The sequence below is a fragment of the Phoca vitulina genome, unplaced genomic scaffold, assembly GCF_004348235.1.
Source record: "Phoca vitulina isolate PV1807 unplaced genomic scaffold, GSC_HSeal_1.0 scaffold36, whole genome shotgun sequence".
Lineage (NCBI taxonomy): Eukaryota > Metazoa > Chordata > Mammalia > Carnivora > Phocidae > Phoca > Phoca vitulina.
This window is the reverse complement of record NW_022589739.1, coordinates 9070384-9356583: the sequence shown is the minus strand read 5'-3', so window position 1 is coordinate 9356583 and position 286200 is coordinate 9070384. Positions and strand designations below refer to the sequence as shown.

The 286200-nt window shown below is 46.5% G+C and overlaps 7 protein-coding genes across 9 annotated transcripts in view; 5 read left to right on the top strand and 2 right to left on the bottom strand.

Annotated features, from left to right (window-relative positions):
• SYT9 (synaptotagmin 9) overlaps nt 1-15345 on the top strand; it is a 195936-nt gene extending 180591 nt beyond the window's left edge. Inside the window, exon 8 of one of the 2 annotated variants that reach the window (XM_032426909.1) lies at nt 13002-15345. In XM_032426909.1, the coding sequence (XP_032282800.1) occupies nt 13002-13075 (74 nt within the window). In that variant the 3' untranslated portion in view covers nt 13076-15345. The remainder of the gene's footprint in view (nt 1-13001) is intronic. The other variant, XM_032426910.1, reaches the window with a different exon arrangement.
• A 13802-nt stretch (nt 15346-29147) lies between these two features.
• Nucleotides 29148-52493, top strand: OLFML1 (olfactomedin like 1). Its single transcript, XM_032427130.1, has 3 exons — nt 29148-29709; nt 31871-32159; nt 50612-52493. The coding sequence occupies exons 1-3, from the start codon at nt 29584-29586 to the stop codon at nt 51400-51402; spliced, it is 1206 nt and encodes a 401-aa protein (XP_032283021.1). The 5' UTR covers nt 29148-29583; the 3' UTR covers nt 51403-52493.
• Nucleotides 52494-55321: 2828 nt separating this feature from the next.
• On the top strand, nt 55322-199471 carry PPFIBP2 (PPFIA binding protein 2). Its single transcript, XM_032427115.1, has 27 exons — nt 55322-55461; nt 86659-86754; nt 107207-107409; nt 136496-136588; nt 140512-140625; nt 152797-152928; nt 166197-166289; nt 170281-170392; nt 172041-172102; nt 173084-173159; nt 174189-174292; nt 176055-176122; nt 177707-177764; nt 178712-178750; nt 181789-181927; nt 183060-183092; nt 183503-183644; nt 184276-184404; nt 190784-190934; nt 191224-191335; nt 191573-191661; nt 191971-192093; nt 193266-193391; nt 194089-194277; nt 195382-195558; nt 197743-197808; nt 198958-199471. The coding sequence occupies exons 2-27, from the start codon at nt 86691-86693 to the stop codon at nt 199027-199029; spliced, it is 2766 nt and encodes a 921-aa protein (XP_032283006.1). The 5' UTR covers nt 55322-55461; nt 86659-86690; the 3' UTR covers nt 199030-199471.
• Nucleotides 199472-201535: 2064 nt separating this feature from the next.
• Nucleotides 201536-210515, bottom strand: LOC116646435 (NADH-cytochrome b5 reductase 2). 2 transcript variants are annotated; one of them, XM_032427168.1, is made up of 9 exons: nt 210431-210515; nt 209000-209140; nt 208649-208721; nt 206337-206443; nt 205947-206076; nt 205233-205316; nt 204408-204493; nt 203147-203246; nt 202038-202295 (listed from the first exon to the last, which is right to left on the bottom strand). In XM_032427168.1, exons 1-9 carry the CDS (start codon nt 210449-210451, stop codon nt 202123-202125), a joined length of 915 nt encoding a protein of 304 aa, XP_032283059.1. In that variant the 5' UTR covers nt 210452-210515; the 3' UTR covers nt 202038-202122. The 2 variants fall into 2 exon arrangements, with proteins under 2 accessions (XP_032283060.1, XP_032283059.1); XM_032427169.1 differs by lacking the exon at nt 209000-209140 and having other exon boundaries at nt 201536-202295.
• An 11856-nt stretch (nt 210516-222371) lies between these two features.
• OVCH2 (ovochymase 2) lies at nt 222372-239684 on the bottom strand. Its single transcript, XM_032426829.1, has 15 exons — nt 239597-239684; nt 237111-237220; nt 235385-235476; nt 233600-233772; nt 233141-233236; nt 232757-232908; nt 231902-232091; nt 230777-230800; nt 228859-228949; nt 228612-228736; nt 227761-227901; nt 227307-227437; nt 225175-225268; nt 224479-224665; nt 222372-222540 (listed from the first exon to the last, which is right to left on the bottom strand). Exons 1-15 carry the CDS (start codon nt 239682-239684, stop codon nt 222372-222374), a joined length of 1863 nt encoding a protein of 620 aa, XP_032282720.1.
• Nucleotides 239685-256790: 17106 nt separating this feature from the next.
• On the top strand, nt 256791-257729 carry LOC116646320 (olfactory receptor 481-like). Its single transcript, XM_032426921.1, has one exon. It carries the CDS (start codon nt 256791-256793, stop codon nt 257727-257729), a length of 939 nt encoding a protein of 312 aa, XP_032282812.1.
• A 6802-nt stretch (nt 257730-264531) lies between these two features.
• On the top strand, nt 264532-265470 carry LOC116646236 (olfactory receptor 481). Its single transcript, XM_032426828.1, has one exon. The coding sequence runs from the start codon at nt 264532-264534 to the stop codon at nt 265468-265470; it is 939 nt and encodes a 312-aa protein (XP_032282719.1).
• Nucleotides 265471-286200: the final 20730 nt, after the last annotated feature.

Genomic DNA, 286200 nt, shown 5'->3' with positions numbered 1-286200 from the left:
GCGAGTATCACCAGCCAGTTAGGGTGAGGCTGGTCCCAGCAGGTGCCCGGGAAGGAGGCCCCCAGTGCCTGCCATCTCTCCCTCAGGTAGTCTGTGGAAGCAGCGTCAACAGCCCCTTGGCTTTTTCCTTCTCGTTTTAAGCCACTCTCCTTAGGAAGGAGAATTCAGATTTTACCAGGTCTCCCTCCTTCAAAAGCTTCCACAGGCTGGCCGTGGCTATTTATGTTCCCTAAATTAATTTTCTTTTTTCACCTTTTCTCCTGATGCGTCCTTAACCTAGAGCACCTTTCCTCTCCATTCTTACCATATAAATCGCACGTAATCCTCGGGGTTCAATTGAAGTGCCACCTCCTCTGTGAAGTCTCCAGTGAACAACACCCCACTTAGCATGAAGCACTCCCAGGATACTTTGATTGTGATTCATATCGACCACTTACTTTTGCTTTTGCTTTATAGTAAGTTTCATGTTTTCTCTCTTGACTCTGAACCCCTTGAGGTCTGAGATTATGTTTCCTCCCCATGCTGAAAAGTAGGGGTTTTCATTATTCACTCAATTGATGTATTTAGCTGATAGGAGCTCATTGCTGGACCTTTACTACAGATGGTGACTGAGCCTTTCTTCTGTGGTCCATAGAGAAGTTTCCAGCATGTGATCATCAATAGGTAGGAGGGGACTGGTCAGTGTGAGAGTCCCAAGGGAGGATTGAGACCCAGGCAATCTGCACACGGCTCTTCAAAGTGGTAGAAGCATCCAGAGGAGAGGGGCAAGTTACCCACACATGCAGCAGGCTGAGAGCATCTACCTACCATTGTCAGGCAAATGAGAGCTAGAGGATACTGGGATCTTGCTCTTTAGCCAGAAAATGCCTACCATCCATAAGTGGTGATATCTTGGAGTCAAGGTCACTGGTGAACAGATCGAGCATCCATTTTATTGTATACTAAAAATTGGTGGGTTGGGAGGTAGCTAGATGACTCTTCATTCATTATCTCTTTGGTATTTATGCTTATAGCTCTTCATTATTTTTCAGAGCTCCATTTGTCCCTTTTTAGGAAGTGCTGAATTTAAATACTCTGGTCTTGTTTGTGGACCAGCCAAATAGAACTCTGAGGAGCCAAAGCCAGCCACGTCCTCCCCATCTTCACTGACCGACACTTGTGTATGGCCAGCATGAATGAGGACTGTGAAGGCAAGAGGGGTACTTCAGCTGCTCCTATGTGGTCACTCCACCCTGGGTTCCTGCTCTGCTGTGTGCTCTCCCATCCAACCTCTGCACTGCTTCCAGGCTTCAAGTCCTAAAACACAAATCTGACCGTGCTCCTCCCCTACTCCAGTCGCTGCCCTTTGTTCAGACCAAGATCAGGTTCCCTATCCTGCCATTCCTGGACCTCTGTGACCCTGCCTCCATCTCTTCCTTGTACTTTATTTTGAGGCCATGCCCAGTTTCTGGTGGTCTGCTCCATGCTTTTCATTCACCCCCATGCCTTTGCTCTTGCTTTGACTTCTTCTTGTGCTAGCCTCTCTACCTCTCTTTGCTTGTCTAGATCCAGCTCGTCTTTTAAACATCTCATCAGTTGTCATCTTCTTCAGGAGGCATTCTGGAGAACCTCCTACTATGAGTTCAATGTCTCTTGTATGTGTTCTCTCCCACTGGTACCCTGGGCCTACCCCTACCATAGCATTTGGTGCCACTTGACATTATCTGTGTACCTGTCATCCACAGCCCATCCAGCTGCTCCTTGAGGATAGCAATTGTTATTCATTGTTGTATAACCAGTACCTGGCAAAATGCCTGGCACAAAGTCAGCATTGAATAAACTCTTGTTGGATAGAATTCCAATTTCTTCTATCTTACAACTTAAAAAATCATTGTTGATTTGTTAGATGGACTCTGCATGACATATTTTCAAAACTACAGCTACAGTGGTTCTGTTAATGTGTAAAAGTAACCCAGGGCTAGCTCACTCTGAAAGCCAAAGAAGCTCCATTTTCTTGAAGAGCAAATGAGCTCTACCTCCCGTCCAGCACTCAGTTCTCCAAGTGCAAGGCAGCACCCGTGAGAATGACAACAGTGCCGAGTTCTCAGTCTTTGTTCAGATGGGATTTGTGGCAGCAAAAAAGCCCAGACAGTTCTCAAAAGGGTCTGAGCAGAGAATCATCTTAGTTTAACAACAGGTTGGAAGAACCATGACCATCTCCTCCAGAAGTTCATGTTTGGACTCCCCAGGCTAGCTGCTTATCTCCACAATCTTTCAAGACGCCTCTTCACACTATTTGCATCATTTGTTGTATATATTGTGGCATTCTGTTCAAGGAGTGCTCAATCAAGTTTCCTTTAAAACAATCACCTTGCAGAGGGATGTGGGGTATTCAGTCATTTATTTATATATCAACAAATATTGATTGAGTACCTACGATGGGTATACATCTGTGAGAAAAAATAGACAAAAATTCTGATACTAAAAAAACCCCAGTGGAGTTTATATTCTAGTGGGGAAAACCAGGAAATAAACATTGTAAATGAGCATGTTATGTATTGTTGAAGGTAATAATCACTAATTAATAAAAATAAAAATACAGTAGGGCAAGTAAGGGGGCCAGAAATATTGTAGTGGATTTTTTTTGTTGGCTGGTTGGTTGGTTGGTTGGCTGTTGTTTTTTTTTTTTTTTTTAAGGGGGAGTGATAATCTAGAAGTAATGTAGGTCTCGCAGAGAACTGAAACATTTGAGCAAACAGTTGAAGGAGATGAAGGAGGAAGCCATGTAAGTATGCAGCCTGAGAGGTGGCCAATACAAAGGCCTTAGGGAAGTTTGTACAAGGAGCCCTGAGAACAATGTGGGGGATGCCGGGTGAGGGAGAGAAATAGGAGGTGAGATCAGAAAAGTAACAGGTGTGCAGGGCTCAGATTACATAGAACCTAATAGGTCTTTATAAGGACTCTGGTTCATACTCTGAGATGAACAGGAAGCCATTGCCCGATCTTGTAGAGAGATGTGACGTGATCTGAGGTTATAACTGATCCCTTTGATTCTATATTGAGAATAGACTGTAGGGGGCAAGGATGGAAGGTGGGAGATCCACTAGGAGTCTACTGCTGTTATCCAGATGGAAACTGTAGAGGCTTGGACTGGTGTAGAAGCGGGGTAGTGATGAGAAGTGGTTATATTCTGTATGTATTTTTGGAAGGAGACCTAATAGGATTTCCTGATGTAGGGTATGACAGAGAGACGTGGAGGATGATTTCAGTGTTTTAGGCCTGAGCAGCTAGAAGTGAGCTGCGGAAGACAACTGGTAGAGCATCTGTGCAAGGCGATCAGAAGTTGGACCTACCGAGTTTGAAGCATCTATTGGATAGGTACAGGGAGACATCAAGTGGAACTTAGATGCAGAAATCAAGAGTTCCAGAGAAAGGTCAAGCTGACGTTGTAAAGATGGTTGACATATAAATGGAGAAGAGAAGAGGTCCAGGGACTAAAAACTGGGACATTCCAATACTTTAAAGGTAGGAAAAAGAAGAGAAATCAACAGAGACTAAGAAGGAGAAAATCACTGAAGTAGTAAGAAAACCAGGAGCATTCAAAGACGAGAGAAGATACTATTTCCGGGAGAAGGAAGTGATCAGATCTCAGATGTTGCCAAAAGGTCGAATAAGATGAGGACTGAGAACTGACATTGAGTTTATCAATGTGCTGGATATTGGTGACATGGGATATTGGGTTGATTGTGTCCTCCCAAAATTCTTATCTACCCAGAACCTTTTTTGGGAATATAATCTTTGCAGATATATTTAGTTACGTTAAAATGACATCATACTGGATTAGGATAGGCCCGAAATCCAAAGACTAGTGTCCTTATAATAAGAAGACCATGTGGTAAAGACACAGAGAGAGCCTACGAGGAGAATGTATGGCGACAGTGGAGCAGAGATTGGTGTGATGTGGCTACCAGCCAAGGATTGCCAGCAACCACCAGGAGCCAGGAGGAGGCAAGGAAGGATTCTTCTGGAGAGTCTTTAGAAAGAGCACGGCCCCACTGACACCTTGAATTCAGACTTCTGGCCTCCAGAACTGGGAGAGAATAAATTCCTATTGTTTTAAGCCACCCAGCTTATTATATTTTGTTATGAAAACCCTAGGACACTGATGCACTTGGTGCCTTAGCTTGGGCTGCCGTAACAAAATACCGTAGACCGGGGCTTACACAACAGACGTTTATTGCTCACAGTTCTAGAAGCTGGAAGTCAGAGGTCAGGGTACTGGCGTGGCTGGGTTCTAGTGAGGACTCTCTTCCTGACTTGCAGATGGCTGTTTTCTCCCTGTGTGCTCACATGGCGGGTGGAAAGACAGAAAGAGCGCTAGCTCTCTGATGTCTCCTATAAGGGCTCTAAGCCCATCATGAGGGCCCTACCCTCAGGACTTCTCACCCTAGTTGCCCTGCAAAGATCCCATCTGCAAATACCATCGCATTGGAGGTTAGGGCTTCAATATATGAATTTTGTGGGGTACACAATTCATTCCATAGCACTTGATAAAGCAGTCATTTTACATCTCTGTACCTTGATTTCCTCATCTGTAAAATGGGGATAATAATAGTATGCCCACCTCAGAGAACTGTGGTGAGGAACAAGTGAATTAATAGATGTAATAGTCTTAGAATAGTTCATACTAAATGCTATGTAATATTAACTATTATAATGATTTTTAAATCCAATCATTTTGTTTTGAAATTAAAACACTCATTTTCATTTGTTCTTTGTTTAATTCTCAATTAGCTCATTAACTTGATAGATTATATTTCCCTAAACTGCTAAACACTAATTTCACACTTAATCAAATTCTCTTAAACATTCCAAATTAAAGAAAAAAAACCTTATAATCTAGCAAATAAAATTCTCCTAATATTTAAGCACTGTTTAAGCAATCAATTGGCTAAATTCCCTAAATATTTCAAACTGAAACCACAAATTTAAAGTGTGATTATGTCAAACGCTTCAAACATCTAACACAGTAGGGGTCAAACAAAATCGTTCTCAAGCACTGTTAACTCTTTTTTAAAATAAATTTTATTTTTTAAACGGTTTTAGGTTCACACAGAAAAACTGAGTAGCAAGTATAGAGAGTTCCCATATAACCAGTGTTTCCACATACACACATCCTCCGCCGCTATCAACATCCCCCACCAGAGTGGTCTGTGTTGTTACAATCAATGAACCTGCATTGACACCCAAAGTCTATAGTTTACATCATGATCCATTCTTGATGTTGTACATTCTCTGAGTTTGCACAAATATACACTGACATGTATCCATCATATAATGGCATGTATCATACGGAGTATTTTCACTGTCCTTAAGATTCTCAGTCAAGCACTGTTAACTCTTATAATGTGAATAAATAAAAAAAAACTTACACTTTTAGATTAAATTACCTTAAGCATTTCAGCATCTTAGAAAATAAATTTATAAACTTAGCATATTGGATTTTCCTGAGCATTTAAATATTAAACGTAACTAGTCAAGTTATCCTAAATATATCTGTTAAAATCATAAATCTAGTAATTTTTACTATATCATATTATTAAGCACTTACCTCAAAAACGTAAAGTGGAATTGTGTTCACAAAATGGGTTATTACACTGAAATAAATATAACCTACACAAAAGCATTATTACTTCATCACTTAGAGTTCTTGTTTGTCATACCTTTCTGGTATTACAAAGTTGATTTTCCGAAGAGCAGGGAAGAGAATTATCAGTTCTTCAGCGGCAACTGAGACTACAGATGGCCCTTCAGAGGCCTGAGTCCCAAATTGCAAAGGTTAGATACCTGTGTACAGACGTGGGAAAGGGCTGGATTGCCCCCCGGAAAATGTCAGCAGAGCTGGGCATTCACGAGGCAAGGCCCTTCTTCTAGCTGGCTTCTGCTAGCTGTGCTGTCAATGGGAGAGAACACCAGGCTTTTTTATTTTTTAGTGGGATTTCATTTCACAATCCAATGCGTCTCATATATCCTAGGAACACTTCAACTTTCACCCTGATCCAATTGTTTTTATAACTTTTTTCCTTTTTCTTCCCTGATTTGGGTAGATGGAATTCTGTGGGAGCATGCATGCACACATATACACACTCTGTTTCTCCCCACCACCACCCCAGAGCAGCTACAGTCAAGCTGCTTTTTTTTTTTTTTTAAGATTTTATTTATTTATTTGAGAGAGAGAGAGAGAGCGAACACCAGCAGGGGAAGGGAGAGGGAGAAGCAGACTCTGCTGAGCAGGGAGCCCAATCCCAGGACCCTGGGATCATGACCTGAGCTGAAGGCAGACGCTTAACCAACTGAGTCACCCAGGCGCCCCTACGGTCAAGCTTCTTAATGAGACTTCATTTACTCTCTTTTCTTGCTCAGTGTCCTGTTTCTCTGGTCTTTTACTGACAACTGCAAGCTCCTTCAAGAGTAGGATGTGCATCTGTCATCTTTGTGTTTCTAATGGTCCACACATTTGCCTGGTGCTCAACAAATGTTTGCGGAATGAATTAATGAATAAATGTTAACACATTGTAAACTTGGAGTAACAAACTCCAAACATCCTCTATGCAACTCCATCAGGTATGCAACAATTCCCTGACTTGTCCCCTCATCTGAAAACTCTGACAGCACCCGTGCAGCGTACCTTTTTAATGACACGTCACTTCCAGCCCTTGCTTCTCGCTTGTTTCTGATGAACCTTGTCAGGACAGTGTACGTGTCACACATGCCAACACTCACCGCCTTTCCCCTGAAGCTTGACTTGACAGTGGGTCTTAGTGCACTTTCCTACAAAGTCTGGAATGTTCAAAGTTATTCTCTGAATTGAAAATCCTTTTTAGAAAGGTGCTGTGAGGGAGTTGGCATTTTGGTGGGGTGGCGCGGACAATAACTTGCCATGCTGGGCATGGTACTCAAGAGCATACATTTGGAACCACAAACACACGATGGCAGATGCTGGCTCTGCCATTCACTACCTTTGTTATTTGGCCTTTCTTGGACTCAGCTACCTCTGTAAAAATGTGATTGTAGTATCCATCACAGAGGGTCCAGGTGAGCATTGAAGATCAGCTCTGCAGAGCTCTTAGGATAGAGCAGAGTGCTTGAGTGCTCCACAAAGAGTGGCTATTACCCAAGTGGACTCTCCTTTTCCAGCTGTCGCCCCAGTCCCTGGCTGAGAGTACAGTCACATTCACACTTCTTTAACACGATTCTTAAACGGGTGAGAGGCAATGAAGAACAAAAATGCCCTCTTTGGGGAAAGAAGAAAGAAGCTAATCAGATTCTAAGCAGGGGGGGCGCATGAGGTTTCCTCATATATTTTGCAAAGCAGGGTTAAGTAATAGTCAACAAAATCACGAGATTTGTATGGTTTTTAAATAAAAATTTGAAATACGAGGATAACCATAATGAGCCCATGTAAGACTGAATCATGTAATGAGTCACTTCAATTTCTGACAAGCTTCTTATTTCAAAGCCCTTAGATACTTCCTGTAATCAAAACCCATTTTCAAATTCATGGGAAGATATTATCTAATGATCCACCCAATCTTTTCATGTTCTTAATTTGGGGTCAGTTTCAATGGCCTGTCTCACATCAGCTGTCATTTCTGTGATCAAAATGTCACTTCACATTACAGTTTTCATTGAGATTGTTCTCATCTTTGGTTTCAATTCAATTTAATTCAAATGGGATCTGTATGTCTTGGGACAATTGAATTCACTTCAGTTCCCCTCTGTTGTGATAAGATTGTAACCGCTACTTCCTATTGATGCCACTGAAGTTCCTGATGCCTTCCAAACCCCTGGTGCTGCCTGGGAGGCCACTGGTCAGATAACAAGGACGCTGCCGCTTCTGCCCCCTGAGGTGGGCCTGGTGCCAGCCCTGGAACCAGTTAGGCCAGCCTCCTGGCCACCAGCGTTGGCACCACCATTGCTGTCTCTGGTGCTGGCGCCACGGTCTCTACCACCCCGTCTCCTCACCAAAACCCTACTGGGTCAGTGCTCTTCTGAACTCTGGAAAGATCTTTCCTTACACCTCAGTTTACAGAAATCTTGGGAAACAGCCCATTCGGTTGTAAGAGTTTGGAAAGGTGTTGTGATTTGCTTATTTTGTTTTCTTTGGTTGAGTTTTTCCAGGCTTTCCCCCCAACAAAAGACAGAAGGGGTTGGACCACAGCACACTTCACCCATGCCACACTCAGAATCGCCCTAACAACTACTTTTTTCACAACTGAATTGTGTATCTGACTTGCCCTAGGAGAAGTTCATTTCCAAGAAGCTTCTTTTGAAAGGCCCCTGGTAGAGATGACCCTACCATTCCACCAGACCTGGAAACACCTTTATCCTGTCCTCTTGTGGGCTGGCAGACCAAAAACATTCTGGGGCCTTTGTGGCACTGTCCAGAGTAGGAACACAAAGGATACTGGGACCAGCCAGGATCAGAGCCCAGAAAATAAACCCAGCTAAAGAAGAAGAGAATAGGCCCCTCCACAGTATTCCCAGGGACTGAGTTTGATTCCAGCTAATTGCATGCACAAGGAAACTCCCCAGGTGAGCAAAACCCAGCTACGGAGGTCAAGTCAGAGCTGTACTATAATTTGGCCCCTGGCAGCATGGTCTCTGCTAATGGTAGCCCTGGGTATGGAGACTGGTAAAAGATTGGCTAGAGTCCCAGCCCAGCCCTCTAAGCAGGCTTCAGATAAGGCCATAACACACCAGGTACAGAGGTGGTCCCTGAGGCTGGGAACTTGGGGAGAGCTCTACCCAAAGCAGTGTGAAGGGCCTGCTCAAATGGAAAGAAGAAGCTAAGGTCAGAACAGGGAAGATTGAGGTTGTGCCTAGAGCTCAGGGGGCAAATGAAGCACACATACAGGTCACTAGCCAGTGGAGTCCAGAGAAAGGGAATGATAAAGCCGGAAGCCGTGAGTGACTGTGGCTCCCGCCGCATGCTACTGACTCAGACTAGGGTTTCTTAAAGTTCCTTCATCTGATTTAGAGTACCTGGAAAACCAAGGCAGAAGCTCAGATGTGTAGACGGGACTTACAGAGTGAATTTAGGAATGACGTAATTGCTGAAGCATAGGCTTTGAATTAGAAGCCTTGAGTTCAAATCCCAGCTCTGACACTTAGTAACAGTGTGACTTTGGGCAAATTAATCTTTCTGTATCTTTGTGTCCTCCAGTAAAGAACCTCATAGGTTCTTTCTAGGGTCCTTTTAAGGATTTGTAAAGTTCCTGTCCTGGTGCCTGGCACATAATACGTACTCAAACACTGAAGGAATATGGTACATGGCCTAGTTGGCTAATAGCAGCACAACCAACTCTGGTGGGGCTAAGCTGGTTGACAGTTTGCCTTCCCAGACTAGAAGGCCTCAGGGACTGGCAAGCTGTCCTGTAGATAGGGGTCTCACCGCTGAGAGAAGGGGCTCTGGGAAGATCCTGCCGGATGGGGGTGGTGGGTTGGGAAGGAGAGCCCTTCACAGAGTGCTTCAGAGCATCAGCTGGTCTGGGAAGGTTGTTTTGAATCACAATATAAGACAAATACCCATTCACATTTTCCTTCTAGACTCAGAAAGGAACATCCCTTTCCCAGGGGTACGGGTATGCCCACAGCCAGGGGCACACTTCAGAGTCGAGGGTTAAGTCAGACATGGCTGTCCGTCTGCTCTAAGTTAGAGCCTCACATGTGAACACTAGATCTGTGAAATGCAGTCCATATATTCCAGTTTCAGAATGTTTGTGGCTCTCCCATAGTTAATATGTATCTATTTCGTTATTGCTGTGTCCTTGGGAGTGACTCTGGTTTTCTCTCTGGGCCAGCAGCATTAATACCCTTAATCTGTTTTGGAACATGCCCTGAGTTTAAATTAAATCGATGCTGCACTGAGTGTGAAACAGGAGAGATCCTACTGTTCTAAGTCTGGGCTCCACTGAAAGAGCCCATCCTTCACAGCTTGAAAACCAGGAATGGATGATGCACCACACAGACACCCCACTCCCCTCCCCAGCCTTACTTCCTCCCCCTCTACTCCTCACACCAAAGTCTGCCTGTTCCTCCAGTGGGCTATACACCTCGTCTGCCTTTGTGCCTTTGTATGGGCTCTTTCCTCTGCCCCAAATGGCCTTCCCTCCTTCTCTCCTGATGGACTCCCCTTCAGCCTAAATGCCCCAGCTTGACTTACCTTTCAGAATCCTCTCTGTAGACCTCCTCAATCCCCTCGTCCTTCTTTGCTCCTACGCATTCTCTGCACACCTCTCTTACTCACCTTCTCACCTTGTAACTTCTCCCCCTGTAAGCCCTTTGAAAGTGGGGTATATGTCTTACTCGTGGTGTCCCCAGCATCTCGTGGATACTCTGTGTCCCCAGCATCTATCACGGTGCCTGGCACTTGTTTGGTACACATTAAAAATATATGAATGATGACTACAGCTTTGTAGTATATCTTGAGACCTGGAATTCTGATACCTCCAGCTTCGTTCTTCTTTTTCGAGATTACGTTAGCTATTCGGGGTCTTCCATGGTTTCATACAAATTTTGGTATATATTTATTCTAGTTCAATGAAAAATGTTATTGGTATTTTGATTGCACTGAATCTGTAGATGGTTTGAGGTGGTGTGGACATTTTAACAATATTAATTCTTCCAGTCCATGAGCATTGGAATATCTTTCCATTTGTTTGTGTTGTCTTCAGTTTCTTTCATCAGTGCTTTAGTTTTCAGAGTGCAGGTCTTTACCTCCTTGGTCGCATTTACTGCTGGATCTTTTATTCTTTTTGGTGTAAGGGGATTGTTTTCTTAATTTCTCTTTCTGCTACTGTCTTATTAGTGTATAGAAATGCAACAGATTTTTGTATATTAATTTTGTATCTTACAGCTTTACTGAATTCATTTATCAGTTCTAATAGTTTTTTAGTAGAGTCTAGGGTTTTCTATACATGATATCATGTCATCTGCAAATAGTGAAAGTTTTACTTCTTTCGTACAAATTTGGCTTCCTTTTATATTTTTTTTAAAGATTTTATTTATTTATTTGACAGAGAGAGAGCACAAGCTGGGGGAGCAGGAGAGGGAGAAGCAGGCTCCCCGTTGAGCAGGGAGCCTGACGCGGGGCTCGATCCTAGGACCCTGGAATCATGACCTGACCTGAAGACAGATGCTTAACTGACTGAGCCTCCCAGGGGCCCCCTTTTATATCTTTTTTTCTGATTGCTACAGCAGGACTTTCTTACTATGTTGAATAAAAGTGGTGAGAGTGGACATTCTTTTTCTAATCTTAGAGGAAAAGCTCTCTGTTTTTCACCACTGAGTATCATGTTAACTGTGAGTTTGTCATATATGGCCTTTATTATGTGGAGGTATGTTCCCTCTAAGCCCCAAATGGTATGGTACTGACACAAAAATAGACACATAGATCAATGGAACAGAATAGAAAGCCCAGAAATAAACTCATGCTTATCTGGTCACTTAATCTATGACAAAGGAGGCAAGAATATACAATGGGGAAAAGACAGTCACTCCAATAAATGAATGCTGGGAAAACTGGACAGCTACATGCAAAAAAATGAAACTGGACCACTTTCTTACACCATACACAAAAATAAAATGAATTAAAGACCTAAATGTGAGACCTGAAACCATAAAATTTTAGAAGAAAACATAGGCAGTAATTTCTTTGACATTGGCCTTAGCAACATTTTTCTAGGTATGTCTCCTCGGGCAAGGGAAACAAAAGCAAAAATAAACTATTGGTACTACACCTAAGTAAAAAGTTTTTGAACAGTGAAGGAAACCATCAACAAAACAAAAGGCAACCTACAGAATGGGAGAAGATATTTACAAATGATATATCCAAAAAAAAAGGTTAATATGCAAAATATATAGAGAACTTCTATAACTCAACACCAAAAACCCCCACAAATAATCCTATTACAAAACGAGCAGAGGACCTGAATAGACATTTTCCAAAGAAGACATACAGATGGCCAACAGACATATGAAAGGATGCTCAATATCACTTATCATCAGGAAAATGCAAATCAAAACCATAGTGCAATACCACTTTACACCTGTCAGAATGGCTAGAATCAAAAACACAAGAAATAACAAGTGTTGGTGAGGATGTGGAGAAAAAGGAACCCTCGTGCACTGTAGGTAGGAATGCAAACTGGTGCAGCCACTGTGGAAAACAGTATGGTGGTTCCTCAAAAAATTAAAAATAGAAATGCCATATGATTCAGTAATTCCACTAAACTCCAAAGAAAATTCCAAAATTCCAAAGAAAAACGAAAACACTTAATTTGAAAAGATGTATGTATCCCTATGCTTATTGCAGCATTATTTACAGTAGCCAAGTTATGGAAGCAGCTCAAGTGTGGTATAGGTGTGTATGTGTGTGTGTGTGTGTGTGCGGTTATACACACACACACACACATATACATGATGGAATATTATTCAACCATAAAAAAGAGTGAGATATTGCCATTTGTGACAACATGGAGGACCTAGAAAGCATTATGCAAAGTGAAATTAAGTCAGACAGAGAAAGACAAATACCATATGATTTTACTTATATGTGGAATCTAAAAAACAAAAAACATGAATAAACAAGTAAAAAAAAGACTCTTAAATACAGAGAACAAATTGGTGGTTGTCAGAGGGGAAGCAATGGGGGATGGGTGAAATAGATAAAGGAGATTAAGAGATACAAACTTCCAGTTATAAAATAAATAAGTCATGGAGATGAAAAGTACAGCATAGGGAATATAGTCCATAATATTATAATAACATTGTATGGTGACAGATGGTGACTACACTCATCCTGGTGAGCACTGAATAACGTATAGAACTGTGAATCAATATGTTGTACACCTAAAACTAAAATAACACTGTATGTTAATTATACTTCAATTTAAAAAAAAAATAAAAAATATATATATGGATGAAAACCAAAGCATTCTCTTTGTTTCTTCTTCCTACAGAAACGATGACTATTGGTAAGAGGATTGTTTTGTGCCAAGGACACAGTGGGACAACCACCTTACAAAGATCTTAAGTAACTTTTCCCATACAACAACACCCGGACGACTCCAGTGACCAAATGCTGAGCTGTAACCACAGCAATAACTGGCCCTCTTTCTGAATTAGGTTTGGTGACTATGAATGGTCTGGCCATCTTTCAGTGGCCTAAGGTGGTGTGCTACAGGGGAAGTACGACTGTCATGGCCAAGAACCAAGATCGGACTATGGGAGAAACCACGTGATGTAGTGAGAATACTAAGAGTACCCTAGAGCGCTAGGACTCTTAGTGATTAACGTGAGGCCCTTGGTGATGGGGTCATAGCTCCTGCCCTGGCAACGTCACTCTGACACGATGTTATTTGCTTGAATGCCCTGGAAGGACAGAATATTTAAAAGTGTATCCAGGTGCTAAATAGGCAGCGGATCTAATTCACACTGGACTACCTTTGAGCTGATAACTGTCTTCAGAAAATCATGTTACCCCACGAAGTGCTCCAGCTTTGCAAGGAATAGCCCCAGGAGAGTAAGAGGATACGCAGGCTGTTCCCCTGGAGAAAATCTGGTGCAAGGAGGGCTGATTCACAGCAAATTCACTGCCCCCTCCCATGCACATGGCAGAGAGGACCGGTTGATCATAACCCTTTCTTGTGCTAAACCCAGATTCTGAGGAGTCAGAATCCCAGACAGTATTTTCTAGATGGCCAGTAGCCACTTCCTGGCAACTGGTGTCAACATTAGAATGAAAGTTACTTGCCATCTATGTTAGAGAGGCATGCGTCTCAATGGCGTAAGCGTTCTGGAATACCCTTTTCCAGGCGTAGCCGTCCACTGGGGAACAGCTGCAGGTGTACCATTGTGTGAGATAAGTTGACGGAGAGGTAACACAACCCTCCCCCTGAGGAAGGCACCACTTTGGGGTCTTCTCGGCCTGCGTGCTCTCTGGGGTGTTTCCATATGCAACAGCCTGGAGGCATTAGCCCTGGGCAGCCACAGACAGGCTTCCTTTCACTTCCAGACACATATATCACTTTCACAGCACTTGGGGAATGGAGATACCTACAAGAGTGAAGGTCAAGGGCTCTCCCCGGGTATCGCATTCATTACTCAGCTTCCTCTGTGACCACATCAGCCAGCCCACCGCCGGCTCTGTTCCTCATCCTCATCGCCTCTGCCTCCATACAAAGGAAACCAAAGGCCTTAGCGTCCCTTGGGGCGGGGAGAGAGGGGTGGCCGTTACCTAGTGGCCCTCTCTCTCCATTATGGGTGCAAGGTGCCCCAAGCACACATTGCACCACTTCTCCAAGATAACGTCCTGGGAAGCTCATTGTCTTCATTTGAATTAACATTTCACTGTGGGACTGCCTGGGTGGAAGCAGGATCATTGCATGTCTTCAGAAAGTTCTTATTGCCGCAGCTGCCTGGTATAAGACACTCGACCCTGATCTCACATCTGAAAAGGAAAGAGGCCTTCGGTTGTGTGAGGCAGTATTACTACACTCCAGCTTCCCGCATTCCCCAGCCTGCCTAGTCCATTTCCATCTCTGATTGGCTTTCAACCACCAGGATCCAAAGAGAAGCCAAGGTTCTGCCGACGTCCGATGATGTGAGAAGAATTCGACTTTCCTTGCCCAAAGTTCCACCCTGCCTATTCCTCCCCAGTCAGACATCCTCCACCGTACCAGTGTTTCGAACCAAAGCATGAAGGACATGTGCCAGCAGGATAGCCAGCAGAAATACTGTCTCTAGAGCCAGGCAGATGAGCCCAGAAGAATGGTCCCAGAGAAACCGGACTGGCCCCCATAGGTATCAGGCAGCCATCCCAATAAACTTGGCACTGAGAGCCTGGGTAGGAAATCCTGGGGCAGCTGTGCCTACTGTTGCCCCCGCCCCCGCCCAACCCCCCAAAGATCTTCCTGCCCAGAGAGCTCGCAGCCCTGGGTACTACTGAGTATGTTACTGGCTGGTTTGTATGAAACGGAAGGTGGCTTTATAGGGGCCAGCCGGCAAAGAAGCCTGTCTGCGTGGCAGGCAGGTGGCTTTGTGTCTAGAAAGCTTTGCCCAGCCAGTCCAGCTGTGGCCAGAAGCTGCTTTTGAATTTGAACTCCCTGAGCCCATCTGCAACTCTGTCTCTGTTCTCTTGCATTCTGTTTGGTTTCCCTTTAGTTTCCTAGTAAATGTTCCTTTTGAAAAATTCCAACCTTGTCTCATTGAACTTGGGGGGAAGGGGGTTCTCCAACATCTTTCCCAGAATGGAGAAGGAAATTAACATGCCTTGAAAAAATGGAAATGGCAGTGAGAGGGTCAGATCTTAGGAAAAGACCTTGGGGAGAGCTGGTGTCAAGAGATGGGAGAGGCCAAGTGTCTCCCCCACCCACCTGGCACTGATTCTCAGCCCCTTCCTCTCGCTGCCTTTGTCTTCAAGCTGATCTGCCTTGGATGCATGTAGCTGCCAAAGCATCTCCCCATCAGCGCACTGGGCACATTTAGCGGGTGATATGATGTCCAGGAAGTACACTGCTGCATGACCAGAGGAGGAATAAGGGAGGGAAGGGCAGGAGTGGTTTCTATAGTGTGGTTTCTAGAGTTTTCAAAATGCTCCAACAATCATGACTCTAAATGGAATGACTTAGTCCTCATGACTACCAATAGAACTAAATTTCTATGAAAAGAAGAAAGTCTTGCATGTTCTCATACTTAAGCCGAGGAGACTGACCAAAGACAGACACGGAAAGCTCTCTTCATGGCCATCCTGTCGTGCACCTGTGGATGTTGCAGGTATCTGTTGCTGCATAACAAGCACTACAGAGCTTGCTGATTTAGAGGGAAAGTTATTATCCTTCATGGTTATGTGGGTTGGCTGGGCTTAGGTGGTTGCTCTCTCTTGGAGTCTCGTGGCTGCTCTCAGATGGCAGCTAAGGCTGCATCTGAATGCCTCACAGAGTAGAATATTCCTGATGGATTCGTCACTCACACGTCTGGCTCCTTCTCTGGAATGACTGGAACAGCCGGATGCTGGTTGGGCATCTCTCGCCACAGGATTAGCTTGGGCTTCCTCACAACATGGAGGTCTCAAGGCAGTCAGACTGTTTGCATAGCACTGGCTTCCCCCAGAGCCAGCATTGCAAGTGGTCCCAGTAGATGGTCCACGATTCTTCTAAATAACCTTCCAAGTAACAGAGTCATCCCTGCCACACACTGCTGGTCACGAGCAAGTCATCGCATCGGGCCAGCCTAGATTTGGGGGAAGGGATTACACAAGAATGGAATCTGAGCAGGTGTGGCTCAGTAGGGCTACTTTGGAAATAACAGGGGCTGAGTGGAGAGGGAGGTGACATTGAGTCAGAGGGCTTCCTGGATAGCTGTCACTTGAAAAGCACATGCAATGCTTAACCTGCACACGGGTGGGGTGAGTGGGGCAGTAATAAGGGGCAGAGTGGGAAGGGCTATCCATGGACCCTGGCATAGAGGAAAATCTAAAGAGAAGCAACTGGTTATCACTGAGACAGAACTTACAATGTCACAGGGAACTTTGGAGGAAAAATATGATTATCATCATTCTACAGAAAGCTCAAAAGCTTAAGTTGGATGCTTTCCTCTCCCTCCATCTCTAAGCCAAAGGGACATGGGCCACAAAGGCTGTCCCCTTATGTCATTGCTAAACTCTAGGATAGATTTCTTCATGAAGGCTGGAGGAGCGTTGCCAGACTGTTAAAAAAGTATATTTAACAGTAAGAAGGTTATCGATGATAAACACCACTGCATCTTATAGTTTATAACACATGGTATTGCTTTTTCTTTACTTTTTGAAAATTCAACTGTTATTCCAAGCAGTAAAGGTAGTAAAAAAAAAAAAATTACTGTCTTCTTGGCTCAATACTAAATTTATTGTAGCTATTAGTCCAGTAATTATCAATTGCATTAAAGCTATTTCCAAACTAGCATCTGACAGAGTAATACTAATAGTTTTTCCTATCAAGTGAACATCATCTGAAGACACTGATTTTAGCACAATTTAGATAAAATTCTTTTTGCATGGCTGCAGTATCCGGATTGGAACTTATCAAAGAGGGGCAATTTCTCTAATTTACCAAACTCAAAGCTGTCAGAGAATAATAAATACCTGAAGATACTTATGTTCAGGGCTTCACAGATGAGCTTATGGACTACGTAAACTGGTAAATAAACCTTCCAGAAACAAGTGGGTTTTTTTTAATTAATTTATTTATTTATTTATTTATTTATTTATTTGAGAGAGAGAGCAAGAGCGAGGTCTGAGGGAGGGGCAGAGGGAGAGGGAGAAGCAGAGTCCCTGCTGAGCGAGGAGCCCAACGCCAGATTGGATCCCAGGACCCTGGAATCATGACCCGACCCGAAGGCAGCCGCTTAACGGACTGAGCCACCCAGGCGCCCCAGAAACAAGTTTTTTATCTTCATTTTAAAAGAGTAATGATTTTTAAAATGTATTTCCCCCTCAGAAGTTTTTAGAACTGAATTAGAGATTTCAAATATAAAGTTTCCAATAATCATTACCTTAAAAGTGTGTTAGAAAGTGCAAGCAAGAGAAGAACCCACTGAAGAAAAGCAATGCTGTAAACTGTTCGTTTCTTAAAGGGAAACAAACATGCCAGCCCTGTCTGCACGTGTACCAGCTCCCACGGGAGCTCGGCTAAGGCCTCACTGGGCCTGCTGGCTCCAGCAACGTTCATGAACTTTCCTAACCAAGCGGCAAGTCTGCATTATGGTCAACATTATGGGTACTATTTTTCAGTTATGGTCAGTGTTTTCTGGATGCAAAGAGCAAATACAAAAATGTCTTATTGAGACTAAGACGCGGGCAGCCGTGGGCCAAGCCCCATGGAGAGAAACAGTATGTCTTGGCTCCTCTTTAAAAAGGAGGAGGAGCTGTTGTGTGCCACTTTTCAAATTAGAACTCTGGGGTTGAAAGTACTTCGACCAAAGTAAATATTTTTCCAAAGTAGGTATTGATTTTACCTTGCTCTCTGTGAAGTTAAGTGAAACCTTATGTTGAACAGCACTGGTAGGTTTCGAAAAAATTGTATTTGTTTGAGTAGAATGAACCAGAAGACGTGCAAACTTTGCCTTCCAGTGTTTTCTGCACTTGAAAGGCACGTTGAGGTGCCACTGGTCTTGTAGGGTTGGCGGGAGGAAGCTGCCTGGGTGGATCCCTGGCCCGAAATTGGGCTCTTAACACCTGCTGGCCCCACCTCCGCGAGTCCTGGCCCAGTGAGTCTCAGGCCTTGCAGTAGCAGTCCACTTAGCAACTCTGACAAAACCTCTGGGGCTTCTGGGGTGGGATAGTGCCATTTGAGCAGCAACTGCCACTTGGTTTTGATTCTCCCCAATCTGACAGGTGGCCCTTTGGTCCCCAAAAATGCAAAGCAAGGAAGAATGTACCATGTCACCAAACAGAATAACAAGGACAACCACTGTGTGTGTGTGTGTGTGTGTGTGCTTGCACATACAGGGGTGCAGGGGAGTGGGGGCCCCCATCATCTAGAGCCAGCCCAAGTGCAGTGTTCTGAATTTTTTTCTACATTTTCAAGTTTATTGATCTTAGGTTTTTAAGGGGAATAAAGATGGAATTTCAAACAATGTAAACAATGGACTTAAAAGAAATCCAAAGGGTATATCTGTGACTTTAAAGAGTCCCACAAAACCAGAAAACTTAGGTAAACCATTCAAGCATTTATTAGATCTGATAGGCCAGATACTGATATTTGGCTGAACGGCTCTACTCTGTCATTTTCCTACCCGTGGAGAAGTAGCTGCCGTGGGCGCCTTCTTAAGGACTGTTCCTGTGTGCCAAGCCTCAGTGGGACCCACAACCCCTTGGGCCCTTTGTAGTTCGGAAAAAGCAAGAGTCTGCTTGGGCAGGCTCAGGAAACCTCAGCATGGTCTTTATGTCTCCTCATGTTTCCATGAGGAGGGTGGGTCCTTGTGGAGGAAGGCGTTTGTATAAATGAGGGAAAAATTCATGACCTTCTTTGCTCCGGGGGACAATGTAAAATCACTAGTTTGGGAAAGGCAGATTTCAGGCTTGAAGCTATAATTATGTGGGGGTTAAGGACCAGGAAGAAAGGTTAACTAAACTTTTACCCGCCACTTGAAACTATTCTAGTGTGTGATCTCGCCGCTTTGGTTCTAACTGTAAAACATTTGCCTTTTTCTGGTGGACAGAAGCAGTGGTTAGAGACCAGCTGGCCCTATAAGTTGCAGAAGGATCTCAAATTGGCTACCTCCTAGCAGAGTGCTGGTTGGAGACGGCCCTGCCCTGTGGTGGGTGGGGCTGAGGATCTACCCCGTCACTGACCAACACTAACTCCCAGGCCTCACCTTCCCAATACACCCTGGTCCTCTAGGATTTCTGCCTAGACCCTTGTCAGTCCCTAGTGCAATCAGATTAGACATACCTGAGAGAGGAAGAGTAGTGCCCTGGTGGGTGTACTTGGCTCCCACTCTTCTGGGCTTAAGAGGACTTCGGCAATCGTCAAAGAGCTCAAGCATACAACAGAAACATGACACGGGACTTTCTGCCTTCACTCAGCCTTTTCCTTCGTGGTGCTCAGGATCCCTACTGTACCCCATGGTGCTCGGGGTCCCCACTGTATACGTGCACACACACACCAGCACAAATACAATTATTGTGCGGGAGCATTCAGAAGAGGCTAGTGCAGAGCTTCCTGTCCCTCCTAGGCAGAAGAAAATGATTGAAGAGAACATGGCCCCCTGCAGAGCTGGGAGACTTGACCTTGCCATCTCTGTAGCAAAGAGCTCTCTGGGTCTTTGAGAAATTACTGCACAGAAATACCAGAGCTAAGGCAAGGCTTCATGAGTGCACTTGCCCACCTAGCACAAGTAGCCCAGTTCTTTCAAAGCCTCTTACCTCCTTAGATACCCATGACCCTCGGTCATAGCAGCTCTCTACTCTCATATTATCCAAGAGTCTACATGACACTCACCTCCATAAGCCAGTCTTCAGCCAGGAAAAAGCATCACTGCAGATGACAGTATGCTTGCACATACAGGGGTGCAGGGGAGTGGGGGCCCCCATCATCTAGGGCCACAATATGTGGGTTCAAGAAAGGATCGTGTCAGAGACTACAGCATCACGTGTAGGGTTTGTCAGGCTACCATCTTTGGGGAAAGATCGCCATTCATGTGTAATACAATGGACCCTTGAACAATGCAGGGGGTAAGGACAGTGACACCCCCACACAGCCGAAACCCAACTTTAACTCCTAGTAGCCGACTGTTGACCACAAGCCTTACCAATAACATAAGTAGTTGATTAATATATTTTGAATGTTATATGTATTATATACTTTATTCTTACAATGAAGTAAACCAGAGAAAAGAAAATGTTATCAGGAAAATCATAAGGAACAGAAAACACATTTACCGTACCACAGCGTAAAAAGCCCACGTATAAGTGGACCCACCCAGTTCAAGCCCATGGTGTTCAAGGTCAGCTGTTGTTGTTCAAGGATCAGGAATAGTGAGCAAGGACCAAGAGGTAGCATGATGTAAGGGACCCACGGTCCAGGGCTTTGCCCCTGCCTCTGAAGCTGAGGTCACTTCTGTGGCTCTCAGCTTCTTCTCACGTGAGAAAGTTTTGGACCAGTGTGTTCTGTGCTCTTCCACCTGTGGTCTGTGTATCTCTGAGTCTGAGGAACTGACAGGAAGCTGTGTAGCCGGGGTGGGGCCTGTGCAGTCCTAGACTCCTTTGTCCAGAAACCCAAGTGCACATTAACCCTGGGGGAGGGTTTTCTCTGCTTTCCAGAGGCCGTGGGCTCTCTCCCCACCCCTCCCATTGTTTCTCACTGGGTCTTCATTTGTAACAAATGATCTGAAAGGAATTTGATTTCGGGAATTACCTAAATCCCTTTTAATGATCAGTGATGTCTAGTGCAGATCCTAACACCAGGACTGGCCCTCCAAGCAGAGGAAATTCCATTTTGGATTCAATACCCATACAGATTCTCTCCGTATACCCCAAAGAACTCATCAGACTCCTATGAGTAAGCCGGAGGGAGGGAGAGGGCCACAGCCAAGAGCTCCCCAGAAGAAGGGCTTCTTGATGAAGAAGCAGGTGTTAGATGAAGAGGGAAAGACAGTCTGGGCGGTTGGTTCTCAGTCGGGCAGGAAAAAGGGAGAATGCAGAGCAGCCTCTTTCCCTGGCCTGCTTCCTCCAGCAACAGCCTATAATCCCTCGCCTCAGGCTGTGATAAAAATCTTTATCCCGGGAAACTCATGGATTTGTCCACAGCCCCAGTGGCTCAACCCTGTGCTCCTGATATATCAAGACAGAGGTGTCTGGGGGGGGACCAAGAGCAGGAAGCTCCCTTCTCCAAACCGCAGAATTCACACAAACCAACACTGCCCACCCACCGAGCCCACGTGGGATGGGCCTGAGATGTGAATTTCTAGAGCCTGAGGCTCTATAGACTGCACGAACGTTTTTGAATATAAAACCACTCAGTCCCTTCTATCGATTCAGTCAATCTGATTGAGAATATCTATCAAATTTACTGGGGGGAGGGGGAGAGGAGGAAGAAAAGAGAGAAAGCTTATGGGCACTTTTTGTAGATGGAATATATTCCCATTCAAATATAAAAAGGAAGAGGACTACCATCTTAGCCATAGTCAGGTAACTGCCTAAAAAGTGTCTGCCCTCTAGTGGCTAAAGCCTCAAACAAGTATTTTGCACAAAACGGCCTCACTTTCTTGGGGACCTGTGCCGCAGAGACCGAGGGTAAGTCCTAAGCTGGAGGAGACACGGAGCCTGTGTAAGACCCAGCTTTCCCACACATGCTGACCAGCCCTGGCCCTGGGGCCCGCTTAGTAAGGAGGCCTTGCAGGGGACCATCAGGCAACATGACGTCATCTCCTGGCCAGGGAGTCTTCTACAGCTGCTCCCACAGCTCTCGCACCAGCAGAAGGCACTGATCAGTCCCCTCCCTGCAGTCCATCCATCCCCCACTGCCAAGACCTCCCCAAGCTAAGGGAATGTCGGCAAGTCTTCAGGACTCTTGGCGGAGATGTGGTTACCAGGTGCTCTAGGAACAGACACTCCAAATAGGCCACCTGAGCCCAACCAGCTACACCTGGCATTTGTCTGGTGCCAGTGAGGAGCAGACGTTTAGCCTCCAGTGAGAATCCGTTCGTAGCAAACTGCCCGGGTGGGTTTCAAAAGCCAAACCAGAATGATCACCAAGAGAGGTTTTGGAAGTTCTCAGGACTTGGGTGCATATGGTTTAAATAAAGCACGGGGTTATAACGTAAAGCGTAGGGAATATAATCAATAATATTGTAATAACTCTGTATGGTGACAGATGGTGATCAGAGTTATCATGGGGATCACTTCCTAGTGTATAAAAATATAAAATCCAGGGGCGCCTGGGTGGCTCAGTCGTTAAGCGTCTGCCTTCGGCTCAGGTCATGATCCCAGGGTCCTGGGATCGAGCCCCGCATTGGGCTCCCTGCTCAGCGGGGAGTCTGCTTCTCCCTCTCCCTCTGCCACTCCCCCTGCTTGTGCTCTCTCTCTCTCTGTCAAATAAATAAAATCTTTTAAAAAACATCAAATCCCTATAACACACACCGAAACTGATAGAGGACACTGTGTGCTGATTATACTTGTTGGAAAACAGCAGCCCGTGCAACAGCGACAAGGGGCAGGGCTGTGAGTACTCCACCAAAGGAACGCTGGCCGGCCTTTCCCTTCCGGGGGCTGCGCGAGGCGGGGCCGGCCTCTCCCATCCGGGCCACTTGAGAGGGTCCTGGCCAGAAGGCTTTTCCAGGAAGGCATGGAGGAGTTGGGGCCGGAAGTCGGGAACCAAGAAGACTGTGCTCTGAGCAGAGTCAGGCCAAGAGTGAGGGAGGGGAGGGTAAGAAGAGGAGAATGGGGGCGAAGTGGGTGTCTCAGGAACTTCTCGCTCATGTCAGATGATGTCATCACTGACAAACGGCCAGGCTGGTGACACAGCAAAGGCTGTATGGGACAGGTGGTAACTAAAGGTATATTTGACAATGATTGGAGATTCCACAAGCATTTATATATGACTTCCATTTTTTGTTATCTTTATGGGGACTTCTAGAGGGTTCTGTCCTGACTCCCTACCTTCTAACATAAATCTCTGAATATTTTTAAATGATTCCTCAAATATCTCATTATCCACTAGAAACATAGCAACTTGCTTCTATAACCTCTTACCCCAGAATTCTCAGAAACTCTTCTTAATGTCAAATTTAATTCCCTTCTATAGTATGTCTCTCTCTCTTTTTAGAGTGGTGGAGGGAGAGGGAGAGGGAGAACCTTAAGTAGGCTCCACACCCAGGGCAGAGCCTGACGTACGGCTCAATCTCAGGACCCTGAGATCATGACCTGAGCCGAAATCAAAGTCGGACGCTTAACCCACTGAGCCACCCAGATGCCCCTAGTATGTCTCTTTTTTTAATCCCACCTTGAAACTGCATTTAGTCCTTATGAAATTCCACAGACCACTCCCTATTGGTTCACTCCCACCTCCTTCCTTTCCATGTAATCCAAAGATACGAAAAGATGAAGGTAGCAAATTAATAAGAAAATAAATCTATCCAGGGGAAAATGGCGGTAATTAAGAAAGGAGGTATGAGGTGCCCGGGTGGCTCAGTCGGTTAAGCATCTGACTCTTGGTTTCTGCTCAGGTCATGATCTCAGGGTCCTGGGATCGAGCCTTCATCCAGCTCTGAGCTCAGGTGCAGAGTCTACTTGTCCCTCTTGCTCCCCCTGCTCACACGTTCTTGCTCTCTTTCTCTCAAATAAATAAATAAATAAATAAAATCTTTAAAAAAAAAAAAAAGGAGGCTGTTTCAAGTCCCCTACACACCTGCTATTTACATACAAACAACTGTGATCCTCACAACTGGACCTTTAGTACTGAAAAGTACTGACTTGTTTTTTTTTAAAAAAACAATTTGGTGTTTCAGCACCCCTCCTTCTTCATTCAGTGCCCCTCCTCTTAGGTTTTGAAGTTTGATTGTCCTTGCAAAATCCTCCCCATCATGTCCACAGTACTACATAGCTTGTAAATCTGACACTTCTGAGAACTTGGTCTTCATAAGTATGTGGAATATGTTGAACCACAGTGAAATTATCTCACACTCGTCCAGTTTGCTAAGGCCTAGAGAGCAGTGAGGCCTTCAAAATAATATAAGATTTGAGGTCCATGCTAAAACCCATTCATTAGGTGGGCTTCTATAATGTAGCTGAGGTTCTTACATCATCCATGCAAAATTCTAAGTGTCTTTCAGAGAGGCTGTCAGGTGAGAGGACCTGGCTGCCAGGTGGGAACAAGCATGATTTAGACAAGGGACCACTTCTGGAGGAAATAGAAGCCCAGACCAAGAGCAAACGTGTCTGTCTTTCAGGAATTAGTCGAGGCAAGGATGTGTGTCCAAACAAGGCTCTAAGAGCTGAGTGGGAGACATATGGCAAAGACAAGCAGAGTAGCATAAATTGGGTCCAGAAGAGGCATGGTCAGTTCTGAGAGGCAGCCTTGCTAGTCGGAGCTAAAGAGCTGTTTGGGTGCCTACCCCCACTCCCCCACTGGGAATGTACCTCACCTATTTCTTTGCTGACATTTTACTCATGCTAGAATCTTAATTTAGATGTAACTTACTTGCAAAGCCTTCCTGAGCCTGGGAAATTTAGATTTGATTGGGGAGAAATTGGCGGACAGTCAGTGCTTCTAAGCAGGGGGATTACATAATGAGATTTGCCAATTGGCTCCATCATCCTGGCTGCAGTGTGGATGAGAGACCAGAAGGGGTCAGAATGGAGGCTTCTGCAGGCAATGCCAGATCTAGCGTCAAACTGGATCTAAATACTCCCTCTATTTGCCCTTGCAAAGATACAGAAACAGGACTTAGTGGACCTGGGGCATTGATGAAAATTCTGTGTCGGCTATCAGCGACTGAGTAATGGCGCTAGGAAATGATCATAGTTAGGTTCCCTAGGGGACAGACACTGAGGCCAACTTGCGTGCAAGACATTTCTGGGGGTGTGCTCAGTGGACAACACCTGTGGGGTAATGAATGATGCATTATAATTATACATCTGTGTGCTTGTCTCCCCTCCTAGACTACATCCTCTGTGTAGGCAGGAATGTGTCTACTCTATCATTGTATCCCTAGTGCCATGTCCAGTGACTGGAACATAATAGGCACCCCCAAATTTTGTTAAATAAATGAATAAAAAGTAGTAAATTAAAAAAAGCCCTAAGTAAGGAGGTAGCAATAAAAAGAGAGAAGAGGGCATTTTTTATATATATTTAGGTGATAAAATCATCAGGTCTTGGTGACTGATTAATTGACTAAACATAAGAATAAGAGTGAGGAAGAGTCTAGAATAACTCCTACATTTCCGCATTTATATGTAGACGGAAGATAGTGCTATTTGGGGAGAGAGAAAATGCAGAAGGAAGTTCAGGTTCGAGTAGAGAGAGAAATAGAAACAGGTCAAGTTTGAGATAGCTATTTGATATCCAAGTGCAAATGTCCAGTAGGCAGGTGAAAATAGGATTTGGAGCTCAAGCAGTAAGCCTGGACTTGGCAATCATTGGTGTACCACCCAGGATATTCCTTATCAATTTACTTCCTGCCAAGAACATCCTGTAGACCCCCATTGGAATCTCTTTCCATTTTGTCCCCATGTTGCCCCCTTCTGCAACTCAGCGGGTGCTTATATTAGTTTGTTGGGGCTGCCATAACAACAGGAATTTATTTCTCATGGTTCTAGGGGCCAGAGTTCAAAGATCAAGGTGTCAACAAGTATAGTTTCTTCTAAGGATTCTTTCCTTGGCTTGCAAATGCCTCCTTCTTCCTGTGCCCTTACATGGCGCTTCCTCTGCGCACACTGCACCTCTGGAGTCTCTCCGTGTGCCCAAATTTCCCCTTCTTATAAGGTCACCAGTAAGATTCAATTAGGGCCCACTCTAATGGCCTCGTTTTAACTTAATCACCTTTTTAAAGGCCTTATCTCCAAATACAGTCACATTCTGAGATGCTATGGGTTAGGACTTCAAAATAAGAATTTCGCAGATGGACACAGTTCAGCCCAGGAGAGGTCTATATTTCTTCTCATCCTCCTTCCACAGCTCTGCCCCAGAGGCAGCCAGCCCTCACCCCTCCAGCAGAGAGCACCAATGTCCAGAGGAGACTCCCCCTCAAATTCCCACGATTCGGTTTTCAACATGTTATGGAGACAGATGAAAGAGGGGCTTCTTCTGCCAGGGTTGCGGGTGAGGAGGTGGTGGAAAGACTTGTAGGATAAGAGTTCACTGGTTACAAAAGGGAGAAACATTCTAGGCTAAGTGAAGATACCATGATGTTAAACTTCAGAGGACGTCTGGGGACACTTGGATGTGGAGGTTGTGGAGGTTGAATGCGGGGGATGGCAAGAGCTGAAGCAAGAGGGGTTGGCCGAGGTCACGTTTTAAAGCGCTTTCCTGTTGGCATAAAATCAGCCAATGCTTTATGTGAAGAGACATAGGGAATTAGAGGCTGCTCTGATCACTCAGGCAGGAAACAATGCAATTACTTGTAAAAGGCTGGAAGGTTAGAGGATGATGTCGAGGCAAAGAGCTGGTGGGGGTGGGGGCCAGAGTGGGGAAAGAATACAAAGGGGAAAATATGGGGGAAAGGAAAGGAGAAGGGGAAAACAGGAAGCATCTTGGTCGGATCTAAATACTGAATTCTAGTATCCCAGCTGGTATTCCGTCTAGTTAATTCTCCCTCCTCCAGAAGGCAGGGTCCCCGGATGGGCAAGCACTTCTCCGTGAGGTGGAGGATACAGGGGCCAGAGGAGGTTCTAGAAATCAGGGAGTCCGTCCATATAGAGGGACAGCAGCACAAGCACCCTTGTGATGAAGGTGGCAACGGATTCCAAGAGGAGCTGGCAAGCTGGCTGAGATCAGCCTCAGCGGGCTGGCCGGGCTGGGCGCTGACAGGTCTGGTTCTGACTAGTCATCGAGGGCAGTCAACTCAGGACTGGGCCTACAGATCAAGACTAGTGACCTGGATCCAACCACACTGAGGACACAGTGGTGGCTGTCAAGGGTTTAAGTTTCCTCTCTTAAGATACAGGGCAGAAAAGCAGAAGGATCAGACACTTGCAGAGGAGAAAAGCAGGCTGTCACTGTGCTTGGTCACTGTCCTCATAGTGAGCTTATGGCAGTGATCAAGGCCAGAGATTAAATGTAAAGAAGACGAAAGAGCCAAGCAAATGATTTTATTCCAACTGCAGGCCAAGGTGCACCAAGCCGTTTTTGCTTTCCATTGAGTAAGGCCTGCTCTGAGTGAGGATGGCCACAGTTGGCCACTGTATGTCAGTCAGATCTGGGATTATCTCCAAAGGGAGCTTAATCTTTCTTTATGAAACCTCTGGCCACAGGAACACGAGGGTTTCCACGCTGGGTCTGCCCCATGGCTCATCAATCCTGATGGGCTCAGGGAGCCAGCTGTGGGCTTTGCTGCCTGTGGGGTCCTAAGAGTTAAGCTCTCCAGCTAAGACCGGGGATGGGCAATTAGCGTGGAGAGGCCAGTGCCTATGAAGCTGGTGACTGAAGAGAGATTGGTGTGGGCCTGAATCAGGGGCGGGCAAGTAAGTGCCTCCCAGACGGGACTGAAGGGCTCAGGCCAAGCTCACCGCGGAGACATCAGGGCGACAGCCACGCTGGGCACAGCCCGAGGACTTCACCCTACAGCCATGGCCTCCCACTGCCTTCTCACCTACTCACCGTAATTCCTTAGACTTCCTTAGACTTGAATGTGTACTTCATTGTGAAAATAATGTAAGCATGCTACAGAAAACTGAGAAAATGATTTCCCACAACACACCCCCCCCCCCCCCCCCCCGCAAAAGTTAGTTGTGCTACAATCAGAGTTTTACCTCCGCTGGACCTTATCCATCTGAGTTCACAGTCTCAACGTTAGGACTTGAGGCATTCATGAATAAAATCAATCAGAGCTCCTTTAGCTTAAGAGTTGGTTCTAAGGTGCCAGGCGCAAGAAGTTTCTGAAAGAGCATTCTCACTCGGGGAAGGAGGCTGAGTCGGGCAGTATTGTTTCTGAGGATTTGAGAGGAGGGGTCAGCCGAAGTTCACCTCCTTTGGGGAATGGTTCAAAGATGGTTATTGGAAATAGGAGGAATTAACCTTTGGGATGAGGAGTCATTGTTTGCAACCTTACCAGGGGTCAGGGGAGGAAGAGTTAGGGGCCAAGGTCATGTGGAAGACAGGTAGAGAGGAACATCTATCTAATGGAGACAGGGATTTGCAAATGCACCCTGGAAAATTCTGTCTTTTAGTGTCTCTTGCAGGGACCAAATGCAACCCAGATCTTCTGACTACTGGCCAGAGTTCTTCCCATGTCTCATAGATGCCTCAACCTTCCCCACTTTGGTAGATGATTGAGAAAGAACCATGGGTGTTCTGGACCCACCCATGGAAGGAGAGATTGAGGTCATTAAAGGCCTGGACAGCAAAAGCAAAAAAAAAAAAAAAAAAAAGGAAGGAAGATTTTACCACTTTGCCCTAGGGACGTGATACATCTTCAGCTGGACCAGGGCCTGTAGGAATTATGTCCAATAATTGCTGGCCTGTAGCTACAGGAAGAGGATTCTGCTTCTAGAGACTGAGAAAGCTTAAGGACTTCCTTACAAAAGGAGTTCCATGTCCTGATGGCTTGGCTCTGGAAGCATGGCTGTATAGATAGCCATTGTTGTGCCCCTTAATACAATTCCTCTGAGCTCCATCCTCCGATTTTTCAGCTATCAGCCCTGGGGCAACCAGGCCTGTGGCTCCTTGTACCTCTCTCCCCAACGGGCAGTCAGCCCTGTGCACTGGCTGTTCAGAGACAGGGGTGTAGCCAAACTTTCATTTTTTTCCTTGCTGTGCCTTTAAGAGCTGCCGGAATGCAAAGAGTCTGGAGGAGGGGTGGGGTCTCCCAACAGGACTTCTGGGAAAAGGATCCTGGGAATTTTTGCCAGAAACTAAACTGAGATTCCAAGTCAGAGAATTTGGGGGTGGTTTGTGTTGGGTCAGGCCTGTGATTGGACTGCAGAGTCCACTAGGGAGGAGGAAAGCAGAAGTGAAACACAAAGAGCCAAGGAAAGGGGGGAAGCCCTCCCCACCCTCACCCCCACCCCAATGCACGCTCACCCAGGCCTGCAAGAGGGTGCAGCCACTAGCCTGGAGAGGATCAGTGTGTGTGAAGGGTGATGGTAACAGATGGACCCAAGGAGCCCTCTACCCCAAGTCGACCTGCAAGGCCTCCAGGGACGGGCTTGCCAACAGCTGGACTTGATCACCGGCTTGCAAAGTGAGATCACGCATCTGGTGGAATAACAAGCAGGCTTGGCTCTCTGGCTGTTTTTAGAGGATTTTCACGGCAGTGGCTGGAAAGCAGGAGACCACCACCTGGACCCTTGGGTTTTCTTAGAGAGCACAGCAGAGGAGATTCCACCCCTGGGCAGTTTGCAGGACAATGATGGCCCTTCGGCGAGCTTCTGCTGTCCTGGTTCTGTTCCTGGTGGCTCTTCTGCCCCCACCCCAGTGCGCCCAGGACCCGGGCATGGTGCACTACATCTACCAGCGCTTTCAAGTCTTGGAGGTAGGTGGCATCTGTGCACCTGATCCGGGGTGCAGGCCTCCCAGAAGTCACCTTATCTTAGCCCAGATTCCCTATCTACTGGGATGCATGTTCCCCATGTAGTCAATGCCAAATATACTGCCAATATCGCACGTGAGAGTTTTCGTAGTCTAGTGGTTCAGAGCACCAACTCCAGAGTCCGGGCTGTACCACTCCCCAACCACGAGCGGGACTTCACTCCGTGCTCTGATCTAGCGATTTTTCTCATCTGTAAAATGGGATGATAATAGAATTCACCTCCTATGGCTATTCTGAAGATTTAATAAGTTAATCCATACTTAGGACGTTACCTGGCATGGTGGTAAATGTCCAAAATGTTGTTATTATTCAATAGTTCAATTTTTTAAATATAAAAATTAAAAATTTCAGGTCACTTTTTATTCATGTTTTACCACATCAAGATGGTAGCAGGTTTTTGCTTTTCTTTTTGTCTTTTTATGATAAAACATGAGGCCACCGTAAAAAGTCATGATGTTGTACCAAGAAGCTACGTCTTAGCTTCTTTGCGGCGCCACGCTTGGGTTTAGAAATGAGTAGATTTCAGCTGCATCAGATAGAAAGTCCTGGGGACGCTTATCCAGGCACGCTTCATTAAAATTTGTAAAAACCCCACATTTTTGCCACACAGACAGGCTCCCAGGGACAAATGTAACCCTCTACCCTAGTCCTTGACATACTCCTGGCAATTATTTCATACCTAATCGCCTTCTATACAAGTTAAATTTTGATAAATTATTGATCTTCTTCCCAAGACCCTTTTTCCCCCCCAAAGACACTCTTACCTCCAATATTTATTCTCTATATTTTCTTGAAAAATTTTGAAGTCCAAATTAGTTGATCATCTAGTTAAGTAAAATCACTCCAACTATCAGGCTGAACGCATTTCCTAACGTTGTCCAGCCAACCAGCTGAGGCCTGGGGGCAGGGGAGGCGACCTTCCGAGGCCAGCTGCTGCCTCACTTGTTGTCTGCTCAGACAGACCCTCCCCAGTGTGCCTCCTTGAAAGTGCCAGAATTACCCTCAACTGCAGTCCCTCTGCCTTTAGCAGAGATTAGCAGAGAGCTCACCCTGGGATTAGCGGCGGCCAGATCCCTGCAGGTTTTCCTCAGGACCTGAAAAGTTGATCTGCAGACAAGGGTATAAAGTACAGACAAGTACTTTGATTGCTATGAATGTGGATTTGAAAAAGATAGGGGTATGGTTTGTATAGATCTTGCCATCCTGGTCAGGATCTGGAGGGTAAGTCAAGTCCCAAGGGTGGTCACTGATGGCCAGTGTGGACACTTACAAACAAACTGATACAGCCCTCACCCTGACGGATTCGTGTCTGAGGGGTACAAAAGAAATAAGAGGATCGATTTAGGGAGTTTCTCTCTCTCTCTCTTTCTCTCTTTCTACCTCTCCCTCTCTCTTTTCCTTCAAAGTGAACAGTCTTACTTACTGCTATTTGGAGTCTCAATTTTTACAACTTTTATGGAGAGCATTTTGATAGACTGCCAAACGAGCTTTAAGTATACGTCCACTTTGACCCAGACACCCCATTTCTGGTCTTCATTCACTTTATTCTTTCTTTCAGTAAATATTTATTAAGTACTATATGCTAGGCCCTGTGCCAGGTGCTGGGGATAGAGCTTACTTCTGGAAATGTACCCTAAGATAAGAACCAGATAAGTACACGAAGATGTAAATACAAAGATTCTTTTCAGCATTGTTGAAAAGTCCATAAGTGTCCTTCAAAAAGAGTCTAATAAAATAAATAATAGGACATCAATGCAATGGAATTCTGTATCATTAAAATTATCGTATAGCTATCTATTAATTAGTATTGAAATATGTTCACAGTGTATTAGCAAGTGAAAATATGTTACAAAACATTATAGTAAAATCACACTTTAAAATATATATTTATATATGTATGATGAAATGCATGGGAAAACTTTTAAAAACTGATACACTCACAAATCAGTGGTACTTTGAACTAAGGGATTACAGGTGATTTTTATTTTTCCCCCTTACAATGATTTGTACTTTAAAAATCTTCTTCAGTGAGTGATAGCTATTTATATTACTTGGCTAATTTAAATAATGAGCAATAATTTGAGCATTTATTTTCTGACTGAAGCAAGGACTGGAAAAATGTACCCAAGCAATGAGGGCATACATTCAAGACTTCCAAGAGTTCTCAAAAAACATAACCACTATGCTGGGAAGATGCCAGACCTACACAAGTGAGTATAAGAGTGCAGTGACTAACCTGGCCCTGAGAGTCGAACGTGCACAACGGGAGATCGACTACCTGGAGTACCTGCGAGAAGCTGACATGTGCGTGGAATCAGAGGACAAGACCCTGGCAGAAAAGCTCATCCTAGAGGAGGAAGAAGAGAAGAAGATCCGGACTCTGCTGAATGCAAGTAAGGGAACTGTGTCTTTGACAGCTCTTCTAGGGACTCACATCAGAGACACAGATGCAGCACAGATAGGAATCTGGCCAAGTAGGAGAGTAAGAACCCGATGTGTGGTTTTGGGTGCAGGTGCTGGGAGAGAAACCTTAGCAGGGAACAGGTGTCTGAAGGAAAACTCATTCTCAGAGAGCAGCTTTTCATTTCACAGAGAGTTCCTAAAGGCCCCATGGAAGGTCAGAACTTCAGTGTCAGAGGTCAGCCCAGAAAGGGAATCTCCAGATAGACCTTGGTTTGGAAGAGATGTGTAGTCCCAGATCCTTCCAGGGAGGGTGGAAGGTTGGTGGATTCTCCCAGTACCCTGGGAGTAGGGAGCGGCTACAAATGTGCCAAGAAAGAGTCTGAAATTTTAAATGGCACCAGCCAACCCTCAGGGCTGGGGACTGCAGTGAATTATTACTGTGTGTATTGTCAGGATGGTGATATTTAGAGGATTTTTCCTAATCAGTGATCCCATTCAAATCACTTCCAGGCCATTAAGAATAATGGTTAGGAGCTCAAATTATAATAACAAGTATCAAGTAAGAAAAACATAAATGAGAAAGAAAATTTCCTATCCATTTTATTAAAACAATGAGGGAGACAAGTTGCCCAGCTCAGAGTCTGTATTCTGAGATGGTTTCATTGCAAATAGGAAAACTATTTATATGTTAATTATATCTGCCCCAAATGCAAGAAACTCCATCAGGGAGGTAAAAGCTGAGTGCCATCATTGTGCCAAAGGTTTCATACATCTTCTCACTGTAATCCTGATAAGAACTCCATGGGTCATTATAAGAAGAAGGGTTTTCCTAAATGAGGTGACACTTGATCTGAGTTTTGAACAAAGCATTAGAGAATGAGCAGAGGGCACGTGAGGGGCAGGCACAACCTACTGAAGGCATGCGAGTATGTAACCCTTAGCATGAAGATCTGCAGATATGTCTGAGTGGAAGCTCTGTGGGGCAGGTGCATTTGGGGAACAAGAAACAAGACTCAAGCGTTCAGCAGGACCCAGATAATGAAAAACCTTGCATGCAAAGCAAAGGGGGTTGAACTTGACTGGAAAAACAATAAAGAACCACTAAACCATTTTCAGCAGGGGCATGACATGAAGGAAGAGGGCGAGACTTGAGAAAGACCAGTGGGGGGGCTACTGTAATTTGGAGGACAAGTGATGGTGTCTGCATTGTGTCATTGAGATGGAGAAGGGCAGATGGATTTGAGAGCCATTGAGAGTTGGAATCCCCATGGGTTGGCAACTGATAATTAAAAGTGAAAAATGAGGGCGCCTGGGTGGCTCAGTTGGTTAAGCGACTGCCTTCGGCTCAGGTCATGATCCCAGGGTCCCAGGATCGAGTCCCGCATCGGGCTCCCTGCTCAGCGAGGAGCCTGCTTCTCCCTCTGACCCTCCCCCCTCTCATGTACTCTCTCTCTCTCTCATTCTCGCTCTCTCAAATAAATAAATAAATCTTTAAAAAAAAAAAAAAAGTGAAAAATGAGTGAGAAGGAGAAGTCCAGGACACTTTCCAGATTTTTGGCTTAGGTCACTGGGTGATGGGTCTCAAATATGTTGAGATAAGAAACCCAAGAGGAGTTTTGGAGCACTTATTACTCCACTATTTTTTTTTTCAGAATGTTATTACTCTGAAATCTTCTAGTTTATTTGCTCACTGCTTATTTTCTGCCTCTCCATCTAGAAGGTCAGCTCTGTGAGAGCCTGGATCCTGCATTTTATGTTCAATGCTGTATCCCAGTGCCTAGAATAGTATCTATGATCAACGCATATTTGTCAATGAATAACTAAGTGAAGAAATGAATGGATAGAGGGAGGTTTGTCAACACAGACAGAGGGGTTATTAGGTTTTGATAGAAAAGAGAACATCTTAATGCTGAGGCAGAAGGCAAAAAGAAGGGTGCCTATCTGAAATATGAAGCAATTGATCAAGTTGGTTGAATGAGTAAACGATTCTTTTTGGCTCTGACGTTGTCTTGAGATGAACCACCCTCTGAGAGGGAAAAAGGAGGAAAAGGGTGAGTGTGATCCAGCAGAGGATGAACAGAGGCTGCCTAAAAAGCTGATGGGAAGGATTGAGTACCAATGTGACCTGAGCTGGAATGTGCCTGAACTTTCATGCCAGGGGTCAGGCAGGACCCCAGTCCTGAATGGTGATGGTAGGTTAGATCCCTGAGCTGCTCCTGGTCCCTGGACCTGCTAAGCCTCTCAGGTCTTGGGGTCACCCCTTTCATCTCCAGCTAGAGTTCAGTAGAGGTCCTGATTCTGAACTTGCTGCTCTTTCAACCCTTATCCTCTGCCTCATCCCTCCAACACTGGAGGCCTGAAGTATTCCTTGTCCCAGCTCCATGGTGAGTGAAAACTTTCAACTTTCCACGATTGCTACTTCCATGCCTGTTGCCTCTGGAGCCCTCATTTGATGATTTGTTGGTTTAAGATTCAACAAACACTCTTGGCCCCCTCCTACTGGATGGGCCGTGTGCTACACGGTAGGGATAGAGGGCTGAGCACATGGTATCTGCACCCTACGCTGGCTTTCTTAATGCTCCTCTTGCCTCTGATCTTGCCTGCTGTCTGCTGTCACACAGACGTTCCCACAACACAAAATTAATCATATTAGTCCTTTGTGTAGATTTTTTTTTTCTGTTCCCCATCAATTATCAACACCAAAAATTCCATTCAAATCTCTTGGCCTTTTATATGGGAAAGGCCCTTTATGAAGTGACCCAAGTGGATTTTCAGCTGCTGCTTCTCCCATAATTTACCCACATGCAGTTGCAATTAATATATATATATATATATATAAATGGCTTTTCTCATTCCCCCTTTCTGACTCAAAAATGCTGTGAATTCTCAGTGAATCCCTTCTGCCAGGCAGATTGGCTTCTAGTGCTCCTGGAGTACCTCATTAAATCCTCTGAGGGAACATTAATACTCTCAACCACACGTATCTGTGTGTATTTACTCCTCGACCAGACCATGAACATATGGAACATATGGACATCTTCATTTCTGTATTCACAAAGTCTGGGTCAACACAGCCCATGGAGGAGGCTATAAAAATTGTCTATAGAAGAGATACTGATGGCAGAGTCCCCTCAGAGCTTAGTTTAGGGGAAGACAAACCTGTAAACAATCACAGCTGTGTGATTAGTATTGATCGATTATTTTCAGAGGCTGTCTGCTCAAGGATCGACTTTTCTGTATTTTGTATACTATGCCCATCCCCCACTTTTTCTTGTTTGCCATTTCGGTTAGTATATATGTATCTTAGTTTTCTAATGCTGAGTAACAAACTACTACAGATTTAGCAGCTTAAAACAATGCATATTCATTATCTCATAGTATCTGTGGGTCTGGAGTCCAGGCACAGCTTAATTGGACCCTTTGTTCAAGGTCTCAGGAGGGTACAGTCAAGGCCTTAGTGGGGCTCCATTCTCATCCAGAGCTCAGGGTCCCCTTCCAAGCTCACTGAGGTTGTTGGCAGAATTTGCTTTCTCGTGGCTGTGAGACCGAGACCCTCAGCTTCTAGAGGCTGCCCATCTACATGGGCAGCTCACAACGTAGCTGTTGCTTCTTCAAGGCCCGAAGGGGAGTGTCTTTCTTCAGGAAGTACCCAGTCCCTCTTAAGAATTTGTATCTCATGTAAGTCAGGCCCACGCCTAATAACTTTCTTTTGGATTAGCTCAAAATCGGCTGGCTTGGGACCTTAATTATACTGTAAAATCCCTTCACCTTTGTCTTGCAATATCACCAAATCCTGGATGCTAGCCTGTCATATTCACAGGTGTTGCTCACCCTAAAGAGGAGGGGATTATGTATGCATGCACAGCAGGGGAGCGAATCTTGGAACTCTGCCTACATCATTCTACCCTTGGCCAGCAGGGACTGAGCCAGCTACAGAGCTCCTACTAAAATCCTTAAGACTCAAGTCAGCCCGCTTGTGTGGGCAAACACCTCGGGATTACGGGGCAGGGAGGGGTTGTCACGTCACAGGGTTTCCTTCATACGTACACGCTGTCTTACAAAGAGAGTTTCTTTGGAAACCCTGAAGGGAGAGAATGGTGCAACTTCCTTGGGAGATTCGACCTTGTCTCAGGAGACTTCCAGAAAATTCTGACATCACTAAATGGTTTGCATTTGGGGTGCCTGGGTCGCTCAGTTGGTTAAGCGTCCAACTCCTGATCTCAGCTCAGGTCTTGATCTCAGAGTTGTGAGTTCAAGCCCCACATTGGGCCCCACGTTGGGCTCCATGCTCAGCATGGAGCCTACTTAAAAAAAAAAACAAAAAACGATGGTTTGCATTTACTCCTGGAATATTCCTCAGTCAACTAGGAAGGGTCAGATACTGGGGATGATAAATAAGATAGAATTGCCCTGTAATGAAGCTGTTTCCTATAGAGTTGTTCTCAAGTCTTTAGCCTTTATTTAGAGACAATCCCCAAACAACATTCACGTGAGAGCTGCAATCCCAGGGTTGTTCTGGGGTGAGGTCAAATTCTTAAATCTTTTTAACTCTGACACACACGCTCTCCTCCTCTCTCCCTCACTCCCCATCTCTTTCACACACATACACACACACACTCACACAATCTAGAATGCAGTGAGTGAATGGTACTGGTACACAATTTGACTTAAAAGTCATTCCAGGGCGCCTGGGTGGCTCAGTTGGTTAAGCGACTGCCTTCGGCTCAGGTCATGATCCTGGAGTCCCGGGATCGAGTCCCACATCGGGCTCCCTGCTCAGCAGGGAGTCTGCTTCTCCCTCTGACCTTCCGCCCTCTCATGCTCTCTCTCATTCTCTCTCTCGCAAATAAATAAAAATCTTACAAAAAAAAAAAGTCATTCCAAATCTTTGGCACTCTGTTATTAGTAAAAAGAAATTTTGCTTGCCCTTGGCAGCTTATGGCAAACAAAGCACACTGCCTCAGACACCCAGATTGAGAATTTATCCAACTAACAGTTTTTCGCAGATTCCACAGGCTGTGTTCTTGCGTGGATAAGAGTATTAAACTCTTTCTACTTGTAAATAGCTTGTGAAGAAAAATTCTCAAGGCAGTCAAAACAAGCCATTAGAGCAGATTTTATTTTATTTCCTGTTTCATTCCAGCTCCTTTTATTGCAAGGGTGCACATAAGTGACCTCAAGTAACCCTCTGTCTCTTGAATTAAATAACTCCTATCTTTTATTAGATCATGTTTCAAAAAGAAAGTCTGTTGCTGCACATTTAAATGCCTGTGAGATCCATTCAGGTATTATAAACATGCCTGCCCCATATTCAAAGCCATTAAAAGCAAAACAAAATAAAAAACAATAAACCCACTGGAAGCCAAATAAAACATCTCTGTGAGTCAACTCCCAAGGTCCAGTAGTTTGTGACCAGTGCCACCAAACATGAAGAGATATATACCTCTAACTTGCAGCAATGTATTTACCATAAAGGAGGGGATTGAGAGTGTATGCACAAGTGTAAGTGCAGGAGAGAGGGAGTGAGTGTGTGTGTGCACACTGTGCACACGTGTGTGCCCACACACATTCTCTACCCGGAAGGTGCTGCATTATGGGGCCAGCAACACCAAGGTGTGTGTAGAGCTTAGCCTGTCCTGTCTCCTGCAGAGTCCCATAGGTCACTGCACTGGGTTCAGAAAGACCTACATACATAGCACTTCTTCTGTTTACTTATGTGGGAGACCTGCAGTCTAGGAGGATGCCTCCAGTCCCATCACCGTGGATACTACTAGAAGGTCCCAAAGTTATTTTAGCTGATGGCTTTTGGCTCCAGGTAGAGTGAACACCCATTCCTTCTGTCTCTAGCTCATTCATTTGCTCCCTAATTCAACAAATGTCGCCTGAATTCCAGGCCTATTTTGGCATTGTGCCAGGCATTCAAGATGGAACATTGAATAGGGTAACATCCTTGTCCTCAAAAAGCTACAGCCAAGTGGGGACGCCATCTAGACGAAGCCAGGGTCACGGCCAGAGTGATGAGCACTCTCACAAGGGGGGCCGGCGTTAAGCAAAGAAGGAAGGTCAGGGCTGCTGTGGAAGAGGTGGGGGAGGGACTGTGGTAAAAGTAACCCTCAAGCCGAGTTTTCATAATGGAAAAGAACGGATTAAGTGGAGAGCAGAGGAGAGGCTGCTTCAAGCAAATGAAACAGCCTGTGGGAAGCATAGAGGCCTACTGGCACCTCACGTTCGGTCACGGAGAACAGATGAAAGAACCAGACGGGAGCTAAGCTCCTTGTGCTAAGCCAGTCTATGCTTTCAGCCTGTGGGCAATGAAAGTAAGGTGACTCAGCGTAGCTAATAATTATTGAGGGCTTCTTACATACTCAGTCATCTTTAAGTATCTATCTTATTGTTGTTATATCATCCAATTCTCACAGCACACCTGTGTGTATGTACTATAGTTATCCCCCATTTTCTACGTGAGGAAATCGAGGCACTGAGAGTGTGAGCAGTCCGTCCAAGGTCTCACGGCTAATGGAGGCCAGAGCTGGGCTGCAAACCGGGGCAGGCTGCCTCTCCCCTTGTGCTGTTGTGCTCAAGAGTGGCAAGCACGGTGTGTCAGGGCTCAGAGGGAGGTTGGGGAAGGCCATTCTGGCCACAGTGCACAGGGCTGACCGGCAGTGGGGGAGGATGGGTGTACGCTGAAGGGGGATGGGGGCCGGGCAGGCCATCTCCAGGGTGGTCGCAGGGGCACACAGGGTGGGAGCCCTCTGTGCCGAGACTCGGTGCCTGCAGTCAGGAGGCTCAGCTGTCTATGATCTCGGGGTGGGACCCATCTGAGGACCACGTCCTTCCTCTGGGTCACTGTGTGATGATGATTCCTAATCACAAACATTTTTTTTTTAATTTTTAATAAAGATTTTATTTATTTATTTGACAGAGAGAGAGAGCACAAGTAGGCAGAGCAGCAGGCAGAGGGAGAGGGAGAAGCAGGCTCCCCGCCGAGCAGGGAGCCTGATGTGGAGCTCAATCCCAGGACCCCGGGATCATGACCTAAGCCGAAGGCAGACGCTTAACCAACTGAGCCACCCAGGTGCCCCCAAACAGATTGCTTCAAATCATTCTTTTAAACCTGGCCAAGAAGGGTCAATGTTCTTCCCCCACCTCCTTGGTTTTTAATTCCCTGCCTTTCCTTCGTTTACTTTTAAAACTAAAACACTCCTCTGTATCCCCCAAGATTCTCTGTTAGCAGAGGAGTTCCGCACATACCTTCCTGGGCTAGAAACCTCAGAAGCATCTTTTTGGCCCTCATCTGACCAGTCACCATATCCAGCAGATCCTTCCTTGTGCATAGCCCTCAAATCTGTTCTTTCCGTCAGCACTGTTCTCTCATCGTCTCTGGTCCTGATCACTGCAAGAGCCCGCTTACCGAGCTTCCTGCTGCCAGGCTCTCCCCGTTCCAGGGCTCTGTCCTATATTGCCCACCAGGGTTAGCTTGCTAGAGTTACTGCATCATTGCTTTAGCAACACTGACAGAAACCCCAACTTATAGGGTAAAGCAAACCCCATAAAATAGCATAAAGAAAGCCCTTTACAACCTGACCCCAACCTAGCTTTCTTTTAAAAAACAAAGATTTTATTTATTTATTTGAGAGAGAGAGAGCATGAGCAATGGGAGGGGTAGAGGGAGAGGAAGAAACAGGCTTCCTGCTGAGCAGGTAGCCTGACACAGGACTCGATCCAGGACCCTGGGATCATGACCTGAGCCGAAGGCAGACGCTTAACCGACTGAGCTCCCCAGGAGCCCCCCAAACCTAGCTTTGTTGAAATATTTTGTCATTCTCCACAAAAGTAACACCTGCTGATTAAATAAAAACTGAATCTCAGGGCACCTGAGTGGCCAGTCGGTTAAGCGTCTGCCTTCGGCTCAGGTCATGATCCCAGCGTCCTGGGATCCAGCCCAGGTCCTCCCACTGCCCCTGCTTGTGTTCCCTCTCTCACTACGTCTCTGTCAAATAAATAAATAAAATCTTTAAAACACACACACAAACCAGCTCGGTTTTTAAATGAAAAATAAATAAAAACAAAAAGTTCATAATTATAACCTTGGAATGCTTAAATGTTGCAACAGTCCGATAATTGATTCAAAATGGAGCTGTTTGGTTAGATATTCCTCAGAGGACTGCCCATTTCAATGCCTCATTTCCCAAGAGTGTTGACCTGCCCGGATCCTCCAGGGCAGCGTTCTCAAGCTTCTAGTTTCAGGAACCCTTTTCATTTCTAGAAATTATTCAGGACCTCAAAGAATTTTTCTTGATATAAGTTACATCTATTGATATTTACCATAGTCATAATTAAACTAGAAAAATTGTAATATGGGCCAGATGCTATTTTAGGACAGGACATACAGCAGTAAAAACAATAGATTAGACAAAGCCCTGCCCTTGTGGGGTGTACATTCTATTGAGGGGAGTCAAACAATAAATAGGTTAACAGATAAACTTAAAATATGTCAGAGAGAGGATGATAAATCCCGTGGAAGAAAATCAGCTAAGTGTGGGGGTTCTGGCAGCTGGCCAACACCCAAAGGAAACCTGTGAAGGAGGTTGGCCGTGTTGGGAGGTTCCAACTATAGGTACCTTGAGGTGGGAGTCGGTCCAACTCACACCCCTGACTCGTACATCTCCCACATGTGCTCCTGTGAAGTTCCCAACTTGATGTCGAGGGACAGAACCATGCAAGCAACCGGCCATGTATCAAATCTGTTTTCTTTCTCACAGAATCGTGCTAATCACTGACAAAGGGCAGCCTAGTGGGGACCTTGGAAGACTTTGAATTTAGTGCTGGGAACCTAGAAAAACTTCTAATGTAGATTTACTAAAGACTTCCATCTGACTCACCAAAACCAACATATAGAGCACTTATTGTATTCCAGGCCCTTTTAAAGCCTGGATTCACCATCGTGCAAAGCCAAATCCCCCTATGGCTCACTGAGTACCATTTCACACCAGCCAGCCTTCCTGCTCTCCTGCCATGCATGTTCCCAGGCTCTCAAGACCACCTGCTAATATCTGCTACCTCTTGCTATTTAAACCTATCTGATTTCTAAGTTGGCAAAGTATGAGTTGGGATAGAAGTTTGAACACTAATACTGCATTCTCCAAATCAAATTGATTCTTGCGTTTGTGGACAGTAAGCAATAAGAGATTAGATAGGAAGGATACACGTGGTGGGTCCCAGGCGCTCTGGATAAAAACATAAATAAGACCCAGCTCCTGTCTGAAGTGCTTGCAAGGAAACTGAGTGAGTAAGCAAATCTGATTCAGCACCATAATTGCTCTGGAAGAGACCTGCACAGAATGCTTTGCACACACAGGAAGGAGCAACTGATTGCTCTGCAGGACCAGAGAATTTTGTTTTGAAGGATGAGTAGATGTATCCCAGGTTAGTGAAGGTGAGCTAAGGAAAAATATGGGCAAACTCTAAAACGTGTAAGAGGTCATGGCAAGTTGGTGACGAGTGACTACCCTGGGGGGGGTGGGGACATGCCAGGAAGAGGTCAGATGAAGGACCTTGAGTGCCATGCTGAGATATTTGAAACTTATTCTGTGGGCAGAAAGCATGGAAACAGCCCTAATTTCTACAACAAATTAAGTCTGCACTGACAAGTTCATTGTATTAGCGGGAAGCTTTTTTAGTTAATTGCTCATCTGAGAGCTGCCATCTTTGTCATTCTGGAGCCTAATGTTGTACCTGTCACTTGATAGGTTGACTAATGTTTATTAACATGAGTACAATCCAGGTAGTTGAAAAAGTCAAGTTTTATAGCACAGAATTTCAAGAAGCAGTCAAAATACTCATGATTTTATAAGAATTCTTTTTTTGTTGTTGTTTTAATGAATTCATCCCTCTTTTCCCCAAGCAAACCTGGGCTCCCTCTCTGTTGTTATCTCATGCATTCCATCATCCCCATCCTTGAGGGCTCCCTCCATCTAACCAGTTACTAAGACCTGACCCCTCTTTTCCTAAGTATTTCTTGAATCATGCTCATTTTTCCATGTCCATCATTATCTGGATTGTACTCACAGACCTGTTTCCCTGGACCCCTTCTCTCCCACCTCAACCCCTAGTCCATCGTCCACCAACATCCAGACCATAACTAGAGGGGAGTTGAGTCACTTCCCTGTAGAGGGACAAGTCTCACCATGTCTGGAGAGTGTTGCCCTTAAATAGGGGAAAAGTATTTAAAAAACTCAAATAAGTGATATTTGTATATGAAGTCACTATGAAGCCTTGGGCCAACCTATCCTAATTGCTTGCCTGCAACTGTGCCTGAGGGAAAACCAGAGATTTGCATTCTCTGGTTTGCAGGTGGAACTTTGCTTGCCATTGTCTCTGTTAAATAATTTGCATCTTGACTGAACTCAGAGGTTTTAAATTTATTTCCTTCCTCAACCTTTTTCTCCTGCTAAGAGAGAGAGAGAGAGAGAGAAGCACAGCAGGGAGTTCGATCTTACCTTTTTACTCAAACACTAGAAGTATATTTTCTCCAAATTCCAAAAGAGGAATTTATAAAATTATAGACTCTCAGCCCTGAAGAAACTCTAGAGAACATCCAGCCTAAACTCCTCATTTTAGGGCTAAGGGCAGATTGACAAAGGGACTTTTAGGGAGACACAGAGAGAACCAGAGAAAGGGTTCAGACCATTCAGGTCTCTGACTCCCAGTCCCAGGTTCCCTCTACAAAGGAGGGATAGCACAAGGGGTAATTCTATGTGTCTGTATTCTCAGAACTGTCTCTCCCTAATCAAAACCATCTATCAACACTCTCTTCTTGTTTTGCTCTTTCTCTAAGGATTCTGCGTGTAGTAAGAGGAGTAGACGGAGAGAGGACAATGGTTGTTTAGTTTCTGCTGTATATTAAATGAACATTTTCTCACTTGTGAGACATTGAATGTGCCTTGTTCTTAGACACAGTCCCTCTCTGTAGCTGGGCTGTAAGTCTGCTGACTCTCCCCCTGGAGGGATGGGCCTGTCTCTGGGGGCTGGCTGGAGGTTTCCTGGCCGGCCCTGCCTCCGGGTTCCCTCTGAGCTCAGAGGACCCATAGCCGGCTGACCTTACAAGGAACTTGTCCAAGCCTTTTCTTTTCATTTGGAAAACGGAGATTAAAATATTGACCACTTAGGCATATTATAAGCACTTATTGCAAGTTGATATAAATAAAGTACTTCTCACCGTGCCAAGCATATTGTATGTATTTGTAGATATTTATTAACTTCTCACGCCTCTGTTTGTTCTTCAATCGGAAACAGTTTCTGAGCTTCTCTAGTGGCCCATGGGCCCCTCCTCTTCTCCATGAAAGACATTTATGAGCAGTTGTAGGCTTAAACCCTCATCCCTGCATCCTCTGCCCACTCCTGCCATTTGACGAGAACCTTGTGTCAGATTTTTAAATGAAATAATGGATTTGAAAGTATCTTAAAAACTTGGATTTGAAAGTATCTTAAAAGCTTTAAAATACTTTACAAATTATTATTTACTTAATACAGGCCTGTGGTCAGAACTCCAGATGCACAACACTAAGGAGGCTCTAGGAAAACATCTGTTTGAATGAAGCTATTTTCTTCATTAATTCAATAGATATTTATTGAACCCACAAAGCACTAAGTTAGGCAGTCGGGTACAATAGTCAACGTGAAGACATTTGTGGAGCTTATAGTCGAGTGGGGGAGAAGGACAATAAGCTAGTGTAAATAAAACAGATGACAGAATTATGGAATATGGCAAGCGATCTCAAGGAAATAAGAAAGATGTTGTAGTAGGCCATGTTAAATTTAGAGGCAGTAGTCACAGGAAGCCCCTCAGGGAGATGATATTGAAACTGAGATTTAAAGGATGAGAGGAGCAGACTGTGGGAAGAAGAGGGAAAAGAGTACCCAAGGCAGAAAGAATTACAAATGCAAGAGCCATGAGGCAGAAAGGAACTTGACTTGCTCCCAGAATAGCAAGCCAGCGTGATCACAACACAGTGAGCAAGGGGGAGGAGAGTGGAGGCTAAAGTCCCATAGACAGGCAGCTGCCATATCGTGTAGCTACTTGAGGGCAGGATAAGAGGTTAGCATTTTATTCCAAGAGTGATAGGAGAATGGGTTTAGCAGCTCAGCCCCATATTGTATGTTTTTAAAAAGATTAATTCTCCTGCTTCGTGGAGAGCATATTGTAGGTAAGCAAGAGTAAAATTGGGGAGACAAATTGGAGACCACTGTAGTGGTCTAGGCAAGAGGGGAGGATTCAGGGAGCACAGGGATGAGTGGTGGGAAGAGGAGGAGAGAAACATATTTGAGCATTTTAATTTAAGAATAACATAATTTAAAGATTAGTTTTATTATCAGAACTTGTAGGTAGGGGGGAGATGGAGAGAAAGGAGTTAAGAATGAAAAAGAATGACTTCTAGGGGGCGCCTGGGTGGCTCAGTCAGGTAAGTGTCTGCCTTCAGTCAGGTCATGATCCCAGGGTCCTGGGATTGAGTCCCACATTGGGCTCTCTGCTCAGCTGGGAGCCTGCTTCTCCCTCTCACTCTCCCCCTTTACTTTACCTCTCTCTCAAATAAATAAATAAAATAAAATCTTAAAGATAAAGGAATGACTTCTAGGTAAGAAATGTGGTTGGTGGTTTTTGCTTAAAATGGGAAAAGTAGGGAGAAAGAGAGTTTTGGGGATAAGAGTATGAGTTCTGCATTGGACAGGTTAAGTTTGAAGATATCCAAATAGGGACACTGAGCAGGCAGTTGGATAAGTGAATTTGGGGCTAAGTAGACATCCAGATAGGATGTCATTCCAGAGGCAAATTCAGAATTCATCATTAGTTAGAATTTACATGTATACAGAGCCATCAGATAGAATGAGGTGGCTCAGAGAAGAGATGTGAGGACAAAGCATTTACTCCTTGAGTGGGAGAGGAAAAAGAACCCACAATGGATGTCAAGAAAAAAATCCAGAGAGATGGGAGGACAAACAAGAGGAGGGGTGTTCCAGAATCTGGAGAAAAGAGTTTCAAGGGGAGGTAGTGATCGAGTAATCAGATTTTGCTGAGAAGTTGATTAAGATGTAAGACTGAGAATTGACCCTTGGATTTGGCCACATGGAGGTTGTTGGTGACCTTGACAAGAACTGATTCTGTGGAGTGGGCAAGAGAGTTTAGACCAGTGGAGGCCTGAAGCCCGATTAGAGCAGCTTAGGGCATAATTGGAGAGGAGGAAACTCCTTAATAGAGGAGAAGAGAAAGTGGATTATATAGAAAGTGGAAGTGAAAAACAGGGCCACACTAGAAAGTTCTGTTTGTTTACTGAGAGGGACGGTCTAGGAGGGCAAGAGAGACTGTTGAGGCTAAGTCCTTGGGTAGGTTTAGAGGGGATGAGATCCACTGCAAAAATAAAGGGAACAAGAGGGAAGGCAGAGAATATGGGTTCAGATACAATTGGTGGTTAGAAAACTCATTCATTCATTCATTTAGTAAATACTGGCCTACTATGTGCCAATTGCTATCTTAGGGGCAAGACATACAGCAGTGAATGAAACAAATAAGAAAAACTCATGCTCTCATGGCATTTACATTCCATTGAGGGGAATCAAGCAATAAATATGTTAACAGAGGCATTTATAATATGTCAGAGAGCAGATAATAAGCACTTTGGAGAAAAATGAACTAGGGTAAGGGGGTTATAGGGAGCTGAGAAGAGAGTTGCCATTTTTTACAGGGTGGTCAAAAAAGGCCTTAATGATGAGGGAATATCTGAGAACGGGCCTAATGGAAGTGAGGGAGGACGCCACCCATGTACGAATCTTGGAAAGAAGGTTCCCAAGCAGAGGGATCAAAAACGTGACAAACTGCGGAGGCAGGAGGGTGCTTGGCACAATGTGCAGAATAGCAGGCAGGCCAGTGTGACTGAATGAAATGCAGCAGGTGGGAGTATTGTAGGAGAGACCAGAGGGGCAGTGTGGGGGCAGCTCACGTGGCCTGGGAGGTAAAGACTTGAACTCTACTCTGAGTGAGATGGGAAGTCACGGGTGAGTTTTGAGCAGACCTGTGACATAATCTGACTGACATTCTTAAAAGATCACTACGTCTGCTGCTGTGGGGAACGCAGCACGGGAGTCCAGGACGCAAGTGTGGCCACCCTGAGGGAAACTGGTACAGCAAGGCAGGCAGGAGATGATGCACTTCTCGGCTGGCTTCTGTTTTCTCAGTGAATAAGAGGCAAGATCTTCATACAGGAGTGAGGAGGGTATGATGGAGGCTTGAGGAGGGAAGAGAAGGTATGATGAGAGTGGATGATGAATTGATTAGGGGACTGTGATAGAATTGCTCTCCAAATAGCTGGTGGTAACAAGCAGTTTGCTATAAATCTTGTTTACCGCAGAACCTCTGGGACATCTCTGGCTGTGCACCTCTCCTCCTTGTGTCCAGTTTCTCTCCCTTCATCCTGTTTCATGTCCTCTGACTCTAGAGAGTCCCCAGTTGGCCTGGAGAACCCGGGCATTTATTAAGAAGAAAATGACAACCCACTGGCCCAGCCAGCTTCTTATATCAAAGCCTTTGCGAAGACTTGAGGGAAACCCACAGAGAGCTCAGTGCTCCTGGAGAGAGTGTTACACACTTGGCGTCCCACCACCACACACTCCAGCAGTCAGTGAGGGAGGCCCATACCGTTTCCATACAGACCTTGGCAGGATTTGAGAGATACCCACAGGATTCCTCATGCTTCTAGTAAGCCATTCCTCCCCCACCTCCATGACACTGCACCTCACAACAGACTGTCTAACGGGGCAGTCCCCACAACAAGTTCACCATTAGAACTGATGACCCACCTTTCCTGAAATGACTATTAGAACTAATTTCATCCCGGCCCCTATCCCTCTTTAACTGGGACGCCACGAGAATTCCAAGACACTAAGGTCATCTGGAAGATAGCTTATTTAAGGGCCAGATGGAAATGGCTTCCACCACTTCTGTCCACATCCCATTGGACAGAAGACAGGTCAGTGCAGTGGGTGCAGCCTAACTACAAAGAAAGCTGCAAATATATAAGTAGGGAAGAGGAAAATGGAATGGCATTTGGTGAACACAGACACTGTCTCTGCCATAAGCCAAGAAGAAACGAGTAGGAGGCACGCCCAGGGACAGTAGTGAACCAAAGATCAAGGGGAACGAAATCTCCAAGAAAGAGGAATTGGTCAATACTGTCATGCTGTGGGAAGATGAAGTAAGATATGAACATAAAGTTCTGAGTTTTCAGTTAGGAAGTCCCTGATAACGTGATGAAGGGTAGTTTCTGTGAAGTTATTGTGAAGTGAAAGATGAGAGGTGAAGAAGTAGACCCAGAGAGCATAGACTATTCTGGAGGAGAAACTATATAAAATGATAGAGTGAAGTAACTAGAGAGTGGTGCCTAATCGAGGGAGAATTATTTTTGAATGTAGGCAAGGTGTTTACAAGCTAAGGAACTAGCAGCAAAGGAGAAATTAGAGATAACAAAAAGGTGGCAATTCATCTAGGAAGTCAAGAAGAAGCCAGGAAGGGGTGAGATCAGAGCACAAGTGAATGTATTAGTCTTGGACAGGAGGAATGATGTGGCCTCTTCTAAGATACACGTGTGGGAGGGTAGCCAAGGAGGAACACCTTAAGAAAATTTATATGAGGGACAGGAAGTGGAGGGACTTCATGTCTAGTGGTGTTTATTTTTTCAAAGAAGTTAATCTACTGTTAGTGAAAGGACTGATGGAGTAGTGTGTATGTATATGGTTGAGGGGGAGCAGATTGGGGGCTAACTATGGAGAGAGCAGGATGGTACTTAGGGCTCAGCTGATGTTGGAATCCCCTTATATGTAATGGCACGTTTGTGAGATTTTCTCCACACAACTCTCTGGGACAGAGCCGGATGTTTGAACTCATCCAGGACCGGGGATTTTTGTAGAGTGGGTGTTGTGGAATAACAAGGGGCTGGTGGGTGAGGGTACTGGTGAGAGAGGTATTACAGTGGTGTCGGCTAGATAGGAAAGGAAGTTCAGAGACCGGGAGAAAGCAGAGGTTAAGGGCCTGGAGGGCACGAGGAAATGGAAGAGCTGAGTCCGTGAGAACAAAGAAGCGAGAAATGGAAGGGTAAGGAATTATCACAGAGGCTAGGATAGTAGAGTTTTACATTTCTAATAGGGGGCGGGGATCCAGAGTATGGTCATGGGAGGGGGTTGCTAGAGGAGGTTGAAAGCAAGGTGCTGTGGAGTTGAAGAGGTTGAGGTGCTCAGGCTCTTGATGCATATGGGGCAGTGGCCCAGAGAGCTATCAGTGATTTAGACTAAAGGAGTTGATAGCATGAGATACAAAGAAGGGAGGGCTTTTGCATGAAGGTAAAAGAGCTGGAGAATTGTAAATCCCTTTTTTTTGCACTTCATCTTCCTCCACCTATTTTAGACCCTTATGATCCTGTTTGGATTATAGAAATACTCTCCTAATTGGTTTCCCTGATTTTGGTTTCTCTCCCAGTATCCATCATACACACAACTGCCAGCTTACTCTTGACCATGATTCACTCTTGCTCAAAAACTTCAGTAGCTCCCTCCCTGCCTATAGAATAGAATCCATATTCCTTAACCCCACCCTCAATGCTCCAGGCACAGAGCTGGTTTCAATCCACTGCTTTGTTTCATGCATCTAGTTTGAGGCAACAGCAAATATTTAGTTTATATTGGTTTAAATTCTGCACTACTTTACTAACACAAGTCGTGAATGTGGTTTTGTGAATTGTGAAGAATGTTATTCCCAACCATCTCAGAATGGTACCCATTAAGGGTCAATTCAAATGTAGATTATCCCCTTCCTCAAATGACATCACCATTCTCTGTCCTTTTCTAAAAAATCCACTTTAAGCTTTCTATTGTAGTGAGTCCGGTACCTATAAAGCAAGAACCATTCCTAGTTTATCATTGCACCTCAAAACCTTTGCAGCCCAGTTTATAAACCTAGCTCAGTATCTCGCCTTTGTAGGTATCCAGTGTCTGCTGACTACATGCATGCATTCATGAATAAATAAATGAATGGATGAGTGGAGTTCTTATAATGTTCTAATAGGATTAAGGGCCAGAATCCTTAACTAGAAGGTGATCTCCTCAAGGTTAGGGTTGATATTATCTTTTTTATCCTTAATACTTAGTTAGCGTGGTTCTGGGAGCATTGTAAGCTAAGTCCACAGTAGATACTTGGTAAAATCTTGGCAAATGGAATTGAATCAGGCAGCTTCACCCCTAAATGATTCTCACTGTGTCAACGCCAAGAAGGTGAACGGGGTCTCTGACCCAGCAAATAGCTGTTTATATCCTGACTTGAATAAAACATTGACTCTTATAATTGGACAGCAGCTCCCTTAACAGAAATCCATTTATTCATTTAATTCTTTGATTTTTTAAACCATACCATAAATTGTGATTGATCTATGTGTGATAACTTTATTCCAGACACTGAAGGAAAAAAAATAATCTGTGAGAACAGACACAGGAAAAGATGCTCAACATCACTTATCAGGGAAATGCAAATCAAAACCACAAAGAGATGTCACCTCATACCTGTCAGAATGGCTAGTATCAAAAAGAAAGAAATAACAACTGTTGGCAAGGATGTGGAGTAAAAAGGAAACCCTGTCTACTATGAGTGGGAATGTAAATTGTTGTAGCCACTGTGGAAAACAGTAAGGAGGTTCCTCAAAAAATCAAAAATAGAACTACCTGTTGATCCAGTAGTTCCACTACTGGGTATTTAATCCAAAGAAAACAAAAATACTAAATTTGAAACGATACATGCATCCCTTTGTTTATTGCACCATTATTTACAACAGCCAAAACATATAGGCAACTTAAGTGTCCATCAGTAGATGAGTGGATAAGGAAGGTGTGGTGTATATGGAATATTACTCTGCCATAAAGAATGCAATCTTGCCATTTGTGACAACATGGATAGACCTAGAGGGTATTATGCTAAGTGAATTAAGTGAGACAGAGGAAGATGCCATATGATTTCGCTTATATGCGGAATCCAAAAAAAAAAAAAAGGCAGAAACAGACTCATTAATACAGAGAACAAACTAGTTGTTGTTTTGGGGGAGCAAAATGGGTGAAGGCGAGTGGGAGGTACAGGCTTCCAGTTACAAAATGAATAAACATGGGTAAAAGGCACAGTATAGGGAATATAATCAATGGCATTGTCATAGCATTGTATGGTGACAGACGATAGCTACCCTTGTGAGCAAGCATAACATAGAGAGAAGTTGAATCACTGTGTTGTACATGTGAAACTAATGTAACATTGTATGTCAACTATGCTTCAATAAACAGAAAATACAAAAGTAATCTGTGAGAAAAGCAGCCATCTCATGTCTATAAAGTACCTCTCCTTTTTCTCCTGTTTGGCCAGGCTGTGACAACATGTTGATGGGCGTAAAGTCTCTGAAAATAGTGAAGAAGACTATGGACACACATGGCTCTTGGATGAAAGATGCTGTCAGCAATTCCCAAAAGGTTTATTTCCTAGTTGGATCCAGAAACAAAACTGTTTGGGAATTTGCAAACATGCGGGCATTCATGGAGGATAGCACCAAGCCAGCCCCGCGGAAGCTAATCCTAACACATTCCTGGCAGGGAACAGGCCAAGTGATCCACAAAGGTTTTCTGTTTTTTCACAACCAAGGGACTCTGAATGAGATCATCAAATATAATCTACAGAAGAGGGCTGTGGAAGATCGGATGCTGCTCCCAGGAGGGGCAGGCCGAGCACTGGTCTACCAGCACTCCCCGTCGACATACATTGACCTGGCTGTGGATGAGCATGGGCTCTGGGCCATCCACTCAGGGCCAGGCGTCTATGGCCATTTGGTTCTCACAAAAATTGAACCTGGCACACTGGGAGTGGAACACTCATGGGACACTCCATGCAGGAGCCAGGATACTGAAGCCTCCTTCGTTTTGTGTGGGGTTCTCTATGTGGTCTATAGTTCTGGCGGCCATGGCCCTCACCGCATCACCTGTGTCTATGATCCACTGGGCAATATCAGTGAGGACGATCTGCCCAAACTGTTCTTGCCCAGGCGGCCAAGAAGTCATTCCATGATCCATTACAACCCCAGAGATAAGCAGCTGTATGCCTGGAATGATGGAAACCAGATCATTTACAAACTCCAGACAAAAAGAAAGCAGCCTCTGGAGTAATGCAGTACAGCAAGGAGGGAGAGCACTAAGGCTGTGGATGCTGCTTCCTGGGAACTGAGGCCACAGCCCCTTTGCAATACAGTATCCCTCTGATCACATACAGGGATAGGGACTAGAACTGGACTTGCATATGCATCCTTCCCCTGGATGTTACGGCCTGAGTTATCTTCCAAGAGCGTAGATGAGAGTCTATCATTCGGAAATTTTCAACTTCCATCACCCATCCAAACCTCCTGGCTCTCAAGGCCTTCCACATGCTGATCCAGCTTACGGCCTGCCTTTCCTTTACCCCCACCTCCCCATCCCCCTCCCCTGCCAACAATTAGAAATGTAGCCCACCTCCTAATACTCCTGGCTCCTGTCCTGACCTTTCCTGATGCTCTTTCCTCTTTCTTAAGTGCTTATTGGTATTCTTCCGTTTTTCACTGCCCAACTAAAGTACAATTTCTTATTGATGTTTAATCTCTGTGTCCCCCAGCTCTGCCCCTTCACCAAGCTGAGGAGATACAAGAGGAAAATAAAACCACTCACATTTAAATACCACTTGGCAGTTACAAAGTGTTTGCTCCTATGTACATCATTTAATTCTCATGCCACCCTGTGAGACATGCAGAAGAGATCTTTATAATTGCCATTTTAGAGATCAGAGAAGTTTAGGTGAGCCATTCAGAGGAACACAGCCTCAAAATGAAAATAGGTCTAGAAAATACTGCAAATCCCATAGTCTTTCCATTGCCCAAGGGAGCATCAAATACGTATGTTTGTTCACCCAGCCTTTTATAAGCAATACGTTCAGCATCTCATCCTAAAAAATCATGGTCTGTCCCCTGCAGCCGGTTTTCATGTATGCACAAGACCTTCCCGTAAGCCCTTCAAAAGCTACTTCCTCCAGAAAACCAGCCTACAGCCTAAGGGTGAGGACCCCACCTGCAGCCTCATCTTGTCTTACCTTCCCCTGTGTCTCTTTCCTTGCTGGAAACACAATAAAACCGACACTAAGCAAATAAGCCTCATCAGGTTAGATGTGCGTACGCACCCTCAGCAGACAGGCTTGCAGGAAGTGTTGCCTGAGACTGGACTCGCTGTGAAGCTCCCCAGCACACTGAGGCCCTGGGGAGGGAAAGCTTCTGGAATCTGGATGGAAGCCAGGTAGCGGGCCAGTGACTCCCTGTCACAGCAGGCCTGCCAAGTGGCACAGGTGACAGAGGACAGCTGTGCTTGTGCAGAGGGGCTTCTTCAACTCTTTCCCACGTGTTTGTCCAGTCAGCCCCGTGTGGGTCACCAACACAGGCTGCGCTGCCAGTCTGTGTCATGTGCTGAGGCCTCTGCCTTTCCAGGTTAGTCACATGAGAGGGTTTGTTTTGTGGGCTTGCAGCTGTTTTGCCAACTCTGCCAAGCTCAGGGGGGGACCGCGGGCGATGAAGAGACGTTCTTCCCCCAGAGCGTTGGAGTAGAGCTTTGGCAGAATGGAATTACTCACCCCATGTATACAGCACAGTTACCCACAGTTCTAATAGCTACACAGCCCCGATCTGTTGTGGAAGGAGGCAGGTATGGGTACATAAACATGGTGATGGGCCCCACTCCATGGGTTTACAGACATCATCTACCCCGGGGGTAAAAAACCATTACCTATTTCACAGGAATAAGGCAGGGGACTGCCTCAGGAGGAGGGTAGAGTGGGATTATCGGCGAGTGGAATTATGTGTGGGTCCCGCACACAGAGTTCCTTTAGAGGCCAAGAGGAGGGTTGCCTTTCATCTGTGATACACTTGGATTTGACAGTTCTAAAGGGTGCCCCTGCCACTAACAACCCACCCGGGTGCTTTAAATTCCTGCAGCTAGAATCACTCTTTTAGGTCAAGACATCGTCTCCCTGTTAAATGGGCCACTTTGTTTCCGGGGAGCCAGGGCAGGACAGCATGTGGGCCCACAAACATGGTCTCCGGCTTCTTTCTGGTGAACTGTTCAGCTCTGGGGTCTCTTGTCAGATCTTAGGATGAAAGTCCCTATGACCTATGGCAGTGGTTCGTAAACTTGGCTATGCATAAGAATCACCTGAGGAGCTTTTTTTTTTTTTTTTAAAGATTTTATTTATTTATTTGACAGAGACACAGCAAGAGAGGGAACACAAGCAGGGGGAGTGGGAGAGGGAGAAGCAGGCTTCCCGCAGAGCAGGGAGCCCGATGTGAGGCTCGATCCCAGGACCCTGGGATCATGACCCGAGTCGAAGGCAGACGCTTAACGACTGAGCCACCCAGGCGCCCCTCACCTGAGGAGCTTTTAAAGCTCTTAATACCAGGCCATACTCCCAGATCTTTAAATCACAACCTCGGGAGGCAGGACCCAGACAGCAGATATTTTAAGCCTCCTCCCCCAAAATGGTTCCAAAGTGTGAATAAACTTGAGAGCCAGTGACTTAAACCATTTTTTAAGGTAATTTAAAAAAAGTAGTTGTATAGTTCTAAGAATAGATTTGCATTTTCTAGGGGCTGAGGTTAGGACACTGTGTCCACCGGGGCAGTAACATGTGGGATTTGGAAACACCCATGAACTCATGTGAACTGAGTAGCGCCTAGGTCTACAAAAGCCTCTGCTGCTATTTTAAGGAAGTGAAAGAGAACTGCAGGGTGTCCTGCTGTAACACAACTCTCATGGGCCCCAGCCTTCCTCTGCTGGCTTTGCCTTTGGTCTGCTTCTGGCCACGTTCCTGCAGTGACCAGAGTCTCATATTTGTCGGGGTGGCTTAAGTTCTGTTCACTTTGTAAAAGTCTTCCAGGCACACTGGTAATTTCAGACCACCAAGGTAATTTGAAAAAAAGACGTGTCTTGTGGAGTTTGTCCAGCCTGTGGAAACGTAGATTAAAACTGAGGCCCGGGCTGTTGCGACTCCTGCCAGAGCTGGGGACCGTGCCAGAGTCTGTGGTGTCGATGCCATCTGCGGCCCACAGGGATTTTAATCAGCTGAACTGAGCAACCAGTCCCGGGAGGCCCAGGCAAGGCAACAACCTAGCACTACAGCCAAAGGGGATTCAGGCCATACGCTGGGGGAAGGTGTTGGACTGAGTCTCCAGGGCCCAGTCCTGCCCCGATTCTAGAATCCATTCCTGTGGTCTGAGGTGCCAAAGCTTTTCTCCGGTCTGTGGAACCCCGCCTTGGGGCTGAGCATAGGGAAGTGCTTCTTGTCCTTAGCTGTTCACAAGACCCAGAGCAAGTGTCTTTGGTTGGGGCTGACCACTAGGGGGACCTCCACCCCAGGTCGCGGGGTTCAAGCGCGGCCAGACTCTACGGTGACTCCGAGCCTTCCAAACGGGTTGTTCAGAGACCGAGCCAGCCTCAATTTGGACTGCATCGCACGGGTCCGGGGAGTCCGAACACCCAATGGGTTGCTGCTCTGAGTGCGCCTCTAATCGGTCTTTCTGTGGCTTCTCTCTCTTTGCAATTCTCGATACAAATTGCTTTTCTGCTTCCTCGTTTTCATTTCCTACGGCCGGGGAATGATGCTAAAAGGCTGGAGAAGCCCAGGGGACTGGCAGCACTAGCGCCGGGACCCGCCCGTCGGTCTCCCCGGGGCCGGAAGGGTGCAGGGTGGGGAGGTGACAGGAGCGGGGCGGGGCTCCCTGGGGGCGTGGTCTCCGGGAGGCGCGGCTTGTGGGCTCTGAACGCGTTCCAGGGGGTGGGGCCGCGGCTGGGCGGACGGGGCGAAGGCAGGTTCGAAGGGGCGGGGTTGACGAGGCGTGTCTCGGAGAAGAGGGAACCGGTGGCAGACGGGTCCCTGCGGGTCGCCGCGCTGCCCGAGAGGGAAGGGGAGTTGAGGGGCGGTCCCAGGAGAAGGAGGGCGGGAGCAAGCTTGGGCTCCGGGACGAGCCTCCCGTGGGTCCCGCCCCCGTCACGTGGGCTCCAGACCCGGCCGCTGTCGCTCAGTCCGCCGGTTGGTCGGTCAGTTGGTCGGTGGGTCAGTGGCCTGCAGCTCGTTTCCCGGCTCTCATGTTCGGAGGTGGGAGGGACACGGGAGCGTCCCGCGCACCTGAGCCGCCCGGAGAGGAGCCCCGCACCCAGGTCAGTGGGCTCTCCCCACGCCCCAGGTCCCCTGCGCGTTCCGGACCGGGAGCTCCCGCGGGTGCATTGCCTGGGGAACCGAAAGCCCCCAGATTCAAGAACCACCCGAGGAGTGGGGGTCAGTGCCAGCAAGGGCCCCAGAGCGTGTCCCAGGCGCAAGGACAGGGACCCTCTTCCTCTTCTCTGGCCAGAAGACTGGGAGAAGGGTATAACTCCCGTGGGATTTGCGCCGAATTTCCACCCAACCCTGCCCGGGACCTACGGACAATCCGCGCGCCCCTGCAGGTGCCAGCATGGCCCTGGAGATGCGCGGGAGGGCCAGTCACCTCAGTTCTGTGCGGCATGTCACCGAAGCACCCGCGTAGTCTAGAGAGCCCACGGTGGTCGGGCGGTTTAGGGTCTGTTTGACCAAACATCTCTGTTCGGGTGTGCTCAGAAGCAACGCCTTGACTGAGACCAACTCTGTAATTGCGAAAATGCAACATGCCTATCAAAATCTCAAGCCACTGCGTCCCAGTAGACTGCCAAACGGGGAAGGTTCTACTTGAAAGTGGGCTCCTCCTCTCCCTCATGACATCCCAACTCCAGACCTGCAGTTTTTCTTCAAATGAAGATAAGATTATATATTGAAAAGGTAGAATTTCCAAAGTTTGCAGAGGATTGAAACAGGCATTCTAGCTAGTCTTTAATCCTCTTAAAAAACAGACCGAGGGTATTGTATTTTTACTTTTAGAGCAGCTGGTTATGTCGTATAGATCCGTCCCGCTTGCCATATTTCTAGGTCTACTTCCTATCTTCCTCTTCATCTGTCCCTTTCCTTTCCCAGTTCCTTAATTGATTATAATACAAATCTGAAGTGTTTCTGAAGTTTATGTTGCATTTTGTGAAGTTAAATGCCCAACTAAAGAAAGGTAGTTGGCTGTGCACAAAATTCATCTTCAATATGTTCAGTCTTTGATTATTATTTGAATATAGAAAACACAAAATATTATTTAATTTAGAGATTGTTTCTCTTTAGGGCTTGAGAGGCAGCCCATTAGTATTCTGCTTAAATTCATATTTAAACGACCTTGAAGTGGGAAATAAGAGAGATTAATGAATTTCTTACTTATTGCATTCATCCATGATTTTATCAATACATTTATTATTATTATTCTTACTTAGAGATTTGATGATGTGCCAGCTATTAGCTTATTGCTACTGAGTAGACAAACTGAGAATCATGATCTCCACTGGGGTAGCGACGGCAGGTGTGCTGGCTTTAAGACTGAGCAGAATGGGATAAATGCCACGAGAGAGGGAAGAACAAAGAGTTGTGGGAATTCCTTTTTTTTTTTTTAAGATTTTATTTACTTGAGAGAGAGAACGAGAATGGGGGGGGCAGCAGAGGGAGAGGGAGAAGCAGGCTCCCCACTGAGCATGGAGCCCAATATGGGACTCGATCCCAATCATGACCTGAGCCAAAGGCAGATGCTTAACCAACTGAGCCATTAGGCGCCCCGGGAATTCCTGTCTTTCATCTGAGCAGGGAAGATCTGGGAAAATTTCAAGAAGCAGATGACTTGCATGATGGATCTCAGAGGATTTCTCCTGGGTGTCTCCAGGCAGAGGTGGGTAGAGCGTGGCCTGGGCTCAGAGCTGTGTAGGCAGGCAAGCACCAGCTAACCGTGAGAAGTGGCAAGTGGTCCAACTGGGTTCCCAGGGCAGGTGCTAGACAGTAAAGTTGGTGACAAGGATGAAGCATGGCCCCAATTGGAAAGCATGGGAGCCAATGACAGGTTTTAAGCAAGGGACTGACTGATGGTTCAGTGAGCTTCTCAAAGTCCGGGACCTTGGCCCTTGACCATCCCAACCCCTGGCCTGATACAGAGAAAATCCAGTAAATATTTGTGGAATGAATGATCAGGCAACACCATAGAGCTGAGCTTCTCAACCTTTAACAAGCTTAAGAATCACGAGGTGGGTCTTGTTCAAATGCAGATTCTGATTCCTGGGTCAGCGGTGGGATCTGACCTGGATTTCTAACAAGTTCTAGGGTGGTGCCCTTCACTATCTCTGGCAAGGATTAAGGGCCATAGTTTGCAAACCTGGGGAGCTTTTAAACTATTTGGAATGAAGTGGGTCTGGGATGGTGTTCCAGGTTCCCCCAGGTGATTCTGAGGAAGGCCAAGGTGGGACCTGCTCAAGCCTACTGTGGCAGTGCTGTGGGAAGGAGTGAGCTGAGGGGTCAGACACTGGGGCGGAGGGGCCCATTAGGACAGTGAAGGCCAATCAGGGTAGAAGTGGGGATGCCTTATATTGGGCCTGAAAGAGTGGGACAGGTAGGAGAGACTCTAGAGATCGAATCTATGGGCCAGGGGTTCAGGGAGTGCTGGTATCTGTCTTTAGACTGGATAGCTTCCAGAGTGAGGAGGGGGAAACGATTCTGAGAGAATTCAGCTTTGGAGAGGAATGGCATGCCCTTCAGGCTGGAACATTTGATGTAAAATTTGGAAGTTGGTTTTGACGTAGCCATTGAAAAAAAATTTTTTTCCTGAAATACAAATCTGTTCATGATGCTTCCCTGCTGTAAATGCTCTGGTGAATCCCCTCTTGTAAAATACGAGAAGGAAAAGCTAATATGAATGCAACTAATGAGACATCTAAACATTTATTAAATTCCCAGACTGTACCCCCATTCAAGAAGTGACCCTCGGGGGGTGGGGTGACGTTGTTACCACTTGGTGTGGGCACAACTAGACTGCAACTTTTGGCAGCTTTGTGTGGTCCTGAGTCACTGTTTTTCCTGCTTCCTCCTTAGAGCAGTTCCACTTTATGTTTCCTGGCATCATCGGTTTCAGTACTTGATGGCACCTCTGGGTCTCTGTTTTCCAAGAATCCACAGGTGGCCTCAGAAGGGTGGGCTGTATCCCTTCTAGACTCTGAAAGCCGGGTCTTATTCGCCCTTGGGGATCTTCACAACATCCATTCTTATCTCTGATATGCTCAGTAAATAATCTAGGGGATGCTGTCCTAGGGCAATGTGTTCAGCTTCAGACCCAGATCTCCTCACAGCCTTGCGATTTTCCAGGGCGCTGCTAACTCTCAGCTTTGTCTTCAGGAAATGTATGACTTCTACTTAGTGCTCCTAGGTAATTCTTACTTTGGGACTCCTCTCTACTTCTTGCTTTCATTTCCTCTGTCTGTCACATCCACATTTATGCACACAGAGAGCTGACCCTTCCTTCTGCACCATGCTCTTAATCACCATGTTCCGTGTGGTGCAGACATCTTGGCCCTGTAATAGATCTGTGGATGGAAGGTCTACACAAGATGGGATAGGATTGCCTCCTTGATAGGATAAAGTATAGCATCCTTCTTTGGCACTGAAGGCCCTGCAAAGCCTGGCAGTAACATAGCTCACAGCTGCATCTCCACTGTTCCCCAGACTGAGTAGCTCACCAGTTTCTATCTTAATGTGCTTCTCTGTCTTTGCATGCACAATGTGCTCTTCCTGGAAAGCTCTTTCGTCCGCTCTGCGAGATGAATGAACTCTTATTAGGATGCAGATCAGACCCCTTGAAACCCTCTCCTCCTCCTACCTCTAAGTCACTTTGACCCTTCTCTCTGGCATATATATATATATATATCATCGAATAGAGAACTCAGCTATGGTACTTAGGCACTTTATTTGCATGTCTCTGTCCACACCTGCTCCAGACCCTGAGCCGCTCCAGGCCTGCATCAGCCTTTGGGCGCAGCCCTACGCTTAGCAGATGTGCAGGAAAGAGTTGGTGGTAAACATGGGCCCTGAGCTGGCTGGTTTTGCAGTGTTTGCCCCAGTAAAGGGGGAAAGAGGTAGGCTATTTTGCACCAGAGATGAGGGAAGAAACAAGAACAGAACCTGAAAGACTGGGACAAGCCCAATGAGGAGTGGCCCACATGGCTAGAGTCAGAGGATGGGGTGGGGAGGGGACACGGGGAGAGGTGAGACTGGAGTCTTAGGCTGGGGCGAGGCCGTGGAAGGCCTTGAACACTGCGGCTAAGGAATTGAAATTTTATTCCCATGACATTGAAGATCTTTCAGTGTGGAAGAGACATGGTGAAATCTCTGCTTTCAGGATGATCCAGGGCTGGGAAGGGCAGGTTGGAGGGACAGGGAGCAACCTCCTGTGAGAATATGCTATTGGAATAACCCATCAAAGTAGCTTAGGATGTAAATCAAGGCAGTGGCGGTAGAGATGGAGAGGGAGTGATCCCCTGCAGGATTGGGTGACTGACTGGATTTGAGGGAGAGGGAAAGGCAACAAATGGGACACTGACACTTTGTGCTAGTGTGCTGGGAGAAGAATGAGGCCTTGTCAGTAGCATGGGAGCATGGAGGGAAGTGAGGATGGTTGGTTCCTTTTGGAATCAGAAGAGAGCCTTGGGTACTTTCTTGCATCATATATAGAGACACATATCACACACACACACACACACACACGGATGGTGAAGCTACCCAAAGGAACCTATCTAGGGTCACCCGCTGCTGGTGGCAGAACCCAGGCCTCCTGGCCCTCTGGCCTGGGGCTCTATCCTTTGGAGCACCATGAGTTGGCCAGAGAAGAGCTGCCAGAAGGTCCAGATGGAGATTCCATTAGGCAATGAAAAATGGGAAAGAGACCAGGTTTGGGGTGAATTCAGTCTGCAGCTAAGACTGGAATCTTACAGGTCAAGGACTCAGAAGGGAAATGTCTGCTGGTAGCCAATGCCAATGTGGGTGTGAAGGCTCCTGAGTCCTTTCTGTCCTATGGTCTAGCTCTGTGTGGGCTGATGGGAAGCAGGGAGTGCTTTATGGTATGGACACTCACACTTGTTAGTGCTCAGTGTGGGTACATGTATATTAAATGGTTTTTCTGGGCATACAACCACCCCTCTCTCAGTTCTCCAGAAGGATGAAGTCTAAGACCCAAACACTTTTCCCCCCTGGCAAACTTTAGGGACCCATCCAGTCAGTCAGAAGTTGCCTGTGGAGTGGTGGAGTGGCGGGGGGCTGGTGGGGGACTTCAAGCAGAGGCCTGTGTTTAAGGCCTGTGTCAGGGATCCAGATGGTTGGGGGAGGGCCCTAGCTGTCGGGTAAGGAGAGAGGACCTTATCTAGAATCTGCACTGCTGCCTGGAGACTCAGTGGCCCTGAAGCTGGATTTCCTCTCCTCCTCACCTGTCCCTTGCACACCTTCTGCCTGGCCACGCTCCTTCGCCTCCAGCCTCCCAGGGCAGGTCCTGCCTTTGCCCAGGCACAGTGGTCACCTTCGTTTGCTGAGGCAAAGCTGGGCTAATGCATGGGAAACATTTAGATTATTGCCTGGCATGTGGTAATTGCCAAAGGAAAATGAAGACAAGGAATGCTGGGAATCTACTTTGAGGGAAAACTTGTCAAGCCTCATGGCTCTTTCGAACTATGTAGCTGGATCTGGGAAGTGTCTGCCTTATCTTGTTTTGAGTTTTTGTTTTTGTGGCTCTTTATTTATTTATTTATTTTTACTGATATATAAATGTGTGCAGAGCCTGCTCATCCATGGTAAAGAATCAAGGACAACTAGAGATTGCAGACTTGAGATTTGGGGTGTCCATGTCTCAGGAATGACTAATGCAGAGGTGAGTGGGTGGAGGGCCTTCTGACAAATCTCCAGGAACAGCTTGTTAACCCAGGTGAGGCTACGGGGAATCGATTGTAGCCTGGCCTCTTCCCCGGCCGGTAGCTGCTGAGCCGGTCCCAGGTGGCTCTGTTGTGGGTACATCTGTTTCCTCCTGGTGATGAGGAGAGGCAGAGGGAAGGCTTGCTCCAAATCCCGGGCTTGCTGTCTGGCTGCGTAGGGTTAGCCAGTGCTCGCTGGTTGCTGGGAGTGTGCTCAGTGCGCAGAGTCAGAACTCCTGCCCTGACTGTCGGGCGAGCACATGAATCCACAGTGACTTGTGTGCCTGGTTGGAATGGACCAGTCACATGTAGCTGGGCCGCTCCGCTGGGCAGGGACCGCTCTGACTGGGAGGGTCACTGCTGTGACTGCACTCGTATCCTGAGAGGTCTTAGCAAATGTCTGCAACCTGCTTCTGGCACAAAAGCCCACAAGACCCTGACGAAAGGAGCTCCTGAGGCCGACAGACCGTCTGTGCGTGTGTGCTCGTGCGTGTGTGTGTGTGTGTGTGCGCGCGGGGGGGGGGGGGGAGGAGAGGGAGGGAGAGGTAGTTGTGTAGGAGCCAAGAGGCCTGTTGTCGGAATTGGGGAAAAGAGAAGGGCAGAGCTCAGGCCAAACAGCAGTAATGAGCTACCTTTCTTTGCTGCATGCGCACGTGACACCTGCTGTCTCTTCAGGGGCAGCGCTTTCCTTCCCAGCACAAGGCCTCATCCCCCCGACTCAGGTTTGGGCATGAATAGCTAGCTGGACACTGCACGGCTTCATGAAGGCACCAAAGGTGCGGGTAGCCTGGGCCCCCAGAAGGCTGCATCCAGAGGGAGGATGGGGGAGCTTCCCGCTGTGGTGGGTTTCACAAAGGGCTTGTGTCCCGAGATGGGTGATATTATTCCCATCTTATGGGAGGGAAATAGGTGCCAGAGAACTCGATTTTTTTTTTTTTAAGACTCCAAGTATTAGATTTAATTTATTGTCCAAATTGGGATACTTTTGAGAGTGAAAGGAGGCAGACAAATACTGAGCTGGGTGGGGTCCTGGGGTGACAGGACTGTTTTGGGTGTACCAGAAGTGTGGTATCGAACTCCAGATTCAGTAAGCAACCAGAGCAGGTGGGGGGGGGCGGGGTGGGAGAGAGGGCTGCAGTCTGGGGAAGGGAGAAGTTAGAACTTGAATTTGGGCAGGAAAGGCAGATTCTATTAATTCAACATTTTACCAAAGCAAAAGAATTGTTCTTGGCTCTGACACCTGACCTTGACGGGATGTCATGAAAAAGTTTTATTACATAATCTCTTCTGTGACCAGCCAAGACATCTGGTTCTTCAACGCAATGCGCTCACCCGGTAACAACAACAGCCATCCTGTGTGTCCGTCTAGGTTTCGCCGTGCCAACTCACTGGAGCTGCACAATGCCTCAGGCAGGGATTATTGTCCTGCTTCTGGAGATGAGGAAATAGACTCCTGGCCACCGCGCCTTCTCCCCTCTCCCCCCCAACATGGCTCAGATGGGGAGGCTTGCTCTAGCGTATGGACTTTGAACCAGACGGCCTCCATTTCAAGTCCACTCTACACGGATTTGCTGTTGCTACTTTGAGCATTAAGTTCCTCATCTGTTCAATGGGAACAATAATAAGCCTATTTCATTTGGTTCCGGTGAAGATTCAATGAGATGATGCACAGAGGGTGTTGATTGTTGATTGTGGTGCTTGGCATATCCGAAGTAGTCAGCAAATGGGATTGTTATCATATGTCCTCTTCTCAGGAAGCCTGGAAAAAAAAAAAAGAGTGACTTACATCATCCAGAGGGCTTATTCTGAAATCTCAGGGGGAAGGAGCATTCTCTGGGCCAGGTGTGACATGAAAGGACAGCCACGGTGAAGGTGAAGTGCAAGAGGCAGAAGTGCATGGCAGTGGGAAACAGCCTGGGTTCAGATGGCTGGTCACCAACGTACAGCACAAAGGCAGCAGAGAAAGCTGAGAACCCAAACCAGCTCAATGAGATGTGGCGGGGGGAAGTGCAAAGTCCTGTCCGTAGGCTCCAAAAATCAGTGGTGTGGGTTTCCTACCTGACCATGTGGAAAAGCCCATATAAGTCAGCCTGGTTGCATTAATAGAAGTCCTGGCTTTAGACCTTGCTAGAAGATCATCCCTCTTTTTTCTGCACTGGCCAAGACTGGACACACAGCACTTTGGGAGCAGGTGGAAGAGGGATGCTTAGTGCTACAAAGCTGGAGTCTGTGCCCTGCAAACTTTGAAAGGACCTAAGGACTGACAGGAAGACACCGGGGCTGTGCTTGTGATTTTCAGGTTGGGGAGGGAGCCATCTTGTTCTGTGTTGCTCAGAGGGTAGGGTTGGGGGTCCATGGTGGTGATGGGAGAGGGAATTAAAGAAGAGGCAGATTTCAGTTCAATATAAGAAGTTCTGCATAACTCAAGCTTATCTCAAGGGCAAGGCAGCTGTCTCAGAGCTTGTGTTGAAGTCTACCTGAAGAGGGTGTTGTCCAAGCTGTGTTCACTAGAGAGAAGTTTGCGAAATTGCGGGGGAGGCAGGATTTGCTGAGAGGTCTAACTAAAAATGCGGCAGGATTGTGGAGAAGGTTGGCTTCTGAGGTGGCATAAAGGCAGGAGGCTGGGAAGGGCGGTCCCAAAGCTGTGCAGGAGCTTCTCTGTCCCAAGTCACAGGCTGAAGTCGTGCTCGGTAACAGACTGGGAGAGAGGAAGGGCTCCGAGGAAATGGCTTTGTGGCCTGAAACTCTGAGGCCTGTGATCCCAAAGAAGTGATCATACTCTGTATATTCTCTGCGGAGGCCTAGCGTGGCTCAGCCACCTCACTGGGGCTTGAAGGCTCTTACAGACTCATGGCCATCCCTCGAAGATTTCAAGAACGCAGTATCCTGGTATCTGAAGAACCAGGGCCGTGTGGCCTAAGGCCCTGGGCTTGCAGCATCAAAGAGGGGATGGTGGATATAGGAGAGAGCCATCCAGGAAGGCAGTGGGTACGACACTGGGAAGTCTGACTGTCTGTCTGCAGCCTGGGCCACAGAGCCAGCTTCCAGCCCCAAGATTTGCCCGGGAAGGGCTGTGGGCAGCGGGGCCTTACTCAAGTAGGCTGAGGTTTTGGGTGGGGTGCATGGATGGAGGATGGAGAGTGCTGTGGTTAAGCAACGTGGATGCCTGAGGGGCACGCTATCCTGGCCTGGGTGGCAGGGAGGGAGGCCATGGAGGCCCTCAAGTCAGAACCAGCCCACTGGATCTAGGGCAACTCCCCCTTTTAGGAACAGTAGTAGAGCATAATTCTAAGTGCTCTGGAGCTAGGAGACTCATGACCTCATTTATTATTTCAGTCACTGAATGATTTTTGACCATCCTCTGTGCTGAGGACTGTGATGGCGGGAACCTGAAATGAGTAAGACATGTCCCCTGCTTGGATCGAACATAAGGATTGTACCCCTTTCTCAAAATAGGCAGTACTAACCACAGAGAGAACACGGTGAACATTCAGAGAAGGAAGAGGTTGGGGCACTTGGCTTGCTGAGGAGGTAGCATTTGAGACATGTCTTGAAGGAAACATAGGGACCAGAGACACCCCTTTCTCTGGGTCCAGGGCATTTCTAGCAGAGGGGACAGCGATGGACAAAGAAAGGCATGGGGATGGTAAATTAAAGGGCATATGCAGACAACAGCCAGTGGTTTGGTTTGGCTAGAACCGAGGAGTGGGGTTATATAGGGAACCGGGGATTGGAAGTCATCATTTATTAGTCCCCACAAGGAGGAAAATGACTCAAGAAAAGTGACTTTTCCCAAGGTTCTCCAGCTGGCAAGATCCTGAAATAAGACTTACCTGATCCTCAAACTCATGTTTTTTCCATTCTATCTTGCCACCATGTTGAAAGGTCAGATTATTCAGAGTCTCAAGTTTACCTCGAAGATCAAGCCTTCATGCTGAGGCAGGAAGCCGGTCAGGCTGCGCGTGTCCAATGACATTAACCTGTGAGAAGCACTTGGTGGACGTGGCCAGATTGTTAAGGACACAAAGTCAGCCCCAGAAAATATATGCATACACACAGAGAGATATATTTGGAAGTAAATCTCTAAAATAGTAGGAGGTTGCATAGTTGTTCATGATGTCATAGAAACTGTTAATTCCCGAGCACTATAGGCGATTGCTGATTCCCTGGCTGAATTCCACCCACTCAATAAAGTATATTAGAATGGGGCAAGATAACCTGGAATCTTCTCTTAATTTACACAAAAAGCTTCTTGGCTTTAGTTACTTTGTCATTAGTAACAAGTTGCTTAGAACCCACCTCATCTGTTGGGGACCCCAGAGTGTCGGCAATAAATGGATGTTAAGCAAGATGGTGCTCTGGAGTGGGTCAGAAGGGTGGGGTGAGGGATGGGAGTCAGAAAAGCCTCTGCAGGAACCCAGGTGGGGGTGTGGGTGGAGAGGAGGGGCCAGCACAGCTCAGTAAGCAGGCTGGGAGCCTGCCCGTGCAGGAGTGGGGAGTGGGGGCTGGGTGCTGCGTGAAAGGAGAGCATTGTTTCCACCAAGCATGTTCAGGCTCTGAGCAGGTGGGTGCTGGTGGTGGCTGCCCACTGAAGTTGGGGTTCTACCTTATCTTGTGTGCTGTAGAGCCAGCCAGTCCTTATCGCTGATCAGGTCTGCCTAGAGCCCCACCCCGTGTTCAGCGTGGCTGTGCCTCCAGAGCTCAGAACCCAGATCTGGCCCTGGCAGCTACACCCTGCTTCCTCAGGGTGGACCTGGGGTCCTTTCGGCTGCCCAGTGGGATGCTTCCTCTCGGACCAGAGACAGAGCCGGAGAAGACCACCTTAGGGAGGCTGGGGTGCCGATCGGGTAGTATGTGGGCTGCAGTGAATTGGGTTCACGTGTTAACAGGGGACTGCAGGTGGGACAAAGCTCTCCCTCCGCATCCTGCCTGCGAATCAGGAGCCCTTTGACAACTGTTAAGAGCTGCTCCAGGGTCACAAATCCTGTCCTCAGCTATCATGGTTATGTGTATTTGAAAGAGAATTTTAAATAAATCTAGTGGCAGCCGAATGAGGGATGGCGTTAATGAGAAGGTTTCTGCAGGCTACATGAGACACACATCTTGTTGCATCGCTGTGACCTGCCGCATCACAAGGAACTCCGGGGGCAGTTGCCTGCTTGGCTATAGGTGTCGCATAAGAGTGGGATGTCCGCTGGGAGCAATTGTGGGGCCTCTCTGGGTCACCAGTACAACTTGACCGTCTTCTGTCCAGGCCACCTCTGAGCTGAAGGGGCCCTCCCAATGCCGGTGCCCAGGGCCAGGGACTTCCTGCTCCACGAATGTGGTCAGGCATGGCCCTTCCTGTCCCCAACCCCTGGAGCCCGGCTTCAGCTTTAGCCTCCATATTTGGGGTCTCCCAGATTGTCTCCCAGCTCACCAGCTCTCTGCCAGGTGCCTGCCCCCACGTGACGCATGAACAACATAAACCCTGCCTGCTCATTGTCCCTAAGTGGGATGCCTGGGCGCCTCCGCTGGAATGGCTGAGGAAGGCGCCAAGGGGCTGTAAGAGGAAGCACAAGATCGGTAGGAAACTGTTCGGGAAGAGCCAGTGGCCTGGACCTTCCTGTCAGATTCTGCTAGAGAGACACGAAGGCCCGGAGCAGGTGCACTGTGTGTGGAGCCCCAGGGCCTGCCACGTGGGGGGCTGGCTCCAAGGGATTTGGTAACTTCTCAAAGGGAGTCAATGTTATATATATTTTTTTTCCCCTCATCCCAGCAATTGGAGCCTGATCAGGGGCCTTGGCTAAATCTGTCTTCTGGAATAGTGCAGTCAGGGCCGTGTTCTCTAAGGGTGAGAGGCAGAGCGTTGCATATTTACCTGGCTGGGCACTGAGCCGGCTGGTTTACTCTGTCCTCTCTCCTAACCCTCTGACCAGCCCAGTGTGAGGCAGGCATAATTATCTTCGTTACATAGTAACCCGAGAGGTTAATATATATTACCCAAGGTCAAAAACTAACCCAGCTGTAAGTAGCAGAGCCAGGATTTAAACCCAAGTCAGTAGGACTGCAAAGCTTGGACTCTTTTCTACTGTCTCCTGCTCCTCTCCTCAGGGGTAAGGAAAGGAGTGCAGGAGTTCAGGGTTCAGAACAGGGGTGGGTCGGGAGGGGGGACTCCTGTCGGTGCTGCCTTCCCCTGCTGCGGCCCCTCTCTACACCTTTCACCCAGAGTCTGAGGCCCTGCTCAGGTATCTCCCATGGGAGAATAGCCCTGCTTTGTGGACAAGAAGTACGGAAGATGGAGAGAGGCCCCCAGGAGCTATTGTAGACGCTCCCACTCCCCTGGGATCAGACCGACAGACGTCTAGGAGCAAGACCTCGTGGGCCCCCAGAGAGGGGAGACCACATGCAGTGTAATTCTCTAGCCAACTTGTCTTTGGTCTGAGGGACTCTGTGTGCAAACGGGGGATTCCTGGATCACTTTTTTTGGGAAAGTCCCTGAATCACTCGGCCTAAGTGCTGTCAGGGGAGGGAAGCAGTCCTGGTGGCAAGTGTCTTGTGATGGGTGAGCTGAGCTCCCCACCCCCACCACCACATCACATGCTGGGGTTGTTGAATTGGGTGGAAGAGAAGACGGCTGGACCCCGGGCGCTTGGCTCCTAAAATGTGGCTTGACAGCTAGCTGGTCAGGTTACAGCGTCGAGAAGGGTTTCCTTCTTGTAGCAACCAGCCTGGCCTTGCTAAATGGCCTCGCTCCCTGGGCATGACCCGACGCAGAGCTGACTTAACAAAGATAAAGGACTGTTAGAGGCTATCCTTACCTGGATGTTGTTTAAGGTCTGAAGATGCAAAGCAAAGTCTTCCTCAGACGGAGAGGGAAGGGAACAGCTCTGGATGAGAACAGAGTCCCACACCTCTGGACAGGAGGCCGCCCCATTGCAGCAGGCTAGTGCAGCCGGGATCAGACTGGGGCATGTACTAGCTCGCTAGGCCTGCCGTAACAAAGCACCACAGACTGGCTGGGTGAAACAACAGAAATTTGTTTTCTCACAGTTCTGGAGGCTAGAAGTCCAAGATCAAGGTGTCAGCAGGGTTGGTTTCTTCTGAGGCCTCTGTCTTTGGCTTGTAAATGGTCACCTCCCTGTGTCCTCACATGGTCTTTCCTCTGTACCCGTCTCTGTCCTTAAAGGATACCAGTCAGATTAGATTAGGGCCCACCCCAGTGACCTCATTTTAACTTAGCTGTCTCTTACAGTGGGCAGCAAACTGGAGGCCAAGAAATTACTTCTAAATACAGTCACATTCTAAGGTCCTGGGTGTTCGACTTCAACACAAAATTTGGGGAGGGGCATACAGTTTGGCCTATAACAGGATATTTCCCAGAACCCTCAGTGAACAAACCTCCATGTCCTGGTGAGGGATGGAGAGGTGCTCACTGCTGGTCCTGCCGAGGAACCAGGATAGGCAGGTAGACTCCAGCCAGCCAGTGTGGAGAAGCTTGACTGGCCTCGTCCAAAGGCTCAGCCCCACAAAGTCCAGACCAAGTTCCCTGGTCGTCTGGGCTCTCTAGCAGCAGTGGGTTCTGTGTGCTGTTGTCATCTGGCTCCCATATGGCCTCAGCCCTCCAGTGAAGACAGAGCTGCTAATACCCTGCTAGTACCTTCCAGCCCAGGCGTGCGGAGGAAGCCCCCCTCTCCTCTGACAGAGGCAGGGGCCAGCCTCTTGTTGCCAGCGCACACAGCCTGACTTCAGGGAAGTTCTTTGGTCTCCTACTGGTCTAAACTTTTTTTTTTTTTAATGCAAAAGGAAAACTATTGCATTGATTCAAAATTAAACTGTTTAGCTTCTTAACAAGTGTTGAAATGAGGGTTCAAAACACAGAATAAATTCTGATTAATCCAATTAGTATTTATCCCGAGACTGCCAAATCCTGGGGTCTGTGTTCCTCCCCAGGCAGTTTGGGAGATCATAGGAGGTAGCTGGCTACAGGCTCAAGTTATGTATGAGGCCTCTGAACATTCTAGATGATAGAGAAAGCTCGCCAATTCAGATGTGGGTTTTTTTTTTTTCTTGTTGCTTAGCATTTGAAAGTAATAGAATAAGGAGAAATGCCTGGTTTTATCATCTGTTAGGGGAAGTTACATCCTCCTGTTGTTCCTGTGGAAATAGACTTGCATTCGTCAGTTGTCTCTTGCTCATGCCAGGGCTGACCATGGCTGGTCCTCCTTCAGCTCTGATTATCAGGCCGCAAAGAGAGGGGCCCCGTGTGGAGAGGGAGAGAGGGGAGAGGCTGCCGTGGACAGTCCCCCACCCTTATTCAGAAAACGGGCCAAGGTCTCTCTCTTTGTCTTGCATGCTCCTTCTCCCTTTGCTCTCCACTCAGCGAGCACACTTAACATTTTGTGTCTGCCAACGTTTCCTGAGTGTCTGCCTTGGTCGGGCTCATTGCTGGGCTCTGAGGATAGAAAGGTGAATAGCACATACTCCTTGCTCTCAAGCATCTTAATTTAGAAGGGGAGACAGACATATCGAGGAATGGTATAACCAGAGCTGTAAGCGAGATGATAAAGGTGAGTACCAAGTATGGCAGAAGCAAAGGGAAGCACCCAACACCTTCAGGCCCGGGGGGTAAGGGTGTCAGGAAAGGCTTCCTTGGGTTGGTGCATGTGGAGAAGGTCTTAGAATTTGTGAGCTTTGAAAGTATAGCTGGAGAAAAGGATCCCAAACAGGAAAGAGAGAGCACAGGGAAATCCTTCTGTATTTAGGGAGTAGGAAGTGGCTCAGGGGGGCTGAACTGAGAACATGGTGAGAAGTGCAGCTGGGAAGAGGACTTGGATGGCCAAGCTGTGGAGTACAGCTTTGTTCCTGAAATAGTGGGGAGCCATGGAGAGTTTGGGAGCAGAGGAGTAATGCCATCGGCTTTACGAAACATATCCTGCCTGCTCTGGGAAAGATGGGTTGAAGGAGAGTCAGCCAGAAGTAGGAAGCCTAGAGGAGGCAGCTTTGGCAATCAGAGGGAGAGATGATGAGGGTCTGAACGAGGGTGGGCTGAGCATTTGGTCACGTGGTAGGACCTTCAGAGAGGCTGAACAGCACTGTGGAAAGGGCGTCGTCTGTGTCGCCAGGAATTTAGGTTCGAACCTCAGTTCTGGTTCTGTTGGTCCCCAGCAAGGTAAGGTGGAATCCCGTGCCCCCCTCTGGAAAAGCTCAGATCCCTAAGTGCTAGATTTAAAAGAAACAAACAGCAACAAAAAGCCCCTTTATTATAAAAAAATTCAAACATACATAAAAGTAGAAAGGGGGCGCCTGGGTGGCTCAGTCGGTTAAGCTGCTGCCTTCGGCTCAGGTCATGGTCCCAGGGTCCTGGGATCGAGTCCCGCATTGGGCTCCCTGCTCAGCGGGGAGTCCACTTCTCCCTCTCATTCTCCCTCTGTGCTCTCTCTCTCTCTCAAATAAATGGATAAAATCTTTAACAACAACAACAAAAAAAGTAGAAGGAACCGTGTAATGAATCAGCTTACTCATCAACCAGCTTCAACAATAAGCCCTTGCTGGTTATATTTCTAGGGGATAATTTCTTTTAAAGACTTATTTATTTATTTATTTGAGAGTGAGAGTGAGCGAGCGAGTGCACACTAGTGGGAGGGGCAGAAGGAGAGAGAGAGAATCTCAGACTCCGTGCTGAGCACAGAGCTTGCATTGGGGCTCGATCTCACCACCCTGAGATCACGACCTGAGCCAAAACCAAGAGTCAGACATTTAACTGACTGTGCCACCCAGGTGCCCTTGTAGGAGATAATTTTTGCAGTGAAGCTTTTTGAAAGTATTCAAGTTAAGGCTACACTGGAATCATTTCTCTGAGTCTATCGTCAGGTTGAGGCACTGAAATGACTTGATGTCCATTTGTTTCCTCCTTGGAGGTGAAATTGTGTGTGCACGCATGTGTGTTCTCTGCTGTGAGAAGGGCAGTGAGGGCCGCTTTCTTTGTGTTCTGGGCTGAGGAAGCACACGGCCAGCAGTTCCTATCAGTGGGTAAGCTTCTGTCTGCCAGGGGGCAGGGGAGGTGTGGACGTCTGGGGAGGGCAGTCGGCAGGGTTGGACACCCTCGTTATCCACTCACTGAAGGATGCCTGTGGCCTGAGGGCCTGATTTGTGCTGACCAAACTGACAAGGCTAGTCTGTACACCAGAAACCAATGGACTCATTTACTTTGGCGGGCATCGTCCACTGGCCACAGCACAAATACCTGTCCTCCCAGACGGCCCTCCTGGAGTTTCCCGAAGATGGATTACGGGGTCTCCTGCAGGTTGCTGGGGAGCCGGGCTCCCAGAGAGAGGGCACCGGGTGGATGCTAGGGGTGTCCCCCCAAGCTGCTGCGGGCCTTCAGATGGTGTGCCAGTCACCAGTGTGCCCTACAGACCGACACTGACCAGTCCTACGGCCACTGCCACTTTGTCCTTCACTGAGAGTGGCCCAGGTTGGTGGGCGTTTGGTAATTGTTTGTACTACGTAAATGCCCTCTGGGTTTGGCACCAATTGAAAAATAAGACCAGGAGTCAGACGGACGGAGACTAAGATAACAGCTCTGGGGCTCATAAAGGTGTTGAGAGAGTGTGGCCAGTAGAATTCCCAGTGTATCCCTTTCCCCAGTTAGCATATCCACCTGGGTCAGAGACCTAGATGACTGCCTCTTGCTGGGGACAGGCCACTTCCCTGTGGCGAGGCGGCTCTGGAAAAAGAGTGGGAAGGGTGGGGCTGAGCCACAGGTGCTGGCTTCCTTCCCCCATTCCCTCAGTCAGATACTTAGCTGCCCCCCAGGAGGTGAGGTCCAAGAAAGAGAATGTCAGCCCCTATTGGATATCTCCATGGCAACATGAAACAACTCAAATGGAGGTGTAAGCATGGTTTTGGGCCAACAGAGGTGCTCTTGGACAGGTAGGGGTGGGGATGCTGTCTTGGAGAAAGGAGAGTCGCCTTGAAGAATGAGTTTTGATGGACAGAGACTGGAGAAGGGAATTTAGCTTGAGGGACAGCATGAAAAAGGCACAGCACAAGGGGAATGCTCTCCTATGGCTGGACTATCAAGAAGTCAGAAGAATGCAGTTGGAAGTGGCCAGACTCAGTGAGGAAGGGCTGCAGAGTGGTAAGAACTTGACCTTGGAGTCAACTGCCTGGGGTCAAACCCATCTCCACTGCTTCCAGGACGTGGGATTTGACCAATCATTTAACCTCTGCAAGCTTCAGTTTCCTTGTCTGTAAAATTTGGACAACAACAGTTATGGATATTGAGGTATGAGACACCTAGAAATGCTTAGCTCAGGGCAGAATGAATGTTTAAAAAATGGCTGCCATTATCATTACCATCATGTGTCCAGGAGAGTTTGGGGTCAGCTAACGGATAGCCTTAGATGCCTGACTCATGGGTTTGGACTGCTGTGGGAGAGGCCAGCTACGGCTCAGATAAGAGGAGGCCTTCCAAGGCCAAGATTCTGATACCTGGGTACCGGCTGTGTGGCTGCGGGGGGAGGGGGCAGACGGAGCTGCCTGCCCGGGGCAATCCACAGGCACCTGTCTGCTATGGGAGGGCTGGGGAGGGTCACGGGGGAATGCAGGGCGTGCAGGTCAAGCAGGCCAGGAGCTGCTCATAGAGACCAGGACCATGCTGAGAGTTTCAGATCATGCTGGACCTCGGAGGCTGCTCAGAAATGGCCAGAAAGCTGATGAGCATTTGGATACTTTGGTCTGGAGCTTACAAAAGTAGGCTAGTGTTGTGAGTGGTGAACATGGAGATGAAATATGGATTGTCCAGGGAGCAGAAAAACAGGAAGAGAGCTGAGCACGGAATCTGCCCAGAGGCAGTGAGTGGAGGCTGAGACATAGGACATTTAGTGAAGGGGGAGGACCTGGAGGAACCCAGAGAGCTTTTGTCCCCAAGGCCCAAGGAGGAGAGTACTAGAGGAGTTTGGGTGTGGATGAGACGCCAAGGAAAGCAATCCTCTGCTGCCTCTCACAGGAGTAAAAACGTGCATAGCTTCAGGGGGAGGAGCACAGCAGGGCCCAGAGGTGATCTCGTGGCAGCAGGTACCAGAGAGAGCAGGAGGTGAGGGCTTTGGCAGTGAAGCCGAGGAGAAGCACGAGATGGTAGCCGAAGGAAGTGTTTTCAGAGAGCAGAGGCTTTAATATTTGTGTGGGTCAGGAGGAAGGAGTGGAAGAGGGGAGAGAGCCGATTCAGCTTTGAGAGGGAACCACGCAGAGGCTGGGCCTCGGTGGGGATAGATTAGGGGAAGTCTGAGGAGGAGAGAAGGGGAAGTGAGGGATTCTGTTTCTCACCAGTGAAAGATGTGGTAGTGCACTGAGGAGAGTCAGGTAGGAAGGACGCACCAGATTAAAGATCTGGGTGCACGAGGGTCTGGAGAAGCGGAGGTACGTGAACTTGGCTCCCCAGGCAGGGGGAGTTGGGGCGAGTCGTGATCCAGAGGTGCCTGTGAGCTGGGGAGGTGGCTGGAGGGAGGTCGGCGGGTATCAGGGGATGGTCCTGTGTGCTGACTGCTGACGTGCAGCAGGGCTGACAGGGCCTGCCGTAGAGGGGCCCCATCCTGCTGTCCAGAACGAGGGGGTGCTGGAAGGGGAAATGGAGTCAGAGCAGGGTGTGGGAGGGTTCCTGAGGGGGGCAGTGGAGGGGACAGGCTGCCATGGCCTGGTTCTTCTCAGGGAGAAGGTCCTTGCATCCTGCTGCATTATTGCTGGAAAAGGGTGGGAGGTTTCCAGGTAGTGACTCCCATTGCCTGATGGGTAAAGGCCAAGTTCTAGGAGGGGTGAGGTGAGCGGAGAGACCCCTCATAAACTGGTCCTAGCCTCATTTGCTCTCACTCTTTCCCGGTTCTCTGGTCACGCCTAGTTATACGCATACATGAGTGCATGCACGTACACACACACCCGCCCCCCAGCATACCTTAGGATATGTACACTCCTTACTCCTTTTGCATTTCTGCATGCTGCCTCTCTGAAGCTTTCTGGGGTCGCCCACACCACACTGGTCACTCCTTCCTCCCACTGCCTTGCCCTCTCCCGGGAGTGCACTGGGTGCTGTGTTGTTGGGCGCGTGTGTCTTTCTGGGATCACCGGGACCTCTATGGCACCAGGCGTCCACCAGCTACCCTTTGACCATTCATTCGCTTGAGTGAGTGGGTGTCAGACCGAGCCTTACTGTCCGTAACATGACCGGCAAATGGTCGATTTGTGAAGCTCAGCTTCTCTTTGCAAGTAACCTCCATGTGAGGTTTTACATGTGACTTGCCTGTTGAGCTAGTGAAGTTGTCAAGTTGACATTAGCACTGAATTGCCATCTGAACTTAATTTTAGAGACGATGAGAATTTCAGGGAAATGATGTTTTTCTTCTCACAAAGGAGTACCACGATGACTTTAAAATTAAACCATTAATTTACGCATTTCTGAAGTCGAAGTTGGTAAAAGCCAAAGTTTGTTGGCTCTGCCTTATGGATCCCATATAGAGGCCCCGTTCTACAAGCAACCTTCACATTCTAATTGACATGGGTGAGAGATGGAGGAGTTTGGGCCCTTGGTAGATCAGTAGCATTCATTAATTTCCTCTTAGCATCTACTACAGGGTTTTACAGATAATGGGGAGCAAGTAGTATTTTTTAAATGGATAAACAAATCTAAAAGTATATATATTGATTTTTATGGGTCATGTATTTTTTATGACAGTTGTTTTCTCTTCTGTGTTGTCTTTTTTTTGAGTAAAATACGATCTTGTAACAGAGTTGAGGGGGCTCAGGGCAGTGCACAGAGTCCCCATGAGGATACTGTATGTAGGGCAGAAGGTTGTCGTCCCTTGTCCCCAGTGTTCTGAGCCCTGTTCAGACATGGAGACCAGCATCCCGTATCCCAGCCTTCACTGCTCTGAGCAAATCTGCAGGGGAAGGCAGTGTGGTGGGGAGAGCAAGCAGGGACTTAGGTGACAGACAGACTGGACTCCATGGAAGGACTGTCAGCAACCATGTGACCTCAGGCAGTGTCTTAACATCTTTGTATCTTGGTTGCCTCTTTCATAAAATGGGGCTGATAATGATAATCTATCCATCGCAGGATGGCCAGGAAGCTTAAATGAGCGAATGAGGACAAAGCATTTTCACAGGAGCTGCTGCTTCTGTAGGCCCGGGGAAACCCCCTGTGAACCTCTGGAGCAGGCAGCTTTTGCCCACAGGTGGAGACTGCAGGGCGCCAGGTGGCATGCCATCATTTGCTGGCTCGTGGATGGTGGGGGCCATGGGGCAGGCAGCGAGGTCTTCGAGCGTGTGAGGTGTTGTGGCTGAGGCGCGGTCCTTCACGTCCCACCTGGAAGGGGACACTCATTTATGTCTACTCCTCAGACTTGCTATTTCTGAGACTCTCAGAAGGAAGGGAAAGAACCTTCCATCCCAAGTTCTCTAAGTGGCTGCAGTGAGCCCCCACCGCAGTGAAGACACAGATGGACTTGTTGTAAGCACATGGTAAGAGGCACCTTGATGGGGGGCTTGGTGATGCTCTGTCCGCTGGACACTGTCTGGCTCACCAGCTCCCTCTTCCCAAAGGCACAGATTCTGGCCTGCCTGCCCCACCCCTTGATCCCTCTCCTCACTGGAGTACCTGCCTTGCTTGTCTTCTGAGATCTGCCCCAACCTTTCCTCGGCAGGCCTGAGTTGAGGCCCGTGGCCCTGGTCACTGAGATTGCCATGGCCTCTTCACTACAGTAAGCCCTTGAATTGGGGAAAAGGACCAGCTGGGAGGCAGAATGTCAAGAGCAGAAATGGGAGGTGAGAACAGTCAGAGGAAGGGGAAGCAAGTGTTTAAAAATATTAAGCAAAGACCTGGATGGGAACCCAACATCAGCTCTTCGGTGTTCTGAAGCCCAGAAGGTCCGATGTGCTGTTTGGGTGTGAGCCATGACAACCTCACGCTCGCTCACACCCGTTTCCTGGCCAGACCCCGTGCTCCTCCTTGTGGGCTGGACCCGTGGTGTCTCATGCTCATGTCTTTGGGGGTGGTGTTTCTCTTAAGAAGCTTGCCATTCTGAGCAGGAGGGAGGATGTTGGCCCTGCTCCTGAGTCTGGGAGACAGCTGAGCTGGGAGGAAGTCCGGCCTCACGGCACCCAGAGGTGAGGTGTCTGCACCTGATGCTATCCGTTGCATTCCTCTGAGGAGGGTGTTGAGCTGTGTGACCGAGTCCCCTGCTATGGTTGCATGTTGGTGGGAGAACTATTTGGGGTCGTGGAGCCTTGTCTGCAGGGCTGCGGTTTGGGGAGAAGGGCTTGAGCCCTTTGGGTAAGAGCTTAAGTGGAAGCATCTGGGTTTGGATGTGCCAGAGGAGCCCGGTGATGGAGCGGCGACATGTGACAGGACTTGGGCTAGGGTTTCAATGGAAGGGCCAGAAAGAAAAAGGACTCCTTCCAGCGGGTTGCATGGAGCTGGGCTCCAGCACGAACATTCTTAGGGATCTTTAGGGACTCGCCCAGCAGGGAGGGGCGGGGAATGCCCAGTGCACACAGCTCACTAAACTGGCACCGCGGGGAAGAAAGACGCTAAGCAAGAAATCCTGCCTTCGGCCCCCGCTGGGCCCGGCACCGTGCCTAGGCTTCGGGCCCTTCGGGCAGTTCCGGCCCGTCGCAGCCCCCCAGCCTCAGCTTCACTGGCCGACCAAACCGAGCAGCCTGACCTGGGGTGTCTCGGTGGGAATGAGAAGCCTGTGTGTGGACAATACCTTCACAGCCGAAAGCGTCAAACGGATGTTTGTTATCAGAAGTGACCTCAAGGTCAGTGGCTTTTTCACCTTCGGAGGCTTTCTTGTCTCCTGTGCGGTTTTTCTGAGGCTACGTAAGCTTCTGTTCGGGAGAAGAAGAAATCCAGGCTCCACCTCTTCGCTTTGATCAGACTCAGATAGTCACTAAAGGCCTCTTTCTCAGCCCCTGGCCCCCTGTCCTGCTCCCCCTGCTCCATATTCTGATATCCCCTCCTGTGTCCCGACAGAAAGCCAGCGTCCGTGGCCTGTCCTTCAGTCCTGCCACAGAGACGGGGTCTGTGGGCCCCGCCGTTGCCCTGAGGCCACATGGGCTGCTTTTCCTCCCCATCAGGCCCTTCCCTTTGGGGACAGAGGCCTCCAGACTGGACAGGGCCTCCGAGGGCTGCTCAGAGCCCCTGTCACCCACGGGAGCCTCTCAATTTCCCGTTTAGACCAGTGACCTCTTCTCCTTCATGGAAGGGGACTGTCTGTCCTATACCTGTCCCATTGTATTTTGGAAGTGGGTAACTTGTTTTAAGAACCACAGATGGAGAGGAATTTTGCCCCTGGTCAGCTTCCCGCTGCCTCCCTCAGGCAGCGGTGTGGTTCTGTCTGTCCATTCAACACACATGAGCTGGCCCGCTCTGAGCCAGGTCCGGGGCCGAGCTCTGGGCTTCAGAGACACTGCCCTGCCCACGAAGAGCTTACCACGCAAAGGAGTCACACACACAAGTGGCCGGTGCTCTAGAGAGTTCCAGGTGCTGTGAGGGAAGTCTGTCATAGGCATGGAGAGGGGGACTGGGTCGGAGCGGTCACTTCCATGTGGGGGGGATCCCTAGAATCATGACGCTGGAATTGCGCCTTGGATGAGGAGCGGGAATTGAGCAGGTGGAATGGGGCGTCATGGGCTAAAGTCTCGCATGTTGAAGGGGCCTTACAGCAAAATCAGGAGGGGTGAAATGGTTAGTGCTCAGGAGGGGGCCAAGTGTGGCTGAGAGGATTATCACTGCTGTGATTGTGAACTCCCAGGCTGCTGTATGCAGAGGACTTTGGCATACGGTATCTCACTGCATCCCCATAATCCCACTACGTGTATATTTTCACCTGCACTTTATATATAGGGGAAATGAAGCTCAGTGAGGTTAAGGAACTTGTCCAAGGACATAGCCCATGACGGAAGAATGTGGGCCCAAATGCAGCCTGGCTAGAGTGCATGCTCTTGACTATCTCATGGGCCCTTCCTGTTCTGTCTGGGGTAGATGCTGGTGAGCGGTCGTACAAGTGCTGGAGTGCCTCGGTTAGGTTTGTGGAATAGCCCCGTGCTCTTGGCAGCAGGGTGGAGCAGGAGGGGTGTGTGGGAGTGAGGCTGTAGGCAGGAAGCCATTGTGGGCCTTCTGATGGGAGATGATGTGACCTGAAGTGGGGCAGGAGAAGAGGAGGGGACAGATATGAGAGGGAGACTTTGCTGAATGTGGAGACCCGCCTGGATGTGGATGAGGCGGGAAGGCCCGGGATGACTCCCAGGTTTCTGGCTTGACGACTGTGGTGGCATCACCATGGTGGGTGGGGAGCATATTGGAGAAGGCCATCTTTGGGGGCCTGCCAAGTGTGAGGGCATGGAGAGGGAAGTGGGTGTCAGGTGTGGGTCAGGGGCACACCTATCTCTCAGGCTCTGGTTTCCCACTGACGATGAATAGTTTTATCAGTGAATCTGTGAAAGTGTCCCCAGGGCTTACGGAATGGGGGTGCCCTCAGGCACCAAGACACACAGAAGAGTTACAGGGGAGATGGGTGTGCACTGCCGCTTTCCTCCCTTTCCCAAAAAAGTAAGAGATGGGGAGATCACATTTAAGTAGGCAGGATCAAGTTTGGTTTCCTGGAAGAATTGGCTAGAAGAGAAGATGGGGAATTTAGCAAGAAAAGCTACTGGCTTGGGCATAAAGCAGGAAAGCAACTGGTGCAGTCAACTAATGTTGTCTGTCCACAGATGAAAAGACACTTGCTTGGGATGAGGCAGAGGTTGGTCCGAGGGGTGTGATGGAAGTTAAAGTTGCAACCCGATAGGCTGAGTCCATGTGGTAAAAGGCATGAATTCTAGGGGCTGATGAGCCCCTGAGACCAGACCTCTGTGCTTGTGTTGTTGTCCGGGTGACTCTGATGAACACCAGTGTTTGAGGACCACTGAGTCAGGCGAATCTTCAGTGCAGGGTGGGTGGATGGGGCTGCCTGGAGGCAGGCAGCCAATTAGGAGGTGCTTGCAGGAGTCTAGGGTGAGGTAATGCAGGGACAGGTGAGGCTGTGGGAGCAGATGAGATCACCAGCAGTGAGCACTGGGAGAGAAGACCGTCTCTGGTCTGACTCAGCGGACCTTGGCTCTCCTGATTACATCCTTCTCCATCCTGAACCCTCTATGTGATTTCTAGGGCAGCACTTTCTCAATTTGCCTGGCTGTTCCTCCTCAGTCCCCTTTGTTGGTTCTTCTCCCTGATGGCTGTGTTGAAGTGTTCCAGAGAGTTCTGGGGCCTCTTGCTTTGCTTTGCTTTTTTCTTTTCTTTTCCCTTCCCTTCCCTTTCCTTCCATTTCCTCCTTCCTTCTGCTCTCTCTCCCTCTACACTACTTAGGTTACTTCATGCAGTTGTTTTAAATTCCATCTTGGTGAGATAGCTCCCAGATTCTCTCCAGCCAGACTTACCTCCAAACATCAGACTCATATTTCCAAATGCCTTACTCAGCATATCTTCCCTTTTTTTTTTTTAAGATTTTATTTATTTATTTAATTGACAGAGAGAGAGACAGCAAGAGAGGGAACACAAGCAGGGGGAGTGGGAGACGGAGAAGCAAGCTTCCCGCCGAGAAGGGAACCCCATGCGGGGCTCGATCCCAGGACCCTGGGATCATGACCTGAGCCGAAGGCAGTCACTTAACTGACTGAGCCACCCAGGCGCCCCATCAGCATATCTTCCTAGTTGTCCCCTTCGGCATCTTTTTTTTTTTTTTTTTAAGGATTATATTTATTTATTTATTTATTTGAGAGAAAGAGAGAGAGCATGAGCGGGGAGGGGCAGAGGGAGAGGGAGAAGCAGATTCCTCGCTGAGCAAGGAGCCTGATGTGGGGCTCAATCCCAGGACCCTGGGATCATGACCTTAACCCAGGCGGCCCGGCCCTCCACCTTAGGCACCTTAAACTGAACGTTTCAGAAACCAATCTCCTGATCCCTCTTCCCTCCAGTTGCTCCTGCAGCCCTCCCAGTCTCCCAGAGACTCAGGGCAAAAACCTCATAGTCATTCTGACTCCTCTCTCCCATGTCCACTCCATCAGTATAGCTTGCTGGCTTTGCCTTCAATATATATCAAGAATTAGAACATTTACCACCTTCATTCTGGTCCAAGCTACCTTCATCTCTCACCTGGTTTTCCTGTGTTCACCAGTGCACTGCACCCCCACCAACCCTGTCCATTTTCAGCCAAAGTGTTCCTTTTTGAAAAGGTATATTAGATCCTCCTGTGCTCCAAACCCTCTACAGGGTTTCCGTTTCAGAGGCAAAGTGGAAGGACGGTGTGCATCCTCAGGCAAGCTGCCTGATTTTTTGCTCATCGGCAAAGTGGGACAATTCGTAAGTGGTGTGTGGGGGATTACGTGAGACAGCATGGGATAAACCAGCGAGTAGCTAACAGACACCTGCGGAAGAGGAGGAAGGAACACACACGGAGTCTCTACTCTGTGCCCAGCACACCACACATACTACCTTTTTAAGTCATTTTGGTTGTTTTTATTTTGATCACTAGCATATATCAACACAGTTTAAACTGTCAAATAATTGTGCATGGTTTGTTAAAACAGCTGTTGTCTCCCCGCCTACCCATCCCCATTGCTCTTCCTCAGATGCAGCCTCTTTACATTTTTGAGTATTTTTATCCATATTGCTGAAGAAAGGCTTGTTCTGTTGCTTTGTTATTTTTTTCAGTTGTCATTATCTAGTGACTTCTGAGTCAGCACTCCATGCAGTGAGGAATCCTCCGCTGCCTTTCCAGCCCCACCCCCACTGCCCACAAGCGTGGTCCATCCCCACCAGGCTGCCCACACACTTCCAGTTAGATAAGGTCTGGGGTTACTTTTACTTTTTGGTTTCCATGCAATTCTTTTGTCACTTGCTTGGTTTTCTATTTTCTTATCATTGAATTAAACAACTTCCTCATCAGTGACATAAATCTCTTTGGGTGTTCTGATGTATGAGGTGTCCTGTGAATTTCGTGTTAGCGGAGAAATCTCTCCCCAAGCTTTGGGAAGCTCTCCAACATGGACTGGCTGCCCTTTTACGTTTGCTGCAGAGACGTTGCCCTTACGTCTCCTATCACTTCTCCGTGTCCTTGTGGGTTTATGTCTTTCAAAATAAATTCCTCTACTGTTGTTGTGGTGGATAGCTAAATTAGATGTTCAGTCTGCGGTATTTCCCTGAGGTCGATCTTGTTTGCTTTCACTGGTAACAACGCAGTTTTATAGATGAGACCATTAAGTCTGAGAGGGGTTAAATAACTTGTCTAAAGACCCACAGCCATTATGTCACAGAGTGCATGTTTTAACTCAAGACTGTCTGGCTATGAAACCTATGATCTTTCTTCTTTGTGCTCTGAAAATAAAGGTGTTATTGGATGATATAGGATGTGATCGAGAATGTTAGCACTGCCATCAATTTCCCTTGTATGTCTTCCATCTTCCTGTTTTTTTTAAATACTGAAAATGGTTTCTTGCTCTCTTACCCCAAATTGTTAAATTTCTTATACCTTAAGAAGCTGTCTCCCAAGCATAGGAATAGCAAGAGGTATTTCTTAAAATGACCATTTAAGAGCAGTTCTGGTTTCTGGGCAACCTGGAAATTGTGGGGAAAAGGCTCTGGTTGGTTGTGATACGGTGATGCTTCTTTACCACTTGGTGGACGTGTGGGGAAGGAGGAGGTGTATGATGAGTCCAAGTTTGGTAGTGGTAGGTTCCTGGTTGAGGATTCCTTCCCCAGGCCTTGCCTTCTACTTGGGGACACCGTCCTTCCCCACCCCTCTGCCTGGACGCAGCTGCCAAGGAGTCAGGTCCCAGCTCTGGCTCAGCTGTGTCCATGGCATAGAGACCTTGGAGGAGTAAGGGTACCAGGGACTCTGGATCTGTTCCTGATTCCTTCCTTCGTCCGGGCCATTGGCAGCCTGCCCAAGACACTTGCAGCTCTAACCACTTTTACTGACAGGAAAGTACTTTATAAAATGGAATGGAAACTTGCACTTCAGTATGGGTGGGATAAGGCAAGGTTACTTGCCCAAGATTTATCTTAATCAACAGTTCCTGCTAATGCAATATCTAAATTACTGCCCGCCTGAGAGTGCATCAGATAATGGGCGGCTAATTGTGGCTCACTTTCCAAACTTCAGAACCCTTAATACTGCACCCTGATCAACGTCCAGGTGCCCAACTGGCCTTTGTGTGATGCAGTTCAGGTGGCTATGACATCTGTCACCAGACACTGTCATTCTAAAAACATGGCTGTCCCATGTTGGCTGGCTTTATAGCTACAGGGTCATTTTCTCTCTGGCTGGTAGCAAAGAGGGTCAAGTTCTGCATTAGTGGGACATCGTCACAGATAGGAGGAAGACAGCGTCTAGAGAGGCCTGTGGGTGAAGGGAAGGGTGAATGGTACATGGGCTACACCCTTTCTTACCATCCTGGCCTCTTCTTTGTAGCTAGGGATGAGCTAGTCTCTCGGTAAGAGACGTCTGCCTGCTCCTCCACCATCCAGTGCAGGGCTCCATGAATTGTCCAGGTGTCCGGAGAGAATGAAGGCTGGTTTTGGCCACTAGAACAACTGTCACTGTACTGAGCTCGTTAAAAGCACCATCATCCTCTGCCTGCCCCTCTCCTTCCTGGGCTGGGGCACACCCCTGCGAGGGAGTCCCCTGGGCACGCTGTCTCTTCCTCTGGCGTCCGTGCTGTGTCAGGCCCCTGGATGGGTCTCCTGTCATTGGTAGAGAATGTGATTTCACTTCCACTCCCCACCACCTGCTTAGAGCTTGCCCTGCTTTTCGCTTGGGCCTTTGGAGTCTTCCCTGGGATGTGGCTCTCTCCCAGCCGCTTTGGGTCGTCGCCTCTCACCTCGCTTCTCTCTAGGAGGCGTCCAAGCACCCTCCTTCTGGAGCTTTGTGCACTTAAGCCCCACATCCCTGATGAACCCAGGCTCCCAAGGGGGGTGCTGTGTCCCTGCAGGGATGAACAGACACTGAATGCTGCCATCTGGCGTGTTTGCCTCTGAGGCCCCAAGTTCCTTGAGGGCCGTGATTGTCCCATCCTGTGTTACCAACAGGAGCTCTAACCTTGACGGGGGTCAGAGAAGAAAACGCCTGCTAGCTGCCAGACCGGGAATGATTGGCAGCCTTGTGGCTTCCCTGTTCTGCTGAGAGTATTTGTGCTCACGGGGGGAGCTGGAGGCCTTACATCGATGGCATGTTTGGCCCTTCCAAGGTCTGTCTGTCCCCCACACCGCTGACACCTCACAGCTGCCCTGTGATGGCAGCTGGCGAGGCCCCTTCTTACCCAGGTGTCCTGCCATCGCCCCAGACCTAGGAGGTCTGGAACTGAGCTCATCCGCTGCCGGAAACAGGTTCTGGCTTCTGAGCGCTCCCAACTACCGGCCCAGGCTCCCAGGGTGTACATATGATACACCTTTGACTCACGTTTCACTTCACACCACCTCCCACGGGTCCACCCAACTTGCTATTTGCCAAGTACAAACTCATCACTGGGCAGAAGGCCCGTGGGCCTCCTTTTATGGCCCTTCTACTGCAGGGGGATGTGGCCTGGGCCCTCCGGGCTGGGTACCTTCCAACTGTCCTCTCCCCTTCGACCCTGCTAAGAGGGCCCCATGTGGGGCCTGTCTGTTGAAATAGGAGAACTTCCTTCTCAAAAACCTGTCCTGTTTACATCTGAGGCCACTTGGTGTGTTGTGTACCGACATCCAGACCCCTGAAGTGGTGGGTGTGACTCCAAGCTCCTCTCATTACCTGCCCTTGTCACACTTATGTGAATTCCGTGGAAGGTTTTGACTCATCATGAGCAGCTGGATGCTCCGGTAGAATCTCACCAACCATTGTGATATTTGCCAACTCCATCCTGCCCTTACATGCTTCTCTGCTTTTCCACCCCCTCTGCCTGGAATAGCATTCTCCTTATCTTCTGAGAAAGCTTCTACTCATCCTTCAAGACCCAGGGAAGCAGCATACCTGCCTCAATCAGCATATACCCCATATTGCATCATAATTATTTGTTTTTACTGTTGTCTTCACTAGACTGCCTGGTCCATGGGGGCGGGGACTAGGTCTGATTTATCAATATCTCCCTAGTACGCAGCATTACAGGGTTCAGGGAATGTTGGTGGAATGGACCTACCCATTATTCACAAGTATTTACTCATAAATTTCTGAGTGCCAGGCACTCTGCTAGGCACTGGGCATATAGGGGTGAACAAGGCAGACAGGGTCCCCCTGCCTCCATGGGGAAGTAAGCAAGGCCAGTTAGCAAGGAAGAAAGTATATGGACTAGATACTTTAGAATTGCTGTGCTTCAAAGGGCTGCTGTAGATGGAGGTGTGCAAGGAAGGCCTCTCTCAGAAGACACATGGGAGCTGAAACCTGGAAGATGAGGAGAAACCAGCCATGCAGAGAGCTGGGAAAGCACGCTCAGGGCTGAGGGGATGGCAAGTGGAAAGTTGCAGAGTAGAAGGTCTTGGAGTGTTGGGGGGAAGACAGGAGACCAATGCTGCTAGAACATGAGCAATGGGGAGAGCAACATGGAGTTGGCCTCGCCAGATCCTACACTGCCTCTTTAGAGGTCACAGTGAGCGAGCAGTTTGGATTTTTTTCAGGAGTAGGGGAAAGTCCTCAGAGGGAATTATTTCAGACTTTCAATGTCTCTGAACAGGTGGGAATGTGCCGATTATTGCCCTGCTTCTGCTTCACCCCACTTTCCTGCTACCTCTCCTTTCTCCCCCACTCCTGCCCCGCCCCCAAGCTTGCTTCCAATTAGGCCCTGAGATCTGCACATGGGCGTTTGGGGTCCCCAGCTGTCTGGCTGCTCCTCTCAGCAGGGGCAGCTCTGTTCCTTGTGCAGCCTTGCCTGGCTCCTGCCACAGCCCTGAGGTGCCGACGAGGCTCCCACCCCCTCCACAAGCTCCCATTCTCATTCCCGAGTTGATTGTGCAATGGTTCTTGGCCTGCTGAAGCCCAGTGCCTGTTCCCAAACCCTCCTTGGCCTTTGCGCCTATGAATCACCGCCTTCCCCCTCCACACACATCGTTGCTTATCTCTCTTTGCCATGCCCAGGGGAACCAGCCTCTTGGACTTACCTGGGTTCTCCCTCCCGGAGCCTACCCTATTGAGTTTAAAGTCTCTCCTCCAGTGAGCTGTCCTGGCACAAATACATCCTGAGATTATTGCCTCACTTCAAAAACAAAAAGAAAAACAGCTAGCTTATGTTGAGCACTTACTATCTGTAAGGGAATGTACTAAGTATTTTCTATGAAATATTAATTCCTCATTTAATCATGACGTCAACATGGTGAATCAAGTGCTGGTATTATCCCCATTTTACAGATGAGGATACTGAGGCTCAGAGATCACGTAGTAAATGGCAGAGCAGTGTTTGAACCCAGACTATTTGAACTGCTACTGCCTGGTACAGTCCCCTGTGGTTCTTTGTAGTCCTAAAATCTTTATCCACACCATCTCCAAAGCCACTTCTCTATGGCTGCTCACTTTGCTTTCTTCTCTTTGAAAGTCCAACTCCACAGGGAACATGGGCCGAGACCCTCAGGACCCCCTGTTTCCTGATCCATGCCATCCTGGGGTAGAGGAGCCAGGCCTCTGTTCTCCATAGCACTTATGCCCATTGGGTACACGCGGGGCTTTTGCTGAAGGAGAAAACAACAGTTCCTGCCTCCAGTTTATGGATGTGAACTAGAGATTGCAAATACTGTTGTCAGTCTCTCCCTGCCAGCCAGGGAGCAGGTGGGAAGCAAGAAAAATGAGAAGAGGCTGCAGGAAGACAGTTTAGCTGAAAGACCTTTTGTAGAGGCAGGGTTGTCCAGAGATGGCACCAACCGCCATCTTCCCCCTTAGACGGGAGACTCAGCACGGGGGGAGTGGCTGCACTGTGTGTCCTTGGAGACGCCCTTCAGGCCTGAGGAGGTGGGATGCTGCACCTTGCATGGTGTTGCGTAGAGTAGAACTCACACGGTAAGAGGAAGGGCTCCAAGTTCCTGGGACAGAACTCTCCCCACGACAGCGTGCCTGCAGCTTTCCGAGGCCCTTTGGACCATCCGAGAAGTGAAAGTGGTCGTGGGGGTCTCAGCCCGGGTCACACCTACCCAACGAAAGTATTGCAGGTGCAGGAGGATGCAGCCGGGAGACAGCTGCGTGCCTGCTGAGACCATCGCAACCCCCGCTGCAGGGCACATCCTCTGTCCCTGACTCGCAGAGGCGCTTCCCCCGTGCTGGAGGCAGCTTCTGGAACCTGGGACTCTAACGGTGGCTCTTCATTTCAGGAGTGAGCTGGATCGCATGCTAAAGGTTCGTGGAGACGGCGCGCTCGTGCCAGGAGGGCAAGGCTCGAGAGATGACAGAATCGGGGGCTCGCCCGCCAGGATCCTGTGGGAGTGTGCTGCGCCACGATGAAGGAGGGCTGCCGGGCTTGCACACAGCACGTGGACCTCTCTCTGACTTTTCCTTTGTTCTGTGCTTGCATTTTCAGTAGGAGAAGGAGGAGACCGAGGGGAAAGAGTCATGGCTTCGGATGCCAGTCACGCTCTGGAAGCTGCTCTGGAGCAAATGGACGGGATCATCGCAGGTACGGGCAGGGAGCCCTCACCACTCACGGCTTGCCCTCCACACTTGAGGAACCCTTTTCCCTCCTGACCTTTCTTTCTGGCACAGCGAGAAGCCCCTCGGTAGATGTATTGTCTTTCACTGTGCGTGCCATCTCTTTGTGTAGGAGTTCAGACTCGTAGGATTCTTTGATACATGGTGTGAGGTTAGGGCTGCCGAGACGGTGTGGGCGCACCGCACGGTGGCAGGTCTCCGATTGCGGCACGGCGTGGGTCCTGGCTCGGAGGCAGTTTGGCTGCAATAAGATCACTTTTACTGAAAATTGGCCAGAGCACATCATGGCTCATCATAGTCGAGCCGAAAGGAAACTCCAAGCCTGGCGACTTTGCCACCGTAATGCCCATGTCAGCTCCCTTCCCCAGCTGGTCTCCAGTGTGTTTGGGAATCCGGAGGCAGTTTGGTATCGATTCACCTCATTGCCTAAAGATTGTTCTTGGGGCACCTGGGTGGCTCAGTCGGTTAAGCATCTGACTCTTTTTCTTTTTTTTTTTAAAGATTTTATTTATTTGGGAGAAAGTGAGAGCGTGAGCAGGGGGGAGGGGGAGAGGGAGAGGGAGAAGCAGACTCCCCTCTGAACAGGGAGCCTGACATGGGGCTTTATCCCAGGACACTGGGATCATGACCAGAGATGAAGGCAGATGCTTAACTGACTGAGCCACCCAGGTGCCCTGGCATCTGACTCTTGATTTTGGCTCAGGTCATGATCTCAGGGTTCTGGGATCGATCCAGCCCCACGTCAAGCTCCATGCTCAGCAGGGAGTCTGCCTGAGGATTCTCTCTCTCCCTCTCTCTCTGCCCATCCTGCTCGTACTCTCTCTCTCTCTCTCTCAAATAAATAAATAAATCTTAAAAAAAGAGAGAGAGAATGTTCTTTATGTTCTTTATGCCATATTGTATGTTACGTATATAACTGACTTATTCATATTCGCCAGTTAGGAATATTCCCTAGAAAAGATCCAGCAAAACTGGTTAATTGGAAAAGGCTGCCAGTGGGCTGTTTGGGCTAATTAACTCTGCGACAGGGGGAACCCACGCCCGTATTGATTAGAATAAACCTGTCATTGCAAATCTTTCCCGAAGATCCCAGGTCCTCTTTCTGTCCTGACCTGATAACAAGTCCGTGACCTTATTTGCCATGCCGGGCATGCTTCTTTGGGGCTTTGCTCCTCGTCGTGTGGAGCTTCAGCTGGAGGAGGCCGGGGAGGGGGGTTTGGGCTGAGTGTGGCTAAAGCCCAGGATGTGCGTGGGTACCTGATACTGCCCCATTGCCCCTTGCCAGGCATTTGCTGCTTCTTCCACCCTGCAGAGAGAATCGGACTCACGGAGGGTTCTGGGTGTTGGTGCCTGGGGTGGGGGTGGGGTTGTGGGTTGAAGAGTCTTCATGTTCTTGGTGACGCTGTAACATGTTCTAGCTGTCATCTGTCAGGCTCTTAGTTTCTCAGTGAACAGAAGGGCTCTTGAGAGCCCTGACTAATGCTTTCCAGAGGCTCCATAGATTGGGATGTCCTGTCTAGGTTAGGGCCTCCGAAGCCCCACCAAGAGGAAACAGTCAAGAGCGCGGATTTCCTAGCCGTACTTCATAGAGTCAAACCTGGAAGCTGCCAGGGGCTCATGTGAATTGAGATCGGAGCCACAGGGTCAGACCCTCACACCTTAGAGCTCTTGGATGGCTGTGAGGGATGAATGGACACCTCCTAAAGAAGGCAGCTGGTATGGGGTCATTCCTCTCCCTGCCTCCCAATTTCTCCACATTGGCATTCCGAAAATGATGAGGCCTCTGGCAACATGCCCTGTCTCAGAGAGCTGTATGTGACCCTTGGGGCTTTGCCTTAATACAGGATCTGCAGGTGAGGATCTGGGATGGACAAGGAGGAAAGGCCCTTGGCATGGGTTGTGCAGAACCCAGGAGGCCCATCCTTCTGCCTTCCTAGCACAAAGTTCTCCCTCCTTCTTCCCTTTCCTTCATCCTCCACCTTGGCTGATTCCTCCTAGGAGGGCTCCTCGGGCTGCTGTGCCTGGAACAGGTGTGAGAGCTTGTAGAGAGGCGATTCTAAGACATCCCAAGGCACTCTTTGCAGATTGGTCAGGAGGAACCCCTGCAGCCAGGCTGCTTGGCTCAAATCCTAGCTCTACAACAAGCTATTTACCTGACCCAGGCCTCAGTTTCCTCATACTCAGAATGGGAATAATAATAGTACCCACCTTAGAGGGTTGCTATGTTTACATACATAAGGTGCCAAGAACAGTCCTAAGGACTATAAAATGTTAGCTTTCAGTAAATTAATGAGGGATAAAAAATCTTTATTATGTTACATCTTCTCTAGGGACACAGTAGAGTTCTTACTTATTCAGGACCTCATCTCACCCATTTGAGTTTTGTGTCTTTCATTGAATAAGGCTTGTGCGTGCCTTGCTAGACTCGCCTGGGGTCTGCAAGATTCATGCATAGTCTTCTGAGTAGTCTCTGCCCTGTTCCTGGCCCTCTCCAGGCTGTCTTCCACAGAGCAGTAGAACGATCCTTGAAACGTACATCAAATCACAGCATTCCTCTCTCCAAAGCTCGTCAGGGGCTGCCCATCTCAGGATTAAATCTGAAGTCCTCAACGGAGCCAGCACTTCTAGACGTGATCTGGCCTTTGGCCGCCTTTATGGCCACACCTCCTACCACTTTCCTTCTGGCTTAACCTTGCTTTAGCCTGCACGCTAGCTGTCTCAGGACCTTTGTGCTTGCTGCCCCCTTTGCTGGAATGCTGTCCTCCAGATACCCTCCGGTCTGATCTCTGCCACAATGTTGCCACATCAGAGAGGTCTTCTCTGATCCTCTCTAATTAGCATCACCCCCTCCTATCACTCTCTCCTGATAATCCTGTTTATATTTCTTCACAGCACTGATCACCACCTGACCTATTACATTCACATTTGTCTCTTTGTGTGTCGACGGCTTCCTGAACCAAATTGTAAGTTCCCTGAGGACTGAGGCTTTGCTGCTCCGTCTCCAGCACCTCAGTTGGTCTGAGCACATGTTAGGTGTTTAATAAGTCCTTGTCACATACACCTTTCATTTACTTTTGTGAATAGGAGCCGGTTGTTTGTTTCTATACGTACCTTCTTCTCTGTGCACTGAACTTCATTTATTGTTTTCTCTGGTGCCTTTCACTGATTCTTTTGGGCCCACAAATCACTCATTTTTTTTGAAGATTCTGTGATTGGCATGTCCTGTGAACCATCTCTCAAGTACTAATTGTCTCACACAGACATTGGACAGGAGCTATTTGGCAGATGATTGAACATTGAGGTAATTAGTGAGTGTCTGGAGGGTATGCGTTCTACATCTTGTGATGACAAGAATGATAATTATTTTTTTTTAATTTTTAAAAAAGATTTCATTTATTTATTTGAGAGAGAGAGCATGAGCAGGGGGTAGGGGTAGAGGGAGAAGCAGACTCCCCGCTGAGCAGGGAGCCCAAGGTGGGACTCGATCCCGGGACGCTGGGATCATGACCAGAGGTGAAGGCAGATGCTTAACCGACTGAGCCACTCAGGCGTCCCAAGAATGATAATTATTGAATGTCTTCGTGCAGGATACTCTTCTGCAAGATTATTAATACCCTCCTCATATTCAAGGTGGTTGGGCCAAACTGGACCAAAGAGCTTAAGAGCTTTTCTGGTTGTTAATGTGGACTAGGGAGTTAGACTTTTGGGGTTTGAATCCCAGCTCCATCACTTAGGACTGGCTGTGGGATCTTTAGACAAACTGTTTAATCCCTATCTGAGCTCAGTTTCCTCATATATAAAATAGTGGTATTAGTACCTATCTCATATTATTGGGGGGATTAAGTTAATGCAAATAAGGCACATAGGAAGTGCTCAGTTGGGATAAGTTACTTTGTTGAGATTAGTACTGACATTATGATTTTTACCACCCAAGGTCACGGATTTTGAGTCCAGGGCCATCTGAGCCTCTTCCGGGCTGCTTTTATGCCTGCATCGGTTTTATGATGATGTGTAATAGAGCCCCGGGGGCTCCGTGGGGCCGTCTGTAGAGAAGAGTTAACTGGGAGCGGGGTCAAGTTCTGTTCTTGCTCCCAGTCCCCTAGCCAGAGTGTCTCTGCTCTCGTCTCTCTTACACATCAGACTTCCGAGTGAGGGTTCCTTTGCTGCAAGGGTGACGGCCAAGGGAAGGTGTGAAACTTGCATTACCACATCATGATGCCACAAATCCCACAGAAACGACATTGTTATGTGAACATTTAGCTCGTCCTTTCTGCGTTTCTATCTCATAGTAATTTGAGTGACGTCAAGTGATGCCAACAGTACCAAACACGGTTGCTTTTGCATCTGTTGAGGTGCTCGGATGAGTACCCAAGGGCTGTATTCTCTCCTTTTCTGAAGACACAATTACCACTTACTTCAAATGGAAGAAATTTTTATAGGCTTCCTGTGTGCCCCACATAGCAATCATTTATGCAAAAACAACACGGATTCCTCCTAAAATGGACACAGTTCATTCAGTAATGATTGTTCATAGTTATAACACTACGGAACAAGGGATTTCCCTTAATTAATTACTCTGTGTACTATGATAGGCTCAGGTTCACTTTCTGAAACTCTTTCCAAAAAGAGCACACTTAGGGCATGGGATATCAGGATTCGTGTAATTAAATCTTTAAGGCAAAAAAAAAAAAAAAAAAGGTGTCATGGTGGTCCTTATCTCTAAGCACCCAGTGGTTCTGGAGGTGTGAGGAAAAGAAATGCCTTGCAAGCAGAAACAGGACTAATAAATGAAACTCCTTATAAGGTTGAATTCTTGAAACCTGAATGGAGTTTCCTGGGTGTGATGGTACTTGATTGGAACCCCAAAATTCTGTGCCAGGAAGTTGGAAAGTGGTGACTTAAAGACCCTAGCCCCTTGTCAAAATGATTTGTTTCTAGTACAAAAGACCACTGTTGTTAGCTTCCAGTACAATGTTAACCTTTGCTCTTGTTCCTGATTAATCCCTGTGATTTGGCCTGCAAATAATACCCTAATTGAATTACACTCTTGACAATTGCAGCTGAACTATATAATGCTGAAGTACATCCCTCTGGGTAACCCAGAGCAACTGCCACATACTCTCATTTTGCATAAGGCTTAATTTGTGGGCTGACAGGTTCAGTGGCTGCCCTGCGAGGCCATTTCTGTAATATACCAGAGAACCCCGTGGTCAGGACACAGAGGACCACGCATTCCTCTTCACCATAGCAGGGGGTCACTCAGGCAGTCCTCTGCAAGCTGTACCCACCAATGAGGACTAGGTAAAAGGAGCCTGTTTTATGACAGTTAAAAAAAGAGGTTGCTCTGGGCCTTTCTGCTAACTCTGATCGTGTCTGGGTGGTTTTTGTTTTGTTTTGTTTTGTTTTGTTTTTTAAGATTTAGATCGGGGGCAGAGAAAGTTCTGGTCAAGACTGAGATTATTCACCTTGACTGTTGAATGACTTCAGCTGTGGCAGTAAAGGCTGTTCAGGAGTCCATGCTCTGAACATGCTCTGTTAACTGGCCTTGTCCGGGCCCTCTCTGAGGTGGGTCAGCACGTAGCAGTCATCAGTAAGGGAGAGGCAGAACCGAAACCTGCCTGTTTCCCATTCAGGATTCAGGTTGAGAGCGCTTGGCTCTGATTCTGACCCAGAGACAGGCCGAGTGGAAGTTTGGAGGTGTCCAGTGGGCTGAGGTATCAAAGACTAATCTTTATGTAAAAAGATCAAAATGGCCCTCGGTGGCAAGCACTGTTCGACAGCCATCATTCTGATTTTTCCTCTTACTGGCAGAACCCTCCTCCACAACTTCAGGGCTGCGTGGCCTCATTTTCTATTCTCTGAGAGAGTTTGAGTAAAACTGGAATTATCAGTTCTTCCTTACATACTTGCTGTAGTTGTAGGTATAGGAACCAACCTACAAAACCAAGTGAAAGATTTTATTTTCTTCATGGTTATAAACAATGGTTCAATTCTCAGTTGAGTTTTGGCAGTTTATACCTATCTAACCGTCTAATTTTACTGAGATCTTTAATTTTGTTTCTTGGGTTTTTTTATAGATTTTATTATATTTATATTATTATGGATTTTATTTATTTATTTGAGAGAGAGAGAGCACACTGGTGCATGTGCAAGTGGGGGCAGGAGCAGAGGGGGAGGGAGAGGAAGAAGGAAAGAATCCGAAGCGGACTCCATGCCCCAGCAGGAGCGCAATAAGGGCTCGGTCTCACAACCCTGAGATCATGACCTGAGCCGAAACCAAGAGTCGGATGCTTAACCCACTGAGCCAACCAGGTGCCCCCAGGTCTTTATAGTTTTGTTAACATAAACATGCTATCATATATATTTTTTAAAGATTTATTTATTTATTTGAGAGAGAGAGCACGCGCATGTGCATGCTGCTGAGTGGGGGTAGGGGCAGAGGGAGCAAGGGAATCTCAAGCAGATTCTATGCTGAGCGCAGAGCCCTCTTGGGGCTTGATCTCAGGACGCTGAGATCATGACCTGAGCTGAAATCAAGAGCTGGTCGCTTAACCTGAGGCACCCAGGCGCCCTATAGCTATCATGTTTTTTAAAGATCTGCTACACTTATGTCTCTGTTTATACTCCTAATACTGCCTAATTGTACTCTCTATTTTTTTAACTTGCCAGAGTTATCTTTTTTCCTTTTTTTTTTTTTGAGAGAGAGAATGTGAGGGGGAGAGAGAGAATCTTAAGCAGGCTCCATGCCCAGTACGGGACCAGCACAGGGCTCAATCTTAAAACTCTTGAGATCATGACCTGAGCCAAAATCAAGAGTTGGACACTTAACCAACTGAGCCACCCAGGTGCCACTTGCCAGAGTTATCTTTTTTATTATTATTTTCAAAGAACTGACTTTTGCCTTTGCTGATCAGTCTCCATTACACATGAGTGGTATGTTTGTGTATATTATTTATTCTGTAAATAGATAAATATGTATATATATTAGTTCAGGTTCTCCAGAGAAACAAAACCAATATTATGTGTGTGTGTGTGTGTGTGTGTGTGTGTGTGTCTGTGTGTAGAGAGAGATTTCTTTTATTTTTTTTTAAGAGTTTATTTATTTATTTGACAGAGAGAGAGTGCACAAGTAGGCAGAGTGGCAGGCAGAGGGAGAAGCAGGCTCCCCACTGAGCAAGGAGCCCGATACGGGACTTGATCCCAGGAGCCTGGGATCATGACCTGAGCCAAAGGCAGATGCTTAACCAACTGAGCCACCCAGGTGTCCCGAGAGAGAGATTTCTGAGAGATTGGTTGATTGATTGATTTTAAAGAATTGGCTTGTGTGATTATGGAAGCTAGCAAGTCCAAAATCAAACAGGACAGGCCAGCAGGCTGGAGATCCAGGGAAGAGCCAATGTTGCAGCTCCAATGGGTAGGCCATCTGCTGGCAGAATTCCTCCTTCTTCCAGGGAGATCAGTCCTTTTCTATTACAGCCTTTCACTGATTTGACGAGGCCCCCCACATTATGGAGAAACAGCTGCGTTAGTCACAATGTAATGATTTCAGTGTTAATTTTGTCTAAAAAATACCTTCACAAAAGCATCTAGAATAACATTTTTTTTTTTTTTAAATCCACCAAGTTTTTTTTTTTTTTTTTTTTTTTAATTTTTGTAGATTTTATTTATTTGAGAGAGACAGAGATAGTGAGATAGAGAGCACAAGTGGGGAGGAGAGGGAGAAGCAGGCTCCCCACAGAGCAGGGAGCCCGATGCGGGACTCGATCCCAGGACCCTGGGATCATGACCTGAGCCGAAGGCAGACGCTTAACCGACTGAGCCACCCAGGCGCCCCTAGAATAACATTTGATCAAATATCCGGGTACTGTGGCCTAGCCAAGTTGACACATAAAATTAACCATTATAGTATCTATAGATAAATATGCATTCTGTAGCTATACTTACTATATATTCATATTTAACTTATTTGAATGTTTTTATCATTTTCTTATTTCCGAACTTAAATGTATCTGTACTCTTTTAAAAACCAAATTAAAAAGCCAATCAGTAATATATATTTTCAACTGCCTGCTAACTTCATTATGTTGTAGTTAAGTGGTCTCTAATATTTATCCTTTGGAATTTATTGATACTTGCTTTATGGCCTTGGCTACAACACTGTCTGTTGTCATTACTGTCCCACGCATGCTTGGAAGGTGTGTGCCTTCTCCCAGTTGTCAGGTGCAATGTTCTCTGTTCAGTACATGCACTTTGTTTAAATCTTTGCTACCATTACTGATTTTTTTTTTTTTTTTGTCTGCTTGATCTTATCACTTTCTTAGAAATGCATATTAAAATTCTACTAAATGGTAGATTTTGTCTCCTTATAATTCTGAATATTTTGCCTTATATTTTGAAGCTGTGTTTTGTATTATATGAATACACGTTTAGAATTAGTACTTCCTGGTAAAGGCTTTCATCATCATATAGTTACACTCTTCATCTCTAGCAATGATTTTTTGTCTTTTTTTTTTTTAAGATTTTATTAATTTATTTGAGAGAGAGAGAGAAAGCATGATAGAGAGAGCACAAGTGGGCAGGGAAGGGCAGAGGCAGAGGGAGAAGCAGGCTCCCCGCTAAGCAGGGTGCCCAATTCGGGACTCAATCCCAGGACCCTGAGATCGGGACCTGAGCCAAATGCAGACGCTTAACCAACTGAGCCACCCAGGCGCCCCAATGCTTCTGGTCTTAAAGAGTGTTTTGTCTCATGTTAATCTGTCTACCCCAACTTCCTTTTGGTTATTATTTTCTTGGTATTATCCTTCTTCCATCCTTTCTCAATCGCAAGCTTTCAATGTGGTTTTGCCGGAGGGATATAGATGCACTCTCACTTTTTAACCAAGTTAACAATATCTGTCTTTTAACTGGCCAGTTTAGTCTGTATACATTTATTTTGACAATTCATCTGATCATTTATCCGCTTACTGTCTGATTTCTACTTGTCTCACACTTTCTGTGCTTCCTTCACCCCCTCTTTTTTTTTTTTCCTATTGTTTTAAAACATTGAATTATTTGTATGTGCTCTTATTCCAGAGGCAAGGCCCAGTGTCCTCCTTTGGGGGTGGGCTTCTCCAGTTGACTGAGGGTAGTGCCCTTTTGTATCCCGGCTCTGTGCAGAGCTCTCCCATCTGACCTCTCCCCGGGCTCAGGCCTAAGCTTCGTCCCCGTCCCCCCTGAGTGGCCTGTGGCCCAGGTGACTGGCCATCGGGGAACTGGCGGTGGTGCACAGGACAAACACCAGCTCAGATGCTCTCTTAACCCTGAGCTTCTGAGCTCTGAAGATTGCCGTCAGTTCAGTTGTGTAAAAAGTGTGTGTACATGGGTTTTTTAATTTTGGGGTGTTCTTGGAGGGCTTTCTCTGTACGGCTAGTCTGCCCCTGCCTGCCCTGTTGATGCTATAACACTGTCCCCTTCCTCCGCCCGCTGTCCCCTTCCTCCGCTCACTATCCACTGTCCCCTTCCTCTGCCCGCTGTCCCCTTCCTCCACTTGCTGTCCCCTTCCTCCGCCCACTGTCCCCTTCCTCCGCCCGCTGTCCCCTTCCTCCACTTGCTGTCCCCTTCCTCCATCCACTGTCACCTTCCTCCGCCCGCTGTCCCCTTCCTCTGCCTGCTGTCCCCTTCCTCCGCTCACTATCCGCTGTCCCCTTCCTCTGCCCGCTGTCCGCTGTCCACTGTCCCCTTCCTCCGCCCGCTGTCCCCTTCCTCTGCCTGCTGTCCCCTTCCTCCACTCACTATCCGCTGTCCCCTTCCTCTGCCCGCTGTCCGCTGTCCGCTGTCCCCTTCCTCCGCCCACTGTCCCCTTCCTCCGTCTTCAGAGCCTGCAGTGGCAGGTTGAGTCCTCAGGTCCTGTCCCTCTGACCCGATCTTCTGCCTCCCTCTTCTTACTTAAGAGCGCCTGTGATTAACAATACAGGAAACTGCCTCATCTCAAAATTCTTCACCTTTATCACATCTGTGATACACGAGGTAACACATTCATAGATTCCATGGTTTAGGACATGGACATCTTTCAGGGAGGGGCGTGTCATCATTCCGTCTACCACAATAATCATTAAATTACATCCCGTTAGTCCCTTCCTTAGTTTTAAACCAGTTAAGGAATAGACAAAGGGGTCAGAAAAAAGAGAAACAGAATAGTGGTTTTACTGATTAGGAAAGTTAGCTGACCCGAAGCCACCATCAGGATCTTGAAAAGCAGACATCCTACACACACACTTACACGGGAAATTGAACTGAATCTCAAACGACAGACCTCCACCTTGTGGAGGCAGAGCTCATCTTAGAAAGCCTCCCCCGAGGACAGTGCTTGCATCCAGGGATGAGCAACTCTCGGGAGAGGCCCTTCCGTCAGCTCTCCCGTCAGAAGACGTGTTCATCCTTTGAGGAAAAGTTGAGTGAGGGGAGGCAGGGACAAGGCCACATATATGGCCTTAGTGGCAGCTGCCCTCCCTTCCCACAGAAATACGGAGACAGGAATAGGTCCCTCTGATAGGAATCTTGGGTCTTGTTGAGACTTCCTGTGTGACCTAGTCTGTGGTCAGTTTGTTTTTTGCTTTTGTTTTTTTTTCAATTTGAATGTATATAGCTGACACACAATGTGACGTCAGTTTCACCCGTATGACATAGTGATTCAAAGGTTTATACATTATGCTTTGTTCACCGCGGGTGCAGCTACCATCTATCCCCATACATCTCTGTTACAGCATCATTGACTATATTCCTTATGCTGTGCCTTTAAATATGCTGGTGACTTACCCATTCATTAAGGGAAGCCTGTATCTCCCCCTCCCCGTCACCCATTTTGCCCACCCCCACACCCGTCCCCCCTGGCAACCATCAGCTGGTTCCTTGTATTTATAGGTCTGATTCTGTTTTTTGTTTGTTTATTCATTTGTGTATGTGTGTGTTTAGATTCCACATATGAGTGAACTCGTATGGTATTTGTCTTTCTCAGTCTGATTTATTTCACTTAGCAGAATACCCTCTAGGTCCATCCGTGTTGTCACAAATGGTGTGATCTCATCTTCTTTATGGCTGCGTGTGATATTAATGTGTCACATTTTCCTTATCCATTCATCTCTCCGTGGACCCTTGGGTTGCTTCCAGATCTTGGCTATTGTAAATAATATTGAAATAAACACAGGGGTGTGTATATCTTTTCTAATTAGTGTTCTTGTTTCTTTGGGTAAATACCCAATGGTGGAATTATTGGATCGTATGGCATTTCTATTTCCAATTTTTGGAGGCAAGGCCATACTGTTTTCCACAGTGACTACAGCAATTTATATTCCCACCAACAGTGTATGAGGGTTCCTTTTTCTCCACATCCTCACCAACACCTGTTACTTCTTGCCTTTTTTTATTTTAGTCCCTCTAATTCGTCTATGGTCAGTTTGGACATAAATGCTTTGCACTTGCTTGAACACAGCGTGCCACGTCTAGCTGTTGGGGGCAGAGGTCTCTGTCTTTTGTTGTTCTGATAGATCACCACTTTATTTGTTATTTCCTATTTAGGTCTGCTTGATCTGTCATTTCCCAGGTTTGAGGGTCACAGTGTGCTATCTTTTTTACCATGGATTCGGTTTTCAGAATTTGTGTTTAGGTTCTGTGTGTCCAGGTGCATCAGTGAGAAGGCCTGGATTTCCCTGTGCGGCGCTCAGGGCTGCTGACTTGTATGGCGTCCGCCTACAGGTTGCGCTCGCGGGTTCTCCTTATGGAGAATGCTGGGAGCAGTCCCTTCCTCCACTTACACAATATGGAGTAGAATTAGTCACTTCTTGAAGGTTTGACAGAACTGACTTGTAAAAACATTTGGCCTGATATACTTTCTTTGGAAAAAAAATTAAATTGTGGTTCACATGGCTCAACACGTGACAATTTATTTTTTACAGGACCATTCTGATGATTTTTTTCTTTGTTTTATCATTTCATCCAGTGATTTTGTGCGTGCATGCGTGCATGTGTGTGTGTGTGTGACTGTTTTTAATAGTTTGACCTAATGCTCTAATATATGGAGTCCTTTGCTGTATCTTTTTGAATACTTTATATTTCAGTCATTCAGTGTCATAATTTTTTTGTGTGTCTCTTGTATGCCTCTCTTAATAACATCAAAGAACTGGATTTCTTTCTATTTAAATTTTTTAGTTTAAATAGGTGAGTTTAATGCATTTATAATTATTATACTTACTGGTATGCTGGTGTGTTAAGGCTTATTATTTATTTATTTATTTATATTTATTTGTAAATATATTTATTTATATTTATTTCATTTTAACTTTTTTTTTTAAGTTGTTTTTGGTTTTGTCTTGCTGGCCTCTGTTGTTGTTTTTAATCTCTGCCAGAAAGTTAAGTATCTATTTCTAGTCTTCTAATGCTCATATACTTATATTTTTAACATGTCTCCTGACCATGAAAGCTAAAGATAAATATCTTTAAAGAAGAGGAATTCTTCGTCAGTAATACCTGACTCTTAGAATGCTTTGATTTCTACCACTGCCCCATTGTCCACATTATTTTTGTATAGTATTCCAGTATCATCTTGATTCATATCCTCCAAATTGTTGTGATTTTTAATTGACAGTGTTTATTTTGCTTAACAAAAAATGTTAACAACTGCTCCGACATAATTGTTTCTTTCATCCCACACCTTCTTGCTTGGTGCAGTTTCCTTCTTCATGAAGGAGATCCTTAAAAATTCCATCAGGAATAAATTGCATGAGTCACCGTCTGAAGAATGTCCTTATTTTATTCTTGATCTTGAGTGCCAGCTTATCTTGTGCAGGTTACAGGTTGTAGATGATATTTTGTGGTCACTGGGCTTTATTGCCCACGAGAAGTCTGTTGACAAGGTAACTGTAGACTGTCTGCCTTTTCTCTCTAGTTGCTTTTAAATGTCCTCTTTATCTTTGGTGTTCTTGAGTTTCACTGTGTGGTTTCTAGGGTGGGTGTGTTTTGATATGTATCCTTTTGAGGATGCAGTGTGTGTCTTCAAAATGAGAGGACTCAAGTTTTCAACTGTGAGAAATCCCTACGGTTTTCTCTTTGTTGCCTCTGCTTCATTCTCTGTGCTGTCTCCCACCTTCCACTTCCGTAATTCTCTTGTCTGTTCTTTAATCTGTCCACTTAAAACTAAAGCATTGCATTCTTTGTTTTGGTTTCCACTTGGTTCTTTTTCAAATTTTCCTTTTCTTTTCTCATGCTTTCTTATTCTTTCATTAAGGTTTCTATTTCTTCCTTTTCCCCTCTAATGATGTAAAACATACTGTATATGCCCCAATAGACAAGCATTCCTGAATACACAAATATGTACTCATAGTATTAATTGATTGGTTTAGACGCGTGTATTTATAAGTACTTATGTAAAATAATATATTTATGGATTTCTTGTCTCGGTGGCACATTTTTAACAATTTTATTCAAGTGTTACATTTATCTCTAACATGCTGTTTCTGTCATTATGAATAGTTCCAGAGAAGTTGTAGAGCATTTGGGGATGTTGATAAAATGTAGATCCATGTTTATAGGGCCAAAATAGGACCTGAGAGTCTGTATTTCCACTGAGCTCCTGGGTAATGCTAATGCTGCTATTGTGGCAAAGTCTTAAAAAACATTATTTTTAAGTTGTTTTAAATACAGCACTTTTAAAATTCACATATGATACTATAAGATATTTCATCTCATGCCCAAGAACCCCCATCTAAATGATTAGATATCATTTAAACAATTTTAATTCCAGTGTAGTTAATAGTGTTATATTAGTTTCAAGTGTACAATATAGTGATTCAACACTTCCATACATTACCTGGTGCTTATCATAAGTACTCTTAATCCCCATCACCTGTTTTACCCATCCCCACCCCCCCACCCCCCACCCCCCCGGGAACCACTGGTTTGTTCTCTGTAGCTAGGAGTCTATTTTTTTTGGTTTGTCTCTTCTTTTCTTTCTTAAATTCCACATATGAGAGATATCATTTGGTATTGGTCTTTCTCTGAATGACTTATTTCACTTAGCATTATACTCTTTAGATACATCTGTGTTGTTGCAAATGGCAAGATTTCATTTTTTATGGCTGAGTAATATTCCATTTTATATCATGTTTTCCTTATTCAGTCATCTGTTGATGGACACTTGGGCTGCTTCCATAATTTGGTTATTGCAAATAATTCTGCAAAAAACATAAGGATGCTTTTGTCTTTTTGAATTAGTGTTTTCAGTCTTTGGATAAATACCCAGTAGTGGAATTACTGGTTCATATGGTAATTCTATTTTTAATTTTTGAAGAGCCTCCATACTGTTTTCCATAGTGGCTGCATCAGTTCGCAATCCCACCAACAGTGCACAAGGGTTCCTTTCTCTCCACATCCTTGCCAATACTTGTTGGTTCTTGTGTTTTTCATTTTAGCCATTTTGACCAATGTGAGGTGTCATCTCATTGTGGTTTTCATTTACATTTCCCTGATGAGTGTTGTTGAACATCTTTTCCTGTGTCTGTTGGCCATCTGGATGTCTTTGGAAAAATGTCTGTTGATGTCTTCTGCCCATTTTTTAATTGGATTATTTGGGATTTTTGGTGTTAAGTTGTTCTTTATATATGTGGATACTAACCCTTTATCAGGTATGTCATTTGCAAATATCTTCTTCCATTCAGTAGGTTGTCTTTTAGTTTTGTTGAAGCTTTTTATTTTGATGTAGTCCCAGTAGTTTATTTTTGCCTTTGTTTCCCTTGCCTCAGAAGACATATCTAGAAAACTGTTGCTATGGCCAATGTCAAAGAGATTACTGCCTGTGTTCTCTAGGATTTTTATGGTTTCAGGTCTCACATTTAGGTCCTTAATCCATTTTGAGTTTATTTTTGTGTATGGTGTAAGAAAGTGGTCCAGTTTCATTCTTCTACATGTAGCTGCCCAGTTTTCCCAGCACCATTTGTTGAAGAGACTGTCTTTTTCCCATTGTATATTCTTGTCTCCTTTGTCAAAGACTAATTGGCCATATAATCATGGGTTTATTTCTGGGCTCTCTATTCTGTCCTATTGGTCTATGTGTCTGTTTTAGTGTCAGTACCATCCTGTTTTGATTACTACAGGTTTGTAGTATAACTTGGAAATCTGGGATTGTGATGCTTCCAGTTTTGTTCTTTTTCAAGATCACTTTGGCTATTCGAGGTCTTTTGTGGTTCCATACAAATTTTAGGATTATTCTAGTTTTGTGAAAAACGCTGTTGGTATTTTGATAGGGATTACATTAAATCTGTAGATCATTGAGATGATCATACGGTTTTCATCCTTTCTCTTATTGATGTGATGTTTCATGTTGATTAATTTGTGAACATTGAGCCACCCTTGCATCCTAGGAATAAATTCCACTTGATTGTGGTGAATGATTTTTTTAATATATTGTTGGATTTGGTTTCCTAATATTTTTTTGAGGATTTTTGCATCTGTGTTCATCAGAGATATTGGCCTGTAGTTCTATTTTTTTGTAGTGTTTTTATCTGGTTTTGGTATCAGGGTAATGCTGACCTCATAGAATGAATTTGGAAGCTTTCCTTCCTCTTCTATTTTTTTGGAATAGTTTGAGAAGACTAGGTATTAACTCTTCTTTAAGTGTTTAGTAGATTTTACCTGTGAAACCATCTGGTCCTGGACTTTTGTTTGTTGGGAGTTTTGTTTTGTTGTTCTTGGGAGTTTTTTTGATTACTGATTCAATTTCATTGCTGGTGATCAGTCTGTTCAAATTTTCTATTTATTCCTGATTCAATTTTTGGAGGTTATATGCTCCTAGGAATTTATCCATTTCTTCTAGGTTTTCCAGTTTGTTGGCATATTTTTCATAATATGCTCTTATAATCCTTTGTATTTCTGTGTGTCGGTTACTCATCTCCCCTCTTTCATTTCTGATTTTGTTTGAGTCCTTTCTCTCTCTCTCTCTCTCTCTCTCTCTTTCTTCCTCTTTGATGAGTCTGGCTAAAGGTTTATTAATATTAATTGATCATTTCAAAGAACCAGTTCCTGGTTTTATTGATCTGTTCTATTGTTTTTTTAGTTTCTGTTTTGTTTATTTCTGCTCTAATCTTATTATTTCCTACCTCCTACTTGGTTTGGGTTTTGTTTGTTCTTTTTCTGACTCCTTTAGGTATAAGAATGGGTTGTTTCAGATTTTTCTTGCTTCTTGAGGTAGGCCTGTATTGCTATAAACGTCCCTCTTAGAACAGCTTTTGCTGTATTCCAAAGATTTTGGACTATTGTATTTTCATTTTCATTTGTCTCCATGTCTTTTAAATTTCCTCTTTGACCCATTCATTGTTTAGTAGCATGTTATTTAACCTCCATGTATTTGTGTTCTTCTCAGACTTTTTCTTGTGGTCGATTTCTAGTTTCATAGTATCATGGGTGGAAAAGATGCATGGTATGACTTCAGTGCTTTTAAATTTGTTGAGACTTGTTTTGTGACCTAATATGTGATCTATTCTGGAATATGTTCCATATGCACTTGAAAAGAATGTGTATCCTGCTGTTTTAAGATGGAATGTCCTGAATATATCTGTTAGCTCCATCTGGTCCATTATGTCATTCAAAGCCACTGTTCCCTTATTTTTCTGCTTGGATGATTTATCCATTGATGTAAGTGGGGTGTTAAAATCCCCTTCTCTTACTATATTACTCTCAATTACTCCCTTTATGTTTGTTATTAGCTGCTTTATGTATTTAGGTGCTCCCAGGTTGAGTGCATAAATACTTACAACTATTATATCTTCTTGTTGGATTGTTCCCTTTATGATTATATAGTATCCTTCTTTTTCTCTTGTTACAGTCTTTGTTTTAAAGTCTATTTTCTCCGACATAAGTATTGCTACCTAAGCTTTCTTTTCACTTCCATTTGCACGATAAATGCTTTTGTATCTCTTCACTTTCAATCTGCATGTGTCTGTAGGTCTGAAATGAGTCTGTTGTAGGCAGCATATAGATGGGTCTTGTTTTTTACCCATTCTGTCACCCTGTGTCTTTTGTTTGGAGTGTTTAGTCCATTTTGCATTTAAAGTAATTATTGTTAGGTATGTACTTATTGTCATTTTGTTACTTGTTTTGTGGTTGTTTTTATAGTTCTTCTCTGTTCCTTTATTTTCTTGCTCTTTTCTCACAATTTGCTGCCTTTCTTTACTAATATACTTGGATTCCTTCTCTTTATTTTTTGCATATCTTTTACCAGTTTTTGATTTGTGGTAAACATCTTACACATATAGCAGCCTATATTAAGTTGATGGTCACTTAAGTTTGAACCCATTAGAAGGTCATTTTTGAAAAGTTTATCTTCCACATATGTGACTGTATGACATACATACTTTGTATAAGTGAAGATAGGACTGTCTGTTACTGCAGCGTAACAGCCTAAAAGATGAGTAGCTTGAAACAGCATAGTTTATTTCTTGTTCGTATTCTAAGCTCCCCCTAGATCTGCTGGGAGCTCTGGTCCCTGTCATCATCACTCTTGGACATGGGCTGATTCAGTCTCCACCATTACCAGAGGCCAGAGCAGGTAGAAGAGATATGGGGAATTATGTATTGGTTCTTAAAGACTTTTTGCTATTTATTGGCCAAAGGAAGGCATGTGGCCTTAAGTAACTTTAAGGGGCAAATGCGTAATCCCACTATGAGCTCAAGTAGAGGACAAGCAAAGCATATATAAATAACCCTAATTATTACTACATACTTCTTAACTTGCCTTTGGAAGTAATCATTAAAAGGCTTTCAGTACGACTGCCTTCGGCTCAGGTCATGATCCTGGAGTCCTGGGATCAAGTCCCACATCGGGCTCCCTGCTCAGCAGGGAGTCTGCTTCTCCCTCTGACCCTCCTCCCTCTCATGCTCTCTGTCTCTCATTCTCTCTCTCGCAAATAAATAAAATCTTTAAAAAAAAAAAAATTTAAAAGGCTTTCAATAAAATCCTATGCTTCCATTTTATGTGGTCTTATTTCTTCTAATAATTACTAAATCTGTATTAAGCTTTAGTCTTTGCACCCTTAAAATAAAGATTCCCAAGAGACCTCCCTAAACATCAAAATGTAGTATTGATTGTGGTGATTTGCTAGTGCAATGGTTTCAACTTGGGCTGCACATTAAAATCATCTGGGGAGCTTTTTATTCTTCCAGGTCACACCTCAGGCCAATTAGAACCTCTGATGTGGGGCCTAGGCATCTATAGTTTGTAAAACTCAATGTGCAAATAAAATTGAAACCCTTTCTGCTATCTTCCCCAAAGAGTGCTTTGTTGTTCAAAATAAAGTGGTAGGGTGCCCCCAGAGAGAAACTTTATTAGGGTTTGAGTATAAGGTGAATTGCTCTTTTCTGAGAAGTAATTTGGGGCATAACACCTTGTATCTTTTATATTTTGTGTTATATGTTATGTTATCTTCTTTTATCTTGCTCTGCTATCCTCAAGTATGAGGGCATATATTTTCTTCTTTGTTGGTGTATCTGGTAGTTCTGTTTTGATTCGTTTCCCTCTGTGGTTGTAATTTTTCCATAGGAGCTAATCATCTGAAGGGAATGTGTGGAGTATGGAATTGAATATTCTGGGCGATTTTTGCCTTTGCTAATGCTGGGCCCTAGGAGTTTCACCATTCTGGACCATTTTGTGAGCCTGTGTGTTGACGTAAATTACAAAAAAAAAAGGGGGGGCGGTTTTAAATATTTTGTGTATACATAAATCACATACAAAAATAGGCACAGATACACATGTGTACACACACACACCTTGAACAGTAGGGAAGCATCCCAAGGCTTTAGAGCAGGGAGGGGCCCAGAGAAAGGAAGAGACTTGTCCAGCACCACAGAGTGACATAAAGTTAATGAAAATCTGTCTTCCCACCTCCCCCTGGCCTGACTGGCCTGACTTATCCTCCATGTATGAAAGTGTACGTGTTGGAACATGTCTAGGATGGTCAGGGATTACTCAGCATTTGCTTGGAGACGCAGGGCGGGGTGGGGGGGCGTCTTGCCCTATTTCAGTCTATTTTCTTCCCTAAAGTCGGCTGTGGCCCTTCCCAGTCAACTCTCCATTGGATTTGCAGGGCCCAGAAACTGCTGAGCACACACTGGAGTGTGGGTAATCGACACTTTCCCAGCTCAGAGCCATAGACTTGTTTGTGGATTGTGAACCAAAATTCCCTCTATCCTGTGCTTTCAGAAAGCAAACCAGCAATCAAATAGTAATTGTTTCCTTCTGTGTGGATTTTTCCTTGTGAAGACTGCCGTGGCAACTAGGAAGCTGGCTCTTAGAAGGGTGGAGGGACCTAGATTTAGACGTCAGGCCTTGCGTGTAACTGGGGATGCAGTGGCCCTATTGCCCACATTTTCCAGCAGAGCCCTGATTCCTACTGGACTTATAAACAATCCAAGTGCCCTAGAAATTCCACCGCCGACACCGTATTTTCTGAAGTGTGTTTTATTGCTGAAAGAAGCACAGAAATCCTTTGTCAGACTGTGTCACCCCAGTTTTTGGTCTGAAAAATAGACCACTGTGTTTATGCAAAGAAGACTTTTTGTTTGTTTGCTTAAACGGTGAGGTTCAGAAAGGCAAAAACAATCTTGTTTGGGACACTTGAAATTAGAAAGAGCTGACCCAGTCCAAGCTGTCTCCCTCTTAGCTGTTCCTCCGAGCACGCGTGCAGATAGTCAGATGCCCCTTCAGCATGGGGGGGTGGGGGGTGGGAGGGGCCGGGAGGCCAGGGACCCTGGCCTCAGAGCTTCACAGCCCATGACGGGGTGAGGAGATGTGGATTACACAGTAACTCATACGGCTGTAAAGTGTGAGTCCATAAGGGGATGTAGAGATCCCCCCAAGTAGGAAGATCCAGACAGATTCCAGTCCACTGGAAACGCTCACCAGGGCTGGTACTGCGTCACTCTGACGCAATCGGGGCCAGCCCGGAGTCGGGAACCGCTGTGGGAGGAGAGGAGAGGGATGCACATACAGGGAGGGGGGCCTTTTTGGTGCCATCCGCTCAGATGGCCCTACCGCGTTAACTTAAAGTTAGGAATCTAAAGGCAGGAGGATGGCAGCTCGTTGTTTTAGCTAGCGTGTTTTGGGGGTGGGGGCAGGGCTGGCTGTGTTCTCCCAGTTGTCTAGGGGTGTGAGCTTCTGTACATCAGTCTCCCTGGGCAACTCGTCCACCTTGGTCCCGTCTCTTCCTGGCAGGCCCAGTCCAGGATTAAAGATGGTTTCTGCCGAATTTGCTGTGTGAATGGTTCTGCTGAGGCAGAAGTGGTTTTCGAGGCTTCCTATCCATCTCTGTCCCCTATCTCCTCTCTCTTTCCTCTTTGCCAGTTCCTTGCCCGTGGCGTCCACCCTTCTTACCAAGGTTCCCACCTCTCTCTCGTTCCAGGCGCTAAAACAGGTGCCGATATCTGTGACGGGAGCTGTGAGCCTGCGCTGGCCTCCCCGGCCTCCCACACGAACCCCTTTCCAGTGCTCCATCTCATTGAGGACTTGAGACTGGCCCTGGAGATGCTGGAGCAGCCTCAGGAGAGAGCAGCCCTCCTGAGCCAGATCCCGGGCCCCACAGCTGCCTACATAAAGGAGAGCTTGGTGAGTGGGCCCGTGGCCTGTTTGGGAAACCACTGGGGGACGTAACCACATAACCACGGGGCATACGGAATGCCACCCTGCCTGGGACTATTACCTCATCTGTGCACCTTCCAGCCTCTTCTTGCTTCCCATCCAGCTTTGGCCAGCCCCCACTGGGTGGTCCTTTCCAGCAGGAGGGGGGAGCCCCAGGCCAGCAGCTGAAGCTGCACGGTCAGACTGCCTGTGGGCTCCAGTCACGCTCTCTGAGACTGGGGGACATCCAGGGCCAGAGGAGAGTTCTTCCCTGCGGGAGTACAAGTACAACTTCCAAATTATGATCCCCAGGTGGGGTCTCTATCCTTGGCTGTCCCCCCTGCTCCTTGTCTCTTAAAACAGCTGGTCCCCTCACCCAGCCCTTCACTGCCGCCCCTGCCCTTCAGATCTCCTTGCCCTGGTACACTTTGTCCCTAGAGCGGGATGCAGTGTTCCTGACCCCCCTCCTGCTCTCTCTAGATCAAGGCTGCACATCTGCTAGTCTCTGAGGGAGGCAGATGAGTAACCAGAGCTGTAAATACATGGCTTTGGTGACCTGTCTCCTTCCCTGAGGAGACCGTCTGCTCAACTTTAAGAGCCTGGTGATATTCGGGGATGGGGGAAGGTGAGGAGCTTGCCCCGCTGAGGACGTGTCTAAGATGCAACCATTCCAGGGCAGGAGGGAGGAAGCTGGGAAGCTTGAGGGAGCATGGGATTGCCTGAGCTGAGTTTGACGATGAAAGCCAAAATGTAGTCTTCTAAAGCTAGAGTCCTGCAGACTGATTCCAAACGGGAAAGTACACACCGAGGTGGGAAGGCAGGACTGGGCCCACTAAACTGGGAGGTAGAGGTTGATGTTAGAAACCAAGGAGACTGAGACATCCTCGCCCAGAGGCCAAGTCATTTGCGATAAGACAGGTTACATGCCAGCTGTCCTAGATGACTTTCTGTTCAGGAGTCCTCCGTCAGTACAGTCTTCTACCCATGCCTCCCTGAACACTGAAGAATTCTTCATTATGTTCATGTGGTACTCAATATTTTCAGTATGCAAGCTGCCTGCCTGGTGTTCTGTAACATCCCTACACCCGTGCGGTAGGGACAGTAGTGGCCTCCCAAAGACGTCTGTGTGCTAATCTCCAGATCCTGTGAATGTTACCGTACATGTGTGGCCAAGGGGAAGGTAGCAGAGGGAATTAGGGTTGCTAATCAGCAGAGTTTAAATAGGAAGATCAAGCGGCGTGGGTTGTCCAGGCAGGCCCGGTGTAGTCCCCGGCGTCCTTACAAGTGGAAGGAGACAGTGGAAGAGTTGGTGTGGGAGCGGTGTGAGTCAGCCTTTCCAGATGGAAGCAAGTCAGGAGCCCAGGGGCGGGGTGCTAGCAAGGTGGCCCTCCCCTAGAGCCTCCAGCCGGCGAGACCCACTGGGGACTTCTGACCTCCAGCACTGTGAGAGCGTGTGCTTGCCTTGTTGGAAGCCACAAGGTTTGTAGGCATTTGTGAAGGCAGCAACAGGGATACGGCTGGATGTTGCCTGGGGAAGGGGGAGAAGCCCTCGGGATGGGTCTCTGGAGGGCATGTTGCCATCTAGGTTTGAGAATCGCCTCGTGTCACCTCCAAGTGAAGACTGTCCTTGGTGGTCTCTCAGACTTGTGCCACGACCAGACAGAAGGCCGCATCCGCTCCTCCACCCCCCTTTTCCAACCTGTGGTCGGGTTTCGCAGGGGGGCTTTCAGAGTTTCCTTCTGTCTCCCGTCCCAGGCCAGAAGGGTCTCTGCCTCCCTGGAGTTCCGTCAGGAATTCTGGCTCTTCCCATACTTCCAGCTCTACGAGGCTGTGCCTGGCCTCTCTCCAGTCCCTCTGACCATCTTCTGCCCACGTGTGCGGACAGCTGAGCTTTCCAAGGCCCACTTTCCCCCGGGTGTGTTCACCCATACCCACCCCTCCGTTCCTGCTCGCCCGACTGACTCCAGCTGCAGTGTTTAAAGGGAACTTGATGACGCCTCAAGAGAATTACTGGTCCTTAGCCCTTCCATCTGAAACCCTGGGTCCAGATGCATTTTGGAACCCAGAACTTACTAAACTTCAGAAGGGCAAGACCATGCATCTATACCATAGAATATATTCTATCTCTAGCAGATATGGAGCAGGAACGCATTGACCTTTCTTCGGCAAAACATATGAATATCCAGATGAAGTGGGATAAAAAAAGACTATAAATATTCTCCTGTTAGCTCAGGTCCAGTTAGGCTGCCAAATAAGTTTGGCACCAACATTATTTCTAAAAACAAAACAAAACAAAACCTTTTGGTCTTCAGAGCTTTGGGGGTTTCAGAATGGCAGGTAAGGGAAGGTGAGCTTACATGTGGAATGTTTGTGTGTAGAAAACAAAAACTTGAAACCAAATGTTGGATATCGGATGTCACTGCTCCCACTACCCATCGGCCAGAATTCTCCTAAAGTCACTTGTTGACTCTCTCTGTCCTTGGGCTGGCCTGTCACCATGTGCCGGGGGCCCGTTGGAAACTTCCAGACAGAGCCTCCTCCACTATTCCCTGAATCCTGCCATCAGGCTGCAGAGCAGTTTAGCCTCTGGTTTTAAATGTCCCCTCTCAGCTTGCTCGGGACCTTTACCATCATAACCAAGAGATTCACTGAAGCAGCTTCCCCAGCAAAAGCCCAGTCTGCCCAGAGTACGGAAAACAGCTCGTGGTTTTATCCCTCACTGCATAGTTTACAATGATTACGTACTTCTACCTTGAATGGACATGCCTGAATTTATGTGACCATTTCTCTAATACTGACATTTAGGTTCTTTTTAATCTTTCACCAATATATAGCTCTGCTGCAGAGAGTGTCCAGGAATATTTGTCTTTCTCTGTAGATATTTCCATAAGGTAGAGTCCTAAAGGTGGAATTAAATAGAGTTAACAGACAAAATACAGGATACTCTGTTAAACTAGAATTTTAGATAAGCAATGGATAAATCTTAGTAAGTATGTCCCATGCAGTTTCCTAAATCTGGCAACTCTAATCCAAGGGTATTAATATCTTTAAGCCTTTGACACATTTTTTCCAAACCACTTTTCAGGAAGATTTTACTCATTTATATTTTCACTGGCAGGGTTTGAGGTACATCCTGATCAACAACAATCACTAAGATTGAAAAAAAAAAAAAAGGCTTTACTAATTTTTAGGGAAAAAATGTGTTTTTACCACTTTTGCATTTCTTTGCCTAGTGGAAGGCTAAACACTTTTTTTTTTTTTTTTTTTTAGTATTCTTCTATATGGTCTCTAAAGTTTTGAACTCTACCCTATCTGGAAAAAAAATTCATTTCCATTCATTCATATTTATATAGGCAGTATTGTCCTAATATATGTAAATTATAAAACAAAGCCCCAAATAGAGATTTTTTTTTAAGGGTCAGGTTAAAAAAGTAGCACTAATCTTTTCTTCCCACACACCCCAGAGATCACCGTGGGTGTCCCTACCGCACCCTGTTCATATTCTATGCTCTTCTTTCCTCTTCCTGTTAGGATTTTAGTGCTTTTCTTCTATATTGACCTTTTTAAAGCCCTTTGCTTTATTTGTGGCATTTTCCTCACTTTGTTTTTTAAATGCTGTTTGTGGTGCTTTTTGAGACAAAACTTTACAAGGATTGTAATTAACTATCTTGCCTGTTTGGGTTTCTTGTTTTCCTTTTATCCCTAGAAGGGCCTTTCTTAACCTCAAATCAAATACTATTCACCTGCATCTTCTCTAGTAAGTTTATGGTTTGATTTATATCTTAGGGCTAACCTGCAATATTTCTTAGTGTGTGGTGTGAAATACGGACCTAACTTCTATAACTTACTAAAAAAGGATTCTTATTTTTTGATCCAAAGGCAGTCAACATGGTTGTTGGTTTTTCAAGATGTGTTGCAGAAAACTGCTTATATTAAGATTTGTAGATGTTTTGAGGTTCTTTACGGTGGTTGGGGGGAATGCGTGCCTTTGGAAAGAGGTTCCTGAACTTTGTGTTGCATTCAGAGTCTATTAGAGTAATTATGGCCATCAGTTACCTATGAATGGTGTACTTTGAGGGTGGGTCAAAAGTTCATATAAACATTCCAGGATACCAGGACAGGATGTGAAGTTTTGATTCTGGACAGAGACAGCCTGTCTATGTATTGGATCTTGCAAGCCTAAAGTCCTTTTATATTCTGGGGGCATACACATTCCGTAGTAGGTCGTACCCATATGGAAATAGAGCCCGAAGTAGTGAACAAATCCACCAGTACTTTTTAATTGCTTTTAGATTGGTACTTATAGAAGACTTTGCCATTTAAATTATAGTCTGTGGACCAGCAACCTTGTCATCCCCTGGTAGTTTGCTTGCTGCTTGGTGTCTTTATAAAAGGGCAGAATATGCACCCCGCCCCCCCCGCCCTTTTACCCACTGAACCATTTCCCAGTGATTCATATTCATATTAAAAGCTTGAGACACACTGCTTTAAACCACAGAGACTCAGTTAAATTATTTTTTAAAAAAGTACATGTGGCTTAGAATAGGAACTAATAAGACAGCTTGAAGGATCGGGCAGGCAGTGTTTATGCCTCTGCGTTCCTTGTGTGTTTGTGCTGTTCTCCTCTTTAGTCAGCTGGCTTTGCCGTATCCCCCCGCTACTGCTTGGTCATCTGTTGGCCCGGTGTGGTCCAGCGCAGCCTCGTGACCTCTCTATCAGCTGGTGGTTCTTTCTCCGGAGAAGTGGCATAGACAGTAAGGAGGTTTATATGTCACTTACAAGATACCCAGAAGATGGGCGGTCCCAGGGTCAAATCAGTGGCTCTGGATGACCGCAAGGGCTCTGGCTCTTCCCATCTTTCTGCCCCATCTTCCTTAGGGGGTTGGTGTTTCCTCAGAGGTATCGCTTAATGCTGCAAGATGGCGACTGCAGCTCCAGGCAGCATGTCCAGAGGTGGGACAGGTCTTGTCTTGTCTTGTCTCTTCCCTTCTTTTCTTTTTCTCTTCTCTTTTCTTTTTTTGTAATTAAGAAGGGAAATCTTTTTCTCTGAAGCCCTGTAGCAGACTTCCCATATGCTCCCAAGGTCCAGATTTGTTCACATGTGCATACCCTAGCTGCAAGGGAGGCCGGGAGACAAGTATTGGCACTCTGTCCAGAAGGAACCATGACGGGAGGGAGGGGGCATGAATGGCTCTTAGAAAGACCACCCAGAGCAACTGCCACATGGCCTTTAGACTTGATTTTAGTCTTCTTGTTGACAAATTCTTTTCATGTTTTCTCTCTTGCATTTATTCCGTGTGTGTGTGTGTGTGTGAGAGAGAGAGAGAGAGAGAGACTCAAATTCCTGAAGGAGAGAATCTAACTGGCCTCCTCCTAATTTTTGAGTCAAGTCCTCCAGGCCTACAAAGAGATGTTAGGTGCAAAAGAAATGGAAATTAAAGACCCTCCATTTACACACAGCTGTGGATTAGCTGCCCCGGGCGTGGTGAGAGGATCGTGTGGTAGAAGACACTGTCTTCTGTGCTGTGGACCCTCAGACACCCATGTCGGCATCTGGGGTACACAAGGAGAACAGGTGCTGTGGAGGCAGAGGTGGGTGTGGGGGAATGGGTGGTGGCTCGAATAAGAACAAACAGCAGGTGAGTGCGGTCCCTGCCTTTGTCTTGGGTGGAGAAGGAGCTCCTGGTCTTAGTGCACCCCAGGCAGCTGTGTCTCTCTACGGTGGGGCTGGCTCTCCATCTGCCGGGAGCTGGCAGGCTGGATGGAGAACGGTAGGCAGCAGTGAAGATTCTGCCTGGGGATGGTTAGAAACAGGCCAGACTCCTAAAGACCCAGTGCAGCAGACCTGCCCAGGATTCAGTGGTGCTGTGTTGTGAGTGAGTTTCCAGAGATTTGGGGTCCCAAACAGGGTCTTTCCTTCCTTGGCAGGCAGTAGAATGAGGAAAAGTGGGCTCTGGGCCCAGAAAGTATGTGTTGGGCTCTCTAACCTGGGGACCCCCTCTGGGGCTTCAGTGAGGAAAGGAACCAAGTGCCCAGATTCCCTTGTCCTGGAAGTGGTATCTGTGTCTGAATGCTGGGCCTATCTCCAGGAAGTTGGTAGAGTAGCTGGGAGCTTCTGATAAGGCCCTTCTGTAGGGAGACTGTCCTGGGGTCCAGGGTGAGCCGGGGCCTGACCGGCAGAGAAGCTTCCGTGGGGCTGTCCTCTCTGAGCTCAGGGGAGGAAAGCGTCGTCCTTCACACTGGGTAGACCGGGCCCAGCTCAGGGTCTGTACTAGAGGACAAGGCTGAGGCCCTGGCTGCAGGGCTGAGGCCTCTCTGCTGTGATGGACACGGAGCTAAGCTCCACCAGGGGCGGCCTCCTTCACTTCCCTGCAGCCGCCTCCTCGACCTGTGGTGGAGTGCGGATGCTGCCCTCAGGGAGAGCATGGCCATTTCTGGTCAAGAGCCCCTCAATCCCACCAGGTGGTCCTGAAGGCCAGAACGGCTGGAGGCGCCCTGGCCCCGACATACAGCACAAGCAGGGGGGCGCTGGTGTTGCTATGGCCACATCCCGGAATCCCACTGGACCTTGAGTAGGGCTTTTCCAGGGCCTGGAAGGGGGTGTCACTATTCCTCTATGCCTGCTTGCCTTGGCTGGATGGAGGCTGGTTAGGAACCAGGGCTGAGCTGGGGGTAGAGCCCATAGGAAGGACTAGTCTTCCAGCTCCCAGTGGGCTCCACAGGATTGGGGACAGCCAGCTAGCCCCAGGGTGGTGACTCAGGTCGCTGGGTGATGCCCAAGAGTTATCAGAACCAGCAGCATCTCCAGATGGAGCAGCTCGGGGGCTTCTGTAACCGTTCAGTACAGATGCCTCCTCTCATCCTAAAAATGCTAGGTCTAGCCTGCTGTTTCATGACTTTGGATGTGGGTCAGGGGAATCCTGCGTAAAGACCTGAGGCTTCAGGGGCTCCAGATGAAGTCCAAGGAAAGGCAGGCCAAGCCAGCAGCAGCAGAGTGAGGACAAGTGCAGAGGTGGGCAGGGAACCTGCAGCGGGACCCTACACCAGGCCCCTGTCTGCAGGCAGCGTTCCCGGAGCGGCTCAGCCTCCCAGCGGGAGCCCTGACCTTCCAACACAAGGGCGCAGGTGTCCTGGCCAGTGTGCTTGGGCAGCACCGAACCACGGTGAGGCAGCGTGGGAGGTAGGGATGAGTTAAGAGGCCAGTGGCCTGCCACTCGCATGTGACCTTGGATGAACCTCTTCCCTCCTCTGGGACTCTGTCTCCCTACTGGAAGTGACCGGTTTGACAATCTGCCTGCAAGATCTGGCCAGGCATTCTAGTCCTGGCGTCGTGGTCGGCACCAGCCATGGCCTTCCCCCAGCCAAGGTGTTTTGGTTTCCAAAATGGAGACAGGTTAGGGACCCTCTCTGGTTGCGGCTGCCCCACGATCTGGGCTTGGCAGAGGCTGACCTCTCAGGAGCAGTGAAATGGGATGGCGGGGAAGCGAGGCCCTCTGTAGCCTATGTGCTCACCTCTGACAGCCTGCCATAGCTTCAGGAGCCCTCGGTTCCCTTCTTCACTAGTCTTTCACGAAACAAAGTGGCCCGGGCCCAGGAGGGCCACCCGCTCATTGCTCCACTACCTTGTCCCAGATGGCTGCTTCCTCAGCTCCCAGCTCCTCCAACAGAGCCCCCTGCCGGTCCTGCCGGGTTCAGCTTGCGATCTTTCATTCTGGCCAAAGAAGCAAATCTGTTTACCATATTGAAAAGCCGGAGGAGTTACAAGAAAAGGTAGGGAGAAAAAGCTGTTCTATGAGTTATGAACTGTGAGCTTGTTTCCTCTGCCATGTGATTTATCTCTGTATCTTTATTCTCGACCCAGGGCCTGGAACAAAAGATGGATCAGAATATATGCATGTTGGACATACTCATTTTAAAAAGTTACAGGGGTTTTATAGGGAAGCTTTTTCCTCTGGATCTTTTTTTTTTTTTTAATAGATTTTATTTATTTGTGTGTGTGAGAGAGAGAGCACAAGCAGGGGAAGAAGCAGGCTCCCCACTGAGCAAGGAGCCCGATGCAGGACTCAATCCCAGGACCCTGGGATCATGACTTGAGCCAAAGGCAGATGCTTAACCGACTAGGCCACCCAAACATCCCTTCCTCTGGATCTTGAGAGAAGGGGAAACTTGGTGCTTACATTTCAAGGTTAAAAAAAAAAAAAAAATAGAGCTTATGTGAGCCAATTTGCCTTTCCCTTCAGTGAGAACTGAAAGTCATAGGTATAGGCACCGCCCACCCCCCACCCCCCCTTTTTTTTCCCCCTTGTGCTTCGCTCCCAAGGGACTCCTTCCCTGAGCGGGGCTGGTGTGCTAGTCTGGTTTTTTGTTCCTTGCAGTACTGGATGAAGCTGCTAGGTGGCAGTCAGGGATAAATGCTAGAAAGTCTAAATCCCAAGGAAGAAGGTACAGGCTTTATGTAAGAAAAATAGCTTTGTTTCAATTAGATGACCTAAGCTCCTCATTAATGAAGCTGCTGGACAGCATACCTGGCTCAGTTGGAAGAGTTCTTTCCCATCCTTGGAACCCACTGGACAAAGGGCAAGCCTGAAGAGGCCTCTACTGTTTGTGCTAGGGAAGAGGAAATGGGAGGGCTGAGGGCTGCTCCTAGGAGCAGAGACCTGCCCTTCCATTGTCAAGGCAGAGAAGACCTCTCCAAACCCCTTCGTTCCAGTGCCTTTTGCTGGGGTGCTATTTGGATGGCTCCTTCCATTCCGAGAGGCATTTCCTGCCCTAGAGGAAACCTGCACCTTGGATTTTTTTAATACATTTTTCCTGGCATAACATCTCATAGTGGGAACCCTGCAGCTACTGAAAACTTAGCAGCTTTCACTTTCCTAGATTTTTGCTGCCACCCCCAAACCCCCCCAGTAAACTGTACCCACCTCCTAAATTCTAGAGGTCTGGCTCCTTTCAGACCTGACTTGAGGAAACTGTTTCAGTCCCTGAGAACCAATGTTTATAAATGACCAAGAATGTGCAAACACTGGTAAAAGAGCAAATAAACCCTTCCCCACTAAGTTTCCTGCTTCAGGCCCAGGGGACATGGTGGCTGATGTTGCCAGGTTAGCATAACTTGGGGTCTGAGCATGTAGACACCCACCCACCCTGCACCCACCGGGAACCTTCTGCCCTTTCAGGCACCACTGGTAGGTAGGGAGGGAGGGGGGCTCCGGAGGATTCGTACTTCCAGGCAAACTTGCTCAATACCCTGTGCTTTAAGAAACTTCTGAAAGTGGTTTCCTAACCTCTGACCATTCAATTATGGTCCTGAGATCCTCAAATATGAGCATCACCTGGGAGCTTGTTAGCAATGCACAGTGTCAGGTCCCATTCTCAACCTTCTGGGTCAGAATCTGCATTTTTATGAGAACACCCTCCAGCCCAGGTGATTAATTCTAAACAGGGAAATATAGCCCTAGCCAGGGGTCAGCAACCTATGGCCTGCATTTGGCTCACTGTCTATTTCTTATGCCCCATGAGCTAAGGATGATTTTTATGTTTTTCAGTGATTGAGACATTATGAGCATATTTTATGTGAAAATGGTCTGAAATCCTAATTTCAGTGTCCACAAATATTAGGTGTTAACATAGCCACACTCTTTATTTTATTTTATTTTTTTTAAAGATTTTATTTATTTATTTGACAGAGAGAGACAGCGAGAGCAGGAACACAAGCAGGGGGAGTGGGAGAGGGAGAAGCGGGCTTCCTGCCGAGCAGGGAGCCCGATGTGGGACTCGATCCCAGGACCCTGGGATCATGACCTGAGCCGAAGGCAGACGCTTAACGACTGAGCCACCCAGGCGCCCAGCCACACTCTTTAGTTCATGTGTTAGCTGTGGCTGCTTATGGCAGAGTTGAGTATAACGGAGACCATATGGGCCGGCCCTTTCTGGGAAGAGTCAGCCGCTCCTTGTCCCAACTACTTGTGGTGGGTTCAGGTGCTTGTGCCCCATGGGGACTTGGGCTGCAGTGGTCAGGATGCTGTTTTACAAGCAGGACTTGCTTACCAGCCCAAAGGAGCAGTGTCCTTGGGCTGAGCCTCCCCCCGGCCCCCCCCAACTCCCCAGTGGCAGGCCCACCGTGCAGCACACCTGTTGAAGGACACAAACCTGTATCTGGCATTCCACGGCCATCCTGACACCTGTCACCAGAGCCCAAGGCTCAGGGCTGAGCTAGAGGTCAGAATGGCACGTGACCCATGAGACCCCTTCTCAGTCCACATTCTGCCCGATTAGATGCTGCTGACTCCTGGCGGGGAAAGTAGAACCTTAGGAAGTCATCCTCAGTCCTTCTCACACATGTGTGGGCATCCAGCCACGGAGGTGACTCTCCTGGGGTTCCCTGCTAAGCCCTGGGATGAGGAGGGGGGCAAGCTACCTGAGTTTCCCTGTCTAAACCAGACTACTCTGCGCTCAGCTGTGTTTTTAGGCCCCAGACGCTCAGTCACTCAGTGTAGTGCCCTTTGCCCTCAGCTGGCTACCTCGTGTTCCAGACGGTGATGAGTTGAGTGTGGTTGCTGGGGAGTGACTTGCTTTTGGGAAGGCCCCAAGGGCTTTTAGGGTCACCGTAATAACCCCTATTTGTTTACCCCCTGTGGTTCCTGAGAATGCTCTTCAGCAGTGGGTCTGAGGCGGTATACTAGATTGGAGGACCATCCCCCACTCTCCTTTAAGGGAAGGTTAAACCTTTCAGAATAACTGCATAGGCCAGATAAAACCCAGGCTTCTAATCCTTTGGGAGTCACGGATCATTTTGATAATCTGGAAACTTTGTTTTCAGAGAAATAGTGATTTATAGATCCAAATAGTACTTTGTATGTATGTATTTTATGAACCTATTCAGGGGCTTATCTCATCCCCCCAAAGCCTGCCTGCCTGTGGACCACTGTGAGGTGCCCCGGGCCGGGATGGCCTTCTGAGTGAGGTGGTGGTGCAGCCATGGGTTTGCCTTGGGAGCGGGATGACGGGGCCATGCCCAGGGCCACCTGCCACCTGGGGGTCAGTGAGTGAAAGGTGCGTATGGCTCCCGTGTCCTGGGTCACTCCGCCCACCAGCCACACACATGCCCTGCTCCTAGGTCTTTTGGAGTGTTAACTCTGAATTTTTGAGTTGAACTATAAAATAACACTTTTTTCTTTTTCTTTTTTTAAAGACTGAGGTAGGAATTGCTACTTGAGGGTACCATAAAAATATGTCAAGAATTTAGCTGCAACTTGTCTGGATTCCTCCCTCCTCTCCTTTCCCCTTCTCCACCCTCCCTCCTCACATTTGTCACATGTGAACTCCATCTTTTCCTCTCAGTGGGAGCATCATTCCCGTGGGGAAACCCACCTTCAAGACTCCTGCTCTCCGAGTAGAATTTTAGGCTTATCTTGCCATCCTTACCACGTGAGCCTCACTCTTTCACTCAAAGAATGTTTAAGTTGCTACTGTGTGCCAAGAACTGTGGCAGGCATGGAGGTCAGGGCTCAGACACACGTTCTTCAGTCTGGCGCAGTGCACAGACCTGTCAACGGTCCACGGTGGTTCAGTACAACAAGACAGGTGGTGATGGGGAGAGGGGCATGGCCGCTGAGGAGGGGCGGCCACTGGAGCCAACCCCACGGGCAGGTGGGGGCTAGCAAGGTTGAGACAGGCCACCACATTGCTGCCTTGTCCTTTCTTTCCTCCTCACCCCAGAACCTACTGAAGAGCACCGAGCTGCGACCAAGGGGAGCAGGGTCTGGGACTGTGCCCCGTCTCTCCCCATCCAGCCCCCAAACCCACTCTGCCTCTTCTTCCCTAGGGCCCCAGAAACACCTTTACCACATACCATGTGATGATTCTTTATTTGCTCGGGGCAGGAAGTCGGTTTCATTTGCCTTGGACGCTGGGCAAATATTTGTTGACCAAGTGAATTCTTCCTTCTGCTTTCCCAGACGTTCAGACAGAAAAAAAACAAAGCTTACCTACCCCTGCAACCGTAGAGAGCTGTTTCCCCAACACGTTCTATGCTAGTTCTGGTCAGGGAACTTCGACCGGGGAGGGCCCAGGCCTTGATTGAACTGGGCCAGAGGCGAGAAGGGCCCAGAGCTCAGGCACGGACGCAGAGCCTGCTTTTCCTTTCTAGCCTCTGAGCTGGGTGTGTCTCCAGGAATTTACTCCTCCCCTCGTGCCCGCCGCTGGCCGAGCTCTCGCACTGCCGCTCTGATCCCTGCGGACTGGGCCAGCCTGCTGGTGACTATGCTGTCGAGGCCACGTGAAGGGGCCTGCCGACACCCAGTAGAGCCTCCTCTTCACTGGCTGTTCCAGGAACCCCCCTGGCGACCCCTAAGGGCACCGGGAAGGTCCCCCCCGCCCCCCGCCATCACAAGACGTGCATCTGCAAGTCATTTACGGGAGCAGAGCTCGGAGGCCTGGCCTGTAACCCCAGTTCCCGCTGTACCCACATCAAGGACCGCTTTCATCATCACTCTAGCCGAAGGCCGCATGTTACGGGCCAGGCGAGGGAGCAAAGCTGTGTTTAGGGAAGCTCTCAGAAGAGTGGGGGGTGAGTGGAGGGCAGCGTTGGGGGGAGGAGGGGCAGGCAGTGCTGAGGAGACCACCCTGGAAGGCCAGCCCAGGAAACAACTCCTGGACACAATTCCCCGTCTGCACCAGCCCCTGCCTTCCCAGGGCTCCTCCCCAGAGCTCTCCCTACATCGTGTGGGCCCCCCCATGAGGGGGCCTCACCTTCCCCCCATCCCTGGCTTCTGAGGTAGCTAATCTGGAGTGGGGGACAGCAAGCAAGGCAGGCCTCGGGCTCAACAGGAGCTGTACCCGTCCCGGCGCCGACTGTGCCCCGGGAAGGCCTGGCCGTGGTGGTGGCCGACAGCAGCCCCAGGCCGAGCTCCTCCGACGGCACATGTCTCCTGGTAGTAGCAGGTCGCCCCTGGCAGACAGTGCCACCAGCGCCACAGACAGCAGACACCCAGCGGGCCAGCAACCCAGACCGGAGCTGGTTCTGAACGTGTTCTTTTTTTGGAAATGACAGGCTTTCCTCAGGGCCCAGCCCGACGCCCGCCTGGAAAAGGGGTAGGCGTGGGCTTCGGGGTGGGGGTCAGGCTGTGTGTGGGAACCAGCAGCTCCTCCAAGAGCAGCACTTATTTTTAGTCTTCTCCCCAGTCCCAAATAAACTGAGAGCAGCTGGGAGCCTGTGGGTAAATGCAGAGTGGAGCAGAGACAGGAAATCGGGGTCTCTCGGTAATGAGTTCCAGCCACTGCAGAAAGGGGAAGCCAGACGAGGAATTTTCTTCAGGACTGTTTCCCTCTGGCAGGCTCTGGTATTATCACCAAAAGAATGTTCCTGTGTGTGTGTGTGTGTATGTATGTATGTATGTGTGTGTGTTTACAACTCCTGTCCAAGTCTGTCTTTTTTCCCTACCTTTTTGCTAGGGTTGATTGCTCCACAGGCTCTGAATCCCAGAGCTGGTGCCCGTGTGTGTCTGGGGGCGGAGGGGGAGGATACTGGAGCAGCACGGTCCGGTCTGAGCCGTTGTGTATCTGAAACTGTTCAGGGAAAGGCTGAAGGACATGGGCCAGGGAAGTGGGGAAACTTGAACACAGCTTGACGTCCCGAGGGGGAGGGGGCAGAAGCAAGGAAGAGGAGAGAATTTGGTCTCTAGCCAGAAAAAGGGCTTTTTCCACCAAGGACTCTAACTGCTGACATGGGTGCCCAGCATGGATGGGGACATTGATGTTTACAAGCATTTTGCGTGGCTGAAGCGGGTAAGTGACTGGCTGCTTTATCTGGGTCTCCTGAAAATGAGGGCAAGAGAGACGCTGGGGGAGTGCGGGGGGTGGGGGGAGTATTTGTCCGGCAAAGCCCTGTCGTGGCCAAGTTCTCCATGAGAATCTAATTATAGGCACTAGGGGAGAAAACAGTCAGCTGTCTTTGTTTCTCCACTGACATTCTGATGAATGAGCCTCTGTATAGAAAGGCAGGAATGCGGTGAAGAAAGTTAGTTAGTTTAACTTGGGTGCTTAAGCAGTTGGAGGCTCCAAACACTGTGACCAGAAAAAGGTGTCCCACTGCCCTTGGGTTTGAGGACACAGAGAGGAAGCTGCATCCTTTTAAATTCAGACCTCTGAACCTCTCTGCTCTGATGTTATCCGAGGCAGAGTGTTAGTTGCTGTCAGCCGGGAGAGCTTCTGTGTTTCCGGAGGAAGTCTCTTGGGGAGTTCTCTTCTGACTGCTCTGAAGCCAAGGGTTTGGGTTGCAAGTTGTTTATGCCCTTTCTTTAGGGGATGAGCTCAAGTGTGGGGTGTGAGCCACGAATGAATGAATGAAATGAACGTTGGGGCTGGAGTGGCATCCGTACTCGCAGAACTCAGGCTCTTTCCTCCTTCGTGACCATCTTTAAACTGTTGGCCAAGATGCTTGTCCATTTATTTTCACACAGAAGCTGAGTGTTTCTCAGACGTAGGAAGGGCAAAAGCAGCTGACAGATAAGAGATTGGACATTGTAACCAGGGCAGGACAGGACGTGTCCAGCTCGGAAGGCCCCCGATGCCCACCCCGAGATGCGGGGACGCTGGCTTTTGTGTGCACCCCCGGCAGCGTGCGTTCAGCAAATGTTTATAGAGACGGGGGTACTGGGTGCCCAGTGGTGAGCAAAGTGGAATCCGTCTCTGCTCTTGTGGATCTGCCATCCCATGAGGGAAGCAGAGGGTACCGTCCCAGTGAATAAACGTGAAGTTACAAATTAAGTGCAGTGAGGAACAGGAACTGTTAATGGCCATCATCGAGGGTGATGAATGAGTGAGAAGGAGCATTCAGGGAGCCCTCTGAGCAAGGAACACTTCATCGAGACCTGAAAAATAGGAGTGAGTCAGGTGGAAAGTGGGGGGGGGGGGGGGGGGGAAGAACATTCCAGGCAAAGAGGCTAGTATGTGTAAAGGTCCTAAAGCCAGAGGGAGTTGGCCCAGGGTTTTGAAGGTGCAAGGGAGTTCAAGACTGAGAGAAAGCCGGGGAGGCTGAGCTCCGTGACGGGCCTGGTCACACAGGGCAGGGGACGGTAAGGCCTGTGGGGGGCATGGTGTGTGTTGCAGGGGACTTATGGCAGGGGAGTGACCTGGGACACACAGGGGGATCCAACTTGTACTTTAAGAAAATTACTCTCACTGTGATGTGGTGTACGGCAAGCCGTGTCGTGAAAAGCAAGGCAGCTGAACAAAACTAGAGCTTTGGGGACTCGTCGGGACCGACTGGTACAAACCCTCCATTTAACAAAGTCCAGGAGAGGCTAAGGACCTCGTGATTATTAGTGTTGGAGCTACTCGTGGTGCAGCCTGACCTTGAACCCTGCTTTCTGTCTCCCAGGCCAGTTCTCGTTCCTCCTCTCTTTTGCCAAATACATAGAAAAATATTGGTTTAGAACCCAGCAGAAATCCTGTCTGCTCAGCCCCTGCTCAGCTTTGGGAGGGGTGCTACAGCCAGCAGAGAGCACGCTCAGGGGGCCAGACGTTTGGCAAAGGTTTGTATCCATTGTCTTAAGCATTCGAAAACCTTCACTGGAGGTTCTGGGGGAAAAGAGGTGAGGAGTGCACTTCCCATCACTGGGTTTGTTTTTCTACATCCAAGTGAAGCTCTTTAATGCAGAGGTCTTCCAGCTGTGCTGTGCCTGGGACCATCGGAGCCGGGTCTCAGTGGCTCGAACTCCACACCTCGCGCCGAAGTTCTGGCCACGGAGGAACTGATCTCGCAGGTGCTGTCAGAAGGCCCTTTGTGCTGAGACCTGGCTGTGCACGCTGGTTTCCATGCACAGTGCACGTCCGCTGAGGGAAGCTCGGAGCACGGAGACCTCAGAAACCGCTGGGATGACTCCTAGCAAAACAGATATTTTTCTTCTACTTTTAGAATTAGGATCATTAAAAACAGAGCACAAAGTATAGCGTATGACCTAGGAAGAATAATCAGAGTATCTCTACCCGAAACACTACTACCAGATTCTTCTCTTTTAAATCCCCTTAAAAAAAAAAAAAATTCCCTTCATCCCGTGACCCTGCTCCTAAGCCCCCAGGACTTGCCTTTAGTCTAGAAAAGAAAGCCCAGGATCACCTGCCTGCTTGACCTTTGAGACTTTTTGCAACCCAGCCTCTACTTACCTTGTTGGTCTCATCCTTTATATCTGCTCTGAGCTCCCACGTGTGCTCCCTCCCTTTTCTGACCTTATGCCCAACGTCCTCCTCACTGCCACCCACTTCTCGTGACTCCGTCAAGGCTCTCATTTGCCAGCAGTCTCCTCTGCCGACCCCATCCCTGCAGTGGGCTCCTCCACTGTGGGTCTCTAGTACCTCCCGTCTGCCCGGCTCACACCTCCCTTCTCCCACTCGTCCTCAAGCCAAAGTGGCTTGGAGAGCGGGTTTCTCTTGGCCCAGGGTTTTGAAGGTGCAAACGCAGTCTCCTTCATTGTCCCATGCAGCCGGGGTGGCTCTAGAAGAGATGGGTGAGGGGTGACCTGCTGCACAAGCTAGAAGCCCTGGCCCTTAGGACCAGCCTGGGAGGGCAGGGTCTCGGAGCAAGACCAAATCTTTGAATTTGGGGGCAGCGGGGGAGATGCCTGTGGGCAAGGAGGCACAGAGCTAGCGGGGAAGTCTTGGCTCGGAAAAAGGGGACATTGTTCTGTGGCCTTTGGGGGATGGGATACTGTGTACTAGTGTAATTAAGAACACGTGGTTTGAAGGAAGGCCTGCGCTGGAATCTTGGCTTTGCGGCACCCCCTAGCTACGTGATCAGCCCTGGATTTCTTCGTGTCTGCAGTAAGGAAGGTAATAGTGCCGGCCGCATACAGGTTTTGTGCGGGTCAAGTTAGCTAATGTCTGTAGAATGCTTAGCGTAGGACCATGCCTGAGAACCGCGATACCCATGAATGGTGGCTGACTGCTGGGAGGGCGGTGGGAACGGAAGGGGGAACAGTGGGAACAGTCGGGTTCTCTCCCAGCAGCACATGCTGGGCCATCCCCCCCTCCGCCCCTCCGCCCCTTGCTGCGTGCCACGTCGAGGTCTCGCACTGAAGACCAGAAAGGGGCAGCTATGACCTGGCCCACAGGGAGTAGCCAGAGGCCCCAGCAGCTGCTGGCTCTGGCCAGCTTGGCCGTGGCTGCTGAGGGGAGGCTGACCAGAGCCGCTCCTCCAGCTCCCTCTCCAATGGACAGAACCCAGGGACAAGGCAGTCTGCTGCAGGCATCCAGAAGTCCTCTGCCCCTCAGCTGTTTGGTTCCTGACTGGCTCACAAACAGCTCACACCTGCCCTGCTTCAAGATCAGTGGATCCAACCCACAAGAGTCATGAAAGAGTCTCTAAAAATAGCTCCAGGCAGGGTCCGCGGGGCCCACCCACTGCCCTCTGAGTGGGGCTTATTTTCCCAGGAACAGAAATCCCACCACTGTCAGCATCTTCACACTGTTGCTGGCTTCTAGCACATTCAGCATTTAGGCCAGCTTCCAGGCCAAAGTCAAAGAGGAGTTACCATGGATTGGTAACTTGGGTTCTGTAGTAGAATGTGGAATGAACTCAAGCTGCTAATGCGAGACTTTACTTTGTGTCATCTGGTACTCAAATGGTTGATCCGGTAGCCTGGGCCAGAAGAGCTGCAAGGACAAGTGGACACACAGGCATCCTAGCTCCAGACCTTGACTTGCCTTGCACTCGAGTTGGGCTGCAGTACAAGGGGGAGAGGTAGACAGCAGCCTCTGAAAGCCATTCCTACTGGCTGACAGCATGGATCCTGGATCCAGCTCCTTAGGCTCACATCTCTGCTCCGTGTGGCCTTGATGATTGATTTAACCCCCCTGGGATTCAATCTCCTTGACTGTAAAATAGGATGAATATATGGAAAGTGCTCAGAAAATGCACTGTAAGCATTTGTTATGGTGGTGATGATCTGGATCATAACTGGCAGCCTTGGGTTGCTCCAGAGCCGTATGTACCACCGTGATTCTGGGTGGAGAGGTTTTTCAGGACCACAAGGATGACAATAGCGGGTATGGTTACCCCAAGGGTTTTAGCTGTTTGCAATTTCCTATAGGTACCTCCCGTCTTAGCCAATGTACCCAACATGCCCAAGCATCCTATTCCTCAGTATAATTGAGGAGCTGGAATTCCACCATCTCTGACCTCTGGCACCTGTGAGTCCTGTCCGTGAGCTTCTTGGAGAGGCCCCCAGGCCTCTTTCCCAGCGGGGTTTAACAAGGTGACGTCATGGCTGGGCTAAATAGCTTGTGGATTCGGCAGAACAGCACAGCCACTGATAGTGGGCTGGCAGCCTGGATCCCGGACTCCTCCCTGCATTCTTCCCTCTCCCGTCTTCTGTGTCAGCCCTTTCACACTTTCCATTTGTCCCCAACCTTACACTGCCTTCTCAACTGATGTCACCACCTACTTCACCGCAGGGGGCAGAGGGGGAAGCCACCCATAGATGAGGCTCTCCTCTTCTCTCCCCTTCACCACAAAAAGGAACTATGTTCACAGCCAACATTTTCAACTTGCGTTTCACGGGCCCAGGCCACCTCGGGATCCTGTAGTCCTGACCCAGTCTGGTTCCGCTGCTTCTCATTCCTCCGATCATTTCTTCTTCACCTCCGCCCTGCTTGCTCATCCCTGTCCTTGGCAAGAAAATGCTTCTCTTCCATTCTTAGGGAAAAGCAAATCAAGACTGTCTTTGACCCTGTACTTGCCTCTCCACACTGCATGATAACTTGCCTGCCTTTCACCATTAGAAATCTTGAAAGAGTGGGCTGAAAACTCACCATCTCTGCTCTTCCCTGACTACTCCCAAGCCCACTGCGCACTGGCTTTGTCCCTCGTGACCTCTTTCACATTCCTTCTATAATGTTCATCCTGCTTCCGGTTCCCAAGCAACCTTTTCTATCCATTTTCCCCGGAATTCATTCCCATTTGGGAATCTTGTGACCAAAGGACCCGTTCCTCAATTTGGCCCTCTACCTAATCCCATATTTTCCACCTATGGATCTTTCTCTTATGCCGATTTGACTGCTGGCCCCTCAGCAGGAGGAGGCACTGGGCATTTACTTCTGATGTCTCCAGTCACCCTCTCCACTCCAGCCCCAGCACCTGATGCTGCCCCTCTGTCCCCGAAAATGTTTTTAATAACAATGAGCCAGTGTGTCTGTTGGTATTAGCAAGATGAGGAAAGTGCACCACTCAAAGAACCTCCTGTTTGTACTCTCCGCCTGGCTTTTCTGTCCTCCCTTCACAAGATACCAGCACACTTACAAATACAAGTTCTCCTGTAGCCCTGTGCTGTGGGTCCCTTATGGATCCAGCCACCTCGTCAGGAGAATTCAGCAGGGACCAAGCTTATCCAAGGCTATAATTTTGGAACAAGACCTTGGTAAATCAAATGCATTTCTTTCATTCCAGATCCTCCTTAGGATGCTCAGTTAGGAAGCTTCATGTGCATCACACCAACTCCTTGACGGGGGAGCTTCTAGGTGATGGTCTTCATGGTATCTTTTGTTTTCTGTATTAGTCTGGGAAACCAGAGCATCTGAAGGGTAGTGATTGTCATGGTTTTATGGATAAGCTTTCTTTATGGGGAAGACTTTCCAGAGATGCTGTTCTCCCATTCTCTGGAGAGATTCTTTCATAGCTTTCAAAACTCATTCACTATAAAGCCTCTCTTCTCCCTTGAGGGTATAATTGATTCGTCCCTCTTCTATGCCACTGCTGTTGGCTTATTCTATGACTGTATTTATCATATCTCACTGTCAGACCACAGAGGTTTTTTGAGTGGTTTGAGAGAGGTTTTTGAGGACTGAATCATTTATTCAGCATGGAGTGGCACCTAGTAGGTATTTAGGAATATTTGAGTCGTTGAATAGATAAATGAAGAACATGCGATTACATGAACTTTGTCAACCTGTTTGCGACTTATGAACTTGGCTTTGCTTTCCTCTAAAGGTGGTCACTTACATCATTTGACAGTGACAAGTCTACTAGCAACACTTACCCTCCTCGTATATGTAACTGAAACCAAGAGGTGGAAGGCATAAAGAGGTCAAGGTCAGGATAGATCTCTCTCGTTGGACTCCTCGTAGTTAAAGATCTGATTGCACTCCACTCATAGTGCGTTTGGAAGAAACGTCTTTAACTCTGTGCCAACGATAGTAAACTGGCTTGACAATTCTTTGCCTAGAAAAGGTGGAACGGGTCCTGGGGACAGTTGTTTTTGTAAGAACTGCCAGAAAACCCTTTAACTCCCTAACCAAAAAATCTAGGGGGATTTTCCTATTTACAGGCACTGCCTATGCTCATACTGCTGGGTTCCCTGATACGGTACCTGAACCATACAACAGGAATGGAGTGTAGCCTCTAGGATTCACTTTATTTATTTATTTATTTACTTATTTACTTATTTATTTATTTAGTCCCCTTATTTTTAAGGTCTGCGTTTTTCAAGTTTCTGAGAAGTTTGGTATGTGAGTGGCACTTCTGAGCTTGAAGTCTAGCCTTAGAGACTGATGTCTCCCCTGTGGCTGGCAGCATGGCTCACTTGAAATTGGTTTTCTGGATTTGATAAAATCCCCTTGACCAGGCAGCCTGGAAATACTGCACATTTTCTCTTGTTTTCTTATTCAGCTAAAAACACACGTCATCTATGTTTTTAATGACTAAAGAAGGGGGAGCCATCCCAAGACTTATCTAAGACCAGGGCTTACCCAGCACATTGTTCAAAATCTCCATGTATTTACAAGCAAGGGACCATCCTGTAAAGTGATCTGACCAGTTGGGACAGTATATGAACTGTGGCCAGGATCCTGAAGGAACTGGAATTCACAGCTTCTTAGAAGCACTGAAGGAAATAGGCCCTTACCTGGTGAAGACTGTAGATCTCACTGTCAGACAAGGGAGGGCAGATGTATTTTGGACCCCAACGCAGCATCTCTGAGAAGTAGCTATTGGCTCTGAATAACACCACGATGGCTAGAGCTATCACACTGGGGAGCTGACTGCCTTAGGATTTTCCCACACCCACTGCTTGCATACCAAATGATACCCCCATGTGACCTCTTGTCTGCCCCACTTGACTGTTCTGGAACCAGCCCTATCCCCACGTTCAGAGAAGTGAGGTGCTGACAGGAGGTCCCCTAGCATGTACCAGTCAGGGGAATGCTGCAGAAGTGGCCCACCCCGTGTCCCTGAGAGTGGACCAGAGCATGTGTGGAGGGTGTGCTCTCCTGGCAGAGGCTAGCCAGGCTGTGAAAGAACCCTCCTGGGGATTCTGCATGGCTCCCAGCTGTGGCATTAAGCACTCCATCCAGAACTCCACAGAGACCTAACATGGCTATCCCTTGGCCAAGCTACAATGGAGCGGCCAGGCCAAGAGTGAGCAAGCATCATGGAATCTAAGCAGCCACCAGAGTCAGAGGGTGATGGCTCTGAGGAAGCTGCCAGGGGTGATGTGGCTGGCACGCTCATATTTAACTTAAGTTGGACCTGACTTCCAGATTGGAACAGAAATAAAAAGTTCGAGTTTTTATGATTGGTCGTTAATTAGCTATTGAAATTCTCATTGTGCTCATTTATAATGTATGTAGCACATATTACTTAGAGCATGTAGTAGAATGCTCACCAGGAGAAAAATTGTGGTCCTGTACATCTGACTCAAAACATGGGCATCTTTTCAGGGACAATGGAAAAAATGAACATGTCCTCAGCTGTTTACTCCATAAGCATGATTCCAGAGCCCTTAGTTAGCAGTAGGTTCTACGTTGTCACTTAGGCATTTTTTTTTTCTTCCCAGCCTGAAAGTATTTTGGTTATTGTTCCCTTGGGCTGTTTGTACAGATCTTTACAGATATTTCATAGGTGTCCTGATCAAAAACATTGCCTTTTTGTTCTCTTGCACAAAAAGAATGAGTTAATTAAAACTGTCAGTACAAGGGAGGAACTGCTTCTAACTGTACTTTGGTCTTTTAGCTTCAGCAATGCCTTTTAAATGATTTCCATATTTCCATGATCATTCAAAAACTGGAAATACTAGAGCATCCCTCTATAAAGAATATTCTGTACTTGTATTCCCATACATTTTTGTGTTAAATGACCTAACTGATCCTCTGCATTGATTGCTCTGTGAGGTAGAACTTTCTCCATTTAAAGGCTGGGAAGACCCGAAATGAGGGGACCTACCTGAGATCACACATGGTTAGTGCAGCCCTGCCTCTTAGCCATTCCTAGTTGTCCTTTTGCAGAGGTCCCGCCTGTGTAGGAGGAGGCTGTAGGAATTCTGTACGTGCATATGGAAGCCCCGCAGCAAAGTCTCCAGGGATCCCCTGCCTTGGATTCCAGCTGGGCAAAGGGTGAGTACAGGGGACCTGCAGCTCCTGGCCTCCTGGCTCCCAGACTTTGCATTTGTCCAGCTCTGTAGGACATGCCAGTCTTTCAACATAACTTCTTAAATGGTGGTTAGGTGGTTTCAGGTTCTTATCACCCTTCATTTATTCTTTTCCCATTCATCCTTTTAGCCCTACTTTACCTTCCTGTTTATTGTTGTGTTTTCACTTATTTTTCTCTCCCCGCCCCATCCATGCCCCACCATGCGTGCCCAGTGGATACCCATGGGCCTGTTGCATCTTGTGACATCCCCTGCCTTAACCTTCTTGCTCTACATGGGAAATCATGGAGGCCAACAGATGGTGGATAGGGAGTCCTCCCTTTCACACATGAATGAGACTGGGTGCCATTTTTATCCCAGTACATCCCACACAGACATGCTCTGTGCCACAGAGTAGATCCCTGTTGGCCCTCGATGAGGATCCTGATTTTAACTATAGTTGGCTCAGAACTGACCATTCTTTCTTCAACTGCCAGTTCAAGAAATCAACAGTAGGCAGAATTTCTTTGTAACTTAGTATTCTCTCCAGATAGCAGGAATTCTTTCTTGTTTCCAAAGGAGTAAATTTCGGTCAATTGATTTATCACCCTTTGAGACAAATGCATTGGCCAGGGCTTTTGGTTGTAAGCAACAGAAACTCAGTTTGAACCAGTGCAGGTTAAGAAGGAACCAACAGGAAGGACAGAAATATATTTCTGAGAGATGAGAATGCCACCAGTCTCTTTCTTGGCTTTTGTTTTGTGTTCCTGTGCATGTTGGCTTCTTAGCTGACTCCTGCTGCAAACCCAGGTCTTCCATATGAACGAGGACATGGCTACTGACAAACCTGAGAACTTTCTAGCACAACCACTATCATTTTCTATTCCCAAGTTTAAAATTTCAGAGGAAGGATCCAACCATCCACACTTGGATCCGGTGGCTGGGAGGGGTGAGAATATCTCTAAGAAGGTGGCAGCCATCATTTATGCCATGTGGTTACAGTAAAGGTGATGATCCAGCCTATTCTGGACAGACAGACAGGAGATTCCAGGATTCAGAAGAATTTTCTGTATTGGTCTTCATTTTTTTCCCTCCCACTGAGCTTTCAAGAAAGCAAGGGGAAAATTGACTAGTCTGGAGGTTTTTTGTTTTGTTTTGTTTTTACAACTAATGATAGTTCTTTTTTGGGCCTTAAATGTCCCTGGATAATCTCATACCTAATTAAAATGCAGTGTCCCCCAAGATATGGAAAGCCTACTTTATTTCTTGAATCTGCTGGCATTCAGCTCTCAGTGCTTGAGGCACTTATCAAGAGTGAACTCCTTATTCACCGACCTGTGGGAGAGGTGGAGGCAGGACTCGGTCTACATTAGGCTGGTGTCTTTGTTTGGCCCAAACCGCCCTTTCTGTAGAGACTATCCATGCTGGAATCTTGCTGGCCAGTGCTCTCCTTCCTGGACACACACAGTCCTCTCTCCATACTCTCCTTGTTCTCCTAATCACTAAGGCTGATTAAGTCTCATGACCAACTCCATGACCCCAACAATAGAACACCCTGCATGGCTGCTACATCATCCTAAAGCCTTTCTTTTCCACTTAAGAATGGCTTAGAAAATAGCCCCACCTTAGACTGTCAGTTGCTAGAGTTGTATATTAGGCTTACCCAGCCCCAGCAGCAATAGCATTTGGGGTCTTCTAGAAATCCATAACCTTGCAAGAGTCAAGGTGCTGTGTTTTCTCTGTTCCTGAGGACTCTCAAAAACATCACTGTCGAGGCCTCAGGAAGACCTTGATCTGACCATCATGGATTGTGTCTTCTATTTGCCTTGGAGAGTTCTGGGTTTTAGAGCATGGGTTGCCCAGATTCTTGAGAGCAAAGCTTTGATAAAGGCAAAGGTGGTTTGGTTTCAATAATCTTGGCTGAAGTTTCCCAGTTAGTGACAACATACGTACAAGAAGACCTCCCCGTCTATTCATTTCTGTGATACAAGAGAGGAAGCATATTCCACTGTGGCATTTTTCGGTCAAGATGCAAGAGGACATGAAAATGTCCATCTGTAGTTGCCATTCTACCTCCATAGAGCACACAGATCCCTTGGTTCCACACAGTATCTCTTGGTCCCACACAATATATCAGGTAACTGACCTTGGTTATAGATTGAGGAACGGCTTTGACCATAGAAAAAAATGAGAAGATCCATTTTTCTTTCTTTTTTTTTAAAGATTTTATTCATTCATTTGAGAGAGAGAAAATGAGAGAGAGCACATGAGAGGGGTTAGGGTCAGAGGGAGAAGCAGAATCCCCCGCTGAGCAGGGAGCCCGATGCAGGACTCGATCCAGGGACTCCAGGATCATGACCCAAGCCGAAGGCAGCCGCCCAGCCAACTGAGCCACCCAGGCGCCCCCATTTTTCTTCTGTCACGTCTGTAGAACTAACCATCAAAACAGAAGAGTTAACATAAGATAGATGCATATCCCACCTAGTACATCAGTAATCTATTTTGACAGGTCTAGCCTTGGAGCTAACCTCATTAGTTGAATATAAATAGAAAGAGGTAATTTTTACTCATCAGTGGGATGAGCATCTTTGAAAGAGTAGAACAGGGTAGAACTTTATTTAAATTCACCTGCCATGCTAGAGTGTGAAGGAATAGAAATTCAGCATGTAGCACCCTTCAGAATTTGACTTGACTCTCTTCCCTTACTAGAATGTCAGCTTGGGTCTCTCTGTCTGACCTTATGCATGGAGAGCTGGGCTACTCTCACTGATTTACCTCCTAGGCAAGAATTTCAGAGACTCCCAAACCTGAGTCACTCGGGGATCCCGATGGACAGTCTCCAAATTGATCTGAGCCTTCTATTGCAATTTCACTGTTAGAATTAGGGAAACCAGTATACCCTTGGACAAACAAGCTCTTTTTAAAGTAGAACAAAACGGAGCTGGATCTCAGCTCTTTTTAAACATGTTTCTGAGTAGTTGGAATGACATTTTCATGACCACATGCCTTTTCTGCCCTAATGAAATCCTCACCTTCGGCTGTTGAGTATTGGCATTCAATAAGATAATTCTAAGATAATCCTCTTCTTGGCTCTGTGCTCAGTGGAGATGGTGTTTTATCCTGGTCTGTGCCTTTCTAAGGGACTACAGTTTTGAAGGTACCAATCTGATCTAGATTGAGAAGACCTGGCTCAGTGTGTCAGGAAAAGCATAGGATGGCGATACTGCAGACTTGTGTTCGGGACATTGTCTCCATTTCACTGCTGTTTAATACCTCTCGAAAGCTTGCTAGAGAACAGTGGTGATTTTGGTAGACTGAATGAGAGGGGAAGGTGCTCTGTTACTCTCAAACAGTGATTTGGGGCAAGGGAGGTGCCTTTCTGCCAGGAGCATGCTGTCCTATGGACCAGGGTGCCTGCTGGGAGAGGGTATGTCCCTCAGGGCTGCTGTGGGCGGGAGGAAGTACCGGGAAGCATCACTGTCGGTACTCCAACAGTGCTTCTAGATTTTAAAATGTTTTTTATTTCTTCAAGAAAATATTTGAGCTTCTTACAAAAATGGTTATGGTTGAAATAAAAGCCCACCTTGACCGAACCTCCCACCCCCAGCTTTCCATAGCCCAGACACTTCCCCAGAAAAGAGCACTGTTACGGGTTGCTGTGTAGCCTTCTAGACACTGGGTCAGTTTATTTTCACACATATGTCATATACTCACAGAGTCCCATAGTATTGTTTTCTGATGTCACTCTGTATGATTCTTTGGATCTTGCTATTTTCACTATCCAATATGTCTTACATTTTTGTGACAGTTCATAAATATCAACTTCATGTTATGGAAATGCCACAAATTGTCCGTAACGTGGATGAACCATAGTTTATTTAGCCACTCCTTTATTAATGGGCATTTAGGTTCAGACAGTGTTTTCAAACCTTATTTTAAGTGAATTTTCATACAATCCCAATATATAAAACAAAATTTGTACTTGATCTCCTCAATTAAGCTGTAACAGAAAACTTACTAATTTACTACATAGTCACTTAGGCAAAATATCCATTTTATGCCTTGTTCATACACTTTGTGCCTCGGTTCCCTTATCTGCAAAATGGAATCAAAGTAGTACTCCTGTCATAGGATTATGGGAAGTATTAAAAGAGTTACGGCATGCAAAGTGCTCTAAACAGTACCTGGCAATGTCTGGCCCTATATAAATGCTTGCTGTATGTCTACAGGACTTTGCTTGGGCCACAATGGGTTGAATTTCTTTGGCCCATGTGATCCATTAACCTTTGACCTGTTTAGAGGACATCCCAAGAAAGCAGGGAGTTCTGCTGGGCTCTGTTTCCCTTGAGGATAGCATCATGGCTGTTGGATGTTTACGCCATTGCATAGAGTCTCTCTGTGAAAACTCTGAAGTCTCTCCTTTCTGTGGGAATAGTTATGTTTCTCCTAGGCAGTCAGTTTGACTTTATTCAGCATACTGATCTGGGCATCTTGTAATTCACTGTGCTTTGCTTTTTCCCCTGGCTGCTAGAGTGGATCCAGATTTTTTTTTTTTTTTTTTTAACTACGGTCTAGCATCTGTTACAGACTCTATGGCATGCATTTTGTGTATTAACTGATCTTAGGACATCAACTCGGTTTTGGGTCAGTTAGTAAAAATAGCTGTTTCTCTGGGTGATTGTACGGGTAGACCTGTAACATGAGGAACGTACTGTCCTCCCTTTGCCTGAGGCACAGGGGTGTGGTGGCTTGCTGGAGTCTTGAGGAGGGAGTCTTCCCTTTGGTCTTCTCTCCTTGACTTCCTGAGGAGAAGCGGCAGCTGGCAGTGCTGGGTGGCCCCTTACACGTGCTGACTGTGGTCCTGGGGCCGGACACGCACCGCTGTCCGTGGGGGCCTGGGTTCTTTCCTCACCACCGTGTGAGTTACTCCACAGAGAAGCACTTGACCTGCTGTTAGCAGTTATTTTCCTCTCTTTTGAGGGTCTGAGAAAACATGGGTGGTAATTATATCCTTGCGTACTCGTCGGAGTTTGACCATGTGAGGAGCAGAATTAATGTCACAACAATAAACTGCCCTCCCCACAAAGAAGGCATTTGTGATTGTGAAGGCCCTTTGTCTAGGGTATGAAAGAGCTTGCATAACGATGAACAAGATGCAGACTGGAGAGCGGCTGGAGCCAAGGGCAGGGGGTGGTAGTGGGCACTGTGGCCCGGTGAGCCTAGAGCCTAGGCCTGGTACAGCCGCCCTAGGAACCGGCCCCCGGGCTGGCCTCTCCCTGCACCTTCAACAGCAGGTGCTTCTCTCACAGGTGACACTCCAGGCCTTGAATGCTGTCCCTGTTTCTTGGTCCCTGTGTCTGTTCCAGGACTGAGCCTGACTCTGTCCCCTGCCCTTACCTGGTGTGCACTGGGGAAGGGGTGGGACTAGGGAAGGAAGGAGTGCCCCTTCTTCATGGAGGGGGGGTTGGCAAGCCCATCCTGAAGGTCGGAACGTGGGGAAACGGGCTCAGGAGAAGGGAGCCACCTCCGGGACTCTGTGCCTGGGTTCCTCTCTGACCCACTCCTTTGCACAACTATGACTTACCTTTGGAATGGAGGATACTGCCTCATAAACCTCGGAGCATTTACTCCTTTGGACCAGCCCGGATTATGATGATTGTCACTTACCCATTTAGCAATAAGATCTGCTTTTTCAGGCTGCCAAACCCCTGAATGGCCTACTCTAGGCCTCTGGGTTTCAGCCTTCCATTAAGCCTGGAGGAAGGGAGTGTTGATGGCATTGGGCCAATTCAGTCCCATTAGCAGCCACCTCTCTCCCTCCTCCCTGCCTACAACCAGGTCAGGCACACCCGAAAAGTGCCTGCAGCCTCCTGTCTCTTGCTCAAGGCATTTTATAAATTCTGCCTCCCGTCTGCCAATTCACATCTTCTCCCTCTGCTGTTTTCCACTTTCTGGATACTTTGTTTCCTGTTAGCTCTTTGAGGTCCCTCTGACTGTCACATGGGGTCTTCTCAGGGTGTTTCACCTTTTCCTGCAGTGTTAGAGCTGAGAGAAGCAAGCACACAGGATGCCAGCCTGGCTGCCATTAGGCTGGAGCCCTAGTGGAGGGGAGGGACCGGCCACCCCTGGAAGGGCTGTGTGAGTGGATGAAGGGCCTTGCGGCTGGTGTCCCCCATCCTCTGTGCTCCCCACGGTGCTCAAGATGGGCCTCCGTGCTGTAAGGAGTACCTTGGCTCTGGAGAACCCTCACGTGAGAGTTAGGAGAGACCGAGGTCTGTGCGGGCCTCGTTCCCACATAGTTCCTTGGTGACTGGTACTAGCTCCCTGGCCTCCTCAAAGAGTAGACTCCTTGCCATTGGTGCCTCTGGCAGGCTGTGCCTCCGCCTGCCCCAGACCCGACATGCCCAGTCAAGCCAAGCACCACTGGGTCTGGAGTTCCATCGAGGCCTTCCCGGCCAAGGGTGAGGTCATCCAGAGGGTGGTTTGGCCAGCTTCCAAGGCACACCTAGCAGTGGTCCTCCTCATAGTAGTTTTGAAATCCTGTGGTTTCCTGTTTAGGTGGGTGGTTTTGCACATGCAACCAGCGAAACTGTCCTCACAAATTGCATCCTTCATTTGGAAGTTGGTAAGATGTTTTTCCAGCCTTTTAAGTGTATACTTTTTTTTTTTTCCCCTTTCAGTCTCAGGTAAATCACCAAGGTGCTGCTAGTAATGAAACGTACCAGGAACGCTTGGCACGTCTAGAAGGAGATAAGGAGTCCCTCATTTTACAGGTGGGTCCACTTTCATGGGAAAGAGCTTATCCTGTTACCTCCAACTCTGTAGGTACCCTAAGTGGGAGGGAGGCACAAGAGGTTTTCTCTGTTGGATTTATTCTGTTCCGAAAGTGTATGTTTTTAAAAAGACTCAGTTCCTGAAACAAAGCAGAAAGGAACTGAAGCCACAGTTTAACTGGACTTGGCCTTGGGACTGTGAATGCATTCATTTATTCATCTTGTACTGCTGAGTACCCACTTCTTCTCTACACTGGAAGCTCTGTGACCAGGCTGATGAATGAGGCCCTGTCCTCTAGGAGCCCAGAAGCCTTGGAAGGGAGATAAGATGTGTCTTCCTGTCTCTAATAAAACAGCCATGAGTGATATGGACGTAGGGTGGATTCTAACTGGATCAGGCCCAAATCATCTGGAGCTGGATCTAGACTGATCCCTTTGAGGCCAAATCCCCTGGAGCTGGTAATAGGGGATAATGAGTCTTGAATGACTGTCTCTCCTCAAAGAGAGGAACTCCAAAACTTTTTATGGAGAAAGATAGTCAAAGGAACATTTTCTGTTCTGAAAACTCATGTTCCTTGGCAGGGCATAGTGTTGAGCCTTCTTATGTGAGGCGTGTCGTTGTGATAGGGGTTCTTTGCTGTTTTAGCTCTCAGATGCGTACATCAAGCATTTGTTTGCTGTCTGGTATGTATCAGACACTGTGATTATTGATTTGGAGAATGAGAAGACGACTATTCCAATCCTGGCTCATTAAAAAGCTTTTGAAGAGTGGTAGACCAGACTGGTAGTGAAACAGAAGAGGGGGCAGGTAGGGTTCTACAACCCTCCGCAGACTGTGGGCTTTAGCTTAGAGCCCTGGAATGAAGAGGCTGCCGTATGTTTGGCTTTTTTCCTTCTATTTTACCTTTTTACAGATCTAAGAGTAGTAAGTGATTATTTCAGGAACTTTGGAAAGTCAAAAAGAGTTTAACATTTTGACCTTTCTTCCTAGACTTTTTTTTTTCCTGTCCTGCCCCTGTTTTTAAAAAATTTAATCTCAGACCAAATATATAGTTATATAATTTTGCATCTTCAGGGACTTTTTTCTCCATCAGTTTGTTCATTAAAAAAGATTTGAGTGCCCACAACTTGGCAGACACTGGTTTTAGGTGCTAGGGTTGCAGCGGTGATGAAAATAAACGAACTCCCTGTTCTTAATAGGGCTTGTGTGTGTGTATGTGTGTGTCTGTCTGTGTACATGTGTACATGTGTGTACAGTAAATCAATACATAAAATGTTTCTGGCAGTGATAAATACTGTGGAGAAAAATAAAGCAAGGTAAGGATTGTGTAGTCAGAGAAGACCTCCCTGAGAGGGGGAGTCCTGAAGGAAGCTAGGGAGGGAGCCCCGCGGATGCCTGGAGAAGCACATTCCAGACAGAGGAGGTAGTTGGTCCAGCACACACCCTAGCGAGGAGTGTGCTTGGTGTATAGGAAGAAGCAAGCAAGGGTCTGTGTGGCTGGAATTTATGACCGTGAAGAAGTCTGGTGGGGAACTGCCTTCAGAGAGGTAGGAGGGGCTGGGTTATATAGCACATTATATCGTACGTATTTTGAGGAATGAGTAATTTGAAAGTCCATCCTAATGACATGATTAATCAGAGTGTCCAGTTTAAAATTTTGCAGTAACAGTGATCTCGCAGACTTTTGAACCAGGAACCTTCATGGCAGAACTAACACTTACCTGTTTAAAGGAATTTAATAAGGAAGTCCTATGTGATAATGTTCTCTTTGACATTCACAGTTTTGTTTTGTTTTTTAATTTCTGAGTCTTGAATAATCCTTATTGCAATAATCCTAACACAATTAGGAAGCTGCTTATCACAGAAGTCAGAAGTGGATCCTAGTGGTATCTATCCCAGGAGCTTGTGAACAGACTTTCAGAGCTGCTCTTAGGTGATCACTGTGATTTGTGGTGGCCCCATCGAGCTAGTTAGCCCTCACCTGGTAGAGCCTCTTCCTTAACTTACAAGGCAGCTCAGCCAGACTGAATTAATTGAAGCACTTGGCCCAGAATGTTTTCCTGGGTCTACTTGTAGAGGAGCAAGGCAAATCACACATGACAAAATACTTTGTTTTCAGAGTAAGTTAAAAAATAAATCCCAAATCTTCTGTGCTCGCTTCGGTAGCATGAATACTTAAACCAAAATCTTTTCTGTCTTCATGGGAATGTATTTTTTAAGGTAAGGCTTTTCACCTCCTCCTTTTTTACCACTTCTATATTCCCTCCAATGCCTAAAATTATGCCTAGCATGTAGTAGGGACTCAAAAAATATTTGTTTTTATTGAATAAAGGTCACATTCTAGGATCTTTATACATTTGTCCCAATATTCTGGGCCTCTCCATGGTCCTTCTAGTGAGTATTCAAGTTTGTAAGGATGCCGTAGCCCTGTGTATCCTGAGTCTTGTGCACAGCCGAGCGACAGGCTATGGAGTGCAAGAGACCGCAGATTATTCCTCTGGGTACCTCCCGCGCATGACTCTGAGGCGTGGTGCAGACGATATGTGTTAATCCTCATAATCAGATTAACCATCACACATCCTTCCCAAACAGAAACTCTGGAACCCAGGGAGCTTTGAAAGGCCACCCCCTAGAATCCTACCCTTTTGAAGGTAGGGTTGGTAGCTATAAAAGGCCAGGACTGCTGGTAATGTTGGATCACGAGGATTGAAAACACCACCACAAAGGTTTGTGTTTGAGATGGGCCTAATTGACAGAAGGCGCCTGTTTTGGGGACTGTAAGTGGAATATTAGCACACTACGTACCAACTCCAGGAATATGTTCCAGTCATTCTTTAATCATGTGGAAATATAAAAATGAAAAGCTGAAAGTAGCAGTATTAATTTAGACTTTTTCCTCTGTAAAGGGAGCTTTATGATTGATAGTCTATTTAAACGCTCAGAAGTGAATTCACACTAACTCCTTCATGCTCCAGCTATCATTCCTTTACACTGAGAAATCACTTAAGATAATCTATATGTAAATGGCCACGACTCCACCATTGGTTAAGAACCCATAGTGTCTAAAGGATCTCAATTTGCCAGTCATTGATTTCTCTATTTGGAGAGGCCACCCATTCTCTTTCTTCATCTCCCTGTTCTGAGGCGCCTTTTTAATAAAAAGGAGGATCCGGCGGGCAGTTTGCTACGAGAGCAGGCTATGAAAATCCTCTCAGCATGTATTAAGGGCATAACTTAAATGACTTGCTATAAATGGATTTTTATTAATTCCGACAGATCTCTCCGTGATTTTTTTAGGTAGAGGGCTTTCCTGTCACTGCATGTGCGGGTGGCTGGTGTGTGTTATGACTTAGAGTCATGTTTTGGCCTGTGAGGCACAAACACCTTCCCGGAGCCAAGTTTCGTCAGTGCCAACACATGCCCTTTACGTCCCACATTCCTTAATTGCTTCAGAAGCCTCGCCTGATAGGTGAGCAGTCATCACACCCCAGTGAGAGAGGTAAGGTCATTGGTTAGTCTCCCGAGGAGTTGGGATTGCTCTCGCACACGAGGTGAGGTGGCAGGAGCCCTGGCAGGCCAGCCGAGATACGCCTGGAGGGCCAGACTGTGCGTGAGCCCTGTGAGAGGACTCGGGAGCAGGACCCAGCCCGAGGCAGCGCTCGTGCCCGCTGCGGGTTCTCCCTCCAATGCGGCAAGAGCAGGGAAACGCGGCAACGTCAGGCAGGCAGGGCCGAGGTAAGACAGCAGCTGGAGTTTTCTGCATCCGGGACCCTCGCTTCCCACCCCCCACCCCCCACCCCCGCCCCGCCCCCGCCACCTGCCAGAAAGGAAAGCCATCTTTACGTAAGGATCTGCAGCGTGGTTTCACGGCTCCAAGTGAGCCGTCTCTGCGCCTCCACCATTGCTTTATTTCTTGGGACAGGTGAGTGTCCTCACAGACCAAGTGGAAGCCCAGGGAGAGAAGATTCGGGACCTGGAAGTGTGTCTGGAAGGACACCAGGTGAAACTCAATGCCGCCGAAGAGATGCTTCAACAGGTAAGGGGGGTGGGGGGTGGGGGGTGGTGGCGCACGTGTGCGCGCGCCCGACGGCCCTCGGGGTCGAAAGCAGCTCATGTGTTAAAGTCACTTTCTGTGTCCAGGTCACCGCGCTCACTGCTTACTTCCCCATCCTGCCTGGTGGTGGGCTGGGCCGCTCCGTGTGTGTGGTGTTTATACAGCAGGTGAAACCCCCCCCCCCCCCCCGAACTGAGAGTTGCAGGGAGGAGAGGGCCGGAAGGACTGGCCTGAGAGGAATAACCTGTTGGGCAGGTTAGACGCATTCCCAGGTGGCACTCTCTCCCGGGTTCAGGTTCAGGGGCGCTCCGCTCGGCAAGGTCACCCTTCTCTTCTCGAGCCACAGCTTCACAGCCGGTGGCATCTGGGGTTTTAGAAAGTCAGTTAGCTTCTTTCGTGCCTCTTTCCCATTCATTCTTGCCCTCCACTCTGTGTAGTCTTCTTTGATAGAACTTAATTCCTAAAGAATATCTTAATGTAATTTAATGGTTGTCGAAATGAAAAATTTAGCTGCTCTCATACCATTCAAATAAATGTCTTCAATGCCTTGTTTCCTTTTGGTCCTCGTTGTCATCAGGTATGCATATAATTTACAAAGCTCTGTTCACACCGCAGATAAAATTTAGTCCTCTGATTTTGTTATGCTTCCCATTAGAGTGGAGTTCTTTCCATTTTTAAATCTTGCTGTATAGTTTTCTTTACTATCACCTAGAGGCTTTTTTTTTTCAGTGCAAAGTATGATAATCATTCTTCTACTCTTGAACAGTTTTACCCTATTGTAAATGATGAGCTGCAGTTTTTAGGAAAGGGTGTTTAATTTTTTATTTATTTATGTTCAGTTAGCCACTGAATAGTACATAATTAGTTTTTGATGTAGTGTTCAGTGATTCATTAGTTACGTATAACACCCAGTGCTCATCACAGCATGTGCTCTCCTCAATACCCATCACCCTGTTACCTCCTCCCCTCTGAAACCCTCAGTTTGTTTCCCGGGGTCCATAGTCTCTCATGGTTTGTCTCCCTCTCTGATTTCTCCCCCTTGAGATTTCCCTCCCTTCCCCTATGGTCCTCCGTGCTATTGCTTATGTTCCACATATGAGTGAAAGCATATGATAATTCTTTCTCTGCTTGACTTATTTCACTTAGCATAATCTCCTCCAGTCCCATCCATGTTGATGTAAAAGTTGAGTATTCATCCTTTCTGATGGCTGAGTAATATTCCATTGTATATATGGACCACATCTTCTTTATCCATTCACCTGTTGAAGGCCATCTCAGCTCCTTCCACAGTTTGGCTATGTGGCCATTGCTGTTATGAACATTGGGGTGCATATGGCCCTTCTTTTCACTACGTCTGTATCTTTGGGGTAAATACCTAGTAGTGCAATTGCTGGGTCATAGGGTAGCTCTATTCTTAACATCTTGAGGCACCTCCACACTTTTCCGGAGTGGCTGCAGCAGCTTACATTCCCACCAACAGGGTAGGAGGGCTCCCCTTTCTCCACATCGGTGTTGATTTTTATTCAGTCTTTTCAGAATCTGTTGAGAAGCTAATTAGGAATTTTGTGAAATCAAGATGATCAATCTAATATCCTTGAATCATTCTTGCATTTTCACTTATTTTGGGAAATAGACACAAACTGCAGTCCTGGTTTTTGCTTTGTAACCTCTGCTGTAGTGCTTGGCATGTAGGAGGCTCTCACTAATTATTTAAAAAATGACAGTCCTTTAACAGGAATGGTTCAGTCAGATCACTGCTTATAGTCTTTCTCCCAAAGCCCTAACATTTTTTGTTGTCATGATCAGCATTCAGATTGTTTCTTGGTAGAATGGTAATGAACACGGGCTTTGAGTTTGACCTTTGGTTTTAGGATAAATGTTTTGGTTCCCAGGTATTTCTTAGTTTTCAGTGCATTTGAAGAACTTTTTTTCTTTAAGATTTTATTTATTTATTTGACAGAGAGAGAGACACAGCGAGAGAGGGAACACAAGCAGGGGGAGTGGGAGAGGGAGAAGCAGGCTCTCCGCTGAGCAGGGAGCCTGATGTGGGGTTCGATCCGGGACCCTGGGATCATGACCTGAGCCGAAGGCAGACGCTTAAAGACTGAGCCACCCAGGAGCCCCAAGAACTTCTTTTTAAAGTCAGTATTTCTATGCAGATGTCTTAAAAAACAAAAACAAAAAAAAACTAGTTCTAACAGCTCAGAAGCTGCTTGCTCTTTAGTTTGCTTTCTTTTCATCTCTGATTAATAAGTTACCACATTCTTGACTCCATTTGATTTTTCTATTTAAATTGCATGCATTTCTCTTGCTCATCGTATTCCCTGAAAATCTGAGTCACAGTACAGGTTGAGCTGAGTTTATTTTTTCAAGCAGAATCTTTCTTTTGAAGACCAGGAAAGAAAATAGCCTGATGGAAAGATCTCGAATGGTGGGAAAATATTTTCACAAAGAGTGATAGGAGAGCCCACTAGATTGTATTTCCAGGGCTGCACAAGGTGTGGCTTTGAGGCGAGGATGAGCGAGGAAGGCGATAGAGTGTTACAAAACCCCAGACAGAGACCAAGAAGATTTGAATGCGGAAGGGAAACGTGTCAGGAAGATGTCAGGAGGTTGATGTTTCAGGAAGGCAGTGCCTGCTGGGTAACCACGTAATCGGGGTCAGAGCAGGCTGCACGTGGTGCCTGCACTACCTCACCGCCTGTCTTGGCGGCTCCTCCAGGTTCTGCCCCCTTGTCCGCGTCTCGGTGCCAGGGATTCCGATGTTGGTTCCCAGCACCACTGGGCAGGCTGTCTTGTCCTTCTAAGCATTAGCCCAAAGACTGGATTTTAGACTTTTGAAAGTCTTAAGCTCAGATACCTTTTATTTCTTGTTTATTCTAAATCTTTTTTTGTGTTATGGGTGAGGTTCCAGGCATGGGGTTTCCGTGTGCCACAGAGGTAGATGTCGTGGCTTGGTAGAATTTGGAGTGTGGTGGGTCTTATTTGTCACCTCTGAGGTTTAAAGGTATCTTCCTGAACTTAACCAAGTTACTATTTTTTTAAAGATTTTATTTATTTACTTGAGAGAGAGAGAGAGAGAGCAAGAGAGCGCACAAGCAGGGGGGAGGGGCAGAGGGAGAGGGAGAAGCAGATTCCCCACTGAGCAGGGAGCCCGACGTGGGGCTCGATCCCAGGACCCTGGGATCATGACCTGAGCTGAAGGCAGACGCTTAACCGACTGAACCACCCAGGATCCCTCAAGTTATATATTTTTTAAAGATTTTACTTATTTATTTGGGGAGAGAGAGCAGGTGCAAGAGTACAGTGGGGCGTAGGCAGAGGGAGAGGGAGAGAGAATCTCAGGCAGGCTTCACACCCAGTGCAGAGCCTTACTTACACGGGGCTCAATCTCAGGACCCTGAGATCATGACCTGAGCTGAAATCAAGAGTTGGACACAGCCAACTGAGCTACCCAGACGCCCCAAACCAAGTTTTTTTATGCTCCTCACTTTCCCTGGGTTCTCCCATCTTTCAAGGATAAAATGAAGGGAGTGTGGAATACTCACTTTTGGCATGTTCTGGGTTCAGATCATAGGACCCACTTGAGCCTCAGCTCCCACTCGTGTCTGCTGGGCTTGGTGGTACCTGAGCTGGAGATAAGTTTGAGTTCCCCGCTCCAAATCCCCAGTTGAACATTTCTGCTGCACATGCTGGCCCTTTCCTAAGATGTGCTTGATGCTGTTTGAAAAGGCCCCGACTCTTGTTCCACAGTGCTGAGGCGGTGCCATGGACTGCTGGGGCCATGTTAGCGTGTGTCCTGGGGGCAGGCAGGGACTTGCGTGTCTGCCCGCGAGATCCTGGACTGCAGGGCTACTGGCTTCTGGTGATAGGAAGACGGAGCACTCCCAGCCCTGAGGCGGAGAAGAGAGGCAAACAGTTGCCTCCTTTTGCCAGCCCTCAGAGACGATCCCTGCCCTGAGCCACGCCTGGCCTCTTGCTGCAAGGCCCGAGGAGCTCTGCACGAGGTCCTTTCTCGGTCCGGTCAGTGTGAGGCCTTCTGACTACTGCCTGCTGACACTGACGCCCTTGGGGACTCTGTTCCTGGGAGCACTGCTCCCACGCACGCGCACGGAGCAGCCCTGTGTGCAGGAGGCCTTCAGCTGACTGCCCACCTAGGCCCAGTGCTGTTACACATTCTCATTTTTCACAAGAAGCTGGAAATCCAGATTTAAAGATGAGTCTTTCTATTTTAAAAATACTGGTAACTAGGGCGCCTGGGTGGCTCAGTTGGTTAAGCAACTGCCTTCGGCTCAGGTCATGATCCTGGAGTCCCGGGATCGAGTCCCGCATCGGGCTTCCTGCTCAGCAGAGAGTCTGCTTCTCCCTCTCCCCGCTCTTGTGCTCTCTCTCTCTCAAATAAATAAATAAAATCTTTAAAAAAAAAAAAAAAATACTGGTAACTAATTTAAATGGAAAAAAAAAAAACAAAACACTGTGCGAACCACACCACACACACCTGCAGGCCAAGCCTGGCCCACAGACCTCTAGTCTGCAACCCCTGCTCTAGACCCCGCCCCCTCCACTGGCTGCTCGAGCACTTGTAGGACTTAAGGAAACCCAAACCCAACCAGCATAGCCCCAGCCCTGTGCTTACTTACATAGGCTCCAGCAACCCCACAGAGCCACGTTCTCCCCACAGCTGTTCTGTCCGCCTCCCTCCAGGAACCCAAGACAGGAGGGAGCTAGCGCCTCCTCCAACTCATGAACCACACACCCTCCACCTGCCCCTGCTGAATGCTGATCTCTCAGTTCCCATCTGTTTCTACGCATTAATCCATCTGGTCTCCAGAACAAGGGAGCATGAAGACCTTGGGGTTAGACAGGCAAACCAGGACCAAATAAAATCAGCACGGGCTAGTCCACATGAGCAGCACATAGATGATGGACCCATTTGAGGGCAAAGTCTTTGTCTGCAGCCCTCTGCAAGATTCAGTGTGGGAAGGGGGCAGCTGTGAGCATCTCTGGGGACTGCCTCTGGAAGCACCTACTCAGGTATGGTTTCAGGCTCACTGAACAGGTGTGGGTTTCCCAAGGAAACTTCTCCATTAGAAAGAGTCATTTTCCAGGAAATCTATAAATGGGTCCTCGAGAGGCCGCAGCCTGGATTCGTTCTCCCAGGTCTGGGTAGTCTGGGCCTAGGGGTTGACCTTCGCCTTCTGTTTCCTAAGCAGGGCAAGGCATTGCCTATCAGCATCTCTGAGGGCTGCACTCTGGGCTCTCCAGAATTAGCACCCCAGGAACCCAGACATGGAGCAGCGGCCTCCTTGTAACTAGCTCAGATTGGCAACAAAATCTGTGTCACAGGGCGGGTTCTCCTGTTGATGCACTGAGGTCCCTGGTGGCTTTTTCTAAAGTGGCCTCTAGAGTCCATTAGAGTCCTGCACAGCACGATCCTCAGCCTCTGACCTTTCTCCAGAGGATGGTGACTTCAAGGAAGAAGCTGATGCTACTTAGTGGTTAATAGACTTTACACAAAGCTGGCAGTGAAATGGAGCACCTTCCAGAGACTGGACATTTACAGACGTAATCAATGTCAAGAGCAGAAAACATGATCAGTGTCAAAAAGAAGACAGGCTAGGGGAGCCACCTGGGGAGGAAGAAAGGATGCAAACCTCCTTGTGAGGACACACCCCTGCTTTGGGGTAATGTTGAAGGACACCAGCCTCGATTTCAGTCCTCCCACCTGACCTGGAGCCCCAGGTGTTAGGCAACCTCATTGTTTTGGCTGCCTTTTAGGTGAGGTGTGGAGAGACAAATTCTGGGGATTTGGAGTCAGTGGACATGACTTTCTGTAGATTCACCTCTTGCTGTTGATCTGGGAAAGTCGTCAAACCTGTGTTCTTATGTATGGAGAAGAGGGATGACAATATGGGCTCTGCATTGCCCACATCTGAGAGCTGGAGTATGGTTATTTCAGTTTCGTTAAAACAGAACCATCTCACAAATCACCAGTGTTAAGACATTGAGCGTGGGGATTTGGGGCCCTTGAGTTGAGTGAAGGACAGTGGGTCCAGGCACGTGAACTCCCAAGTGTCGTCAGCACTTGGCTGATAAATTTCCCAAGAGCACCTTTAAGGAGGTATTTCTGTCTCACAAAGAATATTAAACAGCTCTGTACATGGTCCTGTGAGAGCACAAATCTGTCTCAGGAGGTAAGGCACTTGAGTCACGAGTGGAGAAAAGAGGGATTTGCCAGGTATTCCCTAAACGTGCCTGCTGGGAGATTTCTGAGGCAGAAATAACTGCTTTCCTCAAGTTTTATCTTTGATGTCGAATCTCTGTACCACCGTGTGAAGTGGGTGCTTTACCCTCCATTCACAGGATAAGGGGCCTGAGGTTCGGAGAGATGGTTTCATTAGTGGGGACTGAGTCTGGACTCGAACCTAGGTTGACTACAGGCACCTCTCTGCAGTGTTACGAAAGCAGCTTTCTGGCATGGCCTAGGCCTCTTAACTTCAAAGGGCAAAGGGACGGATTTTTCCTTTCATGTCTTTCCATGGCCCGATCTTTCATTCTGGTTTCAGATTGCCAGTCTGGCTCCAGTCCTCTGTCATTGGTCAGTAACTCCCTGGGTCATGTTCCACACTTAAAGATGGAAGTAATTGCTTCAAGATGTGGCCCTTGAAGGAGAGAATAAATTGAAAGGCCACTTCTTTTTATCAGCTCCAGTCTCAAACTGAGCTTTGGAAAAAGGAAACGGTGGCTCTCTCTGAGATACAAAGTTTCATGACCTAGTTTTATGATGCTTCATAGTAACAAAAATCACCTGCCTCACATGCCACCCCCTCCTTTTCCTTTGCACTCTCTCCATAGGCAACCTTAAAACAATTGGGAGAGCAGAAGCTAATGCAGCTTTTGAAACCTGTCCCCCTTATCTCCAGCGCCCTGCCTCCCCACATTTCACCTCTCCCCACATTATGGTAGCTGCATGATTCCAAGAGATTCCCAGGCGGATCCACCCTGCAGATCCGAGCAGGGACCAAGCCTGGTCTTGGTGCTCCAGACAAAAAGGCTGGATCTAGAGATAACCCCAGTCTTCAGGATGAGAACTAGGGGTCCAACAACCTTTCTCCTAAGGCACAGACTGAGTAAAAGCAGCTAGCAAAGGAGATGGAAGAGAAAAAGAAAGATCAGGAAAACCGAAAGGATGAGGTGGAAAGTAGTATCTTAGACTGATAAGTGGGTGAAGGGTAAATGGTTGAAAGCTGAGAAGTACAGGTTGCATCTGAAAGTTTGGACATTGGTCCCCAGAACCAGAACTGTTTCTGTGCCCTCCCTGGTGAAGGCAGAAGCTGGGTTGCAGGCATGCAGACGTCTTGTGGAGAAGTGACAGGGAAAGTGAGGAAGAAGAGGCAGCAAGGGTAGATTATTCTTTTAGAGCTTGGCTGTGAAGGGGTGAGGGAGGGGATGAAGAGAGAGCGCATTCATACCAACAGTGCACAGAGAGCATGGATTTGCCTAGGGAGAGCAGAAGAGAGTTGATGGTGGTTACTTCAGGGGAAGGCAAGGTCAAGAGGGAAAGTTCTTTCGAATGTCAGAAATTTGATCATGTTTATAGCCTGAGGAACGGGAGCTGATGGTGAAAGAGATTAAATGCCTGTCAGAGTGGATGATTAATAGTCCTACCCTAGTGTAGCACAGACCGGGTGGGAACTTCTCACAGGCAGGACAGAGGTGAGGGAGAGCCTAGGACCAGGTGAGTAGGCGTCCTTCGGTGGGAGAAACCTGATCAGAACTCGGAGATCACAGCCAAACACTAATGACTGACCGGGGAGGTAACTTAAAAGCCTGGACATCAAGCTGTGCGGGGATGGCATGAAGTCTAGAGAACGAGAGATAGTCAGCAACAGGAAGGTGGGTCAGATGGGGCAGTTGCAGGGCAAACTCTAGAATCATTGTGTCCTTGAACATATGTTTTTTTATGTGCAACTTGGAAACTTACTGGGCTTCAGAGTGGTTCTTAAAGGTGAAAGAAGCCAACATGAGATGTGGGCTTGCTTGCTCTAAGACATGGATTTAAGAGATTTGATTGAGAGATGATTCTGGAAAACTTTGAAATAGAAAGGATATAAATTCAACGAATGATCAGATTATTTTTAAAGATCTTTTCACTAAACAGGAGAGGTTATTTGAGGAGAAGAGGGAGAAACGGTGGGATTTATGGCTGGAGGAGAATGGGAAAGATTTGGAACAATCTCTAAACGGAACCAACCAGAGATGAATGCAAGGGTGCCAGGCGATTGGAGATGATCAGCTATAATTAGATAGCATAAATTTGTATGGAAACCAGTTGGCATCATTAAGTGTCATTTAGCAGCAGTGTTCAGGCCATGGGGACTAGAAACATAGACAAAAGACTTTGAGGTTTGGCATGGACTGGGCTCTGAAAAAGCAAATGCACTTCAGGTCTGGGGGCAGGGATGAGCTGGATGAGGAATTTTCTGGTGCAGATGTGATACAGTTGAAATGACCTCAAGGTATGGAATGGAGAAGGAGGCAAATATTACTTAAGGGAAGTTGACAAACTAGTGGCCAGAGAGGAAGAAATTAAAGATTATTTAAGTCACTAACTGGGAAAGTTTAAAGGTCAGAGGACTGTGGCCAAAGGAGACCACTTCAGAGCTGAAGATTTTAGAAGTGGAGAGAATGCATTCTGGACAAAGGTAAGGGCCAAGTTGTGACCATCCCTCTGAGAAGCTGAGGCAAAGTGGAAGCAAAGCCCATTGGCATTGTGGTCAAGCAAGGTGAAGCCAGAGTGGATATGGAAGCCTAACAAGGAAGGAGCAAGGATGTCGAAGTTACTGAGGAAATGGAATGTGCCCAAACTAGGTAGAGAAACTTGATTAAAAAAACAAAAGCCCTGAGGAAAACGGGAGACTGTCTTGGGTTCTGGATGTCTGGGAGAAGTTGCTGTAACTGAACGGCGCTGCCTTAGAAAAGTAGGGCAGACATAGATGGTCAGTAAGGCCAGTAGTGGTCTAGAAACAGAAAGTTGTCCAGTAAGTTGGATTGTCAGAGCAGAGTGGACTCCGCCTGAGATGACTGGGAAGGATAGGGCATAGGATGTCAAAGTCAGGATTTAGTTTATTCTGGAAGGAGAAGGAACGTTTGAAAATGTGGGGTAGTTGAACCCTCTTAGGACACATATGATAGAGGATATAGCACATACTGGTGGCTGGAGGCCATGTGGGCCTGGAGATGGGAGGAGGAGCTGGACTGGGATGAGCTTGTCCAAAGCTGACGTTGAATTCTGGGAGTAGGACAGTACTTACTGATGAACAGGATGAGGGGTGATGATAATGAAAGGTGGAGGCATATGCTAATAGATAGAATAGCTGGAATATAATCACTAGGAACTGGAATGCCCACGTGGAATGTTAGTGTGACCAGTTGGAACCCTGGCATGACCAGTTGGAAAGGTTATTGGAACTTTAGTACGACCAATTAGAACATTGTCCTCGTCAGCTGGAACATTGCTGTGACCAATTAAAACAGCTAGAGGGATTTTGGCAAGGGTGGAAAGAGAGTAGATTCTTAGTTTTCAAGAGAGGTACATTCCAAGGCTTTTTTTTAATCCCACCAACGCAGTGTCATGAACGCTAGTTAGTAGACACACTGCATCTTAGGATACTCAAGCACTCAGTGGGCTGTGTTTTTAATGGTCATATCCCTAGGCCTTGACATCTGGTAGATATTTAAAAACATATTTGTGGAGTAAATGATTAAAGTCTCATGGAAGAATATTTTCTCAGTGTCAGTGATCCAAAGCAATTGTCTCATGGACCTTGATTTGTAGAATTACTCCTCTTTCTCTTCACATTGGTGGCTGGAAAGCTCATGTACACAGTATGGTCTACCTCTAGCAGTCACAGAACTTTAGGGTAGGCGTTTTATACCAACTGTGGCTCTGGCATTAATTTCTTTTCCTACCTGCTTTAATTTTATTGTTTTACATTTTAACTCAAGTTGTCCATTTTTCAAACTGCCTCAAATCATTTTTGGAAGAAAGCAGGTATATGAAAGGATGGAGAGAGAAACACAGAATGAGGTGGTGGAGGTAGAGGGGAAGGGGGTAAGGAGGGAGGAGGTGGGAGTGAGTAGGTGGTGTCAGGGAGGATTGCATCTTAAGATAGCCTTAGCACCAGGCCCTGGTAAAAAGTGTATGCTCAACAAAATCTTGGCAATTTGAGGGGCGCCTGGGTGGCTCAGTCGGTGAAGCGTCTGCCTTTGGCTCAGGATATGATCCCGGAGTCGCAGGATCAAGCCCCACATCAGGCTCCCTGCTCATCGGGGAGCCTGCTTTTCCCTCTGCCCCTCACGCCACTCGTGCTTTCTCTGTCAGTAAATAAATAAAATCTTTAAAAAAAATCTTGACAATTTGAGTGGCAATTTACTTGACTCAGTGAATATTTGTTGATGGGCTTTTTTCAGCATGTATTTTGTTATTTCCCTTAAAATTCTTGGACTTCTTCCTTTGTGAAACAATGTGATACATTAGACAGAAACGAGTTTTGGAGTCAAGCAGACTTTGGTTTGAAAACTGACTCTGCTGTTGTTGAGTGGCATATGTCTTTGGCCAAGACAGGCCGGTCTCTGGGCCTGGTTGCTCATCTATTAAATTAGGATACTATTTACTGTCAAATCACTAGGAAGGTTTATTGAGAGCATGTATGCAAAGTACCCGGCGGGGTCTGGCACAGAGACACTCACTGAATCTATGTGTCTTCTCTCCTCCCCCGTCCACCATTACACACATTTATCTGGCAGACTCCTTGTGACCCAGTAGGCTGCAGTTCACCCATTGAGTGCTGCTGCCTCTGCCCTATATGCTGGCTTCAAGTCGAGCTGAAACAGGAACTGCCCAGTGCTCAGTGAGCTCATTTTGCTGAACTTCTAGATACTCGTCCCCTCAGATTAGCAGATAGATAGTTTGTACCTTGGCTTTCTGAGACCCTGAGACCCTTAGCCTAGGAAATTCTGTATTCCCAGTTAAAATCCCTGTCCTGTGTGGTTTGGTTTATGGTCTGAGGACAGTTCAGAATATGCGCAATCATAGCTGTTGATCACCATTCTGGTACTAGGGTTGGGTTGCCCAAGAGAATATAGAATATTCATCCTATGACAGGATAGTGTATCTTTTCCGGCTGCTCATTTGGCTGGTTAGTCTCCGAATCTCCATATTATAGTCTCTTTGCTGGGAGCTGCCTATCCAGTGTCTACCATGTGCCCAGATTTGGGAGCTCATGGACCATCGCCTTTTGCCAGTGGAGAAGTGTTGGCCCTGGACTTTGGGGAATGCTCGTGGTTTTTGAGGTCCTTCATAATCCCGAGTAGTTTCCAGTAGGTATTTTGTCTATCACCTTTGTTTTTTGTCTTATTTATGCTTATTAAGTGTATGTATTAATGGCGGGTTGTTGTCTACTGCTGTTCCAGTGATGGTAGGACTTATAACCTCCCCTAGTCCAGCCTTACAGTAAGGAAAGAACAATTTTCTTACTTAATCCCTTAGTGGCTCAGAAAGCTTCATATCAAATAGGCTAGGAAAAATCCATATCACATAGATAAGATTCTAATCATTTAATAAATACTCATTGAATATCTGCTTTATGCTCTAGCTCCCTCCAAGGCTCATTGTAGTGAAACCTTACAATGAGATTTGTTGAAGATGTGGGCTGTGAGCCCAGGAGGTGATTTGGAATCCTTGGTTTTGAAAAATATATTGTTAAATGTAAGCTTGATTTTTTTGTTTGTTTTGGTTGAGAGGACCTGCTGGTTTGCCTTCAAAATAAAGATGGAGAAATTTAGTTCTTTGAGCAAAACTGTCCATTTTCTGTACTTGGAAATAATGGTTTCTAGAGGCAAACGTGTTTTTGAGAGCTATAGTTCACATCATTTCTCAGAGCACAGTGGGTAGCAGCAGGGGCCGTGCTCTCCCTGAGTAACTCAGGAGCAGCCCGGGTCCATCCCTATTAGACCCGTGGCTCACATGCAGGAGTCTCAACTCTGTTGTCCAACATACAACATAGAGATTGCCTTCTGCACTCTGGATGGAGCTTCAGTTGCCCTTGTTGCCATGGAGACTGTGATTTTGAGATCTGGTTTTGCTTGCAGGAGCTGCTAAGCCGCACATCTCTTGAGACCCAGAAGCTCGACCTGATGACTGAAGTTTCTGAGCTGAAGCTCAAGCTAGTTGGCATGGAAAAGGAGCAGAGAGAGCAAGAGGAGAAGCAGAGAAAAGCAGAGGTGAGTGTGATACACCAAATTCTGGGGGGGGGATCCATAGTGTTCTAAACTCAGAGCAAGGGAAGCTAGCCTAATGTGGACTCAGGCCATCTGGTCAACCCCAAGCCTGGCAGCCACTGGGCGCCAGAAGCATCTGTGCACTAGAGACACAATGATCTGTTAATACCAAGTTATCAGGTTTTGCTGTGGCTGCAAATTTCAGCAATGCCCAAACCACCCCATTTTGGCTCTAAGGCTTTATCCTCCCTCAAGCTGCTGACAAGGATGGAAAGGGAAGCAGTGGGGGGGGAAGGATCAGACAAGATGTGAAGGGACCCAAGTTGTCCTCTGTGAGAGCCAAGGTAATGACCATGTACTGGAATGAAGTCTGCTGCCCAGTAGGGCACTGTCCCCATATAAAAGGAGTGTATTTCACGGACCCAGATGGGACTCTTAGATTATGTGTTTCTTTTCTCCTGATAGGTCATAGGAGGGAGCCCATGTAATGTTTTCCTGCATTTTTCCTGTTTTTGTTTCAGGCTCCATATCCCATTGGCCAGAGCATGCCAGACTCCTTTTTGGGATAAATATTTTGGATAAATTCTAGGCTCAGAGCTGCTTTTGTTGAAGAGAATATCCTGTTGTAACCTTAGATAACCACCTTCCATGTACTTCTACCTATAAGTCCCCATATTTGCACCTGGTGATATAAGATGTGGAAAGAAGATAGGCTTTAGGTTTAGAAGGACCTTGGTTCAATTACTGACCTAACTGCTTAATAGGTCTTTGAACTTCATTCAACAACCTAGCTGCTTAATTTCTCTGAACTTCAGTTTCTTTATCTGTACAATGGGTAACTGTGTGAAGCCCAAATCAAATCACAAAAGTTAAGTCCCTATCATAGTATCTGGCATAATGTAGGTACTTGGTTTATCTTCATACACACACACACACACACACACACACACACGTACATGCACACACACACACACACACACACACAGACAGAGAGACACCACACACTGATTTAGGAATCTCCAAAATCTAAAAATGGATCTTGTTCCTTTCTATTAAGCACCACCTTTAATGTGCACTGAAACCTGCCCTGTTTCTGTGTTTATTGGGTAAAAACTGGTGATAGAGACACTTGTGGGCAATTCCATGCATTGCTTTTGAGAAGCTGTTCATTGGTAAGTAGTGTTGCCAAAGGAACTCTCCATTAAACTGAAGACTGTGTCTTCTAGTGATTAAGAGTGCAGGCCCTCCAATCAGCTCTTCCAGCTGTAATGCAAGCTGAGCTACTCATTAGCTTTGAGGTCTTAGGCAAGTAATGTAGCCTCTGCTTCTTCCTCTGTAAAATGGAGGGAGTAAGCTTGGGATTTCCTGGCTGGTTCTGAGGAGGGAATAAGATCATGTGTGTGTAGTCCTTAGCATAGTGCTGGACACATAGTAACAGCTAGCTTTTATCAATTACTTATATTTTGTGTCCTTAAGCATCCTGCAGATGGAAGTGTAGATTAAGATACATTGAAAAACTGCAAAGGTCACGCAGACTGAAAGCTTATCTGGGTGAAGTGTTAGTTGAATAGACTTTGCTTCTTAAATTCAAGGAAAGGAAAGAAGGAAACTGAATTTTCTCCAGGTTTAGAGGGGTTTTTTGTTGTTGTTTTGTTTTGTTACTGTTGTTTTGTTTTGTTTTGTTTTTACCACCGTTTCAAGCTGTGTGATTACATGTGAACATATGTTGAGGTTCTGGAAGCAGAATTCAGTAAACTCTGAGAAGTCTTAAAGTGGTAGAGATAACTCAAAACCACTTAAATTTTTTTTTTTTTTAAGATTTTATTTGTTTATTTGAGAGAGAGAGAATGAGAGACAAAGAGCATGAGAGGGAAGAGGGTCAGAGGGAGAAGCAGACCCCCCCGCTGAGCAGGGAGCCTGATGTGGGACTCGATCCCGGGACTCCAGGAACGACCCGAGCCGAAGGCAGTCGCCTAACCAACTGAGCCACCCAGGCGCCCCAAAACCACTTAAATTTTTAAAAAATGACTAAAGGTGGGAGGTTATTAGGTCACACAACTTGACACGTCTAGGGTTTCCAGGTGACCTCACGATGTCATTAAAATCGGCCTTAGCGTATGTCTTGGTTCTGCTTTAGCCTTATTCTCAGGAAGTCTCCCCGTGTGGTGACACAGATGGCCCCCAGCAGCTCTAGGTCCCACCAGCTGGGCAACCCCTGCAGAGAGAGAGTCTCTTTCTCAAAGGTCCAGCAGAAGCCCCAGGATTGCCTCTCATTGGGCCACTTTGGGTCCACATGCCTGATTCTGAACTGTAGGGAGCATGTGGGTGGGTGTGAGTCCTTACCAACCTGGGACAGCTGAGTTCCTTTCTGGAGAAGACAGGATGGAGGGAGAGCTCCCACTTCTGGGCCAAGTATAACGAAAGCAAGCAGTCATTTTGCTCTTTGCTTTATTTTTTCTTGTCTGAGGGATTATGTTTCAATCTGAATTTTTTGTTTTTGTTCCATTAGGCTATTCATGCCTGAGACAACATGGGCTCTGAGCCGCTGGCCTCAGTCCTGCCAGATAACAGCCCTTCCCAGTTGCTAGTACAAACATTAGGTTTCTATGTGGAGAAATTTTTTTAGGCTGTTCAACCTGTGATACTCCGTGAAGAGCCACATGACCTGAAACGCAGTTCTCCTTCTTAGAACTGAACATAATCTTTGCTGGTGTGCTCAGAGGCTTAAAACCCCGGGGGTGCTGCTACCACCGCCCCGTTGTCATGTGCGTGCACATGTTCGAGGGGGGCACTTAGCTAAGATCACCAGAGGCTGCACTTACATGAATAAGGGGAATGCTGCTTCCCAGCCTGCACTGCTCCTGGGTTTTTTCCAGTGAGTATACTTAGCCCAAGGCCTCATGGCTTGTGGTTTGGAAAGGCAGGGTCTTTCTCTTTGTTTTGTTTGTTTTCTGGGATAGCTGGATCTGAAATTTCCTCTATGTAGTTCAGGCTTTATCCTCAAATTCTGTTTTATGTTTCATGAAAATTAAAAAAGGATGCTGTTAACAAGAGCAGTGCAGGCTGCTTTTTTCTGACTCTGATTCCCCCCTAAGCTTGTATCCTACCTGTAGAAAGTTACGGAAGTGATTCTAGATGGTTGTCTAGAAACCTGAGGACTTCGAGGTGCAGGTTTCTTGCCAAATCGAGACCATCCTGGCAGCATTGCTTAGGAGTCTGTCAATGAGATGTGGGTGAAAACTGGGTTTTTTGTTTACCTTTCCTTGTGAGCCTTTTGCAGTGGTTCTGGGTCATTTCAGGAGACCCAGGCTTGGATTAATTAGGTTTACTCCTGAGAAGCAGGACTGCAGAGGAATGCTGCCATGGAAAGTAAATACCAGAATTAGGAGGATGGAACATAAAAGAGCTGGAGGCAAAGGGAAACCTCTGGATGGCACACCGTATCACAGGCACGGCCTTCGGGAGGCATCTCCCTTCGAGAAGGGAGTCTGGTTTCCCTTAGCACTGGAGATGCAGGGGTACTGCAGCTTGATCCCTCTGTGGTGGGATCCAAGAGGGCTGCATGCAGTACCAGAGCATCCTGTAAAGAAGGGAGCAGGGATCCAGCAGGTCCTGGAAAGCAGAGTCAGCCCAGTTAATCAGAGGTATACGCAAGTATGAAGAAGAGAACCAGGAAGAGTCTTTCGGATTTCTGGCAGAAAACAGAATGTCTTACAGCACGGGTGGTGGTGTCATCCTTCTTCCTTCCTGTGGTTAGCACCTCGGAAGGGAGGGATTCTGATTTCTGAGCTGGGGCAACCAGAGGGATGGACTTGGAGCACAGAGCAGGGGCTGAGAAGGTGGTATTTGCTCCAGCAAGAGCTGACCTGAGAAAGAAAATCTTACGGTTTTTATTTTATTTATTTTGTTTTATTTACTGATTTTTATTAGCATGGGGAATACACTCCAATGATTCAAAAATTAAGGGTTCATAAAGGTATATGCAGCAAAAAGTCCCCTTCCAGGCCCCCCAAGCCCACCGTCAGGAACCACTGAGATCAGTTTGTTTGTATCCTCCCAGAGTTAAGCACGGACAAGCAAATTTATGTGGAGAGATACACACACACACACACACACACATTCTCTCCCTCATTTTTTGTACACATGCACACTACTCTAGACCTCCTAATTTATTTATTATTTTTTAAGATTTTATTTATTTATTTGACAGACAGAGAGCACAAGCAGGGGAAGCAGCAGGGAGAGGAAGAAGCAGACTCCCCGCTGAGCAAGGAGCCCAATGTGGGGCTCGATCCCAGGACCCTGAGATCATGACCTGAGCCGAAGGCAGATGCTTAATCAGCTGAGCCACCCAGGCACCCCTAGACCTTCTAATTTAGCACTTTGGGAGTTTATTTCATACCAAGTACATTTTTTAAAAAATGTATTTATATTTATATCTGCATATTATTTCATTATCTGACTGTACCCTAATTTGTTTGACCTATCTTCTTTTTATGGACATGTGAATGGTTTCCAAGTGTTTGTAATTACAAAGAACGCCGCTGTGCACCTGAGATTTTGACAGATATTTCCACGTTGTCCTGTGGAGCATAGAGGTTATGTACCCATCAGTGGTGTGTAAATGCCAGCCCAGTATTAAACTGAGCATGAAGAAAGAGAAAGAAAAAGAACTAAGTAAAATTGTGAGCAAGTTTAACATGTAGGAAGGGGTAGGGAAGACCATGATTATGGGAGGTGCCCAGTGGTTTCACATAGAAAAGAACCGTAAAGAAGAATTTTGATGGTTAGCGAAGCAGGAGTAATAAAGCCAGTTGAGGGTACAACACAGAGTGGCAATTAGAACCTCAGAAATGTCACCTGGACTTTATAATGCAGGACCCAAGAATGGGACACAGCTACAAAAGGGTCTGCCCTGTGGGGGAGAAACAGACCTGTTAAGAGGGGAGGTGGGCCAGCCCTGGAGAGAAAGAAGTCTAAAAAATGCTGAGCCTGAGGATGGACACCCTGGAGCATAACACATGGGTCGGGAGAGTGAGAAGGCAGTGTCCTAGAAGTGTTGGGGTGCACCACATAGTCTCCCTGAGCCGAGGAGGAAGATAGGTGCACCCTGATACAGATCCCCAGACACATGGAGGCGGACAGGGGGCAGTGGTGGAGGGGGGCAGCTGTTTGCCTAGCTCCCAAAAATCTCCTCCAGCTAAACACTTAAGTATTGGTGAGGTTGGCTTTTGGTGCCCAAGCCCTTGCTTGTTTCTACCCAGGATGCTGGGAAACTGCTGCTCGGGCTGTATGTTGCAGCAAAGGAGAGACTAGTTTATGAGGGCGCAGCGTCGGGTGCCTTGAGAGAGAGCGGCCGTTGTGCTGTGAGTCCATGAAATTGCGGGAGGGAGAGCCGGGCATAGACACACGTGCACCGCGGGCTTTGGCAAATCAGACCTTTGAAAGTTCAGACATAACACAGAAGATGATTCAAGAATATTGACCTTAAAAATAATGTGATTTCTGACTGCAGTCTCACAAATAATACCGACGAAAGGAGAAGCTTAGAGGCACGCAGGGAGAAACTAGTTTTCAAAGGGGCTCGTATAAAAGCTAGAAAGGACCAGACAGAGTGCACCTGCATGAGCAGCACCGGCAAGGGCAAGCCCCAAACAGAAGGAGGGTGCCAAGGACGGGAGAGAGACTTTTTGTTAAAGTTATGTTCTCCCGAAGAAGATCAAAGAGAGAGTGGGCTCAATTCTCCCGATGCCTCTGGCACAAAGAACTTAGGGCAGCGGTCCCCAAACTGCTTGCTGTAAATGAATTTTAAGGTATCAGGGAAATCGGTTGAGTTGCTAGCAAACTGGAAATGAACCATTATCTGCCTGCCCCCCCGCCCCCGCAATGGCAAAGTTAACCTAGGTTCTGTGACATTTAGTCTGTTGAGGCTGGAGTTGACCCTATGATGGTTTGTGGGAGGCTAGGAGATGAAGTAGGGATTGTGTTTGTTAAGAGCGAGTTACATCAGCTTGACCTTGCGTGTTGGGCCAGGAAGGCGTCATGTAGGATAGACAGGGTAAATGGACACTTTGAGAGGCATTGCACACACACTGCTCAGGGAGTCTTGTGGGTGAGCTGGAGGAAAATAGGATGGATGCTAAGATAGGTACCCAGGTGATAATAACACCTAGAGACCATCTCTAGGAGGGTTTATTATAGAGGGTGATAGTCCTCTGCCCTCAGCCCTCCTGCCTATTTAACATTTTTAATGTATACTGTGGAAGCTGATCTAGAAGGCCTTGAAGCTCTGATGATGTGAAGCCAAAGAAAAGTCAACTGGATCAGCTGACATTGGGATTCATAAAAACCTGCATAGACTGGAGCAATCGCTAGGTGGGCAGAAAAGGGTAAAAGAGGTCAGAAGAACCCAAGTCATGGAAAATCACTAACGGTAGGGAAAGAAACACTTCACTTGAAGACAGGAATATGCCTGTGATTTGACCAGGAAGAGGACCCTGAGGAAGAGAGGTGCCCCTCGTGGTGGAGACAGAGCTTGTCTGCCAGGAGGCAGGGGGCGGGAATGAATGGGGTGATGAAATCAGACAGCAGGTCTAGACTCTTCATTTGAGAGTCTTAATAATAGAGGGAACAAAAGAAGGAAGAGGACAGTGAAATTCTAGAAGCTTCTATAAGAGAGACAAGCAGGTCTAAAGACAAGAGCAGGGCCAGTGCACAAGGGACTAAATAAAGATTCTGGAAAAGAGTGGCCAATAAGGTGAGCATGCCGGGGAGTGCAGAGCCACTGGGCTTTTTTTGTCCACAATCAATGTCATGGGCCTTAACTGTGTCCCATGACTGTTAGGTGTTTTCCATTGCTCTCCCAGTTCCTTTCCTATGGCTCGAACACTTGGCAAAGGAGAAGTTGGGGTGGGGGGGAGGCGAACTCACATCTATCAGGTGCACCCTGTGTGGCAGGCCCCGTGCCAGGTGCTTCACCTAGGGCTCACTTGATTAACCCCTCACGGTAACCCTCTGAGAGAGACTCTCGTTTTCACAGAAGTGAAAACGAGTCTGCACGAGTCTTCAGCCTGCACACTCGCCTGCGTCATGCCGGTGCTCACCGTGGCCTAGCCACCCAGAACAGGCTGACCTCCCTCTTTGGGGAGGTAAAGGCTCATCATTACCTTGAGGGATTGCTTTTGGCTCCATCCTTGATTAACCTGCCATCCTTCCTTCTGCCCCAGGGCTCTTGGTTAGAGGGTTAGATGTAAAATTTTTTAAAAAATTACCTCCATGCTAATGAATCGCCAGGTGGATCTCCCCCCTCCTTAGTATGCTTTTATCCACACCTACCTTTCCTCTTCTCATGCCTCATAGTGACCATTCTAAATCTGTGCCCCCTGTTTCACTGCTGTGTCCTTTGAGAAAGCAACCTTGCCTGCTTTACAGAGATCAAGGCCATTGGGAAGATCTCCTTCACCTTGCTGTTGCTCGTCTAAAGACTGCCTGGACCCTCAGTGTTCCCTTTGTGCTTAGCAAATACCCAACCTGGGCTGCTAATTCCAGCGCCTTTCCTCCCTCTTAATTCCTCCTGTCCAGCTTCTTGGTCCTCAAAGTAGTCTTGGAACCTACCTGCTAAGTGGTTAAAGTACCAAAAGACTTTGAGACTTCTCAGAAGAAAAAGCATGAACAAACTGAGTGTAGACCACCTTTCCCCATTGACCACCTCCCAGTGGTGGCCAAGTCCATGGGCAGTAGAGACAGAGCTGGCCTCTGATGCCTAGTGGCTCAGGCTAGTCAGGCGGGAATCCTCTAGCTTTCTCAGGCATATGTCCTAAGTCAGCAAGGGGTCTGGAAGCCAGTGGCACACGGAGAACAGGCCAAGTCAGAGCCCAGTGTCTGCACCGGGACTGTGGATAAGAACGTAGAGGGCAGGTGTGGCCCCAGCCCATTGGTGCCTGGCCCATCAGGGTGCAGGGACCAGTAACTGTGGGGCTGGGTGGAGGTCTGAGCTCCAGGGCACTGAGGCCCATAAGGGTCACCTTGATTTCTCAGCCCAGTCTCTGGTCTTGGTAGGAAGGTGCCTTGTTAGACAGATGGTCCTGGGGGAAGACAACCGGAGCTGTGTGTGGGCCAGTTCAGGGGGGCTGGCTCACAGGGAGAGTGGCTGCGAGGCCAGGGGCCTGCTTCTGCCGGCCAGGACTGCAGCGCAGCCCTCCGTCCAAATGGCACCAGCAGAGAGGAGAGCAGGTACGTCAGCTCGGTGCCCTCAGCCCCGAACTGCCACTCACACCCCATTTCCCGTCTACACTGGAGAAGGGGATTTACAAAACAAGATATGGGTGGGAGTTGTTCTTCTTAGGCACCATTGTCATTGGTGAGGATGGACAATTTCCTTCTAGCACACCTGGGCGGTTCTCATGGTGCCCGCGGCAGACCCCAGTACCAGACGTCGGTGCTTAGAGTATCAATTAAGGGGGGCGGGGAGACCTAAGCAGTCTCATTGGCTGCCACCCCATCCACCCAGGTCTCTGCTCTGTTGCCAAGTGTTTCCTTAAGTCCACATCCCCGTGCCAGAGGCAGCTCATAGCTTCCCACAACCTCTCAGGGTTCTTGCTGCCAGAAGTGGGACCGTCATCTACCACGTTACCCAGGCTCATGGCTCGCTCTCTCCTTTACTCCCACCCCTGGGCAAGGAGTCCGGCATGTGCCTGCTTGACATCACGTAGACTCATGCCATCCCTTCCTCTTGACCCCAGCAGAACTAGGCCCTCTACTCCCTGGAAGCCTTGTGTTTTCTGGGTGGTGGCCCTTTCAGCCTGTCGTGATGACTTGTGTGTCTCTCCCCACTCACCTGTGAGCACCTGGTTACTGTGGCCATGGGTATCTGCACGGTGCCTAAGCATCTATGGGGCAGAAAAGGGAGAGCCCAGTAGAGCTGCTAGCAAGTGCAATTCACAGTTGAGTAGCTATGAAGTCCGGGGATTGCAGTTATTTTTCAAAATTGCCATAAAAGGCCAAAATGTTCTTGAGGCTACAAAGGAGTCTGGTTTGGAGTGGGAGGTGAAGGAGTAAGGTTTGGTATAGGGTGTGAGGGAGAGTTTAGGTGGTCGTGTTGGCATCGTAAGTATGGTGTGTGCTTGTGGGGGTGGGGCTGGCACCTGTAGCGTGTGTGAGAGGGGACGGGTCTGCATGCATGCCTGTCTCTGCTGTGGCCAGGCCCTGTGCCTCAGTGTTGGCGCGCAAGTGTGGCCCCCCAGTGGGGCACTATGGAGCTGCTGGGGGGTTGTTCAAGCTGCAAGACAGCCCCATTGATGGGACAGGTCTCAGGAAAAATGCCATGTCTTTTGGTTCCTGTGCAGAAAGTGGGTGGTCACCCCTGGGGGCCACCTGCTGCTTGCCCTCTGCATGCTTCCTTCTTTCTGGGTCGCTCTGGTGAGGAGCTTTGTGTCTGAGAGCTGACTGACCCTGAGTGCTTTCTCTCCTTTCTCTTCCTTCCTACAGTCAGTTCTGAATGTGATCAGTGAGCTGCAGGAGCAGATGTGTAGGCTGCAGCTGGACATCCACAGGCAGATCCAAGAGCGCCTCTTACTCAGTAGGGGCCACCCAGAGGAGGTGGCGCCCGGTGACGGTGCTGCCGGTGACGGCGCGGCCGAGCCCCTGCCCTGCAGCCAGGATTGTGCCTGTTGGGAGGGGTCACCTGTAGGAACCACACTTAAGTATATCAGAGCATGTGTGGGGGGGCATTTCACGGATGGAGGGGCTGGGGTTTCTCCTAACCACAAGTGCGTGCAGTGGCTTAACATGGCTTTGTTGTTACCTCTGGGCTGAGCTCTGTGACCCTCACTGAGCAGGGTCTGAGCAGGTGAGGCCAACCCTCGGACAGGTGGTGGCACTCGTCTTCCTTGGCTGGGAATGAGGTGTGTCAGGTGCCCCGAGGGATGGGGCATTCGTGCAAAGGGAAACCTCCGGAGTCCCCTTCCCAGGTGTGATTCAGATACCAATTCTCCTCCTGGGCTGGGAGATTGATTAAAGTTCCAATTTTTTAAAGATTTTATTTATTTGAGAGTGTGAGAGAGAGAGAGCACAAGCAGGACTTGGGTGGGGGGAGAGTCAGAGGGAGAAGCAGGTCCCCTGCTGAGCAGGGAGCCCGATACAGGGCTTGATCCCAGGACCCTGGGATCATGACTTGAGCTGAAGGCAAACACTTAACCGACTAAGCCACCCAGGCACCCCAGGATTTTTTTTTTAAGAAAATATAGCATCATGAAAGAATCCTTTCAAGTTTATTTTTAAAGAAGTTGATCCGCAGTGAGAAAATAGAACACAAGTTTCCATTTGCTATGACAGTGAGGTCATGATCTGAATGTCTAGGAAAAATTTCCCACTTAATCACATTAGAGGGATTTCACAACCTCTGGGCCCTCTGGGGTGTATCTGACTGATGTCCTGGACTTGGCCCCTCACACTGGTGAGACTGGGTCCCGTGTACCCTGGCTGGGCCTGGTCATGGAAGCTGCATGGAGATCACCTGTGCCCCCAAGGCCTGCTGTCGAAGAGGACTTGAAAACCTGAGGGAAGGTCAAGGTCACAGTAGCCATGAGTACTGCAGAGGGTCTGCCTCGGCTCTGTGGGAAGTTACCACAATCCATACTCAACTGTGGAACATGTGGAAACTCTACCCAGACTCAGGCATTAGGAGAGGAGCTTGGGGGCAGGAGGATTGAGGTTGGGGGAAGATTTCTTCCTACATTAAATAAAATGATAAGAGGGAAAAAAAATGAGAGTCCAGGTGTAAGTGTGCATTTGGATAGGGAAGTGCTGAGAATGTTCTGGGCCTGCCCCATGTTGAGTGGGTCACCCCAGAAAGATGTCTAAAAGAGGCTAAAATTTGCACTAGTGTTTATAGCCGCTGATGGGCAGCAGACAATCTAGAAAGAGGAGGATGTGCCGAAGAGATCACCAGAGCCTGGCCACATCGTGCTCTGTGTCCCCTGGAGGTGGCCTCTCAGGCAGGGCCAGAAATGTGCTCCCCAAACCATCCTGGATCAGCTGCAAGTCCCACCAGGCCTTGAAGTCTAATGCTGCAGGTCATGGGTGCAATGATTTTAGCTTGGAAGACATTTTTTTTAAAAGGGCATCAACAAATGTTTTCCTTAGCTATAAGAAAATCTTGATGAATTACCCTACAAAATTCAAGGGTAAGCAGTGTAACTTTTAGGCGGATGGTCTCAGCTCTAGGCCAGTTAAATGCTGACCTGAGTTTCACATGTTCGTTCACCAGGAAGTCATGCATACTTACTGTGTGTCAGGAAGGAGCCACACAGACTTGGAGTTAGCCAGCTCCTCAAGGGGTTCACGGCATCGGGGGAGAACCAGCCCTTAGCAAGCCTACCAGTAAATGTCTGAGTGCAAATGATGTAGGAGAGTTCCAGGGTGCCCCGTGGGAGTGTAGCCAGGGGGCCTGATGAAGTGTGGAGGCCTGAAGGATCGGCGGGGATTAACCCAGCAGACAGCTCCAGACAAGAGGGAGCCGTGTGTATGAAGGCCCACGTCGAAAGGGGAACTAAAAAGTAGCCAGCGTGGCTGGTGCGTCACCGGGGGGAGGGTAATATCAAGGGCAGGCAGGGTGCTGGGTCAGGCTGGGCAGTGCTGGCGAGAGCTTATGAGTTTTGGGCGCCTGGGTGGCTCAGTTGATTAAGCAACTGCCTTCGGCTCAGGTCATGATCCTGGAGTCCCTGGATCGAGTCCCGCATCGGGCTCCCTGCTCGGCAGGGAGTCTGCTTCTCCCTCTGACCCTCCCCCCTCTCATGTGTTCTCTCTCATTCTCTCTCTCTCAAATAAATAAATAAAATCTTTAAAAAAAAAAGAGCTTATGAGTTTTGAGGAGCAGGGAAATGCCAGGATCAGAGGTGTGCTTTCATCGTATTGTTCCCCTGGGTGCTATGGGGGTCAGGGGCTCCAAGAAGGACAAGATGACAGAGGAGCAGGCCCTGGAGAGACTGCCTGAGCTGTGGACAAGAGCTGCTAGGTCAGAGTTGGGGAGAAAGGAGAGATTCCTTTCCCTGGAGGTAGAATTAGCAAGGCTTGGGGATGCATTAATCAGTGAGGGAGAGCAAGGTGCCAAGAATGGGCCCCAGGTTTCTGGCACAGGCGGGTAGGTGTATGGAGATGCCGTTTAGTGGCACGGGAATGTCTACAAGGGGGAATTAAGTGTTCCATCCGGGCCACGACCGTCGTGAGATGCCTGCGTGGAGGTGTTAAGTAGGGAGTCTCTGGAAATCTGGAGTTCAGAAAGTCTGGAAGTGATGACTTTCAGGCTAACTTTTCTGATAGGAACCAGTCAGCAGGACCAATTGTCCATTAAAGGAGCCTTGGTTTGGGACAAGGGTGCTTAGCAGTGTCATCTTTGCTAAAGGGGTAGTTTAGAGAGCAAGGGCCCTGTAGTCAGAAGAAACAGACCTGATTCACCACGGGCAAGTTGTTCAATGATCCCTTCCTCATTCAGCAACCTTCAGTTGCTCCCTACTGGCCAAAGAATGGCATCCAAGCTCCTTATAGCCTCATCCAGAGCCTTCCCAGTAGGGCCTCACCTTATCTCTCTGGCCTCACTTCCCACTGCATGCCACCCGTCCTCTGCCCCAGTCCAACAGCCCATCTCCCTTTCTGCCTCCTGCGTCTGCCCTCTGCTGGGATGCCTTCTCCCTCCCTCCTTTCTTCAAGTGGACCCACTCCCCTGCCCTGGAACGCTCAGACTGGCTCTATATTTGGCATTTGGCCTCTTAGTGTTTTCTGTCCTCTTGGTTATCCCTTCTTCTCTGGAGCCTTCCAGGGTCACACGCCCCCCTTCCAGGTTCCTCGACCTCCCAGCACAGAGAGATGCTCCCACCTAGCCTGCTTCCTGCTACTTTGTGCAAAGCTGCCTCATTTTTGCATTTTTGTTGCTCTCGCTCACACATCCTACCTGTCCTGGCCCCCACACACTTGTGCATGATCTGGGCGCACCCTGCAGAGGACATGGATGTCAGAAAGGGGCAGGCAGAGCAGGTTCTAAAAATAAGAACGTTTTCTCTTCCTGTGCCTGAAACTCCCTGGCTTCTGTTTTCTAATGGCCCAAACAGCTTTTCCTGAAACAGGACCATGGTTCAAGATTCAAGCTGCAGTGCGGAGCATGACGCAGGTGCTCCTGCCCTTGGCATCCTCTGCATGAACCTAACCAGGGTTGTAGGTCCAGGGACCGTCGTGCTCTGTCACCATCAGAACTCTGTTTTTCTCCCTCATCCTTCTAGGAGTTACTGCAAGAGCTCAAGCACCTCAAAATCAAGGTGGAAGAGTTAGAGAATGAACGGAATCAGTATGAGTGGAAGCTGAAGGCCACTAAGGTACGACGTGGTTCTGATGCTTTTGGAGAGTCGCTGAGGTCCACTGGGGAGGGTCTGTGTTCAAGCTCGGGGTTTGCCGAAGCCTGAGCTGGAAACACGCAGATTGACCCTACTGTGCGCACACAGACAGCTTTGATCCAGAAGGCTCTTCTCATAGGGAGAGCCCCCTGGGATTAGGCGCTGCTGGAGTAGCTGAGTCTCCTTCCTCTTGCTGTGCTCCATAGCCCCCCTGGGCTGACGTGGGACCAGGAAGGGGCTGTGAGCAAGTGAGAAGTCTTAAGGCAGATGAACGCCAATGTTATACTGGCTGCATCATTTTAAAAGTAGCAGTCCCCTTAACACTGTTTTTAAATAATGCTTTTAAAGTAGACATGCTTTATTTTTAGCCTTGAATGCGTATTTTATATATGTATATAAATATACTTTAACTCTTGTTTTAACTAAGTCATGTTTCTATTGAACTGGGGAGCCAGGCTGCCCTGGGGGGTGGGGGGAAGAAACAGCCCTGGAGAAGCATTCCTGGGCGAGGGAGCCTCTGAACGCACATCTAGTATTTCACTAAGGTCTCTGCAGCGCCACCCAGAGGTGTTACCAGATTTTCATGTTTACTTCTCACTAGAGTTTTAAAAAATCCTTAAGAATTTTCTTCACTTCTAGTTTGTAATTTTATTTTTTTCTGTAAGTTAACTTTTAATGACCATAAAAACAGTACTCATTTTAGGGGATTTTTAAGTCATAAAAAATGAATAAAGATCACTTCTTCTCCCCCTCCCCCCCCCGCCCCAGGAGCTACCATTTTTAGTATTTCCTTCTAGGAATTTCTCTTTGTGTCATGCTATTAAAATTCTGAACATGATACTGAGATGTCTGCATAACCTGTTGTACAGAATGATTTTCTTCACCATTGTATGGATGAGGAAGCTGAGGCACAGAGCAGCTGAGTAACTTTCCCAAGATCTTACCAAGTCAGCACCAAACCCACTTATCTACAGCCCTGTTTTTATCTAAGGGTATCCTCGTATGTACGGTGCTTCCATTACTGTTCCAGGAGCAGTGATTTTCTCAAAGAGCTCAGAACTTTCCGTCACAGGGTTCCACTCAAGCGAGTCCTGTCTCCGGGAAGCCTCCAAAGTTGTACACACTGCCCATTAGGAAACCAAATAACTCTTCTTAGATCGCCAAAGCTCTTTGCCTTGACATATAGACCTTTGAGATACGACAGGTTATTTAGTAACTCCCAGGTGTGGGGCACCTTCCGCGTGCCGGAATGCATCAAGCCTTTACCCGCTTTTTCTCGTTTTATCAATAAAATAAGCTAGTGAGGTCTATGAGTTTACTATCCTCATTTTAGTGGTAAGAAGACCGAGGCTCAGAGTGGCCATGATGAGGTTCCAATCTGGATCTGTGTCATTCCAAAAACCATGCTCTTTTCCCTATAAAATCCTGATTCCCTATGGTAAAAACCTGTACTGTTCTTGAAAGTTCTCTTCAGTTATCTGTGTAAAGCTTGTCAGTCCCTGCAGGCCATTCATTTTCCAGTGCAGCAGCAGCAGGGCGTGCTCCCTGGGCTTAACGAGGCTGAGGATTTGCAGAGAGCTGGGGCGCCCCTCTGCCTGGCGCCAGTTTGCATGCCTTTGCCTTGGATCTCTTGCCACACAGCTGTGGCCTCAGCGGCCGTGGCAGGAGCATCCTTTGCCCTCGTAGTCAGGTAGAGAGCCTGTGGGCTGTTGTGGACTAGACTCCCCAGCTATGGGGACACCTGTCATTTCTGGCCCATTCTGTGGAAATTGACACATGGGAGGTTGGGCCCAGGCACTTAATCTGTAGGGTTTTAAGTGATGACCTCCCCCAGAGGCAGGCCTCTGAGAGAAGAGACCTCCTTGTGCCAGGTGCTGGGCTCTGCTTCCGTGGGCCCACATCACTGACGTCCACCCTGGGTCCCGCAGACAAGCACTGGGCATCTGGGCATCCAGATTCCTAACAGAGACCAGCTCTCACTCTGCAAAGAAAGAGGAAAATGGTTGTGGGAGGTACAAGAAGGATTAGGAAACTGTCTTCTAAGAATAGTATGGTCCTTGTAGGAATGAGAGGAGTTTGGGACTGCAGGTCTCAAGGCTGAGGTTTTCAGAAGCCACTGACCCCGTTATTGGTCAGCCATGGGCAGCGAGGCCCTCAGTGAGCTGTGGAAAGCTGCCGCGTGGCTGTGGGTCTCAGAAAGCCGTTTGACGTAGCGGGGCTTGGCTCCCTGGCCTCTGTGGGTCGGTACCACCGAGCAGAGGGGCAGTGCTCCATAGGACACTTTGGAGTAAGGAGATCCTACCTCCTTGTTCTTTACATGGTCATCTCTTTCCCATTTGGGGGATATCGGGGAAGGTTTATTCAGGGACCGTGAAGTGGGCTCAGGGAGCCCCTGCCCCCTAATAGTGGCCCCCATGTGTGCTAGTAACTCCGAAGCATGCAGGCCACAGTGGGTAGCAGCCGGCTTCGGAGCAGGTGGGGTTTGCATCCTGGGCACTGGTCCTGGTGTCTCCCCAGAAGCAACATGCAGGGATATTGCTTCTTCCCGAGGAGTGAGTGAGGTTTGATACAAGAAATCAGCGAGCACAGGGGCAGAGTGGGCGCTCCGTCAGAGTGTCTTGAAACCGAACGCAAGGCCTGTTGGGCAGAGGGGCCACCAACAGGCTCAACAGGCTCAGGGCTCGTCTGGTTACTTGAAATTGTTCGAGGTTAACTCCGGCCTATGTAGGGAAGGACGGCCCACTGCATAACCTTGAGGCATGATGGGGGATGTGGCTGGGCTCCCCCACAGGAAGGGATGGCCAGAGGACAGGGTTCTGCTGTGTGTTGACAGGCTCCAGAGTTAGTCCTCACCCCCTTTCTTTGGTTGGATACTCAGAGAACTAGCTGGTTATCCACAAGGAAAGGAATACGATGAGAGGAGCCACAGTATCTCCTTGATTGAGCATCTAGTGTCTACCAAGCATTAGGCTAAGTTGTCCGTGACCATTATCTTACTTAATCCTTACCACAGCCCTATGAGGTAAATGCTATTTTCCCCGTTTCATAGATGAGGCAAGACTCGGAAAGGTTAACTTGCCTAAGATCACCCAACCAGGAAATGAGAGAATCCAAGTTTGGCTCCAAAGCCATTGTGCCCCGTGGGATGGGACCAACACAGTTCTGATCTTCTCATGAGTATGGGAAGGCGTGGACAATCACACCTACTGTTATGTGTGAAATTTAACCTGCTCTGCTTAGTAGAGATGTGGGAACCACCCACTACAACGGTCCATGTACGTCTGTGTATGAATGTATGTATGTGGGTTTGTGGCTGTACTTACATGCTTTATTTGCACCAGTGTATCTGCTCAGCACACCTGAATGTCTGTATGTGTGGGCCTGAGGGTGAGCATGCGCCGTGCCTGGAGGCTGGGCAGGGGCCCTGCCTATGCATGACAGGTGGGATAATACTTGCAGGAGGAACTCTTGGCTTACTCTTTGTCTACCAGTAGTGGTTTGATTTCCACTATCCTTCCTGTACGGGCTGGGAAAATGAAAGATGTGTGCACTTGTCACAGTGGTGTACATACATGCTATTGAATGAATCTCTCGGGAGAAGGAAGACCACAGCCAGAAAGAGAATATCCATCAGCAGCCCTCCCATTGCACACCATCCCAGCTTGTCAGGTCTCCAGGGTGATTGGGCCTCAGAGGGCAGGGAAGGGAAAGAGCCTGGTCAGGTAGGAGGATGCAGGTGACCAGCCTGAGCTGTGGGCAGGGCCAGATTGACCAGGAAGAATGAGTGCCTTGGGCAGAGCTCCCTGTTGTGGGGAGGGCAGTAAGCGCCTCCCACTGCCCATCCCTGACACCTCTGCTCCTGACTTCCCGCAGGTTCTAGGACCCATTGGTCCTGGGCTGTGAATGACTTGAGGTACTCCATCACAGTCTGGTAGTCCCTCTGAGCTCCCGGGGATCTCTGTTGCTCTTTCAGGCTGAGGTCGCCCAGCTGCAAGAGCAGGTGGCCCTGAAGGATGCAGAAATTGAGCGTCTGCACAGCCAGCTCTCCCGGACTGCGGCCCTCCACAGTGACCATGCAGAGAAAGGTAACCAGCTAGGCTGTGATAGGATGTGCTTGCCCCTGGGCCCCAAGCATGTGTGTCCATGAGTGCGTATGTGTATGCCTGTGTGGGTAGGCATGCTGATGTGCGCGTGTGTCCTGTGTGTGTGTAAACATGTCCTAGTGAACAGATGCACATGGGTGTGTGTGCGCATGCGTGTGCATGAACGGGCCTATAAAGCACAGCTCTGTTGTAGACTCATTGCCATCAACTTTTCACGTGTAGTCTGGTCACTGAGCTTTGTGCAGCTACCTCTGGAGCTCTTCTTTCACTTGGTTGAAAGGACTTGTTTTGTGTCATCCCCAAGGCTAGAGAAGGAAATTAGTGGCCCATATGTTCATCCCTCCCCCAGCCTTCCTCAGTGTCTTCCGAAGCCTTTGAGTGTGTCCCCTACCTGCCAAGGCTCAAGGTGGAGCCTGTGGCCCCCTAAGATAGCCTAGCCTCTCTGTGGTGCTTAACCTGCACAGAATGCTTGCTGTGCCCTGACTCTAGGCCAGGCAGCCTTCCCCTGCCACCCTATGCTTCTCTATAGTCCAGGCCTTCTAGTCCATCATCAGATAACTCTTGGAGCTGGTCCTTTGAATATTTGCTGCTCAAGTTGGGTTCTGCCCAAAGCACTGAGGTTTGCCAGTCTTCACATGGAGCTTACCACCCTCCTCCCACAAATGGGAGAGCTGCAGAGCTGATCTTGAGCTGCCAAGAGCCTAAGATAGTGAGCAGGCACTCTGTACTTTGCTCTGAAAACGAATCCCTATGCCTATTTACATAAAGTCCATAAATTTACTCTTCCTATTCTTTTTGTAAGTGGGATGCCTGTACTTTGGTTCCTTTGTCTCCTGCGCTTTGCTTGCAGTAATCAGTTTAGGAATGGGGATAGGTCCTTGTTTTGAAACTCCAGCTATGTGGCAATCCCTAGGCCTAAATATTTAGAATGACTTCCAGCTCCTTTAGGCACTGGCCTTTGGCCCTGCAGACCAGTTGGGGAAGAAATCAAGAGTCCCTGTTTGGCCCAGAGTGAGAGCAGGCCATGGGTTGTCCACCACAGATGGACACAGGTACCTTGGCCCACAGGGAAATTCTATACGTTTATGAAATAAGATAGTTTTCCTTAACTGTAGAGTTTGTTTTAATATATTTATAGATGTGTCTAAACATTTGTTAGTCAGTTCTGACTATACCCTTTTAAATTAAGCCAAGTACCCAGCTCTTTTACATAATCATTCTTTTCTCATCTTCATTCAGCTGTAGACTTTTTTTTTTCTTATTTTAAATTCACCTTTGCTACAATCCATGGGACTGTATTTCTCCAAAACTAGTTGGCAGCCCAGGTGCATGCCCACTCAAGTATTATCAGTGATAAATGTCTGTATTCTTCAGAGATGTTGATTTTGAAAGATTTTGGGGTTCTTCTGTGTCACCTTTGAGTAAATGGTATTTTGATTTTTCCCCACTAATGTCTATAAAGAGAAGATAAAATACTAAGCTCATTCATTCGTGATTGCTGGACATCATCACAGGCTCTTAAGTAAAAGAGCCTGTGTGCGATTTATTCACAAGGAAAGTGTCAGCAGCTTAGCATGTGGGGATGGCTATCTGTGTTTACATAATTCTTCCTATACCTAAATTCTTTTAGACCAAGAAATTCAACGTCTGAAAATGGGGATGGAAACTTTGCTTGTTTCCAATGAGGATAAGGTAAGGGCAGCCCTGTTCTTCCTCTGCTGACATCTCTGGCTGTTCGGTCCCTACTGGTCTCTGATATTCTGGGCAGGGCCATGCCCAACAGGCCACTGACCCAGGGCTGTGTCAGGAGAATGGCTTCTGCCTCTTAGAGACTGAGCCTCAGCCACCTGTTTTTGGCCTTGATGCCTGGGAACTTTGCCTAAGTGAAATCTCCCAGAGGCAGATTAAAGTCGTACCTGTTCGTGCGGCTGTGGGGAAAAGAAATACCACCGCGGTTATTGCCAACATCATAACTGCTGTTTAGACTCCTGGCAAAACTTGTCAACAGCGCACCAGTCTCCTATGTGCACAGTCTGCTGGTGGACTCATCACGGAGACACTAGGCAGCATGTGATGTGCTTAACCTCCTGCCTTCTGTCCTTCACATCTGATTCCTCCATAATCCTAGAGTAGCCTCCTCTTTAACTAGAGAGCACCTACCTGGGACAAACATCAGCTCTGAGGATCACAGCCCTGCATCTTATAGATGAGACGGAGATTCAGTGTACTTGAGGGGTTTTGTCCAAGGTCAGGTAACAGAAGGTATTGGAGCCAGGGTTCACCCCCTAGGCTGTCTAATGCCAAAACCTGTGTGGCCTCCCAAGCCCCCAGACCTTGGCTGAAAGAAATGATCTCCTCTGGGAATTCTGTCTGTCTCGAAAGGAATCTCAGACTCTCCAGGAACAGGTGAGGGTACTGGATACACACGCCAGCTTTATTTTAATCTTTCTTTGTGTGTAACTCCAGAGGACAATAGTTGAACCGGGAGACAGATTTCTAAGGCTACCTCAGGAGGGTAGGGAGATAGTGAGCTTCCTGATCCAGAAATGTGTTCCTTAGGTTCCATGTAGCATCTCTTCTCAGTGTGCCCAGAACATAGTGTGGGCCCCACATGAAATCCTTGGAAGAGCCAGCAGTGGTGTTCACGTATAGTGTGTTCTCACACTGTGACAGGACCGTCGGATAGAGGAGCTCACAGGGCTGCTAAACCAGTACCGACGGGTGAAGGAGATGATGATGGCAACTCAAGGTGAGGGCAAGGAGCGTTCTGCCGTTTTCTCCCAGAGGTATTCCATTGACTGCATTAAACCCAGGGGCATTTCACCAGAAGGTTCTTCATCTTCATTTGGAGAAGATCCTCTGCTGGAGAATGGAGCTGGTTAGACTGTCCTGGATGGAGGGAAATTGGTAGCTGTTGATTTCTAGAAACTATGTCTGATGATAGTCCCGAGCTCCCAGGACTAAGCAGATCATCAAGAAAATAAAGCCATCCGTGTGAGCTTTTGGGAATCCCCATCCTTGGATTCCCAGGATACCCCTTAGGGGCAGTGAATGCAGTCAAACCTCGACCAAAAATCAGTTCCATACCCTCATGGGGGATTAGAGCTTGTCCACCTCCTGAAGAATCTAAAAGCTCCCCCAGCAGATTCTCAGGGACTCAGGGAGCCTTGCTTGAGTCCCTGGGTGCTGGGGTTCCTCAGGAAGGCACAAGGCAGGGAGAGCTGTCCGTGTTTCATATTGGCAGCCCGGGCTGAACGCACCACGCACGCAGTGTTAGTGTTCGTATGAGCACAGCAGTCCATATGCCAGGCTGCCTGCCTTATCCTTCATGCCATTGACCTGGGCTCCTATCACAGTCTGGGAAAGCAGCTGCTTCACAGGAGGGGCCCGCTCTGAGGGTATTCAGAGATCTCTCATTCTGGCCGAGCTTCTGCTGGCCCTACACACATATCACTGCCCTGTTCTCCCTCTTCCTTTGGTGTTTGGGGTCAAGTCAGAGCCTGATTGCTTGTGGCCAAGGAATGAGAAGGTTGGGGAGGGATACTAGGGGTTGCCTTCTCGCTGTTCCACACATGAACTTTGCCCTTGAGATGACCTTCATGGTCATGACAGCCCTTCTTCTGATGCCTTGAAGAATCTTATGAGTCACACTCTTAATGTACCTTTATATATTCCTTAGGCTTCCTTAATGAAGGAGAAAGACTTAGAATTTTGCGTAATTACAGGTTTCTGAACAACTCCGCGGTAGTGATCCCCCCTTCTGCATTAATGCTTCCAGGGCCTTCCGAAAGAACTCTCTCAATCAATGAAGAAGAACTTGAGGGAAGTTTCAGAAAGTGGAACACTGCGAGTAAAGGCCCTGAAGAATTACTTAAACCAGAGGTGCTATGTTTCATCCATGCTGTGGGGTTTCGGCAGGCCCTAGGAGCTTACACTGAGCTTGGGGGAGGATCTACTCAGGTACCTGTCAGGTATAAATCTTGACAGGTGAGACATTAAATGGATGGAGTGACCCCCAAGGCCTTGGGGAGAACATTGTGGGTAGAAAGGGATCCAGGCACTGGCCTGTGTTCTGACTGGGAGGGGCGGCATCATGGATACCGGACTTGCAAGGATAGGAATTAATCAGTCCAGTTCCTTGTTTCTTTTTGTCTTTCCTCAAAGGTGGTTTCATTTTATTTCCCCCTGTTTCTCCAGTGTCTGTAATAGTGCCTGATGCCCAGGAGAGTGCAGATATTTGTCAAATGGATGAATGTGTCTTGCTCGTTGAGGGGTATAAATTCAACTATTGCAGGGATCCGTTCCTATTTCAGACACCCCCTCCAGCCCCTATAACCAGCAAACAGATTTTCTTTCTCTTACACGAATCACTCTGCATTTAGACTAGATACAAATAAGCAAATAAACTCATAGATCCAGATCTCAAGGGGAGAAGGGGCTTTGGCTCAGGATGTAAAGGTTCATGAAACTCTGGAATGGCCAAACTGAAGAGGATCTTAGGGGTCTAGTTCAACTCTTTTAATTAAGGGAGGAGCAAAAATGTCACCAAGTGTCCCAGTTATCAAGTCAGACAAACATTACAGATTGCTGACAATATTATGGAAGCAATGATTGACGCTCAGTACCTCTGTGTGGTCACTGTGATGAGCACTGTCCATGGCTCTCACCTCATTTCTCCCCATGACACCCTCATGGGATTCTTATTTTATTGTGAAGCTGAGGTTCAGAGAGGGTAATTAACCTGCTTTAGGTCACACAGCAGCTAGATAGCAGAACCTGGAATTGGACCCACATCTATCTGACCAAAAAGCCCAGGCTTTTAACAACTATATTATAATGCCGGGGTTTTCCTGACAGTAGATCAAAAAGGTATTTACTAGGCTCTAGAGAAAAGGTCATCTTTGCACTTCGTACAATACTGAAAACATCAAACTGTGTCCTCCTTAGATGCCACCATTAGCTCATGGTCCACCTGTAATGCTCTTCCCTTTTTGTCTTCTCACTAAGCCCATTCTCATTTCTCAAGTGTTCTCCCCTCTGAAGCCCTCTTCTGAAGCATCCCTCCCTCTCCTCCATCCCTATATTGCCTTATTGGTATCAGTACCATAAGAATGTCTACTCTGATCTTTTATCCTAATTGTCTGCCTGTCTGCTGTGGGGAGCACTTACCCCACACCCAGCATGGGGCCTGGCAGGCCGTGGAGGTTGCTCACGTTTGTTAAGTGAATATATCAATTCTAGTGCTTCTCGTTGCAAGCACCAGAAATGGACTCTGGCTAACCTACGCCAAGAAGGCACATTTTTGAAAGGGTGCGTGATGGCTTCCGCATGAAAGGAAAAGCTGAAGAAACCAGCTCAGAAAGGGCAGGAGCAGCAGGGTCCCCAGGGGTTCAGGTGTCAGGACTCTACTGCAGAGATGTGGACGTAGGTCTGGGGAGGAGGGGCAGGTTGGCCCAGGTTTCCAGGACTCCTTTCTCCTGGGCATCCGGAAAGAGCAAGGCACCTGTATTGACACAGCCATCGTGGCTGAGCCTCGGGGAGGAAGTGGAACTCCTCAAGGGGAGTTGTCCAGAGAAGGAGAAAGGACGGTAGGTGGTCTTCAGACAGTAACTGTCGCCTACAGTGACGTCTGTTTCTGGTGCAGATGCCTCCAAGATGTAGCTCTCCCACCGTGGGGCCACCTCCACTACCGCAGAAATCACTGGAAACCAGGTAGGGGTCCTGATCATGTCCCCAGAGCTGCTGTTCCCTCAGCCCACCCTTGGAGCTCCTGCACGGCAGGGACTGGCCATGCATGGTGAGCACAGCCACATGTCCTGGGTACATCTCCCCTTCCCTTGAGCAGCCCTCCAGGCCCTGGCAGTGGCCACAGTGTGGCCCAGGCCGTGGAGCAGTCACAAACCGTGCCTATCTCCCCTGGCCACAGAAGGGTTTCCCTTCCCATGGGCTAAGGGTCTGGGCCATTGTCCCTGAGAAAAGACCTGGCCAGGGGTTGGAGCCTCAAAGGAGAGGTGGCTGCAGGTCATCTGTGCCAGCCAGGGGCTCCTAGGGGCTGGGAGTATCCCATGACATAGGTCTCATTTTCATCAGCCCCCTCTTGAAAGTCCTTCCTGCTCTCAGGAGTCCTAGAGCCCTGTGATAGTCCCAGCTCCGCAGGGAGAGCCATTTCTCCTACAGAGAGGTTGGTCCAATTGCTTTGGGGAAGCTTCACATGGCAATGAGCTCATAATGGGCTGGTCTGTGAGGTCACCTGGCTGCCACCTGTCTGGTTCCCTCTAAAATGAACCTATTTCTAGCTCCCTGTGTCAGCAATTTAGAGCACACTTCCAAGTGGGCCCCATGTCGTGGAGATATAGAGGCTCCCACTGCGAAGAGCAGACTGTCTTTCAGGGGGGTGTCTGGGGAAATTGGCCATAAGTATGATGGAAGCTTCTCCAGAATGGTGCTGAGGCTCCAGAACCTACGTGCTCAGGACCCAACTTTCTAGAGAGCCATTGTTTCCCTCAGCCTTTAGCCCTAGAGAAAAATGTCAGTGTCAGAGACAGCAATTGGCAGTCAGTTTTGCGCAATAAGAAATTTAGTTTATGAGTTCACTCAGGAGGAAGTCAACACTGATTAACTCACACTGACCAGACTCACAGGAGACCAATGTACTAAGAGATTCTGCTTTATTCATATAAACTGAGAAACATAACTGCCAAGGAGACTTGTCATAAGGTAACCCTTGTGACCACTGGTGGCATGGCCTCTTCTCTATACAATTGATGCCCTTCTCTGCAAAATAACCTCTGAAAAAGCAAATTCCTCTGAGCAGACTAGTCAGGGCATACAGAGCTAGGGCAAAGTGTTGGAAGATTCTAGCAGGATGCTCCGGAGCTGTGGCTGGCTGATGTACTCATCTTCACTCTAGTGTGGCACAGCTCCTTCCTCCCTGGATTACATCTTAGATACATGGACAAGGCAGAGTTTTTTCTTTTGAGACTACAGACCAGTTAGCTCCCATTGATGTAATAGAATTGAGTGTATTCTAGATTTTCAAGGAATGCCGAGGCCTTTTGATTTGGATTTAAATGATGCTCTCATGCCCTCAGCAACACATTGTCTGACCAGGCTATCCCTCGAGATGGGCCAGTCTCCTATGTAGTGGTTGTGATGAGAGGGTGGCTTTTTCCTGACCTTGTCCCTAAACCCACGTAACAGACTACTGGTAAAATACTTGGTATGTCCTCTGCATGAATGACACAGCTCCTTCTCTAGTAACTGTTTCTTTGTTCCCTTTCTTTTGTGTTTTTCCAGAGCTCAGAAAAAACTCTCGTGTAGCCTAGAAGACCTGAGAAGTGAACCTGTGGACAAGGTCAGCCCCTCAGTCTCTCCATAAAGACTCCTGAGTTACTTACCCGGCAGTGCGGGGACACACAGGTCCCACCTTGTAGAGGCCTTTCTGAAGCTGACAGGGAGGCAGGAATTACATGAAATTTTTGAGAAAACCAGTCAGGTGTGGCCCAAGGCATCAGAGGCAGGGCAGGGCAGGGCATGCTGCCTGGAATTGATGGAGAAGATGTAGAGGTGAGGACAGGCAGGTTTTGGGAAATGGTGGGGAGCAGGAGGATATAAGTTCAGAGCCATGAGTCAGATCAAACCCTAGAAGGTCTTGAGTCCTGGCTCTGTATCCCCAGAGCCACTCTGGGAGCATTGCAGGGATTTTGAATGAGGAAGTAATGTGATAAAGTGATGAGCCCAAGAGTGAGTTATGGGATAAATTTAGGAGATTGGAGAGGAAGCTTTTATTAGGAGTCTAGAGAGATGTGAGGAGGGCTTTGTGGCCCCTTACTTGAGGGTAGCCCTTGACCATGTGGGTGTCCCTGGTGCTGGAGGGGGAGGTCGCAAGTTCTTGAGCAAGGTCACTGGAGACCAGAGCTCCTTCCCTGATAGAGCACCTTTATGGAGCCCTGCCGCATGCAGGCCCTTGGTCTGAGCAGGGTACCAGCGCCGGTAATTACAAAGGAAACCCATGAAGACTGGAGCTGGCAGGAGCCATGGGGCCCCTTCAGTGGCTCTGCCCCCGTGGTCTTGTGCCTCTTGCTCTCCCCGGTCAGATTGCTGGCAGCTGCCCAGAACATCTGTCCATGGGGTGGACAGTGACCTGTTTCCTCCGTGGGTGGTGATTACCTGACAGAAAGATGGGGAGGGAGGGAATGAGCCTTGCAGCTGGAAGCAGGCGGGTGGTCCTGAGTTGTCGTTTACGACTAACATGGGTGTCTCTTTCTCCACACGATTGAAATCCTTCTTGCCACTGCACAGTGTGTCAATGGGAACCAGCTCCCAGGGGTAGAAGCCAAGGTACAGTAACTGCGTGCCCCTATCGTGCATTCGTGGTTGCATGTCTGCTGCAGTTTTCACGGAGCAGGTTACAGCTTTTGGAAGTACGTGAATTATAAGGGATAAGAGCACAGGAGGAAAGACAAAGTCTCCTCTCCCGTTTTCTGCTTCTGTGCACCCCGCTGTGTAGTGTGACTTCACGTCATTGTATGATGGGATTTCTCGAAAAACTCATCCTTAACAAGGCATTGTCGATCTGATTGCTGGGAGGGGGAGGTCAGACTTTCCACACCCGGCCAGAGGAGCGGGCAGCTCTTACCCTTTCTGCGCTCATGTGTCATGGCCAAACACAGGGGCGCACTCAGCCACCGGGGCAGGAATCTCTGTTGCATCCCCTAGCGTTGGTGTCTGGCCCTTGCTTTCTGTGACTGGGAGCTCATCACATCTTTCCCAGCTCTAGTAGATAGGTCTTCTGGACTTCCCTAGAGTGTGCGCCCGCTGAGCCCGGCTCTCCCTCTGGAGCCCCTGGAATGAACCAGTCTTCCCTGCTCCTGACTGCTCCAGAATTGAAGTTCCTCAGGCCCTCTCTGAGTTGAACATTCTCTTCTGTGTGTGGATCACAGGCCTTTAAAGTTCCCATTCATTCTCCTTAGGGTCAGCACTGGTTTCTCCAGCTTGTGCCCTGGACCACACTTGAGCGCGGTATTCTAGATGGGGTCTGATCTAGGGACTGCTCTTGTACTTACTGCTGTCACTCCAGGTCCTGGGCACGGGATATTTCTTGTGCCTCTGCTTATGTGCTATCCTGGTGTGCTCAGCCCAAGGCAGGAATTGTTCCCCATTGAGAAACAATAGAACAGCTGTGGGAGGCTGAAGGGAAAGTGCTTTGCCTGAGTCCCTCTGACACAAAGCCTGTGTTCTTGCCGCTCTGGTGCGCTGCCTCCCTGTTCTAGCGTAAGGCAGCTGGGATTTCCATTCCCCCACAACCAGCCTTATTCTTCTGTTCCTTCTGGGTCCTGTCCTGACCTTGACCTTCTCCAGCAGTGAGTCCTGCCTTCCCAGCTGTCCTTGGCTGAACAGAGCTGAGAGCCCTTTCTGTCGCCCTTGAGTCCTTTTGTTATCTTTCTTACAGGTCTGGGCCGCCTGTCCTGGGTTAGGTTCTGTCCTCTTTCCCTCAGCTCCTCAGTGAGCACCCAGGGCAGCCCATGTTGGCGGCCTCAGTCGTCTCTGCCCTGTCTTGGGGGGTGGGTGGTGGGCGCGCATGTGTGACGATGCAACTGGAAATCTGGTTTTGAGAGCCCTTCCCCACCCCCCTATTTCCTGTGTCGTGGGGAAGCTGGAGTCACAGTTCCCTAAGCCTTCTGAACATTGCCTTCCCCACAACCACAGTGGTTCCAGGTCTGACTGTGCATCAGAGTAATCTGAAATGCTCGTTAAAAATACCCACACTTGGGGTGCACTCCCAGAGGGGCAGATTCACAGGACCAGGTGCAGCCCGGGAACTCAGTCTGTGCTAGTGTCCCAGGTGACCGGAACAACTGGTACAGGGACTAGCATTTGCAAACTGTTGGTCTGACCAGGTCCAATCTCTACCTTGTGGGTCATCATGAATTTAAAAATCATGCGGTCTCCCTGTCTTAAGGTTCTGATTATTTCTGCTTCACCAGCCAGTTCTTTAGACTTCCTTGGAAATTTAGTCTTTTTTTCACATCTCTCCTTTCTGAGCTTTTTTATAGGGGTTAGTAGTCCACGTTCAGTGAAGGAATTGGATTTCAAACAATTTCTAGGACTTGTATTTTATAAGCACACTGAATTCAGAAATTCTTTGGACATGGCTTTTAACTAAATGAAAGTTCAAGAGATGTCTCAGTCATTAAACTCTCCACTACTTTTCTGTCTTGTCCGTTTTGAAATCAGAACTTTCATATTACTTTTCTTCTGGGCCCAATCAAGTAGTCCACAGTCGATTTCCTTGGTAATGTTGCTTCATTTTCTCTTCTTACTCAAATGCATTCCACTGGGTTTCCCTTAGGTTTGTGGGTTTAGGGGCCATTATATCCTTTTTCTTAAAAATTCCGGTATAGTTAACATACAGTGTTATATTAGTTTCAGGTGTACAGCATAGTGATTCAGTAATTCTACACCTTACTCAGTGCTCATCATGATAACTGTACTCTTAATCCTCTTTACCTGTTTCACTCATGCCCCCCCCCACCTTCCCTCTGGTGACCATCCATTTGTTCTCTGTAGTGAAGAGTCTTTTTTTTGTTTTGTATCTTTTTCACTTTGTTCATTTGTTTTATTTCTTAAATTCCACATGTGAGTGAAATCCTATGGTATTTGTTTTCCTCTGGCTGCATTATGTCCATCCTGACCAACTAAGTGCAGTTCTTTTCCCTTTACATTATCTTGTTTTTTGGGTACCCTTTCTGTGGCTAGGGTGTGTGCACAGGCCTGTTGTACTGGGGCTGAACCTCGTGCAGACTATGATCCTCAGCTCCCAAGGGAATGGTTGGCGTGTTGCCCCCGGCCTGTTTTCTCTCATCATCTTCCGAATGTGTGCATCCCTTCTCGCTTTGTCTTAACCTGGTGTTTTTCAAAATAACTGTTACCATAATATATAAATATAACATATATGATATCATAAATACATATAATAAAGCAATAGGTATGCCCTTTACTAGAATTCGGGTTTGTTAATTCAAAGCGCTCAAAGGGTCATTCATGCCTGTTAATTCATCGCGCGTCCGAGCATCTGGCCAAATGGCAAAGCCCCCCTTTGCCAGACACTTCCACTTCCTGTTTAGGGTCAGTTGCAGTCAGCCCTGGATTTGGGCCTGACTCTGTCCTGTCTCCTTGTGTGGCCCTTGGGCAAGTTTCTCAGACCTCTGGTCCCTTTTCCTGGGCTAAATGATCTTTGCAAGGTCTCTGAGTTGGCCTGAGTGACAAATGGCTCTTGGAAAGCTGAGTTGTCCCTGCATCCAAAGGTGTCCTAAGTGGGTTTGAGTCTGAAGCCGATGAGTTGATTCAACAGGTCTCTCTCTCTCCCCTTCTAATAGGACAGCCCTTTCCTGGTGGATCACAAATACCCCACATTCCCTGGGAAGCCTTCAGGAGCTACACCCAATGGAGCGGCTGCCAAGTCGACTCCCACTGGCCCCCAACCAGAGCCCACAGGGAGCAGCCTGCCAAGGCTGAGTGAGTGTCCAGGCCCTGGGGCTGGCAGCCCACAGTTGGAGGATGGTGGGGGTGGGTGGACGGGACAGGTCATCCCTCTGGGTGGCCTCACTGGCAGAGACCATGGCTCCCTGTCTGGGTTCATTGTTTCCTTTGGTAAGTCCTGTAGAGCGCCAGAAACCCAGGCTGTGAGCCAGCACTTTCTTTTTTGCGGTCACTCCTCCACCCCCCATTTGCCCTCTTCCAGTCCTCCTACCTTGGCCCTTCGTGTCTTTCCCATCATTCCTCTGTTCCTTCCTTCTTAGACCCCTGACTACATCCTTCCCGTCCCTCCCTCCCTCCTCCTCTGTCATCCTGATCTCTCTCCTGGCTCTGCCTTCCTCTAGCAGCCTCCCTATTACCAGTAGGATGATGTTATGCGCTCTTCCAAGGGAGAGTGTTTCCTTAGGGAACTGGAGTGGCCAGTGGGCAAGGATGTCCATTCACAGGTACCCTTTTGGTGCTTAGGGCCTGGAACTGTGGGGGTCTTTGCTGCTTTTCATGCAGAGTAGGCCATCTTTCCTCAACAACAACAACAGATCTGTGGAGCTCAGGAGGGAACATTCTGATCCCTGTAGAGCTCTCCCTACCCTCCTCCTCATCCCTCGTAGTTTGATGAGCCAGCCCGTGGTTTGGCTTCTGCCCTTGGCCAGTTCTGCCTCTGGCTGCAGAACTCCAGATAAGCTCTTGAATGAGTCTGTCCTAGTAACACTGAGACTCTGGACTTGCAACAGCTTCAGACCATTCTCATCTGATCTAAGGGAGCCCTGGCACCCACACAGGAGCTGCATGTGGCCCGGTATATCAGCCCCTGCTGCTCTCCCTCCCTCTCCCTACGTGTGTATGGATGCCTCGGCCTGCCAGGAAGAGGCCCCGGGAGTATTTGGTCCCCTCACGTGAGGCCTCCTCTTACCGCACTGACCCTGTGGGCCAAGTTCAGTCACCATTCCCCCGCCCCCTTTCCTCATGGGATTATTTTTCTTTCTGTTTGAGTTTTTCTCTCTTGCTCGATGACTCTTTTGTTTATTTCTTTGCTTCCCTGTAACTCTGTTGGGCTGGACTTTGGCCTCTCTTGCTTCTTCATGTGGCTTCTCTGCTTCTTGATTGGCTGGAGATCGTGGCCGGAGTGTCAGTGCCCCCGTATTAGGTACTGTACCCTTTCAGGTGAGGTGGAGAGTGAGATGCCCTTGTGTCCGTTCCCTGACACCCTCCCCTTCCGGAACATTCAGCCATGTCCCCCTCCTGCCTGCATCCCTGCATCTCCCTTGGGGGAAGGAGGAAGCTCCTTGTTGGAGTTACCTGCCAGTACTTGGACCCCTGAACCTATAACACTTGAAGACATTAGCTCACCCTGATTTGGAACCTTAACCTGTCCAGTCCTCAGAGAAAGCCTGGAGTGTGCCTCAGCCCCCTGCTGGTAGAGGTGTAACTTTCTGCTCTGTAGGCAGAGCATACTCTTCCCCACCCCCACTGAAGGATGGCCCTGGCCTGGGGACGAGGTTTTGAAGGTCATGTTCCTTTTGACCTTCACACACCATTCCATTCTTTCCATCTCAGGAGACACAGAAAGTGGTTGGGATGACACTGTTGTGACCAATGACCTCTCATCCACGTCATCGGGCACTGACTCAAGCCCCCAGTCTCCCCTGACGCCAGATGGTAAACGGAGCCCCAAAGGCATCAGGAAGTTCTGGGGAAAGTAAGTTGGTGGTGGTGATCGTAATTACATTGCTTAGAATCAGTATTCTTCTTGAACGGGCAAAGAACCACATAGCCCCCTGTTTAATTAGATGTTGGAACAGCACTAGAAACAGAATGGCCGTTAGAGGGAAGAATTTGAGTTCTCTTTGAGGGCCCAGAGGAGGAGAACATTAAATGTAGCAGTTGCCTACCTGCCCTTCATTCCAGGCATCACTCCTTCCCACAAACCCTGAGCATATTCTCTGCAGCTTACACCACATGTACTTTGGAAGAGACACATGGCTGAGACCAACTTCTTCCTTCCCAGGGGTCAGTCTGTGTCTGAAGAAAGACTTGCTGGCCGCACTGATCCAGTCTGTGAAATGCGGCAGAAACGGGCGTCCTACCCCACATCACTCCTCACTTGGACCCCCACAGGGCATGCCCTAAATCCAAGAGGCAGAATGAGAATTGAGGCTTGGGTCTGGGGCGTTGTCACAGGCCATGATCCTTGACCTTTGGGAGGCCCTGGGCAGCAGTGCCATGGAGAGCCCGGCATCCAGCTGGTGTGGCCCCGCGTAGGGGGTGGTGCCCTGCCTACGTGCTCCCAGCTGCCCCCTGACAGTCTCCATGGACTCCTCTCCACACAGGATCCGAAGAACTCAGTCTGGGAACTTTAACACCGATGCCCCAGGGATGGCAGAATTTCGACGAGGTGGGCTCCGGGCAACTGCAGGGCCGAGGCTCTCCAGGACCAGAGACCCCAAGGGTCAGAAATGGTAAGGGTCCCTCTAGTCTATTGACAGAGAACTGTGAGATCTTGGCCAGGGATGCTCCCGAGATGGAAGCAGAGCTTCTCCCCCTTTCCCACTTGGCACCAGCAGATGTTGCTCATGCTTTACAGGCACACTGAGGTAAAGGCAAGAGGCTCCCTGCAAGCCACTGTGGGTGGTGGGCCCTCTGGCCTAGCCGGGACCTCAGCAGCTCTGCACATGTGTGATTCATTCTCAGCAGTGCCTCGACATGCTGGATTGAGAAGCTCTGGTGCAACCATTCTGGGACCAGTCTGCAACAGATTCTGGAATCATAGACCTGAGTTGGAATGTCCACTCAACCACTTCCTAGCGGCGAGCCTTAAACCAAGTTCTGTCACCTCTCTGTGCCTCAGTTTCCTCATTTATGAAGTGAGGAATCAAAAGAAGTATTTTATTAAAGTTCTTAGGAGGACTACATCGCTACTACCCATCTAACCCAAGCATCAGCACTCTGCCACTCACGGGTCGACCTCCTCCAGTAAAAGTGAGAAAGGGCATTGTCCCCTGCCACCTGAGCAGGCCACATTGCCATTATGCCTCCTAAGACAAGGCGCCAAACTTCACTGAAGGGTGTTAGCTGAAGGGGGTGGCAGAGGGTGTGTGCCAGGGGACCCACAAGGGGAACTTTTGCAGGAGTCTCCCATCACGCCTGAATGAAAAAGCATGGAAAGAAGCTAAACTTTTCCTGGCCTGCCCTGTCTGCCCTGGTAGACACTCTCCAGTTAGTAGCTCTGCCCCCTTTCCTTAGGCCGCCCTATTCTGAGAAAGCATGCCTCCCTCAGGCCTGCCCAGGTGAAACGGTACTCCTGTGTTTTAGGAAAATCCCTTTCCATATCCTCTGATCCTCTCTTCCCATCAGACAATTTCCACAAAATACATCTTCAATAACTATCTCCTGAAGTCTGAGTTACTCAGCCAAGATCAGGCTTCTGGGGGCCTTCGTCAGGATTGGATTGTGACATTTTAAATCTAACCGGACAGTGAAAAGTAAAGTTTAATTCTCTTATATTTAATCCCTCTGAGATTGCCATCTACCAGTGCAGGTAGTGAGTAAGATGTGCACAACTCATGTATCAGTCCTCAGAAACAGTACAGTCTGGATCCCAATGACGAGAGAAGCACGTTTCCCTAAAGCATCCTATTTTTGGCAGGCCTACCCTCCTCCCCGAGAAAGGGAACCCACGGATGCACACTCCCTTTCCCCACCCAGCCACCCCCGGGTTCTAGGCTTTCCAAGTTGGCTCGGGTGCGAGACGCGGGGCCTTTCCAGATCCACTTGCGCTTTGATGGGCGTCCCCAGAGGTATTCTCCAGGTGCCATGCAGAGAGATGTGACAGTGTGTAGACTTCTCTACCTGCTCTTGGGATCAAGGCATCGGTGTTACAAAAGTAAATGGTCAGTAAATGGTAGCTTTTGGAGGCAAGAGAAGGCAGAGACCCATTCAGAGCCATTAAAAAGTGAGCCAAAGAAAGCTTATATATTCCACAAGAGCGTTCTAATTTGCTAGCAATTTTTTAAATTTAGACTTAAACATTTCTGATTTTTCAGAGATGAAAATAATCTACAGTAAGCTTGCATGATTAACCTCAGCTCCAATTCTGGCGATTTTTTTAGCGTTGATTCACTGGCAGGGCTATAAGAACTTTCTCTAAGACCCTTAGGCATTTTTCCTTAGTGCAGGACCACATGGTTAAGAGGCCCGCATACCTTCGGCCAGCCATTTTGGGATGGGGTAACCAAAATCAGGAACTTTCTCTGCTGAAGGAAAAACTGCATTTCCGGCCACAGGGCTGCTTTGTGTGAATGTCTTTGTGCTTTGTTAACCATAACAAGGATGAGGAAGGGAAAAAGGACATCCTGAGGAGATTGCTGCTTTTATGCTAACAGTACTTGTGGTAAGGCCCTGTGTTCGGTGGTAGAAAAGAAAGGCCTTTATAACTCATCAGCAGAAATTTGATATAAACGAATGTCCTCTGGTATTTATAGTTGTTTAGGTATAGCCTTAAAAAAGTTTCATCACCAATATCCCTGTAGAAAAAGTACTTGGTTGCAGAAAGTCTCCAGCCCCAGTCTCTTTTTGTTTTTTTCCTAATGAAATACTTCTTTTTAAAATAATCCTATTTGATAATGACATTTCCTAGGACTCCTCTCTGAGGTTATAGAAGAACGAATTTTATTGTGTTTTTTTTCTCTCCTATAAAGTTTTACTGATTTACATTCCAGTTGGCACTGTGGCCCAGAGTGCCTATCACCCCACAAAAAAATTACATTTTATTGTTAACTTAGTTTGCAGATGTTTGTCATTTTACTTTTTGTGAATTGTCTGCATTTTTTGCCCATTTTTGTTATTATCTGTCTTACAGACTTCTATCTGCTTCTATATATTAAGACATGAAGCTATGTCTAATAATTGTGATAAATTATGTTTTAGGCTTGTTGCAGAGTTTTACTTTATTCTGTGACACTTTGACATATGGAATGTTTATGTTTACGTATAATGAGGTTCATGAACTTTTCCTTTGTGGTTTTGTTCATGTTAAATTTTTTCAATGATTTTTTTTAAAAAACTGTGTCTGAATCGTCTATTTGGGGATTTATTTTGGTATGTGGTGAGAAGTATTTTTATTTTTCCAAGAAATAGCAGTAGTGTATAATGTTAAAGTCAGGCAGACTCAATGACATGGCTGGATCTCATCTCTGTGCAGGGATGATTTCTGAGTTGGCCTCCTGAGGGTCTTCAATCAGACTTTTTTATTGCCTTTCTCCCATATTCATGGCATCAGGTTTATCCTGAATGTGAAAAAGTCTAAGCTTCAAGGTCCTTTGCTTGCACCCGGGTGTCTTCTAGGATCTAGAGAGAGTCCCATCAATGTGCTGACAAAGCCATGTGTTTTTCAAAACTTGCTAAGTAAGGTATTTTAACCCAACCAGTTTTTGACTGCTGACTCTTTACTCCAACCTTCCCCCCGTCTGTATACTGCCTTCTGTCAGATGATGTTGGAGCAGCATGGGCATTTGGGGGATCTGGCCAAGGGAAAGTTGAGTTTTGGGCATCCATTTAGTTTGGATTTGTTGGGGTGTGCAGTCACTTCGTGTTTAGTTGACGAGCCGTCCTGTGTAAAAATGGCTCCCAGGATTCCTGCTACCTCCAATGTGCCCATCTGCCCGGCACTCTGATACAAAGACGCAGAGTTGGTGATCGTGTCCCAGTGTGAACGTGTCCTTTGGCACTCAGTATCAGAAGTATGGGGTAGTGGAAAAGAAACATTTCAGATGTATAAAACCAGAAGCTATTCTGTGAAAACTTTTTCCAGTCATTAGATCTGCGAAATCCCAGGCAAGGGATTTGGTTCTCTTGGATGCTTAGTCAAAACAGAAGTTCTCTCTAGTCAGAAATGCACTTACTGATGAAGTGTATACAATTATAAGTGCACCATATGCTCTCCCTCTTTCATGGGGATGGCCTATCTGATAATCTCTTACGTCATTTTAACCGCAGTTTGGAAAGATGTTTTGGAACATGTCAGTAAAGCAAGTGGTTTGGCTGCGCCTGGAAGGTACCTTCTCTGTCCTCTCTACATTACTTGATTGCATGTTCAACTATAGCCCTGGGAGACCCCAGAACTGAAAGAACCTAGCGGGGGAAGGGGGTGGAGAAGCAGGGTCTGCCACTGTGGGAACAATGCAGGTGTAGGAGGGTAGAGACCATTTACTAAGAAGGACATGGGAATTCTGTCGAAGATGAGCACCAGAGCTGTAGAACTGTTGAAAAGGTATACAAGACCAAGGTTTTCAAACTATGATTTCAAAAACACATTTTTCCTTCAGAACTGAAGTACCCCTCTGATACATTGCATATATATTTTTACCAATTTCCAGAAATAAGAAAAGGAGTGAAATCAAAAAGCTAATAGAATGTGAAATAAAAATGATAAAATGAACATTTGAAAGTGAAAGTATTCTGGCATTAAGAATAGACAAACCGGGTGCCTGGGTAGCACAGTCAGTTAAGTGTCTGCCTTCAGCTCAGGTCATAATCCTGGAGTCCTGGGATGGAGCTCCCACATCAGGCTCCCTGCTCCGTGGGGAGTCTGCTTTTCCCTCTCCTTCTGCACCCCCCCTTGTACTCTCTCTCTCTCTCTCTATTTCTCTATCTCAAATAAATAAATAAAAAATCTTAAAAAAGAAAAAAAACAGACAAATCATAAGAGACTCCTAACTATAGGGAACAAACTGAGAGTTGCTGGAGATGAGGTGGGTAGGGGGATGGGGATAACTGGGTCATGGGTGTTAAGGAGGGCACTTGATGCAATGAGTAGTGAGTATTATATGCAACTGATGAATCACTAAACTCTGCCTCTGAAACTAATAATACACTACATGTTAATTGATTTTAAAAAAACTAGTATCTCAAAAAAAAGAGAAGAAACAAAACAATTCCAGATCATACCAAAAGCAGTAATTCATTAAAAGCAAAAGATAAATTCCAAACAAAAATAGTGAATAGGTTCCTAGATTATTGTTCATATAAAGTGAATCATATGAACACACTGGAAAAAGCTGAAAATTTCTTGATTTAACATGATCTAATACATCAGCAAAGATAACAAACTTGTAGTAGGAATTTATAAAAATATTTATAGATTCCATGATTTTTTTCAGTTTGATTAAATTTGTAATCTTCTGTGATTTATTATTCTAAATATTTGTTCCTAATTCCATATTCAAATTTTGTACTTTTCTTAAGGAGGTCCATGCGAATTTTACAAGTTCTAGGTCTCACAAAACCTGGATCTATACCTACTCATGGCTCATTATTCCACGTGGCCAGCACTTACCCCAGGACACCTAGAATCATGCTTTCTTTTTCTTTACTTTTTAAAAAAATACTTATTTTATTTTTTACATCCTAGTCACATTTATTTTTTAATTTAAATGCAATTAATTAACATATAATGTATTACTGGTTTCAGAGGTAGAGGTCATGCTTTCTTGTCATTCTGGTCTTTTAACTCCTTCATCTTAAGAACAACTCAACCAGGCATTCCAAAACAATTTTTTAACCAGCATGGGGTTAGGGGTGCTTTCCTGGAAGGAACCTTACAGACTATCTAGTTTTCTACATTCCATAAATCCTGGTTGGTTTTTCCTCAAATGAAATAAAGTTACTTTGCCAACCTTCCCCACCCCAGACTCCATGGAGGTTTCAAGTGTGCCATTATATTCACACTTCCATGAAAAATTGATGTCTTTAAGAACTGATGGCTTTGTAATACCCATCATCCTGTCTAGGAACATGATCTAGGTCTTGATTTATTCATGACTTGATGTTGCTCAGTTGAGTGTTATCGTCACTGCCTCCCGTCCCCCCACACACATACACGAGACCGAGGCATTGCTTGTGAAGCAACTCCTAGACATTGTATAATTTTGGTTGCTATGAATGGGATTTTTAAATTAACAAAAATGTTAGTATGTGTGCTATTGATTTTGTAAGTCGTATAAATATGACGTGTGTTTTGTAGCTAGTGACCTTACTGGGTTCTCTTGGGTTCTCCAGGTTGGGAGGTGCATCATCTGAGAAGAGTGGCAATCTTTTACTTTTACCTTCTAGCCTTCTTTTTTTCTCTTCTTATACTGGCTTCACTCTCAGACCCGTGTTATTAGTCCTGATTAAAAATACTCTTTCTATTGACTTTAATGTGAATGTCCTTAGTGTTTCATTAATAAACCATTAGCTATTTAGAAGGTTTTCTTTTTTTTTTTAAAGATGTTATTTATTTGAGAGAATGAGAGAGAGCATGAGAGAGGAGGAGGGTCAGAGGGAGAAGCAGACTCCCTGCTGAGCAGGGAGCCCGATGCAGGACTCGATCCCGGGACTCCAGGATCATGACTTGAGCCACCCAGGCGCCCCTAGAAGGTTTTCTTTTTTAATGTTAGAGAACTGACCCCCTTTTCCTAGTTTTCTAAGCATTTCCCTAAAGACAGTGTTGATCCATAAAAATCTTGCTGATAACATGATTACCCTCGTAACGGGGCACGATTCTGGGCTTGTGGCACGTGTGCCTCATAAGTGGACCAACGGCACATGAACATGGCCTCCTGAGAACCCCGTGACTGGCCCGTGCTCACAGTTGCTGCAGATTCGAAATTCACACCAGGTGTTATCACAGGAAACTCTCGAGTGCACTACAAGTGAGTGTTGTTAGTGGAATTTCGTGCAGCGAGATCCTATGATTGGATGGTTTAAAACACGGTTCCCTTTTCTCTGAGGCTCCGTTGTGCTCACGTGCAGCCTCAGGCTCTCCCACTAACAGGGCCCTGCTGTTTTCCTGCTCCCCAGTGACGCCAATGCCCCCTTTGCCCAGTGGAGCACCGAGCGCGTGTGTGCGTGGCTGGAAGACTTCGGTCTGGGCCAGTACGTGATCTTTGCCCGGCAGTGGGTGACTTCTGGCCACACTTTACTGTCAGCTACCCCTCAGGACATGGAAAAGGTAAGGGCTGAGCCCCCCGGGAAGGAGGTTCCCCTTTCTCCTCAAACCAATGTCTGGTGAGGTGTGGCCCCCACTCCTCCTTCCCTTGTGCTTACACACACACACAACACACACAAACACACAGATGTCCTCTGTCACTGCAGGTCAATCCCAGGGCACTGTGCAGGGGTCCTTGGCCACACACACCACGCCCCCCCCCAAGATGGACTGTCTCCACCCAGACGTGGCGCCCTCCAATGGTCAAGCTGCTGGCTGGAAGTTCACATCTGTCTTCATCTTTCAATTTCAGGAGTTGGGAATTAAGCAGCCTCTGCACAGGAAGAAGCTGATTTTAGCTGTGAAAGCCATCAATACCAAGCAGGAGGAGAAGTCTGCCCTGCTGGACCACATCTGGGTGACACGTAAGGACGGGCAGCATAGATGTGTGTCTCTGGCTGCTCCTAAGGGTAACTTAGCACTTTGCCTAGGAATGCATGCCTCAAAGACTGTGCTCTCCTTGGAAAAGGCAGATGAGGGAGTTCCTTATGGGGAATCCAGCCGGACCCGCAAGATGATCATTTGTTGCTTTTTATTTATCTGCATTCACAGTCTCCCATTCTTAAGAGCCCGAGCACATCTGTTTCTTCTGGTTTCTGTAGGTTGGCTTGATGATATTGGCTTACCGCAATACAAAGACCAGTTTCATGAGTCCAGAGTCGATGGGCGAATGCTACAGTACCTAACTGTGGTGAGGATTTTCTCTTTCAGTGTTTTGGTTGTCCCTGCAAGCACTCAGCGCAGGTATCCCCATGGTGCTTATTGTAAACTTGCTTCCACCTCCCCCCTCTTTTCTTAAGGTCTTTAAATAGTATTGTTGGTCACACAAGAGGTCCGAGGTGGCAGAGTAGGAACCATTGTGCTAAGAGGTGCTGCTCATGTGTCCATGTGCACCTTCTAAGATGTGGTAGACTTGTCTGTGTGTGGTCTGGGAAGGAATCTTAAGGGTCTTAGTCACCTTGGAAACTCTGGTTTATCAACCAAAACTCTTCTCTTCCAGAATGATCTCCTCTTCTTAAAAGTTACCAGCCAGCTACATCATCTCAGTATCAAATGTGCCATTCATGTGCTGCATGTCAACAACTTCAACCCCCACTGCCTACACCGGCGGCCAGCTGATGAGGTGAGGGCAGGATGGTACCTATCCTGGCAGCCCTGTGTGCAAGGTTAGGTGTGTGAAAACAAGAGTGACCTCAGCGCAACATGGCTGCCTTCTGAACCAGGGTGCTTGGGATTCTTTCCTTTGCTAGTGCTTCATGGTGCTCCAAACACCCCCTGTTGCCTGCATTTTGTGCCCCACCACAGACACTAGACTTCTAAGCTCCCACCGCTCTTGGGGAGACCCATGTTCAGGGCCAGAGGCAGTAACAACAAGTCTTTCAAAGCCATCACAATGATCAAAGATGATGAGCAAGTGGTGCAAAGGAGAAGGAGGGGAAAGCAAAATGGCAAGATGGGGTCAGAGTAGACAGAGGAGAGAAGAGCCCATCTGGAACCAGACATTTCAGATCTCCCTACTTGTAGCTACAAAATTAGCTGACCTTTAGTCCCAGGTGCACAGGGGATGGTGAGCAGGTTTTGCTAGAGAAGAAATAGTGTAGGTAAACACAGCAGCCCACATCCTGGAGAAGTGCCTGGTCATGTTCTACATGGCACAGAGCTCTTGTTGGGCCCCGAAGCTAAAGGCTTGTCAGTCACACCCCATCTCCTGTATTCCTACGAGCTAAGTCTAACTGTGCTGTAAGATTAACTCCTCTTCCTGAGGGATTAAAAACTCCTACCTCCACCTTCCATCTTGTGTTCTCCCTATTCAGCAAATAAGTTTTGAATGCCTTCTGTGTGTCCGAGCGCGGAGCATTTTGAAGACTAAGATGCCACTTAGGTCTAAGTGTCTTAATATGTGTTCCCCTAAAACATTTGGCCACACCAGGAGATCTTTGTCTATAAAACACTTGACTCTTAAATGATAGTCCTCTTTCAAGTTCTGTTGAGTCACCGAATGAATGACTCTGTGCCTTCATTTACTAGTCCCAACCAGAGGATTAGGGAGTCACGGGGTTCTGGAATCAGATATTTCAGTGTAGAATGCCTTGCAAGATTCTGTGAGAGCTCTATCTCTTAGAAACTGGGAAGGCTCTTAGGCAGGTGGGCTGGCTACCTAGCTCTGTGGGCATGAGGGCTGTCTTCTGGTCGGGCATCTGGGGCAGGCTTACTCCCAGGGGCTGGCTCCACAGGGGACCACAGGTAGGACTTGTTAGACCCAGCTTTCTCACTCTCTCCTTCTCCCTGTCACAGAGTAACCTTTCTCCTTCAGAAGTTGTGCAGTGGTCCAACCACAGGGTGATGGAGTGGTTGCGATCTGTGGACCTGGCGGAGTACGCACCCAACCTTCGTGGGAGTGGTGTCCACGGAGGCCTCATCGTGAGTGGCTCTTTAGACTAGCCCACCTGCTTCAGTGTAAACGGGGGTATTCAGAAACTGATTTCTTCATGGCTAGACATAAATCCTAGGAAAAAATGTTGATAACCCTTACATCAATTGAAATCTCAAAATATTTGATAATTTGCAGTTGGAAATGAATATACCTCATGGAAACAAGATGGTTTCTGGAAAGGTCTTCTGTAGCAACAGATCCAGAGGGATCCAGGACAAATGGGTTGCATAAGTCTGGCCTTAACGCGGCATCTCCACCAGCACCTGGAGGAACACAGTGGCTAGGGAAGTGAGGGGTTGGCCACCACAGTGGAACTTCCCCCTTGCCACAGTGTGGTCATGATTGTCACTCAGATCTGTCAAGTGGTAAAGCCAGTGGGGAAATGAAAGGATGGTTTGGATGTCCTCCAGAGCAGACTGGACCTGGGGAGACAGCCGTATCCAAGAACCCACCGCTCTCTGCTGGGCAGTGAGAATGAGGTGGGCAGTCAACCAGTGTATTAGCATCTACCCAGAGCCAGGCCCTGTGCCGAGGAAACAGAGAAGAGTGGGATACGGGACAAGTGGATGAGCTTCAGCCCCTCTCTGGAGACACCCCTCTGTGCATGAGGGCCTATTTGTCAGTGTGCCCTCCTGGAGCCATCTGTGGTCATCCCCGGGTGGTCTGTCTGTGTTTGTTTCTTAGATCCTGGAGCCACGCTTCACTGGGGACACCCTAGCTATGCTTCTCAATATTCCACCACAAAAGACGCTCCTCAGACGCCACCTAACCACCAAATTCAATGCCCTGATTGGTCCTGAGGCTGAGCAAGAAAAGCGAGAGAAAATAGCCTCACCAGCGTACACGCCACTGACCACCACAGCCAAAGTCCGGGTGAGTTGCCAGGCCCTTTCTGGGGTGGCACAGGGGCCTGCCTTTTAGCACTCATATTGTACTGCAGCAGGCCTAGTGGCCTGGAGCCAAACCAGCAAGGGCCATGGGGCACACGGATGAGGAGGCTGTCTCAGGTCCAGACCTCAGAGCTTGGTCTCCTCATCTGTTTTTGTTCAGCCAGTTCCCTGCCATACCCGAGGCCAAGGAAAAGAGTAGACTTTTCTGTACACGGACACTATGTCCCGGAAGCATCTGCTCTCAGGCAGCTAGTGCTTATCCTCTGTCCCAGTGCTGCCTTGACTCATCTCACAAGCAGATGAGCTCACGATTCTGAGTTCTGTTCGGTCAGGCTCATCTGTGGGCCACACTGCTCTGGGGGGTCTTCCTCAGAACTGTCTGCCAACATAGGGAGCGCTCCAGTGGCCTTGTGCTGGGGCGGCGGCCAGTCCACGGCTGTCCAGGGGTCCCGAGGTCATACGAGCACCAGCAGCACTCACTGGGGCTCTCTGAACCCCACAGAGCTTGCGAGAAACTGCCTGAGCCACACTGTCCTCGGACCACATCCTCCTCAGACTGCAGGCCCACACACAATCTCTGGAGGCCGTGTCCCCAGCAGCAGGGGATGCCTAGGTCCAGCTACCCTTCATGCACAGACCTCCCTCCCCAAGGGAGCAGGACCACAAGTGTGTCTGGGGGAGACCAGCGTGAACAGCAGGAGGGGCTGCCCAGGGCTCTCCGGTGTGGCCTCCCCGGGGCACGAGGCGCCACGAGCCGCAGAGGCCGCCGCTGTGTGAGGCAGGGCCTCCACCTCAGCTCCCAGTAGAAGTTCCTGGTTTCCCTTGGGGAAAGTAGAATGTCACTCGTGGGCCAGCGAAACTCCTGAGTTTCTCGTACACAGTCTCGGAGGAGCAAGATTCTCTCTCCTTGCTCAAGATTATTTATCTGTTGGCCTTTCTCTAGCCAGGAGCTCTGTTTTGTTGAGAATTTTTCCAGAAGTTGTTTGCCTTCTTCCTTTCCTCATGAGCCCGCTCTTACATTGTGAGTTCTGTCTGCACGCTGACTTGATAAGCCCCTTCTCCTAATCTTGCACTTACTGTGTTTTAGCCAAGGAAACTAGGATTTTCGCATTTTGGAAACATAAGAAGAAAGAAATTCGATGAGTCGACGGACTACATTTGCCCCATGGAGCCCAGTGACAGTGCTGGTGACAGTTCCAGGGCCTGCAGTGGCTACCAGGGCCTCAGCCCCCTCGATGCCCCTGAACTGGACGGGCTGGACCAGGTGGGACGGATTAGCTGATGGCCTTGTTACCTGTCCTCTCTGCACCCCGGGAGCTTCACCGTAACACTGCGTGTGTCCGCATAGAGCTGCACCTCACCACCCGCCCCTGTGCATGCCTCACAGAACATTCCGGCTGCTGTGTACTCCAGGCCAGTCTCTCTCTGAACTCTGGGGGTGGCCAGGGTATGGAGTGGCACTTTTGCTAAGGGGCCAGCCTTTGGGGACTGTTGCCAAAGGTGGACTCAGGAGGAAAGACGCAAAGACGTTTGTACATCTATAGTAATTCTTGGTGGCCATCTTCGGCACCGGTGGAAACACACAACCCTGGACACGGGTTCAGAGACCATGGGCGATCCCCAGAGGCTCAGCTCTTGGGCCCCTCTGCTGGGCTTCCGTTGAGGGGCAATCTTAAGTGCCTTAGGCCTGTGGCCACAGAGTTGTGGCTGAGACCCCAGGGATGGCAGCAGGGACTCCTGCCGCAGTGACAGCGTAACTGTGTTGTGCCTTACCCACAGAGGTGGTCGCTTCTTTCTGGTAATAAAGACAATATTTATGTAGAAAGCAAACAGCACCACATATCTTTAACCTCACTGGGCAGGGAAGAGAGCTGGGCACAGCTGGAGATGGAGTCCCGCGTGTTGCCCAGCATGACAGCGGGTGGCCCCGAGCCAGTCCTTGGCCAGGGGCACACATGGCATTTGCCAAGTGTCATGGACGAGGGAACTGGAGTAGGGAGGGACCCCCGTATCCTTCAGAGGAGGTCTGGGGCCTCTTCGCTTCAGGCTCCACCTCCCTCTTATGAAGCCGTGGGGAACCTCGTGCTCACTGACTGTGGGTCGCATCTGTCGAGCAGACCCCAGAGTCGGTTTCCGTTTCAGCAGCGTGAGCCTCCTCAGGGGCAGAGGGGGAGACAAGAATGCGGCCTCGTGGAAATTGCCTCTGTTCTTTTGTGTGCTTTGTCAGCCTCCCTGCTACTAACCTGGCTGGGCCCATAACCATTGTGGGGGCTGGTCGGTCTGTCGGCAGAACGGGAACAGCCCTGGCCTCCTGATTTAGAGGCTGGCTAACTGATAATGGCTCTTCCAGATGGGCCTTGTCTGGACGGGGACTGACGGAGAGACACATCTTGCCAGTCTGGGTTCCTGCTCATGAGATTCCAGTTTGCCTAGGGCAGGGTTTGGCCCTCCTGGGTCCCCCGGGCCTTGTCTGCAAAATAACAGCAACCTCGTAACCGTCTGGCGGCCGGAGCAGGGCTTGATGGCCCCATGAAGGGCACTCTGATTGTCCCAGACGGAGGCAGTGCTCTGGTTTGCTTCTTAAACTACCAGCAGCCCCAGGGATGGCTGATAACCCCAGGCCATGACCACCTGGGCCTCTCTGAAGTCAGCCTGGTGCCTGATCCCAGTACCCGGGACACTGAATGGCAGGTGCTCCTCGGGGCTGGTTGCTGGGCGTAGCTGTCATTGAGCCCCAGGGCCGGCTTTGTCCCTGATTCCTAGGGTGTCCTGGGGAGAGCGTCTCTGCATGCACCTGTTTTGAAACCCTGCATGGAATTATGTCACTACATTTCTCTGTGGTCTCAAGCAAGGCTTGTGTCCCTTTGTGGGCCTCAGTTTTCCCACCTGGAAAATGTGGGATGATACTTGAAGCTCTCAGAGGATGCTTCTAAATCTACAATGTCTACATAGGCTTAGGGAAGAGGGAGCAGACCAGCATTACCTGAGGAGGAGGGGAGGCAAGGGAGGCTCCTGGCAGTGAGGAAGCTCTATCAGCAGCTCCCTGAGGGTGCCCAACCATACCTACCCTGGGCATCAGCATACGGGGTCCCGTTGTCACCGGAAATTGTCGGTGTATTCAGCATGCTGAGGCCTTCATCCCTGCCGCTTTCTGCTTCTAGAAATAGCTGGAGCACTGAGCATGCGTGGAAGGGCTGCTTCTCATCTCCCGTGCACCCTGTGTTGGTGCCAGGACGGGCCCTGGGAGCGTGTGCACACAGCAGTGTGGGATACTGGAAGCTCCAGCCTTCCCAAGGACAGAAACAGCATGTGCCCTGCCCAGCTGTCACTCCCCAGGGCCTGGGCCCCTCCTCACCCACTCTCCCAGGACAGGACTTGCATGCCATCCCTGTGAATCACAAGCCGAGTCCATCCGCGTGTGCTGACCAGGCTGCTGCCCATTTTACAGATGGCCCCTTCGGAAGGCACTGTGACGCAGATAGGGCTCCTCTCCCAAGACATTCACCGCCTCACGGTAGGATTCTGACCCTCTATCTGCAGTAGGCCAGGTGCTAGGGTGGCCCCACGAGTTTGGCGTGATACCCACAGCCTGAGCACCTCCCCTGCCCCCCCAATCCCAACCTGGGTCCTAGGCTGTGCTAGGAATTCGAAGGATGGTGCTGAGCACTGTGGCCTGAGCTGCTAGGGGCACTGAGAAGGGTCACGGGCCTTGAGCTGAAACCAGCTAAAGCATGCCAGGTCTTGGTCCTCTTCCCAGGCTCAGAGCTGGTGAGGAAACCAAGATGCTTGGCAGTTCCGGGTCACCTGCCTCATCAGCCCAATGCCCGGGCCTCCTCTCTGACCTGGTGGGCACTGCTCTGCCCTCTGCCCAGGAGACACGTGCATTTTGTGCCATGCCTCTGGCCTCATGGCAATCATGGGCATGTGGACACATCCTGGTGTGCCTCATGGGGACAAACTATCATGAAGGGGCAGAATGGTGTCCGGGAGAGATGCCGCTTTGGAGGGAGGCCAATCTGGTTCAAGCCCCTGCTCTGCCTCTCACTGACTCTGGGACCTCAGGCAAGTCATTCTCTCTGCGAACCGCAGCTTAGTTGTCTATAAAGCCTCCTCGCAAGGCTTAGAGACAGACGACAGCTGGCAGGAAAAGTCCAGCCACAGAGAAGATTCACACTGTGGAAGCCCTATACCTTCCACTGCCCCTTACTTTGGATGGTCCCATCACTGAGCCCACCGGCTGTAGCCCCTGTCCCCGTCCTTCGCTCACTGATCTCTTAGGGCACATTAAGAAGGCTGTATCCAAGGACAAGATGGAAGTGGAGGGGGCAGGGGGCTCCCTGAATCGAAATGGCATCATTTTTATTTTATTTTTCCCTTGGCTCGCACACTGAAGTGAATGCACCCAGCCTTGCCCTCCACTACTCATAGGCCTTGGGTGGTCTTGAGATAGCAACTTCCCCTCTAAGGTATGAGCGATGTATTGTCTTGATAGCGCAGTCTGTTCTGATTCCGCATGTGGGGTCCCTGGAACCCCATGAGCTTAGAGGGTGCCAGTGGTGTCAGACGGGACCTCACCCAGTGTCCCGCTGCTTCCTGCATAGCTGCCGCACGGCAGCCTTGACCAAAACCCTGTTCAACTGGCCCTCGGACTGTGTCCTTTCAGACTCTGCTGAGCCAGGACCAGCTGCTGAGCGACTCTCGCCTGGCCGCTCCCAGCCCTGAGGACTGGAGGTGACTTTCTTCGTGGCCAAGAGCCCAGAGAGCCATGCATGGGGGCCCCGAGTCTTTGCGTCGGGGAGCTGGCAAGGCCATCCGCAGAGCCCAGACGGGCTGGCAGGACCCCTCGGACGTGCGCACTGACAGGAGCGAGCAGAGCGGTGAACAGATGTCCAGGAGGGGGCCCCGGGGGCCCTGAGTTTTCAGCCATGCTAGGCTCTTCACCACAGCTTTTATACCTTTTGTACTTTTATACATGGATTGCCCCCCACTTCTGTGGGGAGGGCAGTGAGACGTCAGCACAGACTCAATGGCCCCTGCTCTTCCTGGTGACGTTTGGGAGGTTCTTACGCCAAAGGGGAAGGGCAAGGAGTTCATAAAAGCTCTGCTGGAAGAAAATTCTGGAAAAAAATGTTCTGGCTGTCCTGTAGTGGCTGAGCTGGCTGAAATGACAGGGAGCCCCTCCTGGCTGCTTCCACACCGAGGGGGTACTTCCCTTCACAGGAACCGGCCCAGGGTGAGCACGGCGAAGGAGCAGTGGGACTCCTCCCATGGCCCTCACTGCCCTCGTCCTACCCTCCTCTGCAGCAGGGTGTCAGCTTGTCCGTGCTGCTGGGCCTCCTCAGGTCTGAGCAGAGGCGGCTCCAAACCCTGGGTCCCCTAACCCTGGCTGACCCGCAGCGCAGGCTCCCAAGTGCAGGTGTCTGGTCAGATGGCTGCCCCCAGCGGACGGCCCTCGCGCACCCCAAACAGCGTTTCCACCCCTGGCCATCTCCCCACACAGCCTGTTCCCTGCCGTGTCTCCTTTCTCGGGGAGAGGCCCCGTGTGCCCCCAGCCATTCTGTCCCTCCCGACCAGTCTCCCCACTGGCGACAGCCCCATCCTCTTCCTCCCTGTGACAGCTCAGGCCTCCTCTCTCCTCTGCTTTCCAAAGCTGGTCTCCTCGGTCCCCCACCTCCCCAGTTGGTCCCCTGCCGTTCTCTCCCCTGTCCGAGAGCGGCCTTCCCAAAGCACCGTTCTCATCCTGATACCGTTCTGCTAAGAACGCCTCAGTTCCAGAATCGAGAGAGGAGTTCAAAAGCCTTAGGCAGCACCCATGGCCCTTCCGAGTCTCCGGCCTCACGAACCCTTACAAAAGCCTGTGCGGCTGCCTTTCCCTCACCGTTAGGTGTCATTTTCCCCCGGTCCCCCTCACAAGGCTGAGTTCCGCCTGTCCAGAGCCAGCAAGCCACACGGCTTCTTTCAGGAAGCCTTCACTGATGCGTCGGAGTTTCCTGTGTCCCACTGTGCCGTCAGCCCTTGAGCCGGAGCCCTCCTGGCTCCCCTGCTGGGTGTCTTTCTCCCTCACACAGCCACCCTCAGCACGAAGGCACCGAGCACCTGCTGTGGGCGCACTCCCGTACTGCCAGAGTAAGAGCCAGCCCTGGTCCCCAAACTGCTCAGGGACTCCAAGCAGGCCGCCGTGCCGTGCTCCAGCCACTCACCCCTTCGTATGTGCAGGTTAAGCATGTTCCATGCCAGGCTGAGGGCTGGAGGTCTAGGCACGAATGTCAAGGTGCTTGTCTGAGGGTGCTGATGCTCTAGTGGGGGTTACACCTCTGTTTTAAGCTGAAAGGTACAGATGCTCCAGTAGAAACTACTTGTCCTTTTTAATGGAGAGCTGGGGGAGCAACCGGAAAAGACTTCGAGGAAGAGGTGCTCCCTGGATTTCAGACCTGACTCGGTTCCCGAGTGTGCCAGAGGGGAAAGGTGTGGTAAGCTCTGTGTTGGAGGAAAGTACGAGGGTGGGCTCTTACTCATCATACTGTGCCCAGCGGAGTAGCTTCTCCAAGTAGGGATCTGCTGAAGGTGCGCTGAACACACGCATGGGTGAAGGCTCGCAGCCCCTCCCCCCCCACACCCCGCACCCATCGCACCCCTACCCACCCTCTGTGAGACCATCCCTAGGCAGGGCACAGCTGTACTCTGCTGAGTTCTCTAGAGCCATCCCACCCTCTCCTGTCCCCTCCACACGCATGCACACACGCACATCCAGTGACACCCGTTGGAGGCAATGCTAACAATGCCAGTTTTTGCAGAAAGGAAAGGACTTGGAATTAAGCACCCAGGTCTGAAGCCCAGCTTCGCTGCCTCCTGTTGTGTTGGAAGGATCTGAAGATAATAACTTAGAGCCTCACTTTCCTCATCTGTAACTCGGGAGAACATCATCCCCACGGAATCTCCGGCTTGTTGTGAGAATGATGCGAACTAAAGTGCAGGACAAGTTCTACCCACCCCTGGGCAATGGAGCAGCACGTCAGCCTGGCCGCGGACGGCCAGGGCTGGGGGGTCACTTGGATCACTTGGGCGTAGCAATGGCAAGGATTTCAGGAATAACTCCTGGAGCCTCATCTCATTTGCAGTTCAGAAACTTCTGTGCTAACCACCCCACCCGCCACACCAGAACGGGGCCTGGCATTTAGAAGATGCTGAGAAAACCAGGGCCCTTGCCTCCATCTGTTGTGCAAAGCACAGGGAGTCTAGCATGGCTGAAGCCTGCCTACCATACGGATTTACAACTCCCTAATACCTTTCAACACCGTTCCCACTTCAAGGGTCTCCTACCAAAGAAGGAAGAGAGCACATGGAGGGTGCCTGGGCCCTCTAGTAAGTCTGACCTTAAAAACAACACTCTGGAGATGGGAGTTCAAGAGAGATTACTGGGAGTTGATATGACCCCAGTTGGATCCTTCTGGAATTCTGCCCCTGCACTTTTGCCAGTTCTGACCTCCCTTGGACACACACAAGACCGTTCACATGTAGGGCTGGCCTAGCAGATTCCCCACAGAGCCACATCTCCTGAGCTGTCTGCTTTGTGCTGAAGTTGATTTCATTAAACTATGGGGCAAGGCACTGAACAGAGTTCCTTCGAGCCTCCCAAGCTACGAGGCCTCAGAAACCAGTCTGCCTCCAGCCCCTTGAATGCTTCTTAGGCTCACACCCAAACGAGAAGCCATGTGCCTGAGGATGCATTACAAGGCACTTGTGAACACATCCCAGTTTAATGTGGTGAGGCAGAACTCACTCCGAAACAGAAAGGGACTAGGCAAATTTGCTAGAAGCAAGGGAGGTATCAGTAAGTGAAAATCATATCCTTGGTATAACCCAGTTTCTCCAGGTTAGGGTGAGCAGTTGTCTGGATCAGGGGCAGTGGGCCACACACCAGGATGAGCGTGGACTGCCCAGGAGGAGGGAGGTGCTCCTTGATCATGTTGGCGGTGATGTAGCCTGAGCTGTACTTCCAGCCTGAGGTTAAGCAGAAGTAGAAAAAAGCTGTGAGGCTGCTGGGTAGAGCCCCTGACCCCAAGCCATCTGCCCCCACCCCAAAGAGGGAGGCAAGGCTGCTCTCCAAGGCTTAGAAGTCTGCACTGCTGTTCTCTGCAGAGAAGCCGGGAAGTGGAGGACATGGGAGACCCAGGAAGCCTTCAGTATTGACCCCACATCCCAGGCTCACTGCTGGTTGTCTGACGCCGCATGCAGGGGCAGGGATGGAGAACACAACAGTGAGGCATGGTGTGAATCAAGGCAGGGAGCTGGGGCTGGGCAGGGTGGAACAGGCCTGGGGTTTTTGTGGCTCGGTTGGGGGGCGCCCTCTGCTGGGCAGCGAGCTATATGACAAGGCAGGCACAGCTGGGTGCAGTAGGAGAGGCAGCATGAAGGTGCAGGGTGCCGGGGTGGCTGGGTGCTGGCTAGGGTTGCAGCAGCTGCCTGGGGCTCGCCATGTGATGACTACTGTCCAGGAGAGGTCGGGTGGTAAGGGGGCGAGGGGTCCATGGCCATGTGTGTGATGTCTCTGCGGGATGCTGTGTCGAGTGTAGCATGGAGTGGGTGCTCAGAGCAACCCAGTGACCGGGTGTCCCTCCGAGTCCCTCCTGAGGTTCAGTGCGCGTATGGACTGCTGCTGAGATACCAGACACTGCTCTTACAAGCAGGTCGCCCCAATCCTCTCTCCCTCCACTTCCATTTCCCATGCAGGGACAGAGCTGAAGGTCTCAGCTCCCAAGCACAGTCCTAAAAAGCAAACAAACCCAGGGACTAGTTCCTGAGGTGGGTCAAGGGTTGGAGCTAACCCACAGTGGGGACTATGGGGATCATACCAACAGGAGGCCTGTCCAGGGTGTACCATAGGTCGAACTGCTCTGGATGAGTTCTGGCAACTTCTTCAAGCTCCTTTCTCACCAAGATATCCTCCTCTGTCTAGAAAAGAAGGAACATGAGCAAAGCCCCAACAGGGACATCCTGCTTGGTCCCCACACTGAGCACACGGGTCAGCACATTTCTGCCTGAGCTGACCCCACTCGAGTGGGGGTGCTCTCGCCACGAGTCCGGGGCAAACAAAGGTTCTGCTGCAGCTTCTGCACTACCAGCCCTCCCTCTTGTGGGCGGAGGACAGGGGAGGCTGCTGCAGCGGCCGTGACCGCCCTCCAGCTGGAAGGCCACTGCGGAGCCCAGGCGGGGTGGCCTCACTCAGAGGTCTCAGCCCCCCGCCCCCATCCACACTGAGCACCACGCAGGGCTAACCCAGCTGGAACCCAGTTGGAAGGAGCGGAGTGTGGGCCCAGGATCTTGTGCAGGGAGCGCAAGGGGTGAAGGCAGTAATACATGAGGTCCCACCTAACAGCACTGGAGAGCTAAAGCAGAGGGCAACACAGGCTGGAGCTTCATTTGGGGAAAGGAAACCAAAGCCAAAAGAAACTTGTCACAGGCTCCGAGATACTGCAGAGAGGACCTGGATCTTAAAACTCATCACGGTTCTTGTGCCCGCAATTCTACTTCTGGGATCCTATTTAAGAAAATAATCTAAAAGGCATCAAGCATTTTATCCTTAAAACTGTGAAAACTGAAAACAATCTGAATGCAGAAAATACAGTAAATTCTGGTGCAACTTGATACAGACTGATGAAAATATTTATAAAGAGGTTTGATGAGAAGAAATGCTCGTGTGGTAATGTTGAGTGAAAAAACCAAGCAATACATAAATGTAATTGCAAATACACGGCATGTATAGAAGAAAGACAAAAAAGATGTCAAGTACTTATATACTTCTGTATTTTCTAAAATTTCTACTGAGGGCATCTATGATTTTATACTCAGAAAAACAGAATTGATTATGAAGGAAAGAAAGCTTAGTCCATAGGGTGGCTGGGGAGACAGTTAAAAACAACAACAAGTGGGAAACCGGGCCTGGACTTCGCTCCTCCAGCAGCCACCCCCCCACACCCCGGCTGAGCACCTGCTCGGCCCTCCCGTGGCAGAGGCAGCGAGAGGTCAGTCAGGGGGAGGTATGAACGCAGACGGCCCGCTCAGCAAACGTGCCTCCCACCCCTCCAAGCTCAGGGCCGACTCGGCAGAACTGACCTGGTTGGCAAAGATGAGGGACATCCTGGTCCTGTCGCTGGGGTTCTTTGTGATGTGGCGAATGAGCTGCAGCATGGGCGTAATCCCTGGGACAGGAAGGAGCAGGCGGGACACAGCTAGTGGTGCTCCCTCCCGCTCCGGTACCCACGATCCCTGGTCTGCAGCCCCTTAACACTCCGCCTCAGCCCCAGTCCTACTTCTCTCGTGCCTGCCCCCAAACTCAAAGTGGAAAACCGCCCTTCATTTTGGTTTTCCCTTCTAATGCAACAATAAATTGAAAGCCCTTTCTGATGTTCACGTGCAAGATGGAAGGAGCCCTGGCTCTGAACTGGCTAGTTTCACACTCAGCCCGCTATCCCGACTTGCTCTCAGAGCAGGGTGAGGCAGGTGCCCGTCTGAGCTCTTCGGTGTCCCCATGTGTACAACAGAATGAATGACGAATAAGTGATCATTTCACAAGCGCCTGTGATGGTGCCTGGCACATCGTAGGTGTCCTGATACATCTGTTCTGTTCTCTCATTCACTCATTCTCAGGGGATGGGGAGATTCGGGCTTGACCTGCATCCAGGAGCCCTCGGGGGACCATGTGTGGGCTTACTCAGCTCGGTCCCCAGACTCTTCCAGGGGCCCCAGCCTGACTTCTGGGGCAGCCAGCATGCTGGATCAGGGGAGCAGGGCACATGGGGTCCATTTCCAGGCCTGTCATCAACCTGCACTCCCCTCTAAAACAGCCATGGAAGAGTCTCCTCTAGGATCAAATGACTCCAAAGTACGAAAGGTCTTGGGGCCCTTCCCCCCATGGAGGAAGCCCCGGAAGTCTCTCACCTGTGCCCCCAGCAATCATTCCCAGGTGACTGACCAGCTTCTTTTCAGGCTCACTTGTTTTGTATGCCTTGATTGAAAAGTTCCCTAGAAACACAGAGGACCCCTCTGACTTCTGCAGCTCTTGCCTGAGAGCTTGTAAGAGGTCACGGGCTTCCCTTGGGACTCCCAGGAGGCAAGGCCACCCGAGGAAGGGGCCGCACCGTTCTCAACCAGAGAAACGAGTCAGGGCGGCCCGGGGGCCATGGTGCACAAAGTGGAAACTGAGCCAAGGACTCACTGGACCTTTTCTTCTGAGGGAGGAGGGAAGCACAGTGAAGTTAAATGGAGCCTCACAGAGCACTCTAAGCCACAGCATGAATGAGCGAGTCAGTGATGAGTATGTGGTAAGGAACAAGAGTGGATGCCATCCATCCATCCATCCATCCATCCATCTATCCATCCATCCATCCATCCATCCTTCCACTGCTCAGCCTTACAGACACCTTTTCTGCATCAGGCATCGTTCTGGAGATCCAGTTTCCATGAGGAAACACCCCAGCACTCCCCTACCTTAATGAAGCTTACAATCTCATCAAGTGTGTGTGTTGAGTGAACGTACGAAGGCTTTAAGGACAAGTCCACAGGACCCAACCCTGAGAAGTTTTCTACAACAGTGGACCAACCACAAGAATCTTCTTCCTTCCAGCGGGAGGCCCAATGTGAACCCCCCAGTACCTGGCTTATGATAGAACAGGCGACCGGTTGGCCCTCGAAAAAGGATGGTGTCGCCAATTTTCATATTCTCCAAGTACTGAGTCATCTTCCCCCCTTCTGGATAATTGGGGTGCACATTTTTGAAGTAGATCTGAAAAATAAGGCAGCCTGGTTTGTACACCCTCAGACCGGAGGCCACAGCTGCACACAACTCAAAATTCCATTTGCTACTGGAAACCTTGAAGCAAGAGTTCTCTGCCCTCACAGTTGCTCTAAGCACCCCTGAAGACTTCACCACAGCTTCACTGTTCCATGACACTGCTGGAAAGCCCTTCCCAGGTCAGGGGCTCCTTCCCCACCCTACCACCTTTCGTAGGCTTGGGAGGGTGAGGCAGCTGGTGCCCCACTTACCTTTATAATCAAGTCCACAAAGCCTCGGTCATCATCACTGGACACCGGTGTGTAAGCCCTGACCACCAGAACACCATCAATTTTGGCCAAGAGATGGACATAGTTACCTACAGAAAAGGCGTCCAATGCTAAATGTGAGCACAGCCAGCCGAAACAGGCCCAGGATTCCCATAAAGGACTGAGCTTCAGGGAGGCAAGTGCCTAGTGTGGCAGGATGCATGGGAGCACGGCCAGGCAGGGAAGGGGCCCAGAGCCAGGATGCCTGGGTCCTAGGCCTGCCCTTGTCACTCTGCACACTACCCTGGGCAAGTCACTTCACCCCTCTGGGTGAGTGGGGATGATGTGCCTGCCCTGCCTCCATCCCAGTGGAGTTGTGAGCTTCACGTGAGTGCATGCTTCCTGCGTCAGAGTCCTCTGTTGCACGGGAAGAGCTCATTCGGGTTGGAGGCTGAGTATTAAAAATAACAGAAAGGTGTGCTTCCCTTTTAAAGCAAAATACGTTGCCTTCACAAAGCCATTTCTTCCTGAACTGGGTGGATCGCTGGGGTCTGTGAAAGAACCACAGCCCCCTCTTCTGCTTCTTGCTGCCTGGCTCAGGGCCGGCCTGGGCTCACAGGCACACTGAGCCCCGGAATTTGGACACCACAGACCAGGACTTCTAGAAAGAGTATTGTGTCTTCCTGGCCTATGGCTCTGCTTGAGGAAGAGTAAAGTTCTGAGCCGCGGAATTCTGCCCCTCCAGGGTAGAACCGAATGGACCAGGCATGGCCACAGACCTATGGATCGGGACTACGTCCCAGTGTCACAGGATGGGCGGGGCCGCTCAGGTCACCGCTGGATCTTAAAGTGGGACACTTCGGTGACTACGAGGAATAGTGGTGCAGGCAGGAGCTGCTAGGGGACAGAGGCAAGAGGAAGCTCTGTGGTCTCTGGGGAGGCCCTGAAGCCTGAGGTGCAAACACTCCGGGTTAAGAAAGGACAGGCTCTATACTGAAATTAAACTGCAGGGAAGGGAAAGAAGAAAGGACAGGCTCAGTGACTCTGGCTATGGCCTGGCTGCGCATCAGGAACACGCAGAAATAAATGCCTGAGGCAGCTTCCTCCTGAGAACAAATGTGAACCTGGAGACCTCAGAAAGGCTCTTTCAGATGCAGCCAACCTGGGTCTGGCCTGGCCATGTCCGTCCCGGAGAAAATGGGGCTGCCCTGGTGGGCCCCATTTCTCACCTGCTTCGATTCAGCTGAGCTGGGAGGCCCTCACAGCAGACTCTTCCAAAAGCCTCCAAACTACCTATCCCACTAACTCTGTACCCCCCACACCAGGGCGAAGGAGAGGGGGGGTCATGGCAGATTCTGAGAAATTCTGTGTCTCATCGTTTTTCATTCTTTTAGCCTTCTTGCCAGTAGGCCTGACCCCACAGGCCAGGCAGAGGGCTGGAAGGCAGGCTGGCGCTGAGCTCTTGTGGATGGAGACAGGAAGAGGAAGCAGCAAGGAGGCTCGGGGGCCAGGTGGGCTACCTGGTGAGTAATTTCATGACCTGATAGAGGAGAGGTCAAGGTTTGGTCCTACACACAACAGGACAAGTAGGCATGGATTAGGGTCTCCAGCAGGCTGGCAAGCAAACTAGCAGTTTGTTCAAAGCTCTGAATCCCTAGGCTGGGGACCTAGCCGAGGTTTTCCCCCTCACTAAGACGGACTTGGGCGTCTAGTGGTGTTACAGACTAGAAATGGGATAACTCGGAACTCTAGGCCTGCTAGGGCTGGTATTCATGCTGGGTCCCTTCTTGTGTGGGTCTGAGGTCCCTGCTGAAAAGACACACTGCGTGGGAAGACACACCTGACTCCCTCCTGCCTCTCCACACATTCTGGGCCTTTCTCCTGACTGTAGGGGACATCAGTTCCTTCCATCCCTCACATGTACACAGCACTTTGCACGTTCTCAATTTTCACACCCATCAGTCACTTTACCCTCACAACAACCCAGGTGGCAGGCAGGCCTGGGAAACTCCATTTCATAGACCAAGGCTCAGAGAGGTTGAAGGACTTGCCTAAGGTTGCCCAGCAAGGAGCCTATGATGAGATCTTAGAGCTTCTGATTCTAGATTCACTTATTTTCAGTGAGGAGACATCACTTCTGTGTCAGCCCAAATCGAACAATGAGAAAGGAAATGGACTGCCCCCAAGCCCATCTCTCTACATCTCTGAGCTGACCTGTCTTAGGAAAGGCAACCTCTCCACCCCAGCTGAGTTTCTGAGAGGAGCAGAGTGCTGGCAAGGCCCAGTCCCTGGTGATGACCCCAAACCCCACTCACCTACAGGAAGCCCCAAGACATGGTCTGGTGAGGGCAGTCCAAAGCGGAACCTCCAGGTGTTGTGGGTGATTTGCTATAAAACAGAAAACAGAGGCAGGCTCTGTCAGCTTTCGAGAAGCCTTTCTGGGCAACTCAAATGCCTGGTAAAGGAAGGAGCTCTATTTGGTGCAATCCCAGCACACGCACGCGCACACACACACACACACACACACTCGGAGGCAGTGAGAGCAAACTGGAGGCCAGAAAATGCCTGTCCCACTGCCCTGCCTTCCCAGCCAGCACATTCTCCACCACTCTCGTCCTCTTCTTTTTCACAGGCTGCCAGTGGAGGGGGTGGGCTGACTCCACTACCTCTTTCTCAATCAAGGGCAGCGGGTACTTGGTCTCAGAGTCCTGTAAGGTGGTATGTCTTCTCCGCGAGTTCATGTTCCTCAGGGCCAACAGGACCACTGTAACTCCAATGATGGTGACGGCAAGGAGCAGGGACGGGTCCTAGCCAGACACAATGTGAGCAGGGCGCCTCAGGTCCTGCCTGCCCTGGGCAGGACAGTGCTCAGGCACGACAGCACCCTCCCGACACCAAAGGCACAGGAGAAGCTGGGCCGAGCCCAGAAGAAACCAGACCGAGGCAAAGGTAATAAAACAGAATGCAGGGCGCCTGGGTGGCTCCATCCGTGGGGCGTCTGCCTTCGGCTCAGGTCATGATCTCAGGGTCCTGGAAATCGAGCCCCGCATCAGGCTCCCTGCTCAGAGGGGAACTTGCTTCTCTGTCTCCCTCTGCTCCCCCCCCCCCCCACTTTGTACTCACTCTCTCTCAAATAAATAAATAAATAAAATCTTAAAAAAAAACCAAAAAACAGAATGCAGGCTGAGCCTATGGTGGATCTGGAGGATAGGGAGGAGTCAGCTGCAGATCAGACACGGCCAGGCAGAATTAATGTCACCAGGCCCTTCCTACCCATCGGCCTCCAACCTGGTACACCCAGGGGTACAAGGGTGAAAGTCCTGGGAGACCCCTCCTTGAGGTGATGGCATTGCTGCTTCTGCTTCTTCCTTTTTTTTTTTTTTTTTTTTTTTTTTTGAGAGAGAGTGAGGAGTGGGGGTGGGGGAGTGTGGAAAGGAGAGAGAGACTTCCAAGCAGGCTCCACGCCCAGGGGCTGAGTCTGATGAGGGGCTCGATCCCAGGACCTTGGGATCACGCCGGAAGCTTAACCAACTGAGCTACCCAGGCACCTTTGGTGGCACTGCTTCTAACCCCCAATCTAAAATGAACGTCGCAGGCCCCAAGGACAGATCTGCGGAGGGGGGATAGGCACGGGGTCCTCCAGCAGGTAGTTGCGGCTGAGCTCGCCGCCCCCACTACTCCCCCGACCAGGTTCAGGCGGGTTGGGCTGGGGGTGAGTACCTCCGACTTCGGGGTGCTCCATTACCTTAGCGCCTCGGGACCCACCAGCACCCTCCCAGGCAGGCGAAGGAGGCCTGGCCACTCACTCGCAGCCACTCGGGCGGGCTCCCGCCCCCGTCCCCAACCCCGCCCCGCGGCCCGTTCCGCTCGCCCGCCCCGGGTCCGACCCCAGCCTGCCGCGGCGGGACCGGGGATGGGCCGCGGCGCCCCGCTCGCCGCCACACCACGCCCGCCCCGGCGCCTCTCGGCGCCGCCCCGCTCCCCGCCCCTCGCGGCCCCGCCCGGCCCACGCCCTCGCCCTCGGCCTCACCCGCCCAGCCGGCCCGGGACCCCGGCGGACTTCCGCGGCCTCGCCCCGCCGCGCCCCGGGCACCCACCCGGAACGAGACGCCGAACATGTCGTCGAAGTGGGGCTGGCTGCTAGGCCGCGGCGCGTCGGGCCGACTCGTGGGCGCGTCCGCAGCTCCGCCTGGCGGACGGGGAAGCCTGGCAGACGCGCGGGCCGACGCCGGGAGAGGCGCTAGGCCGGCAACGCGCGTCCGGCCCCTCCCGCGCACCCCCCCCCCCCCCCCCCCGCCCGCGCAACCCCCGGCCCCCGTAACCCCTCCCCGCGCCCCGCACAGCTCCTCTCCCGCGCGACTCGCGCCCTGCCGCGCCCTGCCCGCGGGGTGCCGCTGCCGGGGTCCCCGCTCCTAGCGGCCATCTCTTGTTTATTCGTGGCCCCCTCTCCATCCCGCCCTCTCCCAGCACTCTCGGAGCAGCCCAGATGGAGAACTTCCTCTCTGCACCTGGTCCGAACTGTGCCAAGGTGGGAGAAAGGGAGGGGCGTCTGGGTGGGAGGAGGGGATGCTGGTAAAAGAAATGGGAATTTAGGCCAATTCAGAGAGCACGTGAATATAATCGTTCAACGCGCATAAAGAGCTCCTACTGTGGGCCTGGTCTAGCGCTGGGTGTTTGCCCGGATGGGGGTGTCATGGAGTTAAGACATTCGTTCAAAGCGTTCATTCACTCCTTCATTCATTCTCTACTGGGAGAGAGAGACGACAGGTGCCCAACACTAGACCAACAGGAGGCAGAATGGCAGGCATCGACCGACGGTTATGGGGGTTCTTCGCAGCACATTTCAGAACCTTGATAACCCCCCTCCCCCCATCAGTTCTCCCCTTGCCAGTGGTAAAGGTAACTCCCTGCCTCCTGGGCCTGAGGGAGACAGAGAGGCCAGGAAATAGCCAGCCATCCCCAGCCCCCAAATACACACCAGCACAGGCACATACTTAGTGGACACCTCCCCTAATACTTGCAGGTACCAGGATATTATTGTTACATATCTTAATTATTGACAAGCTAATAAATGTAAAATGATGGCTCGTGAACCTAATATCATTTACCTAAGAGCTGAGGAGGTTGAACATCCTTCATATGTTTATTCCCCATGGTGGTTTTGGTTTTTTTTTTTTTTTTTCCGGAAAAAAAAAAAAAATGCCTGCTCATGACTTTTGCCCCTTTTTCTCTTGAGTTGAATTTTTCTTACTGATTTTTAGGAGTCTTATGTGTATTAGAGACCACTTCTTTGCCAGTTATATCAGTTACAGATATTTTCTCCTGGTATGCAACTTCTTCCCTCCCTTCCTTCCTTCCTTTTTCTCCCTTCCTTCCTTCCTTCCTCCCTCCCTCCCCTTCTCTCTTTTCTCTCTCTCTGTCTCTGGCTTTTGATGAATAGCAGTTTGTAATTGCAATGTAGTCAAATGTATCAATCTCCAATCTTTTGCCTTTATGGTTAGCGCTTTCTGTGACTTGTCTGTTCCTATGCAAGATCATAAAGATATTCTCTATTTTTTCTGACAAGACTTAAAGTTTTTCCTTTAACGTTTAAGTCTCTCAACCACCTGGAACTGATTTCTGTATAGGATGCAAAGCAGGGATCCGACTTAATTTTTTCCATGTGGATAATGTGTTGTCTCCGTAATGTTTGTTGACTTGCTCACCTGGTGGCTAACGTGCAGTGTCACCCTGTCATCCATCAGTCTGCATGTAAGCAGGAGTCTGGTTCTGGTCTCCCTGCTCTCTTTTGATCTCGTTGCCCAGCCCCTCTGCCAATAGCACACTGCTCTAATTACAGTCGTTTATTACGACTGTTTATACCTTTCCCTCGTACATTCTTTGGGTCTCAGTTCAAATACCACTTCTTCCTTAGAGATGCCTGATCGAATCCCCCAATTTAAGTAGATGTACACATTATATTCTATTCATGGCTTTTACTTCGGTTTGTAATTATACATCCTGTATATTTAATTGTTAAATGGCTGATTCTCACATTAGTCTAGATGTTCCATTATGGCAGGGATGTTGTTTCTCCAGGGCTGAACACAGTGACTCTCACACAGAGAACATTCAATAAATAGAGAACAAATGAATGAATGAATTCCTCTCTGCCCTGCCACATTTAGCACGCTGCCTGGCACATGATAGATGCTCCAGAAATGCTCAAGAGAAGAACAGTCCTTTCTGTCAGTGTCCCCTTTTTTGCTTAATTTGTCTTCATAAAACATGTCAGCCGATGACATACTATGTATTTTATCTACTTGCTTACTCTTTCCCTCTACTACAATGTAAGCTCCATGAGGCCAGGACTTGCTGTGTTTTTGGTTTTGTTTTGTTTTTTTTAAAGATTTTATTTATTTAGTTGACAAGAGAGCAAGAGAGCACAAGCAGGGGGAGCAGCAGAGGGAGAAGGAGAAGCAGGCTCCCAGCTGACCAAGGACCCTGATGAGGGGCTCGATCCCAGGACGCTGGGATCATGCCCTGAGCCAAAGGCAGATGCTTAACTGACTGAGCCACCCAGGTGCCCCAGGACTTGCTCTGTTTTAACTCCTGTTGTTTCCCAGGCCTCAGAATAGTGCCTGGCAATTGGTAGATGCTCAATAAATATTTAATGAATGAATGAATGGGTGAATGAAGAATGAACTTAATTTTCTCCCTCTGGTTCAATCAGCTCTTTCTTTTTGGCTTTGGAATCATTGGGCACCTCCGTTTTGCCTGTGGCTCTCTGAGCAGTTGCCTCTACCCCCCATTCTCCCTTCTCTTTTTCCCTCCGTGTGACCAGAGAGGCAGCGGCGCATCTCCCTTTGTTACCCTTCGAGCAGGATAAGAGGCAGGCATTTGTCTGGGCTCCCAGTAATTCTGAGAAGGCAATGCTTGCCCTCTCTCCTCAGCACCCCTGCACACTCTAGATGCGCCCCTTGCATGCCCACGTTCTGCCTGGTTTGGCTCATCTTTTACTCCTCTCCTGAAATAGACCGTGAGCACACGTCTCACTCTCTACATCTGCGGCTTGGTAATAGGGCCTGGCAAAGAGGAGGCGCTCAGCAAGTGTTTGCTGAAAAAAGAATGAGTATCTGCTGTCACTGTTTTAGGGTGTATGAGACTCTGCCCCACAAGACAGCTTCTCAAGTGAGGGGGCCAGCCGCCCTCACTGCTGAGACTCCCTGGGGGGACTGATGCTGTTGCCAAGTCAAAGCTCCCTGAGCCTTTGCTCTCTAAACAGTGTCTGGGCTGCTGTGGGCTTTTCATTAGCTTTTTGACCTTGAAAATGATTTCTTTCCATTTCGCCCCTGAACAAATGACCACCTCTGAGGTTCTAGCTATTAAGCCTACATTGTGGTAGGTTGGATAAATGACCTTCCCCAAATAGGCCCACATCCTAAATCCCAGAACCCATGAATGCTGCCTTATGTGGCAAAAGGGGCTTTGTTGCTGTGAGTGACCTAAAGATCTTGAGGGGGGGAGACTATCCTGGGTTGTCCGGTTGGGCCCACTGTAATCACAATATTCCGTATAAGAGGGACGCCGGAGGAGACCAGAAGGCAATACGATGCCCGACGCAGCACGTGGAGTGACCATCTTGAAGATGGAGGGAGGGGCCACAAACCAAGGAATGCAGGTAGCCACTGAAGCGGAAGACGGCAAGAGAAAGGATTTCTCCTGAGAGCCTTTGGAAGAGACCAGCCCTGCGGATACCTTGACGTTAGCCCGCTGTGAAACTGATTTTACACTTTGGGCTTCCAGAACAGTAAGAGACTAATACATTTGTGCTGCTTAAAGACAGCAAAGTTGTGGTAATTCATGATAGCAGCAATGGGAAACTAATACACTAAATAAACTATTATTTTTGTCTCATCGGGCTTGTTTCTTTATACTTGGATTTATTCCAGAAACAGCTTTCCTGGGATTTGGATCAGAAAAGCCAGGAAGTGCTCCTCCCCTCTGGTGCCTGATGTTCTTGTTGCTCTGTGTGACTCCTTTCTCCTGCAAACCACCTCCCTCAGCAGCCTCCACGCTGCTGCTGGCCCTGTCCTCAGCTCATTTTCCCTGCCAGGCCCCGTGAGCAGCCCATCCACTCCATCCCTTCCTCCTCACCCTGGCTCTGGCCTGTCCTTTGGGCATTGTGCACAAATGTCATCCTGAACAAAGGGTCCCAGCAGCCCAATCCAGGCTTGGGGATTGTCCTCAGCTTGACTGGGCTGAGCGTTATGAGAGAACACTGATGGGACACCTCACCCACTCCAAGCACCCAATACCATGACCAAGGGAAAACCTTGCTTGAATTGGAGTTTCCTTGGTTTTCCTCTTCAAGGATTTTAAGCTAGAGTGTATTGATACCACCTGATCAGAATTCCCCACTGTGCCCTACAGGTGGGCAGAGAGTGATAGTAACACTTTGCTTCCTGGACCAGCTTCAACCTCGATTTGTATAACAGAAATATGGCATGGGAGACCTTGCATGCACCTGGTAATCGGGGGCTGACATGGGCTGATGGAGTAAGACTGTATAAAGGTAAGAGTCTTTTTTTTTTTTAGTTCAGTTATCCAACCTAAAGTACATTAGTTTTTGGTGTAGTGTTCAACGATTCATTAGTTGCCTGTAACACCCAGTGCTCATCACATCACGTGCCCTCCTTAATGTCCATCACCCAGTTACCCCATCCCCTACCCCCCTCCCTTCTGTAAGAGTCTTGAGACACCGGGAATGGGCAGAATTTGCAGAAACAGTGTCAATGTCTTCATCTGTAAAATTAGGGTCAATAATACTACCTATTTCTCAGATTTCCTGAGAGGATTATAGGAAATAATGCATATAAAGGGTTTGGCCTGGAGTAAATAATAAATGCTAACTCTTACCAGCTTTTATCTATACGCTCAGTAGAGTTAGGGACCTGGGAGTCATTTTTTGTATGTGTGATTTTTTTCTTTCCTCCATTTTAAACGTAATTGGTCATCCGAGCTTGTAGATGCTGTGAACACAGTGTTTGTTGAACCTGTTTTGTTCCCTCCTGTCACTCTTGTAGTCCCCATCGTAGTTGGGCTCTTGTGTCTATGCGTCTCCTCAACTGTTTCCTGCCTCCGCTCTCTCCCTCTATCCACTGGCATCCTGTTGACTTTTGCCAGATTAATTTTTCTTTAATACGGGTCTGATTTTTTTCTCTTCTGTGCTCAAATGGCAATCATTGCCATCCTCCGACTACAAGACAGAGTCTAGCATTCTTTCTACCAAAATAAGGCCCTCCACAACTAGGACCTAAGCTGTAATTTTAAATAATCTCCCCTCAGTTCCCCTGCCAAAGCACCAGACACACACAACTGCACTTTTTACCCTGAATGTCCCTCTGCTTAGTCTTTCTGATCCTTTGCTCATGCCAGTTTCCCTCAATGGAATGCCTTCCCTTCTCTGTTTACCTGAAAAACTTCCGATTCTTGTAAGACCCAGCAGAAATGTCTAATCCTTAGCTAAGCTTTCCCTGCTACTCCTAGAAGACACTCCCTACTCTGTGCTCCCTCTGTTACAGCATTTACCGCTTTGTACGAGGGCAGCTGAACATGGCTCTCAAATCCTATGGGAGGAATCAGGGATTGGGCGTTACTTGCTTTTGCATCCCCAGAGCCTAATTGCAAGTCTGGTGAGAAGATGGTGCTCAGTGACGACTTGTGCATGACCATATGAAAGAAGGAATGAAAGAAGTGATGGGTCATACGGTAGGGAAGGGGGTCATAGCACCAGAATGGTGTAGAACTACCACCGGTTCTCCAAGATAGGCGATGTGGGGGCAGGGGAAATCTCCAGGCTTATTTGAACAAGGTGTGGGCTCCATCTCACTTAGCAGTTGTGTGACTCTGTCACTTCGATTTTATAAGCCTCAGTTTCTTTTTCTGGGTGCGGGGTAAGCGTCCTCCTCTTTTCACACCACACGGGCAGTGTGAGAAGCAACTGACAGAAGGTGCGTGAGGACGGAGTCTGGGAAGGACTGTAGAGCTGTAAGGTTCCAAGGACCCTTGTGTGCGGGCTCATCACAGCCCTGGATGATGGCCCCCGACGGCCCCGGATGACGGCTCCCGTGGCTGTGCGCACCCTGGAGGCAGGCAGCCCTGGGCCTCTCTCAGACAGACAGGCGGACGAACAGACCTACAGAACTGAAGTTGACCAGCCAGCCACAATGGTGCCCAGCCATATCCCACAGTGGTGCTGTAGGAGGCGGGGGGAGTACAATGTGCTTGATGGACCTTCTCTGTTAGACGAAAGGAGCCTTAACTAGACCCAGTGAGGAAGGGAGGCACATGGCGCTTGGGTGCTTGAACTCCCCTCCAGGGGAAACAACCTGAAGTTGGGGTAGCTGGTCACCACGTGGGATGGCGTCTGACTCACCCTTGTGTTGCAAGTGCGCAGCATGGCACCAGGTGGATGCGGGCCTCGGGGGGTATTTCCTAAGTGACTGTTGTTCATTCTACAGTCTTGTTGGGGCTGGAAACAAGGAAAGGCTGGCCTACAGACAACTCTTCTGTAGGTTTCCAGGAAAAGAAGAGGGCCTCCATTGTGAAGCTAGACACAATGGACAAACTTGGCATTGGCTCTGGAATCCTCCCGTTTCTCTAACTTGCAAAGGGAAAGAAAATTCAGTCCAGATCCCGTACTCCATGCCCACAACATATATGGCCGACTGCTGGTTAGCGTTATGAACCTGAAGATCTAGCGGTCACAATGACATGCTAGTGGCCAGGCTGGCTGGACAGAAGGGAGGCTCCCGGGGCTCTTACTGAGGGGAGTCTTTGGCCCAATCATGATTCTCGCATTCACCACCCAGGCAACTGCATGCTGTTCCCTGGAAAATGAGAGGAAAAGGAATCTCCGCTATGGCCTCATTAAAATAGGTGGGGTTAGGAGGTGGCTCTCTAAGGGGCCCTGGGATCAGAGGGATAGCAAGGCCACCATTTGGGCTAGCTCAATGAAAGCAACAGCCATCCCTTCTGGCAGGAGAGCAAGGCTCTGGAGAATATTTTCCCTTCTGTGTATGTAAAAGATTCTAGGGCTCAGAAGCATGAAGCAATCTGTGTGAGGTCACTCGATGAGTTACGAGCTCTAATGGGAACGTAATCAAGTCTTGCAACTTCATCTGTAATGTCAGCACAGATTACAGCTGTGCCTGTCAGTCGTCTGCAGGACGTGTCTCCGAGGCACAGTCCCCAGCCCTGATCATCTGGCCTGTCCAGGTCAGCTGAAATGACTCAGTAGGGTGCAGAGGACATAGGTGCTGTAAAAGAATGTATCTGTCTTCCAAAATAAAAACAAAAGCTCTATAAAATGACCAAACGCTAGGTAGTGTATTTAAAAAAAAAAAACAGTTTAAGCAAGGGGCGCCTGGGTGGCTCTGTTGGTTAAGCGGCCGACTCTTGATTTCGGCTCAGGTCATGATCTCATGGTTCTGGGATCAAGCCCCGCGTCGGGCAGATGCTCAGCGTGGCATCTGCTTGTCCCTCTCCCTCCTCCTCTGCTTCTCTCCCCCTCCCCTCTGCCTTGGGCTCTCCCTCTCTCTCTCTCTCTTTCTCTCAAATAAATAAATAAAATCTTTTTTTAAAAAAAGATTGAAGCAATATACAAAATTAGGAAACTAGAAAATCATGCAAACACAGAAGGTATTAATTATTAAGGAAATGTTCTGTACAACTCAAAGCAAGTAGTAGGAAAATCTGAATGTTATAGCTATTAGTAGGAGATTATAAATTATCAAAATTGACTGAAAGAGAAAATTTTAAACCTAAAAGCCAATAAGAATGAAGGAAATTGAGAAAGTTACCTTTAAGCCTTCAAGGAATAGATGCTTAGTATATGTAATTGCATGACATCATTATAATCATTCTTATGTTCTAAATCGTGTGCAAAGCATAGAGCAAGAAGGAAAGTTCCCCAGTTCTTTTCATGAAGAACACTGATATCAAAGTCTGACAAAGGCAGACAATAAAAAGAAAGCTATAGGTCAGAGTTCTTAAACTTATTGGTCACAGGACACCTTTACACTTTGAAAAAAATCACTGAGAATCTTAAAGAACTTTTGTTTATGTGAGTTGTATTTATCAACAGTTAACTATTAGAAATTAAAGCAGAAACTTTAAAAATTATGTATTTGCTAATTTATTTAAGATAACCATAGGCATTAGCATAAATAACCTGTTTATTCAAATAACTACATTTTCTTTCTTTTTTTTTTTTAAGATTTTATTTATTTATTTGAGTGAGAGAATGAGATAGAGCATGAGAGGGGGGAGGGTCAGAGGGAGAAGCAGACTCCCTGCTGAGCAGGGAGCCCGATGCAGGACTCGATCCTGGGACTCCAGGATCATGACCTGAGCCGAAGGCAATCGCTTAACCAACTGAGCCACCCAGGCGCCCAAATAACTACATTTTCCAAAACAGAAACTCTAAATAAGACTTGCATTATTTCACATATTTTTTTAAAGATTTTATTTATTTATATGAAAGAAATAGAGACAGTGAGAGAGGGAACACAAGCATGGGGAGTGGGAGAGGGAGAAGCAGGCTTCCTGCGGAGCAGGGAGCCCGATGTGGGGCTCAATCCCAGGACCCTGGGATCATGACCTGAGCTGAAGGCAGACGCCCAACGACTGAGCCACCCAGGCGCCCGTGTTTCACATATTTTTAAAACTGTTTAATATCTGGCTAAACAGAAGACAGACGAGATGTCCTATCTGCCTTTTTTTTAAAAAGATTTTATTTATTTATTTATTTGAGAGAGAAGAGGGGGAGGGGGCGAGCGGCAGGGGGCAGAGGGAGAGGGAGAAGCAGACTCCCAGCTGAGCCGGGAGCCCCACATGGGGCTCCATCTCAGGACCCTGAGATCATGACCTGAGCTGAAATCAAGAGTTGGATGCTTAACCAACTGAGTCACCAAGACGCCACCTATCTGCTTTTTATATTCAATCTGTTGAGCTGTCACACAGTGTGTGGCCCCTGGAAAACACCACACACTGTGAGAGAATGAGATTAGACAGGAAGAATGATGTCTTAGTATTACTATGAAAATAGTTTGACCTCACAGACCGCCTAAAAGGATCTTGGAGATCCCCAGCCATCTAAAGGCCACATTTGGGGGCACCTGAGTGGCTCAGTCATTAGCCTTCGGCTCAGGTCACGATCCCAGGGTCCTGGAATTGAGCCCCGCATCAGGCTCCCTGCTTGGCGGGAGGCCTGCTTCTCCCTCTCCCACTCCTCCTGCTTGTGTTCCCTCTCTTTCTGTGTCTCTCTCTGTAGGATAAATAAATAAAATCTTAAAAAAATAAAATAAAGGCCACATTTTAAGAGCCTCCGCTATCAGTCAATTTCAATTATGGATGTTGATACAAAAATCTAAGTGGAATATTAAACAGAACCCAGCAGTACATTGAAGATGAACGTACCATGCCCAAGTGGGATTCATTTCAGAAATGTAGGAATATTAATTAAGGTTTTAAGATATTAATAAATCAAAGGAGAAACCATTTAATCATTTTGAAAGATGCTAAAAAATATTTCACAAAATTTAATACTTTTTCTGATTAGAAAATCCTTGGGAGGGCCATGATAAAATGTCTCTAATTGCCAGCCTCACGTTTAATTAAAATAAACTAGAAGCACAGTATGAAGGGGCAGAACTTTCCTGAACACTCAGGAACTCAAGTTCTGCCTGGCAAGTGCATTCCCCATAATGGTGGTGAACAGGGACGTGGCAGCAGACCCTGATGGATATCAGAGGTAGTGGCTGAAGAATTAATGATCAACCAGCTTAAACCATCAGCACCTACCCTGTTCCACTGTCTTAGGTGTACTTACAGCCTGGCGAAGCATCAGGTAGCAGTGACTACCCAGGTCTTCCCAAAGATGGTTCCTTTGCAGAGATGCCTGGTGGCGATCTGCAGGCTGAGCTGCCTCCTTGCCTCCTACAGTCTCGCTGGAAAGGAACCTGGGAGGGTCGGGGCAAGCAACTCTGCAAAGGTTACCAGGCCAGGAAAACCCATCCATATTACCCATGGATCCTCCTCACCATCAGAGAAGGGGCCAGAAAAACCCATTCTTATTACCCATGGATCCTCCTCACCATCAAGCCCAGATTGTAAGCTCTGAGTATCTCTCTTGTGCCGGGCACTTTAATAGACACCTGGGAGTGATGAGAAATGCTTATTGTATTCTAGAGAGAGGAAAAAAATACATATGTTACCAGAAGTGGGTATATCACCCAAGAGTAAAATATTGAGCTCATCTCAACTCCCCCCGGTTTTTTGCTCCAACTCTCTGGTCTCCAAACACTTTAGATTCCAAATCCACAATATATCTCACATCCATCTTCTACCTTTGAGCTCAGGTCTTCAATATTGCTCACCAGGACTACTCCCCCAACAGGTAATCTTTCCCTATCCTCCTCACACTCCCAAATTAACCACCAAAAAGTGTTCTTTGATCATGTCACTCCCCAATTAAAACCATCGAAGGGTCCCCCACAGGGTGTAGAATAATGGTGACATTATTCTTATGGGCCCAAATCAAACGCCAGTTTTCTAACTGTCTCATCCAGAAGTTATTTCAGTATTTTTTGTATTAAGTTTTTCTGTACACTTTTTTCTTTTGTTGTGAATTTTATTGACATATAACGCATGCACAGAAAAATACTCAAGTAATAAAGTACTTTGAATTTTCAAAAAGTATCACCAGAACCCAGGTCAGGAAACAGATTAGCAGAATCCCACCAGGAGCCCTTCCAGACACTACTCCCCAAAGGGTAACTGCTATCCTGACATCTACTACCATATAGTAATCTTGAACGATTTTAGTTTTATGTAAATGGAAATCATTCAGTATCTGCTCTTTGTCACCTAATTTGTACACATAATTTTCATTATTAGGATATAAATTACTTGAACAAAGGTGCTGTATCTTGTTCCTCTTTGCACCTCCTCCCCCATGCCCTGGGCTCTGGTATGGAGATTTGTACAGAGAAGGCATCAGATGAGAAACAAGCCCATGTGACAGGATGTCGACAATGAATGAATATGTGAGGGAAACAGGAGTTCATTGTATTATTCTTTCACCTATTCTGTAGATTTGTGACATTTCAAAAGAAAAAATTGAAGGACAAAATTGCTTACTGAATGATTTAAGTAATCCAGGTTAGGGGTGTATTTAAAACAGGGCACATGTAAACTCTTTTTCTTGTTTTTCCTAAGTTTTTATGTATAAAGGAAAAGGGCCCTAATGTGTGAGTTCAGTGACAGAAAATCAGGAAAGTCTCTCTTATTGAGGTCTTCAGGGGCTATTTGTGGATTATTTCATTTTATTCACCAAACATTTATTTGGCATCTGCCGTGTTCTGAGCACTGCAGTAGGTGCTGGGGATAGAATGACGAATAAATCTTGCTGAGCATTGTAATGAGACTCCTTAGAAAAATCTGTACTCGGTTTAGGCTGGGAAAAATGGCTCTGCTGAGTGCACCCCCAGGGTGGTCAAGAGAAGGAGCCCCTGCAGCCGCCCTTCACAAAGATGTTCTACCTAAGGCGTCCGTGCATCACGAGGTCCAAGAATCCAGAACAAAAAGACTCAGATTGCTTTTATTCCTTCTCATTAAAAGGAATATTCTCTCTCCTCACTCTATTCTATGTTCCATGTATCAGACACTTTATAAAACTAAAAAAAAAAAAAAAATTAAAAATAAGGCACTCGAATTTTCTCTTGGCAAACTATCAAAATGGCAAACGATACAAGTTTCCGGGCCCCCTCCGCTCCTTGCTCCGCTCACCATGTTTTCCACATGGACCAAGATGTTGCACGTGGATGTCAGTGGATGTCACGGAATAAACAAGGAAAAGAGAAGGCCCAGTGCTTTTCGATGCTCACTGGCATTAACACGGAGTGGGATACTCACTCACTTTTCTTAGGGGACCGATCTCGTGGGTCAGACCCCAAGGTGGCACACTAGTTAGCCATTTCCACTAAATGAATCAATTTAGGTGGGAGTCTTGCTTCTCGGGACTGGAAATACTTCAGTGTTGCTTTGAGCAAAATGGACGATGAGCAAGTCTGCCCCACACAGCTCTGCGTGCTGGCTTTCTGGATGTGTCAACTGGGCTAAGCCACAGCCTCCGGTTATTCCATCAAAACCAATCAAGGGGTTGCTGTAAAGGGATTTAGCAGATGTAATAAAAGTCCCTAATCCATTAACTTCAGCTAAAGAAGATCATCCTGGATAATCTGGGTGGGCCTGACTTAATTAGTTGGAAAGGCCTTAAGAACAGAACTGAAACTTCCCCCAGAAAGAGAAGAAATTCTGCCCGGGGCACAGTACCTTCAGCCCGTGCCTGGGGGCTTCCAGTGTCCTGTGATCTTCCCTTTCTGACTGCCCGCCCGATGGATTTAATTGTTGGTCACCCCCCATAGCCAGTTAGCCAGTTCCTGGTGTATTTGCTTGCTAGGCCTGCTGTAACAAAAAAACACAAACCGGATGGCTTAAAAGACCAGAAATTTATTGTGTCATGGTTCTGGAGGCTATAGGTCTGAGATCAAGGTGTTAGTAGGGTTGGTTCCTTCTGAGGGTGGTGATGGTGCCTCTCCCCAACTTCTGCTGGTTTGCTGGTGATCACTGGGGTTCCTTGGCTTGTAGATGATGCATCACCCAGTCTCCACCTTCATGTTCATTTGACGTTCTCTCTCCACATCCAAGTTTCCCCTTTTATAAGGACACCAGTCATATTGGGTTAAGGTCCACACTAAGGACTCCATTTTGACTTGATTACCTCAGTAAAGACTTTCGCTCCAAATAAGGTCACATTCTGGGGTACTGGAGGTTAGCACTCCAACATATCTTTTTGGGATTCTTTGGTTGAACCCTGGCTGATATGCTCTGTGGGTATCTCTCAGTCACATTCCCCATAAAAGCTTACCAGGAGCATTGTGGTCTTCAGGTAGTACATTCCATGTCTCCAAAAACATCGACTCGTCCTCTGATCTGGAGATGTTTAAATCTGAGTGCAAGCATACACAATTGCTCAGATCACACACACAGGGCCAGTGTTTGGGACTTACCAGAAAATTATTATTGTGAGAATTCTGGGGCATCTCAGTCAGCTGGACTATGGGTATTTTAACTGAAAAGTGGAGTATTTTAACTATAACCCAGGTTTGCCATAAGCAGCTGTAGGATTTGGGCAGAATGCTCAGGGACGTGAGGATGGAGGGGAGTTGTGTTGTCCATGTGCCTAGGTACTGGGGGTTGGTGAAGACATTTCACATTTCCAGGCCTCTGTTCTGTGTCACACACTTGCTCGTGGCCAAGCGCACCTCATCTGATGAATCCTCACTATATTCTTAAAAGGCATGTATTCTCCCATGGTAAAGTGAAGAAAAGGAGTCTCAGATGACTCTCAGATCACACATCTAATAAGGATAGGCCATGATTCAGACATAGTGTCAGTCCTCATTCTGCATGGATTCCACGTTTGCAAATTCACCTACTCCCTAACATTTATTTCTAACTCAGAACGAATGGTGTTTTCATGATCATTCAACGACAAATGCAGACCAGTGAAAATTTTGAGTCACCCGATGCGCATGTTCCTAGGTGAGGTCGAACGAGGCAACACTCTGCCTTCTTGTTTTAGCTCTCATACTATAAACAAGTGTCCTTTCCATGGTCTGTTGAGTGCCATGGGGTTTTTTGCATCCCTGTGCTTTTTGTTGGTGATTTTGCAGTTTGAAATGGCCCTAAATGTAACATAGGACTGAGGTGCCATCTGGTGTTCATAAGGGCAAGGAGGCTGTGATATGCCTTGGGGAGAAAATACGCGTGATAGATAAGCTTGTTCAGGCTCGAGCTATAGGGCGCTGGCTGTGAGTTCAGTGTGAATGAATGAAGAAGATATATTGGAGAAGGTGACTTTAAACAGAAACACGCATAAAACCAGAGACTCCCAGGAACCTAACTCCATACTTCCCCTAGAAGCCTTGGGTCAGTAGTCACTGATTTGATGTTCATGGTGACTTCATAGAACTGAGCTGCTGCAAATACTGAGAACCCACTGTATCCACGTTGGGCCACAGAGGCTGCCCTTTCCTACCACATTAGGAGGATTGGAGTTGGGACCCAAGAAGCTGATGCCTCTGTCTTCTTACCTGTTTCGGGGATGAAAGAGACTGTAGCCTGAAAGCCTCTGAAGGTTACGTTGTCATCCGACTGGAAGCTGATGAGCATTACACCAGAAGAGCTCAGCACGGGGGCGGGGGTCACAAAGCCACACAACCGAGCTGGGTAAAGCCCAGCCCAGGCAAGACGCGGTCAAGGGCCCAGCAAATAGACGTGACATTGGAGAGAGAAAAAAAAAGTTGTCCTTTAGGCAATTGTTGAGAAATAAACTTTTTTGTTGGGTGTCCCAATTCGTTTTCAAAATAGAAGGGCAGTTTGCTTCTTTTTAATAGGTATTGACCTCCAGCAATGCTTCAGTTCTGTTTATCTCCCACACACTCCCACTGGGAATGCCCCTGAGGGAACTGGTTCGAGCCTCAGGGCTTATTTCAATGGCACTTGCCCCTTCTGACCCCTAGATGGCTCTCTGGTCCTCACTCCCGCTCTTCCTGCCCCTGACCTGGGAGAAGGGGGGGTGGTCGTGAGCACCTAGGGACAGAGGGAGGGGGCGCAGGGCAATGAAGGAAGCTGGAGCCGGATCCTTTTTATTCCCGAGAAGGATTCGCCCAAAGGGACTGGATCCAAATGCAAACCAGGGGAGCTGAGACTCCGGGGGGCGGGGGGCACACACCTATTTCCTCCTGCCTTTCCACGTCTCTGTACACAGACACGTGGTCAGAAGTGCAGTCCCCACTTTCCTCTACTTCCAGACTCTGAAAGGAAAGCTGACAAGACTCCGTGTTATATACAGAGCAAATCATATGAACGAATGACCTGATTTTGAGTAAGCAGAGAAATTTGGATTGCTCAACTTGCTTTGGGATGTGAACAGGACATTCGTGAGTGGGTTAAATTACTTAGGAAAAGAGGCTCTACCACAGACTGCCCCACCCCAGACACATCTCAGCTACCAAATAAGGGCCCAGGCCGCACAAGGGTGGGGAGAAGTGCAAATGTTTGAGCTCCCTGGCGCCCTCCCACGAAGAGCAAACAAACAGCAAAGAACAAACCGGGCAATTTGCTAGCACCTTCAATTGACTTTGAAGAGAGAAGCAGTGGGAGATAGGGCTGATGAGGTAGGAATTCAGATTTTAAACACACAGATGATGGGGATTCAATGGAGACTGACCACTCGGAGAGAGACACAGAGGGCTGCGTGGAGGGGACAACATGGAGGTAAATGATCACTAGTGGTGAATGTAGGCACGGCGAGAAGGAGAGGGTCAGAAACAGGATTCATTCAAACATTTCTAAACCCTTACTGCGATGCTTTCCGGAAATAGACCCTTTTCTCTCCGAGGAACTATGCACATGGTTATGCCTTGTAATCCTAATTTCCCAATTCCTCTTGGAGGGGTCCTGCACTATGATGCTGTCACTGAGGGGGGGACAGCATCATGCCACTCATGCATGGCACTCTACACACAGATTGAAAGGGTGGTCTTGAATCCCATCAGCTCTGGCACATTCAGATTTTCAGCTAAATTTTGTCTTCTTTCTCCTTCCAGAAATTCACTCATACTTCAACTTTTATCCTCCATCACTCATCACAAAGCTTCCCTTAATTCTGCTTCCTCCTGAAATTTTCTATTTTGACTGTTTGGGTTCCAGAAGCTTTGAGAAAGAGGAGATCTACACCTCTTTCCTCTGTGTCTTCTCCCACTCATTGGTAAAACCTGTGAGATCTTGTTCCTGCTCCGAACGTCAGACTGGCTCTTCCAGGTGCTTCGTCTCCCACCTGCCCTCCATTGCTCAACTCTCAATCCAAGTATTTTACCCTTTTGCTGAGGGATGAGCTGAGGCCCGGGTAGCAAATACTCAGTCCTCCTCCTTAAACTCACTTTCTGTGGGAAATCCAAACTGTGGGCCACACCTCTTTGTGTGTTTGCTTGTTTTGTGTTTTAAAAGAAAGACTCCATTCTCTGGATTGTCTTAACTCCACACCTGCTCCTGAGTCTCGGGCTTCTGTTTGCCTCTTAAAGATACAAGAACCTGGAGGTCTTGTCCATCCTTACTCCTCCCCCTTTATTTCCTACCTTTTCTCTCCTTCATATACTCTCTCGCTTTCAATTACCATTTTAAGAGAAAGACTTCTGAATCGTTGCCTACGTCCGACCTCAGACTGCAGTCTTGCCTTCAACCACCTGGTGGCCTCTCTCTGCAGAAGGCCCGTTGGTGCTTAATGAACAAACACGTGGCCGCAAACGCTACTAACCAAATGCTGAGTAAACTCTGCATCCTGACATTGAAAACCCTCTGTACTTGGGTCTCAGCCTCCCCTTCTACGACCCCTCCCCATACACCTATGACCCTCAACCTGGTCTATACTGGCTTCTCTGGGCTTGTCTGTTCCCTCTGCGTGGAAAGCTTGATGTTTGGGGCCTTCTTGGCATTGACTTTTGTTAGCCATTACTTACAAAGCGTTTTGTTAGCAGTTTAATGAATAAGGAAGAAATGCTTGTTTCTAGAAGGGACTAGAAACTGATTAAACCTGTCACCGGGTACAGATGAGGGCAGCCGCCAACAGAAAGTAAAGCACACGATTGCCATCTAGTGGTGAATGTGGGTAGTTACAGGGAAAATAGGCTGGTCTGTTTATTCAACGCCTGTTTATCAAGAGCCTTGTATGCCAGGGATCAGGGATGCAGCAGTGAATAAATCTGATTTAAACACACACACACACACACACACACACCCGAACTTCTGCCCTCATGATTTCTGTGCAGATACCAGAGCAAAGTGAAGGGTAAGCCGAGTCAGTACCTTAATTAAGTAGTGTTTGGGGGCTTGAAAAACCCAGTTACAGTTGGCCAGGTCACTATAGTCTTCAGGATAGTGAAGACTCTGTATGAGGCCTTCTTTAAAAAGGACAGTAAAGGAACTGCAACCTGAATCTGAAACACAAGGGGAAACATCCCAACAATGGCATCACTCAAGCAAAGAGGAATCCTCTTCGCGCTCCCTCCTGTCTCCCATAAATGATGCAGCAGCTGACTCTTCAGGCAGAGCCAACACAAAGGAAGATGCCTGTGTGCTGACTTTCCAGGACTCATTCACCCTCCCAGCTAATGTGCGATAAACACAAGTTAGCAGGGCTGTGGAAGGAGCACCTGCATGGGCCTCTCCCCAGCCTCGTGCTCCCCCCTCCTAATTCCTACAGGGCCTCCAACTTCTCAAGGTAGCCTGGATAGTGTGGGATAAAAGCAAGTGGTTTTACCAGGAAGGTAGTTTGGTTTTAGAGCTTTATAGGTGAGGTTAAACCCCGCCGCATAATCTGTGGCGTCAGAGATGAAATTCAGCCGTACAGAGTTGGAGCCAACAAGAACAGATGAAGCGAGGCTCTTCCCACAGAACTTCCCTGCAACACAAGAAGCAAGAGTCTTGGTTCAGAGTCTAGAAAACAGCACCCATTGAGAGACTTAAGGAGAACTGGACTTGTCCTGATAGGACAGGATTGTCTAAGCCAGGGTTTCTCAACCTTGGTACCACTGACATCTTTGAACTGGAACATGCTTGGTGTTCAGACTGCCTTGTGCATTATGGGATGTTTTACAGCATCCCTGGCCTCTGTTCGCCAGATGCCAGTAATACTCCCTCTAATCATGACAACCAGAAATGCTCTGAGACGTTGCCACGTTATCTCCTGGGCAGCAAAAATCACCTCCTGTTAGGAACCACAGAAATGCTCCTTCATCTCAGTTTCTTGCATAAGTAACCTTTGCCTCTACTCATGGTTATCCATTGGTACTTTCCTTCTTAGCTGGATGATGCAGTACAGGTCGTTTGCATGCCTAGGAAAGCAACATTCCCCCTGTGATGTGTCTGTATTTTACTCCTGAGGGGCTCCAGGCCTGGCACACGAATCTAGGAAGCCTGGTTCCATGGAAAGCAGATGCAGCAAACGAAATGGCTCAGATTCAGTTCCTTTCCACTGTCAGTCCCGAGTCTCAAACTTAGAGATGGGCAGCATGGTGTTTAGAGATGCCTCAATGCCAGATGTACGGCATCCCGGCCCCATGAAGCCCTCCCAGAACAAGTGTCCATTTGACAACGTGAAAATCTGCTCACCGATAAGTCTGTCTTCTACGGAATAGATAGAGAGGTAACTGTGGTGACAAGACTCTGCATCCAAGTGGGAAACACCGAGCAGTATGTGCATTTTCTCTGGGACCAACAGGGTCCAGACACACCGTCTGCAGGCAGATCCATTAAGAGGGTGTCATTTCTAGACAGAAAGTGGCTGTCATGGTCCAGTTACTGGGCACAGTCAGACTGGAGGTGGCGGTTGGGGGAGGAGTGGTAGGGGGCTACTCACTGTTGGCTCTCGTAATACAGATAGGGGCCTTCTGGGAAGTGCAACTCGCCCTCAGACTCGCGGAGCACACGATCCTGCTCGCTGCATGGAGCTGGGAGAGAGAGCCATGAGAAGCAGGGTGACAGTGGGGGCTAGCCTTCCGGAACCCCCTGGTTCTTCATTATGCATGCTTCCTCTCTTGTGAAACCTTTCCCTGCCGTGGCTTCTGCCATGCCTTATTCTTTCTGTTCTTTTTTAGATCCTGCTTAACCTCCAGATTCGATGATTTCTTCTCCTTCACTATTCCTTCTCTGGCATCATAACTCGATTCTATACCTACATGTATTTCCCAGGTTCTATCCTTAGCTTTCACCTCTCTCTACACGAGCCCTCTGACGGGTCTCATTCATACCCTGAGTTTCAACTATTATTCTACACTCCTGAGCTGCAGACCTGGTTTTGCAACCATTTCCTAGATATCCCCTTAACATGCTACAAATGGTCTGCAAAACTGCTTCCGCTTCTGATTAGGTTACCTTTTGTTAAGAAAGATTTATTTATTTATTTTAGACAGGGTGTGTGAGCAGGGGGAGGGGCAGAGGGAGAGGGAGAGAGAAACTCAAGCAGACTCCATGCCTAGCATGGAGCCTGACATGAGACTCGATCCCGCAACTCTGAGATCACCACGTGAGCTGAAACCAAGAGTCAAATGCTCAACCAACTGCACCACCCAGGTGCCCCCTGATTAGATTACTTTTATGTGCCCTTTGCTTCATCTCCCATGCTCGAAACTTTGGTACCATCCTTGCTTCCTCCCTGCTCCTCACCACCCTTCATCAAAGTGACTACCGGGTCCCAATTCCTCCTGTTTCTATTCCCATCCTTTCATTCTCCAGCCCTTGTCCTAGGTCTCTGGAACTAATGTGTAATCTCAGAAGTCCCCTCCAACCTATCCCCTACATGCTGTTCTCGTACCACCAGAATATTGCTCTAATCTATTTACCTAATTCATCAACTTCCTATTACTCAGTCAATCCAAACTTTTTTGACAGGCATCCAAAGTTTCCACTACTTGGTTTCAATTTATTTTCTAATCTCCCTCATCAAACCCCATTACACACACCCCCACTTCAGCTGCTCTGACTGACGCACTGGTCTCTTTTACCCCCTATATTTTCAGTTCTCCATCCTTCAGTGTCGTCTTTCAACAAAGATGATTCCTTGAGCTGCAATATTTTTCTTTACCTGTATCTCGTTTCCACCTGACAACATTCTACTGGTTCTTTGTGTTTTTCTGTGACTCAGCTTAAAAGGTGTCTGGGCTCCAAAGCCTCATCTGGCTTTTTTCCCCAGCCACTCACTCCTCTAGTTCTCAGGGTACTTTTTTCCCCATAGTTCTTTGTAGATGGTTCCACAGACTCACAGAACCACTGAAGATTTGAGCTAAAGCTGCCTTAGAGACCATCTGGTCCAGACTCTTTTCTTTATGGATGAGGAAACTGAGGTCCAGAGGTAGGAAGGAGCTTTCCCAACATTACAGAGTGGCTTCACTGCAGACTTGCCATGTAACCCCGGAGGAGAGTCCCTTGTACACTCGAGGACACTTTCAGGGTAAGGTGTGTAGCTTATTGACCACATCTGGACCACCTCACTCTCCTGCCCCCGAGTCTCTGATCCAAAGCTAGGATTTGGCAAATGTTTGCTGAGTTGAGATGGAGTTCTCAAGAAGTGAAATCGGAGGGAATCCAGGGCTCCTTCTTGGCAATGGCCTGCCCTGACTGGCAAGGAATGGCTGTGGATGCCCCAAGTGTGGGTAGCTTTATACCCAGTGAGCAGAGAGAGCTCTTGCAAAGACTTTTGATTATAAAGGGAACCTATATTCAGAAATGCTAGATATTACTTCCTGCTCCTCGTGGAGCAGGCTGTGAGCAATACCCACCTCTGGAGCTCTTTCTCAGCTTCCCTAGGAAAGAAAAAGAAAGATGCTATTCAAGGTCTGTGTGTGGTATCTTGAACAACATTTCAAGAAGTTAGCATTTCCCTGGCTCCAAAGTGCAGGCATTTTTAAGTCAATATGCAACTAATGAAAATTTAATCTGCGGAAAGAACAGAAGGGGTAAATTGACAAAGCAGGAAAGTCGCCTTGGTGTTTTAATGAAATTTCACTCTCTTTCTTAAGTGGGCTAATTAAGAAACAGGCCATGATGAGCTTGGAGGTTATACAGAGCAAGAGGTTATCTGGTCTACTTCTCTCATTTTTCATGAGAAGGGAGGCTGGAGATGGAAATAAGTGACCCACAACCACAAGAGAGCTGCTGGTGTGGCTACAATGGGAGGGCTTGGATGCCTGCTACAGGACCATACACTTGGAAACAAACCCAAGTTCTTACTGCATGAATTCGAATTAACCTCTTTGGGACAGAATAGAAGCCCTGTTGAAGCTGGAAGCTACTAGTTAGAAAACAATGAAGTTGGCTTTGGAGGCAGAAATGAAGTTTCAATTAACTCCTGGTCAGTGAGAAGGGTGTACACAGACCCTGACCTTTTCAGACTCATGGTACCCAGATCTGTGCCAGGCCTTCTCAACCACAGCATCACTCACATTTTGGGCTGGATCGTTCTTTGGGTGCCGTCCTGTGCATTGTAGGATGCTTAGCAACAGCCATAGCTCCTACCCCCTAGATGCCAGCGGCACCCCTCCCCCCATGGTGACAACCAAAAATGTCTCCAGACATTGTCCTCTGGGAGGCAAAATTTCCACTGGTTCATAACCACTATAGTTTGCTAAATCTTGCTAGCACAGTTGAGAAGTAAGTGATGAAAATACATCACTAACTGATAGTTTCAACTAAAGGCAAATTTGACAAAGTCTGGGATGGATGGATTCATGATTCTTTGAATATTTGCTGCACTGCACACCATATTTTACTCATTTTAAATCTTGTAAACGTCACAATTCTTATGTGCTACACTAAAAACAGAAATAGAGCCTGTCTGGACTTGCCTAGACTGCTGACACCCTCGCTGGGCCTAGCTTCTTGACCTCATGTGCTGGCATTATTACCAATTTGGATGTGTTTGTGGATCCAGGGAAGCACTTTTCTAAGATCTGTGAAGATCCCAGGGGATCCTTGGTCATCTTTCTGCATGTTGTTTCTCCAGCCTCGGCCACAGCCCGAACCCCAAGAAGTCACACCAGCCAGAGTCCAAGCCCCCTTCTTATTCCGGCACATGAGGGAACCTCCTGAATCTCCCTGTGGGAGAAAAAGCCTCTCTTACCATCATTGCTAGGTCTGTGCTCACTCTTTTCCCCTACAAAGATGCTAGATGAGGATCAATGACATTTCTTCACTTCTAATAAGTTGGACTCAGGGGCCCAGGAGAATAGCCAAGCACAATTCACATTAAATCTTCAAATATCACTGGAGCCTTACCAATTCCACCTCTTTCTTCCCCATCCTAGGGGGATGTTTGTTTCATCAAACATCAGACTTTCTTCCTACTCCTGTCTCATCCTACAGACTCAGAGAAGTCTTGCCCAATTGTAAAACTGATCTCAGGTCTTGCTCAGCAAGAGGAATGGAAGGAAAGGAAAGTTCCCATTACCCACAAATTGGAAACCTCTAAAAGGGAAAAAGCCAGCAGGTCTTCAGGGGTAGAGAACCCTAAGCTCACTGTTGGCATTATCCCCGTTATTTGGTCTTTTGGAAAAAGTAGAAGACCTCCTCTGAATCCACACTCCCTGGTAAAAACAGCTTGTATAAACTGTCCCTTTATTTTGACTTGACCTCCCTTGTCACTCCCGACCCTTCTTTCCAGAGTCTAGTCTTACCTACAGCCTTCTTTCAGCTCCTCCCCTGATGACAAAACTGAGGGAAGCCCTGCCTGAGACATTTCAACCCAGCCACTCCCCACCTACCTGACATGCATCTCCCCCTCCATCTGGGAAGCCTGTGCAGAGAAAGGTCTGCCCACTGACAGGTTTCTTTAGGGTTAACAGAGCTGTCATACATTCCTCCTGGGTCAAAATGGGCAGGTTCACTTCCTGCAAAACTTGTGAGAGAACGCCATCTAGAAAACACAGAGGGGAGAGTCCCAGCAACGCACCCTCGCCTTTCCCAAGTTGAAGATGCCCCATTCAGGTTTGTATCTTTTGGAAAGACCTGAATTTCTCAGTACAATGGATATTCTCTTTTAAAATGTTTACACAACTGTTTTTTAAAACATAGATTAAAAACTGTATTTTCTGATTACCCACCAGAAAGTTCTGACATCTGATTAAGAGAAGTGGCATAGTTCTTACGTTCAGCCGAGCGGCCCCAGCCTGCAGTTGTACAAATAAATCCAGCCTCAAATCGTTCCTTTGGCTCTGGAAGACACATGGGCCCCACAAACCGGCCTGAAGAAAAGAGCAGGGCAGGGCTTGTCTCACCCATGGAGGGGAGGACATCCTAAGCCACTTGCCAATTGGCATCTAGGTAGTTCCCCAAAGATCATGTGACATATCTGTGCCTCACACCTCCAGGGGTCACTTATCAGACAAAGAAAGGCTCTCTCCTGACTCCACATAATCCTGTATCTGAAGCCACAAACAAAAAGGGTTTCACATAGGGGGCCCTCCACCCCAGATCCCCATCTTGAAGTGCATGACCCAGCACTGTTGGACATATGCTATATAACATACATTGTAGGGAATGTGTTATGGAGCAGAAGTTATTGGGAACATGGGCTAGACAATTTACAGTGAGCCTCAAATGTTTACCAAAATGGAAGGCACCAGCCATCTTCAAAAGAGCAATATCATAGTCCATTGGCTTCTTGATGGAGAAATAGGGATGTATGATGATGGTTTCAACGGTGAGGGTTTGCTCCCCTGGCTCTATATGGCTCAAGTCATGTTCTCCAGCAGTAACATTCAGAGTTGTTGCAATATTTCTATGAAGAGGAAGCAGTAAACTGAGTAAATTTCATTTAGCCTCTGAGGACACTTGTAATGATTGACAATCTGGCCTCTTTAAAATTACCTGGATGGATAATGTGGGTGTGAGGATGCCAAACAGAGAAAGTGAGAATGATTCCATCATTACTAGTAAAAATACAAAGGTTCCCAATTTAAGTGGGGGACTAGTCAAGAGTGGCCTCAAATGGAACCAATAATATGATAAATTGAATACTTTGCAGTGTTATTCATAAAATGTCTAAAAATGCATATATATTGTAACTGAGGGATCTGAAGCCATAGTGGATTTTATTCAGCTACCCTAGGTGGTTGGCCTGGCCTCAGTATCAGTGATTCTTTGAGAATGATTTGTGATCCCCCCTAAGTATGCTGCTTTAGTATCAGAGAGCTAACGCTTAATGTATATTATGAAAGACATAATAGCATCATAACTCTGATATCTCAGAGAGCATGCACACTCAAGGCTTGGGACTGATTAAAACAATGGGAGGTGGGGATCTCCCCCTACTTCCTTTGTGTTTGTAATTTAGAGACATGGTGTGAGATAGGAAAGACCATTCTATTTCCCTTTATCCTGTAGCCAGGTTATCTTGAAAGGAGCTTGGTGGGATGCATTGGGGTAGATTAAAAACTTTGGGCTTACCATCTTTGGGGACCCTTCATTCCCCAAAGTGATGATTTTATACAGAATTGGAAAGGGCATGATTTTCTCTTGGTATATTTCCCTGACTCTTGGCTATATTGAGTACCTAACCTAATACACAGCATCCCTTTACCCTAGTCACTTGCCACACTGCAGTGGAATTATCAGTTGACTCTTCTTTAGACTATTAACTCTCTGCGGGGGGCAGGAATTACATCTTACTTATCTTTGTATCTTTGGTACCCACCAAAGTGTCTAGCACCAAGTAAATATCCAGCGAATGTTTGCAGACTTGAAGAGAAAGAGGGCAAATATGGGAAATGATCTTGATCGCCCCCTAGTGACTGACTAACTACCAAGAGCACTAATAACAAGAGAACGTTTAGAGTACACAGGAAATTGGATAAAGAATGGAAGTTGTTAGATTGAAGCTCAGAGAGGCTGGACCAGTAGGAAAGCAGACATGGGTGCCTTCTTTACTGGCCTCCCTTTGTTTTTTTGTATCAATTTTTTTCTTCAAATTTTTATTTAAATTCTAGTTAGCTAACATACAGTGCAATATTGGCCTCAGGAGTAGAATTCAGTTCTTTCATCAATTTTTTAAAATGTATAATGAACCAGCTTATTTTTTTTCACAGAAATTTAAGAGAGAATTTTCACAAATATATCTTCGTGATGTTTGTTTTCACTTGGATATTATTCTTTAATGACTTCCAGTCATATTTAAGTAAACAAAGTATCCTACTCCTGCAAACAAAGTATGTTTTCTACCAAGTTGACTGTCCTTCGACGATGTCAGCGATCCCTGTTTGTGTTGTGCTTTTTTGTTATGTTCCTGTGCTAAAGTATACATCACACATTTCCATGTTTTAATAGAGTTATTGCTGCTGATCGCAAAGGAGAAGGAGGGTAATCTGTTTATCCACGAGCTAGGCCTTCCTTACCTGTTTGCAACACAGTGGGCAGCTGTAATCACCCACCGTGCAGAGACGATGGTCCCACCACAGATGTGCTTCTGCCTTCGTTTCAGGGATACCTGAATTACAAAGAGCCTAAATGGGAGCACGTTAATGCCCTGGGGCCACCCAACCCCCCAAATCTGGAGACCGAACATATTCTGAAAAATAGACGCAGATATCTTACAAATATTAGAAATTGTGGACTGTGAAGGCGTAAAACCCATCCCATGACAGCTCAGAAAGAAGAGCAGTGTTGGAACCAGAACATTCCTAACCTTGGTCTGTAGGAGAGGTAGTTCATTTGAGATGGTTGGCTATAAGGGTTTAGTAGAGTTGGTAGTAAAAATTGTTGGTATTTGTTTATTTATTTTCATTAATACTGTTGGCCCAGACTGTTACTCTAGCAATATGAACAGTTTCTGTGAATGAAGAGAAAGAAAGAGAAGTATAAGATACAGCAGAGTCCGGATAAACAGGTTTGGGAGAAAAACAGGTGAAGGCTGAGGAAATTTTCCACACATGCTCCAGTTCCTCCAAGCCTCTTAGAAGAAATAGTCAGTACCTACAATTTTCTCATGCCCTTAACTATTTCACCTCTGTCACTGCTTCAAGCCTATTTTTTAATCTGCCTCTACCAATGACTTTCTATCTATGGTTTATCCTGTTCATGATATTTAACTCTAAAATGCTTTCAGGGTACAAGTAAATGCTCTTAATTCCATTGTCGGAATGAGAAAAGAAGACATTTATTAGAATTGTCACTTTTTGACCAAAAATTGTTCAATGAACAACAGAAAAAATTTTAATACAGGGAAAAAAAATAAGTAAAAATAAATAAAATCACTGACTCTGACTTGAATGTGAACTTCTAAATTGATTAGTCAACCAGTTGATCAAATAAGCAACTGATCAATTAACTCTTCAACCAAGTAATTAATTCATCAGTTAATCAAATGGCAATGACTCAGCCATTCAGTCAACCTACTAAACATAAACTCAATCAACCAACCATTACTAAATATCCACTGACCAAAAATTAATGTGACTGACTTAAACAAAGTAAAAATAAGGAGCTATTACTCACAAAATTAAGAGGCAAGAAAACAACATGGTTCTCAGGGTAAAGAAAGTTGGGAGAATTTCAAAGACAATAAATGTGAACACCATAGGCTAGAGACAGATGCACAAGGGCATTTTGATGGCATGCAAAGACCAGGAGGTTAGAATGAGAGAAAATTCTTAGGAAATTAGCTTCTAAGGAGGCACTATTCTTGATTATTCCCTAGGAGATCCTGTGGTATAGTATAAACCTCCAAACAGAAAGTAGACCTATGGATATGACACCTTTGACTTTCCTGATCATCTTTAATTATAATGAGATAATTATATTTGTTGAATCAGAAAATTGTTTTAATTGTAAATTCGAGTTTTTTAGCTTATTGAAGTGGGATTTTTGTCTTGGGGCTGAAAGTTTGGGGTAGCATTTCCAATTTGGGGGGCAAGCCAATAGTGCATGTAATTATTCTGAACACACATTTTCTGGAACTCAATGGATGGACATCATGAGGGACTTGGATCCTGGCACACACTCATGAGATCTCTGATGAGTTAGGCAGAAAGGAGTGTACTAATGAGTAACATGTGTTTCTGGGACATCCATTCCTGAGAAAGCTCATAGTCTACCCACCAGAGAATGTTTCCTGAGACTCACCTGCCAAGGGTAGGAACCCTTCTCCACTTGGCTTCCCCCAACAATGCGACTGAAAATGTTAAGGTAATTCCAAGTTTGTGCCTTCACCAAACTCTGCCCACAAGTGGGAGCTGGGAAAGAGAGAAGACAAAAATTTAGTGATTAGATAGCTCCTAGAACTGAGGAGTACAGGAAACTTTCCTGAGCAAGAAAAAACTGTAGGACATGGAGCATGTAGAAAGATTACAATATGACTTTATGTTAATTGTGGGATTTGCTGTGATTTGCAGTACATGGGATTGTTCAGCTTTTGTCACATAGAATAGGCATATCCTGAAGAGATCTACTTTTCTGATACGAAGATTAAGGACCTCAGAGGTAGATCTCCACTGGGTCAGCAGGAATGTAGCCCCCTTGATTCTGAGCAATCTGGCCCCTTAAAGGCTCCTCACAGCACTCTACTTCTATGATTTCCTCAATGGCATTTATCACAGGCCATTATGGTTATTTCTTTGTCTTTAAACCCAACTAGACTGTGGGTGTCTCAAAGATAGGAACTTGGTCCATGATACCTGGCACACTGTCAGATATTGGACTTCATTCCCTATGGAATTAGAAAGTGGCAGTTTGTTCAAGAACAGTGGAGTAGAGGGCGCCTGGGTGGCTCAGTTGGTTGGGCGACTGCCTTTGTGTCAGGTCATGATCCCCGGAGTCCTGGGATCGAGACCCACGTCGGGCTCCCTGCTCAGCGGGGGGTCTGCTTCTCCCTCTGACACTCTTCCCTCTAGTGTTCTCTGTCTCTCATTCTCTCTCTCTCAAATAAATAAATAAAATCTTTAAAAAAAATTAAAAAGAACAGTGGAGTAGAGAGAAGACTGTGTCATGATTCACACAACAGAGTGGTGTTAGGCTAGAAGGGTTGCCACGTAATGGCAAAAAGAGCTCTTTCTTTTTTGTGGAGAGGACGCTATCCCTGAAAAAGTTGCATTTACTTATTTAACTTTGATGATTTTTTTGACTCCTAAACTAGCAGATGAGCTAGATTAAAGATGTTTAGGACCGGGGTGCCTGGGTGGTTCAGTTGTTAAGCATCTACCTTCAGCTCAGGTCATGATCCCAGGGTCCTAGGATCAAGCCCCACATTGGGCTCCCAGCTCGGCGGGAAGCCTGCTTCTCCCTCTCCCACTCCCCCTGCTTGTGTTCCCTCTCTTGCTGTGTCTCTCTCTGTCAAATAAATAAGTAAATAAAATCTTTAAAAAAAAAAAAAGATGTTTAGGACTGCCTGGTAATTCAAGGATGGCACAGGTTCTGTCCCTTTGGCAGATCATTCTTTTCTACCTGTTTTCAAGGAGGGCCTAGAAAGCTCTGCCTCATGATCACCCACTTCTTTATCTAGCTGGACCCTCTCATCCTTATTCCTCAGCTCAGGCATCACCTCAACTGAGAAGTCTTCCTTGATTTCCTCAAACTGTGTTAAATGTCTCTCCTGTACTGTATAGTACTCTTTCCTCCCCACTTTTATTGATTGTGCTATGCAGTATTGTGATAATGAGTAGTTTATCTGCCTCTATTTGGACTATATACTACATGAGGAAAAAAAAACCTATGTTTATTCATCTCTGTATTTCCAAGGTTTCACACAATTCCTAGCATACAGTAGACACTTAGAAAAGTTGGATGGATAAACAAATGCTTTTTTCTGGACAGCATATCCTTGAGAGCATAACTATTTGGATTAATATGTTAAAATACACAAAGCTCTTACAAATAATTTCTCATTTAATCTTCACTCTATGCCTATGAATCAAGCACTATTGCCCCTGCATTACAGATGAGAAAATGAAGAATCAAAGAAATGCACAGCTAATTAACAGCAAAGGATGGATGTAACACTGAGCCTTTTGATTCTGAACCCAATGCAGGCATGACATTGAATCAAAAGCTTATTTTCTAACAGTTTCAGTTGATGAATCATAAATAAATTAGTCACAAAACTTACTATTTCCTGAACTCATTGAAGCAAAGACAGAAAACAGGATGATTCTTGGGGCTGGCACAACTCTGACTATGGAGAAGCCTGCCAAGAACTGTTCTCACCTTATGTTACTTGAGGGGAAAAAGACCATTCCTAATACACCACAGTTAACATATTTCATATTTCCCAGTAAGATAATTTTCCAATAGATTACAAATGCTTTCAAATATATGTTGATTTCCAGAATTTGCTCCATGAAAAAGGATGGGATTTTGTAATGTATCCAAATAAGTGAATAATCCGTTTTCTCCAGATCAATGCCATTTGTCCAAGTTGTATTCCATGAACGTTTTATGCAGTTTCATATGCTGATTACAGGAGACAAGCCCAAAATAATTACATGAAAAACAGATCTCCAAAATATATCTGCTTCTGTTTTCCCAAAGGAACATTGAATGGAGTAATGATGCCCATTGCCAGCAAAGTTTATTCCTTCAGATGAAGGTAGTTATAGAGTTCATTTGGAACTTACCTTTGGGGAGAGAGAGAGTTGCAGATTTATCTTGTTCCAAACAGAGAATTCCAAGTAGTAAAAACAGCTTATTCTTGTTCAGAGGCATTTTGAGACTCAGAGTTTTTCCTGGAAATTTTAGAGAGACTGAAGAAAACCGAATAGAAAGCCTGTGAGACCAGTAAGAAGGCAATTTAGAAGGAAGTTATTTATTAACCAAGACTTGAGTCATTCAACCATGTCCATATGATGTTTCTGAATGTGGTTTCTTGCAAAGATCTTTGCAAAATGTGGGGAGTCAACCACGGAAGCATAGTCTTGATCGAGCAATATTACATGTCCCATTACACACCCACATCAATATGTTGCTTCCCTCAGAGTATATTGGCTAGCCAAGTGGTTGGTATCTAAGGTTTCATCTGCAAATATTACTTGCGTCTTAGTATATAGGTTACCACTGTCTACAAGAGGATTGAATATCAAGTTGTCCTTGTTTACAAGGTTATACTACATGTTTGCAAACAACCCATCAGAATATGCGAAAACATTTTTGTTTCACTATTTTCCAATTGTAAATGGGTGGTTATAGCTATGTGTTAGAGAAGGAGAGGAGAGGGGAGGAGAGGAAAGATAATTTGATAGCACACTCAGGAAATCAAGCTACCAGACTGTCATTTAGATACTGTCTATAAGGGCATTTGCAAATCTACATTTTCTGACTATTTTTTATATTTATAGAAGGCAAACACTAAATCTCCTTCATTCTACACTTGGTAGACAACGTGGCACAGGGAGGTGGCTTCTTTTTTTTTTTTTTAAAGATTTTATTTATTTATTTGACAGAGAGAGAGAGAGCTAGAGAGGGAACACAAGCAGGGGGAGTGGGAGAGCGAGAAGCAGGCTTCCTGCCGAGCAGGGAGCCCGATGCGGGCCTCGATCCCAGGACCCTGGGATCACGACCTGAGCCGAAGGCAGACGCTTAACGACTGAGCCACCCAGGCGCCCAGGGAGGTGGCTTCTGATTATGCACAAGTCTTTCCCTTCTTTGGCTGAGTTCGTGGCCGTGGTCTGTGTGTGAGAAACGCTTGTGGATTGACCAATGCTATGCCCACATAGGAATATGAGATTTTTCTGTCAACTTTTACAAATTACCTGCCCCAAAAAGCAAATGTCAAACCAGAAGCCTTTAATTTCCTTGTGACAACTTTTGCCCTTGTACAAAATAAATCTATAAAAATACATCACATGCAGGGGCACCTGGGTGGCGCAGTGGGTTAAGCATCCAACTCTTGGTTTCGGCTCAGGTCGTGATCTCAGGGTTGTGAGGTTGAGCCCCATGGGCTCTATGCTCAGCAGGGAGTCTGCCTGGGACTCTCTCTTCCTCTGCCCCTCCCCCTGCTCGTGCTCTCTTTCTCCCTCTCAAATGAATAAATAAATCTTTAAAAAATACATCGCATGCAAATAATATAAATGCAAAACAAAGAAGGAAGGACACTCAAACCTCCAACTGAGGCATTTCCACAAATACTTTAATCCTGAAGCTGGACTAATTTGGCTGTTGGTTTGGGGATTGGTATCAACCATAAGAGGTAATCAATTAAAGTCTAAACTATAATCAAAATCTCAATCTTTTTTTGACAACAAGTGATCTTGCAGTTCCTGTTATATTTTATCAATCACTTTCCAGAGCAATTTGACTAGGAATATGGCGTTCTTGACTTTAAGTCACTATATTTTGTCTATTTATTGTGCACTACGAATGTAAAACTTGCAGGAAGACCTAGATGTGCCAAGGTTGACAAGCCTCAAGTAGGTGTGGAGCCTCCTTTAAACCACAGAGCCTTTTGAGCTTTCAACCTGGTGTCAGTTTCTAGTATCACAGAATAAAGAAATTTGACTCTAAAATGAAAAACGATGAGATTTCCCTTGCCATGTGAGAGTGGGGCATTTTTGTTGACTGCCACACAGACATGTCATAGGATCCTGCTTTTTCCTTCAGTTTAGGAGAAGACATTTCCTTTAAGTTCTCGTATCAATGTATTCAACACATATCACAATTATCAGTGTTAGCAACACACTCTTTCCCAACACAAAGCTGGTCATTAAAAGTTTTTAATCTAATCTCTTGAAAGTGTAAACTATGGCCCCTTGATGCTAAAATCTTTATTGGGAGATTGTATAAGGTTCTGGAATACTAAATTTCTATAAGGCCAGGTCCCTAAGCCTCTCAGAGTTCCAGGGATTATAATAACTGTACATTGTAGTTACTTGCAGAAAGGGATATAATCAAGTGTTGCTTGGCATGGTAGGATAAAATCAATTTTTCAACCATGAGACTGTAAAATCTTTGGAAGGAAAAAATGTCAAAAATGTCTCTCTTGGGAATTTTAGACCAAATTCTGTACCAAATATGCATGTGGGGTTCAAATTTTACTGTCTTCCTCTTCTGTAGAACTTCAAGTTGAGAAAATAGCATCACAATTTATCCTGAGGCAGGGATATAGAAGGAAGCTAGCAGAAATAGAGAACAAAACTTATTTGGGAAAATACTCTCAACCCAGGCTAAACAAGAGTAACACAGACAAAAACCCACTAAAAGAACATGTGCTCAAAATTTGAAATTACAAAAGAGCAAATGCAAAAACAAGCAGAAATAGACAAGAGTATGTCAGCAGACACATTTCAAAGAGCAGATTTAGACCATCAAGAACTTTAGGTTCTAATAGACATTATAAAATACTGGTTAATATTTTGAAGAAATAGAAGAATAAGAAAACTCAGAAGGGTTTTTGTTTTAGAAAAGAGCACAGAAATTTGAAAAAATAAAAAACAGTCTAGAAATAAAAAAATATACTCAGAAAAAAATAGATTAAATAGTAGATTATACATAACTGAAGAGAATTAATGAGCTGGAATATAGCTCTTAGAAATTACCCAGAATATCACACACACACACACACACACACACACACACACACACACACATTTATATATACACACACAGATGCAAAGAATGAAGAAGTGCAACTTGGCAGTATCTATCAGAATTTAAATTGGGCAAAGCTTTTGCCCCAGTAATTCCACTTCTTAGAGTATATCCAAGAGAACTACTGGTATATAAGCACAATGAAGCATTGGCAGGGTATAGCTAAATAAATACTAATTAATATTTGGAATACCATGGATCTTTACAGAGAATGAAGGAGATTAATACATACTCACAAGGAATTACTTAAAAATGTTTTTTGAAGGGGCGCCTGCGTGGCTCAGTCTTTAAGTGTCTGCCTTCGGCTCAGGTCATGATCCCAGGGTCCTGGGATCGAGCCCCGCATCGGGCTCCCCGCTCAGTGGGAAGCCTGCTTCTCCCTTTCCCACTCTACCTGCTTGTGTTCCCTCTCTCGCTGTGTCTCTCTCTGTCAAATAAATAAATAAAATCTTTTTTAAAAAATGTTTTTTGAGTAAAAGAAGCAATTTCAGAACAACACAAATGGTAACATCATTTATGAAAAACCATATGGAAATCAGGAGCAAGGAAGAGATTCTTGGTTATCCAAAGGGAGGATTGGGATAGAGATAAATATGAGGTAGGGAAAGGAAGAAGTATCTTCACTAATCGCATCTCTGTCTATTTCAGGAGTCCGGGATTTGGTGGGGAGATCTATGTGATAAGTAGGAAATGCCAGTGCTGAATTAGATCATGGGTCAGTTTCACACAGAGAAAAGCACCCTGGCTCTTCTTGCAACTCCTTGAGGTGTGACGAACCATGAACTACAGGACAGTGTTTAAGAAAGTAATTCTAGGCACCTTGTCATGGCTACTTCTTAGCAATATCACAGATGACCAAAGGATAGCCCACATTAATTGTGTTGGTCCAAATCAAATTTCAAAACTAATTAGATGTTTGCCATTGTCATACCTATACACAAATAATGAGAAGAATAAATGAAGCCCCTGAGACCTTAGTGAATATCTCAGCCAGCATAATGGTGCAGGCAGAACTAAACGCACCTAATTTTCTCAATCTCCTTGGATTTTCTCCCACTGGATTTTCAGTGAGATGTTAACAAACCTGTGCATATCTGATGCAGAGGTCAATGTTTTGTATTCTAGACAGACCTAAATCCTGCATAAATAAGCCCTGCCCCACAGAGATGATTCCTAGAATTTGTCCCTATCATAATATTTGACCAACAGGTAACATGCATTCTTTGTTATTGATTTATAAATGTCCTTTGCATTTCTAGTAGAAGCTAATAGTTGCTCATTTGAAGTAGATTCTGATTTATGGATTATTTGTTTACTACCATCCATTGCTAAGTGTATTAAAATGCACCATCTCACTTAACACAGCAACCATCTGAGTTAAATATTATTATCTTAATTTTTAAAATAAGGATATTGAGTCTCAAAAGGGTTATGTAACTTTTTCAAGATCATCTGGCTCATAAGTGGCAGACCTTAAATTTATCCCTGGAGCTTTTGGTTCTGAAATCTTATTTTATTTTGATTGCAGCAACTGTACATCATGTTTTCCATATCATACTGGCACCCACATCCTATTTTGAACTCATTTGAGTCTTTCATGTATATATTTTCTTTAAAAAAATATAAGATTTGGGGCACCTGGGTGGCTCAGTCATTAAGTGTCTGCCTTCAGGTCAGGTCATGATCCCAGAGTCCTGGGATCGAGCCCCACATCGGGCTCCCTGCTCGGCGGGAAGCCTGCTTCTCCCTCTCCCACTCCCCCTGCTTGTGTTCCCTCTCTCGCCATGTCGCTCTCTGTCAAATAAATAAATAAAATCTTTTAAAAAAAGAATAAAAATAAAAAAATATAAGATTTGTTTTAGATTTGTGTCTTTTGAACTTCTGACACAATCCTAGGACTAGTTAATGGAGCTAGAGATTTAGCATTCTTACCATACTGTATCACATTAATTCACATGAAAAACTGATCAAATCACATTGGTTTAATCATCACTGCAAAGGGTACAGTTTTTCATAGTAAGATTGACTAAGAGTAGGGTACTGATAGTTATTTACTTGTATATTTTGTAAAAAAAATTTTAATGTTGAGGGTTTTTTTTTTTCTCATTTAATTTTAATTGTCATTATTGTAAATATTGCTGCTAAGACAAGCATTCACAGATAAAACAAATTCCACAGTGACATATGCCTTTACATCAAATGGAGGAAATTGAAAAATTCCTTTTCAAACTTGGGAAAGTATATAAACTTTTTGACAAGGATGCAGATTTCACCAAAAATCTCAGTCCAGGGGCACCTGGGTGGCGCAGTTGGTTGAGCCTCTGACTCTTGGTTTCTGCTCAGGTCATGATTTCATGGGTCGCGATATCAAGCCCTGAGTCGGGCTCTGTGCTTAGTGGGGGTGGGGGGGGAGGTTCTGCTTGAAGAATCTCTCCCTATACCCCTCCTCCCCCCTTCAAATAAATAAATCTTAAAAAAAAACACAAAAAACAAAAACAACTCAATCCGTATGTGAGGACCTGCAGGAGGAAAGAGAAGGCTAAGAAGGTTATGCTGCTCATAGACACAGAGGAGGGAGTGAACCAGGTGGGTGGACTGCAGGCACCAAGCCGTCCCGGGCCAGCTCCGCCCCTGCCAGCACACTGGCATCCTCCCCTGGCTCTCCCCAGAGCTCCTGGAGACCTGCCTGCACACGGAAATGGGAACTCAGTCATGTTGTTGGATTCGGCCTTGTATCCTGTCATGCGCAGCAGTATCATTCTTTATTGTGTCTGAGCGAATGAAAGAGCACGTCTAGATGCTCCTCAAAGGACAGAAGACTTTCTGATGGGGGAAGGTTCTGATAGGCATTTCTGAGAGTACTTAAAGGTGAAATTGTGGGTCAGGATTTTGTTTTTTAAATAAAACATGCAGCGAGTTTTGCTTCTCTGTTTCTTCTCAAATCATTATTTAGATGATTGCAAGGGAAAGTGTGAGAGATGAGGTGGTAGGTCTATTCTTGAAAATAATCCTTATGTTTTCTTTCTTTCTTTCTTTCTTTTTAATTTTTTTATTGTTATGTTAATCCCCATACATTACATCATTAGTTTTAGATATAGTGTTCCATGATTCATTGTTTGTGCATAACACCCAGTGCTCCATGCAGAACGTGCCCTCCTCAATACCCATCACCAGGCTAACCCATCCTCCCAACCCCCTCCCCTCTAGAACCCTCAGTTTGTTTTTCAGAGTCCATTGTCTCTCATGGTTCTTCTCCCCCTCCGATTTCCCCCCCTTCATTCTTCCCCTCCTGCTACATTCTTCTTCTTCTTTTTTTCTTTCTTAACATATATTGCATTATTTGTTTCAGAGGTACAGATCTGAGATTCAACAGTGTTGCACAATTCACAGCGCTTACCAGAACACATACCCTCCCCAGTGTCCATCACCCAGTCACCCCATCCCTCCCACCCCACCCTGCACTCCAGCAACTCTCAGTTTGTTTCCTGAGATTAAGAATTCCTCATATCAGTGAGGTCATATGATACATGTCTTTCTCTGTTTGACTTATTTCGCTCAGCATAATACCCTCCAGTTCCATCCACGTCGTTGCAAATGGCAAGATCTCATTCCTTTTGATGGCTGCATAATATTCCATTGTATATATATACCACATCTTCTTTATCCATTCATCTGTTGATGGACATCTTGGCTCTTTCCACAGTTTGGCTATTGTGGACATTGCTGCTATAAACATCGGGGTGCACGTAGCCTTTCGGGTCCCTACTTTTGTATCTTTGGGGTAAATACCCAGGAGTGCAATTGCTGGATCATATGGTAGCTCTATTTTCAACTTTTTGAGGAACCTCCATACTGTTTTCCAGAGTGGCTGCACCAGCTTGCATTCCCACCAACAGTGTAGGAGGGTTCCCCTTTCTCCGCATCCCCGCCAACATCTGTCATTTCCTGACTTGTTAATTTTAGCCATTCTGACTGGTGTGAGGTGGTATCTCATTGAGGTTTTGATTTGTATTTCCCTGATGCCGAGCGATATTTAACACTTTTTCATGTGTCTGTTGGCCGTTTGGATGTCTTCTTTGGAAAAATGTCTGTTCATGTCTTCTGCCCATTTCTTGATTGGATTCTTTGTTCTTTTGGTGTTGAGTTTGATGAGTTCTTTATAGATTTTGGATACTAGCCCTTTATCTGATATGTCATTTGCAAATATCTTCTCCCATTCTGTCAGTTGTCTTTTGGTTTTGTTGACTGTTTCCTTTGCTTTGCAAAAGCTTTTTATCTTGATGAAGTCCCAATAGTTCATTTTTGCCCTTGCTTCCCTTGCCTTTGGCGATGTTTCTAGGAAGAAGTTGCTGCGGCTGAGGTCAAAGAGGTTGCTGCCTGTGTTCTCCTTTAGGATTTTGATGGACTCCTGTCTCACATTGAGGTCTTTCAACCATTTGGAGTCTATTTTTGTGTGTGGTGTAAGGAAATGGTCCAGTTTCATTCTTCTGCATGTGGCTGTCCAATTTTCCCAGCACCATTTGTTGAAGAGACTGTCTTTTTTCCATTGGACATTCTTTCCTGCTTTGTCAAAGATGAGTTGACCATAGAGTTGAGGGTCCATTTCTGGGCTCTCTATTCTGTTCCATTGATCTATGTGTCTGTTTTTGTGCCAGTACCATACTGTCTTGATGATGACAGCTTTGTAGTAGAGCTGGAAGTCCGGAATTGTGATGCCGCCAGCTTTGCTTTTCTTTTTCAACATTCCTCTGGCTATGCGGGGTCTTTTCTGGTTCCATACAAATTTTAGGATTATTTGTTCCATTTCTTTGAAGAAAGTGGATGGTATTTCGATGGGGATTGCATTGAATGTGTAGATTGCTCTAGGTAGCATTGACATCTTCACAATATTTGTTCTTCCAATCCATGAGCATGGAACGTTTTTCCATTTCTTTGTGTTTTCCTCAATTTCTTTCATGAGTATTTTATAGTTTTCTGAGTACGGATCCTTTGCCTCTTTGGTTAGATTTATTCCTAGGTATCTTATGGTTTTGGGTGCAATTGTAAATGGGATCGACTCCTTAATTTCTCTTTCTTCTGACTTGTTGTTGGTGTATAGGAATACCACTGACTTCTGTGCATTGATTTTATATCCTGCCACTTTACTGAATTCCTGTATGAGTTCTAGCAGTTTTGGGGTGGAGTCTTTGGGATTTTCCACATAAAGTATCATATCATCTGCAAAGAGTGAGAGTTTGACTTCTTCTTTGCCAATTTGGATGCCTTTGATTTCTTTTTGTTGTCTGATTGCTGTGGCTAGGACTTCCAATACTATGTTGAATAGCAGTGGTGATAGTGGACATCCCTGCCGCGTTCCTGACCTTAGGGGGAAAGCTCTCAGTTTTTCCCCATTGAGAATGATATTTGCTGTAGGTTTTTCATAGATGGCTTTTATGATATTGAGGTATGTACCCTCTATCCCTATACTCTGAAGAGTTTTGATCAAGAAAGGATGCTGTACTTTGTCAAATGCTTTTTCTGCATCTATTGAGAGGATCATATGATTCTTGTTCTTTCTTTTGTTAATGTATTGTATCATGTTGATTGATTTGCGGATGTTGAACCAACCTTGCAGCCCAGGGATAAATCCCACTTGGTCGTGGTGAATAATCCTTTTAATGTACTGTTGGATCCTATTGGCTAGTATTTTGGTGAGAATTTTTGCATCCATGTTCATCAAGGATATTGGTCTGTAATTCTCCTTTTTGATGGGGTCTTTGTCTGGTTTTGGGATCAAGGTAATGCTGGCCTCATAAAATGAGTTTGGAAGTTTTCCTTCCATTTCTATTTTTTGGAACAGTTTCAGAAGGATAGGTATTAATTCTTCTTGAAATGTTTGGTAGAATTCTCCTGGGAAGCCATCTGGCCCTGGGCTTTTGTGTTTTGGGAGATTTTTGATGACTGCTTCTATTTCCTTAGTGGTTATAGGTCTGTTCAGGTTTTCTATTTCTTCCTGGTTCAGTTTTGGTAGTTGATACATCTCTAGGAATGCATCCATTACTTCCAGGTTATCTAATTTGCTGGCATAGAGTTGCTCATAATATGTTCTTATAATTGTTTGTATTTCTTTGGTGTTGGTTGTGATTTCTCCTCTTTCATTCATGATTTTGTTGATTTGGGTCATTTCTCTTTTCTTTTTGATAAGTCTGGCCAGGGGCTTATCAATCTTGTTAATTCTTTCAAAGAACCAGCTCCTAGTTTCGTTGATCTGTTCTACTGTTCTTTTGGTTTCTATTTCATTGATTTCTGCTCTGATCTTTATTATTTCTCTTCTCCTGCTGGGTTTAGGCTTTATTTGCTGTTCTTTCTCCAGCTCCTTTAGGTGTAGGGTTAGGTTGTGTACTTGAGACCTTTCTTGTTTCTTGAGAAAGGCTTGTATTGCTATATACTTTCCTCTTAGGACTGCCTTTGCTGCATCCCAAAGATTTTGAACAGTTGTGTTTTCATTTTCATTGGTTTCCATGAATTTTTTTAATTCTCCTTTAATTTCCTGGTTGACCCATTCATTCTTCAGTAGGATGCTCTTTAGCCTCCATGTATTTGAGTTCTTTCCGTCTTTCCTCTTGTGATTGAGTTCTAGTTTCAAAGCATTGTGGTCTGAAAATAGGCAGGGGATGATCCCAATCTTCTGGTACCAGTTGAGACCTGATTTATGACCTAGGATGTGATCTATTCTGGAGAATGTTCCATGGGCACTAGAGAAGAATGTGTATTCCGTTGCTTTGGGATGGAATGTTCTGAATATGTCTGTGAAGTCCATTTGGTCCACTGTGTCATTTAAAGTCTTTATTTCCTTGTTGATCTTTTGCTTAGACGATCTGTCCATTTCAGTGAGGGGGGTGTTAAAGTCCCCCACTATTATTGTATTGTTGTCAATGTGTTTCTTTGCTTTTGTTATTAATTGGCTTATATAATTGGCTGCTCCCATGTTAGGGGCATAGATATTTACAATTGTTAGATCTTCTTGTTGGATAGACCCTTTAAGTAGGATATAGTGTCCTTCCTCATCTCTTATTACAGTCTTTGGTTTAAAATCTAATTTGTCTGATATAAGGATTGCCACCCCAGCTTTCTTTTGGTGTCCATTAGCATGGTAAATGGTTTTCCACCCCCTCACTTTCAATCTGGGGGTGTCTTTGGGTCTAAAATGAGTCTCTTGCAGACAGCATATCGATGGGTCTTGTTTTTTAATCCAATCTGATAGCCTGTGTCTTTTGATTGGGGCATTTAGCCCATTTACATTCAGGGTAACTATTGAAAGATAGGAATTTAGTGCCATTGTATTGCCTGTAAAGTGACTGTTACTGTATATTGTTTGTGTTCCTTTCTGGTCTATGTTGCTTTTAGGCTCACTCTTTGCTTAGAGGACCCCTTTCAATATTTGTTGTAGGGCTGGTTTCGCGTTTGCAAATTCCTTTAGTTTTTGTTTGTCCTGGAAGCTTTTTATCTCTCCTTCAATTTTCAATGACAGCCTAGCTGGATATAGTATTCTTGGCTGCATATTTTTCTCATTTAGTGCTCTGAATATGTCCTGCCAGTCCTTTCTGGCCTGCCAGGTCTCTGTGGATAGGTCTGTTGCCAATCTAATGTTTCTACCATTGTAGGTTACATATCTCTTCTCCCGAGCTGCTTTCAGGATTTTCTCTTTGTCTCTGAGACTCGTAAGTTTTACTATTAGATGTCGGGGTGTTGACCTATTTTTATTGATTTTGAGAGGGGTTCTCTGTGCCTCCTGGATTTTGATGCCTGTTTCCTTCCCCAAATTAGGGAAGTTCTCTGCTATAATTTGCTCCATTATACCTTCTGCCCCTCTCTCTCTTTCTTCTTCTTCTGGGATCCCAATTATTCTAATGTTGTTTCGTCTTATGGTATCGTTTATCTCTCGAATTCTGCCCTCGTGATCCAGTAGTTGTTTATCTCTCTTTTTCTCAGCTTCTTTATTTTCCATCATTTGGTCTTCTATCTCACTGATTCTTTCTTCTGCCTCATTTATCCTAGCAGTTAGCGCCCCCATATTTGATTGCACCTCATTAATATTCTTTTTGATTTCTACTTGGTTTGATTTTAGTTCTTTTACTTCTCCAGAAAGGGTTTCTCTAATAACTTCCATGCTTTTTTCAAGCCCAGCTAGTATCTTTAAAGTGATGATTCTGAACTCTAGATCTGACATCGTACTAATGTCCGTATTGAGTAGGTCCCTGGCAGTCGGTACTACCTCTTGTTCTTTTTGTTGAGGTGATTTTTTCCGTCTTGTCATTTTGTGCAGAGGAGAATAGATTAATGAGAGAACAAAATGCTAGCAGGGTAACAACGTCCCCAGAAAATATACTTTAAACAAATCAGAAAGACCTGAAGCAGTGGGAAAAGAAAGGGAAAGAGAGAAAAAAGAAAAGGAAAGAAAAAAAGAAAAAAGAAAAAGATAAAGATAAAAACAAACAAAAGCAGAACAAAACAAAACAAAACAAAAACAGAATGTGATCAAATATGATCAGGCTGGTTTATAGATCAGTGCCACACACTAGATTTTGGGTGTATTTTGGTCTGTTAAAAGAAAGTCCCTCCCAAAATTTTAAAGAAAGAAAAACTTATATATGTACAAAAATAAGGGTTGATATGATGAAGGGATGGAATATGACTGTAAAGATGGAAAAATTAAAAAATTTTAAAAAAGGATTTGATAAGTTGTTTGAAAAAAGAAAGAAGAGGATTAAAAAAAAAAAAGAAAGAAAGAAAAAAAGGGAGAGAATGTGATCAGGCAGGGGAGTAGAAAAAAACCATACACTAGAGATTTAGAGTATATTTTGATCTGTTAGAAGAAACTATCTCAAGATTTTAAAGAGAGAACAACTTATATATATATGCCAAAAATACGGGTAACTACTATGAAGGGATAGAATATGACTTTAAAAATGAAAAATAAAAATTTTTTTTTTTTTTTAAAAAGGGATTGATAAGATGTTGGTTGAGAAAGGGAAAAAGAAAAATTCAAAAAAAAAAGAAAAAAGAAAAAAGAAAAAAAGACAGTTAAAAAAAATAATTAACTTTGAAAGACTAAAGAATCATGGTAAAAAAGCCATGAATTCTATGTGCAGTATTCCCCTAGCGCTGGAGTTCTGCCGTTCTCATTGATCGGTAAACTTGGTCTTGGCTGGCTGTTCTCGCTGATCTTCTGGGGGAGGGGCCTGTTGCCGTGGTTCCCAAATGTCTTTGCCGGAGGCAAAATTGCCCCGCCCTTGCCGGTCCGGGCTGAGTAATCTGCTCGGGTTTGCTCTCCGGAGCTTTTGTTCCCTGCAAGCTTTCCGTACAGCTTTGGAGGTGGAGAGTGAAAATGGCGGCCTCCCAGTCTCCGCCCCAGAGGAGCCGAGAACTCGGGGCCCCGCTCCTCAGTGAGCCCCCAGAGAAAAGCAGTCAGTCACTCCCGTCTCCCCGGTCTCCGGCCACACTCCGCGCTCACCCGGCCTGTGACCGCGCCTTTCTATCTGGCACCCGACCCCAGGTGGAGTCTCCAAACCCAGCAGATCCCTGCGGTGCGCTCCCGCACCTCTCCTCCCGGGGGAAGAAGGTGAGTCTCCCCGGATCTGTCGCTTGTTGGGTCCCTGCTGGAGGAGCAGTGGCCTGAGTGTGCCGCGGATCACGGTTTATGACAACCCCGAGCTGAGAGCCCGCGCCTGGGCTCCATCTCTGCAGCCGGCTTCCCTGCTCCGATACCTGGGAGCTCTGCCACACTCAGGCACCCCCGGTCTTTCTGTGACCCCGAGGGTCCTGAGACCACACTGTACCGCGAGGGTTCCACCTCCCGCTTCGCCACCAGAGTGACGTCCCTCAGCGGAGCGGACTTCTAAAAGTTCCGATTTTGTGCTCCGCGGCTCTATCACTTGCCAGAAGCGGCCGACGGAGGCCCCTCCCCCGCCATCTATCCTCCCAAATATCACCTCGGATTCACTTCTCCGCACGTCCTACCTTCCAGAAAGTGGTCGCTTTTCTGTTCAGAGAGTTGTTGCTCTTCTTTTCTTCGATCTCCTGTTGAGTTTGTAGGTGTTCAGAATGGTTTGATCCCTATCCAGCTGAATTCCTGAGAGGAGAGGAAATCCAGGTCTCCTACTCCTCCGCCATCTTGCTCCGCCCCTCTGTTGAGGGTTTTTTTAAGTAGCAAATACTCCATTTGGAAATTCAGGGGACTATACAGGGTCAGCTGTGTTCCTTTCAAAAACAATTACATTTCTTCTCTCTCAAGTAGCAGACTTCTGATATTCGATAATACTTCCAAAATATTATTTAATATTTGGTAATATTTTCTATTTGATAGTACTTGCTGATTCTTTTCATTGTTTGGTACTTGCTTTTTCAGTGGTCTGGCTTATTTCTTGTGGGGATGCAGGGATGCTGGGATGCTGGGTTCCTGGGATGCTGGGATACTGGGATGACCTCAAAACTAGAGGTAGCTGCAGGTTAGTTCATTTTCCCTTTAAAAAAAAAAAACTGGGGCGCCTGGGTGGCTCAGTCGGTTAAGCGTCTGCCTTCGGCTCAGGTCATGATCCCAGTGTCCTGGGATCGAGTCCCACATTGGGCTCCCTGCTCTGTGGGGAGCCTGCTTCTCCCTCTCCTCCCCACTTGTGCTCTCTCTCTCACTATCTCTTTCTCTCTCTCTCAAATAAATAAAATCTTTAAAAATAAATAAATAAATAAATAAATAAATAAATAAATAAATAAAATTTAAAAAAACCCTATGGTGGTATCATCTTCCCATTTCCTTTGACTCAGCTACAAATTCCCCTCTAACCCACCAAATATTTCCCTATTCTGTCCACTCTGCTCAATCCTTTACCACTGCCACCCAAGCCAGCACCACATTGCACCTGGGCTACTACAATATACGGAAAGGTCTTTCTGTTCATTCTCTTCACTCCTCTACAAGTTAGTCCCCTTAAAGTAGCCAGAGTTATCTTATCATTATGTAAATTAGATCATGACATTCTCTTTAAAAATTTGCACTGTCTTCCCATTGCACTTAGAATAATGGTTAAACTCATTATGACTTATAAAGCCATAGGTGGTCTGGCTTCCGGCTAGTTCTGGAGTTAATCTTGTATCACTCTCCCCACCCGATGGGCTTGGCTGTTCTTCAAAAGTGCAAAGCTATCACTTCAGGGCCCTTGCAGTTAAGTTCCCACTGCGATGCTCTTCTGCTCTATCTTAGCATGGTTGGTTTGCTTGTATCATTTATGCATCATTTAAAATATCTCTTCCATAGAGAGGTTCCTCCTGACCAATTTAAAGATTTCATTTATGTATTTATTTGAGAGACAGAGAGAGAGAGAGCGTGAGTGGGTGGAGAGGCAGAGGGGGAGGGAGAAAGGCAGAGTCTCAAGCAGACTCCGCACTGAGAATGGAGCCCAACACGGGCTCCATCCCACGACCCCAAGATCATGACCTGAGCTGAAACCGAGAGTCAGACACTTAACTGACTGAGCCACCCAGGCGCCCTCTGACGAATTGTAAATGAGCCAACAAAACACTATCAAATCACCTTATTTTAACTTTGCGCATAGCACTTATCATTGTTGGTAATTATCTTGCTTATTTACTTTTCTTTTTTCCTTTCTTTTTGAATTGTCTGCCCTCCACAATAGAATGTATGACACATGAGGGCGTGTCCCTGTGTTATTTAGCAGAAACTCACAAGTACCTAGAAGTGTCTGATAAATAGAAAGTGCTCGATAAATATTTTTAAATGGAAAAATAATTTGTGCCTTTTAGATATTTTCCCAGATATAGTGAATCAAGTATGCATTCTGATATTTGATTTTCTTCATTGGACAATTGCCTGGATGCTACGTACTATTCAACTGTACTCATCCATTAGGGAAAGAAATATAAGGTCTAGTTTCAAGCTTAGTTATCAATAATGTGTGTGATAGTAATAAAATTTTCTAATCTCTGTAGGCTACAATTTACCCACTCCTTATCAGAGATGAGGTTGGAATAGAAGGACAAGAGAGCGAATGTACTAAGAAAATATAGTATAATGGGGCATCTATGTAGGCTCACTTGAAGTTTGTGGTCACAGCTTAAATGAGACCAGTCAATGCATTTGCACATTTTTCCCCAGACACAGTTTGGTCTAAGAGTGTAGGTGTAGAGTAAGCTGAAAATTGCATTTAGCCAGAAGTCACTTGTTAGGTGAGAACAAAAAAGAAGAGCAACAAGGAAATGGAGGTGCAACCATGGGAAAGATTATAATGATGGTTTATGGGATACTCAGAGTAAATTATGAGGAGATATGTGGGGAGGGCTTGAGAGCCTCAGTTCAACTCTCCAACGTATCCAACCCTTCCCTCCAGGGCCTGCACAAGGTCCTGGGGTGCCTGGGTGGCTTATCGGTTAAGCATCTGCCTCCCGCTCAGGTCATGATCCCAGGGTCCTGGGATCGAACCTTGCTTCAGGCTCCTTGCTCCATGGGAAGCCTGCTTCTCCCTCTCCCAGTGCTCCTGCTTATGTTCCCTCTCTCGCTGTGTGTCTCTCTGTCAAATAAATAAATAAAATCTTAAAAAAAAAAAAAAAAACACAAGGTCCTTAGTTGTGGAGATTGGTGAAGGTCTAGGCAGTAGCAGTTCCTTTTTTTTTTTTTTTAAGATTTTATTTATTTATTTATTTGTCAGAAAGAGCGAGAGCAAGAGCAAGCACAAACGGCGGGGAGCGGCAGGCAGAGGGAGAAGCAGGCTCCCCACTGAGCAAGGAGACTGATACAATATGGGACTCGATCCCAGGACCTTGGGATCATGACCTGAGCTGAAGGCAGATGCTTAACTGACTGAGCCACCCAGGTGTCCCTAGACAGTTGCAGTTCTGCTTTTTAGCTTATTGTGCTGATTATCAACTATCACATCATTTTTGGTTGGTTGAGATTTCCTTTTACACGAAAGCTTACTTCTGCCTTCTGAATATGTTTTTCAATATTTAAGTTAGCAGTTTATCTAAGTATTTTGTTGAGAATGTTTTAGGATATTTCATGTTCACAGTATTGCTTAAAATGAAAGTCTGCTTTAATTTTAATTTTTGCATTCTTATGATTAAACCTACTCGTTAATTTTGTTAGGTGAAATGATCTTTGATATTCCTTACGTTTATGTATTACTGTCTTGCGCTCACGTAGCTAGCATAATATAAGCATGGAAGGATTGTGTCCACATATTCGATATATGTGATTCATATATGATTAGGAAATGTATCTTTTTGTTAGGTCTGTGTAGTACCTGAAGTACAATTAATAATCCAAAGTGTATTTATTTCTCATGCTGTTCTCAGGATTAAACCCTACACACAGCTTCCATTTATAGCCAATCTGTAATTATATTAACCAGGTAAAGTGATGTTATGCTCTTCTAACAAATCAACCCTGGAAACTCAGTGTAGCCTAATACAGCATAGATTTATTTTTTCACTTCTAGTATATTTCCAGTTATTCTCTGTTTTCCACATTCCTTCAAATCCCAGGCTGGTGGGAGGTACCACTATCTTCTAGTTGTATCATGTAGAATATATTACTGTGTAAGAAGAAGAGAAAGCTGTCCAGTGGTAATTTAATTTGATCTAGAAGAGACATGTGGCATTTCCTCATTTAGCCTGTTGGCATGTACTGTTCACAGTCTCACTTAACCACAAAAGGGCTGGGAAGTGTGGTCTCCCAGGTGAACAAGATAAGAGCAAATTGGATATTGCTAAACACTAGCTTAAGGTCAATCACTTTGACTTTTCTGGTTTTCATCAGATTTAAGTGTTCATTCAACAACCTGAACTAATCAAATGATGCAAATGTGTTAACTGTGCTCTGATCTGGGTCATTGGTCTCTTTGTACCTTTGGCCTTAAAGTAAGAGACATTAATATTCTCAAATCATGCATAATGTAAATATGTTTGGAAACATTTTGTAGAGTGTAAGCATTAGACAAAAGGGATCTATGTTTTGATTTTTTAAAAGTTTATTTATTTAATTTCTACATCCAACATGCGGCTCAAATGCACGCCCCCGAAATCAAGAGCCTCATGCTTTTCTGACTGAGCCAGCCAGGCGCCCCTGTTTTGATTTTTTTAATAGGGTGAATAGTAAAGTAAATGTGTTACCTGTGAGATCATTTAATTTATTCTTAATACACACTGGTTTTTATTTCAATAGGCATCATTACAAATAAGATGGAGACTGAAAACCACACAATGGTGACAGAGTTCATTATTTTGGGATTAACAGAGGATCCTACACTTTGTTCCATCTTCTTTGTGGTTTTTCTAGGAATCTATGTTGCTACCATATTGGGCAATATCAGCATAATCATGTTAATCCACGGAAGCCCTCAACTTCACACCCCGATGTACCTTTTCCTCAGCCACTTAGCCTTTGTGGATATGGGGTATTCGACCTCAGTCACACCCATCATGATTGTAAGTTTCCTAAGAGAGAGAACTACTATCCCTGTTGCGGGCTGCATAGCTCAGCTTGGCTCTGATGTTGTCTTTGGATCGGCTGAGTGCTTCCTGCTGGCTGCCATGGCCTGTGATCGCTACGTGGCCATCTGCTCTCCACTTCTCTACTCTACACTCATGTCTTCCAGAGTCTGCATCATCCTATTGGCTGCTTCCTATCTGGGGGGATGTGTGAATGCTTCATCATTTACTGGCTGTTTATTGAGCTTGACTTTCTGTGGACCAAATAAAATCAACCATTTCTTCTGTGACCTCCCACCGTTAGTGAAGCTTTCTTGTACCCATATTTATGTTGCTGAAATATCTCCTGCCATCTTAGCTGGGTCAATCATTGTAATCACACTGTTTACCATAGCTGTTTCATATCTATACATCCTGCACTCGGTCCTAAATATGCACTCCCCTGACGGAAAACACAAGGCCTTCTCTACTTGCACTTCTCACCTCAGTGCAGTCACTTTGTTTTATGGGACAGTCACATTTGTCTATGTCATACCGAAGTCAGGTCACTCATCTGACCATATTAAAGTGGTGTCTGTGTTCTACACAGTGGTGATCCCCATGTTGAACCCCTTGATCTACAGTCTGAGAAACAAAGAGGTGAAAGAGGCCATGAGAAAATTGATGGCTAGAAGACATCGGTTATTTTGAAAGAAATTCAATGTGATTCCAGAAACTGGAAAATGATAGTTTCCAGAATATATGTAATAGATGTTTATGTTTTCCATTAGCCTTATCACTTTATGCAAAGAACTATCTTAAATACCCAATGCCAGTATGTTAACTAATGCCAACTTTAACTTACAATTTTCTAGAGTCACAAAATATTTCATGAAATTCTGCTGGGTTCAAATTAAATGTGTACATTTCAGGGTTAGGAGACTTTTTTTCTCTCCTTTGTTCATTGTTTACAGTCCATGATTAGAGAGTGTTTTCTTTTTCTTCTGTTAGGTTCTATATTTTTAAAATATTGTCGTGTAAGTTAACATCTTAGAAAGCATCATGTACTCAATGGAAATGCAATTGATGGTAGTGTTGCCAGTCTAGGTCACTTTCTCAGGAAGACTTGAAGATTTGGCCTTTTTTTTTTTTTTTTTTTTTGATTTATTTATTTGACAGAAGGAGAGAGATAGAGTGAGAGCACAAGCAGGGGGAGGGGCAGAGGAAGAGAAAGAAGCAGGCTCCCTGCTGAGCAAGGAGCCCGACCTGGTTCTCCACCCGGGACCTGGTATCATGACCTGAGCCCAAGGCAGGCGCTTAACCAACTGAGCCACCCGGGCACCCCGACTTGGCCTGTCTTATACAGGGTTATCATAATCTTCTGAAGTAGTTATGCTGGAGTCTTGAAAAATTTTATTCCCACCTAAAATAAGACAGACCAAAAGAATTTATTCCATAGTTTTGTCACCAAGACGACTCAATCCAGGTAACACAGAAGGAACTCTGAAGGCTGAGTCTTTGAGAGCTCCTTTGAGAATTCCCAGTAGTTATTCATATTTCTCAAAGGTTTGTCTGCAAACACTTGTCTTTGAACCTTTGCTGACAAGCCTTTGAATAGTAGGAAAAACTACCAGGGAGTGGTGCTGTGGAGGGGGCTACGGCACAGTGGAGCTTTCTTTCAGCAAGCCAGTTGGTATTTCCAGGGTATAAAATTATGAATTAAGACATCCAGGCTGCTGAAGGCAAGCAATATACCTGCCATCCTTCTTTGTAATATCTCCCAAGGTGTTCATTCCCACCACTCTCTCACGGCTTTATTTTAGGTGTTTATGGTTGAGCCTGGATAGTTTTCAGCCTCCTTAATTACCTCCCTCCAGAACCATCCCCATGACTTCTGATTAATCATGTTTGAAGAGTAAAATATGGTTTTCCAATTATTACAAAAGTGGTGTGTGTCAAACGAGTCCTAGAGCAAGAGTAGATTCCAATTCTCCCCAATTCAATGTTCCTGGCATATAAATTGGTGAAAGTATAACTCTTTGCAAATAGTCAGGGATATAAAGACAGCCTACAGAAGGAGCTAGCTTAAAGAAGTCCTGGTAACTCAGCTCTCTGGTGGATGAAGTTATTTATCCACAGTTTTTTAAAAAAGATAACACCAGAGAATCCCAGGCTAGTCACCAGGTTTTACAATGAAGTAATTGGGCAGTGTTCCCTCTCATCTCCCTGGATTGCTTACGTTCTGCATTTAAAAAATATGTATCAGCCACTTGTATGTCTTCTTTTGTGTAACGTCTCTTCAAGTCCTTTGCCAATTTTATTCTCATTTGTACTTTTCTTATTGATTTGTTCTTACTATAATCTGTCTATAAGTCCTTTGTCAGATTTGTACATTTTAAAGTTACACTCCCATTCTGGTTTGCCTTGTCACTCTCTTAATTGTATCTTTTGATGAACAGATGTTTTTAATTTTAATGAAGTCTAATTTAATAATATTTTCTTTATTGTTTAGTGCTTTAGCGACAAGTTCAAGAAATCTTTACCCAATCCAAGATTATAATGATATTCTCTCATATATTCATCTCGAGGCTTTAAACTTTAGAAACTCAGTGTTGGGCTATAATTTTAAATATTTTGTTTTGCCTATGAATTCAAAAAGGCAAGGCCCACACCTCTATTCACTGTGAGAATGTGTGGTACTATGTGATTTTGCTTATATTACCACTTCCTCCTCCAAGGCTGTTTTCTAGGTAAAATCCTTGGAGTGTAAGAGAAGGGAATTTTTGGGTGAAATGATTTCTTTTTTGCACTTGGGTTTCTTCTAGATTTCTGTCTGTCCAGGCAGTTCACACTGACATCCAAGGATTGACAAATTCCTTCTTATCCCTTCAAGGTCTCTCAGTATAATCAGGCCAGACTCTGCACCTGCCATCAGGTATGCAACCTGCCATAGTTCTCTGCTCACAGGGAAACACAGGGAAACAATCCCATTTACAATAACACCAAAAAGAATAAAAAACCTAGGAATAAATTCAATGAAGGAGGTGAAAGACTTGTATACTGAAAATTACAAAATATTGATAAAAGAAATTAAACAAGACTCAAGCAAATGTAAAAACATCCTGGGTTCTTGGGTTGGTAGGCTTGTTAAAATATCCATACTACCCAAAGCAGATTCAGTGCATCCCTACCAAAATCTCAATAGAATTTTGTTATAGAAATAGGAAAAACAATTCTAAAATTCATATGGAGTCACAAAGGGCCCCCAAACAGCCAAAATAATCTTAAGAAGGAAGAACAAAGCTGTAGGCATCACACTTCCTGATTCAAATAATATTGCAAAGCTACAGTAATTAAAACAGTATGGTACTGACATAAAGACAGACATATAGAGCAATGAATAGAATAGAGAGCCAAAAATAAACACATGCATGTACAAATAATTTTCGACAAGAGCACCAAGAATACACAGTGAGGAAAGGATAGATAGACCCATCAATAAATGGTGTTGGGAAAACTGGATATCCACATGCAAAAGAATGAAATTGAACTCTTACCTTACACTACACACAAGAATCAACTCAAAATGTATTAAAGACTTAAATGTAAGAACTAAAATTGCAAGAAGAAAACCCCTGGAAGAAAACACAGGAGAAAGGCTTCATGTCATTGGTCTTGGCAATAAATTTTTTTGGTATGACATCAAAATCACAGGCAACAAAAACAAAAATAGATAAGTAGGACTACATCAAACTAAAAAACTTCTGTCCCGCAATGAAAACAATCACCAGAGTGAAAAGGCAACTACAGAATAAGAGAAAATACTTGTAAACCATGTATCTAATAAGAGGTTAGTTTCCAAAATATATAAGGAACAACTCAATAAAAACAACTCAATAGCAAAAACACTAATAACTCGATTTAAAAAAATGGCCTAAAGACCTGAACAGACATTTCTTCAAAGAAGACATAAAAATGTAAAAATGGCCAAGAGGTACAAGGAAAGATGCTCCACATCACTAATCATCATGTAGATGCAAATCAAAACCACGATGAGATATCACCTCATATGTGCCAAGATGGCTATTATAAAAAAAAAATACAAAACAAAACAAAAGACAAGTGTAGGTGAGGATGTGAAGAAGGAGCAAACTTTTGTACATTGTTTTGGGAATACAAAATGGTGTATAGAGGTTACTCAATCAAGAATAGAACTACCATGTCATCCAGTAATCCCACCTGTAGATATTGATCTAAAAAAAAAAAAGACAATGAGCAATTATTTACACTAGTACCTACATAAGTAAAAGTGCAGAATACATTTCGGGGCTCTCTGAAACTATTCACTGTGAGACTATGACTTAGTCCAGGGTGTCAGAGGATGCTTCAATGGTGAAATAAATCTAAACCGAGACCTAAGGTGACTAGGAATTAGTCTTCCATTGGAAGGAGGTAGAGTGATGACTACAATCATAAGATGGTTTGTAGTTAGGTAAAGATAGAGATGTAGGAGTATCTATTTATCTTTAGGTCATAGTGTAATATCTGATACAGAGAAAGATTTTCTAAAAATTGTTTAACACCAATTCAACAAACATCTGTTTAGTGCCTCCTACATTCCCAGCACTACACCATTAAAAAGGGTTACAAAAATAATTAGTCTTAGACACGGCACTTTCACACTGGGGAAAGAACAAGATCTTCCAACTATAATGGGGACTAATCAAGTGGTGTAAACAAAATGTTGGGAGAAGTACAGGAATGAAGGGAATTTAATTCTCCCAGATATGATCTGGAATGTTTTTGTGGAATTGATGGCTACTTATTTGTGTCATTCATCAGCCACAGCTGGGCTTCCTTAAAACCTAAAGGAATAGTATCTTTCTAGGACAGGGAGTCTCACAGCATGTCCATTTCCTAATTTGCTGGATTTGAGGTATTTGAGCTGTTAGATCTTTCTAATGTGGATTATCAGGTTTAGCTTTGTTCTGAAGACGATGGATGGGCTCAGTCCCAGAATCAAAGGAACTTGACTTTCAACCTTAGAGAATGTTGTGCTATGTGGCCATGGTTCAAGAATGCAGCCAGAGTTGATTGTGGCCATGTATCTTTGACAACCTGCCAGTCTATGTGGCAGTTGTGGATGGCAGAGTCCTAAGAAAAATGTTAGTGTGAGCTTCATTGTTTTATTAGAAAGCTTACATGTTGGTGGATCAAAATTGACAAAGGGAAGAGGGAAGAGCATGTGTGAGAAATGTCTGCCACCAATAAGCATGGTGTGTATGTCAAGTGTCCTAGGACAGATCCATATTACATGTGAAAAATATATGATTTTTTAAATGTACATCACTTATATTGCAATTCCAGTGGATTCATGTTTGTAAATTAAACTGTACTAGCAAACCCAAATTATTGCTAAACATAGGTGACATGAAAACCTCAACCACTGAATATAGCCACATTTCAGAAATGCCACAAATTGTCACAGCCATATTAGTCATGTTGATCTAATAATCAACTTCAATGATAGTAAAATGTTATAATTATTTTCAATTTAAATTGAAATGTTTAATTTTTTCATTTAATTAAAAAAGTAAATGGAACCTCAGAATATGTATTTCATTCATACACTTTTATGTAATCATGTTTACATGTTATCTCTCTGTCCCAATAGATGTGCACATGTAACTTACCTATCCCAATGGATTCTCAATGTAGTTTTCCAAAACAAATAACTAATTAATTTGTAATTACAAGTGAAGTAAGTGATTTGGGCCTTATCTCAAATGACACAAGCCTCACTTAAATATGGCTCTGCCGTTCAGTGACAATTCCTTGGAGCCTATCCCTAGTGTTGCAGTGGATGTGTCGCTAATTTATCCTTGTTCTTTTTTAGGGACACAGAAATATTTGATTCTCTTATATGTACAAGAAGTTACAAGTTGATTATTTTGAGTAAATTATTAGTAACTGAGCATTTATTTGTTGCGTACACAGTGCTTGGTCTTTTCATCCACATCGTATCATTTTTAACACAAGAATCACATGAGGTATGTATCATTATTTCCTTTTTACAGGTAAGGAAACAGAAGATCAACAACTTCTTGTAACATGCCTCTGATTACAGAGACTGTGAGAGGTAGAGCTAGAAACCAATCCCAAGTTTGTGTGGCTGCAAAGTCCGAGGTATTTCTGCATATCCCTTTGCCTTCCCTGCTGGCTCTCATATCCAACTTTGAAAACATTTGTGTCTTTCATCCATTTATTTTTTTCTCAAAAAATTTATTTCAGTTTGAGGCTTTGTCTCATTAAAAATGCCAGAATGTGAGGATTCAGACATGTAACCCTAGTACTGTTCATACTGTAGGACGTCATTGCCATGATTAACATGTAACATTGAGTAAAATGTGCATGGTTGCTGACAGTTACGTATTATTTTTTTCTTAATTCTTCTTCAGATAGAAGCCCTTCGGGAAGAAGCAGATTATTCAGCATATTTTGGTCTTTAAACTAGAAGAGCCATGGAAATGACTGAATGTAACTTAATATATTCTCCCCTGTCCTTGATCATGTGCTCTAATTTGAACTAAGGGAATATTATTCTGAAATGCTAATCTTTCTTTCAATCCAATTTCCTAGCCTTCCTAGCTGGCTACTTGCATCCATACCTCTCTACCCTCTTCCCCCATCACCATCATATGCTCTCACTTCCTATTTCCCTATAGTTGCTAAATAGAACTGATGAGACCAAAACTTACTAATGCAATTCCCCAAATGCTTCATTTCAGCTCACTTTCCAATTAATCCCAGTCCATAAAAATACCTGGACTCTTCTTACTGCTTCATGCAATCTTAGAAGGATGAAAAAGTATGGTGTAAGAGATAAGTCCTGGAAGATTTTGCAAAATATCCAGGATTTAGCTTGTAACAATAGTAAAAATTCTATTTGGCCCTTTCATCTTGGACATAGACACTTTCCAGCCCCTGGTATCAATTATAACTAAGGATGTAATTTTTTCATTCCAGGAAAAGGATCAAGTAAGAAAGAGATGTCAAAGTCAGCTCCATATTGTTTGTCCAATAATTGGATAAATGGTGATAGTATTTACTAAAAAAGAGAATACTGGGGCAGAGGCACATTTGGGATGGGGGTGGAAAATCAAGAGCTGGCCTTTCCATGATCATTTCGGTGATTTACAGTTTATGTTACTACAATCAGTATTGATGTAATACCCTTTTATGTATTTCTGGTACACATGGGGAAGACTTGCTCTATGGTATACAAATAGGAGTAAAATAGCTGAATTATAAGATCACTGAGTCTTCAATTTTAATATTTTCATGGAATTTGAAAAAATTCATGTGCACAAAGTACTCTATGAGTGAGGCAGAGTTACCATTTAAAAATTGTAATTGTACGGTTCTGTTTAGATATCTACATTAAATGTGGGGTAATTTCAACCAGTGTAACTGCCTCTGATTCTGATTTCAATAGGCACCATTAAATGGAAAGATGGAGACTGAAAACCATACAACAGTGACAGAGTTCATTATTCTGGGATTAACAGATAACCCCACACTATGTGCCATCTTCTTTGTGATTTTCCTGGGAGTTTATATAGTTACCATAGTGGGAAATATCAGTATAATCATCTTAATCCGAAGCAGCCCACAGCTTCACACCCCAATGTACCTTTTCCTCAGCCATTTGGCCTTTGTGGACATCGGGTATTCCACGTCAGTCACGCCAGTCATGCTCATGAGTTTCTCAAGAGAGAGAACGACCATCCCTGTCACTGGCTGTATAGCCCAGCTTGGCTCTGATGTCACCTTTGGGACTACAGAGTGCTTCCTGCTGGCTACCATGGCCTATGATCGCTATGTGGCCATCTGCTCTCCCTTGCTCTACTCCACCCAGATGTCCCCAGTGGTCTGCTTCCTCCTATTGGGGGCTTCCTACCTGGGTGGATTCATGAATGCTTCATCATTTACGGGCTGTTTGATGAATCTATCCTTCTGTGGACCAAATAAAATCAACCATTTTTTCTGTGACCTCTTTCCACTCTTGAAGCTTTCTTGCGGCCATATTTATATTGCTGAAATATCTCCCGCCATCTCTTCTGCAACTGTCCTCATAAGCACACTGTTTACCATAATTGTGTCCTACAGTTACATCCTCCACTCAATCCTGAATATGCGCTCTACTGAGGGGAGGAAGAAGGCCTTCTCTACCTGCACTTCCCACCTCACTGCAGTCACTTTGTTTTATGGGACAGTTTTGTTTGTTTATGTGATGCCCAAGTCGAGTGATTCAGCTGATCAGGTCAAAGTGGCATCAGTGATCTATACAGTGGTGGTCCCCATGTTGAACCCCCTCATCTACAGCCTGAGGAACAAGGAGGTGAAAGAGGCCATGAGAAGACTAATGGCTAAAACACATTGGTTCTCCTGAATTACATCAGATATGAATCCATAAATAACAAACCAATGATTTGAGGAAACATTTGTGCTGTATACTTTGATGATATTTATCATTAACTTTATCACTTTGATAGTGAAGAACTCATATATATAAAAAGCCAATGTTTACTTCCATATAGAAAGTGAAATATATCATTAACATGGAAATCTGCTTCATTCAAATTAAATATTAACTTTTCAAGGTAAGAATACCTTTGCAAAATAGTTCCATTCATCAGCTGTGAGTCCTATTTAAATAAAGAAAGCTATTTCCATCAAAGATCAAACTTAATTGAATTCCATCTTATTAAATAACATTTTGGAAAAAAAACTTGTTCCCAGCAGATGTGTAATAAATGGTAATATTGACAAGTCAGGCTGTTCAGGTCACTTCCTTTAAAGGTACTGCCCTGCCTTTGTCAATGGATATTTAACCTTTTGGAAGCATTGATGTTAGTGTCTCCAAAAAGCTTCTATTTTCACTTTATTTAAGCCAGAGCAAAGATCATGATTCCTCTGTGTGGCCTTTAAGAGAGCCAACCCAGATAACACCCACGATCCCCTTGGGTGACCTTATCTCCTCCCCTGAGTTCAGCTGCCACCTGTGTGGTAACAGAATCCCTACACACCCTTCCTTGGAGCACAGATGAACTTCTCCACTGGCCTTTCCCCCAAGACTCTCAAACTCAGGGCATCCTGACTTGAATTTATCATACTTCTCACAAAACTATTCCTTCTCCTCTGGTCCTTTCTCAATAAGTGGCACCTCTTTGTAAGGCCTTGTACTTGCAAGAGATTTGGGGTGACTATCACTGCATACCCATCAAATAGTCTGCCTCCCTCCACCCCGTTCCTTCTGTCAGATGGAAGACAGGTTGCATACTGACGCTTCCTTATCTAAGTCTCTCCTTTCTAGGCACTTAAAGACTCTCCAGTTGATTATGGTAAGTCCATGCAGAGATTTTTCCTTTGTATTTCCACTCTAAGGGATTCAGTAATCCAATCACCCAGATGTAAGTGGTGTGGTGTGGCACTGTTACCTCTTTTATTGGAGAGAATACACATTGGCACCTATTTTTTCCCTCCCAAATTCTAAATCAACTGAGGAAATGGCAAAAAGAGAAGGCAGGAGGTGTTCTGAATCCCAGAACGTGACACTCTCCCTCTCTGTCCCTGGCAGTACTGGAAACACTCAGGTCTCCCCAGTGAGACTGGGTCTTTCCCCATCTGTTTACAGCATGGCCAAGAGTAGCCCAGAGCACTGAGGGCAAGCTCGCTCCCAAGAGAAACGGGGAAGGGGAAAGGTTGCGATTGCTCTTCTGGGTTGAATTGTGTCCCTCAAAAATTCGTATGTTGTAGTCCTAACCACCAGTATCTCAGAATGTGACCTTATCTGGGAATAGATAGAGATGTTACAGATGTAATTAGTTAGGATAAAGTCATATTGGAGTAGGATGGGCTTCTAATCCACTATGACTGGTGTCCTTATTTAAAAGAAAACAAAGGAGAATTTGCATACAGACAACACACAGGGAGGACCTCATGTGAAAATACAGAGAAATGGGTTATGCTTCTACAAGCCAAGAAACTCCAAAGATGGCCCACAAATCATCAAAAACTAAGTGAGAGAGCTAGAACAGATCTCACAGCCCTCGGAAGGAACCGAGCCTGCTGACACCTTGATCTTGGACTCTTGGCCTCCAGAACTGTGAGAGAATCAATTTTTGTTGTTTAAGCCACTCAGTTTGTGGTACTTTGTTAGAGCCGCTCTCACAAGCTAATACAACTACATATCTAGTTTTCCCCTCCAAACTTACCATCAGCTAATTTACTACTTCTAGGGGAGGAAGGAGTGAAGGCTAAGAAAGGTGTGTTATGCTAATAGATATCTCTTCCAAAGGGGGAGAGAGAATAATAGGAATGGGAAAAAGCATTTTCCCCAAAGAGCACATCAAAAAATAAGGATCAAGAATATCCCTGTGGGAACAATCAAAAACTCCTTTTGTAAGAATTTTTTTTTTAGAAGTTTCCTGATAACTGTAGATTGTAGATTGCTACCTAGAAGGCAGAAATATGAACCGGGAGAAAATTGTAAAGATCCTGAGCTATTGTGTTGTTAAAAGATTTTTAGTCCATATAAATTTCAGGAAAATGTTCTTCTTCTGGAGTGTTTTGGGACTTAGGAAGTCACTGACATTCCTCATATTCTGTGAACCCTAGCTGCAGCAGAATATTGGAGAAGACTGAAGGCAAAGCGGTGACAGGTAAATTTCTTGGGGGTGAGGAAATCATTGAATACTGTGATTGGGATGGTGGTTGTACAAGTGTTTACATTTGTCAAAAGTCATCTACCTATATATTTAAATCGTGTGTATGTAAATTATACTTCAATAAACTTGCTATTTTAGAAGATTCTACAAGAGAGTACTCCTTTCTTTCTCATTTTAATCTGAGCCTATGGGCAGTGGGCAGTGGCGACAGGATTACCATCTACCTAACAATGCAGGCCAATGCCTTTCATTCCTTTCTTCAGCACTATGCCTATACCAGCATTGACTTTCTTTCTGCTTAAAAAAATTCTATTATTTCTTCTTTTACTACACATTTGCTGGTGATGAATTTTAAGTCTGGGGTGGGTTTGTTTGTTTTTGGTCATAAAGAGTCTTTGCAGCACCTTCATTTTTTTTTTTCACTTTTTAAATGTTTTTATTTTGAAATAATTATAGATTTAAGGAGGGGCAAAATAGTACAAAAAGGTCCTGTGTACCCTCTATGCAGTTTCACCCAGGGGTTACTAAAGCACCATATCAAAACCAAGAATTGGACACTGAGACAATGGATTAGTGTAGTTCTGTGCACCTTCATTCTTGAAGATAACTCTTTTGGGTAGAATTCTAGGTTACCAGTTACAAATCTTGGAGCACTTTTAAGATGCAATTGTTTTCTTGTTTCTATCATTTCTCTCAAAAACTCAGCTAGCAGTCTTCCACCCTCTTCCCTCCTCTTTTTCAAAAGGAATGTCTTGTATTTCCCCCTTGTTGGGGAAATCATCAAAAAGACGTGACCACCCATTGACCCAAGAGCTGGACCCAGGCATTCAGTGGCTCCTGGCCATCTCCCCTGTCCTTGGAATGTTCCTTTTGTCTTCCCTGCTCCCTGAGACTGCTCCAAGGACACAGGCTTGACACAGTAACTGGTATTGAAAACACCTGCATGGTCTGCCTGGCTGCACCCAGTTAAAGCCTCTTTACAAGCTTTGAAGGTTTGGCTGGTGGGTGTGGGGAACCATTTGCCGTCTTGCTGTCACCCAAGACAAGCCTTGAATGTAAGTTCCCTTTGCTAAACTGCCACCTTCCAACCTGGAGTGGCCGCCTCATTTTTTTCTTTCTCCCTGCCCTGTATGTAAGGGGGCTGGTTTCAAATCATACCTGGGAAACTCCCAGGAGAAGGTTGAAAACCAACACCCCAGAAGCTTTTAACATTTGCTTTTGGCTTCCTGTGGTCTTGTTATGATTTCTCAAAGTGTGGTTGTTCTTATACTTACCATGTTTGGAAGGTGTAGGGCTTCTTGAATTTGTAGCTCATGGTCTTTCATGTTTGGAATATTATCACTGAATATTTCTTCAGAAATTTCTTCTACTTCTTTTTGCTTGGACTTCAATTGCACATGTGTTAAATCTTTTCACAATTTCCTGTATAGCTCACAGTTTTTGTATTTTTTTTCTCCATCCAGTAACATGTTTGTTCTCTACTGACCTATCGTTCAGTTTACTATTTCTCTTTTCTGCTGTGTCCAATCTGTGTCCAATTCATCTGCTGAATTCCTAATTTATTTTCCGTTTCTAAGATTTAAACTTGGTTCTTTGTTTTTTAAAAAAAAAAAGTTTTTGTATTTAGTTCTCTGGTGTGATTCTTCATTTTATTCCTCTGTTTTTCTTAGACATATTTTTAATATTTATTTTGAAGTACCTGGTTTTTATGCATTTGGTCCTGGCATATTATTGGCATACTTTGTCCTTTTGTTTTTTTTTTTTAATGATGGGCAATATAGATAAAAAGTTATAGAGGCTCTAGATGAGATTATCTTCCTCCAAAATGTATTCAGTTGTCTTCTAGAAGGCAGATAGAGCACTGGATTAATCTCTTTGAAGAAATGGAATTTTAGTCCCCAGAGGGGTCATTCATAAAACAACTCCATGTCTCCTTGTACAGTATAACTCCTAAACTTGCCTTCTGGTAAAATAGTGGTGTTATTTCCAGGGTAAGTTAGGTGCTGTGCTTTGTTGGGGATGACCTATTTCTGGTTTGGCCTTATTTCTTGGATGTAGTAATTACCCCTAAGATCTAGTCTTTCAGGACTCCCAAGTAGAAGCAAAAGGTGTTAGAGGTCTCGTCTACCTTAGCCTATCAAACCAGCATTGCGAAATGCCAGAATCTGCTGAGATCTTCAGCCTCCCCCAGGCAGATGGCCACCTGGTGTTCTGATATCTCGCCAGCCCACGTGCAACTTGAAAGTCGTCAAATCCCTTAAAAGAGAAATTACACATGGGATTTCAGGCTCACATCTCCACAGTGTTTCCTCTCTAGGATCTTGACTGCACAAATCTCAGATGCCTTGGCATCTCTGACCTCAAACTTCTTGTACTCACCCTGCCCCATTGCCAAAACCCCCAGGCTTTGGCTTTTTGCTCAGTCTGTGTTCCTGTTGATATCATTTGGCAAATGCATTTATTTGTGAGGCTCAAGGAAGGACTTACTGAGGAAATGACATTAAACTGAAGCATAAAGGAAAATAGGAGTAAGGCGATTATTGCTAACTGGAAATGCAGTTGCAGAAACAGGTGGGTGAAAGGAGAAATGTGGGATGTTGAACTAATTATCCTTAGCTCAAAGTACAGGGTCTGCTACACAGCAAGTTTTCGACAAATATCTGATGGTTAAACATTAATTCTAATTCAATGAATATTTGGTCTCTTTATTCCTCGCAGTAGATTATGAACTGAGGAAACAAAGTTGAATATATCATGTGCTTTTCTTTCAAGAAGTTCACAACGAAATGTTTCTTAAAAATACAATGGTTTCTATTCAAATGGTAAGAATAAAGTGCTAGTTGCCATTTTTTAAACTTTAAAAATTTTTAAGGTTTTAAAATTTTTTGTTGTATATATTTTAGGTGTACAACATGATTTTTGACATACATATACATGGTGAAATGATTAATGCAGTCAAGCTAAGTAACATATTCATCTCCTCACATAGTTACCTTTTCGAGTGTGGTGAAAACAACTGAAATTTACTTTCTTAGCAAATTTCCAGTATAAAATACACTATTAACTACACATATTGTGCTGTACTTTAGATCTCTAGAACATATTCATTCTACATAATTGCGACTTTGTACTCTGACCAATGTCTCCCCATTTCTGCCACCTTCCTAACCCTGGTAACTACTGTTTTACTCTGCTTCTAGATTCTACTTTTTTAGATTCCACATATAAATGAGATCAGGCAGTATTTTTCTTTGTCTGGCTCATTTTACTTAGCATAATGTCTACAGTATCTTATTGCAAATGGCAAGAATTCCTTCTTTTTTATGGCTACATAATATTCCACGATGTATAACTACCACATCTGTTGACATGATTGTATGGTTTTTATCTTTCATTCTGTTAATGTGGTCTATCACGTTGATTGGTTTGCATACATTAAAACAAACTTGCATCCCAGGGGTATATCCCACTTAGTCAAAATTGAGACTTAAACAATGAGATGAAAAAGTTTAAGATGATTATATGAGGAAATAGAGACTTTCACATGTGAAAATGGAATAGTGAAGTTTGTGAAATGGCTGGTCAGAGAACTCTAGCCAAATTTTAATTGTGTTAAAGAATGGGATCCGGAGACCCAGTAGGCTCTGATACCACCTATAATCAATGAAGCTGTGATTTGAATCCCAGTTACAAGCACTTCGGTAGCTCTCCTCACCTGCATTCACTCTAGCACAACCTCATGCTTCCTCTCTTGAGATTCTTCTTTGCAGGGTTTTCTCCCAAGATGCTTTGCTGCCATTCTGGAATCTTCACTCCACCCATCAACTTTACATGGAGTTCGTTCTCTACCTCTTCATTTTAACTGAACCTTGTTGTCTGAGAAGGGCACAATTGCTTCTCGGCTCTGTTGAAAGGAAGTTGCTCACTTGCCTACAGGCACTAGACACAATGTTGATATTCTCCTAGCTTCTTACTATATTTCTAAGTCATTTGTTTGCATATTTATGATAAAACATTTTCCTCATTGACACCAATCTTATTTAGCTATGAAACAATATACAGTTGACCCTTGAACGATGCAGAGATTAGGGGCACTGACCTCTGCATAGTCAAAAACCACATATAACTTTTGACTCCCCCCAAAACTTAGTTGAGGTGCCTGGGTGGCTCAGTCAGTAAAGTGTCTGACTTCCACTCAGGTCATGATCTCAGGGACTGGGATCCAGCCCCACTCGGAGCCCCACAAGGGACTCCACAGTCCTCACTCAGCGGGGAGTCTGCTTCTCTCTTTCCTTCTCCCTCTGACCCTCACCCCCCACCCCCATGTGCGTACACATGCACTGTCTCTCTCTCTCTCTCTCAAATAAATAAATAAAATATTTTTTTTAAAAGTCAGTTAACACATATTTTGTATGTTATATGTATTATATACTGTATTCTTACAACAAAGTAAGGTAGAGAATAAAAAATGTTAAAATCATAAGGGAAGAAAATATATTTACAGTACTGTACTATATTTATTGAAAAAATCCCCATATAAGTGGACCCACGCAATTCAAACCCATGTTGTTCAAGGGTGAACTGTACTATTGTCCTCAGAGTCTTTTACTGACAACCCAGTTTCTTCTCATTTTTTTAGCAAATTGCCACCAGCCTCTTGATCTTTTTCCCACCTCAGTCCCTCAGTCCTCCGGCATTGGCAACTTCACACCATGTGGCTGTGCCTAGACAGTGTGACCTCAAAATGCCTAGACTCCTTGCAGCGTCTAACATCTTCCACAATCCACCTGAGAACCTTACTACAATGGCCTCAATTAGATTCTTCAGTTTTATATATAGCACCTTCCACTTCTGTGATTTTCATAAATTAGGAGCTTTGATTTTTTAAGCTCTAAGTCAAATAGCATTTGAGTTATTTGCTTTTTGAGGACTCAAGAAAGTTAATTGTGAAACCATCTAGCCTGTTCCTTTGCTGGGGAATAGAAAGAATAGCTCTTTGACAGACTTTTCTATATTATTCATAAAATCTGGTATGTTAAAAATGTCTCTTTTGCAGTAATTTTCATCAGTTTATTTTTCCAGAAATTCATCCATTCCCATCTAGTTTCCTTATTTCTTTGAATAGAGCTGAACAAGGTCATTCTTAAAATTCCTTGAAGTTTCTCTGTATTGTGGCCTTTCATTCATTTCAACTCTAAGACTTTGTAGTTTCTCCTTTTTTCATTAAGTAAATTAGTGATTTTCCTTCTCTCTTGTTGGCTCACTCTCCCCTTCTCTTTCATTTTTTCTCCTTTTCCATCTTAGTGTAATTTTTTTCCTCTTCCAAAGGCAACAAAGGTTCTGAAAATAGTTTTCCAAACTGTTTTTCAGTATGTTTACTACATACATATGTGCCTGTGCGTATATGCATGTATGTGTTATATGTACGTATATGTGTAATGACATTTTAAAATATTTTTCTCATTTTAAAATATTTTAAAACTACACCTGGTTTTGTAGTAGGAAAGGAGTGCGACCAGGATATATCAGGCAATTAGAATGCACTTTAATTGCTTTATACACGAAGTGATGATTTTATTGGAAATACTCTATTTTTACCACTTTATCAGCCAATAGGTTTATGAAAAAGTGCTCAACATCACTAATGAACAGGGGCATGTGAATCAAAGCCACAATGAGCTATCACCTCACTCCTGTTAGAATGAGTATTCTCAAAAAGACAAGAAATAACAAGTGTTAGGATGTGGAGGAAAGGGAATCCTTGTGCACAGTTGGCAGGAATACAAATTAGTATAGCCAGTATGGAAAGCAGTATAGAGGTTCCTCAAAAAATTAAAATAGAACTACTATATGAACCAGAAATTTCACTTCTGGGTATATAGCTGAAGGAAAAGAAATTAATATCTCAAAGAAGTATCTGCACACCCATGTTCATTGCCACATTATTCACAATAGCTAAGATGTGAAAACAACCTAAGTGTCCATTGATAGATGAACAAGTAAAGAAACTCACATATATACATAATGGAATATTATTCAGCCCTCAAAAAAGGAAATTCTACCATTTGCAATACTGTGTGAACTTGGAGGACATAATGCTTAGTGAGATAAGCCAGAGACAGAAAGACAAATATTACATGCTATCTATGTGGAATCTAGACAAGTTGAACTTAGTGAAACAAAAAGTAGAATAGTGGTTGCCAGGGGTTAAGGAGTAGTAGAAATGGGATGATATTGGTCATAGAGTACAAACTTATAGTTAATGTACAACATGGTGATTATAGTTAATAATAACATATTGTATACTTGAAAATTGCTAAGAGTAAATCTTAAAAGCTCTCATTACAAGAGGAAAAAAAGTGTAACTGTGTGATGCTGGATGTTAACTAGACTTATTGTGATGATCATCTCACCATATATACATATATCAAATCATTATGTTGTCTACCTGAAACTAATGTAACATTATATGTTAATTATCTCCATAAAAAATAACTAAGAAAATTGAAAAACCTAACATTACACCTTGAGGAACTAGAAAAAGAAGAACAAACTAAGCCCAAAGTTAGGAGGTAGGAAGGAAATAACCATGATAAGAGCAGAAATTAAATAAAATAGAGACCAAAAAACAATAGAAAAGATCAACAAAACTAAGATCTGGTTCTTTGAAAAGAAAAACAAAATTGACAAATCTTTGAGTAACTAATACAAAAAGAGAGAAGTCTCAAAATTAGAAATGAAAAAGGATACAGTGCAGCTGATACTATAGAAATACAGGGTCATAAGAGACTGCTATGAACAACGACACACCAACAAATTAGAGAACCTAGAAGAAATGGTAAAATTCCTAAAAACATACAACCTAACAAGATTGAACAGGAAGAAATAGAAAATCTGAACACCAATAATGAGTAAGGAGAATGAAGCAATAATCCAAAACCTCCCAACAAAGAAAAACTGAGGACCATATGGTTTTACTGGTGAATTCTACCAACATTCAAAGAAGAGTTAACACCAATCCTTCTCAAACTCTTCCCCCAAAATGAAGAGAACACTCCCAAACTCATTTTATGAGGTCCACATTACTCTGACACCAAAGCCAGATAAGGACACTACAGAAAAGAAACCCAATTCAACAGCATGTTAAAATGACTACATTCCAGGATAGAGTGGGATTTATCCCTGGCATATAAGAATGGCTCAACATATATAGATCATAAATGTGATACACCACATTAACAAATGAAAAATAAAAATCATGATCATCTCAATAGATGCAGAAAAAGCATCTATAAAATTCAACACAGTTTCATAATAAAAACTTTCTACAAATTGGGAATAGAAGGAATGTATCTCAACATAATAAAGGCCATACATGACAAGACCATAGCTAAAATCCTGCTCAATGATGAAAGATTGAAAGCTTTCCTCCAGGAATAGGAATAAGACAAGGATGCCCACTCTTAGTACTCCTTGTTCAACGTGGTACTGGAAGTCCAAGCCAGAGCAATTAGGCAAGATAAAGAAGTAAAAGGTATCCAGGGGTACCTGAGTGGCTCAGTCAGTTAAGCGTCCAGCTCTTGATCTCTGCTCAGGTCGTGATCTCAGGGTCATGGAATTGAGCACTACATGGGGCTCCATGCTCAGCATGGAATCTGCTTGGGATTGTCTCTGTTTCTCTCCCTCTGCTCCTTACCTGCTTGGGTGTGTACTCTCTCTCTCTTTCTAAAATAAATAAATCTTAAAAAAATAATAAAATAAAAGGCATCCAAATTAGAATGGAAGAAGTAAAACAGTCACTGTTTTTAGATAACATGACCTTACATATAGAAAATCCTAAAGACCACCAAAGAACTGTTGGAACTGATAAACTCAGTAAGTTGCAGGGTACAAGATTAACGTACAAAAGTCAGTTGTATCTCTATATACTAACAACTAACTATCATGAAAAATTCTGTGTTCTGTCTGTATATAAAGTAAGAGTCCTGGGTTTTGTATAGAGAACTTTGAAAGGTAGTACTTATTTTTTTTTTTAAAGATTTATTTATCCATTTCAGAGACAGAGCACGTGCGAGGGAGCAGGGGTTGGGGCAGAGGGAGAGAGAAAAACCCTGAAGCAGACTCCCTGCTGAGCACAGAGCCTAAGGCGAGGCTTGATCCCAGGACTCCAAGACCATGACCCAGCCAAAATCAAGAGTCAGCTGCTTAACTGACTGAGCCACCCAGGTGCCCCGAGAGGTGGTTCTTAAAAAATTACTGTTCATTGTTATCAATTTTTCTATCAGTTGGCTCTAACAATACAAGAAAGGAGAGATGGAGGAAAGAAGAAAGGAGAGAGGAAAAACGGAGGGCTGAGAGAAGGAACCAAGGAAGGAGAAATGAAACATAATAAGAGGAAGGAAAGAATCATGAAAAACAATTATGAAGACTTACCTCTGTGTGACTTACTATGGGAAGTGATGGATATGTTAATTAACTTGATTACAGGGATTATTTCACAATATATGTATGAAAGCATAAAGTAGTAAACTTTAAATATACACAATTCCTATGTGTTAATTATACCTCAATGCTGAAAACAAATCATAGAGAAAACTTGAGAATATGGATGATTTAAATCTCATTCAGAGATTATTTATTTTTGCTTTAGGTAGGCATTTAGGATGAGGCAGAACACCTTAATCCAAAATAGTATCGAGGTTACTGGAAACTGGGTTTCAGTCTTTGTGATGATTTGGTTTGCTCTTGCTCTGAGTGTTCCCGTTGAAAGCATAGGGTTTTTGCTAGGACCCTCCCTCCTTGCTTGACCCTGACCAACAATTTCCCCAGCCTCTTACAGCTTCAAAAATCTGTTTGGTTTATTAGCAAGTAATCTGGGTTATATGTTTTTGAGCTCCTCAGACATTACTTTTCACTTAGCAAATTCCTCAAGATGAAAAGTGATACAGAATGGTGAGCTCCCAGTAAGGGTTTTTCTTTTTCTTCTTTTTTTTTTCTTTCCAGGATCATGGACACTCCAGCTATTTTTGCTTTTGTAGCTCTTGAATGCCTTTATGCTGAACTTTATCTATAGATACATTGTGACTAAAATCTGGGTCTACTTCAAGGACCTCACTGGCTGAGTGCTGCAGTAGATATAAGCAGGAATGACTTCTCAGAATGCCCTGGTGCCCAGGTCTTCCTATGCATGCCCCCCTTTTTGAATTACAATTTTTGAGATAATTGCCAGTTCACATATAGTTGTAGGATGTAATACAAGAGTTCTTCTGTACTCTCAACCCATTGTCTCCTAATGGGGACATCTTGAGAAACTGTAGTACAATATTGCTGTTGACATTGCTATAATCTTCTTTATCTTTTTTGTAAACAAAGTACTATTATGGTCTGTGTCTATTAATCTCCATATCTTAAATCTTAGTGGTTCTGTTTCTGTTGTTCATTGTTTGCACTGGCTCCCACGCCTGGCGCTACTTTGTTTCCTTTCTTGCTAGTCATTATCTTTCACTGTGTGCTAGTTACTGCATTTGAATAATTGTTGATAGGAATCATGGTGGCTTGAGTTGTTTGCTTATTCAGTTCACCTTGAGGCACCACCTGTCCTTGACCATCTTATATCCAAGTTCAAGGCTTTAGACTCTCCATCTTCAGGGCACCAAATCTGTGGGAGACTTGGTCATTTCAGGCTTCCCCTTCTCCTGAGGATATATGTGAGGTGTATCACTCAGAACCATCACCTGGACATATCCTTGGTTTTGACTTATCCTCTCATCCCAAAAGAACACTAAATCCTCCACCTGAGTTGGTAACAACACTTCCTTCTGATCGGTCAAATACTCTCATGGCAAAAGCATTTTTTAATAAGGATTTTAAAAAATATTTTTAAGTAATCTCTGTACCCAACATGGGGCTCAAACAACCCTGAGATCAAGAGTCACATGCTCCACTGACTGGGCCAGCCAGGTGCCCCAAAAAGCATTTTTGAGTGTTAGGTCTACTTCTCTGGGTTCTCAGTTTGTGGTGAGGCAATTCCTTATTGTCCTCATGCGGAATTTAAGATCTATTTAACATTTTATCATCTGCTCCAGTTGTGCTCACCTTTGGACTGGTAAAAATGATCAAGCCTGCCATTGCCCCAAAGGTAAATTATATGCATATGCGTGGGAGATTAAATTTGCCCCTGTGTATACAGGTAACCATATTACCTGACCAAGAAATGTCCTCACCTCCTACATCTTTGCTCAGAAGTTACCTTCCCAGTGAGACCTACATTGACTCCTCCCAGCCCCTGACATGTTAGTCTCCCTTACTCTGCTCTAGCAGTTTTTTTCTTTCTCTAAGCATGGCTCTCCTAATAATCTGAATCACCAACTTGTTTGTGTCATTGTATCTCCCATGCTATAAGATAAATTCCATGAGAGCAGGTTTCTCTGCAGTCTTGTCACTTATATTCCCCATAGCCTGGATGCTTGTCACTTATATTCCCCATAGCCTAGGACAATCCCTGGAATATAAGATCATTCAATATAATTTTTGAATGCATGAAAGAACAAATAATGAAATGATTAAAGCCTTATAAGTTTGTCAGCAAAAAGAAAGATTTTTGTGTCTGAAACACTAAAGAGGGGGCAGGAAAAGTAAATGTGTTTGTAGTCAACCTGTAAAGGTGGTTAAGTCCTACAGGGTGCAGTCAAAAATTCAGAAGAGAGTCCAGTTCCCTCCAATTTCCTGAGCAGGATGGGCTTGACCATGAATTCTTCCAAGACTTTGTTCACTCCTTGTCCTTAAGGAGGCCAGGAACCCTGCTCATTTCCACAGAGAAGCCACCTGTTTTAACCTGACAAAATTCACAGGTCAGTCAGGGCCATCTCATCCTCTTATCCTCTGGGTAGCCCCATATTGTGACTGGGCCAGAGATCAAGTGCACAGGCCAGAATTTCATGGGTCCACAAAGCCCATCCTCAGCCGATGACCTTCTTGCGGGAAAAACAATTCCACCAATTTTCTGTCTGGTTCCACTTTGTCATTTCCTCTCAGAGGTACTCAGTTATACGTAGAGTTTTCACACTCATTACAGGATAAAATGTTATTGAAAATGGACACAGTCTTAAAGGTTTGGAGGTACAATAACCCTAACTTATGGCAGAGAATATTTGAAGAAAATATGTGAATTAAATTTTAAAAGGATTTCAACTGATAAGGTATACCTTCACGTGTATCAATATGTGTTTCTAATTATGAATTTCATTAAAGTAACTCACTATGGGCCTCTGATTTATAATTTGATATAAAAAAAATCCACCCTCTTCATTTACTAGAAAGCTCCACACTGGCTAATGGCCTATGGTCCTATGTATTTAGACCATAGATACTATTTCCTTTTATTATTATGGTATATTATCATATCAAAATCATAAAATAACAGATTTCATTAAGAAAATATTTTTCTGCCAAGCTCTGTCTTCAGATCCCCCTTCATCTCACTGTTCCTGAGGCTGTAGATGAGGGGGTTCAACATGGGTATCACTACCATGTAGAACACAGACACCATCTTGTTCTGGTCAGTTGAGTAGCAGGACTTGGGCATCACATAAATGAATGTGATGGTCCCATAGAACAGAGTGACCGGGGGCACGTGGGTGGCTCAGTCATTAAGCATCTGCCTTCAGCTCAGATCATGATCCCAGGGTCCTGGGATCGAGTCCCACAACGGGCTCTCTGCTCAGCGGGGAGCCTGCTTCTCCCTCTCCCTCTGCCCCTCTCCCCTGTTTGTGCTCTCTTGTGTGCTCTCGCTCGCTCTCTCTCTCTATCAAATAAATAAATAAAATCTTAAAAAAAAAAAAACCAGAGTGATCGTGGTGAGGTGGGATGTTCAGTTGCAGAAGGCCTTGTGGCATCCCTTGGTGGAGCTCATCTTCAGGATGGTAATGAGAATACAGATGTAGGAGACCCTATGACACACACCGTGACTATGATGATGGAGCCAGCCATAAATGAGGGGACAACTGTGGGGATACTGCCATCAGAACAGGAGCGTTTAACTAAAGGAGCAAAATCACAGAAAATATGATAGACTTGATTTAGTCCAATGTCTACTCATCAGAACCAGTTAGCAGGAAATGGAAACCCCAGCAGTGTAAGGAGCAAGTGCAAAAAGACCCATAGACAGACCTTCCATCTACATGACTGAAGGTGATGGGTAGGGGTTATAACTAGTCCCTCAGGAAGGAGGAATCTGTGGCAGCACTCAGAACCTGATGTTTATATTTGATTTATCTTTAATTTTGAGCATGCACAGTAAAGTACATATGGCTCTCATTCCTGAATATGCATTGAGACTGTCTTATGACAAGTTCTCCAAAGGCAGAGCCTTAGACAGCAATTCCTATGCAAGTGGTTTAGTGAGGAGTGATGTCCAGGGAAAACTTACAAGGATGAGAGAGAAGCAGGAGAAGCCAGATAAAGCTGTGGGCTCTGCTGAAGGGTGGCTTCATTCTGATCCAACAGGCAGCACTGAAGCCTGGAATGATACTTCAGAGGTGTCCTACCCCACAGCAACAGGGTGTGTTTGTCACTGTTGTCCCTAAATCACTGTTTCCTTCTGTTGTTGGTAATGGGCCACCCTGGGGTGAGGACATCCTCTCCCCAATAATTCCAGTCAGTTATGTTTCTTTCAGTAGAGAGCCATTTTCAAAAGAGCATGGCTGTGAACGTTAGCAGCTAGCTCTCAGAGAAGCTGTTCACTGGCTTGGCAAGAGAGCTCTAGGAAAGGCACAGAAATGTCTGTCTAGCTTTAAAAGTCCCGTTTTACTGTTATTTACAGCTCGCTGGACTGTTGCATCACATCTGCTAGCACTGAGGTTCTGGATGCAGTGGAGGACATCCAAAGTAAGTGCCTCGCCTAATAGAACTCCTTCTTGATGACCTTAATTTTTCTCTTGGGTTTTAACCTTAGACAAACAAAGGGCTTTTTGGATAGGTGGAATTTGTTCTGAACCTTGAAGCATGGGCAAGAGTTTGAATAGGAAAACTCAAAAAAAGGGATTTTCAGAAAGAATAGACTTCAGAATGAGGAAAGTACAGAATTTCATCAGGAGACAGTGTATTGACTGGCTTGCCACAACTATTGAGGGTTATGACAGTAGATATTGGAGAAAAGACTTGATAGCACATTAGGTAGAAAATAGCACAGATGGTGGAGGCCAAGCTAATGAGAGAGACAATTAAGAACCATTGTGAATCTCATGAATGGCAGAGCAGTGACTAGGGATTTTCTTTTTCAGCAAGGTCCTCCTTAGCAGAGTGGCCTCAGGAGAAAGAAATCACAGTGCTCATGCTGCATGTTCATTTTCTTCCTATTCGCCTTCTTCTGAACATTTCCCCGGGCAGTAGCTTCTCAAGACCCGCCAGCCCCTTGCCCTGTGTTTAGGGCAGAGGAGATCTAAGGGACTTGGCACATTTTCAGAATTATAAAATAATGACATTTTACTTCCTGTAAAGTTACTTCCCCTGAGGGAATATCTACATCCCAAGATATATGTATATATATATATATATATATATTTTTTTTTTTTTTTTTAAAGATTTTATTTATTTGACAGAGAGACACAGTGAGAGAGGGAACACAAGCAGGGGGAGCAGGAGAGGGAGAAACAGGCTTCCCACTGAGCAGGGAGCCTGATGCAGGGCTCAATCCCAGGACCCTGGGATCATGACCTGAGCTGAAGGCAGATGCTTAACAACTGAGCCACCCAGGTGCCCCCCAAGATATATTTTTAACAAGTTGAGTTTCCATCATTTTGATTGTCAAAGAAGAAGTGCAAACATCATTGGAAAGTCTCTATGGTAGGTCAAGATTTAAAAACCTTTTTGAGGACATCACAGTGGGTATTAGATCACAGAGCACAAGACTTCTGGTGTCTAAAGCAGTGGTCTCTAGATAATGGTCTCCAGTGGAAGAACTCTCATTAAAATCTTCATGGTGCTTAGTTCCATCCTTAAGGAATGGAGAAGACACAGCCTTTTGTGTGATAGGAGACTCTAATGTCAAAGGGGACAATCGCCTGAAAATTTATCCCTGAATGAGGGGATACATGAACTCATAGGAAGAACTGCAGAAAACCATACTTGAGTTGCAAGACCATAAGTTCTTCCTCCAGCTTAATATCTTATGATTTTAAAGGACTGGGAGGTGATCCTCCTTCCATGGAAGGTAGGAATTTTAGAGTTGCTTTCCTCCCTACAATGAACATTTTTCTATATCCTCTAATAATTAAGTACCCACAGTGTTAATAGCCTGTTAGAAGGTATTAAAGAAACTGTGGCCTCAGAGAAGCTGGAAATTAAGAATGTTGTCAATTCCCTACTCGTGGTAGAGATGGAATCCAAAACTCTCCACAGGGGAAGATTTGAAGAACTGAAAACAAAGCATAGGATAGTAAACTCAAGGTAAAATCCAGGTTAATAAAGAAGGTAAGGCTTGGGGAAAACAAACAGAAGAGCTGGAAAAATGGATAGGCATCTTGCTCTCCAGTGCCTACCAGTATCATCAGGAAGAATGGAAATAATGTCATATTGACATAATCTTCTATCACCACTGTACTAGAATAGAATGAAAAAAAAAAACCCAGAATTTACCAACAACATATATGAAAAGAAAGTATCATGAAAGTCAAATGTTTTCAATCAAAAATAATGAGAAATGTGCAGAGTACATACACCCTCACATCCTGGACATTTCTCAAAGGCTTGCAAAAAACTTGTAGTGGATATGAGCAGAGATGTGTTGTTTTCAAAAGGCTTCTCTAGCGATACTGGCATGCCCCTTAGCAGATGATCACTTAAGTTGGTCAAATGTGATTCAATACCTCACTATAAACATGGTCATAATAATAGCACTTATTTATTTCTTAGGATAGCTGTGAGGATGTAGGAGATTGTATAACTGACTCATGCAATAAAGATTAGAAGTTATTAGAATTATCTGGTGTATAAGCAAAGGGGATCTAAAAGAAGTCTACATTGAAGAGATGTAGCGTGATTATAGATAGAACATAGAAAAGCTGGTGGTAGGGGGTGCGTGGGTTGCTCAGTCAGTTGAATGTCTGACTCTTGGTTTTGGCTCAGGTCATGATCTCAGGGTCCTGAGATCAAGCCCCATGTTGGGCTCCAAGCTCAATGGGAAGTCTGCTTAAGATTCTCTCTCTTCCTCTACCCCTCCCCTCATGTGCTCACTCTCTCTCTCTCTCTCAAATAAATAGGGGTGCCTGGGTGGCTCAGTCAATTAAGCATCTGCCTTCAGCTCAGGTCATGATCTTGGGGTCCTGGGATTGAACCCTGTGTGGGGCTCCCTGCTCATCGGGGAGCCTGCTTCTCCCTCTCCCTCTGCACCCCCCCACTCATGCTCTCTCTTTCTCAAATAAATAAAATCTTTAAAAATAATAAAATAAATCTTTAGAAAAGAAAAGCTGGTGGTATGTGAAGGATAGAGCTAGAAGAGGAAAAGGTGAGGCTGTTACAGAAATTCAAATGAGAGGTAGCATAGAATGCAGGAGACATTTTTTAGTTAAGATCCTAGAATCTAGAAAATGTAGGCAACAAGAGAGAATGAATCAAATTAATCTAAGCAAGGGCCTGAAAAATGAGTAAAAGTCTGATAGGAAATAAAATGGTGCAGGGGAAACAGAGGCAGAGGGAACACCATGTAAAAAGGCACAGCAGCATGAGGATCACGCTCTGCGCGGGAACAGGAGGGTGCAGCTGCCTGTTTGGTTGGGTAGAAGGAGCCAGGAGCAGTATTTAGGCACCAGTTGTGATGAGGATTGGACATCATGCTGGGGTATTTGGATTTTCTCCTATACACAGTGTGTAGCTATTCACTATTTTTGACACTATCAGTGACTTAACATATCCTGTGTTTAGGAATCTAACATCTGATCACAGGGTAGTGAATGAAATGAAAATGCAACAGATTTGTGACTAATGGAGAACTATGCAGGTACCATATTTACCCTGTGGGAAAGGTCCAGGACAATAGCAGGGGAAATAAAAACAAAAACAAAAAACAAACAAAAAACACAAAAATGGGGGCAAACAGACATCTGGAATTTTGGAAGTGACTTATTGGTAAAAAGATGAGGAAGGAGTCAAAACGGGTCTGATGGTGACTCTGATGTGTATAACTCAATCTGGAAATACAGGAGGAAACTCTGACATGTGGGGGAAATATGGTCAGGTCTGTTCTGAAAATCTTGCATTCAACACTTGAACACTCTCGCACTGGAAATGTGCCAGAAGTTATTGGAGATTCGTTTTTGGTAGTAGCAGAAATTGGAGAGTTATACAAGGTAAGTGGTAGCTGAAGCAATGAGAATGGAAAAACATTCCCTTTAGAGGTAAATAGGGGAACCTTCAGAGGAAAAGTAGCATGATATGGTCTCAAAGACAAGCCATACGGTCTAGGTTGAAGATTGCTCGGGTGGATGAGTTTGCCACATAGGATCTTTGTGTTGGCTGTGAACTGTACACATACTGTTCTCTCCTCTGATCTACACCTATTGATGGCTTACTGACATTCTAGTCTCCATTTAAGCATGTCACCTCCTCGGAGAGGAGGCTTCTCTGACTTCATAGACAAAAGCAGTCATTCACTCTCACATCACAGAGATCCTATGTGTCTGGTTCCATATTCTTTCCCATGTGTAAAAATGCCTGGCACATCATATACATTTAGTCAATATGTATTGAATGAATTCACGGCTTCTGTAGTCACTTAACCACTCCGTAACTTGCTTTCATTGTTTTAGAAATCAGAATGAAAATTCTACATAGACTTGTGAGGATTACATGAGACAGCTCTATCTCACTCCAGCACGTTATAGGTATTAAGTGGTTGCTTGTTACCTGGCCTGACTCCTCTTGTATTCTTTGCCCAAACTACAATGCAAATAGAAAACAGCAACTCTTCAACCATCAATGTATTTGTTTTCTTCTGTTTTTAATCTTTATGATTCCTACGGAATAATTTCCAGTCAGGGTTTATCTTTTTCTCTTGTACACTCCTTCAGTTTCCACTGCTGATTATTTACTATTTTTCTTTCCTTTCAACTTTAATAGTGACTGAAATTAGAATTAAAATTCTGTTGTCTTCCTATCACTTTTCTGTCCTCACCTCTTATAAGATCAGATGCTGAATGAACAATCTAAATAGAAATATGATTGGCCAAATTGACCTAAAGAATTTGAGTTGATTCTATTCAGATCTGTACTTCAAAGTAAGCCGTATAACAAGTATACCTGCTAGAAAATGTCCTGGATGTTTTGCTAAAAACTCAAAAGTTGACTAGAACGTTATGACCAGAATATGCCATTCTAGAATGAGACAGTACCTTCAAAATCATTTGACTTCAAACTAGACCATTATATTAGGCATCTGGAAAAAAAATTTCAATGAGAAATTCTTAAGAACTTAAAAATTATTGATATGTATTAAGAGCTGATATTATATATCTCAAGCTCCAAATACTGCCATTGGATAGAACCTAGCAGAAGTTATACATTGCATTCATTTTTTAAAAATTTTTTATTGTTACGTTAATCACCATACATTACATCATTAGTTTTTGATGTAGTGTTCCATGATTCATTGTTTGTGCATAACACCCAGTGCTCCATGCAGAACGTGCCCTCTTTAATACCCATCACCAGGCTAACCCATCCTCCCACCCCCCTCCCCTCTAGAACCCTCAGTTTGTTTTTCAGAGTCCATCGTCTCTCATGGTTCGTCTCCCCCTCCGATTTCCCCCTCTTCATTCTTCCCCTCCTGCTATCTTCTTCTTTTTTTTTTTTATCTTAACATATATTGCATTATTTGTTTCAGAGGTACAGATCTGAGATTCAACAGTCTTGCACAATTCACAGCGCTCACCATAGCACATACCCTCCCCAGTGTCTATCACCCAGCCACCCCAACCCTCCCACCCCACCCCCGACTCCAGCAACCCTCAGTTTGTTTCCTGAGATTAAGAATTCCTCATATCAGCGAGGTCATATGATACATGTCTTTCTCTGATTGACTTATTTCGCTCAGCATAACACCCTCCAGTTCCATCCACGTCGTTGCAAATGGCAAGATCTCATTCCTTTTGATGGCTGTATAATATTCCATTGTATATATATACCACATCTTCTTTATCCATTCATCTGTTGATGGACATCTTGGCTCTTTCCACAGTTTGGCTATTGTGGACATTACTTTGCATTCATTTTATTCCTACAGTTTTCACGTTTGGAGCTGCTTCATGATGATGAACTGATGAAAAAGGATTGCATTGACTTCCCTAAATTCTTTAAATGTCATATTCATTTTAATCAATAGTTTATTAAGCACTCCTAAGTACCAGGTTACCAGTCAATCTCAAAAAGCATTTGAAAATGTGGCATCACAAAATCCAGTG

Bases quoted from the DNA above. Each gene is read 5' to 3' on its own strand.
- OLFML1 (XM_032427130.1), top strand. From the start codon at position 29,584: ATGATGGCCCTTCGGCGAGCTTCTGCTGTCCTGGTTCTGTTCCTGGTG. The intron at 29,710-31,870 runs GTAGGTGGCATC...TTCTGACTGAAG, and splicing joins AGCGCTTTCAAGTCTTGGAG to CAAGGACTGGAAAAATGTAC. The intron at 32,160-50,611 runs GTAAGGGAACTG...CTGTTTGGCCAG, and splicing joins CCGGACTCTGCTGAATGCAA to GCTGTGACAACATGTTGATG.
- PPFIBP2 (XM_032427115.1), top strand. From the start codon at position 86,691: ATGGCTTCGGATGCCAGTCACGCTCTGGAAGCTGCTCTGGAGCAAATG. The intron at 86,755-107,206 runs GTACGGGCAGGG...CTCTCGTTCCAG, and splicing joins AATGGACGGGATCATCGCAG to GCGCTAAAACAGGTGCCGAT. The intron at 192,094-193,265 runs GTGAGGGCAGGA...TCCCTGTCACAG, and splicing joins ACCGGCGGCCAGCTGATGAG to AGTAACCTTTCTCCTTCAGA.
- LOC116646435 (XM_032427168.1), bottom strand. From the start codon at position 210,451: ATGTTCGGCGTCTCGTTCCGG. The intron at 206,444-208,648 runs GTGAGTGGGGTT...CCTTTTCTGTAG, and splicing joins TGTCTTGGGGCTTCCTGTAG to GTAACTATGTCCATCTCTTG. The intron at 205,317-205,946 runs GTACTGGGGGGT...CTGTGTTTCTAG, and splicing joins CCTGTTCTATCATAAGCCAG to GGAACTTTTCAATCAAGGCA.
- OVCH2 (XM_032426829.1), bottom strand. From the start codon at position 239,684: ATGCCTCTGAACAAGAATAAGCTGTTTTTACTACTTGGAATTCTCTGT. The intron at 233,773-235,384 runs GTAAGGAAGGCC...TCCTCTTCATAG, and splicing joins GCCCACTGTGTTGCAAACAG to AAATATTGCAACAACTCTGA. The intron at 227,438-227,760 runs GTAAAACCACTT...CTTGTGTTTCAG, and splicing joins AAAACCAAACTACCTTCCTG to ATTCAGGTTGCAGTTCCTTT.
- LOC116646320 (XM_032426921.1), top strand. From the start codon at position 256,791: ATGGAGACTGAAAACCACACAATGGTGACAGAGTTCATTATTTTGGGA.
- LOC116646236 (XM_032426828.1), top strand. From the start codon at position 264,532: ATGGAGACTGAAAACCATACAACAGTGACAGAGTTCATTATTCTGGGA.